Here is a 233,517-nt window from a genome sequence, read left to right as displayed (position 1 = left end):
AATCCCTGCATTGCAGGGGGTTGGACTAAATGACCCTTGTGGTCACTTCCGACTACAATTCTATGATTCTATTGATATATTACCATAGCATATGCATCATTCTGCTTTCTTGAATTGTCCTACTCCTAGGCATAGCAGCCAACTCCTAGAGGCCTAGGTGCCTCCCCCCCCCAATTACTGGTAAATACCGCATTTGAAAGAGTTATCCCCCCATGTTGATGGGCTTTCTATGTGGGGCTTATCTGCCCCCCCCCGTATTTTATTAAGGATGGAAGAGGGAGGGAAGGAAGGAAGAAATAGAGAGAGGGATAACTCACATTTGTCGGTGCCTCTGGGTGATGCTGGAACTCTGCAGCAAGAGGAAGATACTGGTACGCCTGTACAGGAGCCTTGTAAGCAGCTTTCTCTCTGCTTGATTTACAGCAGGCACGTCCAACAGGTAGATTGTGATCTACCAGTAGATCACTGGATGTCTGTGGTAGATCACTGCTAGATCACTGGCACCCCTAAAAAAGCTCACCCAAAATTTTCCTCCTCCCTAAAAAAAGCTGAACTATGACCTGAAGCCCTAAACAAAAATGGGCCTCCCTCCCTCCTAAAAGAAGCTCAACAAGTTTGACCCAAACCCCCCAAAACAGGGCTTCCCTTCCTTAAAAAAACTCAACAGCCTTGACCTGAACCCCCCAAAAGGGGGTAGATCATCACTCCCAGTTTTTAACTCTGTGAGTAGATCAGAGTCTCTTGGGATGTGGCACCTCTGATTTACAGTATACAGATGCAGGAGGAGGGGCAGACTGGAACACCACTGCTTTTTATAAACATCACTGTGTCTATCAAAGCTACAGCCCCCCCTTTTCTTATTCACTTCCTTTTAGCCTTGCAGAGCCACCTTAGTCAAATTGAATCCTCTGCACCCTCATTAAATCGCCAATAGAACTCTTAATGCGATCCCTGAATGCTCATTAACAACTCCCACTGAAGAACAATAGGGTGAAGTGGTGAGCTATCAAATATTGCCTGAAAGGGTATTCTGCTCCATTGTCTTAACTGCTTAACTACCGGTAGCCACTTTGCTTTATTTATTTGATGTGTTTTTGTTACAGCTGTGTCCCCCCCCCCCCAGCAAGCGGAGACCGAGCTGCTCTCGCTAAAGCAAAGCCCCTTCCACTTCAGTTTTTGGAGGGGAAAAAGTGCTGGTTATGGTCTGTAAAATACATTAATTTTTTGCTTCTAGGGGGGGGCAGCTGCCCCCCTGCCCCCGCCCATGTATAATATTCTCATCAATTGAGTGTTCTTGAGAATTTAACATCACTAGTTATGAGAGACCCTGTAAGCAAACGCTCTTGAGAATTTGGTTTTGTAACATTCTCTTCCATGGCTTAAGTTGATGCAGCAATTGGCTGCCAGACCTCATTCCATTGATGGAAGAGTGGTTGAGCCAGAAAGAGCCGTAGCCAGGGAGGAATTTGGAAAACCTGGAGCTCATGGTACTTTGGAAAAATTGTTTGTTGGTGGAATTAAAGAAGATACTGAGGAACATCACCTTAGAGACTACTTCTTAGAATATGGAACAATCAACACAATTGAAATAATTACAGACAGACAATCTGGTAAAAAGAGGGGCTTGGGATTTGCAACTTTTGATGACCATGATCCAGTGGATAAAATTGTATTGCAGAAATATCATACTATTAATGGTGATAATGCAGAAGTAAGAAAAACTTCATCTTTGGGAAGTTTTTAATGAATGATGTTTTAATGTATTTTTAATATTTTGTTGGAACCTGCAACAAACTCAGCCGGATGGGTGGGATATGAATAAATTATTATTATTATTATTATTATTATTATTTTATTAGGTTGGGGAAATACCAAAGTTTGTACACATACGTACATTAATAGGAGGAGGAAGCACCTCTTTAATCAAGAAATAACCGGTACATAAAATAAACAGGGGTGCAAGTAGACACATTTAGCAATGCAGTGTATTTTAAATATATGAACTATTTTATTGTATACTGCTTTGGTGACATTTTTGGCTTGGGGGGGGATATTCCCCAATAAACTTCAGTAAAATTCATGACCAACAGTGGCTAAATGCATTTCATCCTGAGGGACAACAAGAGAAAATTCCTCACATCTTTTCAAAAATATTTTTCCTAAACAGAAAGACTACAGCTAAAGATGAAATAGTTGTACATATGTTTGTTCAAAAAAATACCGTTAAAATTTGTGGAACATAGGTCCTGAAAAAAGCAAGAGGGGGTCTTGCAGCAACTTTAAAAACCAACACATTCTTATAACATTATTACTATTGCCAGTCAAATTCCTGCAGAATCACCAGAATTTACTGAATCTCTCTTGGGTGAGGGTTTTGATGCCACTTTATTTCTTCTTAGTTTCCTTTTTAAGAAGTTCCATATCTCAATTTCAAATACATACAGAATATAAGCCACAAAAATAATGCCTCCAATTAATATAGATGTCATTGTACTGATAAGATAGTTTCCTGGGAATGCCAGTGGAGAATCGTCAATATAAATCTGCAACAGAAAATATTGTAAGTACAGCAGTCACTTCCCTTCAAAAACTTCATATTGCGCACACTGTTGACAAGATAATGAACTGGTCTGAGTGATAGTGAAAGCTGGCATTTGCAAATCTAAGTGGTGGGGGAACAGAAGCAGTAATCTGAGTTTATAGGGAAACCAATTTGGTAAGCATTGCATGTGGTTTGTTGCAAGATACTGTCTTATATTGTACCTCGTAAGATAAAATACCCAGAAAAGTATTGGCTAAGAAAGTATGGCTCTCTATGTTAAGCTTAGGTTTTTCGTTGTAATCTCAGACAATCAGATTCTATGAGGGAAGGCTCACACTTCAGTGGTAAAGCACGTTTTGCTTACAAAAGGCCAAAGGTTCAGTTCCTAGTAGTATTTCTACTTCAGAAAGATTTGGGGTAGCATGGCTAGGAAGGAACTCTCCCTGAAATATTGGAGAGGTGCTGCCAGACAGAGCAGACTAGCCTTCCCAGACATTTGGGACTCCCATCCCCATTAGCCCTTTGCAGTCCAAAATCACCTGGAAGGCATTAAATTGGAAAGGCTGGAGCAGAAAGTTAACCTGGCCCAGTGACTCTTAACAGCTGTTGTTTGAGATGGTAGCCTTTCCATGGTCATATGTTTGGCACTGGCAGGCCTGCCAAGAGGGCAGGGGGCATATTGCTGTGCCAGAGTCAGCACATGGCACAGACTCTGAACTTTAATTAAAAAGCCCACATACAATTAAGTTTCTAGAGCTTGTACAACAGAAGTGACAAGGCAAAAGGTTCAGGCAACATTCAAAGCCATTGCTTTGTGAGATGAAGAGGGTTCCCCTGCCTTGCAGTGTTTTTAGTCAATGACTGGTCACAGTTGTGCTATTTAAATATCTGCTGGGCTTCTCTCACTAAAGAGTACTTGCCTCAAACCTGGGCCTTGGCCTCCAGAAAGTCATTAAAGTCATTCATATATATGAGGCTGTATAAAAGCTCCAGTCTGCTTTAGCTTCCACTTCTGTGTGTTTCCCTAAATTGTCCTTATTCAGTCCAGTCCAGTCCCCCTTGCAGCTGCTAATTCCTGCTGTTCTCTGGGAATGTGCTGAAGTAAGGGCTACATATTTGGGGACATTTTGTGCAATCTTGTATCCTATTTTATGTTTGTTAATTCATTCTATAGTATGGTGTAACATGTGTGGTTTTTTTTTTATAAAAAAGAGCTAATTACAATACCTGAAATTCGTCAAATAAGTTACAAAAGGAGACTCCAGGAATAGTTGATACCCTGAAATGGAAAAGCTCAGATCCCTGTCGGAAAGGGGGGAAAGTTGTTACTAATATGCAGTAACATTTGTTTTCATTTTTTTAATTAAAATTTTAATCCTTGGCTATTGATGGGATCTGGTTGCTGACAGAAAATAAGTGTTTTGTATGACCTGAACAGAAACACAGCTTTGGCTGACTGAACTGCAATGTGGCATATGGTGCAATATTGCCTCAATATTGCTGCTCCATTTTTTAAAAAAATCAATTCTCTTAAATGTCATAACCGATAACTAAAATATAAAGTGTTCATTTTCAGTTGAAATATTTCACAGAAATAATGTGCAGTACCACGTAGAACAGACAGGAGCTGCTTGTTCAGAAAAGCATCTTACATGCATGCAATTGTCAGTATAGCTGCAGCCTTAAAATCAGCCCTAAAACTACGGTAGCAGTTGTGTTATATCCTTGGAACAGAACATTTTGATATTTTGATTTAATATGCAAATTACTTAATGTCACACGTGGCCCTCAAAGCTTTTTTCCCCACCCCTCAGCAACACCTGATGCCCCCTCCCCAGCCCTCACTCTGCCTTCTCAAAGTTGGGTAAGTGCCTCACCAAAGCCGGGAAGGAGCTGTGAGGGCTGACAGGGTCCTAGAGCCCTCCTGTCTCCTTCCCAAAGCCTAGTTAGTGCTTTCCCAGTTTGGGAAGGAGGTAAGAGGGCTCTAGGACCCTTCCAGAGCCCTCCCACCTCCTTCCCAAAGCCCGAAGCCTTTATTACCTGGGGGGAGTGCATCAGTTATGGCCTCGTTCCCCCACCCCACCCCACCCCACCCGCCTGCCTGCATGACACGGCTTTGTGTGACCCGCAGGTTCCGTGTCAAAGTACTCCACACCCTCCAACATTCCTCTGATGAAAATCAGGGCATGCCATGCTGACTCGTGCAAGAGCGCAGCATCACTGCAAGCACTGGCGCATCCTCCTCCCCAGGGTCAGTAGTGGCGCTGGAGGGGGGTAAATGGGACATTCTAGGATCAAATCAGAAGCTGGGACGGCTTCTTCAAATTCCGGGATGATCCAGGAAAACTGGGGCACTTTGAAAGGGTATGACTACTCTTGTGACCCACTTCATTTGAAAAGTTGGACCACCCTGGTACAAAGAGTTTAAGGTAAGAAGAGGTTGGGTTTAAGGTTTGGTCTTTTCATTCACAGTACAGTGGTACCTCTGGTTACAAACTTAATTCGTTCCGGAAGTCTGTTCTTAACCTGAAATCGTTCTTAACCTGAGGTACCACTTTAGCTAATGGGGCCTCCCGCTGCCGCCGCGCCACCATCACACAATTTCTGTTCTCATCCTGAAAGAATGTTCTTAACCCGAGGTACTCCTTCCAGGTTAGCGGACTGTGTAACCCAACGTTTTTGTAACCCAAAGTGTTTGTAACCCAAGGTGTTTGTAACCCGAGGTACCACTCTATGTATTTTCTCCAGCACTTACAGTTATCGTTATAGATAGGCCATCTGGATTATATAGTTCAGTTTTGAGTCTGTGCTCCAAATATTTTTTCATTTTTAACATACTTGATGTTTTATTGGTACCTGAAAAAAAAGTTAAAACAGTCTCAGAGTGGTAGGTTTGAGTTTCTTCATTCTTTTTTACATTTCAGTAGGGGCTGAAGACAGAGGAATAGCCAGATCTATTTCTCATGAAATGTAAAAGTAAGAGAGGTATCAGAGGCACAGCATGCTGTATTAGAACTGCACAGGCTCTTCTACAGCACCTTTCCAGAGGTTAACTAACAGCAGTGCTTTTTTCCCCCTAAGAAAAGGTTTAGGGGTACAGTACTCTCATTTTTCTACTCATATTGAAATTAGATTAAAAAACAGTTTCTATCCAAGAGCGATAACCATCTTAAATGCTGTAACTAAATAATATGATCCTGGGGAGTTGTGATGGGTGTGTATGTGTGTGTGTGTGTTTTTTATGGGATGTACAATGACAATAAAGTATCTATCTCTCTATCTATCTATCTATCTATCTCTCTATCTATCTATCTATCTATCTAAAATACTGCCCTTCAATGAGGCCAAACTCAGATTCACAAAATGTTTAGGGTCATGCGTACCCCTGCATCCCCCAGAGAAAAATCACTAACAGTGATTTATTATCACGAGTGGGTGAAAAAGGAGGGGGGTGGGCAAACATTAATATGAAATGTTGGTTAACCTTAACTATTCTTTGTTATAGCCAAAATGCCACCATAACTATTAATCATGGTAAAAGCTAGCAGGAGAAGTAGAGGAGGAGGAGGAACAGCTAGGGGGAGAGGTGTACACTTCAGCAGCCTGTTCAGTATCTATGGTAAACCAATGGGTTGTGTTATGCTTGATTCAGGCCTTAAGGGTTTGTGGGTATAATAGGTTTTGCATGCAGAAAGAATTAGACTAGATTAATATCTTTCCACATCAAGTCTTCCCTGAACTAGAACTTGCAACAGCCACATCAGGCATGGCCAATGGATAGGATTATGGGAATTCAGCAACATACGGGGGACCAAAGATTCCTCACACCTACTATAGGGCAAGAAAGAGAGCTGAAAATATACTGACAAGTATTTCCAACAGAACCTCTCTGATATGAAAGATACTGATGAATCCCAAGATTCTTCCTCTCCCTACCTGAAACTTTCCAGTTGGTTCTGTTGTTGACTTCTGTGATTGTGATAAAATAAGGAGATGTCAGATTTACAGAGCGACCCTCATCCTCAATGGTGAAATAGAGAGGAAGCCTTGATACTGGGAATTTCATTCGCAGGGCCTGGCAATGAAAGATATATAGAAATTACTGACATTAAAATAATGCCTGCATGGATAGACATGGAATGACACAAATGTAAGTATTTACATAATCTGGTTTAGTTCTGCTAAACAGGAAGTTTGATGCTGGACCTACAAATTGGTAATGAGCTGGATGAAAGCCAGACTTTTAGAAGACATCTGAAGGCAGCCCTGTTTAGGAAAGCTTTTAATGTTTAATAGATTATTGTATTTTAATATTCTGTTGGAAGCCACCCAGAGTGACTGGGGAAACCCAGCCAGGTGGGTGGGGCATAAATAATAAATTATTATTATTATTATTATTGGTGGTACATCTGTTAAATCTGTTATGCATAAGGTTGCACTCCTTCTAAAGTAGTGTTTAACAAGCAGGTAAGGGCCTAACGTTCCCTTTTGCCACGTGTGCTTTCTTGGAGCAGTCCTGGTTTGTTTCTAGAAAGAGAGGGCAATCGCTGAGGCTCCCGTTTTGACCAGTAGAGCCCGCAATCCAGAACTCCCAGGTCAGCTAAGTGCGGTGGTGAGTTGCAATGGGTAGGGCTGGGCGAGCCAGAGCTGCTTGTTGCTGCTGCCAGTGCTGGGTCTGGTGGCAGCCTGGGCCTGACTCTGCAAGGTGCAGGGTGCAATCCATCTCAGCGCCTAGCAAATCAGAGCCATCGGGTATTGCGATGAGCGCAGGGCCCATTGGCAGCGTGGGACCGACTCTGCATGTATTTTAATTGATTTTTACTTATGGGAAAGACAGCTGCCCCCATGCCCCCCTCTTGGCTACGTCCATGTGGGGTGGGCCACAGGAAGAACACAAGGTTAGAAGAGGGCCATAGTCGGGAAAAGGTTGGGAAACACTGCTCTAAAGGATCAAATTCCTAGCTTGAGCACACTCCTAAATATAGCTTTGTCAATGGAGAACCAGATAAGCCTTTGTGGGAAGGAATGTCTTTCACATTAATTTAGGCTGGTGTGCCAGCTGCAGCTTCTTCTGGAAAGCAATAGCCTGGCCACAGTTATCTGGAAACAAGGATTGACTACTGTATTGGGTTGCATCTGGGGCTACCTTTGGAGACTGCTCAGAAATTGCAGCTGCTAAGTTAGTAACTGTGAGTTACTAACAGCTGCTAAGTTAGTAACTGTGAGTGGCTTAAAAGGCTTCACTAGCTACCAGTCCATTTCTAAACAGCATTCAAAGTTTGCCTTTAAAGCCCTATACGGCTTGGGAACCCAGTACCTTGAAGTTCCATGGGACTCTTTAGAAATTCTTTTTCAGGTGTCCCCACCATCCGAGGTAGGGCAGAAGGCAGCCAGAGAAAGGTTTCATTGGTTATGACGCCCCATTTGAGGAATTCTCTCCCCATGAGATGTTTGCCTACCACAACATTGTCATCTTCTCAGCACTAGCTAAGGGTATTTTTTATCTTCTTAGGTTTCTTAATGTACTGTTATTTTTAAATACTTTACATACTGGATGTAATGGTTCCAGGATACTATATAGCTCCTCAGAATAACAAACAAAAAGCTGCACATGTAGGCATAGCCCTTACCTTCTCCTTGCAATCAGAAAAGGCAACAGAAAATGACAGCTTCATATTTTCTGTACATCCACATTCGGAGCGCTTTGACTTGCCAGCACATTGCTTGTATTGTCCAGAATTCTGTGGGAAACATATGTAAATTGGATAGATCTGAGTCCTTCTCCTCATTCAGAGATCTTTGATGGCAAAGAAGGGATAGTAAAGGTAAAGGGACCCCTGACTGTTAGGTCCAGTCACGGACGACTCTGGGGTTGCAGCACTCATCTCGCTTTACTCCTAAAGTATATTTACCTTGAGTGTGTGGAAAGTAGTTGGGCAATTGTGTCAACATATGTTCTGATCCTGATCTATCCTATTACTGCAAGGTTTGGCAAGTGATATGAGGTGGCCATGAGGTGATCATAAAGTTAAAACACAAGGATTCGAGCCCAAATTTTCAGGTTGTTTTTTTTAGGCTAATATGTGAAAACCAGCTGTTTATAGTGGGAGGCAGGCGGATGCTGAGTCTATAGTATGTGCAAGCTGGATGCCTAAGTTCTGGGGCAAATTCTATAGAAGTGCTCATGTGGAAGTTGAATTTCAATATTCTCCTCTTTTATAAGAAATCTCTTTTCTTAATGTGTGTATGTGTATGTAAGGAACTTGCAACAGCACGGAGTGCAAAATGAATAGCAATTTTTAAAAATGCACATTCTCAAAGCTTTTACAGGAGTAGCTATGAAGACTTACTTTTGAATTTGTAAAATAATCCCTCTGTTTAGGTTTGCTGGGGTCAGCATTATAAAAGTTTTCTGTGAGTGGAACAGCAATTCCCAAAACAGATGGTGGCCTGTAGTTCGGCTGTACAAAAAACAACACATTTATTGATTATTTGAAGAATTTTTGCAAACAACTTAAATCATTAGTGGGACTGACATAAAAAGCTGCAGTGAAAATAATTTAAATAAAATAAAAAGGATAAATAGTAAATAGTTATGAATTGGATATGCAGTGATAAAAGATAAAACATAAGTAACCACAGAAAGGGGGGGTCAATGATTTGATATTTTCTAATTGGTTGTATAAATTTATTTGTGTGATTAGGCCAATCAGCCTGCTTTCAATAATAGGGAAGTTGTATGCCTGATTCCTCAGTAGCAAACTGACAACTTTTCTAAAGGAATATAATATACTATCTGAAGCCCAGGCAGCCTTCCGCAAGAATCATTCAACATCAGACCACTGTCTAATGCTGTCCCTCCTAGCCGAGAAGTACACCAGGTCCCTACAGGGCAAACTCTTTGTGGCCTTCATGGATCTGAAATCAGCGTTCGATTCTATCCCCAGATCCCAGCTATGGTCCAAATTAAATCTGATATTTCAGGACAAACGACTCCTCTTTTTTATAAAAGCCCTGTACAATGGAACCAAACTGCAGGTCAGATGCGGATGACAGGGACAGCTATCGAACAGTATCGAGATGACTAGAGGGATGAGACAGGGATGCATTTTGGCCCCTACACTGTTCTGCCTATTTTTAAATGACCTAAAGGCGAGCCTAATGGACCCAGATGGACGCTTTCCAAAAATAGGAATGAGAAGGACCCCCTTGCTGTTATAGGCGGATGATGCGGCCATCCTTTCATGTTCCAGACCGGGTTTGAAATATCTGCTGAGGAAGTTTTCTGAATACTGTTCTGGAAATGGATTATCCATGAATTATGAAAAATAAAAAATCTTAGTATTCAAGAGAAGCTTCAAATGGGTGCTGGATGGCCACAACCTTGAACAGATTAAATATTTCAGCTATCTAGGGCTTACATTCCATCATACAAGGTCTTGGAATCACCACTGGCAAACCTCCCTTCAAAAGGCGGAGATCACAAAGTTAGCCATACTCAGATTCTTTTTCACAAAGGGCGGCGTGTATGTTCCAGCAGCCTTAAGGGTTTTTAATGCAAAATCCGTTTTTCAACTCCTCTATGCTGCAAATGTCTGGCACAATGGGGACTTGCCCAAGCTAGACGGGGCAAAATTTCAGGCAAAATTTCTACAATCTCTGCTACAGGTCCCTAACTTCTGTTATGGCAGAAAACCATGGCTAGAAAAGCCACCTCTATTGGTCTGTCACCCCCACCCCACCCAACTTCATTATCTGGGTTATGAAAGCGCTCTTAAAACGTTAAAGCAAAGATTATGGCATAATACACACAGTGACTTGCGATCCAGATCACATGCAGTCTGTAGTCCGTTGGCAGTAGGAGTACAATATGGGCATGTCTTTAAGTTAACACCTTACATTAGAAACCTGACAGTTCCAAATTATCGAAGGTTATTCACCAAAGCCAGACTAAACATTTTTCTTTCTGCTGTGTTGGATGGCAGGTTGAGAGGAATCCCCTACCAAAATAGGCTTTGCTCGTTTGTCCAAGACATCGATTCTATAAAACATATTTTTCTCACTGTGTGAAATATGAGCAAGCCAGGGTTCAACTGATATTACCCTTACTTTCCCAGGAAAATCAGAAGCTCACTATGTCAAATTCCTATTGGAAGACCGGTCAAATGCTAAAACATTGGCAGTGGCGAAGTTTTTACCAGTAGTTGCAAGAACCAATGATCCCTATCTTTAAGACTGAACAAAATGCTTGTTTAACCTGGAGGTAGGCTGTCTAAACTGTATATTGCTTTGTAACGGTTTATTGGGTCTCTGGACTGTAATAAAGATTGCTTGATTGATATGAATTGGATATGCAGTGATAAAAGATAAAACATAAGTAAGCACAGAAAGGGGGGGGTAAATGATTTGATGTTTTCTAATTGGTTGTATAAATTTATTTGTGTGATAATCTTTGTAAATGAAAAAATGGGGAAATTATATGATGAATAAGAAGACTGGTTTCCCCTTTGTGTCATCTCTCAAACCCTGTATTCATACACTTATTAACAGTAGCATTGATTTCTTTCTTTCTTTTAAAAAATAAAATTTTATTAAGGCTTTATTAATACAGACAAAAGAACAAATTTAGAAAGCAAACTAATCTAAATGAAAACAGAAAGAGAAAGTGAGAGAAATGCAATCCTCTCTCAAAGGTAGATCTCAATCCGTGTCTCATGCATAAGGGGGTGGTTCTTCCCAGTTCTCACCTGGGAGCTTCCCTTCTTCCAGCCTCCCACCTTGAGAGACTTTCCCTTCCCTGCCAGCCATCACCTTCATGTGCATACAACACCCCTCATTGACCCAGAGCAGAGAACATAAAAACAACAACACAAGAAGTAAGACCAACGGAAGGCAGGAAAAAGAAACATGAAGGTGAAAATAATAAAAGAGTGGGAAAGGAAAAGAAAGCGAGGAAAAGGAAATAAAAGGGCTTCTGATTCAAATATCCTGAGAAGACCTCTGGAGCTCATCCTATATAATAAAGTCCAAGTGTCTCTGCGTCCAGGCCCTGTGTCCCTGGGTTTGCGCTACTGTGCATGTGCCCCACGGACAGCCGTTGGGACTTGGAACGCAGAGAGTTCGCAGCGCAATCTTCTCGCTGAACTTGCGGGGGTTGGACGCCGCTGCGTAAGTGAAGGGGAGCCTTTGTTCTTTTCTTACATTATTTTTGCTGTGCTATGAATCGGCAAGCCTTCACTGAAAAAGAATCAATTATTATATTAATGGAATGAAATTACTAATGGATTACAACTATATAGGGAATGCAAGCGGGATTAAACAAGAATTTATAATTTTCTTTATGGAGTGCTTGAAAGAATAGACTGTGTGAAATACTGTGATGATTGGTAACATTGCCAACTAAAGAGAGCTCAAGTTCTGATTTATTACGGTTTTGGTGAGACGCCAGCTCATTAGAAGAAACAAGGAGATAAACACTGGAAGTTAACCAGAAGTCGCGGCCGGACGCTGGATTGCTTTCAGTTTCAGAGAGGCAAAATGGAGCTGTGGCATACCTACACATGAGTTTTTGACGTTGGGGCAATGTTGAAGAAAATTGACAGATTACAACATGAAGGAAAAGAAGAAGGTAAACAAATATTTCCCTCTGCAAGTTAATGGATTTGGATTTATTAAACACGATCAAAAGTCATCACATCAGTGGCTGCTAGAACTAAGGATTTAGATCAGAATTGCGGAACTTGGACTAATTAAGAGAATTGGCGCAGGATCAAGGAATAACATCAGCTCCTGATAGCCAGAACATGGGAAGTCATCCAAAAATGTTTAATTCGGAACTGTTTAATTGACTCTTTTGGTTGTATTGTGATTTGGCATGAATAGGCATCATATTAATGTGATAATCCTCCATTAGATTGTTATTAATGAAACATTTTAAAAATTAAAATGTTTTCATTAATCACCACCCTTCTGAGTGATACCCCCTCCCCACCCCACCCCTTCTCCACATAAGCGCCTGGGGACTCCTATTTCAGTGTATCTGAAGAAGTGTGCATGCACACGAAAGCTCATACCAAAATAAAAACTTAGTTGGTCTTTAAGGTGCTACTGAAGGAATTTTTTCATTTTTTCATTTTAAAAATTGATTTTTTTAAAAAGACGGTTGGAAATGTTGACCCTGCCTTCTATCAGAAGAAAACTTAGCTTTTACCTGTCTGCTTCACTGACACAGATGCCAGAGAGTGTAGTCATGTCCTCAGCATCGCTCTCTGTTTCATAGGCCACACTTAAATCCATCCAACTCAGGAGTCTTGTGCCTGGGTGCGACCCTTCCCCTGTTCAGAACATTTAAGAAAGGGCAGGAAAGAATTCTAAACTAACATATAGGATTTAGGATCCTTACCGGTAACTCTTTTAAAAGTCTGGCAATCGCTGAGCCATTTGGTTCCGCGTCGACATCCTCAACTAGCCAGTCCGAAGGAGAGGTTTTAGCAGACAGAACATAATGCATTGATTTAAGATAGGAGCAGGAACACTTCAGCGTTAAGACGATAGTTGTCACTTCACATCGGAGAGATCCCAATGCGATAATCACAGCTATGGTAGTTTTACCCTAGGGATGTTTAGGAAAAAGCATAACATTAATTGGTCTCCAACATAGATGAATATAATTAGCTTCCCATCATAGGATGGATCTACACACAGGGGGGAAACCCACTATAAGTAAGTCAGAAGTCAAATCGTTATAACAAAAGAAAACAAACACTATGGAAAATTACAAAGAATTTAGTTTGTTTGTTTTTCTCCAGCACCATCTGGTGTTGCATGTTTATAATGCACTCAAAGTGCTGTTTTTCAACTAATGTAGCTGACTCCATAGAGCAGGGGTTGGCAAAATAAGGCCTGTGGGCCGGATAAGGCCTGGGGGGCTCTTTTATCCGGCCCAAGAACCCTGCCACCCATCCGGTCAGTCCCCGTGCTAAACTGGTTTGGGGACTGACTTCTGCAATGGGCGGCAGGCGGCTGTGGATTGGCTTCAGGAAGCTCCCGCAGCCAATCCGAAGCCACGGACGCCTCCGAAGCCACTCTGGGTTTTCTCAGTTCATGGGCGGCGAGGCTTCGGATTGGCCAGCGACGTGGCCATGGATAGAGAGGCCCGTAGGCGTGTTGCCGGGCTTCGTCCGGAGCTTGGCCTGCCTGCTGGCCCTGCACCTGGCACCCAGGAAAGCTCTCCCAGAAACGAGAGCTGCCGCCACTGCCTCCAGCTCCTAACCGCTGCCAGAGGAGGTAGAAAATCAGGAGGAGGGGCTGGGGGAGAGAGAGAAGCCCCCCTCCGCCGGTGTGTGTGTGTATGTGTGTTTGTGTGTGCATCTGTGCATGCGTGGTCCAGCCCACAAGAAGATTTAAGAGACAGTGAGCCGGCCCGCTGGTAGAAAAGTTTGCTGACCCCTGCCATAGAGCCTTATCCATGCAAGCATGGCTGTTCATGTAAGGCATTTGCATTCATTTCACCAGCACAGCATGTGTGCATTGTACGTACTAGAAGAAATCCAAATTCTGTCTTCCATTGGAATAGTTTTAAGAATTCTCATATGACAAATGCCTCTCAAACAGGAATATTAAATATTATTAATGTAATACTCCAAAGCAAGCCTATGATAAAGAATATATCCATACCAAGGCAAGGGTCACACATCAGGTAAAGTTAGCTGGGACTGGGCCCCATTCATAACAATAGAACTACAGTAGCTTATAAGCTATCTCTGCCTTGCTTTGCCTCTCTGTGTGACGGCTCTTGGATCCTCCTGGGTGATTTTGAGAGAACTTGGATGGACCTGCAAGATATCGCAAGAGCACTTCAGGGCTTCTGGAGCCCAGGATGCTCATGAAGGGGTCCAGTTCCAATGATTTGAGTATAAACATTTTTGCAGATATCTAGAATGCTTTGAACTGAACGACTGTGTAAGACACGGTCACACTGTAGTCATGAATAACTTGCATCCCATTGCTTTCAGTAAGTCTAGCTGTTTCTGTGCTAAACTGGTGCCTGAAGATGATAAAATAAACCAAAGCTGAATCACAAAAGGAGTATAACACTATGAATGGCCAGTTTTTGTATCCAGGATCTAGCCTGTTCTAGGTGTTGGCAATTAGTTTCTGGGCCGATTCCAAGTGCTGTTTTGACCCATGAAGCCTTAAATGGTTCAGGACTTGTAAAACCTCAAAGGCCGCCTCGCCCTATATAAACCAACCAAGACCCTGCAGTTTTAACCTGAGGCCCTTCTGCATGTGCCTTCTGTACAAGACGTCTGGAGGGTGCCATCACAGGTAGCTCCCCATTTGTGGAATGCTACCCCTAGGGAGGCTTGCCTGGTTCCTTCATTGCATATATTTAGTTGCCAGGTGAAAATGTTTTTCAAGCGTTTGGCTGATTAACATTTTATAGCTTTCAAAATGTGTGCTTGTGGGAGGGGGATTGCAGGCCCATGCACAGTGTGCCTTGGGAACTGGGAAGTAAGCAACAAAAACGACATGAGAAGGACTTGGAAATAAACTGGCCACAAGGTTTTGGCATAGGCATTGGGTGTGTATCCCAAATCATCCTACCTGACTGCTGAATGATTATTCACAAGGGTCAGTCCTGGGTTAAGGGTCCCCTTAAAAGTCTGGTAAACTAAGCTTACAGCCCCCGGCCACTGAATGGAAGTCCTTTGGCCCATCACCCCCACCTCACGTCATCTGGACCTTCGAATTTCAACCCAGATGCCTTTACCAGTGTACCCTGAGATTTTTAATGTCCAGCAGGAGAGGCTCCTTCTCACCCCCAGGCTACACTAACTATCCAACCCAATGCCTTTCCCCAACACACAAGCTGGCCCCTCCCTGCCAGCTCAATGCCAAACCTACTCACATCTTCAACCAATTCCCAACACATCCAGCAACCAAGTCTCATTAATCTACAATTTCCAGGACTCTTTGAAGAAAGCCATAGTGTAAACTGATCTAAAACCAACATAAGTTTGTTCTGTACAAAAACATGGGAGAAGACTGTGAACATAGTATTTTGGAGTCTCGATGCACATTAAAGCTGTGTGTACTTTATCAAGGTACTCTGAACAGAGCCAGCTGCATGTTACCTGTTCAAAAAATCTACTATGAACAGTGATATCGATTAAATTGCTATTGTTGTCGTCAAAGTAAGACTTTGTGCTCACATCCAGTAGAGAAGGCCTTCCAATTACTATGTGCATTAGCCTAGCATGAAACACATTATACGCTGTGGAAGGAAACAATGAGAATGATGTTTATTTCCAGTATTTCTTTCCTGTAGAATAACCTCACACAAGAGGGAAAACTTAGCTCTACTCTGAGACTGCAGTTGGGTTGAAAAATACTTGAGGATTTTGGCTGATTCCAGTGTATCCTTATTTTATATACATCTGTGTACAAATGCACATCAAAAAGAAAAATCCATATGAAAGATCTGTAGGCAGGATGGGAGTCAATAGGATATCCTGCTAGTTTCAAAATCTATATGACATATACATTTTGAAATAAACCTTTTTTTCATAATAAAGGGGAAGGTGTTCAAGTGGTTGGTAGGCGGCTACCTCCAACCCCTGATTTTCTGGCTCCATTTCAGTTGGGTTGCATGCCTGGTTCTGGCACAGAAACTGCCTTGGATGCCATGTGGAGTGACCTTTACCAAGACAGATATGGAGGGGAGGTGTGACCTTGTCCCTTGGAGTTCTCAGTGGCTTTTCAGTACCATTCTTCGTGGTACAGTCAAACCTTGGAACTTGAACGGCTCTGTTGCTGAACGTTTCAGTTCCTGAACGCCAAAAACCCAGAGGTAAGTGTTCCGGTTTTGAAATATTCCTCGGAACTCGAATGTCCGTCCAGCTTCCACTTGAGTGCAAGAAGTTTTTGCAACCAATCGGAAGCTGCACCTCAGAATTCAAATGTTTCTGAAGTTGAATTGTCTTCCGGAACAGATTACGTTTGAGTTCCGAGGTTTTGTATGAAGCATCTGACAAACATAATGAATAAACAGATCTGTTCTGAAGAGTTTATACGAATGGGATTACTTCATCGGCATTTAGTTTAACTAAAGGTGCCTGGCTGGGTTCCTGCTGTTATCATTTTCGTTTGTTCTAGCAACAGCACTATTAGCAATCAAGATGAATACCTTGCAAAAATAACATATTTTCCAATATACTATCAATGAAGGAAGGAATAAGCAATCTGAAGGCACCTGCTATTTCAATGGCTGAATTAATACATATAACAAATTGGACTCTTCTTATTGGGTATACAAAGAAATATATAATGTTATCCAGTGCAAATCTAGGACTTGCAATGTTTAGAAAGATGGAAATATAAGATATATTATTGCACACAGAATTCTGTTTGGTGCTTTTTAATATATTTGTGAATTTACCTGCCTTTTAATTTATTTTTGAAGGATTTTTAATGAAATATAGCTTTGGATACAAATGACCCAATCCTTCTCTCTCACACACATAGAGCATGTAACATCTGCAAAAGTTATGGAAGTCAGATAAGCTTTGATAGTTTGTTTGTAAATTTCTCTTAAGCACTGATAAATCTTGGTTATAATTATTTTTTGCTGAATTTGCTGAATTTCAGTTAAATTATTCAAATGAGGATGATAACTTATAAAGAGCTTGCTTTCATATAATTTCAAACACTTTCAGACATTTTATATAGAAAACCTAAGAGCAGAGAGACAATAAATATATGCAGTCTTACCTATATTAACTGGAGTCACTCTGAATTTAAATTCCAGCTTTGATCCAATATCCAAGTATTTAATGGCATGGCGTGGTAGGTCATCAAACTGTTGTATTGTATATCTACATATGTCAACAACAATTTTCCATTTTCTCTTAGTTTCAGTGCCAAAGTCATACAAGAACCACCTCCCAGGTGGAATGTCTGTATTTAAAAGCACCCTATTAGGCATAGTAGCATCTCCTAAAGCATTTTGGTCATCTATAACTTGAACAATGAAGAAACTGCTACTGCCTGGAATCACCACTGTTTTCTCACGATCAGTTGGTTTAAATATATTAATAATACCTGGAAAACAAGAAAATAATGAAAAGATCATTCAATGTGCAGAAGCTTCATTTCCCTTTGTTGTTGTTGTTGTTGTTGATGTTGTTGTTGTTGTTGTTGCTGCTGCTGCTGCTATGAATATGCCTAATTTACACAAAAGATAAACTGACCTGAAGCTATGGCTTCTTTGATATAAAGTTTAGATTCCTAATTTTCGACAGACTGGCCCAACCTGTGTGACTCTTCTAGTCAACAGCAGCCCTGCAACTCCCACAGCTCATGAAACTTTCTATTTTGCCAGAAACCATAGAAATGAAGTCAGTGTCAAGTGAAGGCTGAAATCCAATGCTTCATACACAGGCTGGAAATTGGGGGCTCTTTCTCTTCTTTTTATGGGGCTACCAGATTAACTCCTTACCTTACTTTTCTGGGATACACCTTCCATATCCTCCCTTCATTTTGCCATTTTATCTCCATAAGAAAAGTAAGAATTTACACATAGTTGTAAAGTGATTGGCTAGCTGTTGTGTTGGTGCTGACCTTTAAAGCCCTAAATGGCCTCGGTCCAGTATACCTGAAGGAGTGTCTCCACCCCCATCGTTCTGCCCGGACACTGAGGTCCAGCGCCGAGGGCCTTCTGGCGGTTCCCTCGTTGCAAGAAGCCACGTTGCAGGGAACCAGGCAGAGGGCCTTCTCGGTAGTGGCGCCTGCCCTGTGGAACGCCCTCCCATCAGATGTCAAAGAGAAAAACAGCTACCAGATTTTTAGAAGACATCTGAAGGCAGCCCTGTTTAGGGAGGCTTTTAATGTTTAATAGACTATTTTATTTCATTTTTCTGTTGGAAGCCGCCCAGAGTGGCTGGGGGAGCCCAGCCAGATGGGCGGGGTATAAGTAATAAATGATGATGATGATGATGATGATGATGAAGGGGATCTAGTAGAAATAAAAATGACTGGGTGGCGAAGAACATATAAAAGAGGCTACATAGGAAAGTAGGAAATGCTGGGCAGGGGCCATCACCATGCAACCAATCTTAGATGAATGACCGCTCCCTGCATTAAACGGGGGGTGATTTTTGCGTGGTCACGTGCAGCCCCCTGGACCATACAGTGGCTACCTGGTAGTTCGGATCTGGCCACTACCTCTCCTGGCTGGATACATGGGGTCTCTGCCTACCCCAGCCAATCATCCAATCCCGCCTGGGGAGGTGTTGCCAGGGGACAGGACAGGTAAGGGGGGAGGGACTGTCCAGCTCACACAGTAGAATTTCAATCTTACCCGCAAGCAGAAGTTAGAGCTCCTCCCACCCTCCACACCCTAACTGAAGCTTTCTTTTGTAGATTAACCTTTTCTCCACAGATACATGGGCGCTGCTACGTCAGGGGTGCTGTTGAAGGGCCGGAAAGGAATTTTCCTGCATTGGCAGGTTTTGCCTTTCCCGTAGCAATACGTCACAACTTTGGCGGTTTCAGGCCTTCCTTTTGGCTATATTCCTAAAGGTGTGTGTGTGTGTGTGTGAGGCGGTGACCTCACCCGCCTTTGCGGCATCGAGATCAGGGTTCCCTCCGTTAAAGGGGTCTTGGGGGGAAGCATTGGCCATACACTGAGTGGGTGTCATTGCTTTCCCCCTCCAGCGGCGGCGAACGGGGGCAGGCTCTCTCTGCTTGAACATATGTTCTCCAGAGCTAGCCCAACCCCCATACATTCTGGATAACCCTGAAGTCCCCCCAGATCCCTGGCTGGGGACTGGGGAAGGATAATGCCCAATGCCTGAGCCAAGGTCTTCCTACACTTGAATCTTAATAAAGTTGTGGCCAATTTTAATCCCGTAACACGTTGTCTTGAGTCTTTGTTCCGCTCAGGGGTCGCTTGGGGTTTGGGGGGACTCTGCCTGTCCACGCAATAGTATTCTCTACTATTCTTTTCCTATACATTTCCCACTGAAGTGTGATTAGCATAAGCCAAAGACCCTCCTTCCAAAAACTTTTCATTATCCGGTGATGCACAAACCTGGAGATGTCAGCTGAAGCCTGTATGATATACTGCCCGCTAGAGGGGGCAAAACTCTTAAAGTGTTTGCTGTACAAGGGCTAACAGTTTTAGATTCAACAGGAAACCGATCTAGAACATCTACCAGTATAGATGATACAAAGCCCGGAGGAGCTGACGTCCTAAAAACCTCTTTGATTATAGCCGATCCTCTTGGCCTAAATTAAAAAGAAGCATACATTTAATACCACCTTGATGATGTCAGATCACACATCTAATGATTTTAATGAATTTTGACTAGGTCCTAGTTTGAAACTTGTATTACACGGTATACATTGCAAATGGTAGTACAAAGTGGTTCTAAAAGCAGGCAGAACAAGAAAGTGGCAACTCTCTGAACAATTTAACCAAATTAGAGAGCTGCTTTTTTGCTATATTCTGTAAAATAGCAGGGTATATTAAAAAGAAAAACCTGACGGATCAATACATTGCTTTTTAACAAAACTTATGCTGTTATTTATATTTACTCATAATCTAATCTTTTGCCTCTTTGCAGACTACTGAATCTCTCAGGTGTTGCTATTATCAGTGGCTCGTGGTTTAAAAATATCATTTGCTCTTCAGTGATATACTGTACAGCCAAAGGACCTTCAAAACCTAAGTCAATATCCTGGAACAAAGTGAGAAAATTAATTATATTATTTTTTCATGTGTTTATAGATACAAAACTTGCTAAACTATTTTAGGAATGAATGGGAATTAAAAAAAATAAGAAATAATTTAATTTATAATAACAATCTGAAGAGAAATTGCTTAGAAACTGGTAATTAAACAGCACAGACATAGCTGCAGTAATCACAAAATAATACTGATATCACAAAATTTCTCCTTAGTTTCTCTTAAATTTCTAATGAGTACAAGACTATGTTTTTAAAAACCAGTATTTCTTCAGGGTACTGAAGATAAAGGTAGGAGTCAGTTAAAGCTACCGTGTTTCCCCCAAAATAAGACACTGTCTTATATTTATTTTCTCAAGAAAATAAACCTATGGTTTATTTTTTGGGGGTGTCTTATTTTTTTAATAAGTATGGTACCGTCTTAAGGGCGCTGGTGGCGGGGCTGGAACAGTTGCCAGGAGGTGCCGCATCCAGCCACGGCTCTTCCTTGGTGCCCTCCAGAATTCTGCTCCACTTAACCGTGGGGTGGGGTTGCGGTGGACCATGGGACCGCCCTGTTCTCCCCCGGGGAGAGGGGATGATATCCGGAGCACCCGGGGGATCCCAGCCACATCACCGGCCAGTTGCCCAATCAGCCGGCTGGGGGGGCATGGCATTTAAGCAAAGGCGCAAGCCAGAGGACTTCCTTTTGGCTCGCTTCCTCTTTTTCATCGGACGGATTCTCGCCTGCTGCCCTGTGCTCGCTCCAATTCCTGCCCCGCACATGCTGCTGCTTGCTGCTTGCTGCTCGCTGCCCTCTGCACCACTGCGCCAGCTGCCTCTTCATCTACCGCGCCTGCTGTCATTTTGCCTTTTCCCTTACCTGCCCTCTGCCTGCGAAGGAAAAGCGCGGTATCGTTGTTTGTGGTGGTGCATGTGTGTGTGGAAGTGGTCCTTTTTGAGTTTGTGTTTGCAGGGATTTAAAGCTTTCCACGGGGGGATCTTTGGCTTTGCTGCCATTTCCTTATTTTAACGCCGCCTATGTGCTCTAGGACACGGGTGGCGCTGTAGATTAAACACAGAGCATAGGGCTTGACGATCAGAAGGTCGGTGGTTCGAATCTCCATGACAGGGTGAGCTCTTGCAGCTTGGTCCCTGCTCCTGCCAACCTAGCAGTTCGAAATCATATCAAAGTGCAAGTAGATAAATAGGTACCACTCTGGCGGGAAGGTTTACATCACGTGTAACTGTGCCTATCATTATGTCTTATTTTCGGGGTATGGCTTATATTGCACAAATGCTTGGAAATCCTGCTAGGGCTTATTTTATGGGTATGTCTTATTTTTGGGAAAACACGGTAAGCACTTTCAAGAACCACCTGAAAGAAGGGAAGGAATTGAAGGTGGCAACTTTGTTGAAGCATTACGTGACTCTGCCTCCACTAGGGGGGTTGGGCAAACCCAATGGTTTTCTGGAAGTTTCATTAATGCAATCCCTCAGAATATAGGGTACATATATAGGAAATATGGTTTGGATTGAGCTATTTGGACCTGACTGTGCCGCTGAGGTCCACCGACTTTCAAGGTGTTGCTGCCTGGCCAGCCAATGCCCAGACTGCCAGCTTTAATGGTCCTTCTTGGCAGGGAATTGACCAGGGTTCCTGGGACTGGGGAGAGGTTTCCAGGAATGACTGGAGCACATGTGAGGCCAGAGCTTGAGGGACCGCAAACGTAGCTCCCGCTCCCCCCCCCCCGAAAGCAGTGAGCAGCTATTCTTTCTCAGGAACCACAGAATTGTCTTTCTTGCTGTAACCTATTATAATGATGGCTTTTCTGAAATCAACTTTTAATGTTTTGTTTTGTTTTTAAAAAAGAATCAAATCTATTATAAGGATATCTAGATACTGGTGAAAAAAATGCTGGATTAATGACTCCAGTGTCAATTCTAGCAATAGCTTCCTACTTTGGCATGTTGGAAGAGTGAAGGTTTGTCCTTAACAAGAACAAGAATTATTACAATCTCATAGACATTTTTCATTCACGCATCAAAAGCATACTTAACCTTCAATAAAGTGTCCACATCCACATCCATCTCCATTACAAATGTGTTAACTGTTTCATTCAGAGAAATATGATTTAATACTCCCGGGTGGTCAAAGTACATGTTGAAGATACCCTTTGCCGGCGGTAAAAACTTGGCATATTTCATTAAACCTACAGAAAAGGAGAAATATAAATAATGGGCAAGCACCAAATCTTATTAGCATAGGAAGCATGAGTTTATTCTAGAACAATAGGTTTCTGTGAATATTTGGAGGGATTAACAGCTCTTAATCAATGCAATGAGGAAATAGATTGTTTTGATCAGGAAAAAGTGTATCTAAATTATGCAACTCTAGACAATAGTTCCTAAACAAATCCAAGCAAATGGCCAGGATCTAACAAGGCCATACGTGGTCAAATACTTTGAAGCATGCAAGAAGGTGTTGTTCCTTTTTGGAAGAAGCTCCTTGTGCCTCATGGTTTGAATGGATTGATCTGCAGTGGAGGGTTTTGGAAGGTGGGGGTAGATGCAGGGTGCTCCAGCAAGAAATGAGTGGATTAAAAGCCTCCAAGACCCACTAGAAGATTGCAACAGCTCTTTGGATCCCAGCAAACCATACTATACTATGAGATATCAGCAAGCAGAATGCATAGGGCATTTATTCCCTGGAGAATAATGTGAAAATAGGGGCATCAGGAGGCATGATAATAGCCTTTGCTGTTGGTCACCCAAGCTCCTGCAATCCCACTTGACATAGAAGTCATAGAAGATGCAGTGAATCTATGTCTCTAGTCTACATGGTTCTTGGTTTGGGCACCCTTAGGGCTCCCTGGTTCTGCCCAGCAGAGAGTGAATTCCTTAGGTGCATCAGGTGCTTCCATTTGTTTCTCCCTATCTAGCTAAGAGAACACATAAGTTAGGGAACCTGGGTTTCTTAGCCTAATCTCATATTTGAGTCTTCAAAGACTGCAGACGACTCCACTTTTTAATGTTTTCCTACCTGCCTTAGTGTAGATAAGGTTTGCCGCGTCAGTCACAAATATAATCGCTTGGGTGTAAACACATGAATCTGCTTCTATAATCATCTCAGCATGTAGGGTAAATAATGGTACAAAAGTGCAGCCTCCATCATAAGAAATCCACACCTAAAAGGGAGGGGGAGACACAATAATGAATATTGTATAAGAGATCTTTGTATAAGAGATCCATCTGTCTTGAGAGACAATGGAGTGCACCTTTGGGGGTGAAGTCAAACCACTGTGTTAGCAGCACTGAAGTGACCTCTCCAGGGGTACAAGCCTGGGCAGTGAGTATGGAGGTCGTAGGCTGCCCAGAAAAACAAGGCCCCCCCTCTTGGTCTTGCTGATGTGGTCCAAAGGAAAGCAGGGCAATATGTTTGGCACCAACTTGACTGCAGGAGTTGCCGGAAGGAGGTGAACGAGGAGTTATCCAAGCCTCTTAGGGATTCCAGACCAGATTTGTGTAGGGTTTGCTCCTTAGCATTTTCTTCTCCCTAATATATCCCACAAGGCTGCAGAGGTTTAGGACCAGAGTTTTCCTTCTTCTAGATGGGCTATCTTACCAGGCTGACAAGCCTCACCTGCCCGTCACGTCCTTCTACAGCATGTGCAGAAACTGCCTTCTTGACCGCCGGAACCATTATTGGTTTCATCTGCTCAATCCACCACATCCTGTCTTCACAAGCAGTGGAAGTCCCTAACTCATCAAAGTTTGAAACCCATCAGCAACCCTCACCTGGTTAGCAGGTCACTCAAAGCCATTTCCTGGGGTGTGGCCACTGTCACATACTGACAGCTAATAGGATCCACAGGTGAGAGTTGAGCGCAGGGTAGGGACTAAAGGTGGACAAACTACCCCAGAAGGAGCACGGTGTGTCTCCCGACAAAGGTTCTCCTCCTCCTCTAACACCCCGTCATTTGAAATAACAAGAAGCACCACATTGTCTTGAAGATGCTGATGAATATTTACAAAAAGTCACCTTGATGCAGACTTCCAGGGGAGAGGAACGGTGGTTTGGCTGTTAGCTCTGTTAGCTCCTGGCTATTAACCACTCTGAAGATAAGGGTGAGCTGAATGAATATTCAGAAACAAGTCACTGGACAATAAAACCCACAGGATAGCATTCTTTTGCATGCCTGCAGAACTCAGATCACATGCATCTTACTCAAGACATCCAGGAAGCCAGCTTTTGACTAGTGTGAAGGACAAAACACCTGTCAATCACCCAACATCATGACCATGCCAGGGGGCGGTCAGGTGAGCCATCCTGGGCACCTGCCCAAATTTGCATCAAAACTGCTGCCAAATCAGAGCCTTTTCCTCTTCACTGTAGCAGGAGTTTCAATGCAAACCACTTTCTCCTCCTGGAGCAAGGTGCGCTCTCACTGCCCTCCAGCTGATGTGAGCCCCAGAGTCAAGACACCCATTTTTTTTTAAAAAAAGAAATTAGTAATAGTTTGAAGTCTTAACCCAGGTGTGAGACAGCTTAGCAATGTAAAAAATGCAGGCTGAACCAACATGCAGGACAAAGGAAGATTACCCTGGCCACTACCGTGTTTCCCCTATTTTAAGACGTAGTCATTTTATAAGACGTAGCAGGATTTTTACACTTTTGCGGAATTAAGCCATACCCCGAAAATAAGCCATACCCCGAGACAGCGGAACCCAGCATGCCAGCCGCGGCAGGAAAAGGAGGGCTGCTGGGTTGGTGCCCAGAACTAGCTACTGCTGCTGCTGCAGCAGCGCCGCTTAGAATGAGACCGCCGAGCGCCCCAGCAGCGGGACCGACAAAGCGCCCAGCAACACAGCACGGAGCGCCCCAAGCCACAGCAGCAGCAGGAGGAGGATTCAAAGGGCTATAGAGCACCGCTGGGTCCCGGAGACTCAGGGCGCTCCGCGCGGCGCTGCTGGGCACCGACCCGACAAGCCGCCTCCTCTTTCTGCCCCGACTCGGCACCTGGAACTGGTTGCTGCTGTTGCTGCTGAAGCGCCGTGCAGCTCTCTATCCGTCCTCGCCCTCAACTGCTAATTTCTCCCTCACACACGGGCGGGGGGGAGAAGCAGGAGGAGGCACAAGCACCGCGCGCTCGGCCCTCTTTCGGCGCTCGCGCTCGCCGAGCTGTTGACCTGAAGCACAGAGGAGGCATGCACACGCACGCAAGAAAGGATGGGTGGGGGGAGGAGGAGAGCGGTGTTTGTGACACGCTCGCGAAAGAATGGCTGAGCAGCCGTGCGCACGGAACGGTGTCTCTCCCTCTGTGTGTGTGTGAGAGAGAAAAGGCGGGGAGCAAGGAAAGGAGACAACTGGGGCGGGGAAGAGGAGGAGGCGGCTTTCCGCAAGGCAGAGGACTGAGAGGCACTACCAAACAGGAAGCGCTGCCACCGAGCCAGGAGCCGCTCCGCGCTTCCCTTGGCAAAAAAGGCGCGACCTGCAGCTGTCACAAAAGCCTCCCCGAGCCCAGCTGACTGGCGGCTGTCAGAGCGCAGACAAGGAAAAGCCTGACGAACCGCTGACAAGCGGGTTCAAGCCGCTTGTCAATGGACTCAACAAAGGAGGGGGAGGGAGTGGAAGCCTCCGCACACAACAGCACCCCTCCAAAGGCGCCACAAGCCAGCCCTAAAACTGGACACGTGGCCTGAGGCGCGCGAAAACGGCACCCTGCCGCCCAAATACCGGTAGCTGGCGGCGGTTAGAGCGCTCCCGCTCAGAGCGCTAGCCTAGAGCACGGAAAACACGGCAAAAGCTTAAAATTAGCCCGGCCACTAAAGCGCTCCTGCTCCCAGCGCAAACAAACGGAGCGTTCTGGACTGCTCCCCCTTCAAGCAGCTAAAAAGCCGCTCGACGAAGCCTATGCAACCGAAAAAATTACCCCCCCCCCAAGCCGCACCCCCAGCAGGGAACATGCAGTGAAGGTACGGCACTAGGAGGATGAGGGGGTGGGAGTGGGGGTGGGGAAGGGTTAGGGTGGGACAGGGCGGGGATAAGAAGGGATTAGGAAATCAAGGAAACACAAGGAAAACGACGATCCAGCAAGCCTCCTCCTCCGGCTCCCAGAGGCTCGGGGCGCTCCACGCGCGCTGCTGGGCGACAACCCAGCAAGCCGCCTCCTTGTGTTGTAAGAAGACTAGACTCAGCAGCAGAATAGAAATAAATGCAAAACTGCTTCCACACACCAAATATTTTCCTTATTTTGTGTATCACTTTGCATCTTACTTAAGACACCCACCGAAAATAAGCCACCCTGTGGTTTCTTTGAGGAAAAAAGTTATAAGACGGTGTCTTTAAAAAGGGGAAACACGGTAGCTAAGTACAGAGCCATTAAGAAACAAGATGGGCCCACTAAGGGCCACTAGCAATCAAAGAGAACTATCCTCCCCTCCCACTCACCCCTGAAATGTAAACAGAGACAGGAAATTTGGAAGGTTGCTAGGGTAACTGGGTGTGATGTCACATGAAGAGTTTGGGGCTTTGGGCAGGGGGCTTGGAACAGAAAAATGGAAAGGAGAACGATCTTGGCAGGCAGGCTGAGGGGAAGCTGGGAGAGATGCCTTGGATTGCACTGCTGTGGGGGGAAAGCCTCTCTTGAGATGAAAGTGCTGTAAGATCTGGACCCCCTCCATCTAAATTCAGGTGTAACTATGTGAATAAATCCTAACTCTTAAAGCTATGACAGCCTCCGCTCAGACCCTCCAAGTGTCTCCATTTCCCAGGGATGTCCTGATTTAGAGAAGCCACCCCGGTTTCTGATTTGATCCAGGAATGTCCCACTTTTCCTTGTTGTTGTTGTTTAGTCATGTCTGACTCTTCGTGACCCCATGGACCATAGCACGCCAGGCACTCCTGTCTTCCACTGCCTCCCGCAGTTTGGTCAAACTCATGTTCGTAGCTTCGAGAACACTGTCCAACCATCTTGTCCTCTGACGTCCCCTTCTCCTAGTGCCCTCAATCTTTCCCAACATCAGGGTCTTTTCCAAGGATTCTTCTCTTCTCATGAGGTGGCCAAAGTATTGGAGCCTCAGCTTCACGATCTGTCCTTCCAGGGAGCACTCAGGGCTGATTTCCTTCAGAATGGATAGGTTTGATCTTCTTGCAGTCCATGTGACTCTCAAGAGTCTCCTCCAGCACCAGAATTCAAAAGCATCAATTCTTTGGCGATCAGCCTTCTTTATGGTCTAGCTCTCACTTCCATACATCACTACTGGGAAAACCATAGCTTTAACTATACGGACCTTTGTCAGCAAGGTGATGTCTCTGCTTTTTAAGATGCTGTCTAGATTTGTCATTGCTTTTCTCCCAAGAAGCAGGGATCTTTTAGTTTCGTGACTGCTGTCACCATCTGCAGTGATCAAGGAGCCCAAGAAAGTAAAATCTCTCACTGTCTCCATTTCTTCCCCTTCTATTTGCCAGGAGGTGATGGGACCAGTGGCCATGATCTTGGTTTTTTTGATGTTGAGCTTCAGACCATATTTTGCGCTCTCCTCTTTCACCCTCATTAAAAGGTTCCTTAATTCCTACTCACTTTCTGCCATCAAGGTTGTGTCATCTGCATATCTGAGGTTGTTGATATTTCTTCCGGCAATCTTAATTCCAGCTTGGCATTCATCTAGTCCAGCCTTTCGCATGATGAATTCTGCATATAAGTTGAATAAGCAGAGAGACAATATACAACCTTGTCGTACTCCTTTCCCAATTTTGAACCAATCAGTTGTTCCATATCCAGTTCTAACTGTAGCTTCTTGTCCCACATAGAGATTTCTCAGGAGACAGATGAGGTGATCAGGCACTCCCATTTCTTTAAGAACTTGCCATAGTTTGCTGTGGTCGACACAGTCAAAGGCTTTTGCATAGTCAATGAAGCAGAAGTAGACGTTTTTCTGGAACTCTCTAGCTTTCTCCATAATCCAGCGAATGTTTGCTATTTGGTCCCTGGTTCCTCTGCCCCTTCGAAATCCAGCTTGCACTTCTGGGAGTTCTCGGTCCACATACTGCCTAAGCCTGCCTTGTAAAATTTTAAGCATAACCTTGCTAGCGTGTGAAATGAGCGCAGCAATTGTGCGGTAGTTGGAGCATTCTTTGGCACTGCCCTTCTTTGGGATTGGGATGTAGACTGATCTTCTCCAATCCTCTGGCCATTGCTGAGTTTTCCAAACTTGCTGGCATATTGGGTGTAGCACCTTAATAACATCATCTTTTAAAATTTTAAATAGTTCAGCTGGAATATCATCACTTCCACTGGCCTTGTTATTAGCAGTGCTTTCTAAGGCCCATTTGACTTCACTCTCCAAGATGTCTGGCTCAAGGTCAGCAACCACACTACCTGGAGTCATGGGCGTAGGCAGGGGGGCAACTGCCTCCCCTGGAAGCAGGGCCGGCGCAGCCGTGGGCGAGAGCGATGCTGCCGGGGGGGGGGGCTGGTGGGCAGAGGCAGAGCACAGCCCGGCGGAGCGCGAGTTTGACGTTCCACGCCCTCCCTCCAGCTCCCTGTCACGCCCTCCGGCAAAGCCAAGCGCAGCGGGGAACCAGAGAGCGCAGCCAATCCACTGTTGCCCTGCTGCGTTTTGTTTCCCCCCGCCCCCAGCGGAGGAATGCTGTGCAACGCTAGCTGTGCATGCGTGTGCGGCGTGACTCCATCTCCCAAGAACGAGAGCACGCGCCTGTCCTGCTGCGGCGCCAGAGCAGCAGCTGTGAGAGCGGGGCTGAAGCCACTGCTGGGGGGCCGGGCAAAGGCTGAGCAGGACCGGGCTCCGGTGCTGTGAACTGGGAGGGGTGTATCCAAGCGGCCGGCTGCTTGCCCCGCAGGCCGCGCCGCCTCGCATCTCCCGCGTCTCGGCCACCTCCTTCCTCCCAGCAGCAGACTTGTGAGGTGCCTTCGGCAGAAAGTGCAGAGGGAGCGTGCGCTGGGCGGCATTTCCAGGTGCGGCTCTCTCTCGGATCCCCCCCCCCCCGCAGAAACTTCCCGCTCCGCTGCCTGACACCCCTCTCCCGTTTCTCCCGTGCAGGGAGGGGGCGGCAAAGGCACCTTTGCGCCACGGCGCTGGATGGGCTTAAGACGGCCCTGATAGATGATCTGTTGTCACCTTAAGTCTACTTAATCCTTAGCAGCAATTACAGGAATGCAAATAAGGAATGGATATAGTTACCACTGTGCTTTATCAGGGACCCATATTTACATTTCACTTTCGGTAAATAGTTGTAAACAAACCTAAGTGCTTTGTAAGCAGGTGTGGTGAACCTCCAGGTATTGCTGAATTACAGCTCCCATCACCCCTGAACAATGATAGTTGATGGGATCTGTAGCTCAGGAACATCTGAAGGCTATGGGTTTCTCCTTCTGGCACAAAAGAATAAAAAAAGCCTATCATAATCTGAAAGATAAACACATCAGTTACCTAGATTTCTAGATTCCCTAAGAATAAGTTCATATAATATAATAGGATTAACTTTCAAGTAGACATATTCAGTGAATGGTGGGTGATAAAAAAAACTGAAAATAAATAAATGGTGGGTGATAAAAACTGAAAATAAATGAATTGAGTTGGACTGTGTCTGTTGACTCAGTATAAGTATAAGAGCTTGGCATGAACAGCATCCTTGAGCACTGTAAATTTCTTTACTCAGGATGACAAGTATTGAGGTCCTTTGGGGAAAACTAAAAAGAAGAAATGAAAGCATTTGACAGTATTAAAAGCTTGTTTCACATTTTGCGAGTCCTATGGGTGGCAGGTGGCGCTGTGGTCTACACCACAGAGCCTAGGGCTTGCCAATCAGGTCAGTGGTTCGAATCCCTGTGACGGGGTGAGCTCCCGTTGCTTGGTCCCAGCTCCTGCCAACCTAGCAGTTCGAATGCACGTCAAAATGCAAGTAGATAAATAGGAACCGCTACAGCGGGAAGGTAAACGGCGTTTCCATGTGCTGCTCTGGTTTGCCAGAAGTGGCTTTGTCATGCTGGCCACATGACCTGGAAGCTATACACCGGCTCCCTCGGCCAATAATGCGAGATGAGCGCGCAACCCCAGAGTCGGTCACGACTGGACCTAATGGTCAGGGGTCCCTTTACCTTTTTACAGCGGGAAGGTAAACGGCGTTTCCGGGCGCTGCTCTGGTTCTCCAGAAGTGGCTTAGTCATGCTGGCCACATGACCCGGAAGCTGTCTGCAGAGAAACACCAGCTCTCTTGGCCAGTAAAGCGAGATGAGTGCCGCAACCCCAGAGTCGTCCGCGACTGGACCTAACGGCCAGGGTCCCTTCACCTTTATGGGACAGTGCAGGGTTGAGGTTGACTTTTTGCATCTGTAACTGCAGTTCTGTACATAAGGTCAAATTGATTTAAGCATCAATAGGCATTCAGCATATTCAGTAAGTCAGCTGAGAACTGGCCATGCTTCCGTAGTTCAACTATACACTGTGCTCTCCCTCCTGATCATTTATGTTGCGTTTTACATGGCACATCTATTGATTATCTTTAGAAGCTTTAAAAAACCAGAACAGATATTTGGTTCAATAGTGTGTTCAGTGGTGATGGTGATGTTCTCCCCTGCTCAGGCGATCCTCCTGGTGTTGGTTAATCCCAAACTCAAGCAGGCAGCTACCTGGCCATAGAGCACTGGGGGCAGCCCGGTGGGCCAGAGCGAGTGCCCTGGCTGCGTGCTGTCAGCGGAGCCCTGGCGCCTCTGATTGCAAAAAGCTTCGCGGCGCCTAGGTGAGACCGGAGTCAGTTTCACCTGGGCTCCGTAGCCCCGCCCATATTCCCACTTTGTGGCCCCGCCCGTGCCTTGGCCCCCCTTGCCCCCCCCCAGTTTTGATCCTGGGTACGCCACTACCTGGGGTGTACGAGACCTCCATATCTTTCTGGTATAATTCCTCTGTGTATTCTTGCCACCTCTTCTTGATGTCTTCTGCTTCTGTTAGGTCCTTACCACTTTTGTCCTTTATTATGGTAATCTTTGTACGAAATGTTCCTTTCATATCTCCAATTTTCCTGAACAGATCTCTGGCTTTCCCCATTCTATTGTTTTCCTCTATTTCTTTGCATTGCTGATTTAAGAAGGCCCTCTTGTCTCTCCTTGCTATTTTTTTGGAAATCTGCATTCAGTTTCCTGTATCTTTCACTATCTCCCTCGCATTTTGCTTGCCTCCTCTCCCCCGCTATTTGTAAGGCCTCGTTGGACAGCCATTTTACTTTCTTGCATTTCCTTTTCCTTGGGATGGTTTTCGTTGCTGCCTCCTGTATAATGTCACGAGCCTCCATCCATAGTTCTTCAGGCACTCTGTCCACCAAATCTAAATCCTTAAACTTCTTCACTTCCACTGTGTATTCATAAGGGATTTGATTTAGATTGTATCTTACTGGCCCAGTGGTTTTTCCTACTTTCTTCAGTTTAAGCTGGAATTTCGCTATAAGAAGCTGATGATCTGAGCCACAGTCAGCTCCAGGTCTTGTTTTTGCTGACTGTGTAGAGCTTCTCCATCTTTGGTTGCAGAGAATATAATCAATCTGATTTTGATGCTGCCCATTTGGTGATATCCATGTGCAGAGTTGTCTCTTGTGTTGTTGGAAAAGAGTGTTTGTGATGACCAGCTTGTTCTCTTGACAGAACTCTATTAGCCTTTGCCCTGCTTCAAAAGGCCAAACTTGCCAGTTGTTCCTTTTATCTCTTGATTCCCTACTTTAGCATTCCAGTCCCCTATAATGAGAAGAACATCCTTATTTGGTGTCATTTTTGACCACATCCAGCTTACCTTCATCCATGGTTCTTACATTCCAGGTTCCTATGCAATATTTTTCTTTACAGCATTGGACTTTCCTTTCGCTTCCAGGCATATCCGCAACTGAGCAACCTTTTGGCTTTGGCCCAGCCACTTCATCAGCTCTGAATCTACTTGTACTTGTCCTCCGCTCCTCCTCAGTAGCATGTTGGACGCCTTCCGACCTGAGGGGCTCATCTCCCAGCGTCATAACTTTTATATGCCTGTTGTCTTTGTCCATGGAGTTTTCTTGGCAGGATACTTGACAGTTCCTTCTCCAGGTGGATCACATTTAGTCAAAACTCTCCACTATGACCTGTGCATCTTGGGTGGCCCTGCATGGCATAGCTCATAGCTTCTCTGAGTTATTCAAGCCCCTTCGCCACAACAAGGCATTGATCCATGAAGGGGCCACTTTTCCTTAAGATATCCCTATTTTCATTGGAAAAATGTGGGATGGTATGGAGTTATCCAATCCCCAAGCTGTATGAAGGCAATCCATAGGGAAGTGGTTTTTTAAAAATGTTTAATGTTTTATTACTGGTATGTTTTTATATACGTTGGAAGCTGTCCAGAGTGCTGGGGCAACCCAGTAAGATGTGTGGAGTATAAATAGTAGAATTATTGTTATGGATTGGGGCATTCCTATTTTCATCGGAGAAATGTTGGAGGGTGTGTGAGTTCTGCGTCTTGATTCTCAAGGGAAACATGGCCGCAGGGTGAGGGTATGGAACCCCCGGAATCCTGCTACCGCTTGACAGAGGTTAGGGGTTGGCATGCCACCTTTGCCACACTATGTACCAGTTGTTAATACACCTTCCTTCTTACACACCTGATTGCCATATGCATACAGAAAATGGCTGTTTGTGTGAAAATACAATCCATTTGGTATAAATCTCTTATCTGGAAACCAGAAGGCTGGGAATTTTCTTTTTTTATTCATGCTGCCGTCTGTTAACTTATGCACTGATACCAATGCCCGATTCTAGGAAGAAAAAGAAGGAAACACAGTTAAACATATGCATTATCACAGAAAGAAATGATACAGCAGAAACACAGTGTCCAAGCAGAGTGTAAGAACTGGGCATGTATAGTTGCCTGACGAGAGCAAATTCATACCTGGTTAAGACCTTCTCATTGCCAGGAAGGCGTTCATTGAAGGGAAGGCCCTGGTTTATCCCTTAGGCACAGCTAATAAGCACTTTCTGAGAGGTTGGGACCTCTAAGTTCAGAAAATAAGCTGAGAAAACGGAACAAACATGAAGAGCTGGCTCAAACAGCTGCCATATGGAGCCAGAACTGCACTCAGATGGGCAGATTGCCCTTCTGCTGCAAGATGATCAAGTAATCCAGGTACGGATTTCATTTTCTTCTCTGCCATACTGCTGCTTCTGCCTCTTCAGGAAGTGCGTGTTAGACAGGCCTCAAAATCCTAGCAGGAGTGTCAGCTTGGCCCCGCGACGATGGGTGCCGGGGTCGTGGGTGCCATGCAGCGTGCTTGGCCCTAACACCAAAATTTGTGGGTGCCCGGTCCCTTCATGCGGAATTTTGTGGGTGTTTGGGCACCCAGGGCCCCAGGGAATTGGCACCTATGAGTCCCAGAATCAGGACCTTTGGTTAGCTGAATTCCCTCCTGCCTAAGAGGGAAGGATAGACTGGCCAAGAGCAATGTAAAAACAACAACACATTTTTACCGACCTTAAGAATGCCGTAGAGGAGGTGCCCAGATGCAATGTATCTGGGCACTTCCTCTGCCTTCTAAGGGCCAATCAAAAATATATTGCCTAATTATTGTTCTAAGGGAGGGAGAAGGCACCTGTGGCATTTGTAGCTGACAAAGAAAAAGAGATGTTTTAGAAAAGACAACAACTGCTGAGTGCCGGAAGATACAACGCCTCATCTTAAAATGTTTCCTTTTTAAAACATCACAATAGCCATTGTTTTGAAGAAAATATCTGACATATATATTGGAATAGGGGACAGGGAATAGTGGAATAGGGAACAGAAGGGTCTATATTCTATTTTACATAATTTATGTGGGTTTTTTTGTCCGTGTCGCTTGTGCTTTGGTGGTGAGAGATGTTGGTTTTGGCCTACGGTATGATTGTTCATTTGTGGTTGGGTGTGGTGGTCTTTGTTTCGTGTGTGAGTGGGGTGGGTGGGTATTTTCTTCCCAATGTCTCAACAAATGAAACTGATTTGTAAAAATGTTAGGAAGGCATTGCACATATTTTTGTAAATCAATAAAATCTTTAATTTAAAAAAGAAGGGTCTATATTCTGCAGAAGGGCATTCAAAGACCACCTGTGAACTTAGGTGAACTGTGGAAGTTTTTATGTTAATTAGTTAATTAATATCCCACCACTCCTCCTGAAGGAACCCAGCTTGGCAGTGGGGTGGAGAGGGAATTGAGGCTATTTCGGGACACAGTTTCGATATTGGTGGGTCAGCCAGGGAAAATGGGGAGAGGGGGCTTTCAATCAGTAGTCCCATCCATTGCTAATTGCCCCCGTTCTAATTCAATTAAAATGCTTTCACCAAACCATAAATCACATCACAAAAAATGAGAATCCATTCTAAATAAAAGCAGCCAATTGCCATCTGTTCTGAGTTATCAATTAAAACGGAGTCTTTAGGTGCCCTGTACCTGTTGAGATAACAAAGCAATGCCAGTGTTCTGTTCATAATCAACGAGAAAAGAAACCACCCGTCTGGAAAAGTGCCTTTCACCTTTCATTGTGTGAGGCAAGCAGCTGTGCCATTTTTGAAATGTATCATTGCTATAGAAACAAGTGGATTCCTGTTTTTTTAAACAACAACAACAACAAAAGGATGCAAAGTTATCGATTTAGAAATACATCATTGTTCGAACTTAAAAGCTTTGCTAAAGAATCCATTGAGCTCTGGATATACAGGAGTGGCTTGTGGGGAGGGGCAATGGTGTGTACCTGGCCTCTTAGCAGGACAGCCACTGCCACTGACCAGGAAGGAGAAGTGGAGGGCCAAGGCAACAGAAAGGTCAGAGCTGTACAGTGCACCAACATGATGATGATGTTCACGATGATGCACCCATGCAGCAGTGGTTTCCCCATTACCTTGCCCCTCCGGTCCTCCTTCCTGGTAAGTGGAAGCAACTCGCCATGTCAGTGCTCCACTCAGCAGGCCTCTCCTGTATAAATGCAAACAAGTAGCAAAGCAAGAAGATTTTATAAGAGCAAGGGCCAAATTGCACATTATTGATGCCTTTTAAAAGTACACACAGGTCCTACTAACCAAACACTATGCATTCCCTGGAAATCATTCAATGGGCAAACATTCACATCATTTACATCAATTCCCGCGAAAACGTTTTTAACCATGGTTTTAAAACGATCTCCCCCCCACCCCCACCCACCAATCCTGTCTCTCTATGGTTTCTTCATGAGATGGCTGCAGCTTACCAGCAAAATAAAGACATGGGGGGGGGGGATGAATTGTCCAATCTCTCCTGCTCTCTGATTTGTCCGATCTCCCTCCCTGCCTGCATGGTTTCTTCCCCCAAATAGCAGCCACCAACTAGTAAAGCCATAGCTGCCAAGTCTCCCGTTTTCCCCGGGAAAACCTCTTTTTTACTTACCTTTTCCCGGTGGTCCCCCGTATCACTTCGTCTCCCGTTTTTCTCCGTTATTTTCTCCTGCCGGCGGCCATTTTTTTTCTTTCCGATTTGCCCTTCTATGGGCACCAAAAATGGCCGCAGCCAGCTTCAAAAGCCACATGTACGCATGTCCGGAAGTGCATAGACATCACTTCCGGTGTTGGCGGCGGCCATTTTGGTGCCCATAGATGGGCGGAGCGACACCGGAAGTTGCGTCAGAGCACTTCCTGACATGCGCACAAGCAATTTTCGAAGGCGGCGGTGGCCATTTTGGGTGCCCATAGAAGGGCAAAGCGACACCGGAAGTTACATCGACGCAACTTCCGGTGTCAAATGGCTGCCGGTCCCGGATTCTGCAGTCCGGAACTTGGAAGGTAAGGTAAAGCACAAACATGCAAGGAATTAAGAAAGTGGGTAAACTCTGGATGTTCAGATGTCTGAATCTGTGGAGTGTATAGCGAGGCTTAGAATAATTCTTTACATTTGGATATTTTGTGATTTTTGCATGGCTAGCAGGCAGATAGCAGGACCTGTGTATATGTTTAAACTGGCCATTTCTATTTTGAAGAAAAAACTGTTGCAAAATGCCTTCATCTTCATCTTGCCTGGCACCAGTTTTCTTTTGCTGAAAATCACTTACCTATGACTGCAATTTTCCTGCACTGCACCCACAGAGGCAAACTGAAGTGAGGTTGATAGAATTTTCAGCCATCAACTGTTGTGGGACTCCAGTCTGGATCAGAAGCCTGTTCTGGATTGAGGCTCTGAAACTGCTTTTTTGGACCCACAATACTGAACCAATGGCCTCTGGTGAATAGAAGCCATGTGGGGACCCCAAACAGTGACTCCTCCAAAGACCTCAGTGATCAGGTAGTGATCTAAAGCAGGCATAGGCAACCTTGGCTCTCCAGATGTTTTGGAACTACAACTCCCATGATCCCTAGCTAACAGGGCCAGTGGTCAGGGATCATGGGAGTTGTAGTTCCAAAACATCTGGAGAGCCAAGGTTACCTATGCCTGATCTAAAGGTTGAGATGCTCCTTATGCTATCATGGACCCAAGCTAAGGGCTTTGTAAATAAATACAAGAACTTGGCCTAGTACGATATGGCAGCTAGTTCCCTAAAAGCTCTGATACCTACCACTAAAGCTTCCAGTAGTAAATTTGCTCAACTGTCCTTTTGATTTCTGAACATTAATTTGCCAAGGTGGTCAGGAAGTCAAATTATGTACTGAACAGAATGCACCAAACCCCGACTATAAGTCAGCAAGTTTTCATAAGGTTTTATCGTCATTTGCCTTACCTGGCTCAATGACTTATCCTTGTTGAATGACAGACCAACATAGTCCGCTGCAAGAAAAGCAGAAATATATTAGCTACAACTCAGTGCTTGCACTTCTAAAGTATAGTTTACAAAAGGCATCAAAAGTGCCTTTTACCAGCTTCATCTGGTAAGGTAGGAGCACCCTTACAGGGATAGTTTGACCACTGCAGTCCATGCATTGGAAACTTTAAGACCGGACTACCCAGTGTTTCAGAAGCCTGACTGGCTTCAGTTGTAAGTCAAGTATTTAGTATCACTGGTCCCACTTCTGGAATTCTCCTTGAGCAGAGGTTCAGCAGGCATCCTCACTGCTAATTTGCAGACATCTCTTGAAGACTTTTAAAAGGCCAATTCTAGTCTATTCAGTTTAAACTTATTTGTGATCATTTTGAATTTTTAATGGTATTTTATGATTGACTGTAAAGGGACACGGGTGGCGGTGTGGGTTAAACAACAGAGCCTAGGGCTTGCCGATTGGAAGTTCGGCGGTTTGAATCCCTGCGACAGGCATAGCTGCCAAGTTTTCGCTTTTCTCGCGAGGAAGCCTATTCAGCATAAGGGAAAATCCCTGTAAAAAAGGGATAACTTGGCAGCTATGGCAACAGGTTGAGCTCCTGTTGCTCGGTCCCTGCTCCTGCCAACCTAGCAGTTCAAAAGCACATCAAACTGCAAGTAGATAAATAGGTAATACTCTGGCGGGAAGGTAAACTGCGTTTCCGTGCACTGCTCTGCTTCGCCAGAAGCGGTTTAGTCATGCTGGCCACATGACCCGGAAGCTGTACGCTGGCTCCCTCGGTCAGTAAAGCGAGACGAGCACCGAACCCCAGAGTCGTCCACAACTGGACCTAATGGTCAGGGGGTCCCTTTACTTGATTGACTGTACTTGCACAATTGGTTGCACATAGCCTTGATATGAGAGGGCCATCTACAGATATTTCAACAAAATAAATATCTAATTATTGCCACCACATTAAAAGGCTATGTGAACATATATCAAGATTTTTATTTTTATTTTATTTTTAAAGTGGGGTGGGGGTGGAGAGAGAGACTGTAGTGACATGCTTTAACATTACAGATTCTCCATTTCTTGCTTTAAACCTGGGCTCTGTAAATTTAAACAGAGGAATCCAATAGAGGGGGAAACGAGACTCCACGGCGCCATCTGGTGTCACAGTGTTATATCGCATATAGAACACATATAAATCAATTTTCTTTACCAATCCAGTCCCTGGTTTTCTTACTTTCATATAATTCTTTGTTAGCTAGACACTGGAGGTTGTACCATATTTTAGCTTTAAGATAATCATCCTGTGGGGGGGGAAAAAAAGATAAGGAAATACTTAGCATGCCAAGTGAATTTACATGGTGTAGCTGTTAAGATTCTGAAAGGGTCTGCTGAGTCACAAGTTGTCCTTTCTAACTATCACACATTGCCTAAAAACCTCTGTGCAACTGAGGAAAAAGGTGGACAGGACTGTCAAATGTCAGAGAACAGCACTTGCTTTCTAGTTTCTAGTGGCAATGACAGTGATATTAGTAGTGGTGTTGGTGGCTGCTTATTCAGGGAGACGATCACCATGGCATTATCAATGAGGAGCAAAGAAAAGAAATGCTGCTGGGTTTGTGGGAGGGAAGAAAGATAAGATCTGGGTCTGGGAGAAGATAACAAAGGAAGCAATGGTGAGCAAAAGAAAACAATATGCAGGCAACACTGAATAGGTAGTAACCTACTGTTTCAAGGAAGGAAGGAAGGCTAATCCATGACTACCAGCATTCAACAACTCTTCTTGTTAACATTTCAAAACGTTTTTTATAGATCACAAGAAAAGCAAAAGTACAGGCATCAAAGATTACATGGCAGAATATCAGCAGGGTTATAAACAGTGTTACACCAGTGTAAACCACAGCGGAACAGTTCAAGAGAATTGATGGCCTAAAGTAGACAGAAATACAGAAGCAGAGCAGGATGTATTTAAGATACTAACTTCTCCAAGATCTCATTCCAGCTCCCACAGATAGTCATGAAAAAAGAAAGGGTTCAAGTTAAAATGCTCCCACCCAATTAAACAAAATGCCTCCCAAAAACTACTACCCCACTGCCTCTTTTTGTTCTTCCCATGCAGCACGGAATTCTGATTTAACACATTGATGGCTGTTTATATAACCTTGCCAGGGAATTCATAGATCAAAGGATAGCTATATAGCCTCAATGGGACCCAATTCCTCTTATCCTCTGAAATTATAGCACACAAGTGGAAACTAGCAATTGGAGCTATACGACGCACTATCTTGTGTCTTGCTTTCAAAATTCACTGTTTTATTTATCACAGTAATTTATATACTGCTTAATTGCAATATCCTCTAAGCAATTTATAAAACTTTTTGTGAGTTATAGCTGTACTCTCTGTATTAATGGGAATGGGCCAAGAGGGATCCCTTCCCCCAAGCCTCATTCTGCTTGTTACTCCAGCAATCTCCAGGATGGGTCTGTGATTGGGAAAAGAGTAAAAGGAGTTCATCTACACCTACCCCTCAGCATTTCAAAGTTCACAATTCCTCTGTGAACTGCTACTGTGATAAACCATTATTATTATTATTATTATTATTATTATTATTATTATTATTTGTATAGCACCCTATAACCGCAGATCTCAGGGCAGTTCACAACATAAAATGTCAATAAAAAAACAGAGAGTACATAATAAAAACAAAAACAAAGACAGCCCAATAATTCCCCTGTCTGCAAAACATGCAGTTGGTCAGCATGGGACACTTGGGACACTTATTTCTAAATGGCTAACAAAATGAATGCCAGAAAGAGTTTCAGAAAACATTATTTGTGAGATGTTGAAAAAGAAACACCACTGAGAACAACAAACACAACATTTAGCAATTTCTCACCATTTCAAAGCCACATAAGGTTGGTTTCCCGAACTGAAATAAAACACAGTAAGACCAAAAATTGTATAAATCATCACTTTCTCTCCCACACTTTTCACAAGCAATTTTGCAAGTGTATTACTTTACATATTCATTTAATACTTATACTCAATATTATTAACATGATCAGTAAAAATAAACATTTTTTAAATCATGCATTTGTCCCAGAATTGAGACTTCAACCAAGAACCACTTATGTTAGGAGTTCAGCTGCTGGACTAATAAAGTAAATGCCGAACAGGTCTCAGTTGTAAACTGCAATGCAGAAACAGCCACACTTATTTCTGGATTTCTGGCCGCCTCAAATATTAGCTTCATTGGTTCTTTTGAGTGACATAAGAAGTCTGCCTGCACTAACAGCCTGGAGCAACCTAGCCAGAGCATGTACGTTTCCTGTGAGGTAACAGGAAATAACCAACAGCTAAAACACCTAAGGAAATCAAGTACCATACCCATCACTAAAGTGAAGCTTGGGAAAATAATAATTATTTTTATTATTTATACCCTGTCCATCTGGCTAGGTTGCTCCAGGCTGTTAGACCTTTAAAATTTGCCCTTTCAAGTTCCTTCCAAAGTTTCCCCTAGCATAGAAAAAGACCACATGTTTGGTAAGGTCAAAATGGTTCACATACGAATTCTCTTCAAAGGTCTGGTTCATATTATTTTCCACAAATCAATCAGAAACATTGCACAGGCAGTAAGACTTGGTTTAGTTCCAAAGTGGTGAAAGTTTCTAAATTATTGATATAGGAACACAAGAATGGCTTGTGAAAGCCATGCAGCTAAGATGTGCCTACCCAGATGTAGTTCTCACCATGTTCAATGGGACATACTTGCAGGGAAATGTGTATATTAGGGTTATAGTCTTAGGTTGAATGAGATTGTCTTTTGAGCAGACATGTATAGCATTGAACTGTTAATAGATTTCAGGAGGAAATCTTCCAAACTTAGTATTTTCGCAGCATGCTTAGCAGTGGTTTTTAAAACATTAGATGATTGGGGAAGGGGACACAGGGACATTTAGAAGTACACATACATACCTGCAACAGCTGTCCAGTTGTAATGCGTAGATCATTACTGATAAATAATCCTAGTGAGGTGAGGAGTACAAGACGTGTATTTGTTAAGGTGAGATCCACAAGCGCAAGTCCATGACAATCTTCAGGAGAGAAAAGGCACTGTGAGTTACCCGAGTCACATCTCTCAGACTTCCATCATTACTTGTTATAAACAGGGCAAATTACACCCATATTGAGAGACCCAAATCTGTTGGGCAATCTATGCACCTGGTATGCATTTGAAGGAAGTCTAGATCTCTGTGGTTTTGGAGAGGGCGGAGTGATGAAATCTGCTCTTTCGAACCCTGCTCCTTTGCTGAATTAATGTGTTTTTTTTTTTAAAAAAAGAATAGAATAGAATAGAATAATTTATTGCCCAAGTATCAACCATACCAGAGACGCAGGTGGCGCTGTGGTTTAAACCACAGAGCCTAGGGCTTGATGATCGGAAGGTCGGCGGTTCGAATCCCCACAACGGGTTGAGCTCCCGTTACTTGGTCCCTGCTCCTGCCAACCTAGCAGTTCGAAAGCACATCAAACTGCAAGTAGATAATTAGGTACTGCTACAGCGGGAAGGTAAACGGCATTTCCGTGTGCTGCTCTGGTTCATCAGAAGCAGCTTTGTCATGCTGGCCACATGACCTGGAAGCTGTATGCCGGCTCCCTCGGCCAATAACGCGAGATGAGCGCCACAACCCCAGAGTTGGTCATGACTTGACCTAATGGCGGGGGTCCCTTTACCTTTTATCAACCATACTTGGAATTTTGCTTCGACTACATTGCAATGTAAAGAAAAAACGTACCTCATACAACCACTATTCCCCTCACAATACAACAGCACAGCGAAAAGACGCCATACCACCAACTGGCCTCCCTTCCACCCACAACTACAGTTTGATGGCACAACAATTCGATGGCATAAGGAAAAAAGCTATTCCTTTGCCTAGACGTTTTTGTATATAGAGTCCTGTACAGACGTCCGGATGGGAGTAAATCAAACAAGTGATGACCAGGATGCGAAGGGTCTACAGCAATTCTCTCTGCTCTCTTCCTGACTTGAGCGGCATAAAGTGTCTCTATTGGAGGCAAACTAACACCAATTACCCTCTCTGCAGTTCTTACTGCTCTTTGGAGCCTCTTCCTATCCATCTTAGACAGTATCCATTACCAGACAGTAATGGAATTACAGAGGACAGTTTCAATAGTACCTCTATAAAATTGGACCAGCGATTCTTGGGGCAGATTAAATTTCCTTAGTTGTCACAAGAAATACAATCTCTGGTGTACCCTTTTAATAAAAATATTGATGTTATCTGACCAATTCAATTTTTGAGAGATCATAGATCCCAAGAACTTAAAGGACTCTACCACTACAACCACTACAACCATGTTACCAAGAATGGAGATTGGCAATGAGATTGGAGGATGCCTTCTAAAATCAATTATCATTTCCACTGTCTTTTGGGCATTTAGCACCAAGTTATTCCTGCTGCTCCACGAGACAAGATGATCTACTTCCCGCCTCTATGCAGATTCATCATCCTCCCAGATGAGCCCATGGAAAATAGGGACACTTGGAGGGTCTGCACTCCAGAGTAAACAAATGGCAACCCTGGGAACCACAGCTGAAAGCACCAGTAGCCCAACATGCCAGATTCAAGGAGGAAGTAACAGAACTGCTGGCGTCAGTTAAAAGCCGTAAACAGGCTGTAGAATCTGACCTGCCGATCCCACCCCAGGGAGAGAAGACCCTAAATGCTGAGGGATGAGGGTTCCCATCTCAAAGAAGCTGAAATTTGGGACCTAAGGAGACAGAGATTGTTTCTTATCACTGTCCAGGAAATTGGGTCCTCCCTAACAATACGGCACGTGTTGCGGTGTGACCTGGCAACCAAACCCTGTGTTGTGGGTGGGAACGTTTGGATGACCACAACACACTATTGGAGGTCCCTCGATGCTGGTTGCAATCAGACCAATGGGATGCCAGCAAAATTCTATCGAGGGACCTCTATATGCACGTGTCCCTGAGCTTCCTCTTTTGGGCCAGTGCATCGGAACACCTGCCCACCTCTCCCTATATTTAGGGCTTGAACGCATGGCCAGGGCCATCTTAAGCATATCTGGCGCCGTGGTGCCCCCCTTTTCTCAGAGTTGTCGACCTTTTTTAGGAAAGGTTCCACAAAGTTGTTGACCCCCTTTTTTAGGGAGCTGACACCACACTTACACATTATCTCTGCTTGGGAAAAGAAAACAGGAAACATAAAGAAACCTCAGTCAGTAAAGCATGAGACTCTTAATCTCTGGGTTGTGGTTTCAAGCCCCATGTTGTGCAAAAGATTCCTGCATTGCAGAGGGTTGGATTAGATGACCCTGGTGGTTCCCTTCCAACTCTGTGAATGCTTCTGCTATTCTGTTGTATCTGAAGGGCTGTTCACAGGGAAGATGGAGCAAACTTGTTTTGTGAAAGATGCTTGTGCTGTGATTCCTGCACTGGAGGGGGTTGGTCTAGAGGACCCTCGAGGGGTCCTATGATCCTATGATTAAAATACTCCAAGGAATATATAAACGGGCTTCTCTGTGGCAGTCACTGGAAAGGGCTCCAGGGGCGGTCATCCCACAGAAAGTTTGGTATGTGCCCTGCCAAACTACCCACTAGCCCAAACCCCATTCACCAGGTGAGACCCGGTGAGCTGAAGGAGCACTCTGCAGTGGCTGGGGATCTATCTATACCTATCTATAGGGCTGATCCATTTTATCTTAGGTAGGATTTAAAGATTAATAAACTGTCAGTGATCAAATCCAATCAAATCCAGCTCCTTCTAATTTTAACCCCTCACCCCTCCTGGGAAGAAGAAAAAGAAGAAAGGGGGAGCAGGTGGAGAAGGTCATATGCAGATCTTCAGACATATTTTCTATCCAGAAAAGACTTGATAGGTGGGGTGCCTTCTGTTACCTGTCCTTACAAAATTTGACCACCACCCCCACTTTAAAACGTATAAAAAGTTAAAATGCTAAAATAGATTTTCACATCCACTTTATTGGATATTCCCTGGTTCTAGTATTATGAGGATAAAAATCTCTCATTCCCACCCCCAATTACTTGCCTTTTTTCTAAAAGTTATAATGCCCCAGATTTTGTAACATTTCCTCATAGGGGAATTGCTCCAACCCCTGGATCATATTGGTTACTCCCCCACCCCGCCAATAATGTGATTTGCTGCGGTAGCAATACGTATGCTCTCAAGAGACCCAACCTTCAGCAACGTAGCCTGTCAGTTTTGTTCCGTGTAAAGGTAAAGGTAAAGGGACCCCTGACCATTAGGTCCAGTCGTGACCGACTCTGGGGTTGCGCGCTCATCTCGCATTATTGGCCGAGGGAGCCGACGTACAGCTTCCAGGTCATGTGGCCAGCATGACAAAGCCGCTTCTGGCAAACCAGAGCAGCACATGGAAACGCCATTTACCTTCCCGCTGTAGCGGTTCCTATTTATCTACTTGCATTTTGATGTGCTTTCGAACTGCTAGGTTGGCAGGAGCTGGGACCAAGCAACAGGAGCTCACCCCGTCACAGGGATTTGAACCGCCGACCTTCTGATCAGCAAGCCCTAGGCTCAGTGGTTTAGCCCACTGCGCCACCTGGGTCCTTTGTTCCGTGTACATGCTGTCAATTACTACCTGATAAACTGCAAATATGGTACATCACAGGTACATGATCCACTGAGTCAACCATTCATCCTATTATTTAATGTAAACTGCTTAGCTGCTTGTTTATAGTTGCTTTATACTAAGTCCATTGGTCAATCTTATTTATTATTGTCTACACTGACTGGCAGCAGCTTTCCAGAGTTTCTGACTCTACCTGGACATGTGTGCAACTGAACCTAGGGCAATGCAAGGCAGGTGATCTATACTGAGCTACAGCCCAGAAAGCATAAACCAGGAACCAGAGGAGCAGGACAATAAAAGTTTGCTATAATTTGGCAAGATTTGGATACCTAAACCAGCTCAAGAGAGGGGCTTGCAGTTCCTGAGGTGAAAAACTGAGGTGAAAAACTGGGTTGGGGATGTAACTGGAAGAAGTTGGCCAGGTGCACCCCTCAGTTCTGGTTTTGGAAATTATGGGAGAAGCTTCTGGTAGCCCACTGATATCTAATGCAAGCCTCTCCTGACTCTGGCAAGCTAGAACAATAGCCAGATTCTCTCTGTAGCCAAAGGCTCAGCTAGGACAAACCTCCAATGGTTCTATATATATTCCTTGCCTTTAGAACTGTGTAGGGAACTCTTGAGACCCACGGGTTTGCATTGAAGCCCAGTACTGAGCTGAGAGAGAACTGTGTATTTTCCTGCTGACATAAAGTTTTGGAAACAGTGGCCAAAGCCCCTCGGCTTTTAGATTTCCAGCAACTATAGTATCCCAGTATCTCTGAAGACTAGTGTGGCCATTATAGATTCATGGCCCACCTGAGAGAAAGAACCCTTTGTTGCCAAAAGTCTGTATTGCGATTTTTGTGTGTGCCTCTAATGGAAATGCAGTGTAGTAGAAAGTGGCAATTGTGCTTGGACAAAAATGATGTTTGTATAATGCAAAGATGTGTTTCCAGTTAGGTCTAACACGAAGGCTAAAAACTTCAACAGAAAATGCTTAGGAGTTATGGAAATATATTAATCAAAAACTGAACCAGGCTTAAATTCAGCAAGCATTTTTACTCTGGTTTATAGCATCAAGCTGAAGCGGGAAAAGAAAGACTTTCATGGTTATTTTACATTGACTGCTCTGCAGACTGAATGCCTCCATCTATAGGCTCTCAGAGTTTTGATTTAAGAAAGTAATGCACTTATGTCTTTAATGACTGCTAGTTCCTAGAACCTTCTTAGTTCTGGTGACCCTAAGAAACATTTAACAGCCTTGGTCAGGTATTTTAACTGTTCAGTAGAAAAGGCAGCCCCCCACCCCGAAGTTATCTATCTGCCTTGCACTATTTCCCTGGAAGTCAAAAACCTAACATTTGAGCAAGCTTCCAGTTAGCCTTCTTCTGCCCTACATACTTCTTTGAAGCCCAGCAATCTTCTGAGGGCTCTTAAGTCTCTCAATAAAGCATGAGGTTTTGGCTAGACTCTCAGGACTAGACGCAGCTGGCCAGGTAGCCCTTCTGAACTCTTTCTGCTGTATGTACATCAATCAGGATCAATGCATGGTGACCGATATTGGACGGATCAGGGCACTAACATCTGTATACAACCAGAGTAAACGTGTTGAGAGTGATGTTAAAAACATTAAGAAGCAGGCTGATTTGTACCACAAGGTTAGCCTAGACGGCGCAGGTCTCCCCAGTGTATGGAGTTGGATTAGTTCTTGGCTCCCAGGTTGGTCATAGTTAAAAGAGATTCTGCTCGTAATATTAATTTTCTTTCTTATTGTCTTAGTCCTATGCAGAACCTTGGTCTGTATAAAGCTTCTGGTAACCCTTCTGAGACAAGCTGAGTAACAAGCTGGGAAAAGTCAGCTGAAGCTTCCTCACTTACTTTGCTCTCTGTTGCCCATCCTTTGGCCTAACATTGGAGCATGGGAAGCTGCTGGCTCCTCTGTAGAATCATAGAGTTGGAAGAGACCACAAGGGCCATCCAGTCCAACCCCCTGCCCAGCAGGAAACACCAGGAAACACTGTAGTGCGATGGGTCAATCAAATGGAGATGCAGAAACACACCTGTTCTTCATCTCCATATTGAAGAGGAGGGAATATAGGGTGGCAATGACCAGGGCCAGAATAATCCTGGTCAGGCCACACAGGCCCTAAGTAACCAGAGGGAATCCATTTTATGCAGCCAGTAGAATTCTATCTCTGTTTCAGCACAAGAGCAACATTTTGCACAAAGAGGCATCTAACCACACACAGCACTTCTAAAAAATTCTAGCTAAACCACACTTTGTTCCATCCTGTCTAGCATAAACCACAAGAGCACATCCTGTAGAAGCTTTGTAACTTACATTCTGAGGGGGTAGGGGTGGGTAAGTTTTGTTACAAAAGCACTCTGTGTATGCCCATGGGTTGGGCAGAATGAGAAACTCATTCTCACTGCCACAATTTATTGCAATTGTCTGACAATTCTAATAAATGTTTTAATAAATCTGTTTTATAATATGTACAACTGCCTGAGATTTCGTCTGGTCAATTTGAGAAGCCAATCATCCGTATTACATTTCTGGTGCCCCCTAGAGGCCAGCGCCAGTAACCCCAAAGGGAAGGACAGCTCTGCACATGACCTTGCTATGCTGTTGTGTGTCATCTGTCGTTGGGACAGGGGCACGACAGGAATTTTCCCCACTTGGCTGATTGGCTGGTGCCATTTGGATTCGCCTGCCGCGTAGCAAATCGTCACAACTTGTATGGTTGCAGATAGGCTCTGATTCAGGTGATAGGGGTGGCAGAGCGGTGTGGCCATCCCTATGCGATGAGTATTCTGTTAAAGGAATCATGGGACTATTGGTTGCTCAACCCTGAGAGGGGTTGTGCCCTGAGCCATAGTCCAAGGGGGGCATCTGGCTTGTGCACTGGCTTGACCCCACCTTCCACCTTCACCCAAGATTGACCTATGGTGTGCTCTGGGTCAGCGCTACCTTCAAGGGTGCAGGGAGCTAGTCGAACCAGAGCCTATGCAACCACTCACTTGATTGTAATCAATAAAGTTGTGGCTTAAATTCTGCCAAAAACCAAACCTAAAATTTGAGTCTTGTCTGAATTTATTTGGGGGTGCTTAAAAGGCCTACACACGCAAAAGGGATGAGGGAGGGCTCTCGAGTTTCTAGGGTTTTGAACTGGACACCACACCACAACCTTCACTTTGAGACCTACAATTACTATATTGGTCTGAATATAGGCCACACTTCCCCCCAAAATATGGCTCACATAAAACCTGAGAGTGCAGTCTATAGTGACACTCTTATAAGTAGAGAAGCTATCTTTTGAGAGATCACATTTTAGGGGTGTAGTCTGTATTCGGACCAACGCCATACATTCTATGAAAGTGCAACGTGTCCTAAGGCCTTCGGTTAAGACAGGCTACAAATAAATAGGAAATACATATGGGTTAATTAAATGATTGAAAATAAGAATTACCATTTTCCAAGAGGGCACAAATGGTAGCGGACAAGTTAAACCATAATGTATCCCCATCCATAAATCCACTGTCAGTCATTCCTACAATTAGTCCTACGAATACAAAAGAAAACAATGCATTACATGAAAAGTGAATCACAGTATAAAACCAGGCTACCAACATTTATTACACTGTTATAAAGCTTCATATTCCCCAGAAATTTCAGCAGTGTAGCTGGTTTGGTTCGCTTTCGATGAAGAGATGACTGGAATTTTTCCTGTGATATTTGAGATTATTTACACATATATGTTGAGCCTAGGTAGAAGCACAACTTATCACCCCAACAGCAGTAAAATCCAGAAATAAGCACCCCTGTATCCACAGATGCAGTTACAGACCTTAAAAACTCAGCTCAAACCTATTTGCATACACTGAAAGAAAGCATGTCTGTCTGCTTTACTAGTACCACATATCTAGGTTAATAAGCATAAGCAGGTGGTTCAGGATGGGGTGGGGTGGGGGATAGTTGCAAACATATCCCTGGTGTATTCCTATGGCTATTGTAGAGTAAGCTGCAGTGTAGTGGTTGTGTCCTGTCCTGATATTGTGAGGGCAGGGGGGGGGGGCGGCAGGGACAGCAAGCAAATAATTCAAATTAATTGAATTGTTTGTGGGGGGGGGGATGCAACTGCAAAAAGTGCATACCTACCAATTATTTCCTCTATTCTGTTTTAAAAATCATTAAATTTTATAACAGAAAAAAATAAGCAAAAACAAGCCATATGGAAAACAAACCATATGGGTTACAAAATGATAATACACAAAAATACAAACCTACGAAAAGAATAACATACAAAGGTAGAAACAAAAAAAAAGCAACAATAAAGAAAAACAATCCTGTTTACATATCTAAATCCCTGACATTGTTGACCTCCTCATGTCCCTCCTAACTGCGTTTCATTATATATCCTCTTTAGGAATTTCTAAATCCTGGTTCAAATCTTATTTTTACATTACATAACCTATTATTTCTTTTATTTCAAATTCCTAGTCCATTTACTTTTTAATTAACACTTATATCTAAATCTTAATACGGTATATTAAAAATAGAAAAGAAAAAAAATCAACAAATCCTTTTCTACACCCTCTATGTACTTCCAAATCTTAAACATTTCCAAGATTGCAATTATTTTTAAAATAAACTTTAAATTTATTCCAATCTTCTTCCACCGACTCTTCCCTCTGGTCACGGAGTCTCCCGGTCAATTCTGCCAGTTCCACAAATTCGATCATCTTCGACTGCTGCTCGTCCACTGTAGGTAAATCTTCATTCTTCCGATTCCTAGCCAATAAAACTCTCGCTGCTGTTGTGGCATACAGAAAAAACGTAACATCTTTCTTAGGTATTTCCTCTCTAACTATCCCAAGTAAAAAAAGCTTCTGGTTTCTTACCAAAGGTGTTTTTCAACTTTTTTTCATTTCATTATAAATCTTTTTCCAGAAGATCTTTACTTGAGGCACGTCCACCACATATGGAAAAAGATTCCTTCTTGCTTCTTACATTTCCAGCATTTATTATCATTCTTATGGTAAATCTTAGCTAGTTTTACCAGTGTAAGATACCATCTATACATCATTTTCATCATATTTTCTCTTAAAGTATTACACACAGTAAACTTCATATTCTTTCATAACCTTTCCCACATCATTTGCCCATTTGATCATTACAGATTTTGTTTGTTCATCTTTCGTATGCTATCCCAACAATAAATTTTGGAGATTTTATTGGAAGATTTGGAAATAAAATTGAGAGATTCTTAGTTTTAGACTCTAACAACTCCATATCCAATTTTGTCTTTTTTTGTTTGAAAACCTACTTTTTATCCAATTTATACATTTCATTTATTTGATGATATTGTAACCAATCATTTACATTGCTTTTTAACTGTTTATAAGTTTTTAACTTAAAATTTTCTCCTTATTCCGCCAATATATCTTTATACTTTAACCACTTGGTTTCCATATTCAATTTTTTGTGTGCCTTGGCCTCTAAAGGTGAGATCCACCTGGGTGTTTTCCTTTCCAATAAATCCTTATATCTAATCCATACATTATACAATGACTTTCTGATAATATGACATTTGAAACCTTTATGGACCTTAATTTTGTCATACCACAAATATTCATGCCACCTAAATGCATTATCATGACCTTCCAAATCCAATACATCTGCATTCTCAAGTAAGAACCATTCTTTCATCCAGCAAAGTGCTGCGGCTTCAAAATATAACACTATATCCGGCAGAGAAAAACCTCCTCTATCTTTAGCATCCGCTAACAATTTATATTTAATTCTTGGTTTTCCCCCCTGCCATACAAATTTTGATAACACCCTTTGCCATTCTTTAAAACATCCTAAATTATCAACAATAGGCAATACCTGAAATAGAAACAACATCTTGGGCAATACATTCATTTTTATCACAGCTATTCGGCCCAATAAGGATAATTTCAAATTTGACCACGTTTCCAAATCTCTCTTAATTTCATTCCACATTTTTTCATAATTATTTTTAAATAGATTTATATTTTTCTCCCAGATTCTCCCATATTCACTCCCAGGTATTTCACATTTTAAAACATGTCAAACTTGTGGTACTCTGTAGACTATTTCTTCTGGTGTTAATTTTTTTGCCAAAACTTTGGTTTTCACTTTGTTTAGCTTAAACCCTGCAAGCTGTCTGAACTCCTGAATTAATTCCAGTGCTTTCACTGCACTGGTCTCCGGGTCTTGTAATGTCAATACTAGGTCATCTGCGAAGGCTTTTAATTTATACTGTTTTGATCCCACTCCTATCCCTTTCACCTCCTCATCGTTCCTAATCATGTCCAGCAAGACTTCCAGGACTAAAAAGTAGAGAGGAAAGTGGGCACCCTTGCCTGGTTCCTTTTTCTATTCTAATTTCCTCTGATACCACATTGTTCATGATAATTTTTGCTTTTTGCTCAGAATAAAATGCCTTTATACCACTGATAAACCTCTCCCCCACCTACATCTTTTCCAAATTTTTATCATAAAACTCCAAGAAACATTATCAAAAGCCTTCTCAGCATCAATAAAAATTAAAATTGCTTTGGTATTCGTTTTTACTTCCAGGCTTTCCAACACATCAACCACATTTCTTATGTTGTCTTTCATGTGTCTTGCGGGTAAAAAAACCCGCCTGATCTTGGTGTATTTGATCGGTTAACACCCTTTACAATTTTGAGGCCAGAATACTTGCAAAGATTTTGTAATCCACATTTAAGAGGGAGATTGGGTGGTAATTCTTCATCTGAGTTCTATCTGCCTCTGGTCTCAGGTGCTTTGTCCCCTCCAAGAATCTTGTTACAGACATCAACCAAAGGTTCAATCAGCCAGTCTTTCATAGTTTTGTAATATTTTGATGTCAACCCATCTAGTCCTGGTGCCTTGCCAATTTTTAATTGGTTTATTGCGTATTCCAGCTCCTGAGTTGAAATTCTACAATTGATTGATGATCTCTTATCGCATGGATTCTTTTGCAATCCATTTTTGCCCAAGAAATTTTCTATTTTTTCTGTCTGTTCTTTTTCTTTATAGAGTTGTTTATAAGACTTTTGAAAACATTTTCTTATCTCTATTGGGTTCTCGATGATTTTCTCTTCCATCTTGATGTTGGTTATCGTATTTAATTTCTGTCACTTTTTCAATTGCCAAGCTAATAATTTTCCACATTTATTTGCAGATTCAAATGTCCTTTGATGCATCATTTTAATTTTCCATTCTATTTCTTGATTTATTAATTGTGAATATTGAACTTTCAATAATTTAATTTCTTTTTGAATCTGTTGATTCTTTGGGTTTCTTCTCAAACTTTTCTCTTTTTCTTTCAATTGTAACAGAACCTTCTCCTTTTTTTCATTTTGTTGTTTCTTCTCGATCGCATTCTGTTGTATCAGGAATCCTCTCATCACGGCCTTACTTGCATCCCAAAACACCCTGTCTCAGTACTAAAATTCAATTCAAAATAGTCCTTTAGGGTTTTTTGGGCCTTTTTAACTACAGTGGTACCTCTACTTACAAATAACTCTACTTACGAATTTTTCTACTTACAAATGGAGCTCCGTCCGCCATCTTGGATGCGGTTTAGATAGGGTTGCTTCGACTTACGAATATTTTCTCCCAATGCATTCCTATGGGATTTGACTTACAAATTTTTTCGACTTACAAATGTGTGTTTGGAACACATTAAATTCGTAAGTAGAGGTACCACTGTACTTCCTCATTTCTCATCAAGGCATCATTCATCCTCCATCTAAAGGAACCCTGTAGAAATAATGTCAACTCTATGTACACAGCAGTGTGATCCGAACATGTTCTTGGGCAAATTTGGGCCTTGGTTATTCTCGGGGCCAATTCTCTTGATATCCATATATAATCCAAGCATGACCATGATTGTTGCGAATCTGTAAAGAAAGTTGCATCTTTTTCCAATGGATTTTTTCAATCTTCAAGCATCTATCATGTCACAATTGTCCGTCATCTCAAAGAATGTCTTTGGTAATCTGCCATCATTTGAAAATGTTTGACTCTGAGATCTGTCCATCAAGGTAGAAACTACCCCGTTCAAATCACCAATCAAAATTGTTTTATACTCCATATAGTCCAATAACACATTGTGGATCTTTTTAAAGAATTCTGCCTTCGCATCATTGGGCACGTAGATTAAAAAAAAAAGATATATTTCACCTTGTGCTGTCACTTTCACTGCCACATATCTCCCCTCTTCATTTTGATTCTAAATTATCTTTCACATAAATTTACTACTCTTTTTTAAACTTTGTCAGATGATATATATGCCTGGCCCAACTTCTTGTTTTGCAGAATTTTTCTATGTACTCTCATAACACGAGTCTATTGCAAACAAATCACATCTAAGTTCTGCTTTAAGAGTACATGATGAATCTGGTTCCTTTTACGTCGAGTGTCACGGTCAGGTTGGCGGGAGGTAGCAGTCCCGACTCAGGAAGTCACGACCAGAAGCATGATGGCAGAGTGGAAGCAGGAACGGGAGTCCAGGTGGCGTGGGGCTGCGGGTCAAGCAGCAGGAAGTCGCAGGGTCAAAGAACTGAAGGTCGGGAAGCAGGGTGTCACAAAGGCGAAGGTCTGAAGGTTGAGGAGCAAGGAGTCACGAAGGCGAAGGTCTGAAGGTTGAGGAGCAAGACGATGGCAAGACGAAGGTCCAAGGGTTGAGGAGCAAGGCGTTGGCAAGGTGAAGGTCCAAGGGTTGAGGAGCAAGGTGTCGGCAAGGCAAAGGTCCGAGGAGCAGGAGGCCAGATACAACAAGGCAGGGATCACGTTGCTGTGGCGAAGATCTGAAGGGAAATGCTGAGCTTTTATCCCTCCCAGCTCTTGCCACCAGGTGCAGTGAGTTATCAAGTGGCCTCACCTGAGTGGCCACTCCTTGCTTCTCCAGCACAAGCTGAGGCAGGCCCCAGTCCTGCAAAGCACTACAGGCCCCAGAGCCTGACTCCTGCCCATACTCCTGACACTACTCCCCCCCATAGGGAAACGGGGTTCCACCCCCGGTCATGGCCCAGGCTTATCTGGCAACTTCCGATGGAAGGCCCGAACCTTAGTGGGCGTGTGCACGAAGACGGCTGGTTCCCAAGATCGCTCCTCCGGCCCGTAGCCCACCCAATTAGGTAGTGGAGCTTGCCACAGAGCCATCTCGAGTCGAGGACCTGGGCGAAACTGGAACTCCTCATGGCTGTCCACCTGGACCGGGATGGCGGTGGAGTGGTGCGACCTGGAAAATGGTCCGTGTGGCGAGGTTTCAGCAGGGATACATGGAACACGGGGTGGATCTTCAGGGAGGGGGGAAGCTCTAGCTTGTAGGTGATCCGGTTTATCTGCTGCGGGATGGGGAATGCTCCCTTAGTCGAGGGACATCCGGTGCGGTGACGTTCTAGGGGCAGCCGAACCTTATCCCCAACCTGGAATGCAGGCCCCTGCTGCCGCCGTCAATCCGCTTGCGCCTTATAGTCTGCCTTGGCCCTCTCTAGGTGCCGCGTCAGATCAGCTTGTGTCTCTGGGATGTGGGAGACCTGATCATTGGCGGAAGGCACAAGGGACGCCGCTGGTGTGCAGGGATGGTTGCGTAAGTCCATAGAAGGGGTTGACCACAACCTGTGGGGACGATAGTGGCTGGAGGAGCCCCACGCTCCCCCTGAATTTATCTGGCACTGGGATGGGGAGAGTCCGTTGGGCTGGGGCTGCAGTAGGGGCTGCTCGAAGTGCTCACACCTCCCCCTGGAGTGTAGCTACCTGCATGTGGAAGTGCTGCAGCACAGTGGCGAGGTCCATAGGCTGGGCTCTGTCCATCTCGCACCCTGGCCGGGACGTGGGTGGGCCACAGCAAACTGTCACGGTCTGGTTGGCGGGAGGTAGCAGTCCCGACTCAGGACATCACGACCAGAGGCAAGATGGCAGAGTGGAAGCAGGAACGGGAGTCCAGGTGGCGTGGGGCTGCGGGTCAAGCAGCAGGAAGTCGCAGGGTCAAGGAACCGAAGGTCGGGAAGCAGGGTGTCACAAAGGCGAAGGTCTGAAGGTTGAGGAGCAAGGAATCACGAAGGCGAAGGTCTGAAGGTTGAGGAGCAAGACGTTGGCAAGACGAAGGTCCAAGGGTCGAGGAGCAAGGCGTCGGCAAGGTGAAGGTCCAAGGGTTGAGGAGCAAGATGTCTGCAAGGCAAAGGTCCGAGGAGCAAGGAACAGGAGGCCAGATGCAACAAGGCAGGGATCACGTTGCTGTGGCGTAGATCTGAAGGGAAATGCTGAGCTTTTATCCCTCCCAGCTCTTGCCACCAGGTGCAGTGAGTTATCAAGTGGCCTCACCTGAGTGGCCACTCCTGGCTTCTCCAGCACAAGCTGAGGCAGGCCCCAGTCCTGCAAAGCACTACAGGCCCCAGAGCCTGACTCCTGCCCATACTCCTGACATCGAGAATTCAAACCATTAACGTTCCAAGTCAGAATTTTAAGAGCCATGTTTCCTTATGGTGTTGCACTTGCTCCTACTACTGCTCCCAAGGGACCTAAGTCCAAATCTGATCCTGAAGCTGCTGCTGCTCCAAGTGATTCTCCCAATCCAGATCTGGGATCTAGCTCACAGTCCTTTGCGTTTCTCCAAGAACCTCCTCTTTTCTTCGTGTGTTTTAATCTTTACGTTCCTTTCCTTATATCTGAATAAGAGTCCTTGTGGATATTCCCAGCGAAAAACGATCCTGTTTTTCCTCAGTGCATTTGCCAAGTCCATATATCTATTCCTAAATGCAAGGAACAGCTTCGGGATCTCTTTGTAAAGTATCACTTGTTGTTGCTGAATCTTCAAATTGTCATTATAATGAAGTCCTAAAATCTGATCTCTTTTCTCTCTAGTTTGGGATTCCACGATACAATCTCCAACTGATCTTGCTCCTTTCTTGCCTCTAGGTCCAAATCTGTAAGCTTTCGCAATCGTCCTCTCCAATTGTTCTTTGTCCAGGTTCCACTTTTGGGTAAATTCTTCAATTATTACTTCTTTCAAATTACCTTTCTCTATCTCTAGGAAATTTCTTAGGCGCAGGAAGGACTCACGTTCTTTCATCTGTAGAAAAGCAATCACTATTTGGGTCGCTTCCTCCTGTTTTTCCAATTGGGACCTGTGTGCTTCTAAATCTGTGACTCTTACATCCACTCCCTGGATCTGGACCTTGTTCCCTTATACCTCTTTACTCACAGTGCCAATATTTTGTTGAATATTCTGAATTCCTTCTGCATTTGATTTTACACTTGCATCCAATTTCTCCAGGCGATTTAAAACCGCCTGTATTTCTGAAGAATTTGCTTTTAATTCAGCAGTATTTGACGTTACTGCAGTTTTAATATCTGCTAATGCAGCTAGCAGCTGTTCATGTTGGGAAGCTGTCACTTGTTGATCTTGTCCTGATCCTCTTCTAGGTTGTATCCTTAGTTTCTCAGTCATAGTCAAAACACTGGATAGGTAGCTGCACTTCAAGGTCAAACAGGAAGCAGTAAACAGCAAGTGTTCCTTCTAATGACCAGCAGGTGGCATGTGCCCAATAATATGTCTCATTAACAGTCAATGATATTCACAGTAGAACAGCAGTAATAAATGCTCCAACTTCTCTAAATATCAAATACAAGGAAGATAATTCCAAAGTTAGCTTTACAAAGTCTTTTCCAGCAGCTCAGACTGCTGCAGGGAACTTCAAAAAGAATCAAAAGGAAACGAGAGTCCAACAGTTCACTGGTTCAGCAGTCTACATTGTGACGTCAGAGGCTGACTGGCTGAACCGCCGTTCTCAGAGGGGTCCGTTCTCAGAGGAAAGTACGGTGTATTTTCAAGCTATTTACATCCAGATTTCCGGGATATGTAGGTAAGAGTTCCTTCTCCCTTTGCCTTGACTGTAGGAGAAGTTATAAGTCCAGATTTAAAAGGTTTGATTTTTTTTAAAGACTCTTTTTTAAAGACTGTAGCCGCTTGTCTTACTTTCACTTTTACCGCAGCAGGAAGGACCGACTTCCATGAATTTTTAAGCCCTTTCCGCGGTCCAAATTAAAATCCAATTTAAATTTCTCTACTTATGGGGTCCAGATGCTCTTATTTCTTGAATTTGGGAAGAATCCACCGCTCAGCTGCTAGTCGACTCGGAGCTTTGCTCAGCCTAGGTAGCGAGACACTTCAAGAGCCCGTGGCTCCACTTCACCCACTCTCGGGAGCTCTTGAAAAAAAGAGTTATCCGGGGGGCAAAGGATCTGCTTCGGGGCTTGGCTGAATCTCCACACCCCCAGAAAGCCCAATCTGGGGTTCTTTTGAGGGTCCGCATTGCTCTTGCGGCACCCCCTCTCCTTTACTGAGCTGGGAGTCTCGGAGCTCGAGATTCCCCACCGATCTACAATGGCGTTGGACCGGAAGTCAATTATTCCCTCTATTCTGAATGCATAGCCAAAACAACAACAACACCAAAGTCTTTTTCATTGCTGTGAGAGGGAATTGCCCATGAAAGCTGCACAAGGTGTTAGGATTCATTCCCCGTCTGCAGTCATAGGGTTATTGTGTATCATATGACTGTATGTGTTTTCATTCCCACAGAGTGGATGTGACGTAGACAGGATGTTTATCTTGGAACTGTTGTTCCTTTGTTCTTTCTCTTTACTGGCTGTGATGCCAGAGAGAGGGAGCCATGATGTAGAGCTCATGGCACTCTGAGAGCAACAGAATGTCCTCAGTCCTGTTGCCTCAAGGGGAACGTGCTCCTCTACTCTTTTCAAAGCACATGGCAGCAAGAAGGCCTTTCCCTGCTGCCTAGGGTTGCCATATTTCTAGAAGTAAAAGTTGCTGGGCTTCTTGGGGAAAACTCAAAGCTATTGAGCACACATTATTTTAGGAAATAATGAAACTCAAAGTTGTTGAGCTCAAAATCCCGGACATTTTGCTGATTTTTCCGAAATCCCCCCGGACGCTATCTTCACCAGTTAAATTACGGACATATGGCAACCCTACTGGAGAGTGGAAATTTTAGAAGGGAAAAAAAGTAAATAGGAACAGAGGCAGTGCTGAACCCTCAGACTATCTCATAAAGGAATTTGCTGGGATGTGAATTCTAAAGTGGACTCATGATTTCCAGGTGGTAATCTATCCAGATTGAATCTCGGGCAAGTCCTCTTTAGAAGCAATGTTTCTACCATCATCCCTACTGACCTGAAATAATAGACCTAGAATTGTAGAGTTGGAATAAAATGTTCCCCAAGGGGACACGTTTGCACAGGGAGACAGCATTTCACAGGTAACAGCTAGTTGCAGAACACACACATGCAGTAGAACTGTAACAAATGAATTCACAAGTAAAACCCATTGCATTTAATGAGACTTACTCCTAAACAAGTATAGGATTAAGCCCTAGTCAACACAATGGGACTTACTTCTGAGTAAACAAGTATACTTATTTTAAAATGTTACATCCCACTTTACCCAGTTGGAAAATGAAGCTGGTGGATCAGCTAATTATGTAAAAATGCAAGATACTTACCTATATTTCTGGTTCTATAGATCAGACCAATTACTGCTACATCACTTGCACAAGGACTTTTTGCTATTTTGATATCGGCTACTTCAGACAATGTATCATTAATATCCGCCTCTTCACCAAGGGTCAAATACCACTGAAGAAGAGGATCTGCAAGAGAGCACTAATGTTTAAGAAAGCATAAAATCTTTCTTTTTACTTAAAAAGAAAATACAGTTGAATGAAGGCAATATGTGACTATCTCTGAAATTTGTGGGGACAGCCTTGGGTGTGAGTATGGGATGTTATGGGTCTGGTCCAAGGTTGGGGTGGGGGTGGGGGATGGGAATGGGGCTGCCATCACTGTGGTGGAAGGTAGGGGGAAATAGAGAAGTGGGCAAAGGTATACAGAAGAGATGAGGTTGTCTAAGTCTGCTGGAAATTGAAGACTACTAGGAGACTGCTTCAAGTAACGAGTATCTTCCTTAGACCTGTTCTTAGTAGAACACACACACACACACACACACACACACACACACGGGACACTCTCGTTTTTCATGATTGTGGCCATTGGAAATCCTGCCAGTATTATATTTTGTTTCGATTGACATATTTTATGTGTTGCAGTTTTATTGCGCATTTCTTTTGCATTCATATGTAGCAATGTTGTTTACTGCTTTAGAGCCTTTGGGCCAAAAAAGTGGTATATAAATAAAACGTTCCATATCATATGAATAAATTCAGAAAACTTTATACTTAAGGTCCGTCCTAATTTCCACCATGCTAATATCCATGAGACAGTAATTACTTGCAAAACTGCATACACTCCATGTGAGCTATGACATACCTCGTACGACATCCAACAAGGTTCCCGTAGTAGTGAACATATTTAAACCATGATGCATATTAAATTTTACAAACCATTCCTCAATTGGAGCAACATCTGTTTCAGCGGCATGTACAAGAAAGACAGAGACAGATTAGTCATATAAGTACACAAGTAAAGCAAACAGGCCTCTGACAAGCTTAGTTGGTCTCTAAGGTGCTACTGGAAGGATTTGTTTTGTTTTGTTTTGTTTTGACTACGTCAGACCAACAAGGCTACCTACCTGTAACTAGGCCTCTGCTCGCACACCATGGTTTCCTTTTCTCCTCTCTCTTGCAATCCCCATGACCAAACTCTCTGGAGCAAATGTCAGGGGTCCACAGGGGGCAAAGACTCATTGCACAAGTGGAAACCCATTCCACTTGCAGATAGACACAAGCGGATATTGCTGTATGCTTACATCAATATTACTCTGCTACAAGCGATCGCCAAGGTTGATGATGCCTGCGTGCTCTTCTCAAATGTTGCCTACGATGGTGCACTGCTCTTCAATTGACTTCCTAGTAATGAACATTCCTGCATATTTTTTTCTGGCCAATTTATTTTTCTATTTTTTTCTATTCAAACTTATAACACACCCTTCACCAAATAGATTGAGTTACAAAAATATCACAGTCAAAAAAAGTGCAATATACATTATCCTGAAACTGGCTTTCTCTCCACTGAAGTTGGTATACTACTTATGCACCACTTGAGATTGTGCCAAATGCTCACAACCAAGTTTTCAAATTCCCCCCCCCCCTGCTAGCAGGATTTTGTGTGAATTTTTTCTTTTGAAATGAAAAACATGGCACCACCTTACTTGAGTACAAAAACAGCAGCAACAACACAAGGAAGCATCAATAGCCTGTGAGGATAAGTGGAAATTATAAATCTCTCACCTGTATTATATGTTAACTCTTCTCGTTGGATTTCAATACTCCACGAATCCACACCTTCTCCCTTTTGTTTTAAAAAAGGATGGCAACCCAAGAATTTTAGTCTTAAATACTTGAAGAGTCACATACATTTAGGTAAACTACTGTGCGGACTGATTTTCCAATTATGAATTTTCGCAGCTGATAGTCTCATAGCTTAAGAACAGTTTCTCACAGTGGTTTGATATCTATTTTGTTGTTAATGTTCATGAAATGAAGTACTAACAAAAATTCTTTCAAAGTGTTAATTCTATCGTGCAACAGAAAGCTATTACTCGGCTTTGGAACACATTTTTAAAAGAAAAGCCCGACAAGTTTTTCAGATGCCTTTAATTGAATAATTGTCTAAAGAAATGCCTGAAATAACTGATATTATACTTTGAAGTCTTGTTGGTTTCTCTTATATTTTACCCCCCAAAGACCCATTTATCCTAAATAGAACCCAATATGGCAGACATGTATGTACAAAACATTGAGGTCCAAAGATGAAATTTTCCAGGTAGCCCTTAAAAATAACGTTTAAAACCATGAGTGCAGATCCACCCCAGGAACCTAGAATCATAGAGTTGGAAGAGACCCCAAGGGCCATCCAGTCCAACCCCCTGCCAGTCCAACCTGCCTTAAACCAAGCCAGATTGTTTGTTCATCTAGCTCAGGCCGGCCCAACTTTCACACCAAGTGGGCTGCAAAAGTACTTTGACCATGTAATCATGGTCCACACACTGCCTTGAGGCAGTTAGCGCTTTCCCAGCTTTCGGGAAGGAGGTAATAGGTAATAGGACCTTGCCAGAGCCTTCGCACCTCCTTTCCCAAACCCAGCACCTCACTTAGCTGGCTTTGGGAAGGCAGCAAAGGGCTGAGGGATGTCAAATGTTGCTGAGGGCCAACAAAAATGGTCTTAAGGACTGCATGCGGTCCTTGGGCTACACACTGGACCACTGTAAGTTTCCAGCCCAATGTTATGGCATTGTTTAATAAGTATTCTGGTGACAGTGGCTGTCCCGAGTTCAGGCAGAGGTGACCACCTGCTACCTGATCCCTTTTAACTAGAAATAGTCAGGGAGTGAACCTGGGACCTTCTGCATGTAAATAATGTGCTATGAGCCCTTCCGGAATGCTTTACCAGAGTCATTTTGAAGTAGAAGACTTTGGAGTAGGTACTGTTGAAGATCTGGATGCTGGGAGCAAGACCAGCTGAAGTAAAAAGAACTAGATTCTTCCGTCTGTTCTCCACGGTGTCGGGCTTATTAATATTATACAAATGACAGCGGACAATCTTTAACAGGGGAAAAAAACACCCAGGATTAACATACGAAGCACATATCCACAACATCCAGCATTATTAAAACTTTAAATGGCAATCTGCATTGATTTCAAAAGCGAAGCTGCAGTAAATAAGGCTTTAGGGAGTCATAAAGGAAAGGTGGGCAGAAATCCTTGTTTTTGTGGGACAACTTGTCATGCAACAAAGGTTATTGAGAGCAGAAGCAGGCAAGGCCTAGGCACGGCCTACAAGGCCTACACAATCATTTCAAGCCTGCTAGCTGTAACTGCTAACAGTAAATTGCTAATTCATCCTGACACGTGACTCATCTTGAGTGATGACTCATTCTCCCTATATAAAGTAGCCATCTTCTCTCTGGGCGTCAGTCAGTAATGCAGTCTCTATCAGAGTCAGTCTCAGCTCAGTATGTTAATGTATAGCTGTTGCTGAGCGGCTCCAGGACTCCAGTTAATCAGTAACTAAAGAATATGCCTCTCTGAGGACTAAGATAGCTGCTATGAGCACTCTGTGTATACTCTTTAACTATGCTGTTTTTGAACAAGTTTATTTTCTTCAAGTAAAAGTTTTATTCTGTTTATAAAGAAGACTCTGCGTTGATTAATTTACCGCCACATGACACAACTTGCCCTTGCCCTCTCTCAAGTGATTTTTGCCTGCTTTTGGGTGGCATGGGCAAGTGCCACTGAGAATTGGGAGGTTTAGGGTTAAAGTATAGAAAATGACCATTATTTATCCAATTAATATACCCGAAAAACCCCACAATAAATCCCCCACAGAGACATTTAAAAGGCCCTAGATGGTTTAATTTGCCAAAATGCCGAAAATGTTTAAGTTTGACCTTTTCTTGCACCCCAAAGCCCCTTCTTGCCATCTTTCCTCTTCCTTTCTAAATGGACAATCAAGGTTGACCTTTGTTTCATCCCTGACAATTTCCTGAGGCAGTTTTGGCAAGGCTTTCTTCACCAGGCCAAGCCTTCCACCTGCCTTGCCTCACCCCTCAGCCCTGGGAGTCCTCAGAATGGAGCTGTGCCTGGAGGAAGAACTGTGAGGGGAGAGACTTCTTCAGGCAAGGCCAAAAATGTTTAAGTTTGACCTTCTCTTGCACCCCAAATCCCCTTCCTGTCATCCTTCCTCTTCCTTTCTAAATGGGCAATCAAGGTTGCCCTTTGTTATCATCCCTGACAATTTCCTGAGGCAGTTTTGGGCGCTGTGTCTATTTCATAGGCATAGATTTATAAATGGAGCCAAGTCCTGTTCTAGGTGTCTTTCTTTGCAGTTAGCTCAGGGACTGCTAACCCAGCATCTACAGGGGGCTTTCTTTGAGGGTCTGAGCACCATGGTGCCTACTAAATAAAAAGCCTGGTGGTCCGTGGCTTTTTCTTTTAAGTTTTATCTCAAAAGAAGAAAAATTCCCCCTCACAATCTGGTTGGTTTTGAAGGATTTTCACAGGGGAAGAACTGGCGGGGATGGTTTCCCTTCTTGCCTGTTAGTCCATCCTATTTGCTTGCCAACCATGGGGAGGCTGTCCAGGAAGCGGGTGGGAGCAGCAGCAATGGCTGTACTGTGTCTAATTTTGTGTTTTTCCATGCCCCCACAGCTGCCAGGATGTGTTATGCCACACTCCCCGTGGCAGCCATTTTGTGATTGGCACTCACAGTACTTCCTTCAAATTCAAAATGTGCCCACTGGTCAAAAAAAAAAAAAAAAGGTTGGTAACCCCTGAGCTAGTGTAGCTCCATGAAGTTCATGCTGTCCATATGGCAGGAGGGTAGAAAGGGAGAATCCTGATTCCAAGCTCATTTGCCCTGCAGCACGTAAGAGAAATTACCTGGCTATATTCATAGCTGCAGCAAGATCAGAAGCTAGAACACCCTGTTATTGTTTATTTAAACGAACTGCAATACTATGTTTTGTTTTGTTTTGTTTTGATGCCAATAACTAAGTAAAAATTATTTACATAGCATATGGTGTTGTTGGATCCAAGGGGAGTCTTAACAACCAATAATATTTCACTCCATTTAGCTAAACTTCTAACCGCTTCCGATTCAGTTAGTGATGACAGCTAAGAATCCATTTAAACATACCGTATTTTTCTGTGTATAAGATGAGCTTTTTTGACCCAAAAATGAGGTTCAGAATTTAGGCTCGTCTTATACATGGGTAGTGCTGAGGGTTTTTTGGAGCAAGCCCAAAAGGTTTTTTGGACCAAGCCCAAGATTGTAAGCGGCGATTGGCCACTTGATTGTTGGGGGGGGGGGGAGAGAATCCCGAAAATCGCTCACCCGCCAGAATGCAGCACACAACCGCTTGCGTCGCAGCTGCTTGATCGCTGCCATTAGCCCTGCTGCTTGTCGCTGCAGCAACCAATAGACAACTGCCCTTGTCGCAGCAAGCGGGAGTGTGATTGGCGGCCGCTGGTGGCGATTGACGAGCTGATAGGTGGTTTCCGCTTGCGTCGCTCGGTTGTGTGCTGCATTCTGGCAGGTGAGCGATTTTTGGCATTCCCCCCCCCCAAATAAACCTCCCCCAAAGCTCAATCCCTCCCAATTTTCTAAATTTTGAGGCCCTCAAAATAGGGAGCGTCTTATAGACGGAAAAATATGGTATGTCATCTAGCTATCAACTTTGTGTGGATATCTATCTGGACATTTGGAGAACTTAAATGAACTTCTATGATTTATGCACCAATGGTTATACATAATGTGAACTGACAATGAGTTCTTTCTTACTGATGTTGGTATTTATTTATATAATAGTACCATGCCCTTATTTTAATTACTTTATCCTTCCCTTTTCCTTAATCGGGGGGGGGGGGGGATAGCTAAAAGAATTGATTAGCCAATTCTGCTGAACCAAAGAATGGTGTATTGGCGAGTTATTCCCCACTGCCATAATACAAATACATTATTTGCTGAGCTACTCCCCATTCAATTGCAACTGGAAATACAGTGCTGGAAACTTACCAAACTTTTATTTGAAAGAAACAATTTAATTTCCTTAGATGACATATTCCGCTCATCTCCTGTGTAGCAAGAGAAACTCGAATTGGCCAGCACTGAGTGTGAAAAAATATATTGATCACTAATATTTTCAAATATATTACAGAACTAGAATATACTGAAACTCAAATCAAAAATGAAATTGTGGACTGAAATGGTTAGCATTTGCTTTTGTGAGTTATAAATTAAAATAAATACAGGAGTAATAATCATATCAACAAATTTGATATTATTAGCTGTTTCAGGAAGGAAGTTGTACTGGGAGACCTGGGGTTTAGGATGGGCAATAAGAAAATAAATAATATATTTATGATAATCTTTAAACCAAGGCTAGACCACATCGGTTTGGACAACCAAATTAACCTTTGTGCTTCTGTCAGTATCTTCCCAAGCTCTCTCACGGTGGCTCATTTGACTCCTAGACAACACACATTTAACATCATTAGCAAATATATCTTCCTCTTTAATATTTTGGTTTTTTTTAAAGAAGTTTCTTGAATCTGCTGCAGTAAAACAAATAAAAATACTGGATTCAGTTCCCAAAACTGTGTGCACACATTTTCCCTTTAAAGGTGGGCCCTGTCATCACTTGGACAAAATAAAGTTCTGATCTTTATGCAAATTACAGCACATGCAAATGCAAGGTTCAGTGCACTAGTAACTAACCCGTATGCAAGAATAGGAAGCTGAAATGAAGTAAAATACAACTTACCATTTACATTGTAGGAAAGTCCTGATGAAAGTGGTAAAACAGCTGCAAGCACAAGAGAAAGCTGCAACAGCACCATCTGTAAATGTAAAAATAATACAAATGTGCATTTAATTCAAAGCTATATATAAAGCTGGTCCCCCAATAGTCACACAATATATACAGTGATCAAGGAAGACAACAAGTGGGTTCTCACTTGTGGGGTGCCTCAGGGCTCATGCTCTTTAACATCTACATGCAGCCGCTGGGAGAGATCATCAGGGGGTTTGGGCTGGGTGTTCATCAGTATGCGGATGATACCCAGCTCTACCTCTCTTTCAAATCAGAACCAGTGAAGGCGGTGAAGGTCCTGTGTGAGTGCCTGGAGGCGGTTGGAGGATGGATGGCGCCTAACAGATTGAGGTTGAATCCTGATAAGACAGAAGTACTGTTTGTGGGGGACAGGAGGCGGGCAGGTGTGGAGGACTCCCTGGTCCTGAATGGGGTAACTGTGCTCCTGAAGGACCAGGTGCGCAGCCTGGGAGTCATTCTGGACTCACAGCTGTCCATGGAGGCGTAGGTCAATTCTGTGTCCAGGGCAGCTGTCTATCAGCTCCATCTGGTACGCAGGCTGAGACCCTACCTGCCTGCAGACTGTCTCGCCAGAGTGGTGCATGCTCTGATTATCTCCCGCTTGGACTACTGCAATGCGCTCTACATGGGGCTACCTTTGAAGGCGACCCGGAAACTACAACTAATCCAGAATGCGGCAGCTAGAGTGGTGACTGGAAGCGGCTGCTGAGACCACATAACACCGGTCTTGAAAGATCTACATTGGCTCCCAGTACGTTTCCGAGCACAGTTCAAAGTGTTGGTGCTGACCTTAAAAGCCCTAAATGGCCTCGGTCCAGTATACCTGAAGGAGCATCTCCACCCCCATCGTTCTGCCCAGACACTGAGGTCCAGTACCGAGGGCCTTCTGACGGTTCCCTCATTGCGAGAAGCCAAGTTGCAGGGAACCAGGCAAAGGGCCTTCTCGGTGGTGGCGCCTGCCCTGTGGAACGCCCTCCCATCAGATGTCAAAGAGAAAAACAGCTACCAGATTTTAAGAAGACATCTGAAGGCAGCCCTGTTTAGGGAGGCTTTTAATATTTAATTGTTTTATTTCATTTTTCTGCTGTAAGCTGCCCAGAGTGGCTGGGGAAACCCAGCCAGATGGGCGGGGTATAAATAATAAATTATTATTATTATTATATAACAAGGATGCAGGTAAGAGCAACATGCTTGGTCATCAAAGAGTCCCCTTAGGTGCTATGGAAATTGCAAGCTGAAACCTGCTTCCTGTTCCAAACACTGGGTTCACCTATGGCAGAAAGAAGATTTAGTTCCCACCCCAGATGCAGACCCTTCAAGTGTCCCTATTTTCTACTACATGTGAATGGCTGCAACTCATGCCACTGGGGAAAACTAAAGTCTTGGATTTAAGGATCATGTTGTAGAGGGAGCAAAAAATCGGCTCAACACTTGTGACTGATTCAACACCGACACGGTTTGCTCTGCTGCCCCTTGTTGCTTTGCTGTTATTTGTTCATTTATTGCTTTCGGCACTGGATAGCTCAGTTGGTGAGAGCGTGGTGCTGATAATGCCAAGGTCGCAGGTTCAATCCCCGTATGAAACCACTGCATATGCTTGCATTGCAGGGGGCTGGACTAGATGATTCTCAGGGTCCCTTTCCAACTCTACAAATCTTTGATTCTGTGAGGGATGTGGAACCTGTCCATCGCTAGGAGTGATGGGAGCTGAAGTCTAATGTCAACTGGAGAAACAAAGGTTCCCTATTCCTGCTCTGTATGCCTGGATTTCTTTTGTTTTCTGTTTTGTTCGTTTGTTTCATACAGTCAATAGCTGCCGTGTGGATCTCAAATTAATGAATAGGCAGGATATGAATGTAAAAAAAATCATAGATTGAAACAATTGGACTACTTTATTAAACTATAAGCAACTGGTTTGTGCAGGATCAAATTATTTCTTATGAACAGGCAGCAATAATACTCAACCATAGATACCCCCATTACTCCTGTTTTTTCAACGGAGACATATGGTAGAACAACTGAAAGCTAAATGTGGGTCTTCACATTAAGAAAAAAAACTCATTTGAAAGCCTCAAGCAAAATGATAAAACCAAAGTAATACCAAAGATCTATTTAATACTCTCAATATATGCAAAAGAATCTCTTTGTCCTTCCTACAATGTCAATAATATTATAAAGCACTCTAATCGCTACGCCATATTGGCAACTTGTAATTATAAATATATCATATTATTATCATTAAACAGAAAGAGTGAATACTTCATCAGATTAATGAATTGCTACATTGCCTATTATTGGCACAGGGGTGCCATATTGACATTATCTTGTGCCCAAATGAAGCATTTCTTTCTTTCTTTAAACCACTTCACATTTTAAAGTACCTTCTTTGCCAAGGCTGTATCAGTTTTGCTGAGCCATCTTTCCCACTTCCAAGAGAGCCAGCCAACTGTCTGCTTTTATCTTGGGTTCCACAGGATGGCAGTTGGAAGAGTTCAAGTTCCCTCACAGCGACTCCTAATAGCAACAGGACTCAAACTGATCCAGCTTCAGAAATGCTTGTGGGCTAGTACAGGGGATAGATTTTCAGAGTTTAAAATTATGTGGCAGGAGCATTCTACCTGGGAATATTCCCGTAGTCCTCACATAAAATGAGGGTCAGTGGCTCTCATACAAAAACTACACAGGAGACCTGTCCTCCATGTTAATTTCCTCAGCTCATCTGTTGCTAGAACCACATAGAATGCAGCTATATGAAGTGGGAGTCTTTCAAATTAAAAACAAAAACAACCCCCCCCCCCACTGTTGTGAGACTTAAGTGAATGCCAAGAGGGTATCTTCAACCACCCACCCAGTTAAAGCTCAATCTGGCAGAAGGGAAGCCGATAAAACGGGTCCTCCCTAACAAGAGGGCACGTGTTGCGGTGTGACCTGGCAACCGGACCCTGTGTTGTGGATGGGAACGTTTGGATGGCCACAACACCCTATTGGAGGACCCTCGATGCTGGGTGCAATCAGACCAATGGGATGCAAGCAAATTTGTATTGAGGGACCTCTATTTAAGCCCATGCATGTGTCCCTGAGCTTCCTCTTTGGGGCCAGTGCATCGGAACACTCGCCCACCTCTCCCTATATTTAGGGCTTGTACGCATGACCTTGCTATGTCATTGTGTGTCGTCTGTCATTGGGACAGGGGCACAGCAGGAATTTTCCCCACTTGGCTGATTGGCTGGTGCCATTTGGGTTTCACCTGCTGCGTAGCAAATCGTCACAACTTGTAAGGTTGCGGACAGGCTTTGATTCAGGTGATAGGGGTGGCAGAGCGGTCTGGCCATTCCTATGTGATGGGTATTCCATTAAAGGAATCCTGGGACTCTTGGTTGGTCAACCCTGAGAGGGGTTGTCCAGGGGGGCATCTGGCTGGTGGACTGGCTTGACCCCACCTTCCACTATGCCGGGTGTTTACCCAGGCTGACCTATGGTGTGCCCTGGGCCAGCGCTGCCTGCAAGGGTGCAGGGAGCTAGTCGAACCAGAGCCTATGCAACCACTCACTTGATTGTAATCAATAAAGTTGTGGCTTAAATTCTGCCAAAAACCAAACCTAAAATTTGAGTCTTGTCTGAGTTTATTTGGGAAAGGTTAAAGATCTACACACGCAAAGGACTGGTAAGCAAATTGAAGAAAAAACTCAGGTCCCTGAATAACTTGTCTTAGCTGAGCACCTTCTTAATCATAAAAATGAATCACTTCCATGAGCAATTTTCTTAAAAAATAAATAAAAATGCTTTAATCCGTTTTGTGGGTGTTTCAGCTTGCAAACAACAACATAACAATACTATAAAGCAGGTTCACCAGACATGATTCCACATTAACTATGACAACAGAGGCGTCTTCCAGTGAGAAAAGGCAGCAGGGGGAGGCACTTCTGTGACATTTTTTTCTGGTGGGACTGGAGCAGCATGCAGCAACAGCAGCAATGTCTCACTTTGTCTTACTTCTCTCTCACGAGCCTCTACCTACCGCCCATGAACAGCAACATCTGTACTAGCAGGGAGCCTGGGAAATGCAGTTCCCTAGAGCTCCTTACAGCTAGGACATAATGCTTGCAATGCAGTGGTGACTTGCTACAGGCACCCCAACCTCAGCCTGCCAGTAGCCAGTGGCGTAGAAAAGTCAGGTGGATTTCCCAGTGCGGAAAATTTCTTCTGAACCCCCCCCCCCCAAAAAAAACCACTGAAATTATTAATAGAAGGAAAAATAAGATGCAGCAGTGGTGTAGGTAAGGTTTTTGCTGCTCGGCGCGGTCACTGAGTTTGCCGCCCCTCTTGCTGGTCCTCATGCGGGAATCCTGTCGATTTGCCACAGTCCTCCCCTCATCTCCCCTCCGACTGTCCTTCCCTTCTCTCCCCCCTCCCAAGGGCCCAAGGGGTGGGAAGGAACTCAGTTCCTGTCACCTGAAACTCCACCTCTCCTTTGCTTTACTTAATGCCTCATCATGTTCTTTGTTTCTCTTGCTTCAGCCACATACAGAGCTCAAACACCTATTCCTGCCTGGCAACAGCACCCAAGAATAGTGCAAAGCAGGAGCAATAAGGGAGGATGTAATCTCTCATACCTGCATGCTGCTTCTGTGAACAGCCATGAGTACAGTGCTCAAATACAGTGGATTTAGGTGGTCACGCAACAAGCCCGTTGGGCCTTTTTGCAGCCTGCCACAGGCATGGAAAAGTCCAATGGGGTTCGTCGCAGGCTTGGGAAGGCCCGGCGAGGCCTGCCACAGCGAGATTTGGCCCCTCTAGGTGGGTGAAATCCCCCAAATTGCAGCAAGTGGTGCTGGAGACCATCAGAAGGGATTTTCCTTTCTGTTCTTCTAAGTCCCACTAGTCCCTTTCAGCCTGAAAGGTTCTACGCTTAGGCAAGAATAACCAGCTGCACCAAGATGGGGGACACTTGGTTTACCAGCAGTATATGTTAACAGGATCTAGGAGTAGTAGGTCACAATATGAGTCAACAATGTGATGCTGCAGCAAAAGAAGCTAATGCTATTCTAGGCTTTATCAACAGAGGTCTAGTCTCTAGATCAAGTACCACTCTACTCTGCCTTGGTCAGAGCACATCTGGAATACTGTGTCCAGCTCAGAGCGCCACAATTTAAGAAGGACATTGACAAGCTGGAAGGTGTGCAGAGGAGGAGAACCAAGGTGATCAAGGGTCTGGAAAGAAGCCTTATGAGGAGTGCTTAAAGGAGCTGGGTATGTTTAGCCTGGAAACGAGGAGACTGAGAGGAGATATGACAGCCATCTTCAAATATTTGAAGGGCTGTCTGACAGCAAGAGCCCTTTTAACAGTGCAGCAGACTCCCTTGGGAGGTTTTGCACTCTCCTTCCTTGGAAGCTTGTAATCGGAGGTTGGATGGCCATCTGTCATGGATGCATTAGTTGAGATTCCTGTATTGCAGTGGGTTGGACTAGATGACCCTTGGGGGTCCCTTCCAACTTTACAATTCTAAGATTTTATGAAAGGTCCTTACAACATAATGTAATTTAGTCCCATATGATTAAGTAATTATAAATAAATGAGTCCCCCCACCTTGAGAATAATGCACTCAGATAAACTGGTTTGTGCAGATCCTTTTGGGTGCACAGCTTCGACCACGGCCACACACACACACACACAGCACCCAAGCGAGGGTGGGATATGGAGGGGCAGGGAGAGCCCCTTTTTGGGGGGCTTTTGAATCACCACTCTTCCCTGTTTCACCCCTCCCACCGGTGAAACAGTGATTTCTTCTTCATCCCTTCCCTGTTCCACCCCTCCCACCGGTGGAACAGTGGTTTCTTCTTCATCCTCATCTGTCTCAAAAATCCATTCTGTTGGTTCAGCAATCTGTTCTCCCTTAGTTGTTGCATTTCCTTCAAAATTATGGTTCTCCCCTGCCATTTCCAAAGTTTTCCCAAAAGTCACATCACAGCATGCGTCTTCTTCTGGTCTTTCCTCTTCTGGTCTTTCCTCTTCTGGTCTTTCCCCTTTCTCTCTAAGTTCAAATCTATCATCTGTTTCAAAATTCAGTTCAGTGGATTCATCAATCCTCTCTTCCAGGCATGTTAGAGCAACTTTAGGGTTGCGAATCTGTTCTGTCATTTCCAAAATTGTTGTCAGGATCAAGTCCCACTGTGAGTCCTTCCCCTCACAATCCAGAACTTTCTCTTCCAACCTGTTGGTGCTCTCCACTTCCATGATTGTAGCAGGCAGGAAGTGGTGTTATTATTGTCCTTGTTTTGTATTTTCCAAATGCAAAAGGAATAAAATCCCGTCTGAACTGGATCCAACCTCTATTTCTTTACATTTTTCTCTTAACAGTCAAACTCAAATTCAGCACTGAGCAGCCTTGAGGTTTGCTTTTAAAAGTTCCTCTTTTATTTATCTACAGCTCTCAGGCTCAGGCTCACAGACAGACACATTCTTTTCTATTGTGACGTCACAAAGACAGCTAGCCGATCCTTCCTTTGACCCGACTCCCAAGTTCACAGGGGGGTTTCCCCTTGTCAAATCACAGTCTTTGCAGAGATTTAAGTGCACTTTGTCTTTTTCCCTTACTCTGCATCAGGAAAAAGTTTTTTTAAAGTAAATTTCTGAGCTTTCCATAGGTTTACTGCATCCTCCATTACGCAATTTGGGGGGGGGGCTGACTTCCCTTTTAAGCCTCCTCCCAGCGCCAAATTCTTAGTCCAAATCGTAGAATTTTGACTTACTTGGTCCAGGTCTAATCTTTTTGCAGGAAGAATCCTGTCACGGTCCGGTCGGCGGGCGTCAGGACCAGAGGCAAGATGGTGGTGAAGAAGCAGGGTCGAGGAGCAAGGCAGAGGCGAAGGTCCACGGGGCACGAAGCAAGGCGAAGGCGAAGCAAGGGTCCAAGGAGCAAGGAGCAAGGCGAAGGATCCAGGAACAAGAAGCAAAGCGACGGCGAAGCAAGGGTCCAAGGAGCAAGGAGCAAGGCGAAGGATCCAGGAACAAGAAGCAAGGCGAAGGTCCACGGGGCAAGAGCAAGGCGAAGGCGAAGCAAGGGTCCAAGGAGCAAGGAGCAAGGCGGAGGATCCAGGAACAAGAAGCAAGGCAGCAGCAAGGCAAGGGTCCAAGGAGCAGGAGGCCAGATGCAACCAGGCAGGGATAGCGTTGCTGTGGCAAAGAGCTGAAGGGAAATGCTGGGCTTTTATCCCTCTCAGCTCCTGCCACCAGGTGCAGTGAGATCTCAAGTGGCCTCACCTAGGTGACTACTCCTTGCCTCTCCAGCACAAGCTGAGGACTTCACCTGTGTGGCCACGCCTTGCTTCTCCAGGACAAGCTGAGGCATGCCCCAGTCCTGCAAAGCACTACTGCCCCAGAGCCTGACTCCTGCCCATACTCCTGACAAATCCACCGCTTGCAGGTTGTAGGCACGGAGCTTCGCTTCGTGGAGGTAACGATGGTGCCCAAAATGGCTCCTGCGACTGCCACTCCGCTGGTTCTCGGGGGCTCTAACAAGCTTCCCGGGTAGTGGAGGAGTCGCCTTTGGAGCTCTGCCGGGCTGTTTCGCCTCCGGGACGCTCTACCCGGGGTTCTTGTGGGGATCCGTGTGGCTCCCACGGAATCCCCCCCCCCCCGCGATGCCAGAAACCTCGGAGCTTGAGGTTTCTGCGCCTCTCCACCAGCGCAGTAGGCCGGAAGTCCCTCAAGAGCTCCGACATTCTGTAACACAGTATTCCAAATGCAGTCACATTGTGGATTTATATAACAGCATTATGCTATCAGCAGTTTTTATTCCCAATTCCTTTCCTAATGGCTCCTAGCATGAAATTTGCCTTTTAAAGAGGTGCCGCACTGGGTTGATATTTTCATTGCGTTTCCCACTATGACTCTGATTCCCATCTAATATTGGAAGCAGAACACAGTCATCATGACTAGAAGCTATTGACAGCCGTACCCTCCATGAATTTGCCTAATCCTAATCTTTTAGAGCCATCCAAACTGGTGGCTGTTGCAATGTCTTGTGGGAGGATATTCCATAGTTTCCTTATGCATTGTGTAAAGAAATGCTCCCTTTTGTCTGACTTGTAAATAATAGTCCAAGTGTTATTGTACTGCACTTTTGTATATGGCATGGTGATACTGACAATTTTATTTTCAGTGTTATTGGGCGAACATTTTAGGGGTGGTATTCAACTAAGTTTTACTCAAGAGTAGAGCTATTTAAATTAACAAACCTAACTCTGCCATGCTCATTAATTTCACCAGGCCTACTCTGAGGGAAAAAATTAGTTGAAAAACCACCATACATATTTTGCATTATACATTGCTTTAAATGTTCTCATTTTAATTGCCTGCTGTATTTTATTTTGTAAATCTCATTGAAACTTTTTTTTAAGGGACAGAGCAACTAACGTGCAAATAATAATAATAATAATAATAATAATAATAATAATATTCTATCTAACACCATTTTTGAAGGCTGCTGTTTTTATATATGCCATTAGATGGTCGTGTTTGGCTTTGCATGGTTTTGTAAGTAACCTATTTGGTCTCACAGAATCTTCTACTTCGATTATCCTTTAATAGAATATCTCCCTCGAATAGCAGAACCATGTGCCAATAGGAATTGAGTCAAATATGCCCACTGAGAAAGAAAAGTGAAGTAATAGGAAGAGTCGTTTGCCGCTTCACACACTTCCATTGCTACTGCTGCCGCCGTGCCTGCAGAGGGGGACTCACCTCAAGTCGAGCCGTCACTTAAATTTTTTTTAAAGACCTCAGCGATATATATACTGTTTATATATTAAAGACCCTTTCGCCTCCTTCCTTCTTTTTGCTTCCTCAAATTATGTTTTCAGTCATTGGTTTATATATTTATGTACGTGTTTGCCTTGTACATTTATGAACATTATATATATATATCTAATACCTTATAATTCTTGTAACAGTAGCCAGGGAGGAATCTGAAAAACCTGGAGCTCAGGTTACTGTGAAAAAATTGTGTAATAATAATAATAATAATAATAATAATAATGATTTATTTATACCCCGCCCATCTGGCTGGGTTTCCCCAGCCACTCTGGGCGGCTTCCAACAGAAAAATAAAACACAGTAATCTATTAAACATTAAAAGCCTCCCTGAACAGGACTGCCTTCAGATGTCTTCTAAAAGTCTGGTAGTTGTTTTCCTCTTTAACATCTGTTGGGAGGGTGTTCCACAGGGCAGGCGCCACCACCGAGAAGGCCCTCTGCCTAGTTCCCTGCAACTTGGCTTCTCACAATGAGGGAACCGCCAGAAGGCCCTCAGCGCTGGACCTCAGTGTCCAGGCAGAATGATGGGGGTGGAGATGCTCGTTCAGGTATACTGGATCGAGGCCATTTAGAGCTTTAAAGGTCAGCACCAACACTTTGAACTGTGCTCGGAAACGTACTGGGAGCCAATGTAGATCTTTCAAGACCGGTGTTATGTGGTCTCGGCGGCCGCTCCCAGTCACCAGTCTAGCTGCCGCATTCTGGATTAGTTGTAGTTTCCGAGTCACCTTCAAAGGTAGCCCCACGTAGAGCGCATTGCAGTAGTCCAAGTGGGAGATAACTAGAGCATGCACCACTCTGGCTAGACAGTCTGCAGGCAGGTAGGGTCTCAGCTTGCGTACCAGATGGAGCTGATAGACAGCTGCCCTGGACACAGAATTGACCTGCGCCTCCATGGACAGCTGCGAGTCCAAAATGACTCCCAGGCTGTGCACCTGGTCCTTCAGGGGCACAGTTACCCCATTCAGAACCAGGGAATCCTCCACACCTGCCCGCCTCCTGTCCCCCACGAACAGTACTTCTGTCTTGTCAGGATTCAACCTCAATCTGTTTGTTGGTGGAATTAAAGAAGATATTGAGGAACATCACCTTAGAGACTATTTCTTGGAATATGGAAAAATAAACACAATTGAAATAATTACAGACAGACAATCTGGTAAAAAGAGGGGCTTGGGATTTGTAACTTTTGATGACCATGATCCAGTCAATAAAATTGTATTGCAGAAATACCATACTATTAATAGTGTATGACTGATGTTTTAATGTATTTTTAATATTTTGTTGGAACCTGCCCAGAGTGTATAATAATAATAATAATAATAATAATAATAATAATAATAATAATAAGAAGAAGAAGAAGTAGTTGTGGGAATTCCAAGGTTTGCACACATACGTACATTAAGAGGACTTAAATAACCAAATGACGACTGAAGAGGTACTCAGTAGCCACGGGTTGTTTGCTTCCAATATGAAGGGGAACCATGCTTCTATGTAACAGCATATTCATAGAATCATAGAGTTGGAAGAGACCACAAGGGCCATCCAATCCAAGCCTCTGCTTAAAGACCTCCAAAGAAGGAGACTCCACCACACTCCTTGGTAGCAAATTCCACTGCCGAATAGCTCTTACTGTCAGGAAGTTCTTCCTAGTGTTTAGGTGGGATCTTCTTTCTTGTAGTTTGAATCCATTGCTCTGTGTCCGCTTCTCTGGGACAGCAGAAAACAATCTTAAAATAAAATAAGATAAGATATCTTTCTCCCTCCTCTATAATATGACATCCTTTTATATATTTGAACATGGCTATCATATCACCCCTTAACCTTCTCTTCTCCAGGCTAAACATACCCAGCTCCCTAAGCCGTTCCTCATAAGCCATCTGTCGTGAGATTGGTAGGATCTTATCCTTGCTTCCTCGCAGTGCAAATTGGGAGATGCCGCAAGGTGCTCTGGCACCCTTGCTGGCTTGGGAAACTAACCTTTTCAACTGAGGAAAGGAATTTTACTCTTCTTCCTCCCCTTTGATTTAAAGTGTTAATTGCAACAACTGGTGCAGCTGGGAATGGGGAGTTGTTGGTTGAAATCCCCTAAGAGTTTAGTGATTTCACTTGGGCTGGGAAACAAGAGGGGAGATTGCCTTGAAGTGATTGATGTGCAAACGACCGGACATCTGCATAAGCTCTTGATTGACAGGGCAAATGCTCCTCTGTCTGCCCATAGGTTTATTTGAAAGTAAAGTTAATGCGGATTGGTCTTTTGTTCCCGATCCCACTGTGTTTACCTACCCACCCTTAGGGGGGATTAAGGGATTTAAGAATCTGCGGAAGAGAAAGTTTTGTCTGTCTGCCTACCTGCCTGTCTTGAGAGCTAGGGAGAATGCTATGAAAAGGTTTGCCAAACTTTGGCTGCATCCTGCCAAGTAGGAAAAGATGTGGCTTTGTTATGTTGTCATCTTTCTGAGTTCGTACTCGTAAGTTAGTTATGCTTTTATTGTTTTACTTTGTAACCCTGTTTGAGAACTGTTATATCTTGTTTGTTTAACTATGCTTCTTATAATAAATAGTTAAAAGGTATTTCTTTGGATTTTGTTCCTCTTGGCTACATTGCTGAACCCAGTCTTTGACCCTCTTGCCCACTACCGGGTTAACGGGTTGTCTGGACTGCCTGTTTTAGGAGTTCAGTGGTGGCAGCGATATTTAAGTACTGAGTGTTCTATCTATTGGCGTACAGGGGCATACGCTTGGTCCTCCCAGCGAGAAATCCAGTGGCCCTCGGAGAAGGGACTGGAGGGCAGGGGGAGAGACGGAAAGGTGACCCCTAACTTCATGACATGGTGGTAGCGGTGGGATTACGACTTTGTTAGCCAAGGGTGAACAAAATCATTAATTTTGTAAATCAGTTCTCAAGGGGTTGCAAGTGTTTTTATTTTGATTAGAGAGTTAGGAAAGTGGCATCAGGCTTGGCTAGTGAGATTTTCCAAGCCTTGGAGGAGTGGGCGCAGGAACGGAGTGTTCACCCCTCCTACCATTTTGCAGACCTGGAAGATCGTTCACTGGCAAAGAGGCCAGTGTATTCCCCTTTAAGAGCGGCTGAGGAGTTAGCCATGGAAGCGGAGGTGGGGTGCATTCAAGAAGTGGATACTTTGAGAAGCCCCCGGGTGGCACATCAGCGCTGGGCGCAACAGTTGGATGAAGCTGGAATGCGGAGCAGAGAAGCGGATGCTTCGGTGAGTCCACCAGTTGCTGGGAGAGGGACTCCACCTTCGCGGAGTCAGCGTGAGGCGGAACCAGCCACCGTTGCATCGTACCCAAGGGACGTGAGGGGGTCAGCAGCAGAGCCGGTGGGTGGTGCCCAGAACTGGACGCAGTACTCCAGGCGAGGTCTGACCAGAGCAGAATACAGTGGTACTATTACTTCGCTTGATCTAGATGCTATGCTCCTATTGATGCAGCCCCGAATTGCATTGGCTTTTTTAGTCACTACTCTCCAGGATGACGAGGAGCCATTAATGAGCACTCTTTGGGTTCGGTCAGTCAGCCAGCTACAAATCCACTGAATAGTAGCATTGTCTAGCCCGCATTTTACCAGCTTCTTTACAAGAATATCATGGGGCACCTTGTCAAAGGCCTTGCTGAAATCAAGACAGACTACATCCACAACGTTCCCTTCATCTACCAGGCTTGTAATTCTGTCAAAAAATGAGATCAGATTAGTCTGACATGACTTATTTTTCAGAAACCCATGCTGACTTTTAGTGATCACAGCGTTTCTTTCTAGGTGCTCACAGACCGTTTGCTTAATGATCTGCTCTAGAATCTTTCCTGGTATTGATGTCAGGCTGACTGGGCGGTAATTGTTTGGGTCCCCTCTTTTCCCCTTTTTGAAAATAGGGACAACATTTGCCCTCCTCCAGTCTGCTGGGACTTCGCCTGTTCTCCAGGAGTTCTCAAATACTATTACCGGTGGTTCTGAAATCACCTCTGCCAGTTCTTTTAATACTCTTGGATGTAGTTCATCTGGCCCTGGAGACTTGAATACATCTAAATTAGCCAAATATTCTTGTATTACCTCCTTACTTATTCTGGGCTGTGTTTCCCCTGCTGAATCAACTGCTCCATATTCTTCAGGTCGGGCATTGTTTTCTTTTTTGGAGAAGACTGAGGCAAAGAAGGTATTGAGGAGTTCTGCCCTTTCTCTGTCCCCTGTTCGCATTTCACCATCTTCTCCCCTAAGTGACCCCACTGTTTCCTTGTTCTTCCTTTTGCTACGGACATTTTGTTGCTTTTAACCTCTCTAGCAAGCCTGAGTTCTTTCTGTGCTTTAGCTTTTCTGACTTTGTCTCTACACGTGCTGGCTATTTGTTTGAATTCCTCTCTGGTGATTTCCCCCTTTTTCCATTTTTGGTACATATCCCTTTTAAATCTTAACTCAGTTAAAAGTTCTTTAGATAGCCACCCTGGCTTCTTTAGGCACCTTCCATGTTTCTGTCTCATTGGTATTGCCTGAAGTTGTGCTTTTAATATCTCCCTTTTAACAAACTCCCAACCATCATGAACTCCCTTCCCTTTTAGTATTACTGTCCATGGCATAGCTGCCAAGTTCTCCCTTTTTTTAAGGGAAATTCCCTGATGCTGAATAGGCTTCCTCGTGAGAAAAGGGAAAACTTGGCAGCTATGGTCCATGGGATTTCACCCAGCGTTTCTCTAAGTTTTCTGAAGTCGGCTTTCTTAAAGTCTAGGATTTGAGTCTTAGTATGCTTGGTTGCTCCTTTCCGCTGTATAATAAACTCCAGAAGAGCATGGTCACTCCCACCTAATGATGCTGCCACTTCTACCCCACTAACCAGGTCATCACTATTAGTTAGGACCAGATCTAAAATGGCTGATCCTCTTGTTGCTTCTTCCACTTTCTGGACAATGAAATTGTCTGCAAGGCCAGTGAGGAATCTGTTCGACCTCATGCTCTTGGCTGAGTTTGACATCCAACAAATATCAGGATAGTTGAAATCCCACATTACTACTGCCATATTTCCCCTTTTTTAAGACACCATCTTATAACTTTTTTAAAACACAGGGTGTCTTATTTTCGGTGGGCTGTCTTATTTTCTTTATTAGCAGTACGGTTTTTATTATGGTATGTTAGAATTAGGATATGAGAAGTAAGAGCAATGGAAGCTGGTGAAATAAAGGGCAGTTGAGTTTGCCTTAGATCTTTAGAGATGTGGTGCATATTATTGAGGAACCAGACACTCCAGTTGACCAAGTATTTTGAGCACATCTGTCTGTATGATTTCTCAGTTGTCTTTAGGTAGACAATTGAGTTTTGTGCTGGATCCTGTGCACTGATCAGCCCAGCAAACCACTATAAAGGGAAGCCAGTTGCAGAGTTTCCAAAACTTCTCATGGCAAAGAAATGAAGCAGAACACTTGGCATTTCCAAGGTTCTTCTTTGTATGGGGACAAATTATTTAAAATTCCAGGGCCATCCACCCTGTTTTTCAACAACCCCGCAAAGAAAGTCAGGCAGAGGAGTGGCAACTGACCCAGAGCCACACCAGGCAGTACATCACCCCACTAAGATTAATGGCACTGGGATGTGTTTTTTAATGCCTGTGCCACAGCCTCAGTCCCTACACAGAGTCAGGCCAATTAGTGCATCTAGATCATGTTATGTACACTGGCTGGCAGCTGTGGATGTTCAGGATTTTTTTTTAAATAATTTTATTAAAGATTTTCCATTTTAACATTTATCACAGATTAATATTCATAGTCAAATAATCAAGGGGAAAAAGACAAAAAAAAGCAAAGGCACAAAAAAGAAAAAAATAGGAAAAAATTAAAAATCCACAAAAACAAAGCACAAAAATATTCAATCTTATCTAATATTCCTTAACATAACAACGACTTCCCCGTCCCTCCCTTCCCGAGTTCATTTTGAACCCAACTTCTGCAGTTTTCCCAATTTGCATATTTCTGATCTAAAGAATTACATAATTGATTAATATCCTCTCCTACTTACTTTCTATAAAAGGAAAAAAGAAAGAAAAGAGAAATAAGAAATATACTCCATCTACAAAAAAACCCCTTAGCCTCTAATTTCTCTAAAAAATATTCCCAATTGATTATCCATAAAGATATCACCTTTAATTTAATTCACCCTATTTTTTTGTTTTTAACACCCCCCTCCTTCCCCTGATTGGCGATTCCCTGCAAACATTGACCAGTTTTTGTATCAGTTCGTTGTCCATACCCGTTAATCCATCCCCTATTTAAAATTTCTTTTAATATTCACCCCACTCCGTCTCTTACCCATTCCATGCCTCCTCCCTCTCCCCCCTTCTCTTTCTGCTGTTCCAGTCTCTGTCTCCAACTCCCTTTCCCAACATTCTTCTTCTTGTCTCCCCCAAATCTACTCTTGTACCAGTCCCCAGTCTCTGTCTGGATGACCTTGATCAGGTTCCGGTCTCCCTCTCCCACTGAGAGACCAGCATCCTGAATCTTTTCTTGAGCTGAAGTCTTCTGTGTAGAATCGATGTCCTTTACAACTTCTCCCACAAGTTGCTCGGGTTCTGTGGTTTGCAGCTCATCTTCCTTCTCATCTTGTAATTCTAAAGTATCCTTTGAGAGAAACACTTGTACCTCTTCTTTGAGACTTTGTGTCAGTCTATTATATTCCTGTACGTCCTTGCCCAGTTCTTGATCTAAATCTAGCAGTTGTTGCATACAGTTATTGTCCAGTTGGAGACTCATTGTTTTGTCTATCAAGTTCCTTTGTGTTCTCAAATTCCACTGGAGAGCAAGCATTTTTAATTCTAAAAAAGATGCAATATTAACGTCAATCCTTTTATTTGATATTTTGTCCTTTGATCTATAGTCCAACTTTTCTTTTTCCTCCTGTTATTTCTACTTCTAATTTAGAAATTTAAGAGTTCTTTTGGTAAATAACTGCTTTATCGGTGACGACACAATGGCGGCTGGTCTTTGTTCCCAGGCTCCTGCCCCCAGGCTTCGGAGGGCTCGTTCCAGATCAAACAAGTCTTTTGCAGAGATCCACAAACTCCAAGCACCTTCCCTTGGCTCTGCCCCACAGGGAAGGGGTTCAACTTAATTTTTTAAAAGAATTTTAAAGTCCCGATCCAGCGACTGGCTGCGGGTTCTGTCACTGCTTGTATTTTCTCGGGGGGGGGGGGGACGACCTCCGTTTCCTTTTTAAATTCCCTCTCCCCGGACCAGATCTTTATTCAATTTATTGTTCCAATAATAAATTTACTTACAAGTCCTTCGTTTGGAGGTATTTAGCGCTCAGTTTGCTGCCGCCGCGGGGCTTTGCGTCCCAAAGGTAGCGATCTCCCAAGGCTCCATCCCGCTCAGCCTGCTCTCGGCGCGCCTCAAAAAGGTGCTTTCCGGGCAGCGAACGGGACTCTACGGGGCTCAGCTGGGTTCTCCGCACCCGGAAAGCTCAATCCGGGGGTTCTCTGGGGGGGTCGCGGTGCCCTCGCGACTTCCCCCCTCCTTTGGGTTGCTGGGGTCCTCGGACAATGAGGAATCCCCCACCGACGGCTAATGGCGCCAAACCGGAAGTCGTGGATGTTCAGGATTTTGGGCAGGAAACATTCCCAGGCCTGCCTGGAGATGCTGCTGGGGATTGAACCTCTATGCAGAGCAGGCGCTTTCCCATTCATGCTGCAGTTGCCAGTTCCGGGTGGTGGGGCGGCAGGCCTCCTCGGTTGGGTGGAGGCCACTGGCTCAGGCACTCTGCCTGACCGGTTCCCCAGCTGGCTGCAAAAGAATTAATTCCCCAGCTGGCCGCAAAAGAACACGTGGCCCTAGAGTGCGCCTCCCGGAGCGCTCTTGAAGAGGGAGGAGCAACAGCCCTCAGCCAAGCAGGCTGCAAGCCTCCTGGCCCACACGACCGATTCACCCATGGCCCGAAAAACGCCCGCCAAACAGCTGGCTGCAAAAGAACACGCAGCCCTAGAGCGTACCTCCCGGAGCGCTCTTGAAGGGGGAGGAGCAATGGCCCTCAGCCGAGCAGGCCGCAAGCCTCCTGGCCCGCACAACCAATTCCCCCACGTCCCAAAAACGGCCGCCAAACAGCTGATCAGGACCCCCGGCCCAGCAGGGCGCTCCGTGCGCTCGGCACGCTGCAGCCGCCAGTTCCAGGCGGCAGGGTGGCAGGCCTCCTTGGTCGGCAGGGCGCTCTAAGTGCTTGGCGCTGCTGAGTGCTTGGCGTGCTCCGTGTTGCAGCCGCCGGTTCTGGGTGGCAGGCCTCCTGCAGCTGCCGCCGCAGCCGGCATGCTGGGTCCCGCTGGCTGGCTGGGGCGCTCGGCAGTCTCGCTACACACATGGAGGTATGTCTTATTTTCGGGGTATGTCTTATATTTCACGAATGCATGAAAACCCTGCCATGGCTTACTTTATGACTATGTATTTAAAAAGGGGAAACACGGTATCTCCCTCCTTTTTGAATGCTTGGTCATCTGTTCCAGGAAGGCATCATCTGTGTCCTCAGTTTGGCTTGGGGATCTATAGTAAACTTCCACAATGAGATCACTGTTATTTTTCTCTCCCTTAAATTTGACCCAGATACTCTCAATTTGGCTTTGAAGTTTTAAATCCTGGATCTCTTCACAGATATACACATCCCTGACATATAACGCTATTCCTCCTCCTTTCCTGTTTGGTCTATTTTTCTGAAATAGATTGTATCCCTCTATTTCTACATTCCAATCATGAGACTCATCCCACCAGGTTTCAGTGATGCCTATTATGTCGTATTTAGTTTGCTGGACCAAGAGCTCAAGTTCATCTTGTTTATTTCCCATGCTCTGTGCATTAGTATACAGACATTGAAGACCATTGATCATTCCCCCATGTCTCTTATTTAAGGATATTTTCCTCCCACCACTAGGTCTGCATGCTGTTTGCTCCATTTGGTCCTTGACATTTGGATGATCATCTTCAGCACTTGATAGACTCCTACCTTCAGGACCACTGTCTCCCTCCCCCACATAAGTCAGTTTAAAACCCTCCTGATGAGGTTTTTGAGTTTCATGGAAAAAAACATTCCTCCCAACCTTTGTGAGGTGCAGCCCATCACTTGCCAGAAGTTCATCTTCAAGAAACTGCAGACCGTGATCCAAACCATTCCTGTTTGCACCATTTACGAAGCCAGTTGTTCACTTCCCCTATTTTTTCCTCTCTCCCTGGGCCATGTCGTTCAACTGGGAGGACAGATGAGATGACAATTTGTGCATTTAATTGCTTCAACTTCCTGCCCAGAGCCTCATAATCACTTTTGATCTTCTGGAGGCTATGGCTTGCATGGTTCCCACATGGACCAAAAGGAAGGGGTGTTTGTCAGTGGGTTTTATGATTCCTTGTGTAGGAAGAGATTTGCTAATTGTATTATTGAGCTAAATCTGATCATACAGTTTGCATTGTATAATTCTGATTGTGCCCCCCCCATATTCCTTAGATGCTTGCTTTTCTCTTTAAATCCATTAAGTGTCTTTCAATGCCTCTGTGCCAAAGTGTAATGTAAACTTTAGGCAGCGAGAAGGATGCCCTGCTCTTATCAGAGCAGAGAGAGAGAGAGAGAGACAGCTAGATGAATGGCCTTGCCAGAGAGCCTGCACAAAGTCTGCATCAGGAGATGACATATTATTAGTAGACGCACAAACAAGCCTTGCTGAAGGCTGGTGGTATAGGGTCGCTTTGCTGAGTTTTACACTGTCAGCATGTGTGTATGATAAGGACAGGACACAGATCTTCCTGTATGTGTATTTGTAACCTATGACCTTCTTACGTGCACACACTTACAGAGTGGATTCATGGGGAGGGGGTAGAGGAGCCCAAAAGTGGATAAAAGCCTCATGCAAACTGTCTTTGCTCTTGTCGTGAAGCATCACCAAGTGCCTCTCTATATAAATAAACTCTTTCTTTGAACTCAACCCTTGGTGTCGTTATTGACTGTCTTTCTCCCTGCCGGGCGCAACGCAAGGAACCCAGCTGAAGCCAATAAGGCAACACTTGCAGCTGTTCTGTTACATCTTTTATCTTGGCCCCGGGGAGACAGCACACCTCTCGAGACATCTTGTCAGGCCCACAGATCACTGCTTCTGTACCTCTCAGTAGGGAATCCCCTATCACCACTACACACCTCTTCATAGGCTTGGTCGGGATTATTCCATGTGCTGTCCCTTCCAAGGTTACTTGCATATTCCCGGAGGACTGACATTGCTGCTCGTCTTCATATTCCTGATCAACTGTGATGAAGGAGAGATCTTCAAATGGAGTCTGTTCCTCGTCTTCCATGTTCAGGGAGATCGATTGTGTAGTTCTAAACACTCAGAGCGATCCTTGGGCCTTCTACTTCTATGAGTCACGTTCCTCCATACATCTGGGTCCTGTGTTGGGGAACTGACTTCCTCCTCAGGGATGTCCCCTGTCTCCTCCTTGGTGCAGACAGTGTGCTCTGCTGTATTCATGAAAAGCTCCAGCTGTTTAATTCCCTGGAGCATAGATACACGGCCCTGAAGCTGCTGGACCTTGTCTTCTAGTAGGGCAACCTTGTCTTCTAGTAGGGCAACCAACTTGCAATTGCTGCAGGTGTAGCTGCCTAATTCTTTGGCAAGAATACAAACATTGCGCAGGAATTGCAGGTGACTACAGTTGTCCCCTCCCCCTCCATCTTGAAAAGCTTGAAGTCAGGGGGGGTGAGAAGAAGAGGCCTAGGTCTCCCCCAATAAACGTGTGAGACTTGCTGCCCTAAATCTAAAAGATGGGTCAAAATGTGCATGCCACTAGGCGCGCGCCGAGGCACTCCAAACACTGACTAGCTCCACCCACAGCTAGTCACCTGACTCACCAGAAGCCCCGGACCCTCAGACCATGTGCTCAGGGAGAGCACACTTCCAAGGTCAGCACACTTCCTTCAGGCATCTTTGAATTATTTAAAAATTGTTGTTTTACAAAACCTACATCCTCCTTTAGGTTTCCAATTCTTGTAATGTCAAAAAGGAATTTAAAAAAACATGTTTCCAATAAGATTTAAAACAAGTGTACTAGCACACCCCCACCAATAACCGGTACATAAAATAAACAGAGGCGCAAGTAGACACATTTAGCAATGCAGTGTATTTTAAATATATGAACTATTTTATTGTATACTGCTTCAGTGACATTTTCGGCCGGGGGGGGGGGGGAATCTTTCCCAATAAACTTCAGTAAAATTCATGACCAACAGTGGCTAAATGTATTTCATCCTAAGGGACAAGAAGAGAAAATTCCTCACATATTTTCAAAAATATTTTTCCTAAACAGAAAGACTACAGCTAAAAATGAAATAGTTGTACATATGTTCGTTCAAAAAAATACTATTAACGTTTGTGGAACATAGGTCCTGAAAAAAGCAAGAGGGGGTCTTGCAGCAACTTTAAAAACCAACACATTCTTATAACATTATTACTATTGCCAGTCAAATTCCTGCAGAATCACTAGAATTTACGGAATCTCTCTTGGGTGAGGGTTTCGATGCCACTTTATTTCTTCTTAGTTTCCTTTTAAAGAAGTTCCGTATCTCAATTTCAAATACATACAGAATATAAGCCACAAAAATAATGCCTCCAATTAATATAGATGTCATTGTACTGATAAGATAGTTTCCTGGGAATGCCAGTGGAGAATCGTCAATATAAATCTGCAACAGAAAATATTGTTATTCCAACAGTCACTTCCCTTCAAAGACTTCATATTGCGCACACTGTTGACAAGATAATGAAACTGGTCTGAGTGATAGTGAAAGCTGGCATTTGCAAATCTAAGTGGTGGGGGAACAGAAGCAGTCATCTGAGTTTATAAGGAAAACAATTTGGTAAGTATTGCATGCGGTTTGTTGCAAGATACTGTATTATATTGTACCTCGTAAGATAAAATACCCAGAAAAGTATGGGCTAAGAAAGTATGGCTCTCTATGTTAAGCTTAGGTTTTTCGTTGTAATCTCAGACAATCAGATTCTATGAGGGAAGGCTCACAGTTCACTGGTAAAGCACGTTTTGCTTACAAAAGACCAAAGGTTCAGTTCCTAGTAGTATTTCTACTTCAGAAAGATTTGGGGTAGCATGGCTAGGAAGGAACTCTCCCTGAAATATTGGAGAGGTGCTGCCAGACAGAGCAGACTAGCCTTCCCAGACATTTGGGACTCCCATCCCCATTAGCCCTTTGCAGTCCAAAATCACCTGGAAGGCATTAAATTGGAAAGGCTGGAGCAGAAAGTTAACCTGGCCCAGTGACTCTTAACAGCTGTTGTTTGAGATGGTAGCCTTTCCATGGTCATATGTTTGGCACTGGCAGGCCTGCCAAGAGGGCAGGGGGCATATTGCTGTGCCAGAGTCAGCACATGGCGCAGACGCTGAACTTTAATTAAAAAGCCCACATACAATTAAGTTTCTAGACTAGAGCTTGTACAACAGAAGTGACAAAGCAAAAGGTTCAGGCAACATTCAAAGCCATTGCTTTGTGAGATGAAGAGGGTTCCCCTGCCTTGCAGTGTTTTTAGTCAATGACTGGTCACAGTTGTGCTATTTAAATATCTGCTGGGCTTCTCTCACTAAAGAGTACTTGCCTCAAACCTGGGCCTTGGCCTCCAGAAAGTCATTAAAGTCATTCATATATATGAGGCTGTATAAAAGCTCCAGTCTGCTTTCGCTTCCACTTCTGTGTGTTTCCCTAAATTGTCCTTCTCCACTCCAGTCCAGTCCCCCTTGCAGCTGCTAATTCCTGCTGTTCTCTGGGAATGTGCTGAAGTAAGGGCTACATATTTGGGGACATTTTGTGCAATCTTGTATCCTATTTTATGTTTGTTAATTCATTCTATAGTATGGTGTAACATGTGTGGTGTTGTTTTTTAAAAAAAGAGCTAATTACAATACCTGAAATTCGTCAAATAAGTTACAAAAGGAGACTCCAGGAATAGTTGATACCCTGAAATGGAAAAGCTCAGATCCCTGTTGGAAAGGGGGGAAAGTTGTTACTAATATGCAGTAACATTTGTTTTCATTTTTTAATTAAAATTTTAATTCTTGGGTACTGATGGGATATGACCTGAACAGAAACACAGCTTTGGCTGACTGAACTGCAATGTGGCATATGGTGCAATATTGCCTCAATATTGTTACTCCATTTTTAAAAAAAATCAATTCTCTTAAATGTCATAACCGATAACTAAAATATAAAGTGTTCATTTTCAGCTGAAATATTTCACAGAAATAATGTGCAGTACCACGTAGAACAGACAGGAGCTGCTTGTTCAGAAAAGCATCTTACATGCATGCAATTGTCAGTATAACTGCAGCCTTAAAATCAGCCCTAAAACTAGCAGTTGTGTTATATCCTTGGAACCGAACATTTTGATATTTTGATTTAATATGCAAATTACTTAATGTCAAATGTATATTGCATGGTGGTGCAACATGTGTTCCAAGGGCCACACGTGGCCCTCAAAGCTTTTTCCCCCCACCCCTCAGCAACACCTGATGCCCCCTCCCCAGCCCTCACTCTGCCTTCTCAAAGTTGGGTAAGTGCCTCCCCAAAGCCAGGAAGGAGCTGTGAGGGCTGACAGGGTCCTAGAGCCCTCCTGTCTCCTTCCCAAAGCCTAGTTAGTGCTTTCCCAGTTTGGGAAGGAGGTAAGAGGGCTCTAGGACCCTTCCAGAGCCCTCCCACCTCCTTCCCAAAGCCCAAAGCCTTTATTACCTGGGGGGAGTGCATCAGTTATGGCCTCGTTCCACCACCCCACCCCACCCGCCTGCCTGCATGACACGGCTTTGTGTGACCCGCAGGTTCCGTGTCAAAGTACTCCATACCCTCCAACATTCCTCTGATGAAAATCAGGGCATGCCATGCTGACTCGTGCAAGAGCGCAGCATCACTGCAAGCACTGGCGCATCCTCCTCCCCAGGGTCAGCAGTGGCGCTGGAGGGGGGTAAATGGGACATTCTAGGATCAAATCAGAAGCTGGGACGGCTTCTTCAAATTCCGGGATGATCCAGGAAAACTGGGGCACTTTGAAAGGGTATGACTACTCTTGTGACCCACTTCATTTGAAAAGTTGGACCACCCTGGTACAAAGAGTTTAAGGTAAGAAGAGGTTGGGTTTAAGGTTTGGTCTTTTCATTCACAGTACAGTGGTACCTCTGGTTACAAACTTAATTTGTTCCGGAAGTCTGTTCTTAACCTGAAATCGTTCTTAACCTGAGGTACCACTTTAGCTAATGGGGCCTCCCGCTGCCGCCGCGCCACCATCACATAATTTCTGTTCTCATCCTGAAAGAATGTTCTTAACCCGAGGTACTCCTTCCAGGTTAGCGGACTGTGTAACCCAACGTGTTTGTAACCCAAAGTGTTTGTAACCCAAGGTGTTTGTAACCCGAGGTACCACTCTATGTATTTTCTCCAGCACTTACAGTTATCGTTATAGATAGGCCATCTGGATTATATAGTTCAGTTTTGAGTCTGTGCTCCAAATATTTTTTCATTTTTAACGTACTTGATGTTGTATTGGTACCTGAAAAAAGTTAAAACAGTCACAGAGTGGTAGATTTGAGTTTCTTCATTCTTTTTTACATTTCAGTAGGGGCTGAAGACAGAGGAATAGCCAGATCTATTTCTCATGAAATGTAAAAGTAAGAGAGGTATCAGAGGCACAGCATGCTGTATTAGAGCTGCACAGGCTCTTCTACAGCACCTTTCCAGAGGTTAACTAACAGCAGTGCTTTTTTTCTAAGGAAAGGTTGAGGGGGTACTCTCATTTTTCTACTCATATTGAAATACTGCCCCTCAATGAGGCCAAACTCAGATTCACAAAATGTTTAGGGTTATGCGTATCCCGGAATCCCCCCCCAAAAAGCACTAACAGTGATTAGTTATCATGAGTGGGTGTAAAAGGAGGGGTGTGGGCAAACATTAATATATGAAATGTTGGTTAACCTTAACTATTCTTTGTTATAGCCAAAGTGTAACTATTAATCATGGTAAAAGCTAGCAGAAGTAGAGGAGGAGGAACAGCTATCGAGAGGGGTGTACACTTCAGCAGCCTGTTCAGTATCCATGGTAAACCAATGGGTTGTGTTATGCTTGTTTCAGGCCTTAAGGGTCTGTGGGTATAATAGGTTTTGCATGCAGATAGAATTGGACTAGATTCAAATCTTTCCACATCATGTCTTCCCTGAACTAGAATTTGCATCAACCACATCAGGCATGGCCAATGGATAGGGATTATGGAAATTCAGCAACATACGGGGGGCCAAAGATTCCTCACACCTACTACAGGGCAAGAAAGAGAGCTGAAAATATACTGACGACAAGTATTTCCAACAGAAACTCTCTGATACGAAAGATACTGATGAAACCCAAGATTCTTCCTCTCCATACCTGAAACTTTCCAGTTGGTTCTGTTGTTGACTTCTATGATTGTAATAAAATAAGGAGATGTCAGATTTACAGAGCGACCCTCATCCTCAATGGTGAAATAGAGAGGAAGCCTTGATACTGGGAATTTCATTCGCAGGGCCTGGCAATGAAAGATATATAGAAATTACTGACATTAAAATAATGCCTGCATGGATAGGCATGGAATGACACAAATGTAAGTATTTACATAATCTGGTTTAGTTCTGCTAAACAGGAAGTCTGATGCTGGACCTACAAACTGGTAATGAGCTGGATGAAAGCCAGACTTTTAGAGGACATCTGAAGGCAGCCCTGTTTAGGAAAGCTTTTAATGTTTAATAGATTATTGCATTTTAATATTCTGTTGGAAGCCACCCAGAGTGGCCGGGGAAACCCAGCCAGGTGGGTGGGGCATAAATAATAAATTATTATTATTATTATTATTATTATTGGTGGTACATCTGTTAAATCTGTTATGCATAAGGTTGCACTCCTTCTAAAGTAGTGTTTCACAAGCAGGTAAGGGGGAGGCCCAGAAGGCCTATCGTTCCTTTTTGCCACGTGTGTTTTCTTGGAGCAGTCCTGGTTTGTTTCCAGAAAGAGAGGGCAATCGCTGAGGCTCCCGTTTTGACCAGTAGAGCCCGCAATCCAGAACTCCCAGGTCAGCTAAGTGCGGTGGTGAGGTGGCAATGGGTAGGGCTGGGTGAGCCAGAGCTGCTTGTTGCTGCTGCCAGTGCTGGGTCCAGTGGCAGCCTGGGCCTGACTCTGCAAGGTGCAGGGTGCAATCCACCTCAGCGCCTAGCGGATCAGAGCCATCGGGTATTGCAATGAGCGCAGGGCCCATTGTCAGCATCGGACCGGCTCTGCATGGGATTTTAATTGATTTTTACTTATGGGAAGAAAGCTGCCCCCATGTCCCCCTCTTGGCTACGTCCATGTGGGGTGGGCCACAGGAAGAACACAAGGTCAGAAGCATAGCTGCCAAGTTTTCCCTTTTCTCACGAGGAAGCCTATTCAGCATAAGGGAAAATCCCTTTAAAAAAGGGATAACTTGGCAGCTATGGTCAGAAGAGGGCCACGGTCGGGAAAAGGTTGGGAAACACTGCTCTAAAGGATCAAATTCTTAGCTTGAGCACACTACTAAATATAGCTTTGTCAATGTAGAACCAGATAAGCCTTTGTGGGAAGGAATGTCTTTCACATTAATTTAGGCTGGTGTGCCAGCTGCAGCTTCTTCTGGAAAGCAATAGCCTGGCCACAGTTATCTGGAAACAAGGATTGACTACTGTATTGGGTTGCATCTGGGGCTACCTTTGGAGACTGCTCAGAAATTGCAGCTGCTAAGTTAGTAACTGTAAGTTACTAACAGCTGCTATGTTAGTAACTGTGAGTGGCTTAAATGGCTTCACTAGCTACCAGTCCCTTTTTAAACAGCATTCAAAGTTTGCCTTTAAAGCCCTATACGGCTTGGGAACCCAGTACCTTGAAGAACCATGGGAGTCTTTAGAAATTCTTTTTCAGGTGTCCCCACCATCTGAGGTAGGAGAAAGGATTCATTGGTTATGAGGCCCCATTTGAGGAATTCTCTCCCCAGAGATGTTTGCCTACCACAACATTGTCATCTTCTCAGCACTAGCTAAGGGTATTTTTATCTTCTTAGGTTTCTTAATGTACTGTTATTTTTATATCCTTTACATACTGGATGTAATGGTTCCAGGATACTATATAACTCCTCAGAATAACAAACAAAAAGCTCCACATGTAGGCATAGCCCTTACCTTCTCCTTGCAATCAGAAAAGGCAACAGAAAATGACAGCTTCATATTTTCTGTACATCCACATTCGGAGCGCTTTGACTTGCCAGCACATTGCTTGTACTGTCCAGAATTCTGTGGAAAACATATGTAAACTGGATAGATCTGAGTTCTTCTTCTCATTCTCATTTGATGGCAAAGAAGGGATAGTAAAGGTAAAGGGACCCCTGACCGTTAGGTCTAGTCATGGACGACTCTGGGGTTGCGGCACTCATCTTGCTTTACTGGCCGAGGGAGCCGGCGTTTGTTCACAGACAGCTTCCGGGACATGTGGCCAGCATGACAAAGCCGCTTCTGGTGAACCAGAGCAGTGCATGGAAACGCCGCTTACGTTCCCACTGTAGCGGTACCTATTTATCTCCTTGCACTTGTCGTGCTTTCGAACTGCTAGGTTGGTAGGAGTAGGAATCGAGCAACGGGACCTCACCCCGTCACGGGTATTCGAACCGCCAACCTTCTGTGGTTTAGACCACAGCGCCACCTGTGTCCCAAAGAAGGAATAATCAAGGCAATTCTTGACTGTGCTTACAAGGTAGACCAACATACGCAATGGAAATCATTTGGCCTCTGAATCAGTCTATAGTTTTTCAACTATCAGTGAATTGGAGAGCTCTGCGCGTTCAAATTGGGTGGAAAAGGGTTTTCAGAAAGAAAGGGAGAGTCAAGACAAAGAGAACTATGTATAACTCTGGTTTCTTAGTGAAGAGGAAGCATGATATGTAGTTGGGTAGAAGAGAAGCATTCTCTTGAGCAAGAGACAAATGAGCTGAATGGACATTGGGGCTCCTGGGTGAGGGCAAATGATTTTGCAGATGAAGTTCTCTGCCTGTTTTGTAGCCTTTCCTTTTTTCTTCTCTACTCTCTCCATATTCGTAAGCAGCCTTGATACTGTGGACTTTGAGAGTCTTTTCTCGGATGTAAAATATCATTATCCTGAATATATGGAATAGTGCAAAAGGAGCTATCCATGCAATCCTCTACTGCCTCCTGTTGATAGAACAGGAAAACATGGAGGATTGTAAAATGTGGAGGGGCAGTAGAGTTCACCTAGGGCAAAAAAAAGGAAATGCTCATATTGGCTGCTCTGTGTGCTTTCAAATTGTTTCCATGGCTTCTAAAGTATATTTACCTTGAGTGTGTGGAATAGTAGTTGGGCAATTGTGTCAACATATGTTCTGATCCTGACCTATCCTATTACTGTAAAGGTTCGGCAAGTGATATGAATTGGCCATAAAGTTACAACATAAGGATTCAAGCCCAGGTTTTCAGGGCTTTTTAAAAAAATTTTTTTTAAAAAAACTTTATTGATATCACTGCACATTAATTACAATCGAATAATAAAAAATACAGGCATAACATTGTTGTTACAGTTGTCTTATTTTCCCTTCCCACCCTTCCCTCCTCCCTCCTTTCCCCCTGTCATCCCTCCCCTCCCCCCCCCCCCCCGTCGACTTCTCAACCAGATCTGAGCTTCTCCCTAATTTTTCCTTTATACATTCTCTACATACTTCACTCTTATTTTACTTTTCTTTTCTTAAACCTTCTAAATTCTAGTAGTTTTTTTCTTATTTTATCATTTTGTTATATACTATCAATTTCATTATTTATTCATAGAACCTTTATATATCTAATATGAGATTTGTTTCTCCAATTTAGCCTTAATATAATCTATAAATGGTTTCCAATTATTTTTTGAATCTTCGAATTTTATTCCTTTAATTTGTTCATATTTTATCGCCAAATTATAATAAATATATAATTTTTGTTGCCATTCTTCTTTGTCTGGAACATTAGTGGCCTTCCAATTTTTTGCAATCAATACTCTCGCCATTGCAACAGCATAACTTATACAACATCTGTCCTGTGGTTTAATATCCACTGGTATCATTCCTAACAAAAATAGCTCGGGGGATTTCTTGAATGAATATTTCAAAATTTTCTTTAACTCTTTATAAATCATTTCCCCAAACACCCTGATTTTGTTACAGTTCCACCACATATGTATATATGAACCAACTTCTGTATTGCATTTCCAACATAAATTATTAGTACCTGGATATATTTTGGCCAATTTGGCAGGTGTTAAATGCAATCTATTTTGCATTTTCAATAGTTTTCCTTTAAATCGTAATTTGGTGTGAAATTCGAGTCCCTTTTCCATAAATCTTCCCATTTTTGCATTGAAATTAATTTCCCTAGGTCTTGACTCCACTTAATCATGGAGCTTTTTGTCATTTCTTCTTCTGTATTCCATTTTAATATTATTTGATAAAGATTTTTTATATATTTATCTTTATTTACCAATAATATTTCATCTAATTTAGACATTTCTTTTTCGAATCCAATTTTTTTATCTATTTGTAATCTTTGATTAATTTGAAAATATTGTAACCAGGTATTTAGATAATTTTTTATTTCCGAATATTCTTTTAATTTTAAAATTCCCTCTTTTTCTTCTAATAATACTTTATATGTTGGCCAATTATTTTCCATATTAATTCTTCTCACTGCTACTATTTCAAGTGGTGAAACCCACCAAACTCAAAAAACCTTTGATATTTTTGCCATATAGAATATAAAGATCTTCTAACAATATTAAACATAAATACATTCTTTTTTTCAATCCTTTCTTTCATTAAATAATAATGCCACCCGAAAGACAATCCTTGTCCTTCCAAATCTAATAAGTCAGTGTCTTAGTTCCATCCATTCTTTGATCCACATTATTGCAGCAGCGTCATGATAGAATTCAAGATCAGGCACCCCATATCCCCCTCTTATTTGTCGTCTATCATGATTTTGTATTTTATCCTTGGCCTCTTGCCGTTCCATATGAATTTGGTAATATATTTTTTCCAATCCTTAAATATTTTTTCTCTTCCCAATATCGGTAAATTTTGAAACAAATAGATCATCTTAGAGACAACACACATTTTTACTAATGATATTCTGCCTAGAATTGATAATTTCAATTTGTCCCATGTTTCCAAATTTTTCTTAATTTTCTTCCATATTTCCATATAATTATCTTGTATCAAATCAATCCCCTTTACCGTTGTTTGAACGCCTAGATATTTTATTTTTTAGCTATCTTTAATCCTGTTTTTTCCTGGAGTTCTATTTTTTCTTTTGTTTCCAAATTTTTCACTAGCATTTTGGCTTTTTCATAATTTACTTTTAGGCCCGCTAATTTTCCATACTCTTTTATTTTTTCAATAGCTCTAGGAATGCAATGAATAGGATCTTCCGTTGTTATAATTATATCATCCGCAAAGGCTTTGATTTTAAATTTTTTCTTGCCAATTATAATACCTTTAATCTTTTCATCTTCTCTTATATTTTTTAATAATATTTCTAAAGTAATTATGAAGAGAATTGGAGATAAAGGGCAACCTTGCCTGGTGCCTCTCATGATCTTTATTTTATTTGTCAATCTTCCATTTATTAATATATTGGCCTTTTGGACTTTATAAATTGCTCTAATTGCATTTTCCATCTTTTCCCCTAATTTTAAATTTTCTAGTGTTTTCAACATGAAGGGCCACAAGACCCTGCCAAACGCTTTTTCTGTGTCTATGGATAATAAAGCTGCATGCTTATCCCTTCGATTTTCTAGACACTCCAGGATATTTACATTTCTTATGTTATCTTTGGCGTATCTCCCTTTAATAAACCCCGCTTGATCTTTATGGATGTTATCTTCCAATATTATACTCAATCTATTAGCCAGAATTTTTGTAAAAATTTTATAATCGCTATTTAGTAGCGAAATCAGTCTATAATTACCCAGGGCTTCTATATCTATTTGCAATTTGGGTATCAATATAATTTGGGCTTCTGTCCAAGATTGGGGTGTGTGTGATTCCTTTCTTTAATATTAAATTCATTAATTCTTTGAGGGGCTCTAATATAATTTCTTGTAATTCTTTATAGTAATCTATTGGTAGCCCATCCAGGCCTGGTGCTTTCCCTTTTTTCATGGCTTTGATTGCTTCCATTATTTTTAAAGTTGTTATTTCTTTATTTAAATGGGACAATTTTTCAATTGGAATTTGTGGTAATCGATATTGATTTAAAAAATCATCAATTTCCTGATTGGAAATTTCTTCTTTTTGATATAATATTTCATAATTCTTTTGAAAAACTTTCATAATTTCTTCTGTTTTACTAAAAAATTTCCTTTCCGACTTAATTCTATTATTTTTTCATTTCGTTTCTTTTTTATTTGCCAAATCAATAATTTATTCGGTTTATTTGCCCATTCAAAATGTTTATATTTCCAGAATTGTATTTGTTGTTCTATTTCTTGATCAATTATTTTTTCAAATTCCAATCTTAATATCTTAAGTTCTTGTTCTACCTTTTTCGTATGATTTTTGTATAATATTTGTTCTTTTGTCCTTATTTCCTGTAGCAACATTTCTTTCTTTAAATTTGTAGCTTTCCTCAATTTTGCATTTTGTTGTATGAAATACCCGTGCATAACAGCTTTACCCGCATCCCAGACTGTAAGGGGGTCGACCTCCCCATTGTTGTTTAATACAAAATATTCCTTTAATAAATCTTTTTTTTCCTGGATTATTTTGGTATTATTTAACATGAAGACATTTAGTCTCCACCTTTTTTCTTTTTGTTCTTTTAATGTTAGAATTATTGTTGTGGTCTGACAGGGTCTGAGGTCCTATTTCCGCCTTATGAATTATTATTGATAGTTCCTTTGGAACCCATATAGCATCTATTCTACTCGCCGTTTTATGGCGTGCTGATGTGTGTGTATATTCTTTTGTTATGGGATTTTTATGTCTCCATGCATCTAATAAATTTAAATTTTCCATTATTTCCACAAATTTCTTAGGTAATATCGCCCTTTCCCCCCTTTCCCTCCCATTATTATTATATTTTCCCCAATATAATTCATTAATTGGTTCTCCAAGTTTTTTTAAAAAACCGTCTTATTTCCATTAGGAGCTTATATACCCACCCAGATCCATTGTTGTCCTTCAAGTGTTGTTCTAACCATTACAATTCTACCTTCCCTGTCAGTCCATATTAATTCTGGATTCCATTTTTGTTTAATATAAATTACAACTCCTCTCTCTTTTTTAACATCAGCCGCAATAAATTCCTTTCCCAATTTGTCATTTTTTAATACCCTCACATGTTTTTTGTTTATGTGTGTCTCTTGGAGACAAATCACATCCCAATTTTGTTTTTTTAATGTGTGTCCCACTCTATTTCATTTTTTTTATTCAATCCATTCACGTTCCATGAAGTTATTCTGAAATTCATATTTATTATATATTATCTATAATTTTTTAAGAAATAGATGTAATTAATTTTTCGGTACAAAGAAAAAATAGTATTAAATGCACTTAAAACTAACTACCTACACTAAACAGAATCAAGGAAATCATAGAATATTTGGCTTTCTGTTATGCAGTGAATTACATTTTCCTTGCTTTCAAATTTCAAATTTACAAAATTACAAATTTACAAACTTACAAAATTAGCAACCTTTGTTAATTAACTTGTCAGTCTCTCATTCTTTCGTTTCTCCTTCTCCTTCTTCTCCTTCTTCTCTCTCTTCTCCTTCTTGTTCCTCTCCACTGGTGTCTTCTTCCTCCTCCTCAGTCCTAGAAGATTGGTCTTTTATTGCTTTCGCTTTATCTCCTCCCAGTTCTTGCGCGTAAGTTCTATAAAATCTATCTGCTGCCTCTGGTGTGTCAAATCTCCTCCATTTTCCTTTAAATGAAAACGCCATACCTTCAGGATATTCCTATTTGAAGAAAACTTTTTTTGCCTTCAGTGCTTTGGCGAGGAATTGATATTTCTTCCTTTTGTGTATCAACCATGGTGGAATTTCTTTTAGGATGATTATTTCAGTTCCTTCCATAAGTAATTTCTTTTTCCCTTTGGTTTTTAAGATTTTGTTTCTCAACCACATGGTTGTAAAAATCACTAAACAATCACCTGGCCAATTATTTGCTTTAGCTTTTTTAGAATTGATTCTGAAAGCCTCCTCTATCCGTGTCTCAATGTCCAATTCTTCCAAATCCAACCACTTTGCCAGGGCAGTTATTAATCTTTTCTCTATATCTTCATTTGCTACTTCCGGGATATTTCTAAATCGCAAAATCTTCTCCCTCAATTTCATTTGTAGCATCGCGAGAGTGTCTTGTGATGCTTCCAGGGCTGCCTTTTGTTCTTCTATATCTTTCTTCATCTTTTCCATCTCCTTTTTTCCTTCTCTTTTTTCCTTTGCAAGATTTTTCATTGAATTTTCCAGTGACTGGTTTTTGTCTTGTATTTCCTGGATCATCTCCATTGCCTTACTGGAATTTTCCTCTACTTTATTTATCTGGTCTTTTATTTCTTGCTTGTCTTTTTCATTGGATTCTATTTTTTTCTTCCACTTTCTCTACTTTCTCTTCCAAGCTTTTCACTCTTTTATTCATTTCCTTCTTTATTTCATTCATTTCTTTCTTTATTTCTGTAAGGTCCAATTTGACCTCTCCAATATCGCTCTTGAGACTCAAAATTAAGTCTTTGAGGTCCATTTCATGTTCTGCCATTGATGTTCTTGTTTGTGTTGCAGAGCCTGTGTTTAACTTCTTTGATTTTTCCATTTTACTGGGTTGTCTTGCAGTATTATTTTTTTACCACACAGTGTCGCCCTTTGTCACCTTTTGGTCTAATGTTGCAAGTTTGTCGTTGAGGTTTCTGCAACCACTTGGTGTCACTGTATTATGCTGTATAATAGCCTTTTCACAGTTCAACAGTCCTCCTTAAATATCCCATTCACTGCTACGTCACTTCTGGCTTCTCTGATTCCTTGTCTGCTTAGTCATAGTTCTTTTATTTTCCTTTTATTTCTGCTTATTTTCAAATCTCCTATTTCATTGATTCTTTAAAATAAAATTGCATGTATCAATTGTTTCCCAAAAGCACTCACAAATATATTCAGTCCGTCAGTCACTCTCATTCAGATACACAGTTCTCTTTACAAGCCTACGTCCCAGTTCTATGATTATTGTATGTTACTTTGTTTCAAAGCTCAGACAGTTCCTTTTTGTAACTTGTTTTGCTTTTCTCCCCAGCTTAATCTCTCCTTGCTTTTCCCCTGGCAGCGTCTCTTGCTGTATACGGTGCGCCTTTTCCAATCCTTCCCTTTCCCCACCGTTTACTCTTCCCCACCGTTTACTCTTATATTTTCTGATCTTAAAAAGTCCAATTTTTGTGGGGGGGGGGGAATATCTCTTTATCTTTCCTTTCTTTACTCTGAATTGCTTTCACGCCCGGGGATTGTTAAAGGGGTTTAATTAAAGGAGTTTTACCGATCGTGATCGCGTCGGGTTTCGGCTCTTTGCTGGTCGAGGTAGATCTTTCTCCGTCGCAGCGCCCAGTGTCTCCCCCTCCTTCTGCTTTTTTTGCTTTTTGCGAAGGTTTCTGGGAGACCCTTTGGGGAACCACCGACGCCTCAGACAGAAATCGCCTTTCTGTCCTTTTTTTGAGGGGTCGCCTAGCCCTGCGAACCACCCTTTAATCCAGCTAAAGGTACAGGAGAGCGGAGCTCCCCTTTTCCACCCGCGCACGATCCGCGGTTAAAAACGGAAGTCATGTTATTTTTCTTAGAATAATATGCAAAAACCAGCTATTTATAGAGGGAGGCGGACAGTTGTTGCGTCTATAGTATGTGCAAGCAGGATGCCTGAGTTCTGGGGCAAATTCTATAGAAATGCTCATCTGGAAGTTGAATTTCAATATTCTCCTCTTTATGAGAACTCTTTTTAAAAAATGTGTATATGTGTATGTTAAGAACATGCAACAGCTCGGAGTGCAAAACGGATAGCAATTTTTAAAAATGCACATTCTCAAAGCTCTTACAGGAGTAGCTATGAAGACTTACTTTTGAATTTGTAAAATAATCCCTCAGTTTAGGCTTGCTGGGGTCAGCATTATAAAAGTTTTCTGTGAGTGGAACAGCAACTCCCAAAACAGATGGTGGCCTGTAGTTCGGCTGTACGAAAAAGAGCACATTTTAATGGGGAAAATGTATTGATTATTTGAAGAATTTTTGCAAACAACTTAAATCATTAGTGATACTGACTTAAAACATGTAGTGAAAATAATTTAAATAAAATACAAAGGATAAATAGTAAATAGATAAAACATAAGTAAGCACAGAAAGGGGGGGTCAATGATTTGATGTTTTCTAATTGGTTGTATAAATTTATTCGTGTGATAATCTTTGCAAATGAATAAAATGGGAAAATTATATGGTGAAAAATATGACCGGTTTCCCCTTTGTGTCATCTCCCCAACCCTGTATTCATACACTTATTACCAGCAGCATAGATTTCTTTCTTGTTTAAAAATAAATAAATTTTTATTAAGGCTTTATTAATACAAATAAAAACAAATTTAAAAATCAAACTAATCTAAATAAATAATAATAATAATAATAATTAATAATAATAATTTATTATTTATACCCCGTCCATCTGGTTGGCTTCCAACAGAAAAATAGAATAAAATAATCGATTAAACATTCAATGCTTCCAATGCTTCAGGTAATTTTGATGCTGACATTACTGGACAACAGGTTTAGTTCATAAACTGCAGTCCAAACTAATGGAGAGAGTTCATGTAAGATTTTCAAAGGCTCAAGGCTTTCCGTTAACATAACCCTTATTTTGATGACTAGAGGTCTGTGATGAAGGAGCAGCATATCAAGGTCAGGGGCTGCTACCATGCATTTCAACAGCATTTTAAAGCTAGTTTTTGCAAGTCTTGTTTCCATATAAAGAAGACTTGTGTTTCAAAATAACTAAAACCTACACAAATACTTGTATGGCATCCATTTTGTAAGGTGTGCAAGTTTAAACCACAGTATAAATTATGCAACAACAGACCTCCATCTCTGATGTATTCTAAATGAAAGGTAGATTTAGAAACCTCTGCACACCTTTCATAATTGATGTGGTCCATGTATATTTTGTTCTTGGGATATACAGTATGCACTCAAGTATATTGTAAAAAGTGGCCCTAAATTTCACCAGATTCAACTTGTTCAAAAGAACACGATTTATTGGAAAAGTACAAAGGAAAAAAAATATCATTTTTACAGACTGATATGATTTCATGTTTTATATGAATCCATTCACATATTTGTTTTCAAGTAATACCTTAAAAGCAAAAACAAAAAATCAACACAGACAGCTTTTAAAAACAATGACTGTGCACTAAGTTTGGCAAGCTAATTTCCTCCTGTTAATAAATCAAGTAAATTGTGTAGCGCAAAACAGTGTTGCCCTAAGTTTATGGAAATGGTAAAGCTACCTGCATTCTTAAAAGCAATGCTTACCCTCAGGGCCAAATCCCATTATCCATACTTATGCAATGGTTTTTAGAAAGATCAACAAAACATGAAGCATGTAAGTAAGATAAATGGGATTCAGCTTCTATAACTACCCAAGCATCTAAAGCTCACTGTTGTAAACAAACATTATCAAATCCAAGTGTTCTTATTTGTAATGTATTGAAAACAGAAAGAGAAAGTGAGAGAAATGCAATCCTCTCTCAAAGGTAGATCTCAATGCGTGTCTCACACATAAGGGGGTGGTTCTTCCCAGTTCTCACCTGGGAGCTTCTCTTCTTCCAGCCTCCCACCTTGGGAGACTTTCCCTTCCCTGCTTCTCACACAGGGTCCTTCACCAGCCAGCCATCACCTTCATGTGCATACAACCCCCCTCATTGACCCAGAGCGGAGGACATAAAAACAACAACACCAGAAGTAAGACCAAATGAAGGCAGGAAAAAGAAACATGAAGATGAAAATAAGAAAAGAGTGGGGAAAGAAAAAGGGGGGAAAGGAAATAAAAGGGCTTCTAATTCAAATATCCTAAGACCACCTCTGGAGCCCAGATGTAATTAAGCTCTTCTGTAGAAGGCAGTCCTCTTCCAGTTGCCTAGCCAGTTGGAAATGTTGGACTTCTGGCACAGCCGCCATGGCGAACTGCCGATCCCTGTTAGGATTCCTGCTCTGTGTTGGCAGTCTTGAGATTGTTGTCTATCAGATGATGGTGTATGTTTTAATTCCACAGTGTGGGAAGTGACAGAGACAGGATGTTTTGATGCTACTGTGTTCCGTGAAGTGGGACTATTGTCCTTTGTTCTTTTTCTCTTTGCTGTCTGATGAGAAAGAGGAAGGAGCTAAAGGAGAATGCTCCGAATGTATTATATGTAAATAAACATAGATTAGCCAAAATGCTGTGCTACTGAGTTCTTTTACGCAAACTGTGGCTACTCTGTGGATCCCTAAGTGTGCTGATGCCTCTTGGTATCAGTCGCTGTGATGTTCGGGCTGAAGAAAGCTTTTGAAGCTCCTGAATGACCGACCAGGAGGGAGAGAACATGCCAGTCGGGCATGTGTGTCTACCAGGGTCCTACATGAGAGTAGGATGATCTGAACATAGTTATTGGCCCAGGGATCTGAGTGCAGACTCAGTGCAAGGAGAGGAAAGACCGGGGGCTGTTTTTGTCCTGGTTGGAGTCTGCTGGAACCAGCAGAGTGAAACAAGCCTCTTCAGAGACGGAAGAAAAAGCAACTGCGTGGAGACTGTGTGAGTACAGTGAATGCCTGAAAGCGAAAGTAAAGGCAGGCTGGACTGTTTTTGTGCCGAAGCCAGAAGATGGCTAGAGACCTTTAAAGTACTTGCCAGGCACTAATCAGCCAGCAGAAGCAGAAGAAGGCTTGATTTATAGTAGCTGTCTGATAAGGACTGCAAAAAGGTAGTTCCAGCTTGAACTAAGCTGCGGAACGGACCTTCTGGAAGGGGTAAATATCCCAATCCCTGAGTTACGTAGAGGGAATGAGAAAAGCTGCTTATCAAAAGAGAGAAAAGCTGCCTGATGCGACAAGACTTTGCCAATAATGTAGCCCTGATTTATTTGCTACAAAGGGAGGACATTTCCCAATGCTTCTGATGCATTCCCTGACAGGAGATGGGGAGCGGCAGAAAGTGAAAGTTGGATTTGTGCTGCAGCAAGGCTTTGCCAGGACAATAGCTGTATGTGAAATATCAGCTATGGGGGAAGAGGGTACGTCCCCCCCAGAGCTGCGTAGCAGTAGATAAGGCAAAAAACCTGACAAGGAGGGGGAATTTGTTTTGTTCCCAAAGCTGAAACAGCAGTTTGAGACACAGTCCGTGTCTGATGCCAGACAGTGTTCAGCAGGAATTAATGCTGCGTCACATGATGGAAACTTCAAGATGGTGGGGGCTGCTAAACGGTATGCCAGAGAGGTTTGGAGGGCTAGATTTGCTGTCTCCGATGACCATGAACAGTGGGAGGCAATTGCTGAGCAGACTGCCAAAAGTCACACCCTGTGGAAATGTGATACAGTATCCCAGATGACTGTGCAGAGTTGTGTTCCTGAAACTGAAAGCTCCACAGAAGAGAGGCTTTTGAAGGAAGAATGCACGAGGGGGGTGTTTCCTGTTCCTGTTAAGGGGGAGAAATCTCCAAAGCAGGAGGAGCAAGGGGAGTTGACTGCCACGTCACCCCAATCATCACTGCAACCAGATGGTGGCGCTGCTGTGTTCAAAGCAGTGGAAAGTTTTTCCTGTGAAAAGTTTGGACAAAGTCCAAAGGCCAGTGTCAGGGGAGATCCTCTGGGTCCAAGGGAGGAGGGAGGCAGGAGATCGGGTTACAGGGATCCCCGGCCCCTGCTTTCAAGTAGCACCTCATCCAGCCGGGAGAGCAGTCAAACCTCCAGCTAGGAGGAGCAGGAGGCGATCATCACCACGGAGGCACTGCGCCATGCCCCCGGCACACACGCCAGCCTCTGTGGGGCAGCGTGCTATGCCCCCTGGCACACGCCCCAGCCGCACCCCCGCCTGCTATCCACCCCCAGTGCCAGACTGGCAGCTTTGCCACCGGAGAGGACTCTCGTTATCATAATTGGAATGCTACGTAATTGAAGGGGAGCCTTTGTTCTTTTTTTACATTATTTTTGCTGTGATCGGCAAGCCTTCACTGAAAAAGAATCAATTATTAATGGAATGAAATTACTAATGGATTACAACTATATAGAGAAGCAAGAGGGATTAAACAAGAACTTATAATTTTCTTTACGGAGTGCTTGAAAAAATAGACTGTGTGAAATACTGTGGTGATTGGTAACATTGCCAACTAAAGAGAGCTCAAGTTCTGATTTATTACAGTTTTGATGAGACACCAGCTTGTTAGAAGAAACAAGGAGATAAACACTGGAAGTTAATCAGAACTCGTGGCTGGACGCTGGATTGTTCTCGGTTTCAGAGAGGCAAAATGGAGCTGTGGCATACCTACACATGAGTTTTTGACGGAGGGGCAATGTTGAAGAAAATTGACAGATTACAACATGAAGGAAAAGAAGAAGGTAAACAAATATTTCACACAGCTACAGAATATAAATTCCCTCTACAAGTTAATGGATTTGGATTTATTAAACACTATCTAAAGTCATCACATCAGTGGCTGCTAGAACAAAGGATTTAGATCGGAATTGCGGAACTTGGACTAATTAAGAGAATTGGCGCAGGATCAAGGAATAACATCAGCTCCTGATAGCCAGAACATGGGGGACTTCCCGGCGAGCTGCGGACATCAAAGGAAGTGCGAGATAGCCCCTCGGGGAATCTCGAGCTTAACGGAGCGCTTTGAAGTCACGCAAAGGCTCTGCGGACTTCTAAAACCTCAGGGGGGGTTACCCTGAGGGTTGTGGCACCCAGCAGTGCCCAGCGTGCTCTCTTACGCCTGGTTTTTCTAGGTTTTTATAGCCTGGGAACCGGGCGTGGGATTGAGCTGCGGGCGCGAAAGGGGAGAGACCACTGGCTCCGTTAAGCGCAGTCTCTGGCTTCCGATGGTAAGCAGCAAGTTCTCTTAAATTATAAATAATTATAAGACGGAGGAGATAATTGGCTATTGATTAGAAATCGGATTTGTGAAGCTGTGGGGCGCAAAAACGGGGTCCGTCCCAGCAGCGGGAGAAAATGGCGCAGTAAGAAAATCGGAGGAGCTGAGCTATGGAAAGTGAAACTGACTGCCTGCGGAGTGAGTTTTGCAGAAGCCCTTGTTTATTTTGTAACAAGGCAAGTTTTGAGGGGTGAAAAGAATTACCTAAAGACTCTATATTGATACTTTGTCTCTATCTTGGTGGTGGATCTGCAAGTGATCTAGATACTTTGTATTATCTGCGCTCTAGCCCAGAAAATACGATCGGCTTTGAGTTGCCTGAAAGCTGTTTTAACATCGCTGCAGCACTGAAGAAGGGGGAGGAGAAGGCTGACTTTTAAAACAATTACGAGTAGAGTATTTCCACACTAACTTTGACCTCTGAAGGGGGGGCCGATCTTGGATTGAGCCATCAAGAGGCTGAAGAGGGGGATTTACAGCTTTAGAAATGCAGATCTGGGGTCTTTACTCTCCCTAATTAGATACTGTGTATTATCTGTGCTCTAGCCCAGAAGATACGATCGGCTTTGAGTTGCCTGAAAGCTGTTTTAACATCGCTGCAGCACTGAAGGAGGGGGAGGAGAAGGCTGACTTTTAAAACAATTACGAGTAGAGTATTTCTACACTAACTTTGAGCTCTGAAGGGGGGGCCGATCTTGGATTGAGCCATCAAGAGGCTGAAGAGGGGGATTTACAGCTTTAGAAATGCAGATCTGGGGTCTTTACTCTCCCTAATTGGATTAAGCCTGCAAGTGGCTGAAGCTTTTAACTTGTTTTGGGTCGCATTGGATTCTATATGTGGATTAAGCCTGCAAGTGGCTGAAGAGTTGCGGGACTTGGCTTCTTTGTTTTAGGTCTTTGAAATTAAAGGTGAACTCAATTGAGTAAGAAGCGGAAGGGAGCTTATTAAGGAGGGACTGAGTTAAGGGGAATTGCAATCTGTAATCCTTCTATGTACTGAGAGTGGAAAAGTATTGAAAGAGGACTGAGAATTGAGAGTATACCACCCAGTGGTGGAGAAGGGAATATACATACTCAGGAGTTGGGACAAAGTATAGTGCCATCTGGGGGTAAATTGGGTATTGCAGGAACTTGGGATTTTGAGCAGTACCCTTTAGTGGTGAGAAGGGGGATTTTCTTTGTCTATTTTTTTGTTTTTGTTTCCCTCCTGAATAAAAATGGCAGGTAAAGAGGAAAAGAAGCCGGCAAGCACACCGAAAGACAGAAGAGGCTCTAAACAAGAAGAAGTTAAAGATCTAGAAGCTTTATGGCAAAAAATTAAAGTTGAATTTAAACATAGTGAACAGCGAATGGATAAGAAATTGGGAGAGATTGACAAGAAGATTGAAGGAGCGGTGGGAGAGCTTTCGACTCAGATAAAAGATCTGTCAGTGAGATCCAAAACAATGGAAGATTCAATTAAGAAGACACAAAAAGAAGTAAAAGAGGTTAAAAAGGAAACGGATAAAGTGAAAGACAAAGTGAAAAAATTGGATAAGGCACATGAACAAATGCTTGACAATTTAGCATTGATAGAAATGAAACAAAGACAGTTGAATTTGAAATTGAGGGGTATTCCTGAAGAAACGGGAGAAGATATCAAATCGAGAATAATTGCTGAATTGGCAAAATGGATGGGAAAAACAGATGAAGAAGTGAGTCAGACAATTGTAAATGTGTTTAGAATTAAGGTGAAATCAGCAAAGGCCAAAGCAAGGAAAGCACCTGGTGATTGTGTGGTGATATTTAATACAATGGAGATGAAAAATGAGATTTTAAGACTGAGTTTCACCAACAAGCTAATCATCAGTGGCAAGCCTATAATTGTGTTTAAAGAAATACCAGGAAGATTTTTGAAAAAATGCGATAATTATAAAGCAATAGTGGCCTTGCTCAAGAAAAATGGAATTCAACATAGATGGGAATACCCCGAGGGAATGATGTTCCATTATAAGGAGAAGAGACATGTGCTGACAAGTATACAGGATATTGGAAAATTCTTGAGGAAGTACGAAATTTTTTTGGGAGAGTTGGACCCAGAACTGGCTGTTCTAGCAGAAGTAACAGCGGAAGAGGAAGAAGACCCAAGGCCACAAAGAAGGAGGAGAAAGAGAAGAGAGGAAGAAGAAGAAAAGGCAGAGGAAGAAGACCAAGATCAAGAGAAAGAAGAGGAATCAGAGAGAGAGGAGGAAGAAGAAGAAGATAAGGATTTAAATAAAGAACCCGACCAAGTTTAGCAAAATAATTTTTTGTTCTTCCTGATAGTAGGAAGTAAAATGGCATTGAAGATACATTCCTGGAACGTGAATGGCTTGAATAATAAGATTAAAAGGAATAAAATTGATCATGTTTTGAAGAAGAAGAATTTGGATATAATTTGTCTTCAGGAAACACACGTGGCAAAAAAACATAGTCATATTCTTAAAAATAAAAGGTTGGGTAAAGAGTTCATAAATTCGATGGAAAAGAAAAAGAGAGGAGTGGTCTTGTATATAAAGGAGAAATTAGATCCGAAATTGATTTTTAAAGATGAAGAAGGAAGAATAATCGCGGCTCAAATATCGATTGAGGGAGAAAAAATGTTAGTGGTGGGAATCTATGCACCGAATGAAAATAAAGCTGAATTTTACAAGAATTTGGAGGAAAGGCTGACTGAATATATGGATCAAAAGATAATGCTTATGGGTGATTTTAATGGAGTGACAGTGCCAGAATTGGATAGGACCAAGAAAAGGAAGAATGAAGGTAAATTACCAAAATCCTTTTTTGAACTAGTAGAAAACCTGGGTCTAGTGGACATTTGGAGACTGAGGCACCCTACAACTAAACAATTTACATTCTTCTCAGAACCAAATCAGAGTTCGGGAAGGATAGATAACATGTGGATCTCCAAGGAACTAGTGCCCAGGGTGAGTAAAACAGAGATAATACCACGTACACTGTCAGACCATAATTCTATATTCATGGAATTGAAAAGCAAAGACCAAAAGTCCTTCAGGTGGAAAATGAACGAAGATCTATTTGATGATAAAGAGGTGGTCTCGAAAGCTAAGAAGACCCTGAAAGACTACTTTCATTGGAATTTACACAAAGATACTGGACTGGATATGGTATGGGATGCAAGTAAAGCAGTGATGAGAGGCTTTCTAATACAGCAAAACAGTTTTCTGAAACGAAAGAAAGAAAGGAAGAAAGAAGAAATTTTGAAATGTCTCATGGAAAATGAGAAGAACCTGACTGATAAACCCGAGAATCAGCAAATAAAGAATAATATAAAGATGTTACAGACACAATTCTCCATGTTGATCAATCAGGAGATTGAGTGGAAAATAAAACAAATGAGACAAAGAAATTTCGAATCGGCGAATAAAACAGGAAAACTGTTGGCTTGGCAGTTAAGGAAACGTCAAAATCAGAACATAATAACTAAGATTAAAACAGAGGGAGGAGTGACGGAAGACCCAAAGGAGATTAAGAAAACCTTTCAAAAATTCTATAAGGATTTGTATTGCAAAAAGAAAGAAGATGAGAAGAAGATCAGTGAGTATCTAGGAAAATATGGCTTGAAACCAATTCCAGAAGAAGAGAGGAAGAAGCTAAATAACAGGATAACGACACAAGAATTACAACAAGCAATAGGGAGAATGAAACAAGGTAAAGCTCCAGGACCAGATGGTTTAACGGCGAAATATTATAAAGTACTGAATGAACTGTTGGTTCCAGTTTTAGAGGAAATGATGAATGATATTCTGTTGGGGGGAAAGATCCCAAATACATGGAAAGAGGCATATATAACATTGATCCCAAAGCCGGATACGGATGGCTTAGAAGTCAAAAATTATAGACCAATCTCATTATTGAATAATGATTATAAACTTTTCGCAGATATAATGTCCAAGAGATTGAAAGAAGTTTTAAATCAAATAATACATAAGGATCAGGCTGGTTTTCTTCCTGGTAGACAGTTAAAGGATAATGTAAGACACATAATAGACGTAATAGAATATCTGGAGACCAAGATAGATAAACCAGCTGTTTTGATGTTTGTAGATGCTGAGAAAGCTTTTGACAATATATCTTGGCAATTTATGAAGAGGAATTTGGAATCAATGGTTGGGAAGAATACATTCGTGAATGGGATCGAGGCGATTTATTCAGAGCAAAAGGCAAGATTGATAATTAATAACACCCTAACAGAATATTTTGAAATCACAAAAGGAACTAGACAGGGCTGCCCTTTATCACCGTTATTGTTCATCATGGTCCTGGAAATATTATTGATCAGATTAAGAGACCTATCTACAATTAGAGGTATTAAGGTAGGTGCAAAGCAATTTAAAGTGAAAGCCTTCGCAGACGATTTAGTTTTAACATTGGAAAATCCAAAGGAAAGTGTTGCAGAAGCTATAGAAGTAATGGAGAAATTTGGCCAATTGGCAGGATTCAAATTAAATAGACAAAAAACCAAGGTTATGGCAATGAATATGACGAAAGAAGAAAAACAGGAATTACAGTTAAAACATGGACTCGACGTGGCTAAAAACGTAAAATATCTGGGAATATGGATGACAGCAAAGAATATTAATCTTTATAGTGATAATTACGAACAAGTATGGAAGGAAATAAAGAAAGACCTGGAAAGATGGACTAATATGAAAATGTCATTCTTAGGAAGAATCGCAACAATAAAGATGAATGTATTACCTAAGATGTTATTCCTATTTCAAACTATACCTGTGGTTAAAGGTACGAGGCAATTCCAAGAGTGGCAAAAGATTTTATCAAGATTTGTCTGGCAGGGGAAAAAACCTAGAATAAAACATAAAATTTTGGTAGATAAGAAAGAAAGAGGTGGATTCGCCCTGACAGACTTGAGACTTTATTATGAAGCGTCTTGTATCTGTTGGATAAAAGAATGGATAACTCTAGAGAATACGGACTTGTTAGATTTAGAAGGTTTTAACAATAGATTTGGATGGCATGCATATTTATGTTATGACAAAAAGAAATCACATACCGGGTTTACGAATCATGTGATAAGAAGATCTCTGTATGAGGTGTGGGAAAGAAATAAAAGGCTGTTAGAGACTAAAACACCCTGGTGGGTCTCACCAGCAGAGGTATTAACAGTTAAGAAAGTAAATATGGAGAAGAGGCGGGCCACGTATGAGGAAATCTTGACGAAAACTGAAAAAGGATGGAGTTTAAAACCTTTTGAGGACATTAAAGGAGTGTTAACAGGATGGATAGAATACCATCAAATAAATGATGTGCTTAAAGAAGATAGAAAAATAGGTTTTGAGGATAAAAGATCCAAATTTCAAATAGAAGTGCTAGAAGGCAAAACAAAGCTTTTGGCAAAGATGTATGATTTGTTGTTGGAGTGGTATACAAAAGATGAGTTGACAAAAGAAGTGATGATTAAATGGGCAAAAGATTTGGGGCATAATATTGAATATGATGCGTGGTTGAAATTATGGAATCAAACTTTAAGATTTACAGCATGTACTGCCTTGAAAGAAAATGTATATAAGATGATGTACAGATGGTATTTAACTCCAGTTAAATTAGCTAAAATGTATAGAATGAGTGACAAAAGTTGCTGGAAATGTAAAGAGAAAGATGGTGAATTTTATCATATGTGGTGGACATGCGAAAAAGTTAAAAGATTTTGGGAAAGTTTATATAACGAATTGAAAAAGATGTTTAGATATACTTTTCCAAAAAAACCAGAAGCATTTTTGTTAGGAATAATGGGAGGAGAGATTAGAAAAGAAGATCAAACACTGTTTATGTATGCAACAACCGCGGCTAGGACTTTGTTAGCCCAAAAATGGAAATTACAGGAAGTACCTACAATCGATGAGTGGCAGATGAAAATGATGGACTATGCTGAATTAGCTAGACTGACTTGCAAGATCCGAGACCAAGGAGAGACGAGGTTTCAAAAGGACTGGAGTAAATATGTGGACTATATGGAGAAAAACTGTAGATCATTAAAAACTCTCGCAGGATTAAAATAAACCTTACGAATTGACCAATATGTCAAAAAAGGAACTGCAAAAAAGGGAATTAACAAGAAACCCGCATGAAGGGAGGGGGGGGGGAGTCATAGCTCGGCGGAGCAAGGTAAAAGATGTGAATATAAGATTTTGTATAAAAGATTGGTTTTGTTAATTTGTTGAATTTTGTTAATTTGTTGGAAAATTGGAATAAAATGTATTTAAAAAAAAAAAAAGATAGCCAGAACATGGGAAGTCATCCAAAAATGTTTAATTCGGAACTGTTTAATTGGCTCTTTTGATTGTATTCTGATTTGGCATGATTCGGCATTGTATTAATGTGATAATCCTCCATTGGATTGTTATTAATGAAACATTTTAAAAATTGATTTTTTAAAAAAAGACAGTTGGAAATGTTGACCCTGCTTTCTATCAGAAGAAAAGTTAGCTTTTACTTGTGTGCTTCACTGACACAGATGCCAGAGAGTGCAGTCATGTCCTCAGCATCACTCTCTGTTTCATAGGTCACACTTAAATCCATGCAACTCAGGAGTCTTGTGCCTGGGTGTGGCTTTGGAACAATGTATCCCAGGGCTTCACAGAACAATGGGTACATCTGTGCCCTTCCCCCATTCAGAACATTTAAGGAAGGGCAGGAAAGAATTATAAACTAACATATAGGATTTAGGATACTTACCGGTAACTCCTTTAAAAGTCTGGCAATCGCTGAGCCATTTGGTTCCGCTTCGACATCCTCAACTAGCCAGTCCGAAGGAGAGGTTTTAGCAGACAGAACATAGTGCATTGATTTAAGATAGGAGCAGGAATTCTTCAGCGTTAAGACAATAGTTGTCACTTCACATCGGAGAGATCCCAATGGGATCATCACAGCTATGGTGGTTTTACCCTAGGGATGTTTATGAAAAAGCATAACATTAATTGGTCTCCAACATAGATGAATAAAATTAGCTTCCCATCATAGGATGGATCTACACACAGGGCGGAAACCCACTATAAATAAGTCAGAAATCAAATCGTTATAACAAAAGAAAACAAACACTATGGAAAATTACCTGACTGCTGGATGATTATTCACAAGGGTCAGTCCTGGGTTAAGGGTTCCCTCAAGATGCTGGTAAACTAAACTGACAGCCCCTGGCCACTGAACGGAAGTCCTTTGGCCCATCACCCCCACCTCACGTCATCTGGACCTTCAAATTTCAACCCAGACGTCTTTACCAGTGTACCATGAGATTTTTACATGTCCAGCAGGAGAGGCTCCCTCTCACCCCCAGGTTACACTAAGTATCCAACCCAATGCCTTTTCCCAACACACAAACTGACCCCTCCCTGCCAGCTCAATGCCAAACCTACTCACATCTGCAACCAATTCTTAACACATCCAGCAACCAAGCCATAGTGTAAACTGATCTAAAACCAACGTAAGTTTGTTTTATACAAAAACACGGGGAGAAGACTGTGTGTTTTGGAGTCTCAATGCACATTAAAGCTGTGTACTTTATCAAGGTACTCTGAACAGAGCCGGCTGCATGTTACCTGTTCAAAAAATTTACTATGAACAGTGATATCGATTAAATTGCTATTGTTGTCGTCAAAGTAAGATTTTGTGCTCACATCCAGTAGAGAAGGCCTTCCAATTCCTACGTACAATAGCCTAGCATGAAACACATTATACGCTGTGGAAGAAAACAATGAGAATGATGTTTATTTCCAATATTTCTTTCCTGTAGAATAACCTCACACAAGAGTAAAAACTTAGCTCTACTCTGAGACTGCAGTTGGGTTGAAAAATACTTGAGGATTTTGGCTGATTCCAGTGTACCCTTATTTCATATACTGTATTTTTCGCTCCATAGGAAGCATCTGACCATAGGACACACCTAGTTTTTAGAGTAGGAAAACAAGAAAAAAATATTTTGCTTTCCTGAATTGTCCTAGGCATAGCAGCCAACTCCTAGAGGCCTAGGTGCCTTTGCCCCCCCCCCCCTTTGCCTGTTTCAGGAAGCTTCTTTTGCAAAGGGGAAAGCTCCATTTTTTTGAGGATCAGCTCAAAGCTGTGCAGCTTTTTTTGCAAATGGGGAAAGCCCCGTTTGGGAGGGGGGTCAGCTCCCAGTGGTGCATCTTTTTTGCAAAGGGGGAAAGCTCCATTTTTGAGGATCAGCTCAAAGTTGTTGAGCTTACCTTGCAAAGGGAAAAAATCCTGTTTTTAGGGCTTTCAACTCACAGTTCTGCAGCTTCTCTAGGAAAGGACCCATTTCTACAGTTTCCAGAAAGATAATCTAATCAGCCAGTCACATGTCGCTGGGGAAGCAAGCAGCCTCTCTCTGCAGACAACAATTGAGGCCTGGGCAAGGGGCCTGGGCAGGCCGGGAAGGGAGCTAGCTCCCTTATCTACAGTAACGTCTTAAGGGTATCCAGCGCCGTGGTGCAAGAATCCTCCGGCACCCCCCCAACGGCGGCAGTAGCGAGCAGCTGAGGGGCGGAGATGGAGGATGGCGGAGCCTGGACGGCGTGACCACCTTGCAGGGGGCTGTCCTGGGCGCACAGCCCAACTCCCGCAGAGGGGGATGCTCGGCCTCCCGCCCTGGACCGGCCCCTCCTTGGCGCCTCCCTCCAGCGGCCTTGGCGCCTCCCTCCAGCGACCCAGACACCAGACCCTTGTGCCACCCAGCCCGGGCCTAGAGACAGCCCTGCTTATCTCCCTCTCCGATCTCTTGCAATCAGCTGCTGAGCGGGTTTTTTCAACACTCTCTTTCCCTCTTGTTAGCCTTTAGCTCTTTCTAAGACACACATTTCTAAGACATTTCCTCTTACTTTTTAGGAGGAAAAAAGTGTGTCTTATGGAGTGAAAAATACAGTACATCTGTGTACAAATGCACATCAAAATGAAAAATCCATATGAAAAATCTGTAGGCAGGATGGGAGCCAATAGGATATCCCGCTAGTTTCAAAATGACATATACATTTTGAAATAAACCTTTTTTTCATAATAAAGGGGAAGGTGTTCAAGTGGTTGGTAGGCGGCTACCTCCAACCCCTGATTTTCTGGCTCCATTTCAGTTGGGTTGCATGCCTGGTTCTGGCACAGAAACTGCCTTGGATGCCACATTTACCAAGACAGATATGGAGGGGGTGTGTGACCTTGTCCCTTAGAGTTCTCAGTGGCTTTGCAGTACCATTCTTCGCGGTACAGTCAAACCTTGGAACTTGAACGGCTCTGTTGCTGAACGTTTCAGTTCCTGAACGCCAAAAACTCAGAAGTAAGTGTTCTGCTTTTTAAATATTCCTCGGAACTTGAACGTCCGTCCGGCTTCCACTTGAGTGCAAGAAGCTCTTGCAACCAATCGGAAGCTGCACCTCAGAATTCAAATGTTTCTGAAGTTGAATTGTCTTCCGGAACAGATTACGTTTGAGTTCCGAGGTTTTGTATGAAGCATCTGACAAACATAATGAATAAACAGATCTTTTCTGAAGAGTTTATACGAATGGGATTATTTCATCGGCATTTAGTTTAACTAAAGGTGCAAGGCAGTGTTCCTCCTGTTGTCATTTTTGTTTGTTCTAGCAACAGCACTATTAGCAATCAAGATGAATACCTTACAAAAAATAACATATTTTCCAATATACCATCAATTAAGGAAGGAATAAACAAATTGACCCCTTCATGGATCAATGCCTTGACGTGGCAAAGGGGCTTGAATAACTCAGAGAAGCTATGAGCTATGCCATGCAGGGCCACCCAAGATGGACAGGTCATAGTGGAGAGTGTTGACTAAATGTGATCCACCTGGAGAAGGAACTGGCAAGCCACTCCAGTATCCCTGCCAAGAAAACTCCATGGACAAAGACAACAGGCACATAAAAGTTATGACGCTGGAAGATGAGCCCCTCAGGTCGGAAGGCGTCCAACATGCTACTGAGGAAGAGCAGAGGACAAGTACAAGTAGATTCAGAGCTGATGAAGCGTCTGGGCCAAAGCCGAAAGGTCGCTCAGTTGCGGATATGCCTGGAAGCGAAAGGAAAGTCCAATGCTGTAAAGAAAAATATTGCATAGGAACCTGGAATGTAAGAACCATGGATGAAGGTAAGCTGGACGTGGTCAAAAATGAGATGGCAAGAATAAATATTGATGACATCCTGGGCATCAGTGAACTAAAATGGAAGGGAATGGGCAAATTCAGTTTGGATGACTATCATATCTACTACTGTGGGCAAGAATCCCGTAGAAGAAATGGAGTGGCCCTCATAGTCAACAAAAGAGTGGCAAAAGCTGTAATAGGATGCAATCTCAAAAATGACAGAATGATCTCGATACGAATCCAAGGCAGACCTTTTAACATCACAGTAATCCAAATTTATGCACCAACTACCGGTGCTGAAGAAACTGAAATTGACCAATTCTATGAAGACTTACAACACCTTCTAGAAATGACACCAAAGAAGGATGTTCTTCTCATTACAGGGGATTGGAATGCTGAAGTAGGGAATCCTATATAATAATGTCCAAGTTGTCCCTGCGTCCAGTTGTCCCGTGTGTCCCTGGGTCACTGCGCATGTGCCCCAGGGATACAGGGATTGGACGGAGGGACAACGGCCAACCGCCGCTCCGCCAACCGCCGCTCCGAAGTCCAGTCTCATGCTGGAGGTGCGCGGCGAGGCGGCGGGGGAAAGAAGCGCTCCCCCCGGCAGCCTTGCCGCACACCTCCGGCATGGGACGGCGCTTCCTCGGCCGAAGCGGCAGCGGGCGCCGAGGGAAGCCGGCTTTGGCTTGGCGGCGGCGGGAAGAAGAGGAGGAATTCCTCCTCTTTTTCCCGCCGCCGCCAAGCCAGTCCCCAAGCCGAAGTGCGGCGCGGTGGGGGCTTTTCGCTGTTTGACTTCCCGGAGTGAAGGGGGAGGCAAACGGCGAAAAGCACCCGCCGCGCCGCACTTCGGCTTGGGGACTGGCTTGGCAGCGGCGGGAAGAAGGGGAGGAATTCCTCCCCTTCTTCCCGCCGCCGCCAAGCCAGTCCCGGAGCCGAAGTATGGCGTGGCGGGGTTTTTCGCTGTTTGCCTCCCCCTGGGGGGAAGGCAAACGGTGAGAAGCCCCCGCTGCGGGGTTGCCGGCTCTGTCGGGTGGGGGGGAGGGAGAAGCAGAAGATCTGATCGGTCTTCGGCTTCTCCCTTCCCCTGCCCAACAGAGCCGGCATTTGGCTCTGTCAGGTGGGGGAAGGGAGAAGCAGAGGATCGGATTGCTTCTCCCTCCCCCCACCCGACAGAGCCGGCAACCCCGGGATCTGTGCTTTCTGTCGGCGGTGGTGGGAGGGGAACGAACGGAGAGAAAGGGCTGCTTTCTCTCCGTTTGTTCCTCTCCCCTCACCACCAACAGAAAGGGCTGTCGGCGGCGGAGGGAGAGGAAGGAAGGAGGAGAAAGGGCTGCTTTCTCCTCCTTTGTTCCTGTCCCTCTGCCGCCGACAGCAAGGACAGGTCCGCGGCGAGGCGGCGGGGGGGGGTGAGAAGCGCTCCTCCCCCCCGCCGCCTTGGCACGCAGCGCCGGCATGGGACGGAGTTTCGGAGAATATCTCCCGCCCTCCCCCCTCGCCGCGCACCTCCCGCATGAGACGGGGCTTTGGAGACCTCCGAAGCTCTGTCCCATGCCGGCGCTGCACGAGAGCAGCGTTCTAGCGCCCGTTTCTAAACGGGCTGAATTCCACTAGTCAAGAGATAAAAGGAACAACTGGCAAGTTTGGCCTTGGAGTTCAAAATGAAGCAGGACAAAGGCTAATAGAGTTCTGTCAAGAGAACAAGCTGGTCATCACAAACACTCTTTTCCAACAACACAAGAGATGACTCTACACATGGATATCACCAAATGGGCAGCATCGAAATCAGATTGATTATATTCTCTGCAGCCAAAGATGGAGAAGCTCTATACAGTCAGCAAAAACAAGACCTGGAGCTGACTGTAACTCAGATCATCAGCTTCTTATAGCAAAATTCCAGCTTAAACTGAACAATTGCGCTCATTTCACATGCTAGCAAGGTTATGCTTAAAATTCTACAAGGCAGGCTTAGGCAATATGTGGACCGAGAACTCCCAGAAGTGCAAGCTGGATTTCGAAGAAATGGGAGTGCCTGATCACCTCATCTGTCTCCTGAGAAATCTGTATGTGGGACAAGAAGCTACAGTTAGAACTGAATATGGAACAACTGATTGGTTCAAAATTGGGAAAGGAGTACGACAAGGTTGTATATTGTCTCCCTGCTTATTTAACTTATATGCAGAATTCACCATGCGAAAGGCTGGACTAGATCGCAAGCCGGAATTAAGATTGCCAGAGGAAATATCAACAACCTCATATATGCAGATGACACAACCTTGATGGCAGAAAGTGAGGAGGAATCATGGGCGTAGGCAGGGGGGCAGGAGGGGGCAATTGCCCCCCCTAGAAGCAAAAGGCTGAGGGGCGCAGGCGTGGCAGCCCCAGGCTCCCGCAGGGAGTGTAAGCGGAGGAGCGCTAAGCAGGAGCGGGGAGCGTAAGCGGAGGAGGCAGCCACAGGCTCGCGTTCCCCGCACGCCTGTGGAGCGTCGCGCCGGGAGCAGGAGCCTGGGGCCCCTTCCTCGGAAGACCAGGGAGGCGCGGAGGAGGCAGCCACAGGCTCGCGTTCCCCGCGCGCCTCTGGAGCTTAGTGCCGGGAGCGGGAGCCTGGGGCCGCCTCCTCGGAAGACCAGGGAGGCGCGGAGGAGGCAGCCACAAGCTCGTGCTCCCCGTGTGCCTCTGGAGCTTCGCGCCGGGAGCGGGAGCCTGGGCCCGCCTCCTCGGAAGAGCTGGGTGGCGCAGGCAACGTAGCCCCGCCCACATTCCCACTGTGGCCTCTCCCCTCCCGCCCCTTGCCCCCGCCCCTTGCCCCCCTAATTTTTATCCTGGGTACACCCCTGGGAGGAATTAAAGAATCTTTTAATGAGGGTGAAAGAGGAGAGCACAAAATATGGTCTGAAGCTCAACATCAAAAAAACCAAGATCATGGCCACTGGTCCCATCACCTCCTGGCAAATAGAAGGGGAAGAAATGGAGGCAGTGAAAGATTTTACTTTCTTGGGCTCCTTGATCACTGCAGATGGTGACAGCAGTCACGAAACTAAAAGACGCCTGCTTCTTGGGAGAAAAGCAATGACAAACCTAGACAGCATCTTAAAAAGCAGAGACATCACCTTGCCGACAAAGGTCCATATAGTTAAAGCTATGGTTTTCCCAGTAGTGATGTATGGAAGTGAGAGCATGTAACATCTGCAAAAGTTATGGAAGTCAGATAAGCTTTCATAGTTTGTGAATTTCTCCTAAGCACTGATAAATCTTGGTTATAATTATTTTTTGCTGAATTTCAGTTAAATTATTCAAATGAGGATGATAACTTATAAAGAGCTTGCTTTCATATAATTTCAAACACTTTCAGACATTTTATATAGAAAACCTAAGAGCAGAGAGACAATAAATATATGCAGTCTTACCTATATTAACTGGAGTCACTCTGAATTTAAATTCCAGCTTTGATCCAATATCCAAGTATTTAATGGCATGGCGTGGTAGGTCATCAAACTGTTGTATTGTATATCTACATATGTCAACAACAATTTTCCATTTTCTCTTAGTTTCAGTGCCAAAGTCATACAAGAACCACCTCCCAGGTGGAATGTCTGTATTTAAAAGCACCCTATTAGGCATAGTAGCATCTCCTAAAGCATTTTGGTCATCTATAACTTGAACAATGAAGAAACTGCTACTGCCTGGAATCACCACTGTTTTCTCACGATCAGTTGGTTTAAATATATTAATAGTACCTGGAAAACAAGAAAATAATGAAAAGATCATTCAGTGTGCAGAAGCTGCATTTCCCTTTGTTGTTGATGTTGTTGTTGTTGCTGCTGCTGCTATGAATATGCGTAATTTACACAAAAGATAAACTGACCTGAAGCTATGGCTTCTTTGATATAAAGTTTAGATTCCTAATTTTCGACAGACTGGCCCAAACTGTGTGACTCTCCTAGTCAACAGCAGCCCTGTAACTCCCACAGCTCATGAAACACTCTATTTTGCCAGAAACCACAGAAATGAAGTCAGTGTCAAGTGAAGGCTGAAATCCAATGCTTCATACACAGGCTGGAAATTGGGGGCTCTTTCTCTTCTTTTTATGGGGCTACCAGATTAACTCCTTACCTTACTTTTCTGGTATACACCTTCCATATCCTCCCTTCATTTTGCCATTTTGTCTCCATAAGAAAAGTATGAATTTACACATAGTTGTAAAGTGATTGGCTGGCTGTTGATTTAGGAAGGGGATCTAGTAGAAATAAAAATGACTGGGTGGCGAGGAACATACAAAAGAGGCTACATAGGAAAGTAGGAAATGCTGGGCAGGGGCCATAACCATGCAACCAACCTTAGACGAATGACCGCTCCCTGCATTAAATGGGGGGTGATTTTTGATTTTTGCATGGACCATACAGCGGCTACCTGGTAGTTCGGATCTGGCCACTACCTCTCCTGGCTGGATACATGGGGTCTCTGCCTACCCCAGCCAATCGTCCAATCCCGCCTGGGGGAGGTGTTGCCAGGGGACAGGACAGGTAAGGGGGGAGGGACTGTACAGCTCACACAATAGAATTTCAATCTTACCTGCAAGCAGCATTAGAGCTTCTCCCACCCTCCACACCCTAACTGATGTTTTCTTTTGCAGATTAACCTTTTCTCCACAGATACATGGGCGCTGCTACGTCAGGGGCGCTGTTGAAGGGCCGGAAAGGAATTTTCCTGCATTGGCAGGTTTTGCCTTTCCCGTAGCAATACGTCACAACTTTGGCGGTTTCAGGCCTTCCTTTTGGCTATATTCCTAAAGGTGTGTGTGTGTGTGAGGCAGTGACCTCACCCGCCTTTGCGGCATCGAGATCAGGGTTCCCTCCGTTAAAGGGGTCTTGGGGGGAAGCATTGGCCATACACTGAGTGGGTGTCATTGCTTTCCCCCTCCAGTGGCGGCGAACGGGGGCAGGCTCTCTCTGCTTGAACATATGTTCTCCAGAGCTAGCCCAACCCCCATACATTCTGGATAACCCTGAAGTCCCCCCAGATCCCTGGCTGGGGACTGGGGAAGGATAATGCCCAATGCCTGAGCCAAGGTCTTCCTACACTTGAATCTTAATAAAGTTGTGGCCAATTTTAATCCCGTAACACATTGTCTTGAGTCTTTGTTCCGCTCAGGGTCGCTTGGGGTTTGGGGGGACTCCACCTGTCCACACAATAGTATTCTCTACTATTCTTTTCCTATACATTTCCCACTGAAGTGTGATTAGCATAAGCCAAAGACCCTCCTTCCAAAAGCTTTTCATTATCAGGTGAGGCACAAACCTGGAGATGTCAGCTGAAGCCTGTATGATATACTGGTCCCTGTAGGGGGCAAAACTCTTAAAGTGTTTGCTGTACAAGGGCTAACAGTTTTAGATTCAACAGGAAACCGATCTAGAACATCTACCAGTATTGATGATATAAAGCCCGGAGGAGCTGACGTCCTAAAAACCTCTTTGATTATAGCCGATCCTCCTGGCCTAAATTAAAAAAGAAGCATATATTTAATACCACCTTGATGATGTCAGATCACACATCTAATGATTTTAATGAATTTTGACTAGGTCCTAGTTTGAAACTTGTATTACATGGTATACATTGCAAATGTTAGTACGAAGTGGTTCTAAGAGCAGGCAGAACAAGAAAGTGGCAACTCTCTGAACAATTTAACCAAATTAGAGAGATGCTCTTTTGCTATATTCTGTAAAATAGCAGTGTATATTAAAAAGAAAAACCTGACGGATCAATACATTGCTTGTTACCAAAACTTATGCTGTTATTGATATTTACTCATAATCTAATCTTTTGCCTCTTTGCAGACTACTGAATCTCTCACGTCTTGTTCCTCTCAGTGGCTCGTGGTTTAAAAATATCATTTGCTCTTCAGTGATATACTGTACAGCCAAAGGACCTTCAAAAGCTAAGTCAATATCCTGGAAAAAAGTGAGAAAATTAATTATATTATTTTTTCATGCGTTTATAGATACAAAACTTGCTAAACTATTTTAGGAATAAATGGGAATTTTTTTTAAAAAAAGAGATAATTTAATTTATAATAACAACCTGAAGAGAAATTGCTTAGAAACTGGTAATTAAACAGCACAGACAGCTGCAGTAACCACAAAATAATACTGATATCACAAAATTTCTCCTTAGTTTCTCTTAAATTTCTAATGAGTACAAGACTATGTTTTTAAAAACCAGTATTTGCTCAGGGTACTGAAGATAATGGTAAGAGTCAGTTAAAGCTACCATGTTTTCCCGAAAATAAGACACTTTCTTATATTTATTTTCTCAAGAAAATAAGCCTATGGTTTATTTTCTGGGGGTGTCTTATTTTTTAATAAGTATGGTATCGTCTTAAGGGCGCTGCTGGCGGGGCTGGAGCTGTTGCCAGGAGGTGCCGCATCTAGCCACAGCTCTTCCTTGGTGCCCTCCAGAATTCTGCTCCACTTAACCATGGGGTGGGGTTGCGGTGGACCATGGGACCGCCCTGTTCTCCCCTGGGGAGAGGGGATGGCATCCCACGCACCCGGGGGATCCCAGCTGCATCACCGGCCAGCTGGCCAATCGGTTGGCGGGGGGGCTGCCATTTAAGCAAAGGCGCAAGCCGGAGGACTTCGTCTTGGCTCGCTTCCTCTATTTCATCAGACGGATTCTCGCCTGCTGCCCCACGATTGCTCCGATTCCTGCCCCGCACATGCTGCTGCTCGCTGCCCTCTGCACCACCTGCCCTCTGCCTCTTCATCTACCATGCCTGCTGTCTTCTTGAACGTTGGGCTGCCTTTTCCCTTACCTCCCCTCTGCCTGCAAAGGAGCAGCGTTTGATCTTCTATCGATAGTCGGAAAACAGCTGCAAAGCACGGTATCGTTGTTTGTGGTGGGGTGTGTGTGTGTGTGTGTGGAAGTGGTCCTTTTTGAGTTTGTGTTTGCAGGGATTTAAAGCTTTCCACTGGAGGATCTTTGGCTTCGCTGCTGTTTCCTTATTTTAACGGCACCTGTGTGCTTTAGACACGGGCGGCGCTGTGGGTTAAACCACAGAGCCTAGGGCTTGCCGATCAGAAGGTCGGCGGTTCAAATCCCCGTGACAGGGTGAGCTCTTGTTGCTTGGTCCCTGCTCCTGCCAACCTAGCAGTTCGAAAGCATATCAAAGTGGAAGTAGATAAATAGGTAATCGACGAGAAGGTAAACGGTGTTTCCGTGCGCTGCTCTGGTTTGCCAGAAGCAACTTAGTCATGCTGGCCTCATGACCCGGAAGCTGTACGCTGGCTCCCACAGCCAGTAAAGTGAGATGAGCGCCGCAACCCCAGAGTCATCTGCAACTGGACCTAATGGTCAGGGGTCCCTTTACCTTTACCTTTACTGTATGCTCTAGGGGCTAGGTTCCCTTCCACGGCTTTTTTTTAAAAAAACACTCTTGTGCTTGGCTGTGGTGTGTTTCTTGGCTGCAGGAGCTAGCTCCCCAAAGCACGTTCCTTTTATTTAGCCTTGCTGGTCCCCTCTAGATTCCCCCGCTGCTCTCCCTTCCCTTTTCCTTCCACTGCTCTCCTTTCCCTCCCCCTTTAGCTCAGTGTCTGACTGTGCGTTGTTTTAGCTGCAGGAACCTTTTCTATAAGGGTTATTTTGCTGGTGGCAGGCGGCTTGCTGGGACAGCGCTTTGCTTTGCTTAGCGGGTTGGTTGCTGCTTCAACACTTAGCTCAGGCTTTTGCTCAACTGGATTTCTTTTGGTTTCCTTTCCCGCCGTGCTTGGTTGGTTGGTTGCCAGGAACATGGAGGTAGCCATTTTAGAGGGGGTCACGTGTGCAGCGCCATTTTGATTATACCACGTGTAACTGCGCCTATCACTATGTATTATTTTCGGGGGAATGGCTTATATTGCGCAAATGCTTGGAAATCCTGCTAGGGCTTATTTTATGGGTATGTCTTATTTTCGGGAAAACACGGTAAGCACTATCAAGAACCACCTGAAAGAAGGGAAGGAATTGAAGGTGGCAACTTAGTTGAAGCATTACGTGACTTTGCCTCCACTAGGGGGGTTGGGCAAACCCAATGGTTTTCTGGAAGTTTCATTAATGCAATCCCTCAGCATATAGGGTACATATATAGGAAAAATGGTTTGGATTGAGCTATTTGGACCTGACTGTGCCGCTGAGGTCCACCGACTTTCAAGGTGTTTCTGCCTGGCCAGGCAGGAGCAAAAGCCAATGCCCAGACTGCCAGCTTTAATGGTCCTTCTTGGCATGGAATCAACCAGGGTTCCTGGGACTGGGGAGAGGTTTCCTGGAATGACTGAGCACATGTGAGGCCAGAGCTTGAGGGACCGCAAACGTTGCTCCCGCTCCCCCCCCCCAGAAAGCAGTGAGCAGCTATTCTTTTTCAGGAACCACAGAATTGTCTTTCTTGCTGTAACCTATTATAATGGTGGCTTTTTTGAAATCAACTTTTAATGTTTTGTTGTTGTTGTTTTTAAAAAGAATCAAATCTGTTATAAGGATATCTAGATACTGGTGAAAAAATGCTGGATTAATGACTCCAGTGTCAATTTTAGAAATAGCTTCCTACTTTGACATGTTGGAAGAGTGAAGGTTTGTCCTTAACAAGAACAAGAATTATTACAATCTCATAGGCATTTTTTCATTCACACATCAAAAGCATACTTAACCTTCAATAAAGTGTCCACATCCACATCCATCTCTTTTACAAATGTGTTAGCTGTTTCATTCACAGAAATATGATTTAATACTCCCAGGTGGTCAAAGTACATGTTGAAGATACCCTTTGCTGGCGGTAAAAGCTTGACATATTTCCGTAAACCTACAGAAAAGGAGAAATATAAATAATGGGCAAGCACCAAATCTTACTAGCATAGGAAACATGAGTTTATTCTAGAACAATAGGTTTCTGTGAATATTTGGAGAGATCAACAGCTCTTCCAACCCATATTTAATCAATGCAATGAGGAAATAGATCGTTTTGATCAAGAAAAATGTATCTAAATTATGCAACTCTAGACAATAGTTCCTAAACACTTTTTAATGTTTTCCTACCTGCCTTAGTGTAGATAAGGTTTGCCGCGTCAGTCACAAATACAATCGCTTGGGTGTAAACACATGAATCTGCTTCTATAATCATCTCAGCACGTAGGTTCAATAATGGTATAAAAGTGCTGCCTCCATCATAAGAAATCCACACCTAAAAGGGAGGGGGAGACACAATAATGAATATTGTATAAGAGATCTTTGTATAAGAGATCCATCTGTCTTGAGAGACAATGGAGTGCACCTTTGGGGGTGAAGTCAAACCACTGTGTTAGCAGCACTGAAGTGACCTCTTCAGGGGTATAAGCCCGGGCAGTGAGTATGGAGGTCGTGGGCTGCCCAGAAAAACAAGGGCCCCCCCTCTTGGTCTTGCTGATGTGGTCCAAAGGAAAGCAGGGCAATATGTTTGGCACCAACTTGACTGCAGGAGTTGCCGGAAGGAGGTGAACGAGGAATTATCCAAGCCTCTTAGGGATTCCAGACCAGATTTGTGTAGGGTTTGCTCCTTAGCATTTTCTTCTCCCTAATATATCCCACAAGGCTGCAGAGGTTTAGAACCAGAGTTTTCCTTCTTCTAGATGGGCTATCTTACCAGGTCATGTCCTTCTACAGCATGTGCAGAAACTGCCTTCTTGACATTATTGGTTTTATCTGCTCAATCCACCACATCCTGTCTTCACAAGCAGGGGAAGTCCCTAACTCATCAAAGGTTTGAAACCCATCAGCAACCGTCACCTGGTTTAGCAGGTCAAAGCCATTTCCTGGGGTGTGGCCGCTTTCACATACTGACAGCTAATAGGATCCACAGGTGAGAGTTGAGCACAAGGTAGGGACTAAAGGTGGACAAACTACCCCAGAAGGAACACGACATGTCCCCCGACAAAGGTACTCCTCCTCCCCTAACACCCCATCATTTGAAATAACAAGAAGCACCACATTGTCTTGAAGATGCTGACGAATATTTACAAAAAGTCACCTAGATGCAGACTTCCAGGGGACAGGAACGGTGGTTTGGCTGTCTCTCTGTTAGCTCCTGGCTATTAACCACTCTGAAGATAAGGGTGAGTTGGGAGTCACGCTCAAATGAATGTTCAGAAACAAAGGTCACTGGACAATATACAGTAACCCACAGGATAGCAACTCTGTTGCATGCCTGCAGAACTCAGATCACATGCATCTTACTCAAGCACATCCAGGAAGCCAACTTTTGACCAGTGTGCAGGACAACACACCTGTCAATCACCCAACATAATGACCATGCCAGGGGGTGGTCAGGTGAGCCATCCTGGGCACCTGCCCAAATTTGCATCAAAACTGCTGCCAAATCAGAGCCTTTTCGTCTCCATTTCCCAGGGATATCCTGCTTTAGAGAAGCCATTCCGGTTTCTGATTTGATCCAGGAATGTCTCACTTTTCTTTAAGATATCCCTACTTTCATTGGGAAAATGTGGGATGGTATGGAGTTATCCAACCCCCGAGCTGTATGAAGGCAATCCATAGGGAAGTGGTTTTTAAAAAATGTTTAATGTTTTATTACTGTATGTTTTTATATACAGTGGTACCTTGGTTTAAGTACACAATTGGTTCCGGAAGTCTGTACTTAACTTGAAGCAAACTTTCCCATTGAAAGTAATGGAAAGTGGATTAATCCGTTCCAGACGGTCCGCGGAGTACTTAAACTGAAGTGTACTTAACCTGAAGCGAACTTTCCCATTGAAAGTAATGGAAAGTGGATTAATCTGTTCCAGACTGGTCCGCGGAGTACTCAACCTGAAGCGTACTTAACCCGAAGTATGAGTGTAATTGGTTCTGGAAGTCCGTACTTAACCTGAAGCGTACTTAACCTGAAGCGAACTTTCCCACTGAAAGTAATGGAAAGTGGATTAATCCGTTCCAGACGGGTCCATGGAGTACTTAAACTACTCAAACCGAGGCGTACTTAAACCGAGGTATGACTGTACATTGGAAGCTTCCCAGAGTGCTGGGGCAACCCAGTAAGATGTGCGGAGTATAAATAGTAGAATTATTGTTATGGATTGGGGCGTTCCTATTTTCATCGGAGAAATGTTGGAGGGGGTGTGAGTTCTGCATCTTGATTCTCAAGGAAAACATGGCCGCAGGGTGAGGGCCTGGAACCCCCGGAATCCTGCTACCGCTTGACAGAGGTTAGGGGTTGGCATGCCACCTTTGCCACACTATGTACCAGTTGTTTATACACCTTCCTTCTTACACACCTGATTGCCATATGCATACAGAAAATGGCTGTTTGTGTGAAAATACAATCCATTTGGTATAAATCTCTTATCTGGAAACCAGAAGGCTGGGAATTTTCTTTTTTTATTCATGCTGCCGTCTGTTAACTTATGCACTGATACCAATGCCTGAGTCTAGGAAGAAGAAGAAGAAGAAGGAAACACAGTTAAACATATGCATTATCAAAGAAAGAAATGATACAGCAGAAACACAGTGTCCAAGCAGAGTGTAAGAACTGGGCAGGTATAGTTGCCTGATGAGAGCAAATTCATACCTGGTTAAGACCTTCTCATTGCCAGGAAGGCGTTCATTGAAGGGAAGGCCCTGGTTTATCCCTTAGGCACAGCTAATAAGCACTTTCTGAGAGGTTGGGACCTCTAAGTTCAGAAAATAAGCTGAGAAAATGGAACAAACATGAAGAGCTGGCTCAAACAGCTGCCATATGGAGCCAGAACTGCACTCAGATGGGCAGATTGCCCTTCTGCTGCAAGATGATCAAGTAATCCAGGTACGGATTTCATTTTCTTCTCTGCCATACTGCTGCTTCTGCCTCTTCAGGAAGTGCTTGTTAGACAGGCCTCAAAGTCCTAGCAGGAGTGTCAGCTTGGCCCCGCGACGATGGGTGCCGGGGTCGTGGGTGCCATGCAGCGTGCTTGGCCCTAACACCAAAATTTGTGGGTGCCCGGTCCCTTCATGTGGAATTTTGTGGGTGTTTGGGCACCCAGGGCCCCAGGGAATTGGCACCTATGAGTCCCAGAATCAGGACCTTTGGTTAGCTGAATTCCCTCCTGCCTAAGAGGGAAGGATAGACTGGCCAAGAGCAATGTAAAAACAACAACACATTTTTACTGACCTTAAGAATGCCGTAGAGGAGGTGTCCAGATGCAATATATCTGGGCACTTCCTCTGCCTTCTAAGGGGCAATCAAAAATATATTGCCTAATTATTGTTCTAAGGGAGGGAGAAGGCACCTGTGGCATTTGTAGCTGACAAAGAAAAAGAGATGTTTTAGAAAAGACAACAACTGCTGAGCGCCGGAAGATACAACGCATCATCTTAAAATGTTTCCTTTTTAAAACATCACAATAGCCATTGTTTTGAAGAAAATATCTGACATATATATTGGAATAGGAAACAGAAGGGTCTATATTCTATTTTACATAATTTATGTGGGTTTTTTTTTTGTCAGTGTCGCTTGTGCTTTGGTGGTGAGAGATGTTGGTTTTGGCCTACGGTATGATTGTTCATTTGTGGTTGGGTGTGGTGGTCTTTGTTTCGTGTGTGAGTGGGGTGGGTGGGTATTTTCTTCCCAATGTCTCAACAAATGAAAGTGATTTGTAAAAATGTTAGGAGAGACATTGCACATATTTTTGTAAATCAATAAAATCTTTAATAAAAAAGAAGGGTCTATATTCTGCAGAAGGGCATTCAAAGACCACCTCTGAACCTAGGTGAACTGTGGAAGTTTATGTGTTAATTAGTTAATTAATATCCCACCACTCCTCCTGAAGGAACCCAGCTTGGCAGTAGGGTGGGGAGGGAGTTTCAATATTAGTGGGTCAGCCAGGGAAAATGGGGAGAGGGGGCTTTCAATCAATTGTCCCATCCATTGCTAATTGCCCCCGTTCTAATTCAATTAAAATGCTTTCAACAAACCATAAATCACATCACAAAAAATGAGAATCCAGCATCTGCCACTCACCACCTGGCCTAGGGCGGGACCTGAGGCCTATAAGAACTGCTGCTGCTGCTGCTGCTACCAGCCAGGAGGACTCCCCTGCTCAGCGCCTGAAGGCCCCAGTCCTGCTACTCACCACGTGGCCTAGGGCGGGGCCTGATGGGCTCTATAAAGGACTGCTGCTGCCGCTGCTGCTGGGAGGAGAGGGCTCTGTTTTGTTTTGTTTTTGTTTAAATTCCTGTTATTTTTTACCTATGTCATTTTAAACTGTATTAAGGCTGTATTCTTAGTTTTAGATTTTGATTTATGTGGAAATGGTCCTAACCAATACTGATGACCTGGTTAGTGGGGTAGAAGTGGCAGGATCATTAGGTGGGACCATGCTCTTCTGGAGTTTATTATACAGCGGAAAGGAGCAACCAAGCATACTAAGACTCAAATCCTAGACTTTAAGAAAGCCGACTTCAGAAAACTTAGAGAAACGCTGGGTGAAATCCCATGGACAGTAATACTAAAAGGGAAGGGAGTTCATGATGGTTGGGAGTTTGTTAAAAGGGAGATATTAAAATCACAACTTCAGGCAATACCAATGAGACGGAAACATGGAAGGTGCCTAAAGAAGCCAGGCTGGCTATCTAAAGAACTTTTAACTGAGTTAAGATTTAAAAGGGATATGTACCAAAAATGGGAAAAGGGGGAAATCACCAGAGAGGAATTCAAACAAATAGCCAGCACGTGTAGAGACAAAGTCAGAAAAGCTAAAGCACAGAATGAACTCAGGCTTGCTAGAGAGGTTAAAAGCAACAAAAAGGGCTTTTATGGGTATGTCCGTAGCAAAAGGAAGAACAAGGAAATAGTGGGGTCACTTAGGGGAGAAGATGGTGAAATGCGAACAGGGGACAGAGAAAGGGCAGAACTCCTCAATACCTTCTTTGCCTCAGTCTTCTCCAAAAAAGAAAACAATGCCCGACCTGAAGAATATGGAGCAGATGATTCAGCAGGGGAAACACAGCCCAGAATAAGTAAGGAGGTAATACAAGAATACTTGGCTAATTTAGATGTATTCAAGTCTCCAGGGCCAGATGAACTACATCCAAGAGTATTAAAAGAACTGGCAGAGGTGATTTCAGAACCACTGGCAATAATCTTTGAGAATTCCTGGAGAACAGGCGAAGTCCCAGCAGACTGGAGGAGGGCAAATGTTGTCCCTATTTTCAAAAAGGGGGAAAGAGAGGACCCAAACAATTACCGCCCAGTCAGCCTGACATCAATACCAGGAAACATTCTAGAGCAGATCATTAAGCAAACGGTCTGTGAGCACCTAGAAAGAAACACTGTGATCACTAAAAGTCAGCATGGGTTTCTGAAAAATAAATCATGTCAGAATAATCTGATCTCATTTTTTGACAGAATTACAAGCCTGGTAGATGAAGGGAACACTGTGGATGTAGCCTATCTTGATTTCAGCAAGGCCTTTGACAAGGTGCCCCATGATATTCTTGTAAATAAGCTGGTAAAATGTGGGCTAGACAATGCTACCATTCAGTGGATTTGTAACTGGCTGACTGACCGAACCCAAAGAGTGCTCATCAATGGCTCCTCTTCATCATGGAGAGTAGTGACTAGTGGGGTGCCACAGGGTTCTGTCTTGGGCCCAGTCTTATTCAACATCTTTATCAATGACTTGGATGATGGGCTTGAGGGCATCCTGAGCAAGTTTGCAGATGACACCAAATTGGGAGGGGTGGCTAATACCCCAGAGGACAGGATCACACTTCAGAATGACCTTAACAGATTAGACAACTGGGCCAAAGCAAACAAGATGAATTTTAACAAGGAGAAATGTAAAGTACTACACTTGGGCAAAAAGTAAATAAATGAAAGGCACAAATGCAGGATGGGAGACACCTGGCTTGAGAGCAGTACATGTGAAAAGGATCTAGGAGTCCTGGTAGACCACAAACTTGACATGAGTCCAACAGTGTGATGCAGCAGCTAAAAAAGCCAATGCAATTCTGGGCTGCATCAATAGGAGTATAGCGTCTAGATCAAGGGAAGTAATAGTATCACTGTATTCTGCTCTGGTCAGACCTCACCTGGAGTACTGTGTCCAGTTCTGGGCACCACACTTCAAGAAGGATACTGACAAGCTGGAACGTGTCCAGAGGAGGGCAACCAAAATGGTGAAAGGCCTGGAAACAATGCCTTATGAGGAACGTCTTAGGGAACTGGGTATGTTTAGCCTAGAGAAGAGAAGGTTAAGGGGTGATATGATAGCCATGTTCAAATATATAAAATGATGTCATATAGAGGAGGGTGAAAGGTTGTTTTCTGCTGCTCCAGAGAAGCGGACACGGAGCAATGGATTCAAACTACAAGAAAGAAGATTCCATCTAAACATTAGGAAGAACTTCCTGACAGTAAGAGCTGTTCGACAGTGGAATTTGCTGCCAAGAAGTGTGGTGAAGTCTCCTTCTTTGGAGGTCTTTAAGCAGAGGCTTGACAGACATATGTCAAGAATGCTTTGATGGTGCTTCCTGCTTGGCAGGGGGTTGGACTGGATGGCTCTTGTGGTCTCTTCCAACTCTATGATTCTATGAAATTGTTTTCCATTTGGTTGTGTATTTTTTGATGTGGTTTATGTATTGTTTGTGACTTTTGTAATTGTGCTAATGCTGTATTTTTTTAATATTGAATTGGGAGCCGCCCAGAGCGGCTGGGGATACTCAGCCAGATGGGCGGGGTACAAATAAAAAGTTATTTATTTATTTATTTATTATTATTATTATTATTATTATTATTATTATTATTATTATTAACAAAAGCAGTAAATTGCCATCTGTTCAGAGTTATCAATTAAAACGGAGTCTTTAGGAGCCCTGTACCTGTTGAGATAACAAAGCAGCGTCTCCACCCCCATCGTTCTGCCCGGACACTGAGGTCCAGCTCCGAGGGCCTTCTGGCGGTTCCCTCATTGCGAGAAGCCAAGTTGCAGGGAACCAGGCAGAGGGCCTTCTCGGTGGTGGCGCCTGCCCTGTGGAACGCCCTCCCATCAGATGTCAAAAAGGAAAACAGCTACCAGATTTTAGAAGACATCTGAAGGCAGCCCTGTTTAGGGAGGCTTTTAATGTTTAAGAAATTAGTTTATTTTAATGTTTCTGTTGGAAGCCGCCCAGAGTGGCTGGGGAAACCCGGCCAGATGGGCGGGGTATAAATAATAAATTATTATTATTATTATTATTATTATTATTATTATTATTATTATTATCACAATAGCCATTGTTTTGAAGAAAATATCTGACATATATATTGGAATAGGGAACAGAAGGGTCTATATTCTATTTTACACAATTTATGTGGGTGTTTTTTTGTCAGTGTCGCTTGTGCTTTGGTGGTGAGAGATGTTGGTTTGGCCTACGGTATGATTGTTCATTTGTGGTTGGGTGTGGTGGTCTTTGTTTCGTGTGTGAGTGTGGTGGGTGGGTATTTTCTTCCCAATGTCTCAACAAATGAAACTGATTTGTAATAATGTTAGGAAGGCATTGCACATATTTTTGTAAATCAATAAAATCTTTAATTAAAAAAGAAGGTTCTATATTCTGCAGAAGGGCATTCAAATACCACCTGTGAACTTAGGTGAACTGTGGAAGTTTATGTGTTAATTAGTTAATTAATATCCCACCACTCCTCCTGAAGGAACCCAGCTTGGCAGTGGGGTTGTTGTTGTTGTTGTTGTTTAGTCGTGTCCGACTCTTCGTGACCCCATGGACCATAGCACGCCAGGCACTCCTGTCTTGCACTGCCTCCCGCAGTTTGGTCAAACTCATGTTCGTAGCTGCGAGAACACTGTCCAACCATCTTGTCCTCTGACGTCCCCTTCTCCTAGTGCCCTCAATCTTTCCCAACATCAGGGTCTTTTCCAAGGATTCTTCTCTTCTCATGAGGTGGCCAAAGTATTGGAGCCTCAGCTTCACGATCTGTCCTTCCAGGGAGCACTCAGGGCTGATTTCCTTCAGAATGGATAGGTTTGATCTTCTTGCAGTCCATGGGACTCTCAAGAGTCTCCTCCAGCACCACAATTCAAAAGCATCAATTCTTCGGCGATCAGCCTTCTTTATGGTCCAGCTCTCACTTCCATACATCACTACTGGGAAAACCATAGCTTTAACTATACGGACCTTTGTCGGCAAGGTGATGCCTCTGCTTTTTAAGATGCTGTCTAGGTTTGTCATTGCTTTTCTCCCAAGAAGCAGGCGTCTTTTAATTTCGTGACTGCTGTCACCATCTGCAGTGATCAAGGAGGCCAAGAAAGTAAAACCTCTCACTGCCTCCATTTCTTCCCCTTCTATTTGCCAGGAGGTGATGGAACCAGTGGCCATGATCTTGGGTTTTTTGATGTTGAGCTTCAGACCATATTTTGCGCTCTCCTCTTTCACCCTCATTAAAAGGTTCTTTAATTCCTCCTCGCTTTCTGCCATCAAGGTTGTGTCATCTGCATATCTGAGGTTGTTGATATTTCTTCCGGCAATCTTAATTCCGGCTTGGGATTCATCTAGTCCAGCCTTTCGCATGATGAATTCTGCATATAAGTTAAATAAGCAGGGAGACAATATACAACCTTGTCGTACTCCTTTCCCAATTTTGAACCACTCAGTTGTTCCATATCCAGTTCTAACTGTAGCTTCTTGTCCCACATAGAGATTTCTCAGGAGACAGATGAGGTGATCAGGCACTCCCATTTCTTTAAGAACTTGCCATAGTTTGCTGTGGTCGACACAGTCAAAGGCTTTTGCATAGTCAATGAAGCAGAAGTAGATGTTTTTCTGGAACTCTCTAGCTTTCTCCATAATCCAGCGCATGTTTGCTATTTGGTCTCTGGTTCCTCTGCCCTTTCGAAATCCAGCTTGCACTTCTGGGAGTTCTCGGTCCACATACTGCTTAAGCCTGCCTTGTAGAATTTTAAGCATAACCTTGCTAGCGTGTGAAATGAGCGCAATTGTGCGGTAGTTGGAGCATTCTTTGGCACTGCCCTTCTTTGGAATTGGGATGTAGACTGATCTTCTCCAATCCTCTGGCCATTCCTGAGTTTTCCAAACTTGCTGGCATATTGGGTGTAGCACCTTAACAGCATCATCTTTTAAATTTTTAAATAGTTCAGCTGGAATATCATCACTTCCACTGGCCTTGTTATTAGCAGTGCTTTCTAAGGCCCATTTGACTTCACTCTCCAAGATGTCTGGCTCAAGGTCAGCAACCACACTACCTGGGGTGTACGAGACCTCCATATCTTTCTGGTATAATTCCTCTGTGTATTATCTGGCAGTGGGGTGGGGAAGGGAATCGAGGCTATTGCGGGACACAGTTTCGATATGGGTGGGTCAGCCAGGGAAAATGGGGAGAGGGGGCTTTCAATCAGTTGTCCCATCCATTGCTAACTGCCCTCATTCTAATTTAATTAAAATGCTTTCACCAAACCATTTGGTGCTTGATGGAATTTGATGAAATCGCATCACAAAAAATTAGAATCCATTCTAAATAAAAGCAGCAAATTGCCATCTGTTCAGAGTTATCAATTAAAACGGAGTCTTTAGGTGCCCTGTACCTGTTGAGATAACAAAGCAACGCCAGTGTTCTGTTCATAATCAACAAGAAAAGAAACCACCCGTCTGGAAAAGTGCCTTTCGCCTTTCATTTTGGGAGGCAAGCAGCTGTGCCATTTTTGAAATGTTTCATTGCTATAGAAGCAAGTGGATTCCTGTTTTTTAAAAAAACAAAAACAAAAGGATGCAAAGTAATCGATTTAGGAATACATTGTTGTTCGAACTTAAAAGCTTTGCTAAAGAATCCATTGAGCTCTGGATATACAGGAGTGGCTTGTGGGGAGGGGCAATGGTGTGTACCTGGCCTCTTAGCAGGACAGCCACTGCCACTGACCAGGAAGGAGAAGTGGAGGGCCAAGGCAACAGAAAGGTCAGAGCTGTACAGTGCACCAACATGATGATGATGTTCACGATGATGCACCCATGCAGCAGTGGTTTCCCCATTACCTTGCCTCTCCTGTCCTCCTTCCTGGTAAGTGGAAGCAACTCGCCATGTCAGTGCTCCACTCAGCAGGCCTCTCCTGTATAAATGCAAACAAGTAGCAAAGCAAGAAGATTTTATAAGAGCAAGGGCCAAATTGCACATTATTGATGCTTTTTTAAAAGTACACACAGGTCCTACTAACCAAACACTATGCATTCCCTGGAAATCATTCGATGGGCAAACATTCACATCATTTACATCAATTCCCGCGCAAACGTTTTTAACCATGGTTTTAAAACGATCTCCCCCCACCCCAATCCAGTCTCTCCATGGTTGCTTACCAGCAAAAGAAAGAGGGGGTTGGGATGAATTGTCCAATCTCTTCTGCTCTCTGATTTGTCCGATCTTCCTCCCTCCCTCCTTCCCTCCCTCCCTACATGGTTTCTTTCCCCCCAAATAGCAGCCACCAACTAGCAAAGCACAAATATGCAAGGAATCAAGAAAGTGGGTAAACTCTGGATGTTCAGATATCTGAATATGTGGAATGTATAGCGAGGCTTAAAATAATTCTTTACATTTGGATATTTTGTGATTTTTGCATGGCTAGCAGGCAGATAGCAGGACCTGTGTATATGTTTAAACTGGCCATTTTTATTTTGAAGATCAAACTGTTGCAAAATGCCTTCATCTTCATCTTGCCTGGCACCAGTTTTCTTTTGCTGAAAATCAGTTACCTATGACTGCAATTTTCCTGCACTGCACCCACAGAGGCAAACTGAAGTGAGGTTGATATAATTTTCTGCCATCAACTGTTGTGGGACTCCAGTCTGGATCAGAAGCCTGTTCTGGATTGGGGCTCTGAAACTGCTTTTTTGGACCCACAATACTGAACCAATGGCCTCTGGTGAATAGAAGCCATGTGGGGACCCAAACAGTGACTCCTCCAAAGACCTCAGTGATCAGGTAGTGATCTAAAGCAGGCATAGGCAACCTTGGCTCTCCAGATGTTTTGGAACTACAACTCCCATGATCCCTAGCTAACAGGGCCAGTGGTCAGGGATCATGGGAGTTGTAGTTCCAAAACATCTGGAGAGCCAAGGTTATCTATGCCTGATCTACAGGTTGAGATGCTCCTTATGCTATCATGGACCCAAGCTAAGGGCTTTGTAAATAAATACAAGAACTTTGAACTTGGCCTAGTACCATATGGCAGCTAGTTCCCTAAAAGCTCTGATACCTACCACTAAAGCTTCCAGTAGTAAATTTGCTCAACTGTCCTTCTGATTTCTGAACATTAATTTGCCAAGGTGGCCAGGAAGTCAAATTATGTACTGAACAGAATGCACCAAACCTCGACTATAAGTCAGCAAGTTTTCATAAGGTTTTATCGTCATTTGACTTACCTGGCTCAATGACTTATCCTTGTTGAATGACAGACCAACATAGTCCGCTGCAAGAAAAGCAGAAATATATTAGCTACAACTCAGTGCTTGCACTTCTAAAGTATAGTTTACAAAAGGCATCAAAAGTGCCTTTTTACCAGCTTCATCTGGTAAGGTAGGAGCACCCTTACAGGGATAGTTTGACCACTGCAGTCCATGCATTGGTAACGTTAAGACCAGACTACCCGGTGTTTCAGAAGCCTGACTGGCTTCAGTTGTAAGTCAAGTATTTAGTATCACTGGTCCCACTTCTGGAATTCTCCTTGAGCAGAGGTTCAGCAGGCATCCTCACTGCTAATTTGCAGACATCTCTTGAAGACTTTTTAAAGGCCAATTCTGGTCTATTCAGTTTAAACTTATTTGTCATCATTTTGAATTTTTAATGGTATTTTATGATTGACTGTAAAGGGACACGGGTGGCGCTGTGGGTTAAACCACAGAGCCTAGGGCTTGCCGATCGGAAGGTCGGCAGTTTGAATCCCCGCGACGGGTTGAGCTCCTGTTGCTCGATCCCTGCTCCTGCCAACCTAGCAGTTCAAAAGCACATCAGAGTGCAAGTAGATAAATAGGTACTACTCTGGTGGGAAGGTAAACACGTTTCTGTGCACTGCTCTGTTTCGCCAGAAGCGGTTTAGTCATGCTGGCCACATGACCCGGAAGCTGTACGCCGGCTCCCTCGGTCAGTAAAGCGAGACGAGCACCGAACCCCAGAGTCGTCCACAACTGGACCTAATGGTCAGGGGTCCCTTTACTTGATTGACTGTACTTGCACATTTGGTTGCACATAGCCTTGATATTTCAACAAAATAAATATCTAATTATTGCCACCACATTAAAAGGCCATGTGAACATATATCAAGATTTTTATTTTTATTATATTTTTAAAGTGGGGGTGGTGGTGGAGAGAGAGACTTTAGTGACATGCTTTAACATTACAGATTTTCCATTTCTTGCTTTAAACCTGGGCTGGATCTAGACACATCAAGAAAATGTTTCAGTTAAGTTCCTCTGTAAATTTAAACAGAGGAATCCAATAGAGGGGGAAACGAGACTCCACGGCGCCATCTGGTGTCACAGTGTTATATCGCATATAGAACACATATAAATCAATTTTCTTTACCAATCCAGTCCCTGGTTTTCTTACTTTCATATAATTCTTTGTTAGCTAGACACTGGAGGTTGTACCATATTTTAGCTTTAAGATAATCATCCTGTGGGGGGAAAAAAGATAAGGAAATACTTAGCATGCCAAGTGAATTTACATGGTGTAGCTGTTAAGATTCTGAAAGGGTCTGCTGAGTCACAAGTTGTCCTTTCTAACTATCACACATTGCCTAAAAACCTCTGTGCAACTGAGGAAAAAGGTGGACAGGACTGTCAAATGTCAGAGAACAGCACTTGCTTTCTAGTTTCTAGTGGCAATGACAGTGATATTAGTAGTGGTGTTGGTGGCTGCTTATTCAGGGAGACGATCACTCACCATGGCATTATCAATGAGGAGCAAAGAAAAGAAATGCTGCCGGGTTTGTGGGAGGGAAGAAAGATAAGATCTGGGTCTGGGAGAAGATAACAAAGGAAGCAATGGTGAGCAAAAGAAAACAATATGCAGGCAACACTGAATAGGTACGGTAGCAACCTACCGGTACTGTTTCAAGGAAGGAAGGAAGGCTAATCCATGACTACCAGCATTCAACAACTCTTCTTGTTAACATTTCAAAACGTTTTTTATAGATCACAAGAAAAGCAAAAGTACAGGCATCAAAGATTACATGGCAGAATATCAGCAGGGTTATAAACAGTGTTACACCAGTGTAAACCACAGCGGAACAATTCAAGAGAATTGATGGCCTAAAGTAGACAGAAATACAGAAGCAGAGCAGGATGTATTTAAGATACTAACTTCTCCAAGATCTCATTCCAGCTCCCACAGATAGTCATGAAAAAAGAAAGGGTTTAAGTTAAAATGCTCCCACCCAATTAAACAAAATGCCTCCCAAAAACTACTACCCCACTGCCTCTTTTTGTTCTTCCCATGCAGCACAGAATTCTGATTTAACACATTGATGGCTGTTTATATAACCTTGCCAGGGAATTCATAGATCAAAGGATAGCTATATAGCCTCAATGGGACCCAATTCCTCTTATCCTCTGAAATTATAGCCTGCGGACTCTCTTGCCAGAGTGGTGCATGCTCTAGTTATCTCTCGCTTGGACTACTGCAATGCGCTCTACATGGGGCTACCTTTGAAGGTGACCCAGAAACTACAACTAACCCAGAATGCGGCAGCTTAGACTGGTGACTGGGAGCGGCCACTGAGACCACATAACACCGGTCCTGAAAGACCTACATTGGCTCCCAGTACGTTTCCGAGCACAATTCACAGTGTTGGTGCTGACCTTTAAAGCCCTAAACGGCCTCGGTCCAGTATACCTGAAGGAGCGTCTCCACCCCCATCGTTCTGCCCGGACATTGAGGTCCAGCGCCGAGGGCCTTCTGGCGGTTCCCTCGCTACGAGAAGCCAAGTTACAGGGAACCAGGCAGAGGGCCTTCTCGGTAGTGGCACCCACCCTGTGGAATGCCCTCCCACCAGAGGTCAAAGAGAATAACAATTACCAGACCTTTAGAAGGCATCTCAAGGCAGCCCTGTTTAGGGAAGCTTTTAATGTTTGATGGATTTCTGTATTTTAATATTTTGTTGGAAGCCGCCCAGAGTGGCTGGGGGAACCCGGCCAGATGGGTGGGGTATAAATAATAAATTGTTGTTGTTGTTGTTGTTGTTGCAATAGCCTCTAAGCAATTTATAAAAGTTTTTGTGAGTTATAGCTGTATTCTTTGTATTAATGGGAATGGGCCCTTCCCCCAACCCTCATTCAGCTTGTTACTACAGCAATCTCCAGGATGGGTCTGTGATTGGGAAAAGAGTAAAAGGAGTTCATCTACACCTACCCCTCAGCACTTCAAAGTTCACAATTCCTCTGTGAACTGCTACCGTGATAAACCATTATTATTATTATTATTATTATTATTATTATTATTATTATTTGTATAGCACCCTATAACCGCAGATCTCAGGGCAGTTCACAACATAAAATTTCAATTAAAAAACAGAGAGTACATAATAAAAACAAAAACAAAGACAGCCCAATAATTCCCCTGTCTACAAACCATGCAGTTGGTCAGCATGGGGGGATGGGGGTAGAGAAATGAAGTTTAGCATCTTCTGAGAAAATAAGAAGCAAGGCGTTGGCTATCAAGCAACTGATTCCGGATGCTGTGGGCAGCTAGGGAGTGAAAAATAACATTCTGATGCATGCATGTGTGGCTAAGAGAGCTGGAGTGTAAGATACAAGCTCCCATTTTGTGCCTTTGGCATGACAGTTGTGAGAGCTGCCTTAATTCCATATTTCTGCCTGGCAGACCTTACGTCCTCCCTCTGTTTTCTACCTCAGCGTGGTTCCCGGTGAAGGAATAACTTGTCCCAGTGTGGTCCTTCCCTCACGCTGTCAAAAAGTTCCTTCCTGAGGCGCTGTTTGCTCAGACCCTGACATTTTTGGATCCTCTGTCTAACGTCTTCTCCCAAGGGTTCTGGTGAGCTAGCCAACCTTTCTTCCCTGTGAGTTTTCCTGTCAATTGTGTAGTTGCTAGAAGGCTGTGTTTCTTGGGCTCTGTGTTTGTGTGCCTGCAAGCTTCTATGTGTCCTCGAGGTGGGTGAGGGCATGGAAGCAACACGGCTGACTTGCAGGTATCAGTTGCACAGCATACAGAGATTGCATTGTGTCAGTGCTGGGGGGGATGTACAGTATCACAATATATTGCTTTGTTTTCTCTCATTTAGAGTGCTGCCATTTTCATTTGAACTTGCAGCTGGAAATGCACAGGATTCTGTCAACACACATGATGTTAATACTAAGCCAATGTTAGCATTCGGCCAGTGTACCAGGGCCACTGGATTTCACTGTTAGGATCCGTATACTATGTGATTTATGGTCCTTGGGACACTTATTTCTAAATGGCTAACAAAATGAATGCCAGAAAGAGTTTCAGAAAACATTATTTGTGAGATGTTGAAAAAGAAACACCACTGAGAACAACAAACACAACATTTAGCAATTTCTCACCATTTCAAAGCCACATAAGGTTGGTTTCCCGAACTGAAATAAAACACAGTAAGACCAAAAATTGTATAAATCATCACTTTCTCTCCCACACTTTTCACAAGCAATTTTGCAAGTGTATTACTTTACATATTCATTTAATACTTATACTCAATATTATTAACATGATCAGTAAAAATAAACATTTTTTAAATCATGCATTTGTCCCAGAATTGAGACTTCAACCAAGAACCACTTATGTTAGGAGTTCAGCTGCTGGACTAATAAAGTAAATGCCGAACAGGTCTCAGTTGTAAACTGCAATGCAGAAACAGCCACACTTATTTCTGGATTTCTGGCCTCAAATATTAGCTTCATTGGTTCTTTTGAGTGACATAAGAAGTCTGCCTGCACTAACAGCCTGGAGCAACCTAGCCAGAGCATGTACGTTTCCTGTGAGGTAACAGGAAATAACCAACAGCTAAAACACCTAAGGAAATCAAGTACCATACCCATCACTAAAAAGAGTTCAACAATGGTGCCAGCCAAACTCTCTGGGGGAGGCTTCGAAAGACAAGAGGCTACAACAGAAAAGGCCTTGTCATAACCCCCTTCACTTCTAAAGATAGCACTCCTGAAGCAGGGCCTCAGAGGTTGATCTTAATATAAGAGGTATCTATTAATTGCAGCAAAGCTACTGTTGGTGCAAAGAAAAAATAGGTATACAAAGGAGAAGTCCTGGATACCCAGATCCAAGTTTGGGGCAAGTACTATTTATTGAGAGACCCCAGCAGATATTTTAAATCACAAAATATACAGCAAAAGTGAAGCATGGGAATATAATAATAATTTCTATTATTTATACCCCATCAATCTGGCTAGGTTGCTCCAAGCTGTTAGACCTTTAAAATTTGCCCTTTCAAGTTCCTTCCAAAGTTTCCCACTTCCCCCAGCATAGAAAAAGATCACATGTTTGGTAAGGTCAAAATGGTTCACATACGAATTCTCTTCAAAGGTCTGGTTCATATTCTTTTCCACAAATCAATCAGAAACATTGCACAGGCAGTAAGACTTGGTTTAGTTCCAAAGTGGTGAAAGTTTCTAAATTATTGATATAGGAACACAAGAATGGCTTGTGAAAGCCATGCAGCTAAGCTGGAGCAACCACTTAGCCTCTTCATACATTTAGTTCATCAGGTGAACTGGGGAGAGAACGATTAGTACACAGATTAACAATGCAATCGTAGATGTGCCTACCCAGACGTAGTTCTCACTATGTTCAATGGGACTTACTTGTAGGGAAATGTAGGGTTATAGTCTTAGGTTGAATGAGATTGTCTTTTGAGTAGACATGTATAGCATAGAACTGTTAATAGATTTCAGGAGGAGATCTTCCAAACTTAGTATTTTCGCAGCATGCTTAGCAGTGGTTTTTAAAACATTAGATGATTGGGGGAAGGGGACACAGGGATATTTAGAATAAATATCATACGTACCTGCAACAGCTGTTCAGTTTTAATGCGCAGATCATCACTGATAAATAATCCTAGTGAGGTGAGGAGTACAAGACGTGTATTTGTTAAGGTGAGATCCACAAGAGCAAGTCCATGACAATCTTCAGGAGAGAAAAGGCACTGTGAGTAACCTGAGTCACATCTCTCAGACTTCCATCATTACTTATTATAAACATGGCAAATTACACCCATATTGAGAGACCCAGATCTGTTGGGCAATCTATGCACCTGATATGCATTTGAAGGAGGTCTAGATCTCTGTGGTTTTGGAGAGGGTGGAGTGATGAAATCTGCTCTTTCGAACCCTGCTCCTTTGCTGAATTTTTTTAAAATAAAGAATAGAATAGAATAGAATAATTTATTGCCCAAGTATCAACCATACTAGGGACGCAGGTGGTGCTGTGGGTTAAACTACAGAGTCTAGGGCTTGACGATCAGAAGGTTGGCGGTTTGAATCCCCGCGACGGGGTGAGCTCCCGTTGCTCGGTCCCTGCTCCTGCCAACCTAGCAGTTCGAAAGCACATCAAAGTGCAAGTAGATAAATAGGTATTGCTACAGTGGGAAGGTAAACGGCATTTCTGTGTGCTGCTCTGGTTCGCCAGAAGCGGCTTTGTCATGCTGGCCACATGACCTGGAAGCTGTACGCCTGCTTCCTCGGCCAATTTTGCTTCGACTACATTGCAATGTAAAGAAAAAACATACCTCATACAACCACTATTCCCCTCACAATACAACAGCACAGCAAAAAGACGCCATACCACCAACTGGCCTCCCTTCCGCCCACAACTACAGTTTGATGGCACAACAATTTGATGGCACAAGGAAAAAAGCTATTCCTTTGCCTAGACGTTTTTGTATATAGAGTCCTGTACCGACGTCCGGATGGGAGTAAATCAAACAAGTGATGACCAGGATGCGAAGGGTCTACAGCAGGCACCCCCAAACTTCGGCCCTCCAGATGTTTTGGATTACTCCCATCTTCCCCGACCACTGGTCTTGTTGTTGTTGTTTAGTCGTTTAGTCGTGTCCGACTCTTCGTGACCCCATGGACCATAGCACGCCAGGCACTCCTGTCTTGCACTGCCTCCCGCAGTTTGGTCAAACTCATGTTCGTAGCTTCGAGAACACTGTCCAACCATCTTGTCCTCTGTCGTCCCCTTCTCCTAGTGCCCTCAATCTTTCCCAACATCAGGGTCTTTTCCAAGGATTCTTCTCTTCTCATGAGGTGGCCAAAGTATTGGAGCCTCAGCTTCACGATCTGTCCTTCCAGGGAGCACTCAGGGCTGATTTCCATAAGAATGGATAGGTTTGATCTTCTAGCAGTCCATGGGAATCTCAAGAGTCTCCTCCAGCACCATAATTCAAAGCATCAATTCCAATACCCTCTTGTTAGCTAGGGATAATGGGAGTTGTAGGCCAAAACATCTGGAGGGCCGCAGTTTGGGGATGCCTGGTCTACAGCAATTCTCTCTGTTCTCTTCCTGACTTGAGTGGCATAAAGTGTCTCTATTGGAGGCAAACGAACACCAATTACCCTCTCTGCAGTTCTTACTGCTCTTTGGAGCCTCTTCTTATCCATCTTAGACAGTATCCATTACCAGACAGTAATGGAATTACAGAGGACAGTTTCAATAGTACCTCTATAAAATTGGACCAGCGATTCTTGGGGCAGATTAAATTTCCTTAGTTGTCACAAGAAATACAATCTCTGGTGTACCCTTTTAATAAAAATATTGATGTTATCTGACCAATTCAGTTTTTGAGAGATCATAGATCCCAAGAACTTAAAGGACTCTACCACTACAACCATGTTACCAAGAATGGAGATTGGCAACGACATCGGAGGATGCCTTCTAAAATCAATTATCATTTCCACTGTCTTTTGGGCATTTAGCACCAAGTTATTCCTGCTGCTCCACGAGACAAGATGATCTACTTCCCGCCTCTATGCCGATTCATCATCCTCCCAGATGAGCCCATTGACTGTAGTATCATCCGCAAATTTCAAGATCTTAACCATGGATCAATTGAGGTGCAGTCATTTGTGTATAGAGAAAAAAGCAGTGGGGAAAGCACACACCCCTGAGGAGCACCTGTACTGATGGTATTATTACTTGATGTAATTTTCCCCAGCCTCACCTGCTGCCTCCTGTCCGTTAGAAAGCTGTATATCCATTGACAAACAGAAGCAGGTACATTAAGCTGGAGTAATTTAGAAACCAATTTGGATGGAACAATGGTATTGAAAGCTGAGCTAAAATCCACAACCAAAACTCGCACGTATAGCAAAGGCAAGTTCAAGGGGCAGCAAGAATAGAGTCTGACTCTTCCGACCTTTCTCACTGCAAGAGATAGGCCCCCCCACTCCAATACCCTCCAATATTTCTCTGATGAAAATAGGGATGTCCTAAGAAAAAGTGGGGCATTCTGGGACCAAATCAGAAACTGGGACAGCTTTTGTAAATCTGGGACTGTCTCAGGAAAATAGGGACACTTGGAGGGTCTGCACTCCAGAGTAAACAAATGGCAACCCTGGGAACTACAGCTGAAAGCACCAGTAGCCCAACATGCCAGATTCAAGGAGGAAGCAACAGAACTGCTGGCGTCAGTCAAAAGCCCTAACTACACTGACTGGCAGCAGCTTCCCAGAGTTTCTGACTCTACCTAGACATGCGTGCAACTGAACCTAGGGCAATGCAAGGCAGGTGATCTATACTGAGCTACAGCCCAGAAAGCATAAACCAGGAACCAGAGGAGCAATTACAGTAAGAAAGGACAATAACAGTTTGCTATAATTTGGCAAGCTTTGGATATCTAAACCAGCTCAAGAGAGGGGCTTGCAGTTCTTGAGCTGAAAAACTGAAATACACAGGCTCCTCCTTTGAAACCAAAGAATGTCAGGGATTTGCAAGATGCAAATTGAATCCCTGCCCCCAGGCAAATCTACTTGGGGTGTGAATTAGATTTGAGCTCACAGCTCCTTCTTTTATATGGCTGTTCAGCTCAAACAATGGGCACAGGAGGAGGTGCTGCCAAAAAGATATATTAAAAAGCAAAACTTTTGAGGCCATTTATCATAATAATTTTCACAACTTGCCAGACGGAAGTGAACTATAGTGTCACAAAAGGAAGGGGGGTTTAGGATTAAATGCTGAAATCTAAAGCCTGGAGATAAAATATGGGGGGGGGGAGAGAGAAATATGCATAGCTGCCAAGTCTCCTGATTTCTCCGGGAAATCCCCGTTTTTCCAGCTGTTCCTAGCTGAAAAAAACCGATTTTTTTTGTTTTCCCCCGGTTTATTCTGGCACGGCGGCCATTTTGGAACTGGGCGGGGCATGCTCAGAACGACTTTTGATGCTGCTCTGCCCAGTTCCAAAATGGCTGCAGTGTGACTTCTGGCGCGGTGGCCATTTTGGAACTGGGCAAAGCAGCATCAAAAGTCACTTCTGAGCATGCTCCGCCCAGTTCCAAAATGGTGGCAGCGCTACTTCCGGTCTGCTATTTCCGGCCCGGTCCCTTATTTCTCTGACAGCAACTTGGCAGGTATGGAAATATGTGGCAAGCTCTGTGGGGAGAATCCATCGGGTAGAGGGTTGAAGAAGGAAGGAAGAGGTTGCAGGAAAACCTCCCGTCAACCGGCCGGGAAAGGAGCGAGCTGCAAGCGGAGCCGCTTTGCAGTTTGACAGCCAGTCAGGGAGGGAGAGGAACAGCTTTGATGAGGCTGCTGCTCACGACTTGAGCCGCTGCCTTGCCGGGCGGGGAGGGGGCGGAAGCCCCTTTGCAGGGAGCTGGCGGGAGTCGCTGGGGTGCCCCCTAGAGGCCAGGTGCCCTGGCGCACCGGGCCAGCAACCCCAAAGGGAAGGCCGGCTCTGCCTCTGACCTTGCTATGCTGTTGTGTGTCGTCTGTCGTTGGGACAGGGGCACGGCAGGAATTTTCCTCACTTGGCTGATCGGCTGGTGCCATTTGGATTCGCCTGCCGCGTAGCAAATCGTCACAATTCGTAAGGTTGCAGATAGGCTCTGATTCAGGTGATAGGGGTGGCAGAGCGGTCTGGCCATCCCTATGCGATGAGTATTCTGTTAAAGGAATCATGGGATTCTTGGTTGGTCAATCATGAGAGGGGTTGTGCCCTGAGCCAGAGTCCAAGGGGGGGCATCTGGCTTGTGCACTGGCTTCCACTTTGCCGGGTCACCCAAGATTGACCTATGGTGTGCCCTGGGTCAGCGCTACCTTCAAGAGTGCAGGAAGCTAGTCGAACCAGAGCCTATGCAACCATTCACTTGATTGTAATCAATAAAGTTGTGGTCTAAATTCTGCCAAAAACCAAACCAAAAACTTGAGTTTTGTCTGAATTTATTTGGGGGTGGTTAAAAGGCCTACACACGCAAAATGGATGAGGGAGGGCTCTTGAGATTCTAGGGTTTTGAACTAGACATCACACCACAACCTTCACTTTGAGACCTACAATTACTATATTAGTCTGAATATAGGCCACACTTCCCCCCAAAATATGGCTCACATAAAACCTGAGAGTGCAGTCTATAGTGACACTCTTATAAGTAGAGAAGCTATGTTTTGAGAGATCACATTTTAGGGGTGTAGTCTATATTCGGACCAACGCCATACATTCTATGAAAGTGCAATGTGTCCTAAGGCCTTGGGGTAAGACAGGCTACAAATAAATAGGAAATACATATGGGTTAATTAAATGATTGAAAATAAGAATTACCATTTTCCAAGAGGGCACAAATGGTAGCGGACAAGTTAAACCATAATGTATCCCCATCCATAAATCCACTGTCAGTCATTCCTATAATTAGTCCTACGAATACAAAAGAAAACAATGCATTACATGAAAAGTGAATCACAGTATAAAACCAGGCTACCAACATCTATTACACTGTTATAAGGTTTCATATTTCCCAGAAACTTCAGCAGTGTAGCTGGTTTGGTTCGCTTTCGATGAAGAGATGACTGGAGTTTTCCCCGTGATATTTGAGTTTATTTACAAATATATGTTGAGCCTAGGTAGAAGCACAACATATCACCGCAACATCAGTAAAATCCAGAAATAAGTACCCCTGTATCCACAGATGCAGTTACAGACCTTAAAAACTCATCTCAAACCTATTTGCATACACTGAAATGTAGGAAGAGATTTGCTAATTGTATTATTGAGCTAAATCTGATCATATAGTTTGCATTGTCTGCATTATATAATACTGACTGTGCGGCTCAGCCCCATATTCCTTAGATGCTTGCTTTTCTCTTTAAATCCATTAAGTGTCGGTGCCAAAGTGTAATGTAAACTTTAGACAGGATGACAGGATGCCCTGCTAGCTATCAAGGCCGAATGGCTGGCCTTGTCTGATGCTACCAGTCTGACGCACAAACCAGCCTTGGTACAGGGTCGCTTTGCTGAGTTTTACATTGTCAGCATGTGTTTATGATAAGGACAGGACACGGATCTTCCTGTATGTGTATTTGTAATTTATGACCTTCTTACGTGCGCACACTTACAGAGTGGATTCATGGGGAGGGGGTAGAGCGTGGATAAAAGCCTCATGCAAACTGTCTTTCTTTGCTCTTGTCGTGAAGCAAGTGCCTTCTCTATAGAGAAATAAACACTTTCTCTGAATTCAACCCTCGGTGTCGTTATTGACTGTCTTTCCAATAAGGCAACAGAAAGAAAGCATTAATTGATTTGTTTGTGTGGGGGGGGGGATGCAACTGCAAAAAGTGCATACCTACCAATTATTCCCTCTATTCTGAATGCATAGCCAAAACAACAACAACAACAACACCAAAGTCTTTTTCATTGCTGTGAGAGGGAATTGCCCATGAAAGCTGCACAAGGCCCTCTGAGAGCAACAGGATGTCATCAGTCCTGTTGCCTCAAGGGGAACTTGCTCCTCTACTCTTTTCAAAGCATATGGCAGCAAGAAGGCCTTTCCCTGCTGCCTAGGGTTGCCATATTTCTAGAAGTAAAAGTTGCTGAGCTTCTTGGGGAAAACTCAAAGCTATTGAGCACACATTATTTTAGGAAATAATGAAACTCAAAGCTGTTGAGCTCAAAATCCTGGACATTTTGCCGATTTTTCCGAAATCCCCCCGGACGCTATTTTCACCAGTTAAATTACGGACATATGGCAACCCTACTGGAGAGTGGAAATTTTAGAAGGGAAAAAAAGTAAATAGGAACAGAGGCAGTGCTGAACCCTCAGACTATCTCATAAAGGAATTTGCTGGGATGTGAATTCTAAAGTGGACTCATGATTTCCAGGTGGTAATCTATACAGATTGAATCTCGGGCAAGTCCTCTTTAGAAGCAGTGTTTCTACCATCATCCCTACTGACCTGAAATAATAGACCTAGAATTGTAGAGTTGGAATACAATGTTCCCCAAGGGGACACGTTTGCACAGGGAGCCAGCATTTCACAGGTAACAGCTAGTTGCAAAACACTCACGTGCAGTAGAACTGTAACAAATGCATTCACAAGTAAAACCCACTGCATTTAATGAGACTTACTCCTAAACAAGTATAGGATTAAGCCCTAGTCAACACAATGGGACTTACTTCTGAGTAAACAAGTATACTTATTTTAAAATGTTACATCCCACTTTACCCAGTTGGAAAACGAAGCTGGTGGATCAGCTAATTATGTAAAAATGCAAGATACTTACCTATATTTCTGGTTCTATAGATCAGACCAATTACTGCTACATCACTTGCACAAGGAGTTTTTGCTATTTTGATATCGGCTACTTCAGACAATGTATCATTAATATCTGCCTCTTCACCAAGGGTCAAATACCACTGAAGAAGAGGATCTGCAAGAGAGCACTAATGTTTAAGAAAGCAAAAAATCTTTCTGCTTTTTACTTAAAGTAAGTACAGTTGAGTGAAGCCAACAAGTGACTATCTCTGAAATTTGTGGGGACAGCCTTGGATGTGAGTATGGGATGTTATGGGCCTGGTCCAGGGTTGAGGTTGGGATGGGGGATGGAGTTGGGGCTGCCATCACTGTGGTGGAAGGTAGGGGGAAATAGAGAAGTGGGCAAAGGTATACAGAAGAGATGAGGTTGTCTAAGTCTGCTGGAAATTGAAGACTACTAGGAGACTGCTTCAAGTAACGAGTACCTTCCTTAACGAGTAACGAGTACCTTCCTGCTTCAAGTAACGAGTACCTGCTTCAAGTAACGAGTACCTTCATGGATCAATGCCTTGTCGTGGCGAAGGGGCTTGAATAACTCAGAGAAGCTATGAGCTATGCCATGCAGGGCCACCCAAGATGGACAGGTCATAGTGGAGAGTTTTGACTAAACGTGATCCACCTGGAGAAGGAACTGGCAAGCCACTCCAGTATCCCTGCCAAGAAAACTCCATGGACAAAGACAACAGGCATATAAAAGTTATGACGCTGGAAGATGAGCCCCTCAGGTCGGAAGGCGTCCAACATGCTACTGAGGAAGAGCGGAGGACAAGTACAAGTAGATTCAGAGCTGATGAAGCGGCTGGGCCAAAGCCGAAAGGACGCTCAGTTGCGGATATGCCTGGAAGCGAAAGGAAAGTCCAATGCTGTAAAGAAAAATATTGCATAGGAACCTGGAATGTAAGAACCATGAATGGAGGTAAGCTGGATGTGGTCAAAAATGAGATGACAAGAATAAATATCGACATCCTGGGCATCAGTGAACTAAAATGGAAGGGAATGGGTGAATTCAGTTCGGGTGACTATCATATCTACTACTGTGGGCAAGAATCCCGTAGAAGAAATGGAGTGGCCCTCATAGTCAACAAAAGAGTGGCAAAAGCTGTAATGGGATGCAGTCTCAAAAATGACAGAATGATCTCGATACGAATCCAAGGCAGACCTTTTAACATCACAGTAATCCAAGTTTATGCACCAACTACCGGTGCTGAAGAAAGTGAAATTGACCAATTCTATGAAGACCTACAACACCTTCTAGAAATGACACCAAAGAAGGATGTTCTTCTCATTACAGGGGATTGGAATGCTAAAGTAGGGAATCAAGAGATAAAAGGAACAACTGGCAAGTTTGGCCTTGGAGTTCAAAATGAAGCAGGGCAAAGGCTAATAGCGTTCTGTCAAGAGATCAAGCTGGTCATCACAAACACTCTCTTCCAACAACACAAGAGACAACTCTACACATGGATATCACCAAATGGGCAACATCGAAATCAGATTGATTATATTCTCTGCAGCCAAAGATGGAGAAGCTCTATACAGTCAGCAAAAACAAGACCTGGAGCTGACTGTAACTCAGATCATCAGCTTCTTATAGCAAAATTCCAGCTTAAACTGAAGAAAGTAGGAAAAACCACTGGGCCAGTAAGATTCAATCTGAATCAAATCCCTTATGAATACACAATGGAAGTGAGGAACAGGTTTAAGGATTTAGATCTGGTGGACAGAGTGCCTGAAGAACTATGGATGGAGGCTCGTAACATTATACAGGAGGCAGCAACGAAAACCATCCCAAGGAAAAGGAAATGCAAGAAAGCAAAATGGCTGTCCAACGAGGCCTTACAAATAGCGGAGGAGAGGAGGCAAGCAAAATGCAAGGGAGATAGGGAAAGATACAGGAAACTAAATGCAGATTTCCAAAAAACAGCAAGGAGAGACAAGAGGGTCTTCTTAAATGAGCAATGCAAAGAAATAGAGGAAAACAATAGAATGGGGAAAACCAGAGATCTGTTCAAGAAAATTGGAGATAGGAAAGGAACATTTCGTACAAAGATTACCATAATCAAGGACAAAAGTGGTAAGGACCTAACAGAAGCAGAAGACATCAAGAAGAGGTGGCAAGAATACACAGAGGAATTATACCAGAAAGATATGGAGGTCTCGTACACCCCAGGTAGTGTGGTTGCTGACCTTGAGCCAGACATCTTGGAGAGTGAAGTCAAATGGGCCTTAGAAAGCACCGCTAATAACAAGGCCAGTGGAAGTGATGATATTCCAGTTGAACTGTTTAAAATTTTAAAAGATGATGCTGTTAAGGTGCTACACCCAATATGCCAGCAAGTTTGGAAAACTCAGCAATGGCCAGAGGATTGGAGAAGATCAGTCTACATCCCATTTCCAAAGAAGGGCAGTGCCAAAGAATGTTCCAACTACCGCACAATTGCGCTCATTTCACACGCTAGCAAGGTTATGCTTAAAATTCTACAAGGCAGGCTTAGGCAGTATGTGGACCGAGAACTCCCAGAAGTACAAGCTGGATTTCGAAAGGGCAGAGGAACTAGAGACCAAATAGCAAACATGCGCTGGATTATGGAGAAAGCTAGAGAGTTCCAGAAAAACGTCTACTTCTGCTTCATTGACTATGCAAAAGCCTTTGACTGTGTCGACCACAGCAAACTATGGCAAGTTCTTAAAGAAATGGGAGTGCCTGATCACCTCATCTGTCTCCTGAGAAATCTCTATGTGGGACAAGAAGCTACAGTTAGAACTGGATATGGAACAACTGATTGGTTCAAAATTGGGAAAGGAGTACGACAAGGTTGTATATTGTCCCCCTGCTTATTTAACTTATATGCAGAATTCATCATGCGAAAGGCTGGACTAGATGAATCCCAAGCCGGAATTAAGATTGCTGGAAGAAATATCAACAACCTCAGATATGCAGATGACACAACCTTGATGGCAGAAAGTGAAGAGGAATTAAAGAACCTTTTAATGAGGGTGAAAGAGGAGAGCGCAAAATATGGTCTGAAGCTCAACATCAAAAAAACCAAGATCATGGCCACTGGTCCCATCACCTCCTGGCAAATAGAAGGGGAAGAAATGGAGGCAGTGAGAGATTTTACTTTCTTGGGCTCCTTGATCTCTGCAGATGCTGACAGCACTCACGAAATTAAAAGACGCCTGCTTCTTGGGAGAAAAGCAATGACAAACCTAGACAGCATCTTAAAAAGCAGATACATCACCTTGCCGACAAAGGTCCGTATAGTTAAAGCTATGGTTTTCCCAGTAGTGATGTATGGAAGTGAGAGCTGGACCATAAAGAAGGCTGATCACCGAAGAATTGATGCTTTTGAATTATGGTGCTGGAGGAGACTCTTGAGAGTCCCATGGACTGCAAGAAGATCAAACCTATCCATTCTTAAGGAAATCAGCCCTGAGCGCTCCCTGGAAGGACAGATTGTGAAGCTGAGTCTCCAATACTTTGGCCACCTCATGAGAAGAGAAGAATCCTTGGAAAAGACCCTGATGTTGGGAAAGATTGAGGGCACTAGGAGAAAGGGACGACAGAGGACAAGATGGTTGTACAGTGTTCTCAAAGCTACGAACATGAGTTTGATCAAACTGTGGGAGGCAGTGCAAGACAGGAGTGCCTGGCGTGCTATGGTCCATGGGGTCACGAAGAGTCGGACACGACTAAACGACTAAACAACAACCTTCCTTAGACCTGTTCTTATTAGAATACACACACACACACACATACGGTACATGCATACATATGGGACACTCTCGTTTTTCATGATGGTGGCCATTGGAAATCCTGCCAGTATTATATTTTGTTTCAATTGACATATTTTATGTGTTGCAGTTTTATTGTTCATTTCTTTTGTATTCATATGTATCAATGTTGTTTACTGCTTTGATGCCTTTGGGCCAAAAAAGTGGTATACAAATAAAACGTTCCATATCATATGAATAAATTCAGAAAACCTTATACTTAAGGTCCGTCCTAATTTCCACCATGCTAATATCTACGAGACCGTAATTACTTGCAAAACCACATACACTCCATGGGAGCTATGACGTACCTCGTACGACATCCAACAAGGTTCCCGTAGTAGTGAACATATTTAAACCATGATGCATATTAAATTTTACAAACCATTCCTCAATTGGAGCAACATCTGTTTCAGTGGCATGTACAAGAAAGACAGAGACAGATTAGTCATATAAGTACACAAGTATTATGGGTGATATCCAACGTCAAGCAAACAGGCCTCTGACAAACTTAGTTGGTCTCTAAGGTGCTACTGGAAGGATTTGTTTTGTTTTGTTTTGTTTTGACTACGTCAGACCAACACGGCTACCTACCTGTAACTAGGCCTCTCCTCCCTCTTGCAATCGCCATGACCAAACCCTCTGGAGCAAATGTCAGAGGTCCACAGGGGGCAAAGACTCCTTGCACAAGTGGAAACCCATTCCACTTGCAGATAGACACAAGCGGATATTGCTGTATGCTTACATCAATATTACTCTGCTACAAGCGATCGCCAAGGTTGATGATGCCTACGTGCTCTTCTCAAATGTTGCCTACGATGGTGCACTGCTCTTCAATTGACTTCCTAGAATTGAACATTCCTGCATTTTTTTTTTCTGGCCAATTTATTTTTCTATTTTTTTCTATTCAAACTTATAACACACCCTTCACCAAATAGATTGAGTTACAAAAATATCACAGTCAAAAAAAGTGAAATATACATTATCCTGAAACTGGCTTTCTCTCCACTGAAGTTGGTATACAACTTATGAACCACTTGAGATTGTGCCAAATGCTCACTACCAAGTTTTCAAATTTCCCCCCGCTAGCAGGATTTTGTGCGAAATTTTTCTTTTGAAATGAAAAACATGGCACCACCTTACGGGAGTACAAAAACAGCAGCAACAACACAAGGAAGCATCAATAGCCTGTGAGGATAAATAAGTGGAAATTATAAATCTCTCACCTGTATTATATGTTAACTCTTGTCGTTGGATTTCAATACTCCACGAATCTACACTTCCTCCCTTTTGTTTAAAAAAAGGATGGCAACCCATGATTTTTAGTCTTAAATACTTGAAGAGTCACATACATTTAGGTAAACTACTGTGCGGACTGATTTTCCAATTATGAATTTTCGTAGCTGATAGTCTCATAGCTTAAGAACTGTTTCTCACAGTGGTTTGAAAAGTATTTTGTTGTTAATGTTCATGAAATGAAGTACTACCGTAACAAAAATTCTTTCAGAGTGTTAATTCTATCGTGCAACAGAAAGCTATCACTCAGCTTTGGAACACATTTTTAAAAGAAAAGCCTGACAAGCTTTTCAGACACCTTTCAATTGAATAATTGTCTAATGAAATGCATGTAATAACTGATATTATAGTTTGAAGTCTTGTTGGTTTCTGTTATATTTTACTCCCAAAAGACCCATTTATCCTAAATAGAACCTTAAAAACAACGTTTAAAACCATGAGTGCAGATCCACCCCACCCTTGTTCAACTAGCTCAAGCCAGCCCAACTTTCACACAAAGTGGGCCGCAAGAGTACTTTGACCATGTAATCCGTGGGCCACACACTGCCTTGATGCAGTTAGCGCTTTCCCAGCTTTGGAAAGGCGGTAATAGGACCTTGCCAGAGCCTTCGCACCTCCTTTCCCAAACCCAGCACCTCACTTAGCTGGCTTTGGGAAGGCAGCGCGAGGGCTGAGGGATGTCAAATGTTGCTGAGGGCCAACAAAAATGGTCTTGAGGACTGCATGCAGTCCTTGGGCTACACACTGGACCACTGTAAGTCTCCAGCCTAATATTATGACATTGTTTAATAAGTATTCTGGTGGCAGTGGCTGTGCAAAGTTCAGGCAGAAGTGACCACCTGCTACCTGATCCCTTTTAACTGGAAATAGTCAGGGAAGAAGAAGAAGAAGAAGAAGAAGAAGAAGAAGAAGAAGAAGAAGAAGAAGAAGAAGAAGAAGAAGAAGAAGAAGAAGAAGAAGAAGAAGAAGAAGAAGAAGAGGAGGAGGAGTTTAGATTTGATATCCCGCTTTATCACTACCCAAAGGAGTCTCAAAGCGGCTAACAATCTCCTTTCCCCTCCTCCCCCACAACAGACACCCTGTGAGGTGGGTGGGGCTGAGAGACTTCAGAGAAGTGTGACTAGCCCAAGGTCACCCAGCAGCTGCATGTGGAGGAGCGGAGACGCGAACCCGGTTCCCCAGATTACGAGTCTGCTGCTCTTAACCACTACACCACACTGGAGTGAACCTGGGACCTTCTGCATGTAAATGATGTGCTATGAGCCCTTCCGGAATGCTTTACCCGAGTCATTTTGAAGTAGAAGACTTTGGAGTAGGTACTGTTGAAGATCTGGATGCTGGGAGCAAGACCAGCTGAAGTAAAAAGAACTAGATTCTTCCGTCTGTTCTCCACGGTGTCAGGCTTATTAATATTATACAAATGACAGCGGATAATCTTTAACAGAAAAAAAAACCAGGATTATCATATGAAGCACAAATCCAGCATTATTAAAACTTTAAATGGCAACCTGACAAGCTGGACTGTTTTTTTCAAAAGTGGAAGCTGCAGTAAATAAGGCTTTAAGGAATCATAAAGGAAAGGAGGGCAGAAATCCTGGTTTTTGTGGGACAACTTGCCCTCGCCCTCTCTCAGGTGGTTTTGCCTGCTTTTGGCGGGCATGGGCAAGCGCCACTGAGAATTGGGAAGTTTAGGGTTAAAGTACGTATAGAAAATGATCATTATCTAACAAATTAATTTACTGTACCTGAAAAGCACAAAATACATAACATAATGGCAAAAAACCCCACAATAAATCCCCCACAGAGACATTTAAAAGGCCATACATGGTTTAATTAGCCAAAATTCCTAAAATGTTTAAGATTTATAAATTTGGAGCCAAGTCCTGTTCTAGGTGTCTTTCTTTGCAGTTAGCTCAGGGACTGCTAACCCAGCATCTACAGGGGCCTTTCTTCGAGGGTCTGAGCACCATGGTGCCTACTAAATAAAAAGCCTGGTGGTCCGTGGCTTTTGATTTTAAGTTTTATCTCAAAAGAAGAAAAATGCCCCCTCACAAGCTGGTTTGTTTTGAAGGATTTGCACAGGGGAAGAACTGGCGGGGATGGTTTCCCTTCCTGCCTGTTGGTCCATCCTATTTGCTTGCCAAACATGGGGAGGCTGTCCAGGAAGCGGGTGGGAACAGCAGCAATGGCTGTACTGTGTCTTAATTTTGTGTTTTTCCATGCCCCCACAGCAGCCAGGATGTGTTATGCCACACTCCCCGTGGCAGCCATTTTGTGACTGGCACTCACAGTACTTCCTTCAAATTCAAAATGTGCCCACTGGTCCAAAAAAAAAAAAAAAGGTTGGTAACCCCTGAGCTAGTGTAGCTCCATGAAGTTCATGCTGTCCATATGGCAGGAGGGTAGAAAGGGAGAATCCTGATTCCAAGCTCATTTGCCCTGCAGCACGTAAGAGAAATTACATGGCTATCATAGCTGCAGCAAGTTCAAAAGCTAGAACACCCTGTTATTGTTTATTTAAGCGAACTGCAATACTATGTTTTGTTTTGATGCCAATAACTAAGTAAAAATTCTTTAAATAGCATATGGTGTTCTTGGATCCAAGGGGAGTCTGAACAACCAATAATATTCCACTCCATTTAGCTAAACTTCTAACCGCTTCTGATTCAGTTAGTGATGACAGCTAACAATCCATTTAAACATACCATATTCTTCTGTGTATAAGATGAGCTTTTTTGACCCAAAAATGAAGTTCAAAATTTAGGCTCGTCTTATACATGGGTAGTGCTGAGGGTTTTTTGGAGCAAGCCCAAAAGGTTTTTTGGACCAAGCCCAAGATTGTAAGCGGCGATTGGCCGCTTGATTGTTGGGGTGTGTGTGCTGAAAATCGCTCACCCGCCAGAATGCAGCACACAACCGCTTGCGTCGCAGCTGCTTGATCGCTGCCATTAGCCCTGCTGCTTGTCGCTGCAGCAACCAATAGACAACTGCCCTTGTCGCAGCAAGTGGGAGTGTGATTGGCGGCCGCTGGCGGCGATTGACAAGCTGATAGGTGGTTTCTGCTCGCGTCGCTCGGTTGTGTGCTGCGTTCTGGCGGGTGAGCGATTTTTGGCACACACCCCCCCCCAAATAATCCTCCCCAAAAGCTCAACCCCTCCCTATTTTCTAACTTTTGAGGCCCCCCAAATAGGGAGCGTTTTATAGACGGGGGCATCTTATAGACGGACAAATACGGTATGTCATCTAGATATCAACTTTTTGTGCTATCTATCTGGACATTTGGAGAACCTAAATGAACTTCTATGATTTATGCACCAATGGTTATCGGTATACATAATGTGAACTGACGATGAGTTCTTTCTTACTGTTGTTGGTATTTATTTATATAACAGTACCCTGCCCTTATTTTAATTACTTTCTCCTTCCCTTTTCCTAAATTTGGGGGGGGCGCGGAATAGCTAAAAGAATTGATTAGCTAATTCTGCCGAACCAAAGAATGGTGTATTGGCGAGTAATTCCCCACTGCCATAATACAAATACATTATTTGCTGAGCTACTCCCTATTCAATTGCAACTGGAAATACAGTGCTGGAAACTTACCAAATTTTTATTTGAAAGAAACAATTTAATTTCCTTAGATGACATATTCCGCTCATCTCCTGTGTAGCAAGAAAAACTCGAATTGGCTGGCACTGAGTGAGAAAAAATATATTGATCACTAATATTTTCAAATATGATATTACAGAACTAGAATATACTGAAACTCAAATCAAAAATGAAAAATGTGGACTGAAATGGTTAGCATTTGCTTTTGTGAGTTATCAATTTTAAAAAATACAGTAGTAATAACCATATCAACAAATTTGATATTATTAGCAATTTCAGGAAGGAAGTTGTACTGGGAGACGTGGGGTTTAGGATGGGCAATAAGAAAATAAATAATATATTTATGGTAATCTTTAAACCAAGGCTAGACCACATCGGTTTGGACAACCAAATTAACCTTTGTGCTTCTGTCAGTATCTTCCCAAGCTCTCTCACGGTGGCTCATTTGACTCCTAGACAACACACATTTAACATCATTAGCAAATATATCTTCCTCTTTAATATTTTGGTTTTTTTAAAAGAAGCTTCTGGAATCTGCTGCAATAAAACAAATAAAAATCCTGGATTCAGTTCCCAAAACTGTGTGCACACATTTCCCTTTTAAAGGTGGGCCCTATCATCACTTGGACAAAATAAAGTTCTGATCTTTATGGGGTCCCGTGCAAATGCATGGCTGCAAGGTTCAGTGCACTAGTAACTAACCCGTATGCAAGAATAGGAAGCTGAAATGAAGTAAAATACAACTTACCATTTACGTTGTAGGTAAGTCCTGATGAAAGTGGTAAAACAGCTGCAAGCACAAGAGAAAGCTGCAACAGCGCCATCTGTAAATGTAAAAATAATATAAATGTGCATTTAATTCAAAGCAATATATAAAGCTGGTCCCCCAATAGTCACACAATATATACAGTGATCAAGGAAGACAACAAGGATGCAGGTAAGAGCAACATGCTTGGTCATCAAAGAGTCCCCTTAGGTGCTATGGAAATTGCGAGCTGAAACCTGCTTCCTGTTCCAAACACTGGGTTCACCTATGGCAGAAAGAAGATTTAGTTCCCACCCCGGATGCAGACCCTTCAAGTGTCCCTATTTTTCAGGGACAGTCCTGGGTTTGCAGAAGCCGTCCGGGTTTCTGGTTTGATTCCGGAATGTCCCCCTATTTTCCTCGGAGAAATGTTGGAAGGTATGCAAATGCACTCCTGAGTTAAATGCCTTGCCTACATGTGAATGGCTGCAACTCATGCCACTGGGGAAAAGTAGAGTCTTGGATTTAAGGATTATGTTGTAGAGCAGTCGTGTCCAATAGGTAGATTGTGATCTACTGGTAGATCACTGGACATCTGCGGTAGATCACTGGTAGATCATTGGCTCCCCGCAAAGAAGCTGAACAACTGTGGCTCCCCTAAATAAAGCTCAACATTTTACCTCCTCCCTGAAAAAAACTCAACAACTTTGACTTGAACCCCCCCCCAAAAGGTAGATCACTGCCAGTTTTTAACTCTGTGAGTGGATCGCAGTCTCTTGGGAGTTGGCCACCCCTGTTGTAGAGGGAGCAAAAAATCAGCTCAACACCTCTGACTGATTCAACCCCCACTCTGTTCACTCTGCTGCTGTTGCTTTGCTGTTATTTGTTCATTTATTGCTTTCTGCACTGGATAGCTCGGTGAGAGCGTGGTGCTGATAATGCCAAGGTCGCAGGTTCAATCCCCGTATGAAACCACTGCATATGCTTGCATTGCAGGGGCCTGGACTAGATGATTCTCAGGGTCCCTTTCCAACTCTACAAATCTTTGATTCTGTGAGGGATGTGGAACCCGTCCATTGCTAGGAGTGATGGGAGCTGAAGTCTAATGTCAACTGGAGAAACAAAGGTTCCCTATTCCTGCTCTGTATGCCTGGATTTCTTTTGTTTTCTGTTGTGTTGGTTTGTTTCATACAGTCAATAGCTGTACTGTATCTCAAATGAAGCTGGATCTCGAATGAATAGGCAGGATATGTTATGATATGATATGATATGATATGATATGATATGATATGATATGATATGATATATATATATATATATATATATATATATATATATATATATAAAATAAAAAATCATAGATTGAAACAATTGGACTACTTAAACTATAAGCAACTGGTTTGTGCAGGATCAAATTATTTCTTATGAACAGGCAGCAATAATACTTAACCATAGATACCCCCATTTCTCCTGTTTTTTCAACGGAGACATATGGTAGAACAACTGAAAGCTAAATGTGGGTCTTCACATTAAGGAAAAAAACCTCATTTGATAGCCTCAAGCAAAATGATACAACCAAAGTAATACCAAAGATCTATTTAATACTCTCAATATATGCAAAAGAATCTCTTTGTCCTTCCTACAATGTCAATAATATTATAAAGCACTCTAATCACTACGCCATATTGGCAACTTGTAATTATAAATATATAGATAATTATATCATTATTATCATTAAACAGAAAGAGTGAATACTTCATCAGATTAATGAATTGCTACATTGCCTATTATTGGCACAGGGTGCCATATTGACATTATCTTGTGCCCAAATGAAGCATTTCTTTCTTTCTTTAAACCATTTCTATACCACTTCACATTTTAAAGTACCTTCTTTGCCAAGGCTGTATCAGTTTTGCTGAGCCATCTTTCCCACTTCCAAGAGAGCCAGCCAACTGCCTGCTTTTATCTTGGGTTCCACAGGATGGCAGTTGGAAGAGTTCAAGTTCCCTCACAGTGACTCCTAATAGCAACAGGACTCAAACTGATCCAGCTTCAGAAATGCTTGTGGGCTAGTACAGGGGATAGATTTTCAGAGTTTAAAATTATGTGGCAGGAGCATTCTACCTGGAAATATTCCCGTAGTCCTCACATAAAATGAGGGTCAGTGGCTCTCATACAAAAACTACACAAGAGACCTGTCCTCCATGTTAATTTCCTCAGCTCATCTGTTGCTAGAACCACATAGAATGCAGCTATATGAAGTGGGAATCTTTCAAATTAAAAACAAAAACAAGAAACCCCACTGTTGTGAGACTTAAGTGAATGCCAAGAGGGTATCTTCAACCACCCACCCAGTTAAAGCTCTATGGCAGAAGGGAAGCTGATAAATCGGGTCCTCCCTAACAAGAGGGCACGTGTTGCGGTGTGACCTGGCAACCGGACCCTGTGTTGTGGATGGGAACGTTTGGATGGCCACAACACCCTATTGGAGGTCCCTCGATGCTGGGTGCAATCAGACCAATGGGATGCAAGCAAATTTGTATCGCGGGACCTCTATTTAAGCCCATGCATGTGTCCCTGAGCTTCCTCTTTGGGGCCAGTGCATCGGAACACTCGCCCACCTCTCCCTATATTTAGGGCTTGTACGCATGACCTTGCTATGTCATTGTGTGTCGTCTGTCATTGGGACAGGGGCACAGCAGGAATTTTCCCCACTTGGCTGATTGGCTGGTGCCATTTGGGTTTCACCTGCTGCGTAGCAAATCGTCACAACTTGTAAGGTTGTGGACAGGCTCTGGTTCAGGTGATAGGGGTGGCAGAGCGGTCTGGCCATTCCTATGTGATGGGTATTCCGTTAAAGGAATCCTGGGACTCTTGGTTGGTCAACCCTGAGAGGGGTTGTGCCCTGAGCCAGAGTCCAGGGGGGCATCTGGCTGGTGGACTGGCTTGACCCCACCTTCCACTATGCCGGGTGTTTACCCAGGCTGACCTATGGTGTGCCCTGGGCCAGCGCTGCTTGCAAGGGTGCAGGGAGCTAGTTGAACCAGAGCCTATGCAACCACTCACTTGATTGTAATCAATAAAGTTGTGGCTTAAATTCTGCCAAAAACCAAACCTAAAATTTGAGTCTTGTCTGAGTTTATTTGGGAAAGGTTAAAGATCTACACACGCAAAGGACTGGTAAGCAATTTGAAGAAAAAACTCAGGTCCCTGAATAACATGTCTTAGCTGAGCACCTTCTTAATCATAAAAATGAATCACTTCCTTGAGCAATTTTCTTTAAAAAAATAAAAATGCTTCAATCCCTTTTGTGGGTGTTTCAGCTTGCAAACAACAACATAATAATACTATAAAGCAGGTTCACCAGACATGATTCCACATTAACTATGACAACAGAGGCGTCTTCCAGTGAGAAAAGGCAGCAGGGGGAGGCACTTCTGTGACATTTTTTTTTCTGGTGGGACTGGAGCAGCATGCAGCAACAGCAGCAATGTCTCACTTTGTCTTACTTCTCTCTCTGGAGCCTCTACCTACCGCCCATGAACAGCAACATCTGTACTAGCAGGGAGCCTGGGAAATGCAGTTCCCTAGGGCTCCTTACAGCTAGGACATAATGCTTGCAATGCAGTGGTGACCTGCTACAGGCACCCCAACCTCAGCCTGCCAGTAGCCAGTGGCGTAGAAAAGTCAGGTGGATTTCCCAGTGCGGAAAATTTCTTCTCACCCCCCCCCAAAAAAACCACTGAAAGTATTAATAGAAGGAAAAATAAGATGCAGCAGTGGTGTAGGTAAGGTTTTTGCTGCTCGGCGCGGTCACTGAGTTTGCCGCCCCTCTTGCTGGTCCTCATGCGGGAATCCTGTCGATTTGCCACAGTCCTCCCCTCATCTCCCCTCCGACTGTCCTTCCCTTCTCTCCCCCCTCCCAAGGGCCCAAGGGGTGGGAAGGAACTCAGTTCCTGTCACCTGAAACTCCACCTCTCCTTTGCTTTACTTAATGCCTCATCATGTTCTTTGTTTCTCTTGCTTCAGCCACATACAGAGCTCAAGCACCTATTCCTGCCTGGCAACAGCACCCAAGAATAGTGCAAGGTGTTGTGTATTGAGTCAAAGGATTTTATATCTGTACTATTATTGTCTGTATTTGCATTAGGATAAAGTAACTGCCTTTTGGTTCCAGAGGGTACAGCTACTATTGGTTCATTTAAGCTGCTGTATTTGGATCCCTCTGTCTTATTGGTTCCCTCCAAAAGGCAGCACTGTGATTGCCTGATATTGTTCCCTCCAAAATGTATCCCTTTCTAGCTAGTTCCCTGTCCCTATAAATGTAGCCTTCCTGCCCTCACAGTCAGTCTTGTTCACTTTAATAAAGAGCTGTTACTAGAGAACTGTCTCCAGCATGTTATGTCAAGAGAGCTGAAATCACTGAAGACCCACGTCACAACAACTGGCGACGAGGATGGGATCCGGAATGCTGAGGAGCGGTTAAACACAACCCTGCCTCAGAGTCCGGATTGCAGCTGAGAACAAGACTCACTGGCCAGCTGAGAAGACGACCCTGCCTGCTAGGACAATGTAGAGTCCAAGGGTATTGGAGCCCTTCCAGCCATCAGAGCCCCACACCTGGGAAGACTACGTCGAACACTTCGAGTTCTTCGCAGTGGCTCAAGGGATCACCGATGCCAGAAAAAGAAGGGCCACATTCCTGAGCTACTGTGGGCCCGAGACCTTCAAGCTGGCCAAGGCATTGCTTGCTCCAGCGAAGCTGAGTGAGACATCTCTCAAAGATATTCTTGCCTGCCTAACACGCCACTTGGCGCCTACTGAGACCAAGATGGCCCGGCGGATGGAGTTCCATAAGAGGCAGCAGCGTGCTGGGGAGTCTGTATCCACATTTCTGGCTGAACTCCGGAAGCTCGCTCAGCACTGCGGCTTCCAAAATCTGGAAGAGAGTCTCCTGGATCGGTTTATTGGGGGTCTGAGCAGCAAGAAAGCCAGAAGACACATCGTGGCTAAAGAAGAGATTACCCTTGCTTCAGCCTTGAAGGAGGCCACCGCCACGGAGAATTATGAAAGAGAGGAGCTTGATGCCAGTCGCAAGGCCACTAAGCCACAGATAGAAGTTGCACATGCCATGGACGAGCTAGAGGCTACTCCGAGCCAGAGCCCAGTCCGTGGGGTCGAGTCGGTGTGTCAGGCCTGCACAGTGCACAGAGATCACCGAGGCAGTTGCCCAGGTTGTGGCGGAAACCATGAAAGGAAGAGTTATCGTTTCAGGGATGCTATGTGCTGGACGTGCGGAAAGACGGGTCACATCGCCAGGGTCTGTAGATCGGCGGCGGCGGGAGCAACAGGAGCACCTAGACTGGAGCATCGCAGACCGCCCACAGCAACTCGTTTTCTAAAGGACTGTCACTACATAACGGAGATCAACGGGAGGGCCGTGCAGTTTCCAGCGCAAGGCAAGGCACACGTCAAGGTGAAGATTGAGGGTCAGCAGTGCGACATGGAGGTGGACTCCAGATCTGCATTCACCATCGTGTCGGACCAGACCGCGAAGACATTCTTCCCCAGGGGTAAGTTGCCCCCTCTGGAGCCCTTCCCGGCAACCTTGCAGTCGTACTCAGCAGGCCGCATCCATGTTATGGGAATGTGTGCCGTGAGAGTACAGTTCCGGGACAAACAGGCTGTACTCAAACTGGTGATTGCGAAGGGCAGTCGCCCCAGTCTCCTGGGCACTGACTGGTTCCCCGCCCTGGGACTGAGTATCTCAGGGCTTAATTCAATCCAAACCTGCCCTGAGATGAGCGAGGTATTATGCAAGGAATTTGCTGGTCTCTTTAATGGAAAACTGGGTTGTTATAAAGGGCCCCCAGTTGACTTCGAGTTGGACCCTGGGGTGGCCCCAATCCGACTCAAACCAAGGCGAGTGCCATTTGCACTGCAACCCAAGATCGAGGCAGAGCTGGATAAATTGGTCAAGCAGGGAGTTCTCTCACCCATGGACTCTGCTAAGTGGGAGACTCCTATCGTCACGCCCCTTAAAGCAAATGGGGAAGTCAAGATATGTGCAGATTACAAATGTACTATCAATAAGGCACTCAGGGGAAACTCATACCCCATTCCAGTCGTATCACATCTGTTGGCTAAACTGGCTGGGGGCAAGGTGTTCGCCAAAATTGACCTGGCACAAGCTTACCAACAGCTGCCAGTAACCCCACAATCAGCGGAAGCACAGACTATTGTCACACATAAAGGGGCGTTCAGAGTTAACAGATTACAGTTCGGAGTTTGTGTGGCCCCAGGGATTTTTCAAGGGCTCATGGAACGCCTGTTAAGAGGTCTGCCGGGGGTCTTGCCATTTTTTGATGACGTTTTGATTGCTGGAAAAGACCCACAGGAACTGGTTGCGCGTGTCCGTGCAGTGTTGCTCAAGTTCAAGGAGGTGGGGTTGCAACTGAAAAAAGAAAAATGCAGTTTTGGGGTGCCAGCTGTGGATTTCTTGGGGTTTAAAATTGATGCATCAGGCATCCACCCCACAGATGCTAAGATTAAGGCCATCATTGAGGCACCACGACCACAGAACAAGACGGAGTTGCAGTCATTCCTGGGACTTATTAACTTTTATCATTCGTTCCTACCCCAGAAAGCTTCGGTAGCTGAACCATTACATAGACTTTTGCAGAAAAAGAATGTGTGGCGATGGGGGCGGGAGCAGCAGAAGGCTTTTGACTCCTTGCGAGAAATGCTGAGTAGCAGGAGCGTCCTTGCTCATTATGATGAGTCGAAGCCGCTGGTCCTGGCATGTGATGCCTCTCAATACGGCCTGGGGGCTGTGCTGAGTCATAGGGAACCGGATGGGTCGGAAAAGCCCATCTCTTTCTATTCCCGTACGTTGTCACCCACGGAGCGCAACTATGCTCAAATTGATAAAGAGGCACTAGCAATTGTGTCAGGAATCAAGAGGTTCTATGATTATTTGTACGGTCGCCATTTCTCCATTGAAACGGACCACAAACCAATGTTAGGGTTGTTCAAGCCAAACAAACAAACGCCACAAATTCTCTCCCCCAGAATGTTGTGTTGGTCAATATTCCTGAATGGGTTCCAGTACACCTTGACCCATGTGCCGGGGAAACAGTTGTGCCACGCTGATGCGCTGAGTCGATTGCCCCTTCCTGGCGGGAGCAATGAGGATCCTGCTCCGGCGGAGCACATTATGATGCTAGAAACACTTCCGGGGGCTCCTGTAACAGCTACTGATATAGCTGAGAAAACGAGGAAAGATGCTGTTCTCTCCCGTGTGCTCACTTGGGTGGGGAGGGGGTGGCCAGGTGGTCCGCATGAAGAAAAATTCAGGACTTATGTGACAAGGCAGCACAAATTGTCCATGCATAAGGGTTGTCTCCTATGGGGAGATAGGGTGATCATCCCAGCACCACTGAGAAACAGGGTTTTTGAGACGCTTCACATGGGACACCCGGGAATGGTCAGGATGAAGTCGCTAGCCCGATGTTATGTGTGGTGGCCTGGAATGGACCAGAACATAGAACAATGGGTACGAACATGCAAGGCATGCCAAGAGGTGTGGCCAGAAGTGGCCAGAGCACCAGTCCACTGGTGGGAGCAGTCCAGGACTCCCTGGAGCCGGCTGCACATAGATTTTGCTGGGCCATTCCAAGGGAAGGTCTTTTTGGTTATCGTTGATGCATATTCCAAATGGTTAGAAGTGGTGATGGTCCCTAGCATGGCATCAGCTGCCGTAATCAAGGTGTTGAGGCAGCTGTTTGCAACCCACGGGTTACCTGAGACCATTGTATCAGATAATGGGGCAGCTTTTGTATCCCAAGAATTCAGGGCATTCTTGGCTGATAACTTCATAAGAGGGGTCACATCCGCGCCCTTTCACCCATCCTCCAATGGGCAGGCTAAGCGCATGGTAAGAACAGCCAAAGAATCTATTGCGCGCTTAATGGAGGGTAACTGGTCGGCTCGCATTGCGCGAATGTTATTTTTGCAGCATGCGACGCCGTGTACTGCGACGGGCAAGTCACCAGCCGAGCTGCTCTTAGGTAGAAGACTGGTAACGGTGCTGGATTATGTCCACCCAGATAAAATGCCAAACCGTAATTCAAGAGCAACCCCCCAGGCTGAGACTGACACAACAAGGTATCTCGCCCCTGAAGATCTGGTCTGGGTGAGGAACTATTCACGAGGTCCGCGGTGGGTGGCCGGTGTGATCACCCGGGCTAGTGGACCTGTGTCCTATTATGTGACCTTGGAAAATGGGCAAGTTTGGAAGAGACATATAGATCAGCTGAGGCGCCGGGCGCTCAGCAGGGAGGAGTCAGATAATTCATCCCTGGCTAATGACGCACAGCTGCGAGACCAGAGTGAAGATGGCCCAGAGGTGCAGTCACCAGGGGCTTCAGCAAATGAACCAGGGTCTGCTAGTCCTCATGATGACGAGGTACAGGTAGGGGACCCTGAGATGTCTGGGACTCCATCTGTTCCTGACGAAACCCCTATAGCAGCCCCTCCACCACAGGTAACACCCAATCCAGAACCTGCAACTCCTGTTGTCAGGAGATCAAGTAGAAGTTGTAGGACCCCACAGTACCTGAGGGATTACGTCTGCTGTGCTCACTAGGGGGGGAGGGGTGTTGTGTATTGAGTCAAAGGATTTTATATCTGTATTATTATTGTCTGTATTTGCATTAGGATAAAGTAACTGCCTTTTGGTTCCAGAGGGTACAGCTACTATTGGTTCATTTAAGCTGCTGTATTTGGATCCTCTGTCTTATTGGTTCCCTCCAAAAGGCAGCACTGTGATTGCCTGATATTGTTCCCTCCAAAAAGTATCCCTTTCTAGCTAGTTCCCTGTCCCTATAAATGTAGCCTTCCTGCCCTCACAGTCAGTCTTGTTCACTTTAATAAAGAGCTGTTACTAGAGAACTGTCTCCAGCATGTTATGTCAAGAGAGCTGAAATCACTGAAGACCCACGTCACAACACAAAGCAGGAGCAATAAGGGAGGATGTAATCTCTCATACCTGCATGCTGCTTCTGTGAACAGCCAGTGCTCAAATACAGTGGATTTAGGTGGTCACGCAACAAGCCCGTTGGGGCTTTTTGCAGCCTGCCATAGACATGGGAAAGTCCAATGGGGTTCGCCGCAGGCTTGGGAAGGCCCGGCGAGGCCTGCCACAGCGAGATTTGGCCCCTCTAGGTGGGTGAAATCCCCCAAATTGCAGCAAGTGGTGCTGGAGCCCATCAGAAGGGATTTTCCTTTCTGTTCTTCTAAGTTCCACTAGTCCCTTTCAGCCTGAAAGGTTCTACGCTTAGGCAAGAATAACCAGCTGCACCAAGATGGGGGACACTTGGTTTACCAGCAGTATATGGTAACAGGATCTAGGAGTAGTAGGCCACAATATGAGTCAACAATGTGATGCTGCAGCAAAAGAAGCTAATGCTATTCTAGGCTGCAGCAACAGAAGTCTAGTCTCTAGATCAAGTACCACTCTACTCTGCCTTGGTCAGAACACATCTGGAATCCTGTGTCCAGTTCTGGGTGCCACAATTTAAGAAGGACATTGACAAGCTGGAAGGTGTGCAGAGGAGGAGAACCAAGATGAGGAGTGCTTGAAGGAGCTGGGTATGTTTAGCCTGAAAACGAGGAGACTGAGAGGAGATATGACAGCCATCTTCAAATATTTGAAGGGCTGTCACATGGAAGATGGAACAAGCTTGTTTTCTCCCGCTCTGGAGGGTAGGACACAAAACAATGGCTTCAAGTTACATGAAAGGAAATTCTGACAAACATCAGGAAGAACTTTTCTGACAGCAAGAGCCCTTTAACAGTGCAACAGACTCTCCTTCCTTGGAAGTTTGTAATCGGAGGTTGGATGGCCATCTGTCATGGATGCCTTAGTTGAGATTCCTGCATTGCAGTGGGTTGGACTACATGACCCTTGGGGTCCCTTCTAACTTTACATTTCTAAGATTTTATGAAAGGTCCTTACAACATAATGCAATTTAGTCCCATATGGTTAAGCAATTATGAATAAATGAGTCCCCCCACCTTGAGAATAATGCACTCAGATAAACTGGTTTGTGCAGATCCTTTTGGGTGCACAGCTTCGACCACGGCCACACACACACACACACACACACAGCACCCAAGCGAGGGTGGGATATGGAGGGGCAGGGAGAGCAGGGCCTGGCAGACCACACATGCGCCTGGCCACAGAGGTGGGGAGGGGACGCAATGCAACTCAAACCCGCTCAGTTCGTTGAGGTAATCCTGCGCAAACACACAAACACACCATGCCCAGACTGTGCCCAGTCCACCACCCGCCATGGGCGTCTCCTTCGTCTCAAAGGACACAGTGTCAAACAGAGTTCAGCTGGCATTTTGTCACCTCCCTCAGGGATGCCACTCAGGCCTCCCACACACCCTTCCTATGCCACTGCTAGTAGCCTATCCCCAACACCCTCTTAATGAAGGGAGACCCAGACACCCCACTGTTTGTTCCAAAACTCACATTTAAGTGACTAGGACAAAAAGAGCTCACAGGTGACACAGAATTCAAGACATTCATAATCCCAGCTAGCTGAACAGGTGTGTGGATGTGTGTGCGCTCCTCAGTATTGCTGTTCTCTACTACACTTTGTGGCAGCAGAGCACAACATTTTCTGCACTTCAGGAGAAGAGAGTTCTGCTCCTGTCTATGCCCAGCTCTATATACAACAAAATGTTATATAAAAACCAGCTGTGCAGAAATGACTTACGGGAGGGACACTAGAGGGCAGCATTCATACTGCCAAAAAAGCACACTCTGGCTGTATCTATCCACTGGATTAGCATATCTTTCCTCTCCTCAGAAAAACCTGAGAATGCAGTTGCATCGTGGATTTATATAACAGCATTATGCTATCAGCTGTTTTTATTTCCAATTCCTTTCCTAATGGCTCCTAGCATGAAATCTGCCTTTTAAAGAGATGCCGCACTGGGTTGATATTTTCATTGAGCTTCCCACTATGACTCTGATTCCCACCTAATATTGGAAGCAGAACACAGCCATCATGACTACCGGTAGTAGCTATTGACAGCCGTACCCTCCATGAATTTGCCTAATCCTAATATTTTAGAGCCATCCAATGCCGTGTGGGAGGGTATTCCATAGTTTCATTATGCACATACCCTCCAACTCCCGTATTGAAAAGTCCGGGATCAGCGGCGGCGTGGCACCGGAGAAAGGTTGGAAGTCACACACATGTACCTTTTACATATATATATATATATATATATATATATATATATATATATATATATATATATAATGACCCTTTCGCCTCCTCCCTTGCTTCTTTTTGCTTCCTCAAATCACAGTAGTCCAAATGTTGATGCAGTGTTTGATGTGGGAGTCTTTAAAGTACGGTAAGGTAGAGTCCACAATAATTTATTCCTTTAAGAACTCTTAGGGAACCACACCTAACCTTTAAGGAGAACTCATATAAAAAACACACACATACACCTTCAATCCTAAAGACATACAGAGAACAGTGGGGTACACGTCAACCTCTTTAAACTTAGCTGACGAAGGTTAAAAATACCAAAAGGGCCTTGTCCTGGACTCCCACATCAAATGCTTTATAGACTCCCACATCAAACGCTGCATCAACATTTTCTGACTTTGGACTACTGTGGTTTTTATCTGACTTTAAAAGACTTCTGCATCGAGTACTGTGTTGATATTTCATATCAAAAGACTTCTTATGTAACTGGAACCTGTACAATTTAATTAGATACTATTGAACTAAGAAATTATATTGAAAAACTTTCAGTTTGTGAAGATTATTTCAACATTAAGTTTATCACATAAATTGTAATGGTTGCATGTATTTTCTCATTCTCATTATTGAATGGTAATGGTGGCTTGTGTTATTGTTCTAATCTAATTCTTATTTGTAGGTTATCTGATAATGCCTGGTCTAATTGCCTTTCCTGGTAGTCTGGCCATTTCTTTGAGATGGTACTGTAATTACTTAATTCCTGAGACAATGGGAAGGTTCCCTCACCCCCTCCCTCCTTGCAGAGAAACATTTGGTCAGTTTCGGAGTCAAAATGGTTTCAGGACTGTCTTCCTGTACTGTTTTCAGTCTTTGGTTTCTATATTTATGTACGTGTTTGCCTTGTACATTTATGAACATTTATTATATATCTTAGACCTTATAATTCTTATAACAGTAGCCAGGGAGGAATCTGGAAAACCTGGAGCTCATGTTACTGTGGAAATATTGTTTGTTGGTGGAATTAAAGAAGATACTGAGGAACATCACCTTAGAGACTACTTCTCGGAATATGGAACAATCAACACGATTGAAATAATTACAGACAGACAATCTGGTAAAAAGAGGGGCTTGGGATTTGCAACTTTTGATGACCATGATCCAGTGGATAAAATTGTATTGCAGAAATATCATACTATTAATGGTGTATAATGCAGAAGAAAGAAAAACTTTATATTTGGGAAGTTTTTAATGACTGATGTTTTAATGTATTTTTAATATTTTGTTGGAACCTGCTCAGAGTGTATAATTAATAAATTATACACTGCTCAGAGTGTATAATTAATAAATTGTTGTTGTTGTTGTTGTTGTTGTTGTTGTTGTTGTTGTTGTAATAATAAGGTTGTGGGAATTCCAAGGTTTGCACACATACGTACATTAAGAGGAGGGGGGAGGAAACACCTCTTCGATACCCAAATGAAGACTGAAGAGGTACTCAGTAGCCATGGGTTGTTTGCTTCCCATATGAAGGGGAACCATGCTTCTATGTAACAGCATATTCCTTCAGGCGTCTTTGAGTTATTTCAAAATCCTCCTTTAGGTTTCCAATTCTTGTAATGTCAAAAAGGAATTTTAATTTTTAAAAACCTGTAAGTACACTACCCCCCCTAATTTGTGATAAATCATTGCAAGTTGTTTCCTGCTTTGGTACTGAGCCTTTAATCAATAAATAACCGGTACATAAAATAAACAGAGGCGCAAGTAGACACATTTAGCAATGCAGTGTATTTTAAATATATAGACTATTTTATTGTATACTGCTTCAGTGACATTTTTGGCCGGGGGGGGGAATCTTCCCCAATAAACTTCAGTAAAATTCATGACCAACAGTGGCTAAATGCATTTCACCCTAAGATACAAGAGAAAATTCCTCACATCTTTTCAAAAATATTTTTCCTAAACAGAAAGACTACAGCTAAAGATGAAATAGTTTTACATATATTCGTTCAAAAAAATACCATTAACATTTGTGAAACATAGGTCTTGAAGAAAGCAAGAGGGGGTCTTACAGCATCTTTAAAAACCAACATATTTTATAACATTATTAATTTGCCAGTCACCTTCCTGCGGAATCACCAGAATCTACTGAATCTCTCTTGGGTGAGGGTTTTGATGCCACTTTATTTCTTCTTAGTTTCCTTTTAAAGAAGTTCCGTATCTCAATTTCAAATACATACAGAATAAATACCACAAAAATAATGCCTCCAATTAATATAGATGTCATTGTACCGATAAGATAGTTTCCTGGGAATGCCAGTGGAGAATCGTCAATATAAATCTGCAACAGAAAATATTGTAATTACAGCAGTCACTTCCCTTCAAAGACTTCATATTGCGCACACTGTTGACAAGATAATGAAACTGGTCTGAGTGATAGTGAAAGCTGGCATTTGCAAATCTAAATGGTGGGGGAACAGAAGCAGTCATCTGAGTTTATAGGGGGGGGAATTTGGTAAGTATTGCATGCGGTTTGTTGCAAGATACTGTCTTATATTGTACCTCGTAAGATAAAATACCCAGAAAAGTATGGGCTAAGAAAGTATGGCTCTCTATGTTAAGCTTAGGTTTTTCGTTGTAATCTCAGACAATCAGATTCTATGAGGGAAGGCTCACACTTCAGTGGTAAAGCACGTTTTGCTTACAAAAGGCCAAAGGTTCAGTTCCTAGTAGTATTTCTACTTCAGAAAGATTTGGGGTAGCATGGCTAGGAAGGAACTCTCCCTGAAATATTGGAGAGGTGCTGCCAGACAGAGCAGACTAGCCTTCCCAGACATTTGGGACTCCCATCCCCATTAGCCCTTTGCAGTCCAAAATCACCTGGAAGGCATTAAATTGGAAAGGCTGGAGCAGAAAGTTAACCTGGCCCAGTGACTCTTAACAGCAGTTGTTTGAGATGGTAGCCTTTCCATGGTCATATGTTTGGCACTGGCAGGCCTGCCAAGAGGGCAGGGGGCATATTGCTGTGCCAGAGTCAGCACATGGCGCAGACTCTGAACTTTAATTAAAAAACCCACATACAATTAAGTTTCTAGAGCTTGTACAACAGAAGTGACAAGGCAAAAGGTTCAGGCAACATTCAAAGCCATTGCTTTGTGAGATAAGAGGCTACCCCTGCCTTGCAGTGTTTTTAGTCAATGACTGGTCACAATTGTGCTATTTAAATATCTGCTGGGCTTCTCTCACTAAAGAGTACTTGCCTCAAACCTGGGCCTTGGCCTCCAGAAAGTCATTAAAGTCATTCATATATATGAGGCTGTATAAAAGCTCCAGTCTGCTTTCGCTTCCACTTCTGTGTGTTTCCCTAAATTGTCCTTCTCCACTCCAGTCCAGTCCCCCTTGCAGCTGCTAATTCCTGCTGTTCTCTGGGAATGTGCTGAAGTAAGGGCTACATATTTGGGGACATTTTGTGCAATCTCGTATCCTATTTTATGTTTGTTAATTCATTCTATAGTATGGTGTAACGTGTGTTGTTGTTTTTTTAAAAAGAGCTAATTACAATACCTGAAATTCATCAAATAAGTTACAAAAGGAGACTCCAGGAATAGTTGATACCCTGAAATGGAAAAGCTCAGATCCCTGTCAGAAAGGGGGGAAAGTTGTTACTAATATGCAGTAACATTTGTTTTCATTTTTTAATTAAAATTTTAATCCTTGGCTATTGATGGGATCTGGTTGCTGACAGAAAATAAGTGTTTTGTATGACCTGAACAGAAACACAGCTTTGGCTGACTGAACTGCATTGTGGCAAATGGTGCAATATTCCCTCAATATTGCTGCTCCATTTTTTTTAAAAATGAATTCTCTTAAATATCATAACCGATAACTAAAATATAAAGTGTTAATTTTCAGCTGAAATATTTCACAGAAATAATGTGCAGTACCACGTAGAACAGACAGGAGCTGCTTGTTCAGAAAAGCATCTTACATGCATGCAATTGTCAGTATAACTGCAGCCTTAAAATCAGCCCTAAAACTAGCAGTTGTGTTATATCCTTGGAACAGAACATTTTGATATTTTGATTTAATATGCAAATTACTTAATGTCAAATGTATATTGCATGGTGGTGCAACATGTGTTCCAAGGGCCACACGTGGCCCTCAAAGCTTTTTTTTCCACCCCTCAGCAACACCTGATGCCCCCTCCCCAGCCCTCACGCTGCCTTCTCAAAGTTGGGTAAGTGCCTCCCCAAAGCCGGGAAGGAGCTGTGAGGGCTGACAGGGTCCTAGAGCCCTCCTGTCTCCTTCCCAAAGCCTAGTTAGTGCTTTCCCAGTTTGGGAAGGAGGTAAGAGGGCTCTAGGACCCTTCCAGAGCCCTCCCACCTCCTTCCCAAAGCCCGAAGCCTTTATTACCTGGGGGGAGTGCATCAGTTATGGCCTCGTTCCCCCACCCCACCCCACCCGCCTGCCTGCATGACACGGCTTTGTGTGACCCGCAGGTTCCGTGTCAAAGTACTCCATACCCTCCAACATTCCTCTGATGAAAATCAGGGCATGCCATGCTGACTCGTGCAAGAGCGCAGCATCACTGCAAGCACTGGCGCATCCTCCTCCCCAGGGTCAGCAGTGGCGCTGGAGGGGGGTAAATGGGACATTCTAGGATCAAATCAGAAGCTGGGACGGCTTCTTCAAATTCCGGGATGATCCAGGAAAACTGGGGCACTTTGAAAGGGTATGACTACTCTTGTGACCCACTTCGTTTGAAAAGTTGGACCACCCTGGTACACAGAGTTTAAGGTAAGAAGAGGTTGGGTTTAAGGTTTGGTCTTTTCGTTCACAGTACAGTGGTACCTCTGGTTACAAACTTACTTCATTCCAGAGGTCCGTTCTTAACCTGAATCCATTCTTAACCTGAGGTACCACTTTAGCTAATGGGGCCTCCCGCTGCCGCCGCGCCACCATCACACAATTTCTGTTCTCATCCTGAAACAATGTTCTTAACCCGAGGTACTCCTTCCAGGTTAGCAGACTCTGTAACCCAACGTGTTTGTAACCCAAAGTGTTTGTAACCCAACGTGTTTGTAACCTGACGTACCACTGTATGTATTTTCTCCGGCACTTACAGTTATCGTTATAGATAGGCCCTCTGGATTATATAGTTCAGTTTTGAGTCTGTGCTCCAAATATTTTTTCATTTTTAACGTACTTGATGTTGTATTGCTACCTGAAAAAAGTTAAAACAGTCGCAGAGTGGTAGGTTTGAATTTCTTCATTCTTTTTTACATTTCAGTAGGGGCTGAAGACAGAGGAATAGCCAGATCTATTCCTCATGAAATGTAAAAGTAAGAGAGGTATCAGAGGCACAGCATGCTGTATTAGAACTGCACAGGCTCTTCTACAGCAGCTTTCCAGAGGTTGACTAACAGCAGTGCTTTTTTTCTAAGGAAAGGTTGAGGGGGTACTCTCATTTTTCTACTCATATTGAAATACTGCCCCTCAATGAGGCCAAACTCAGATTCACAAAATGTTTAGGGTTATGCGCATCCCTGAATCCCCCCAGAAAAAAGCAGTAACAGTGATTAATTAACACGAGTGGGTGAAAAAGGAGGGGTGCGGGCAAACATTAATATATGAAATGTTGGTTAACCTTAACTATTCTTTGTTATAGCCAAAGTGTAACTAGTGTAACTATTAATTATGGTAAAAGCTAGCAGAAGTAGAGGAGGAGGAACAGCTATGGAGAGGGGTGTACACTTCAGCAGCCTGTTCAGTATCCATGGTAAAACAATGGGTTGTATTATGCTTGTTTCAGGCCTTAAGGGTCTGTGGGTATAATAGGTTTTGCATGCAGATAGAATTGGACTAGATTCAAATCTTTCCACATCAAGTCTTCCCTGAACTAGAACTTGCAACAGCCACATCAGGCATGGCCAATGGATAGGGATTATGGGAATTCAGCAACATACGGGGGACCAAAGATTCCTCACACCTACTACAGGGCAAGAAAGAGAGCTGAAAATATACTGACGACAAGTATTTCCAACAGAACCTCTCTGATACGAAAGATACTGATGAAACCCAAGATCAGGCATCCCCAAACTTCAGCCCTCCAGATGTTTTGGACTACAATTCCCATCATCCCTGACCACTGGTCCTGTTAGCTAGGGATCATGGGAGTTGTAGGCCAAAACATCTGGAGGGCCGCAGTTTGGGGATGCCTGCCCAAGATCCTTCTGCTCCCTACCTAAAACTTTCCAGTTGGTTCTGTTGTTGACTTCTATGATTGTGATAAAATAAGGAGATGTCAGATTTACAGAGCGACCCTCATCCTCAATGGTGAAATAGAGAGGAAGCCTTGATACTGGGAATTTCATTCGCAGGGCCTGGCAATGAAAGATATAAAGAAATTACTGACATTAAAACAATGTCTGCATGGATAGACATGGAATGAAACAAATGTAAGTATTTACATAATCTGGTTTAGTTCTGCTAAACAGGAAGTCTGATGCTGGACCTACAAACTGGTAATGAGCTGGATGAAAGCCAGACTTTTAGAAGACATCTGAAGGCAGCCCTGTTTAGGAAAGCTTTTAATGTTTAATAGATTATTGTATTTTAATATTCTGTTGGAAGCCACCCAGAGTGGCTGGGGAAACCCAGCCAGGTGGGTGGGGCATAAATAAATTATTATTATTATTGGTGGTGGTACATCTGTTAAATCTGTTATGCATAAGGTTGCACTCCTTCTAAAGTAGTGTTTAACAAGCAGGTAAGGGGGAGGCCCACAAGGCCTAATGTTCCCTTTTGCCACGTGTGTTTTCTTGGAGCAGTCCTGGTTTGTTTCCAGAAAGAGAGGGCAATCGCTGAGGCTCCCGTTTTGACCAGTAGAGCCCGCAATCCAGAACTCCCAGGTCAGCTAAGTGCGGTGGTGAGGTGGCAATGGGTAGGGCTGGGCGAGCCAGAGCTGCTTGTTGCTGCTGCCAGTGCTGGGTCCGGTGGCAGCCTGGGCCTGACTCTGCAAGGTGCAGGGTGCAATCCACCTCAGCGCCTAGTGGATCAGAGCCATCGGGTATTGCGATGAGCGCAGGGCCCATTGGCAGCATCGGACCGGCTCTGCATGGGATTTTAATTGATTTTTACTTATGGGAAGATAGCTGCCCCCATTCAAGAACACAAGGAAGAACACAAGGTTAGAAGAGGGCCACGGTCGGGAAAAGGTTGGGAAACACTGCTCTAAAGGATCAAATTCTTAGATTGTGCACACTCCTAAATATAGGTTTGTCAATGGAGAACCAGGCAAGCCTTTATGGGAAGGAATGTCTTTCACATTAATTTAGGCTGGTGTGCCAGCTGCAGCTTCTTCTGGAAAGCAATAGCCGGGCCACAGTTATCTGGAAACAAGGATTGACTACTGTATTGGGTTGCATCTGGGGCTACCTTTGGAGACTGCTCAGAAATTGCAGTTACTGCAGAATACAACTGCTAAGTTAGTAACTGTGAGTGGCTTAAAAGGCTTCACTAGCTACCAGTCCATTTTTAAACAGCATTGAAAGTTTGCCTTTAAAGCCCTATACGGCTTGGGAACCCAGTACCTTGAAGAACCATGGGAGTCTTTAGAAATTCTTTTTCGGGTGTCCCCACCATCTGAGGTAGGGCAGAAGGCAGCCAGAGAAAGGATTCATTGGTTATGAGGCCCCATTTGAGGAATTCTCTCCCCATGAGATGTTTGCCTACCACAACATTGTCATCTTCTCAGCACTAGCTAAGGGTATTTTTATCTTCTTAGGTTTCTTAATGTACTGTTATTTTTATATCCTTTACATACTGGATGTAATGGTTCCAGGATACTATATAACTCCTCAGAATAACAAACAAAAAGCTACACATGTAGGCATAGCCCTTACCTTCTCCTTGCAATCAGAAAAGGCAACAGAAAATGACAGCTTCATATTTTCTGTACATCCACATTCGGAGCGCTTTGACTTGCCAGCACATTGCTTGTACTGTCCAGAATTCTGTGGAAAACATATGTAAACTGGATATATCTGAGTCCTTCTTCTCATTCAGAGATCTTTGATGGCAAAGAAGGGATAGTAAAGGTAAAGGGACCCCTGACCGTTAGGTCCAGTCACGGACGACTCTAGGGTTGCAGCACTCATCTCGCTTTACTGGCCGAGGGAGCCAGTGTTTGTCCGCAGACAGCTTCCAGGTCATGTGGCCAGCATGACAAAGCCGCTTTTGGTGAAACAGAGCAGTGCATGGAAACGCCGCTTACCTTCCCGCTGCAGTGGTACCTATTTATCTCCTTGCACTTGACGTGCTTTCAAACTGCTAGGTTGGCAGGAGTAGGAACCGAGCAACGGGAGCTCACCCTGTCGTGGGTATTCGAACCGCCAACCTTCTGATCGGCAAGCCCTGGGCTCTGTGGTTTAGACCACAGCGCCACCTGTGTCCCAAAGAAGGGATAATCAAGGCAATTCTCGACTGTGCTTACAAGGTAGACCAACATACGCAATGGAAATCATTTGGCCTCTGAATCAGTCTATAGTTTTTCAACTATCAGTGAATTGGAGAGCTCTGCGCGTTCAAATTGGGTGGAAAAGGGTTTTCAGAAAGAAAGAGAGAGTCAAGACAAAGAGAACTATGTATAACTCTGGTTTCTTAGTGAAGAGGAAGCATAATATGTAGTTGGGTAGAAGAGAAGCATTCTCTTGAGCAAGAGACAAATGAGCTGAATGGACATTGGGGCTCCTGGGTGAGGGCAAATGATTTTGCAGATGAAGTTCTCTGCCTGTTTTGTAGCCTTTCCTTTTTTCTTCTCTACTCTCTCCATATTCTTAAGCAGCCTTGATACTGTGGACTTTGAGAGTCTTTTCTCAGATGTAAAATATCATTATCCTGAATATATGGAATAGTGCAAAAGGAGCTATCCATGCAATCCTCTACTGCCTCCTGTTGATAGAACAGGAAAACATGGAGGATTCTAAAATGGGGAGGGGCAGTAGAGTTCACCTAGGGCAAAAAAAGGGAAATGCTCATATTGGCTGCTCTGGGTGCTTTCAAATTTTTTCCATGGCTTCTAAAGTATATTTACCTTGAGTGTGTGGAATAGTAGTTGGGCAATTGTGTCAACATATGTTCTGATCCTGACCTATCCTATTACTGTAAAGGTTCGGCAAGTGATATGAATTGGCCATAAAGTTAAAACATAAGGATTCAAGCCCAAGTTTTCAGGTTATTTTTCTTAGAATAATATGCAAAAACCAGCTATTTATAGTGGGAGGCAGACAGATGTTGAGTCTATAGTATGCGCAAGCAGGATGCCTGAGTTCTGGGGCAAATTCTATAGAAATGCTCATCTGGAAGTTGAATTTCAATATTCTCCTCTTTATGAGAACTCTTTTAAAAAATGTGTATGTTGTTGTTGTTGTTTACTCATTTAGTCGTGTCTGACTCTTCGTGACCCCATGGACCATAGCACGCCAGGCACTCCTGTCTTGCACTGCCTCCCGCAGTTTGGTCAAACTCATGTTCATAGCTTCGAGAACACTGTCCAACCATCTCATCCTCTGTCGTCCCCTTCTCCTAGTGCCCTCAATCTTTCCCAACATCAGGGTCTTTTCCAGGGAGTCTTCTCTTCTCATGAGGTGGCCAAAGTATTGAGGCCTCAGCTTCAGGATCTGTCCTTCCAGTGAGCACTCTGGGCTGATTTCCTTCAAGAGTCTCCTCCAGCACCATAATTGAAAAGCATCAATTCTTCGGCGATCAGCCTTCTTTATGGTCCCACTCTCACTTCCATACATCACTACTGGGAAAACCATAGCTTTAACTATATGGACCTTTGTCGGCAAGGTGATGTCTCTGCTTTTTAAGATGCTGTCTAGGTTTGTCATTGCTTTCTTGCATTTCCTTTTCCTTGGGATGGTTTTTGTTGCTGCCTCCTGTATAATGTTACGAGCCTCCATCCATAGTTCTTCAGGCACTCTGTCCACCAAATCTAAATCCTTAAACCTGTTCCTCCAAACCTGTGTATTCATAAGGGATTTGATTTAGATTGTATCTTACTGGCCCAGTGGTTTGTTTTTTTACTTTCTTCAGTTTAAGCTGGAATTTTGCTATAAGAAGCTGAGACCTGGAGTCAGCTCCAGGTCTTGTTTTTGCTGACTGTATAGAGCTTCTCCATCTTTGACTGCAGAGAATATAATCAATCTGATTTCGATGCTGCCCATTTGGTGATATCCATGTGTAGAGTTGTCTCTTGTGTTGTTGGAAAAGAGTGTTTGTGATGACCAGCTTGTTCTCTTGACAGAACTCTATTAGCCTTTGCCCTGCTTCGTTTTGAACTCCAAGGCCAAACTTGCCAGTTGTTCCTTTTATCTCTTGATTCCCTACTTTAGCATTCCAATCCCCTGTAATGAGAAGAACATCCTTCTTTGGAGCCAGTGTGGTGTTAGTGGTTAAGAGCGGTAGACTTGTAATCTGGGGAACCGGGTTCGCGTCTCCGCTCCTCCACATGCAGCTGTTGGGTGACCTTGGGCTAGTCACACTTCTCTGAAGTCTCTCAGCCCCACCCACCTCACAGGGTGTCTGTTGTGGGGGAGGAGGGGAAAGAAGATTGTTAGCCGCTTTGAGACTCCTTCGGGTAGTGATAAAGCGGGATATCAAATCCAAACTCTTCTTCTTCTTCTTCATTTCTAGAAGGTGTTGTAAGTATTCATAGAATTGGTCAATTTCAGTTTCTTCAGCACCGGTAGTTGGTGCATAAACTTGGATTACTGTGATGTTAAAATTTGGATTCGTATCGAGATCATTCTATCATTTTTGAGATTGCATCCTATTACAGCTTTTGCCACTCTTTTGTTGACTATGAGGGCCACTCCATTTCTTCTACGGGATTCTTGCCCACAGTAGTAGATATGATAGTCATCCGAACTGAATTCGCCCATTCCCTTCCATTTTAGTTCACTGATGCCCAGGATGTCAATATTTATTCTTGCCATCTCATTTTTGACCACATCCAACTTACCTTCATCCATGGTTCTTACATTCCAGGTTCCTATGCAATATTTTTCTTTACAGCATTGGACTTTCCTTTCGCTTCCAGGCATATCCGCAACTGAGCGACCTTTCGGCTTTGGCCCAGCCACTTCATCAGCTCTGAATCTACTTAAACTTGTCCTCCGCTCTTCCTCAGTAGCATGTTGGACCCCTTCCGACCTGAGGGGCTCCTCTTCCAGCGTCATAACTTTTATATGCCTGTTGTCTTTGTCCATGGAGTTTTCTTGGCAGGGATACTGGAGTGGCTTGCCAGTTCCTTCTCCAGGTGGATCACGTTTAGTCAAAACTCTCCACTATGACCTGTCCATCTTGGGTGGCCCTGCATGGCATAGCTCATAGCTCCTCTGGGTTATTCAAGCCCCTTGAGTTATACAAGGCATGTGTAGACCGCATGTGTATGTAAAAAACATGCAACAGCACAGAGTGCAAAACAGCAATTTTTAAAAATGCACATTCTCAAAGCTCTTACAGGAGTAGCTATGAAGACTTACTTTTGAATTTGTAAAATAATCCCTCAGTTTAGGCTTGCTGGGGTCAGCATTATAAAAGTTTTCTGTGAGTGGAACAGCAACTCCCAAAACAGATGGTGGCCTGTAGTTTGGCTGTACGAAAAAGAGCACATTTTAATGGGGAAAATGTATTGATAATTTGAAGAATTTTTGCAAACAACTTAAATCATTAGTGAGACTGACATAAAAACGTGTATTGAAAATAATTTAAATAAAATACAAAGGATAAATAGTAAATAGATAAAACATAAGTAAACATACAGAAAGGGGGGGTCAATGATTTGATGTTTTCTAATTGGTTGTATAAATTTATTCGTGTGATAATCTTTGCAAATGAATAAAATGGGGAAATTATATGGTGAAAAATATGACCGGTTTCCCCATTGTGTCATCTCCCCAACCCTGTATTCATACACTTATTACCAGCAGCATAGATTTCTTTCTTGTTTAAAAATAAATTGTTTTTATTAAGGCTTTATTAATACAAATTAAAAAAAATTAAAAAATCAAACTAATAATAATAATAATAATAATAATTTATTATTTACATCTGGCTGAGTTCACCCAGCCACTCTGGGCGGCTTCCAACAAAACATTATAATACAGAAATCAAACGTTAAAAGCTTCCCTAAACAGGGCTGCCTTGAGATGCCTTCTAAAGGTCTGGTAATTGTTGTTCTCTTTGACCTCTGGTGGGAGGGCATTCCACAGGGTGGGTGCCACTACCGAGAAGGCCCTCTGCCTGGTTCCCTGTAACTTGGCTTCTCGTAGCGAGGGAACCGCCAGAAGGCCCTCAGCGCTGGACCTCAGTGTCCGGGCAGAATGATGGGGGTGGAGACGCTCCTTCAGGTATACTGGACTGAGGCCATTTAGGGCTTTAAAGGTCAACACCAACACTTTGGATTGTGTTCGGAAACGTACTGGGAGCCAATGTAGGTCTTTCAGGACCGGTGTTATGTGGTCTCGGCGGCCGCTCCCAGTCACCAGTCTAGCTGCTGCATTCTGGGTTAGTTGTAGTTTCCGTGTCACCTTCAAAGGTAGCCCCACGTAGAGCGCATTGCAGTAGTCCAAGCAAGAGATAACTAGAGCATGCACCACTCTGGCGAGACAGTCCGCAGGCAGGTAGGGACTCAGCCTGCGTACCAGATGGAGCTGATAAACAGCTGCCCCGGACACAGAATTGACCTGTGCCAACATGGACAGCTGTGAGTCCAGAATGACTCCCAGGCTGCGCACCTGGTCCTTCAGGGGCACAGTTACCCCATTCAGAACCAGGGAATCCTCCACACCCGCCCGCCTCCTGTCCCCCACAAACAGTACCTCTGTCTTGTCAGGATTCAATCTCAAGCCGCCATCCATCCTCCAACCGCCTCCAGACACTCACACAGGACCTTCACCGCCTTCACTGGTTCTGATTTGAAAGAGAGGTAGAGCTGGGTATCATCCACATACTGATGAACACCCAGCCCAAACCCCCTGATGATCTCTCCCAACGGCTGCATGTAGATGTTAAAAAGCATGGGGGAGAGGACAGAACCCTGAGGCACCCCACAAGTGAGAGCCCAGGGGTCTGAACACTCATCCCCCACCACCACTTTCTGAACACGGCCCAGGAGGAAGGAGCGGAACCACTGTATGACAGTGCCCCTAGCACCCAACCCCTCTAGACGGTCCAGAAGGATGTTATGGTTGATGGTGTCAAAAGCCACTGAGAGATCCAGCAGAACTAAGAAACAGCTCTCACCTTTGTCTCTAGCCTGCCGGAGATCATCAACCAGTGCGACCAAGGCAATTTCAGTCCCATGGTGAGGCCTGAATCCCGACTGGAAGGGATCCAATTAATGTGATAATCCTCCATAGGATTGTTATTAATGAAACATTATTAAAAAATGATTTTTTAAAAAAGACAGTTGGAAATGTTGACCCTGCTTTCTATCAGAAGAAAAGTTAGCTTTTACCTGTCTGCTTCACTGACACAGATGCCAGAGAGTGCAGTCATGTCCTCAGCATCGCTCTCTGTTTCATAGGTCACACTTAAATCCATGCAACTCAGGAGTCTTGTGCCTGGGTGTGGCTTTGGAACAATGTATCCCAGGGCTTCACAGTACAATGGGTACATCTGTGCCCTTCCCCTAGTCAGAACATTTAAGAAAGGGCAGGAAAGAATTCTAAACTAACATATAGAATTTAGGATACTTACCGGTAACTTCTTCAAAAGTCTGGCAATTGCTGAGCCATTTGGTTCAGTGCTGGCATCCTCAACTAGCCAGTCCGAAGGAGATGTTTTAGCAGATAGAACATAGTGCATTGATTTAAGATAGGAGCAGGAATTCTTCAGCGTTAAGACGATAGTTGTCACTTCACATCGGAGAGATCCCAATGGGATCATCACAGCTATGGTGGTTTTACCCTAGGGATGTTTATGAAAAAGCATAACATTAATTGGTCTCCAACATAGATGAATATAATTAGCTTCCCATCATGGGATGGATCTATACACAGGGCAGAAATCAAATTGTTATAACAAACGAAACCAAACACTATGGAAAATCGCAAATAATTTTGTTTGTTTTTTTCTTCAACACCATCTGGTGTTGCATGTTTATAAAACGCACTGAAAGCGCTGTTTTTCAACTACTGTAATGTAGCTGACTCCATGGAGCAGGGGTCGACAAACAAAGACCCAAGGCCCAGATAAGGTTCTTTAATCTACCCTGAGGACCCTGCTGCCCACTCGGTCAGTCCCCATGCTAAACTGGTGCGGAGTGGCGATGCCACGCCGCGCGGGGACTGACTTCTGCAATGGGCATGCGTGTGGCTTTGGATTGGCTTCAGGAAGCTCCCACAGCCAATTCAAAGCTACGGACGCCTCTGGGTGGGCCGCAACACTAGCATGGGCGGCGAACCTCCAGATTGGCCAGTGACGCGGCCATGGACAGAGAGGCCCGCAGGCGCGTCGCCAGGCTTCGGCCAAAGCTTGGCGTGCCTGCTGGCCCCGCGCCTGGTGCCTGGGAAAGCTCTCCCTGAAAGGAGAGCCACCACCGCTGCTGGATCCTAACCACCGCCAGAGGAGGTAGGAAATCAGGAGGAGGGGCTGGGGGAGAGAGAGAATCCCCCCTCCACCGGGGTGTGTGTGTGTGTGTGTGTGTGTGGTCCGGCCCGCCAGAAGATTTAAGGGACAGTGAGCTGGCCCACTGGTAGAAATGTTTGCTGGCCGCTGCCATAGAGCCTTATCCATGCAAGCATGGTTGTTGACGTAAAGCATTTGCATTCATTTCGCCAGCACAGCATGCGTGCATTGTACGTACTAGAAGAAATCCAAATTCTGTCTTCCATTGGAATATTTTTAAGAATTCTCATATGACTTTTTCCTTAAAAAAAATTGGATACAAGGTAAAAACTAAATCAACAGCAAAAACTTGACAGTAGGGCGAAGAAACATTATGAAAAGAAATATGTAAAAATATATCAGTAAGATGTGTTGAATGTATGAATAGTAGCAAAATGAATTCAACCTCATAACTAGATGTTATAAAATACTTTATTACAATAAGATAACAGGGTATGAATATTAAAACATAACATATGATACGTTTAGATTTCTAGGCATTGAGTTACAGGAGGATCTGTCCTGGAGTGTTAATACAAGGGGGCTTGTGAAGAAGGCGCAGCAGAGACTGTATTTTTTGAGAATTTTAAGAAAAAACCATCTTCCACAAAAGCTGCTGCTTGCCTTCTATCACTGTGCCATACAGAGCGTGCTCACGTACGGTTTATGTTTGTGGTACGGAAGCTGTACTTCCCAGGACAGAGCAGGGCTGTGTAGAATTATTAAAACAGCAGAGAGCATTATTGGCTGCTCACTCACCACCTTAGAACAAATTTACACCACCAGGTGCCATAAAAAAGCACTAGATATATCAAGAGATCCAACGCACCCTGGTCACCATTTCTTTCAGCTCCTGCCATCGGGACGGAGATATAGAACAATGCAGGCAAGAACGAGCCGTCTCAGGAACAGTTTCTTCTCTAGAGCAATTTTGGCCTTAAATGGAAAGCCTGGACTTTGAAGTCATCTTATTTTACTTGTTATTTTGTATTATATTTACTGTTTTTAATTAGGTTTTTATAATTTTGGATTATGCGGAATGCTTTATCGGAGTGGATATAGCAACCGAGTAATTTCGTTGTTCCCGCAAGGGGACAATGACAATAAAGATATCTTATCTTATCTTATCTTGTTAAAAAGAAGTTCATTAATTTGGTATAGTAAATACATGATTGACTAAAAGCCAGGTTATATACTGTATGTATATTCAATGTTATGTTTATAAGTTGTGAAAGAGAGAAGAAAATTAAAACGAACTGTGAAAATGTCTGCGAAAAAGGGAAAGATGACGGAAGACAGAAGAAAGAAGAATGGAAGTCCAACATATAAAGTTGAATAGAAATTGGACTTAATAATATTTTTATTCTTGTTTCTAGCTTTATGTTTTCCCCTCCCTTTCTTTTCTTTTCTCCTTTTCTTTTCTTTCTATTTGATTGGAAATGTAAGAATTTAAAGCCATGATAAATGTAATGAATATAATGTAATGAACATAGAAATGGAAAACTTAATAAAAATTATTGCAAAAAAAGAATTCTCATATGACAAATGCCTCTCAAACAGGAATATTAAATATTCTTAATGTAATACTCCAAAAGAAGCCTATGATAAAGAATATATCCATACCAAGACAAGGGTCACACATCAGGTAAAGTTAGCTGGGACTGGGCCCCATTCATAACAATAGAACCACAGTACGACCATGTCTTACATGCATTTAACTTGCCTGATTTCAACCATATGCAGTTGAAGTCTGGCTGGTTGAAATCTTGCAAGTTGAATAAGGAGCTGGTGGGAGGCGAGCACCTTGCTTGAGAAGCAAGGCAGAGAGCTTAAAAGCCATTTTTGCACCAGGAAAAAAAAACTTTAAAGCTATCTATGCCATGCTTTGCCTATCTGCATAACGGGTCTGGGGTGCTCCTGGGAGATTTTGAGAGAACTTGGATGGATGTGTAAGATCTCGCAAGAGCACTTCAGGGCTTCTGGAGCCCCAGGATGCTCATGAAGGGGTCCAGTTCCAATGATTTGAGTATACACATTTTTGCAGATATGCAGACTGCTTTGAACTTGTGTAAGACACAGTCACACTGTAGTCATGAATAACTTGCATCCCATTGCTTTCAGTAATCCTTGCAGTGCAGTCCTATACCATATAGCTGTGTCTGTGCTAAACTGGTGCCTGAAGATGATTAAGGGTTGGGTGAGGGCTATTAAAAGGAGTGCATCACTATGAGTGGCTGTTTTTTGTATCAGTGTTGCATTCCCCCCCAAAGGCTGCCAATTAGTGCTGCTTTGACCTTTGAAGCCTTAAACGGCTCAGGACTGTAATACGTCAAGAACAGCCTGGCCCTATGTAAACCAACCAGGACCCTGCGATCATTACCTGAGGCCCTTCTGCATGTGCCTTCTCTACAAGAGGCCTGGAGGGTGCCATCACAAAAGCAGGCCTTTTCTGCGGTAGCTCCCCATTTGTGGAATGCTCCCCCTAGGGAGGCTTGCCTGGCACCTTCATTGCATATCTTTAGGTGCCAGGTGAAATCCGTTCTCAGGCATTTGGCTGATTAACATTTTATAGCTTTTAAAAGGTGTTTGTAGGAGGGCGATTGCAAGCCCATGTGTAGTGTGCCTTGGGAACTGGGAAGCAACAAAAATAACATGAGAAGAACTTGGAAATAAACTGGTCATGAGGTTTTGGCATAGGCATTGAGTGTGTATCCCAAATCATCCTACCTGACTGCTGGATGATTATTCACAAGGGTCAGTCCTGGGTTAAGGGTTCCCTCAAGATGCTGGTAAACTAAGCTGACAGCCCGTGGCCACTGAACGGAAGTCCTTTGGCCCATCACCCCCACCTCACGTCATCTGGACCTTCAAATTTCAACCCAGACGTCTTTACCAGTGTACCATGAGATTTTTACATGTCCAGCAGGAGAGGCTCCCTCTCGCCCCCAGGTTACACTAAGTATCCAACCCGATGCCTTTTCCCAACACACAAGCTGGCCCCTCACTGCCAGCTCACCGCCAAACCTACTCACATCTGCAACCAATTCTTAACACATCCAGCAACCAAGCCATAGTGTAAACTGATCTAAAACCAACGTAAGTTTGTTTTATACAAAAACAAGGGGAGAAGACTGCGTGTTTTGGAGTCTCAACGCACATTAAAGCTGAGTGTACTTTATCAAGGTACTCTGAACAGAGCCGGCTGCATGTTACCTGTTCAAAAAATTTACTGTGAACAGTGATCTTGATTAAATTGCTATTGTTGTCATCAAAGTAAGATTTTGCGCTCACATCCAGTAGAGAAGGCCTTCCAATTGCTACCCACAATAGCCTATCATGAAACACATCATACGCTGTGGAAGGAAGCAACAATGAGAATGATTTTTATTTCCAATATTTCTTTCTTGTAGAACAACCTCACACAAGAGGAAAAACATTGCTCCACTCTGAGACTGCAGTTGGATTGAAAAATACTTGAGGATTTTGGCTGATCTGTGTACAAATGCACATCAAAATGAAAAATCGATATGAAAAATCTGTAGGCAGGATGGGAGTCAATAGGATATCCCTAGTTTCATAATCTATATGACATATACATTTTGAAATAAACCTTTCTTCATAATAAAGGGGAAGGTGTTCAAGTGGTTGGTAGGCGGCTACCTCCAAGCCCCGATTTTCTGGCTCCATTTCAGTTGGGTTGCATGCCTGGTTCTGGCACAGAAACTGCCTTGGATGCCATGTGGAGTGATCTTTACCAAGACAGATATGGAGGGGAGGTGTGACCTTGTCCCTTGGAGTTCTCAGTGGCTTTTCAGTACCATTCTTCATGGTATGGTCAAACCTTGGAACTTGAACGGCTCCGTTGCTGAATGTTTCAGTTCCTGAATGCCGAAAACTAGGATGTAAGTGTTCCGGTTTTTGAACATTCCTTGGAACTCAAACGTCTGACACAGCTTCCACTTGAGTGCAAGAAGCTCTTGCAACCAATCGGAAGCTGCACCTTGGAATTCAAATGTTTCAGAAGTTGAATGGTCTTTCGGAACAGATTACGTTCGAGTTCTGAGATTTGTATGAAGCATCTGACAAACATAATGAATAAACAGATCTGTTCTGAAGAGTTTATACGAATGGGATTACTTCATCGGCATTTAATTTAACTAAAGGTGCTCGGCAGGGTACCTGCTCTTATCATTTTAGTTTGTTCTAGCAACAGCACTATTAGCAATCAAGATGAATTCCTTGCAAAAAATAACATATTTTCCAATATACCATCAATGAAGGAACGAATAAGAAAATTGAAAGCCTTTGCTATTTCAATGGCTGAATTAATAGATATAACAAATTGAACTCCTCTTACAGAAATATAAAATGTTATCCAATGCAAATCTAGGACTTGCTATGTTTTGAAAGATGGAAATATAAGATTTGTTATTGCACACAGAATTCTGTTTGGTGCTTTTTTTTAGATATTTGTGCATATATCTGACTTTTAATTTATTTTTGAAGGATTTTTAATGGAATATGGTTTTGGATACAAATGACCAAATCCTTCACACACACACACACACATGCGCACGCACACACAGCATGCAACATCTGCAAAAGTTATGAAAGTCAGATAAGCTTTGATAGTTTGTGAATTTCTCTCAAGCACTGATAAATTTGGGTTATAATTATTTTAATAATAAGAATAAGAATAATGATGATGATGGTGCTGCTGCTGCTGATGATTTACTATTTATACCCCACCCATCTGGCTGGGTTTCTCCAGCCACTCTGGGTGGCTTCCAACAGAAATATTAAAATACACTAATTTCTTAAAGATTAAAAGCTTCCCTAAACCAGGCTGCCTTCAGGTGTCCTCTAAAAGTCTGGTAGTTATTTTTCTTTTTGACATCTGGTGGGAGGGCATTCCACAGGGTGGGTGCCACTACCGAGAAGGCCCTCTGGCTGGTTCCCTGTAACTTGGCTTCTCGCAGCGAGGGAACTGCCAGAAGGCCCTCAGCACTGGACCTCAGTGTCCGGGCAGATTGATGGAGGTGGAGACGCTCCTTCAGGTATACTGGACCGAGGCCGTTTAGGGCTTTAAGGTCAGCACCAACACTTTGAATTGTGCTTGGAAACGTACTGGGAGCCAATGCAGGGCTTTCAAGACCAGTGTTATGTGGTCTCAGCCACTACTCCCAGTCTACTCCCAGTCTAGCTGCCGCATTCTGGATTAATTGTAGCTTCCGGGTCACCTTCAAAGTAGCCCCACATAGAGCACATTGCAGTAGTCCAAGTGAGAGATAACGAACATACAGGTAGGGTCTCAGCCTGCGTACCAGATGGAGCTGATAAACAGCTGCCCTGGAGACAGAATTGACCTGCGCCTCCATGGACAGCTGTGACTCCAAAATGACTCCCAGGCTGCGCACCTGGTCCTTCAGGGGCACAGTTACCCCATTCAGGACCAGGGAGTCCCCCACACCTGCCCGCCTCCTATCCCCCACAAACAGTACTTCTGTCTTGTCAGGATTCAACCTCAATCTGTTAGCTGCCATCATATATAAAAATATATGAAAAATACATTTTGCTGAATTTCAGTTAAATTATTAGAGTGAGGATTACAACTTATAAAGAGTTTGCTTTCATATGATTTCAAACACTTTCAGATATTTTATATAGAATACTTAAGAGCGGAGAGACAATATATATATGCAGTCTTACCTAGATTAACTGGAGTCACTCTGAATTTAAATTCCAGCTTTGACCCAATATCCATGTATTTAATGGCATGGCGTGGTAGGTCATCAAACTGTTGTATTGTATGTCTACATATGTCAACAACAATTTTCCATTTTCTGTTATTTACAGTGCCAAAGTCATACAAGAACCACCTCCCAGGTGGAATGTCTGTATTTAAAAGCACCCTATTAGGCATAGTAGCATCTCCTAAAGCATTTTTGTCATCCAGAACTTGAACAATGAAGAAACTGCTGCTGCCTGGAATCACCACTGTTTTCTCAGTATCGGTGTTTTTAAATATATAAGGACCTGGAAAACAAGAAAATAATGAAAACATCATTAAATGTGCAAAAGCTGCATTTCCCTTTGTTGTTGTTGTTGTTGTTGCTGCTGCTTGTATGAATATGCGTAATTTACACAAAAGATAAACTGACCTGAAGCTATGGCTTCTTTGATTTAAAGTTTAGATTCCTAATTTTCGACAGACTGGCCCAAACTGTGTGACTCTCCTAGTCAACAGCAGCCCTGTAACTCCCACAGCTCCTGAAACACTCTATTTTGCCAGAAACCACAGAAATGAAAGCAGTGTCAAGTGAAGGCTGAAATCCAATGCTTCAATCACAGGCTGGAAATTGGGGGCTCTTTCTCTTCTTTTTATGGGGCTACCAGATTAATTCCTTACCTTACTTTTCTGGGATACACCTTCCATATCCTCCCTTCATTTTGCCATTTTGTCTCCATAAGAAAAGTATGAATTTACACATAGTTGGAGACTGATTGGCTGGCTGTTGATTTAGGAAGGGGATCTAGTAGAAATAAAAATGACTGGATGGCAAGGAACATATAAAAGAGGTTACATAGGAAAGTAGGAAATGCTGGGCAGGGAGCACCACCATACAGCCAATCTTAGATGAATAGTATTCCCTACAATTATTTTCCTATATATTTCCCCACTGAAACGTGATTAGCATAAGCCAAAGCCCCTCCTTCCAAAAACTTTTCATTATCAGGTGAGGCACAAACCTGGAGAAGTCAGCTGAAGCCTGTATGATATACTGGTCCCTGTAGGGGGCAAAACTCTTAAAGTATTTGATGTACAAGGGCTTTCAAGTTTAGATTCAACAGGAAACCGATCTAGAACATCTACCAGTGCAGATGATATAAAGCCCGGAGGAGCTTGCGTCCTAAAAACCTGTTTGATTATACACGATCCTCCTGGCCTAAATTAAAAAGAAGCATACATTTAATACCACCTTGATGATGTCTAATGAATTTTAACAAATTTCGACTGGTTCCTAACATTCCCTTGCTGGAAAATAGTGCTAAGAGAAAATTGTGATATCAAGCATGTCAGCTGGCACAGGGCTGCTGTTTAGCAGCTATTTCTGATCTTTTGAATCACTATGGTTTTGTATTGAATTGTAGCAATTGTTTGATGAATTTGTCTTTAGCTTTATACTCTACTGTGCTTTCAATTTACTACCATGATCACAATGTCTGTTAACTTGTAATGGTATTATTGTTACTGTGAGCCACTTGGAGCTCAACATTTGCTGTGGGGAAAGCAGAATACAAATATTAAATCAAATCAAAATCAAATGTACTTCTTATCACATGGAAATACCCCTTAATCTCCATGTAGGTGCAATACTTCATGGGCCATATTATCTGAACCTGTTACTTCTGGCTCCAGCAATATCACATCCCTGGAAGACAGCAGACTCCAGCAGTCTTTGCTCCCAAATGTGGTGGGGGTGGGTCCCCCCTGGGTCCCCCCCCCCGCCCCCCGATGAGGAAGTCATGGGAGAACCATGTCGTCATCATACACACTGCAGGACCATTTTCCAATTTCCTACGACACACACACATCTCCTACTGATATATTTTTGAAGCCTACAGGTTTTGTTTGAAACTTGTATTACAACGGTATACATTGCAAATGTTAGTACAAAGTGGTCCTAAGAGCAGGCAGAACAAGAAAGTGGCAACCCTCTGAACAATTTAACCAAATTAGAGAGATGCTCTTTTGCTATATTCTGTAAAATAGCAGGGTAAAGGTAAAGGGACCCCTGACCATTAGGTCCAGTCGTGACCAACTCTGGGGTTGCGGTGCTCATCTCGCATTATTGGCCGAGGGAGCCGGCGTGCAGCTTCCAGGTCATGTGGCCAGCATGACAAAGCTGCTTCTGGCGAACCAGAGCAGCACACGGAAACGCCGTTTACCTTCCCACTGTAGCGGTACCTATTTATCTACTTGCACTTTGACATGCTTTCGAACTGCTACGGTAGGTTGGCAGGAGCTGGGACCGAGCAACGGGAGCTCACCCTGTCACAGGGATTCGAACCGCCGACCTTCTGATCGGCAAGCTCTAGGCTCTGTGGTTTAACCCACAGCGCCACCTGCGTCCTAAAATAGCAGGGTACAGTATATTTAAAAGAAAAACCTGACAGATCAAGACATTGCTTGTTAACAAAACTTATGCTGTTATTGATATTTACTCATAATCTAATCTTTTGCCTCTGTGAAGACTACGGAATCTCTCACGGGTTATTGGTATCAGTGGCTCGTGGTATAAAAATATCATTTGCTCTTCAGTGATATACTGTACAGCCAAAGGACCTTCAAAACCTAAGTCAATATCCTGGAACAAAATGAGAAAATTAATTCTATTTTTTCCATGCGTTTATAGATACAAAACTTGCTAAATACAAATCTTAGAAATAAATGGGAATTTTAAAAAATAAGAGATAATCAAATTTATAATAACAATATGAAGAGAAATTGCTTAGAAACAGCACAGACATAGCTGCAGTGATCACAAAATAATACTGATATTAAAAAATGTCTCCCTAGTTTCTCTTAAATTTATAATGAGTACAAGACTATATTTTTAAAAACCAGTATTTGCTCAGGGTACTGAAGATAATGGTAGGAGTCAGTTAAAGCTAAGCACTTTCAAGTCCCACTTGAAAGAAGGGAAGGAATTGAAGGTGGCAAGTTAGTTGAAGCATTACATGACTTTGCCTGCGCTAGGGGGGTTGGGAAAACCCAATGGTTTTCTGGAAGTTTCATTAATGCAATCCCTCAGCATATAGGGCACATATATAGGAAATATGGTTTGGATTGAGCTATTTGGACCTGACTGCGCCGCTGAGGTCCACCATCTTTCAAGGTGTTTCTGCCTGGCCAGGCAGGAGCAACAGCCAATACCCAGACTGCCATCTTTAATGGTCCTTCTTGGCATGGAATTGACCAGGGTTCCTGGGACTGGGGAGAGGTTTCCTGGAATGACTGGAGCACATGTGAGGCCAGAGCTCGAGGGACCGCAAACATTGCCCCCCCCCCGAAAGCAGTGAGCAGCTATTCTTTTTCAGGAACCACAGAATTGTCTTTCTTGCTGTAACCTATTATAATGGTGGCTTTTCTGAAATCAAATTTTAATGGGTGTTTTTTTATTTAAAAAAGAATCAAATCTATTATAAGGATATCTAGATACTGGTGAAAAAATGCTGGATTAATGACTCCAGTGTCAATTCTAGCAATAGCTTCCTGCTTTGACATGTTGAAAGAGTGAAGGTTTGTCCTTAACAAGAACAATTATTATAATCTCATAGACACTTTTCATTCACGCAACAAAAGCACACTTAACCTTCATTAAAGTGTCCGCATCCAACATCGTCTCTTTTACAAATGTGTTAGCTGTTTCATTCACAGAAATATGTTTTAATATTCCCATGTGGTCAAAGTACATGTTGAATATACCCTTTGCCGGCGAGATAAGCTTGGCATATGTCAGTAAACCTATAGAAAAGGGGAAATATAAATAACGGGCAAGCACCAAATCTTATTAGCATAGGAAGCCTGAGTTTATTCCAGAACAATAGGTTTCTGTGAATATTTGGAGAGATCAACAGCTCTTCCAACCCATATTTAATCAATGCAATGAGGAAATAGATCGTTTTGATCAAGAAAAAGTGTATCTAAATTATGCAACTCTAGACAATAGTTCCTAAACAAATCCAAGCAAATGGCCAGGATCTAACAAGGCCATATGTGGTCAAATACTTTGAAGCATGCAAGAAGGTGTTGTTCCTTTTTGGAAGAAGCTCCTTGTGCCTCATGGTTTGAATGGATTGATCTGCAGTGGAGGGTTTTGGAAGGTGGGGGTAGATGCAGGGTGCTCCAGCAAGAAATGAGTGGATTAAAAGCCTCCAAGACCCACTAGAAGATTGCAACAGCTCTTTGGATCCCAGCCAACCATACTATACTATGAGATATCAGCAAGCAGAATGCATAGGGCATTTATTCCCTGGAGAATCATGTGAAAATAGGGGCATCAGGAGGTATGATAATAGCCTTTTTCTGTTGGTCACCCAAATTCCTGCAATTCCACTTGATATAGAAGTCATAGAAGATGCAGTGAATCTATGTCTCTAGTCTGCATGGTTCTTGGTTTGGGCACCCTTAGGGCTCCCTGGTTCTGCCCAGCAAAGAGTGAATTCCTTAGGGGCATCAGGTGCTTCCACTTGTTTCTCCCTATCTAGTTAAGAGAACACATAGGTTGGGGAACCTGGTTTCTTAGCCTAATCTCATATTTGAGTCTTCAAAGACTGCAGACGACTCCACTTTTTAATGTTTTCCTACCTGCCTTAGTGTAGATAAGGTTTGCCGCGTCAGTCACAAATATAATTGCTTGGGTGTAAACACATGAATCTGCTTCTATAATCATCTCAGCCTGTAGGGTTAATAATGGTATAAAAGTGCAGCCTCCATCAAAAGAAATCCACACCTAAAAGGGAGGGGGAGACACAATAATGAATATTGTATGAGATCTTTGTATAAGAGATCCATCTGTCTTGAGAGACAATGGCGTGCACCTTTGGGGGTGAAGTCAAACCACTGTGTTAGCAGCACTGAAGCGACCTCTGCAGGGGTATAAGCCTGGGCAGTGAGTATGGAGGTCGTGGGCTGCCCAGAAAAACAAGCCTCTTGGTCTTGCTGATGTGGTCCAAAGGAAAGCAGGGCAATATGTTTGGCACCAACTTGACTGCAGGAGTTGCCGGAAGGAGGTGAACGAGGAGTTATCCAAGCCTCTTAGGGATTCCAGACCAGATTTGTTTAGGGTTTGCTCCTTAGCATTTTCTTCTCCCTAATATATCCCACAAGGCTGCAGAGGTTTAGGACCAGAGTTTTCCTTCTTCTAGATGGGCTATCTTACCAGGCTCACATCCTTCTACAGCATGTGCAGAAACTGCCTTCTTGACATTATTGGTTTTATCTGCTCAATCCACCACATACTGTCTTCACAAGCAGGGGAAGTCCCTAACTCATCAAAGGTTTGAAACCCATCAGCAACCCTCACCTGGTTTAGCAGGTCAAAGCCATTTCCTGGGGTGTGGCCGCTTTCACATACTGACAGCTAATAGGATCCACAGGTGAGAGTTGAGCACAAGGTAGGGACTAAAGGTGGACAAACTACCCCAGAAGGAACACGACATGTCCCCCGACAAAGGTACTCCTCCTCCTCTAACACCCCATCATTTGAAATAACAAGAAGCACCACATTGTCTTGAAGATGCTGACGAATATTTACAAAAAGTCACCTAGATGCAGACTTCCAGGGGACAGGAACGGTGGTTTGGCTGTCTCTCTGTTAGCTCCTGGCTATTAACCACTCTGAAGATAAGGGTGAGTTGGGAGTCATGCTCAAATGAATGAATATTCAGAAACAAGGTCACTGGACAATATACAGTAACCCACAGGATAGCATTCTGTTGCATGCCTGCAGAACTCAGATCACATGCATCTTACTCAAGCACATCCAGGAAGCCAACTTTTGACCAGTGTGCAGGACAACACACCTGTCAATCACCCAACATAATGACCATGCCAGGGGGTGGTCAGGTGAGCCATCCTGGGCACCTGCCCAAATTTGCATCAAAACTGCTGCCAAATCAGAGCCTTTTCGTCTCCATTTCCCAGGGATATCCTGCTTTAGAGAAGCCATTCCGGTTTCTGATTTGATCCAGGAATGTCTCACTTTTCTTTAAGATATCCCTATTTTCATTGGAAAAATGTGGGATGGTATGGAGTTATCCAACCCCCGAGCTGTATGAAGGCAATCCATAGGGAAGTGGTTTTTAAAAAATGTTTAATGTTTTATTACTGGTATGTTTTTATATACGTTGGAAGCTGCCCAGAGTGCTGGGGCAACCCAGTAAGATGTGTGGAGTATAATTAGTAGAATTATTGTTATGGATTGGGGTGTTCCGTTTCATCGGAGAAATGTTGGAGGGTGTGTGAGTTCTGCGTTTTGATTCTCAAGGGAAACATGGCCGCAGGGTGAGGGTCTGGAACCCCTGGAATCCTGCTACCGCTTGACAGAGGTTGGGGGTTGGCATGCCACCTTTGCCACACTATGTACCAGTTGTTAATACACCTTCCTTCTTACACACCTGATTGCCATATGCATACAGAAAATGGCTGTTTGTGTGAAAATACAATCCATTTGATATAAATCTCTTATCTGGAAACCAGAAGGCTTGGAATTTTCTTTTTTTATTCATGCTGCCGTCTGTTAACTTATGCACTGATACCAATGCCCGATTCTAGGAAGAAAAAGAAGGAAACACAGTTAAACATATGCATTATCACAGAAAGAAATGATACAGCAGAAACACAGTGTCCAAGCAGAGTGTAAGAACTGGGCAGGTATAGTTGCCTGACGAGAGCAAATTCATATCTGCTTAAGACCTTCTCATTGCCAGGAAGGCGTTCATTGAAGGGAAGGCCCTGGTTCATCCCTTAGGCACAGCTAATAAGCACTTTCTGAAAGGTTGGGACCTCTAAGTTCAGAAAATAAGCTGAGAAAACGGAACAAACATGAAGAGCTGGCTCAAACAGCTGCCAGAACTGCACTCAGATGGGCAGAATGCCCTTCTGCTGCAAGAAGATCAAGATCAAGTAATCCAGGTACGGATTTCATTTTCTTCTCTGCCACACTGCTGCTTCTGCCTCTTCAGGAAGTGCTTGTTAGGAGTGTCAGCTTGGGCCCGCGACCGTGGGTGCCCGGGGTCGTGGGTGCCATGCAGCGTGCTTGGCCCTAACACCAAAATTTGTGGGTGCCCAATCCCTTCATGCGGAATTTTGTGGGTGTTTGGGCACCCAGGACCCCAGGGAATTGGCACCTATGAGTCCCAGAATCAGGACCTTTGGTTAGCTGAATTCCCTCCTGCCTAAGAAGGAAGGGTAATAATAATAATAATAATAATAATAATAATAATAATAATAATAAATTATCTCCCGCCCATCTGGCCAGGTTCCCCCAGCCACTCTGGGTGGCTTCCAACAAAATATTAAAATACAGAATACAGAAATCCATCAAACATTAAAAGCTTCCCTAAACAGGGCTGCCTTGAGATGCCTTCTAAAGGAATTGTGTTCGGAAACATACTGGGAGCCAATGTAGGTCTTTCAGGACCAGTGTTATGTGGTCTCGGTGGCCGCTCCCAGCTGCCGCATTCTGGGTTGGTTGTAGTTTCCGGGTCACCTTCAAAGGTAGCCCCACATAGAGCCCCACATAGAGCGCATTGCAGTAGTCCAAGCGAGAGATAACTAGAGCATGCACCACTCTGGCGAGACAGTAAGCGGGCAGGTAGGGTCTCAGCCTGCATACCAGATGGAGCTGATAAACAGCTGCCCTGGACACAGAATTGACCTGCGCCTCCATGGACAGCTGTGAGTCCAAAATGACTCCCAGGCTGCGCACCTGGTCCTTCAGGGGCACAGTTACCCCATTCAGGACCAGGGAGTCCTCCACACCTGCCCGCCTCCTGTCCCCCACAAACAGTACTTCTGTCTTGTCAGGATTCAACCTCAATCTGTTAGCCGCCATCCATCCTCCAACCGCCTCCAGGAACTCACATAGGACCTTCCCCGCCTTCACTGGTGAAGAGCAATTAAAAAACAACAACACATTTTTACTGACCTTAAGAATGCCGTAGAGGAGGTGTCCAGATGCAATATATCTGGGCACTTCCTCTGCCTTCTAAGAGGCAATCAAAAATATATTGCCTAATTATTGTTCTAAGGGAGGGAGAAGGCACCTGTGGCATTTGTAGCTGACAAAGAAAAAGAGATGTTTTAGAAAAGACAACAACTGCTGAGCGCCGGAAGATACAACGCCTCATCTTAAAATGTTTCCTTTTTAAAACATCACAATAGCCATTGTTTTGAAGAAAATATCTGACACATATATATGGTAATAGGGAACAGAAGGGTCTATATTCTATTTTACATAATTTATGTGGGTGTTTTTTTTGTCAGTGTCGCTTGTGCTTTAGTGGTGAGAGATGTTGGTTTTGGCCTATGCGGGACACAGTTTCAATATGGGTGGGTCAGCCAGGGAAAATGGGGAGAGGGGGCTTTCAATCAGTTGTCCCATCCATTGCTAACTGCCCTTGTTCTGATTTAATTAAAATGCTTTCACCAAACCATTTGGTGCTTGATGGAATTTGATGAAATCGCATGACAAAAAATGAGAATCCATTCTAAACAAAAGCAGCAAATTGCCATCTGTTCAGAGTTATCAATTAAAACGGAGTCCTTTGGAACACTGTACCTGTTGAGATAACAAAGCAACGCCAGTGTTCTGTTCATAATCAACGAGAAAAGAAACCACCCGTCTGGAAAAGTGCCTTTCACCTTTCATTTTGTGAGGCAAGCAGCTGTGCCATTTTTGAAATGTTTCATTGCTATAGAAACAAGTGGATTCCTGTTTTTGTAAAAAACAAAAACAAAATGATGCAAAGTAATCGATTTAGGAATACATTGTTGTTCGAACTTAAAAGCTTTGCTAAAGAATCCATTGAGCTCTGGATATACAGGAGTGGCTTGTGGGGAGGGCCAATGGTGTGTACCTGGCCTCCTAGCAGGAAAGCCACTGCCACTGACCAGGAGGTTGATAGAATTTTCTGCCAGAAACTGTTGTGGGATTCCAGTCTGGATCAGAAGCCTGTTCTGGATTGGGGCTCTGAAACTGCTTTTTTGGACCCACAATATTGAACCAATGGCCTCTGGTGAATACAAGCCATGTGGGGACCCCAAACAGTGACTCCTCCAAAGACCTCAGTGAACAAGAACTTTGAACTTGGCCTAGTACCGTATGGCAGCCAGTTCCCTAAAAGCTCTGATGCCTAACACAAAAGCTTTCAGTAGTAAATTTGCTCCATTGTCCTTTTGATTTCTGAACAATAATTTGCCAAGGTGACCAGGAAGTCAAATTATGTACTGAACAGAATGCACCAAACCTCGACTATAAGTCGGCAAATTTTCATAAGGATTTATCGTCATTTGCCTTACCTGGCTCAATGACTTATCCTTGTTGAATGACAGACCAACATAGTCCGCTGCAAGAAAAGCAAAACATATTAGCTACAACTCAGTGCTTGCACTTCTAAAATATAGTTTACAAAAGGCATCAACCCAGTTTCATGTGAACATTTAAAAAGAACTCAGGGTGAAATTTTGAAATTATTTTTGTTACATGCCTTAAAATATATAAGCGTATATGAGTGGAGAGGCATGCTCTCTGGCTTGAGCTGGTTTATTGCAGGCAAGCATTGCGGGAGCGCTCTTTGCCTCCATTTACCCTATGGAGTTTTGCAGGGTGCTATTTTGTCCCCCATGCTATTCAACAGCTATATGAAGCCACTCGAAGCAGTCATTAGGACATTAGATGACACAGCTACAGTATATTTCTCCATAACATCAGATAACCCATGGCTTCAAGTTACAAACAAAAAGGAGACTCCAATGAAACATCTGACAGTAAGAGCTGTTTGACCGTGGGACAGACTCTCTTGGGAGGTTGTGGGTTCTCCTTTCTTAGATGTTGTTAAGCAGAGTTTGGATGGTCAACTATCAATGATGCTTTACTGTAGTTGAGATTCCTGCATTGCAGGGGATGAGACAAGATGACTCCTGGGATCCTTTCCAACTCTACAATTCTATGATTCTGTGACTGAATCTAGAGTGGCCGTGCAAGACCTGGGACTAGTGCCTGAATGCTGTGATGGACTGGATGAGGGCAAATAAAGCGAGTCTGAATTTTGAGAAAATGGAGGCCTCAGAGGTTTTGTAGATAGGTTGGCTCCCATGTCCAGGATATATATATTTAAAAACACAATGTTAAAACAACTTACAATTGCAATAATAAGGTGGGTCCTTGAAATTTACACCTCAAAGGCCAGCGTAAAGACAGGCCAATGCCTGTTCTGTATGTGGCTGCACTACCTCTGAAGGAGGGGTACATAGCTTAGTGGTACTCCTGAATACGTTTGTGTCATTACAGGCCTAATTGACTTCTGTGGCTAGAAGTGCCTTTTACCAGCTTCATCTGGTAAGGTAGGAGCACCCTTACAGGGATAGTTTGACCACTGCAGTCCATGCATTGGTACTGTAACTTTAAGACCGGACTACCCAGTGTTTCAGAAGCCTGACTGGCTTCAGTTGTAAGTCAAGTATTTAGTATCACTGGTCCCAGTTTCTGGAATTCTCTTGAGCAGAGGTTCAGCAGGCATCCTCACTGCTAATATTCAGACATCTCTTGAAGAATTTTTAAAGGCCAATTTTGGTCTATTCAGTTTAAACTTATTTGTGATCATTTTGAATTTTTTAATGGTATTTTATGATTGACTGTACTTGCACATTTGGTTGCATGCAGCCTTGATATGAGGGGGCCACCTATAGATATTTCAACAAAATAAATATATAATGATTGCCACCACATTAAAAGGCCATGTGAACATATACCAAGATTTTTATTTTTATTTTATTTTTATGTGGGGGGAGACAGACTGTAGTGACATGCTTTAACATTGCAGATTCTCCGTTTCTTGCTTTAAACCTGTGCTGCATCTAGATACATCAAGAAAACATTTCAGTTAAGTGTGTTATAAATTTAAACAGAGGAATCCGAAAAATGGGACTCACCATCGCCATCTGGTGTCACAGTGTTATATTGCATATAGGTAAAGGGACTCCTGACCGTTAGGTCTCGTCGTGGACAACTCTGGGGTTGTGGCGCTCATCTCAGCTTCCGGGTACAGCTTCCGGGTCATGTGGCCAGCATGACTAAGCCGCTTCTGGTGAACCAGAGCAGCACACGGAAACGCCGTTTACCTTCCCGCCGGAGCGGTACCTATTTATCTACTTGCACTTTGACATGCTTTCGAACTGCTAGGTGGGCAGGAGCAGGGACCGAGCAACGGGAGCTCACCCCGTTGCGGGGATTCAAACCGCTGACCTTCTGATCGGAAGGCGCTAGGCTCTGTGGTTTAGACCACAGCACCACCCGCATATATACCGTGTTTCTCATATTTTAAGACATGTCTTATATTTTTTTACTCAAGAAAATAAGCCTATGGCTTATTTTCGGGGGTGTCTTATTTTTTGCCGAGCCACGACTGAGTGGGAACCAGCAAAGGCAGCAGCCCGCCGCCGGCTTGGAGCTCGGCAACGTGCGCGCTGCTGCCTTTGCCGGCTCCCGCTCTGTTGGAGCTCGGCAAAGCGCCGCTGCTTCCTTTGCCGGCTCGAGCTCCAAGCCGGCGGTGGGCTGCTGCTTCGCGGCTTCTCCTCCTCCTCCTTCTCCTCACTGCCGCCTTTTTCGGGCTCCGGCTCCTTCTCCCCCACAGGCTCCTCCGCGGAAGGCCCGTCCGGCAGCTCGGCCTCTGAGTCGCCGCTGCTGCTGCCGCCTCTTTCTCCTTCTCCTCCTCCGCCGCCGGGTTCTCCTCCTCCGGGCCCCTCGTCCTGGGCGGGAAGAGCGGCGGCGGGGGTCTCGGCGGCCGCCGGGCTCTCCTGGGTCTCCTGCATGGGGGGCTGCGCGGCCTTCCCGCTCGCCTCACACGCGCGGCGCACGAACAGGCAAGGCGGCGCGCTGGGCCGAAAAGGGGGAGGGAGGGGGGAGGGAGAGCGCAGGGGAGGCTCCCTCTCACCGGGCCATGTGCGCAAGAGCGGACCCGGCGGCGAGTCTCGCGAGAGGGGGCAGGGACCAACTCGGCACAGGAGGGGGGGGAGGAACGGATTCCAAAAGCGGTGTCTTACTGGGTTGTATATGTTAATCTCCTATGTTAATGGGCTAGGACAGGGTTTGCTATAGGTTAACGGCCAGTTAGGCTTTCCCCTAGGAATTAGGCGTTTCGGTCTTGAGGTAAAGCTCGCTTCACATCCCACCCCCTCATTAGAACAATCCTGGTGGTTAAGTCCAACATGGCGGCTCGAGGCCCCCGCATTAAGCCCGCCCTTAGGTGGGGTCGGATGGACCATCCCAGAAGGAGGGTGGAAGTGAAAGTAGTGTCGTGAGTAGTGGCATCGTCATTGCGTCCTTTCGCTTGTGGCAGTATTGTCGAAATTGAGCGGGAAAGCAGCAGCCCGCCGCCGGCTTGGAGCTCGGCAAAGCGCGCACTGCTGCCTTTGCCGGCTTCCGCTCCGTTGGAGCTCGGCAAAGTGCGCGCTGCTGCCTTTGCCAGCTCCCGCTCAGTCGGGGCTCGGCAAAGCGCGCGCTGCTGCCCTTGCCGGGTCCTGCTCAGTCGGGACTTGGCGCGGCGTGCCCTGCCATACCGTACCAGCATGTCTTATTTTTGGGGTATGCCTTATATTTCGCCAGGTCTTGAAAATCCTGCCATGCCTTATTTTTTAGGGATACCTTAAAATATGAGAAACACGGTAACACATTTAAATCATTTTTTCTTTACCAATCTGGCTGAGTCCCTGGTTTCCTTACTTTCGAATAATTCTTTGTTAGCTAGACACTGGAGGTTGTACCATATTTTAGCTTTAAGATAATCATCCTGTAGGGGGGAAAAGATAAGGAAATACTTAGCATGCCAAGTGAATTTACATGGTGTAGCTGTTAAGATTCTGAAAGGGTCTGCTGAGTCACAAGTTGTCCTTTCTAACTATCACACATTGCCTAAAAACCTCTGTGCAACTGAGGAAAAAGGTGGACAAGACTGTCAAATGTCAGAGAAAAGCACTTGCTTTCTAGTTTCTAGTGGCAATGCCAGTGATATTAGTAGTGGTGCTGGTGGCTGCTTATTCAGGGAGACGATCACCATGGCATTATCAATGAGGAGCAAATAAAAGAAATGCTGCCAGGGTTTGTGGGAGGAAAGAAAGATAAGATCTGGGTCTGGGAGAAGATAACAAAGGAAGGAAGCAACGGTGAGCAAAAGAAAACAATACTGTACGCAGGCAACACTGAATAGGTACGGTAGTAACCTACTGTTTCAAGGAAGGAAGGAAGGCTAATCCATGACTACCAGCATTCAACAACTCTTCTTGTTAACATTTCAAAACATTTTTTATAGATCACAAGAAAAGCAAAAGTACAGGCATCAAAGATTACATGGCAGAATATCAGCAGGGTTATAAACAGTGTTACACCAGTGTAAACCACAGCGGAACAATTCAAGAGAATTGATGGCCTAAAGTAGACAGAATTACAGAAGCAGAGCAGGATGTAGTTGAGATACTAACTTCTCCAAGATCTCATTCCAGCTCCCACAGATAGTCATGAAAAAAGAAAGGGTTTAAGTTAAAATGCTCCCACCCAATTAAACAAAATGCCTCCCAAAAACTACTACTGCACTGCCTCTTTCTATTCTTCCCAATGCAGCACAGAATTCTGATAGAAGAAGAAGAAGAAGAAGAAGAAGAAGAAGAAGAAGAAGAAGAAGAGGAGGAGGAGGAGGAGAGTTTGGATTTTATATCCTGCTTTATCACTACCCAAAGGAGTCTCAAAGCGGCTAACATTCTCCTTTCCCTTCCTCCCCCACAACAAACACCCTGTGAGGTGGGTTGGGCTGAGAGACTTCAGAGAAGTGTGACTAGCCCAAGGTCACCCAGCAGCTGCATGTGGAGGAGCGGAGACGCGATCCCGGTTCCCCAGATTACGAATCTACCGCTCTTAACCACTACACCACATGGGCTCTCTTTAACACATTGATGGCTGTTTTTATAACCTTGCCAGGAAATTCACAGATCAAAGGATAGCTATATAGCCTCAATGGGACCCAATTTCTCTGAAATTATAGCACACAAGTGGAAACTAGCAACTGGAACTACACAACGCTTTCTTGCTTTCAAAACTCACTGCTTTATCACAGTAATTTATATACTGCTTAACTGCACTAACCTCTAAGCAATTTATAAAAGTTTTTGTGAGTTATAGTTGTATTCTCTGTATTAATGGGAATGGGCCAAGAGGGATCCCTTCCCCCAACCCTCATTCCGCTTGTTACTCCAGCAATCTCCAGGATGGGTCTGTGATTGGGAAAAGAGTAAAAGGAGTTCATCTGCACCTACCCCTCAGCATTTCAAAGTTCACAATTCCTCTGTGAACTGCTACTGTGATAAACCATTATTATTATTATTAGTAGTAGTAGTAGTATACCGCCCTATAGCCGCAGATCTCAGGGCAGTTCACAACATAATTTTTTTATTAAAAAACACAGAGTACATAATAAAAACAAAAACAAAGACAGCCCAATAATTCCCTCGTCTACAAACCATGCAGTTGGTCAGCATGGGGTGATGATGGTGGAGAGAAGTTCAGTGTCTTTGAAAAAATAAAAAGCAAGGCGTTGGCTATCAAGCAATTGATTCCTGATGCTGTGGGTAGCTAGGAGTGAAAAATAACATTCTGATGTATCTGAAGAAGTGTGCATGCACACGAAAGCTCATACCTATGACAAACTTGGTCTCCAATGTGCTACGGGAATGATTTTTTTTTATTTTTTGTTTCAATTCTGATGCATGTATAGCTGTGTGGCTAAGAGAGCTGGAGTGTAAGGTACAACCTCCCATTTTGTGCCTTTGGCATGACAGTTGTGAGAGCTGCCTTAATTCCATATTTCTGCATGGCAGGCCTTAAGTCCTCCCTCTGTTTTCTACCCAAGCATGTTTCCCAGTGAAGGAATAACTTGTCCCAGTGTGGTCCTTCCTTCACGCTGTCAAAAAGTTCCTTCCTGATGCGCTGTTTGCTCAGACCCTGACATTTTTGGATCCTCTGTCTAACATCCTCTCCAAGGGGAGCCATAAAGCCATCCAAGGTGAGCTAGCCAACCTTTCTTCCCTGTGAGTTTTCCTGTCAATTGTGTTGTTGCTAGAAGGCTATGTTTGTTGGGCTCTATGTGTGTGCCTGCAAGCTTCTGTCTTCTATGTGTCGTCGAGGTGGGTGAGGGCATGGAAGCAACACGGCTGACTTGCAGGTGTCAGTTGCACAGTATACGGAGATTGCATTGTGTCAGTGCTGGGGGTGTGTGTGTCACAATATATTGCTTTGTTTTCTCGCGTTTAGAGTGCTGCCATTTTCATTTGAACTGGCAGCTGGAAATGCACAGGATTCTGTCAACACACATGATGTTAATACTAAGCCAATGTTAGCATTCGGCCAGTGTACCAGGGCCACTGGATTTCACTGTTAGGATCCTTATACTATGTGATTTATGATCCTTGGGACACTTATTTCTAAATGGCTAACAAAATGAATGCCAGAAAGAGATTCAGAAAACATTATTTGTGAGACTTTTTTAAAAAACACCAAGGAGAGCAAGAAATACAACATTTAGTAATTTCTCACCATTTCAAAGCCACATAAAGTTGGTTTCCCAAACTGAAATAAAACACAATAAGACCAAATTGTATGAATCATCACTTTCTCTCCCACACTTTTCACAAGCAATTTCACAAGTGTATTACTTTACATATTCATTTAATACTTATACTCAATATTATTATCATGATCATTGGTTGTTTTGAGTGACATAAGAGGTCTGCCTGGGGCAACCTAGCCAGAGCATGTACGTTTCCTGTGAGATAACAGGAAATAACCAATAGCTACAAACCAACAGCTAAAACACATAAGGAAATCAAGTACCATACCCATCACTAAAAAGAGTTCAACAATGGTGCCAACTCTCTGGGGGATGCTTCCAAAGACAAGAGGCTACAACAGAAAAGGCCTTGTCATAACCCCCTTCACTTCTAAAGATAGCACTCCTGAAGCAGGGCCTCAGATGTTGATCTTAATATAAGAGGTATCTATTAATTGCAGCAAAGCTACTGTTGGTGCAAAGAAAAAATAGGTATACAAAGGAGAAGTCCTGGATACCCAGATCCAAGTTTGGGGCAAGTACTATTTATTGAGAGACCCCAGCAGATATTTTAAATCACAAAATATACAGCAAAAGTGAAGCATGGGAATATAATAATAATTTCTATTATTTATATCCCATCAATCTGGCTAGGTTGCTCCAAGCTGTTAGACCTTTAAAATTTGCCCTTTCAAGTTCCTTCCAAAGTTTCCCACTTCCCCCAGCATAGAAAAAGATCACATGTTTGGTAAGGTCAAAATGGTTCACATACGAATTCTCTTCAAAGGTCTGGTTCATATTCTTTTCCACAAATCAATCAGAAACATTGCACAGGCAGTAAGACTTGGTTTAGTTCCAAAGTGGTGAAAGTTTCTAAATTATTGATATAGGAACACAAGAATGGCTTGTGAAAGCCATGCAGCTAAGCTGGAGCAACCACTTAGCCTCTTCATACATTTAGTTCATCAGGTGAACTGGGGAGAGAACAATTAGTACACAGATTAACAATGCAATCGTAGATGTGCCTACCCAGACGTAGTTCTCACCATGTTCAATGGGACTTACTTGTAGGGAAATGTAGGGTTATAGTCTTAGGTTGAATGAGATTGTCTTTTGAGCAGACATGTATAGCATTGAACTGTTAATAGATTTCAGGAGGAGATCTTCCAAACTTAGTATTTTCGCAGCATGCTTAGCAGTGGTTTTTAAAACATTAGATGATTGGGGGAAGGGGACACAGGGATATTTAGAAGTACACATACGTACCTGCAACAGCTGTCCAGTTGTAATGCGTAGATCATCACTGATAAATAATCCTAGTGAGGTGAGGAGTACAAGACGAGTATTTGTTAAGGTGAGATCCACAAGCGCAAGTCCATGACAATCTTCAGGAGAGAAAAGGCACTGTGAGTAACCTGAGTCACATCTCTCAGACTTCCATCATTACTTGTTATAAACATGGCAAATTACAGCCATATTGAGAGACCCAGATCTGTTGGGCAATCTATGCACATGATATGCATTTGAAGGAGGTCTAGATCTCTGTGGTTTTGGAGAGGGTGGAGTGATGAAATCTGCTCTTTTGAACCCTGCTCCTTTGCTGAATAATTTTTTAAAAAAAGCTATAGCAAAGGCAAGTTCAGGGGGCAGCAAGAACAGAGGCTGACTCTTCTGACCTCTCTCGCTACAAGAGATTGGCCACTTCCAATATTTCTCTGTTGAAAATTGGGGTGTCCTATTTCATAATAATAATTTTATTATTTATACCCTCCCCATCTGACTTATTTGCCGTGGGCACTCTGGGTGTCTTCCAACATGTATTAAAAATAATAAAACATTAAACATTTAAAAAACCACCTTCCCTATACAGGGCTGCCTTCAGACGCCTTGGGGGTTAGATAACTCCATACCCTCCAGTATTTCTCCGATGAAAATAGAGATATCCTAAGAAAAAGCATTCTGGGATCAAATCAGAAACTGGGACAGCTTCTGTAAATCTGGGACTGTCTCTGAAAAATAGGGACACTTGGAGGGTCTGCACTCCAGAGTAAACAAATGGCGACCCTGGAAACGACAGCTGAAAGCACCAGTAGCCCAACATGCCAGATTCAAGGAGGAAGCAAAAGAACTGCTGGCGTGAGTCAAAAGCCCTAAACAGGCTGTAGAATCTGACCTGCGGATCCCACCCCAAGGAGAGAAGACCCTAAATGCTGAGGGATGAGGGTTCCCATCTCCAAGAAGCTGACATTTGGGACCTATGGAGGCAGAGATTCTTTCTTATCACTGTCCAAAGAAAAGGGATGAGGGAGGGCTCTTGAGATTCTAGGGTTTTGAACTGGACATCACACCACAACCTTCACTTTGAGACCTACAATTACTATATTGGTCTGAATATAGGCCACACTTCCCCAAAAATATCTGGCTCACATAAAACCTGAGTGCAGTCTATAGTGACACTCTTATAAGTAGAGAAGCTATGTTTCGAGAGATCACATTTTAGGGGTGTAGTCTATATTCGAACCAACGCTATACATTCTATGAAAGTGCAATGTGTCGTAAGGCCTTGGGGTAAGACAGGCTACAAATAAAAAGGAAATACATATGGGTTAATTAAATGATTGAAAATAAGAATTACCGTTTTCCAAGATGGCACAAATGGTAGCGGAAAAGTTAAACCACAATGTATCCCCATCCATAAATCCAGTGTCAGTCATTCCTACAATTAGTCCTACAAATACAAAAGAAAACAATGCATTACAGTGGTAACTCGGTTTATGAACACAATTGGTTCCGGAAGTTTGTTCATAAACTGAAGCGTTCATAAACTGAAGTGAACTTTCCCATTGAAAGTAATGGAAAGTGGATTAATCTGTTCCAGGCGGTCCGTGGAGTACTTAAACTGAAGCGTTCAAAAACTGAAGCGAATTTCCCATTGAAAGTAATGGAAAGTGGATTAATCCGTTCCAGACGGGTCCACGGAGTACTCAACCTGAAGCGTACTTAACCCGAAGCATGGGTGTAATTGGTTCCGGAAGTCTGTTCATAAACTGAAGCGTTCCTAAACTGAAGCGAACTTTCCCATTGAAAGTAATGGAAATTGAATTAATCCGTTCCAGATGGGTCCACGGCGTTCATAAACCGAAAATTTGTAAACCGAGGTGTTCATAAATCGAGGTTCCACTGTACATGAAAAGTGAATCGCAGTATAAAACCAGGCTACCAACATTTATTACACTGTTATAAAGCTTCATATTAACCAGAAATTTCAGCAGTGTAGCTGGTTTGGTTCACTTTCGATGTAGAGATGACTGGAGTTTTCCCTGTGATATTTGAGTTTATTTACAAATATATGTTGAGCCTAGGTAGAAGCACAACTTATCACCCCAACAGCAGTAAAATCCAGAAATAAGCACCCCTGTATCCACAGATGCAGTTACAGACCTTAAAAACTCAGCTCAAACCTATTTGCATACACCGAAAGAAAGCATGTCTGTCTGCTTTACTAGTACCACATATCTAGGTTAATAAGCATAAGCAGGTGGTTCAGGATGGGGTGGGGTGGGGGATAGTTGCAAACATATCCCTGGTGTATTCCTATGGCTATTTTAGAGTAAGCTGCAGTGTAGTGGTTGTGTCCTGTCCTCTCCTTCCCACCTGAGGTTGTGGGAGCAGGGGGGGGGGGCAGAGACAGCAAGCAAAGAATTCAAATTAATTGATTTGTTTGGGGGGGGGTGCAACTGCAAAAAGTGCATACCTACCAATTATTCCTCTATTCTGTTTTTCTTTTAAATATATTTATTAAATTTTATAACAGAAAAACAAAAAGAAGCAAAAACAAGCCATATGGAAAACAAACCATATGGGTTAAAAAAAATAATAATACACAAAAATACAAATCTACAAAAACAATAACATACAAAGGTAGAAACAAAAATAAAAATACAACAATAAAGAAAAACAATCCTGTTTACATGTCTAAATCCCTGACATTGTTGACTTCCTCATGTCCCTCCTAACTGAGTTTCATTATATATCCTCTTCAGTGATTTCTAAATCCTGGTTCAAATCTTATTTTTATATTACATAACCTATTATTTCTTTTATTTCAAATTTCTAGTCCATTTACTTTTTAATTAACACTTATATCTAAATCTTAATATATTAAAAATAAGGGGGGGGGAATCAACAAATCATTTTCTACAACATCTATGTATTTCCAAATCTTAAACATTTCCAATATTGCAATTATTTTAAAAATAAACTTTAAATTTCTTCCAATCTTCTTCCACCGACTCTTCCCTCTGGTCACGGAGTCTCCCGGTCAATTCTGCCAGTTCCACAAATTCGATCATCTTCGACTGCCACTCGTCCACTGGAATTCTTCCAATTCCTAGCCAATAAAACTCTTGCTGCTGTTGTGGCATACAGAAAAAACGTAACATCTTTCTTAGGTATTTCCTCTCTAACTATCCCAAGTAAAAAAAGCTTCTGGTTTCTTACCAAAGGTGTTTTTCAACACTTTTTTCATTTCATTCTAAATCTTTTCCCAGAAGATCTTTACTTGGGGGCACGTCCACCACATATGGAAAAAGATTCATTCTTGCTTCTTACATTTCCAGCATTTATTATCATTCTTATGGTAAATCTTAGCTAGTTTTACCAGTGTAAGATACCATCTATACATCATTTTCATCATATTTTCTCTTAAAGTATTACACGCTGTAAACTTCATATTCTTCTTCCATAACCTTTCCCAATCCTCTATCATAATATTGTGACCCACATCATTTGCCCATTTGATCATTACAGATTTCGTTTGTTCATCTTTCGTATGCCATTCCAACAATAAATTATACATCTTTGATTCTTAGTTTTAGACTCTAACAACTCCGTTTCCAATTTTGTCTTTTTTGTTTGAAAACCTACTTTTTTATCCAATTTATACATCTCATTTATTTGATGATATTATAACCAATCATTTACATTGCTTTTTAACGATTCATAAGTTTTTAACTTAAAATTTTATCCTTCTTCCGCCAATATATCTTTATACTTTAACCACTTGGTTTCCATATTCAATTTTTTGTGTGCCTTGGCCTCTAAAGATGAGATCCACCTGGGTGTTTTCCTTTTTAATAAATCCTTATATCTAATCCATACATTATACAATGACTTTCTGATAATATGACATTTGAAACCTTTATGGACCTCAATTTTGTCATACCACAAATATGCATGCCACCCAAATGCATTATCATGACCATCCAAATCCAATACATCTGCATTCTCAAGTAAGAACCATTCTTTCATTCAGCAAAGTGCTGCGGCTTCAAAATATAACTTTAGATCCAGCAGAGAAAAACCTCCTCTATCTTTAGCATCCGCTAACAATTTATATCTTGTTTTTTTCCCCTGCCATACAAATTTTGATAACACCCTTTGCCATTCATTAAAACATCCTAAATTATCAACAATAGGCAATACCTGAAATAGAAACAACATCTTTGGCAATACATTCATTTTTATCACAGCTATTCAGCCCAATAAGGATAATTTCAAATTTGACCACGTTTCCAAATCTCTCTTAATTTCATTCCGCAATTTTTCATAATTGTTTTTAAATAGATTTATATTTTTCTCAGTCATATTCACTCCCAGATATTTCACCTTTTTAACAAATGTCAAACCTGTGGTACTCTGTATACCAGGTGTCCCCAAACTAAGGCCCGGGGCCCGGATGCGACCCAATTGCTTCTAAATCCGGCCCACGGATGGTCCGGGAATCAGCATGTTTTTACATGAGTAGAATGTGTCCTTTTATTTAAAATGCATCTCTGGGTTATTTGTGGGGCATGGGAATTCGTTCATTTTTTTCTTCTTCAAAATATAGTCCGCCCCCCCAGGGTCTGAAGGACAGTGGACCTGCCCCCTGCTGGAAAAGTTTACTGACCCCTGCTGTATACTATTTATTTCTTCTGGTGTTAATTTTTTGCCAAAACTTTGGTTTTCACTTTGTTTAGCTTAAACCCTGCAAGCTGTCCAAACTCCTGAATTAATTCCAGTGCTTTCACTGCACTGGTCTCCGGGTCTTGTAATGTCAATACTAGGTCATCTGCGAAGGCTTTTAATTTATACTGTTTTGATCCCACTCCTATCCCTTTCAGCTCCTCATCGTTCCTAATCATGTTCAGCAAGTCTTCCAGGACTGTTATAAAAAGTAGAGGGGGAAGTGGGCACCCTTGCCTGGTTCCTTTCTATTCTAATTTCCTCTGATACCACATTGTTCACGATAATTTTTGCTTTTTGCTCAGAATAAATTGCCTTTATACCACTGATAAACCCCTCCCCCACCTACATCTTTTCCAAATTTGTTATCATAAAACCCCAAGAAACATTATCAAAAGCCTTCTCAGCATCAATAAAAATTAAAATGCTTTGGTATTTGTTTTTATTTCCAGGCATTCCAACACATCAACCACATTTCTTATGTTGTCTTTCATGTGTCTTGCGGGTAAAAAACCCCGCCTGACCTTGGTGTATTTGATCGTTTAACACCCTTTTCAATCTTGAGGCCAGAATACTTGCAAAGATTTTGTAATCCACATTTAAGAGAGAGATTGGGCGGGAATTCTTCATCTGAGTTCTATCTGCCTCTGGTTTTGGAATCTGAGTTACAAAAGCTTCTCTCCAGGTCTCGGGTGCTTTGTCCCCTCCAAGAATCTTGTTACAGACATCAACTAAAGGTTCAATCAGCCAGTCTTTCATAGTTTTGTAATATTTTGATGTCAATCCATCTGGTCCTGGTGCCTTGCCAATTTTTAATTGGTTTATAGCGTATTTACACCTCCTGAGTTGAAATTCTACAATTGATTGATGATCTCTTATCGCACAGAATCTTTTGCAGTCCATTTTTGCCCAAGAAATGTTCTATTTTTTATGTCTGTTCTTTTTCTTTTTTATAGAGTTGCTTATAATACTTTTGAAAACATTTTCTTATCTCTATTGGGTTCTCAATGATTTTCTCTTCCATCTTGATGTTGGTTATCGTATTTAATTTCTGTCACTTTTTCAATTGCCAAGCTAATAATTTTCCACATTTATTTGCAGATTCAAATGTCCTTTGATGCATCATTTTAATTTTCCATTCTATTTCATGATTTATTAATTGTGAAGTTGCAATAATTTAATTTCTTTTTGAATCTGATGATTCTTTGGGTTTCTTCTCAAACTTTTCTCTTTTTCTTTCAATTGTAACAGAACCTTCTCTCTTTTTTCATTTTGTTGTTTCTTCTTGATCACATTCTGTTGTATCAGGAATACTCTCATCACGGCCTTACTTGCATCCCAAACCACCCTGTCTCAGTACTCAAATTCAATTCAAAATAGTCCTTTAGGGTTTTTTGGGCCTTTTTAACTACTTCCTCATTTCTCATCAAGGCATCATTCATCCTCCATCTAAAGGAACTCTGTAGAAATAATTTCAACTCTATGTACACAGCAGTGTGATCCGAACATGTTCTTGGGCAAATTTGGGCCTTGGTTATTCTCGGGGCCAATTCTCTTGATATCCATATATAATCCAAGCGTGACCATGATTGTTGCGAATCTGTAAAGAAAGTTGCATCTTTTTCCAATGGATTTTTTCAATCTCCAAGCATCTATCATGTCACAATTGTCCGTCATCTCAAAGAATGTCTTTGGTAATCTGCCATCATTTGAAAATTTTTGTCTCTGAGATCTGTCCATCAAGGTAGAAACTACCCCGTTCAAATCACCCATCAAAATTGTTTTATACTCCATATAGTCCAATAACACATCGTGGATCTTTTTAAAGAATTCCGCCTTCGCATAATTGGGCACGTAGATTTTTTAAAAAAAGATATATTTCGCCTTGCGCTGTCACTTCCACTGCCACATATCTTCCCTCTTCATCCTTGAACAACAATTTTGATTCTAAATTATCTTTCACATAAATTACTACTCCCCTTTTTTTAACTTTGTCAGATGATATATATGCCTGGCCCAACTTCTTGTTTTGCAGAATTTTTCTATGTACTCTCGTAACATGAGTCTCTTGCAAACAAATCACATCTAAGTTATGCTTTAAGAGTACATGATGAATCTGGTTCCTTTTACGGCGAAAATTCAAACCATTAATATTCCAAGTCAGAATTTTAAGAGCCATGTTTCCTTATGGTGTTGCACTTGCTCCTGCTACTGCTCCCAAGGGACCTAAGTCCAAATCTGATACTAAAGCTGCTGCTGCTCCAAGTGATTCTCCCAATCCAGATCTGGGATCCAGCTCAAAGTCCTTTGCGTGTTTCTCCAAGAACCTCCTCTTTTCTTCGGGTGTTTTAATCTTTACGTTCCTTTCCTTATATCTGAAGAAGAGTCCTTGTGGATATTCCCAGCGAAAAAAGATCCCGTTTTTCCTCAGTGTGTTTGCCAAGTCCATATATCTATTCCTAAATGCAAGGAACAGCTTCGGGATCTCTTTGTAAAGTATCGCTTGTTGTTGCTGAATCTTCAAATTGTCATTATAATGAAGTCCTAAAATCTGATCTCTTTGCTCTCTAGTTTGGAATTCCACGATACAATCTCCAACTGATCTTGCTCCTTTCTTGCCTCTAGGTCCAAATCTGTAAGCTTTCGCAATCGTCCTCTCCAATTGTTCTTTGTCCAGGTTCCACTTTTGGGTAAATTCTTCAATTATTACTTCTTTCAAATTACCTTTCTCTATCTCTAGGAAATTTCTCAGGCGCAGGAAGGACTCACGTTCTTTCATCTGTAGAAAAGCAATCGCTATTTGGGTCGCTTCCTCCTGTTTTTCCAATTGGGACCTGTGTGCTTCTTAATCTGTCCACTCCTTGGATCTGGACCTTGTTCTCTTATACCTCTTTACTCACAGTGCCAATATTTTGTTGAATATTCTAAATTCCTTCTGCATTTGATTTTACACTTGCATACAATTTCTCCAGGTAATTTAAAACCGCCTGTATTTCTGAAGAATTTGCTTTTAATTCAGCAGTATTTGACGTTACTGCAGTTTTAATATCTGCTAATGCAGCTAGCAGCTGTTCATGTTGGGAAGCTGTCACTTGTTGATCTTGTCCTGATCCTCTTCTGGGTTGTAGCCTTAATTTCTCGGTCATAGTCAAAACACTGGATAGGCAGCTGCACTTCAAGGTCAAACAGGGAGCAGTAAACAGCAAGTGTTCCTTCTAATGACCAGCAGGTGGCATGTGCCCAATAATATGTCTCAATTACAGTCAATTATATTCACAGTAGAACAGCAGTAATAAATGCTCCACTTCTCTAAATATCAAATACAGGGAAGATAATTCCAAAGTTAGCTTTAAAAAGTCTTTTCCAGCAGCTCAGATTGCTGCAGGGAACTTCAAAAAGAATCAAAAGGAAACGAGAGTCCAACAGTTCACTGGTTCAGCAGTCTCCATTGTGACGTCAGAGGCTGACTGGCTGAACCCCCCAGGGGTCCATTCTCAGAGGAAATTACGGTGTATTTTCAAGCTAGTTATATCCAGATTTCCGGGATATGTAGGTAAGTGTCCCTTCTCCCTTTGCCCTGACTTTAGGAGAATTTATAAGTCCAGATTTAAAAGCTTTGATTTTTTTTTTAAGACTCTTTTCTGGCTGTACTGTAGCCGCTTGTCTTACTTTCACTTTTACCGCAGCAGAAAAGACCGACTTCCATGAATTTTTAAGCCCTTTCTGCGGTCCAAATTAAAATCCAATTTAAATTTCTCTACTCACGGGGTCCAGATGCTCTTATTTCTTGAATTTGGGAAGAATCCACCGCTCAGCTGACAGTCGACTCGGAGCTTTGCTCAGCATAGGTAGCAAGACACTTCAAGAGCCCATGGCTCCACTTCACCCACTCTCGGGAGTTCTTGAAAAAAAGAGCTATCCGGGGGGGGGCAAAGGATCAGCTTCGGGGCTCGGCTGAATCTCCACACCCCCAGAAAGCCCAATCTGGGGTTCTTCTGGGGGTCTGCGTTGCTCTCGCGGCACCCCCTCTCCTTTACTGGGCTGGGAGTCTCGGAGCTCGAGATTCCCCGCCAATCTGCAATGGCGGTAGACCGGAAGTCAATTATTCCCTCTATTCTGAATGCATAGCCAAAACAACAACAACAACACCAAAGACTTTTTAATTGCTGAGAGGGAATTGCCCATGAAAGCTGCACAAGGCCCTCTGAGAGCAACAGAATGTCCTCAGTCCTGTTGCCTCAAGGGGAACTTGCTCCTCTACTCTTTTCAAAGCACATGGCAGCAAGAAGGCCTTTCCCTGCTGCCTAGGGTTGCCATATTTCTAGAAGTAAAAGTTGCTGAGCTTCTTGGGGAAAACTCAAAGCTATTGAGCACAAATTATTTTAGGAATTAATGAAACTCAAAGCTGTTGAGCTCAAAATCCCAGACATTTTGCCGATTTTTCCGAAATCCCCCCGGACGCTATCTTCACCAGTTAAATTACGGACATATGGCAACCCTACTGGAGAGTGGAAATTTTAGAAGGAAAAAAAAGTAAATAGGAACAGAGGCAGTGCTGAACCCTCAGACTATCTCATAAAGGAATTTGCTGGGATGTGAATTCTAAGGTGGACTCATGATTTCCAGGTGGTAATCTATCCAGATTGAATCTCGGGCAAGTCCTCTTTAGAAGCAGTGTTTCTACCATCATCCCTACTGACCTGAAATAATAGACCTAGAATTGTAGAGTTGGAATACAATGTTCCCCAAGGGGACACGTTTGCACAGGGAGCCAGCATTTCACAGGTAACAGCTAGTTGCAAAACACTCACGTGCAGTAGAACTGTAACAAATGCATTCGCAAGTAAAACCCACTGCATTTAATGAGACTTACTCCTAAACAAGTATAGGATTAAGCCCTAGTCAACACAATGGGACTTACTTCTGAGTAAACAAGTATACTTATTTTAAAATGTTACATCCTACTTTACCCAGTTGGAAAATGAAGCTGGTGGACCAGCTAATTATGTAAAAATGCAAGATACTTACCTATATTTCTGGTTCTATAGATCAGACCAATTACTGCTACATCACTTGCACAAGGACTTTTTGCTATTTTGATATCGGCTAATTCAGACAATGTATCATTAACATCCACCTCTTCACCAAGGGTCAAATACCACTGAAGAAGAGGATCTGCAAGAGAGAACTAATGTTTAAGAAAGCAAAAAATCTTTCTGTTTTTTACTTAAAAAGAAAATACAGTTGAGTGAAGGCAATATGTGACTATCTCTGAAATTTATGGAGACATCCTTGGATGTGAGTATGGGATGTTATGGGCCTGGTCCAGGGTTGAGGTTGGGATGGGGGATGGAGTTGGGGCTGTCATCACTGTGGTGGAAGGTAGGGGGAAATAGAGAAGTGGGCAAAGGTATACAGAAGAGATGAGGTTGTCTAAGTCTGCTGGAAATTGAAGACTACTAGGAGACTGCTTCAAATAACGACTACCTTCCTTAGACCTGTTCTTAGTAGAATACACACACACACACACACACATACACACACACACATAGAGGACACTCTTGTTTTTCATGATGGTGGCCATTGGAAATCCTGCCAGTATTATATTTTGTTTCCATTGACATATTTTATGTGTTGCAGTTTTATTGTTCATTTCTTTTGTATTCATATGTATCAATGTTGTTTACTGCTTTGGAGCCTTTGGGCCAAAAAAGTGGTATATAAATAAAACGTTCCATATCATATGAATAAATTCAGAAAACTTTATACTTAAGGTCCGTCCTAATTTCCACCATGCTAATATCCACGAGACCGTAATTACTTGCAAAACCGCATACACTCCATGTGAGCTATGACGTACCTCGTACAACATCCAACAAGGTTCCCGTAGTAGTGAACATATTTAAACCATGATGCATATTAAATTTTACAAACCATTCCTCAATTGGAGCAACATCTGTTTCAATGGCATGTACAAGAAAGACAGAGACAGATTAGTCATATAAGTACACAAGTATTATGGTTGATATCCAACGTCAAGCAAACAGGCCTCTGCTCGCACAACATGGTTTCCTTTTCTCCTCCCTCTTGCAATCCCCACATCCAAACCCTCTGGAGCAAATGTCAGGCGTCCACAGGGGGCAAAGACTCCTTGCACAAGTGGAAACCCATTCCACTTGTAGATAGACACAAGCGAATATTGCTGTATGCTTACATCAATATTACTTGGCTACGAGCGGTCGCCAAAGTTGATGATGCCTACGTGCTCTTCTCAAATGTTGCCTACGATGGTGCACTGCTCTTCAATTGACTTCCTATATTTTTTTCTGGCCAATTTATATTTCTATTTTTTTTCTATTCAAACTTGTAACACACCCTTCACCAAATAGATTGAGTTACAAAAATATCACAGTCAAAAAAAGTGCAATATACATTATCCTGAAACTGGCTTTCTCTCCACTGAAATTGGTATACTACTTATGCACCACTTGAGATTGTGCCAAATGCTCACTACCAAGTTTTCAAATTTCCCCCCTGCTAACAGGATTTTGTGCGAAAATTTTCTTTTGAAATGAAAAACATGGCACCACCTTACGGGAGTACAAAAACAGCAACAACAACACAAGGAAGCATCAATAGCCTGTGAGGATAAATAAGTGGAAATTATAAATCTCTCACCTGTATTATATGTTAACTCTTCTCGTTGGATTTCAATACTCCACGAATCCACACCTCCTCCCTTTTGTTTAAAAAAAGGATGGCAACCCAAGATTTTTAGTCTTAAATACTTGAAGAGTCACATACATTTAGGTAAACTACTGTGCGGACTGATAATCCCATTATGAATTTTCGTAGCTGATAGTCTCATAGTTTAAGAACTGTTTCTCACAGTGGTTTGATATGTATTTTGTTGTTAATGTTCATGAAATGAAGTACTAACAAAAATTATTTCAAATGTTAATTCTATCGTGCAACAGAAACCTATCACTCGGCTTTGGAACACATTTTTAAAAGAAAAGCCTGACAAGCTTTTCAGATACCTTTCAATTGAATAATTTTCTAAAGAAATGCCTGAAGTAACTGATATTATAGTTTGAAGTCTTGTTGGTTTCTGATTCTTTTTACTCCCAAAAGACCCTTTTATCCCAAATAGAACCAAGTATGGCAGACATATATGTACAAAACATTAAGGTCCAAAGATGAAATTTTGCAGGTAGCCCTTAAAAATAATGTTTAAAACCATGAGTGCAGATCCACCCCAGGAACCTGCCTTAAACCAAACCAGATTGTTTGTTAATCTAGCTTAGGCCGGCTCAACTTTCACACCAAGTGGGCTGCAAGAGTACTTTAACCATGTAATTCATGGGCCACACATTGCCTTGATGCAGTTAGCACTTTCCCAGCTTCGGGAAGGAGGAGGTAATAGGTAATAGGACCTTGCCAGAGCCTTCGCACCTCCTTTCCCAAACCCAGCACCTCACTTAGCTGGCTTTGGGAAGGCAGCCAAGGGCTGAGGGATGTCAAATGTTGCTGAGGGCCAACAAAAATGGTCTTAAGGACTGCATGCGGTCCTTGGGCTACACACTGGACCACTGTAAGTTTCCAGCCTAATGTTATGGCATTGTTTAATAAGTATTCTGGTGACAGTAGCTGTCCCGAGTTCAGGCAGAGGTGACCACCTGCTACCTGATCCCTTTTAACTGGAAATAGTCAGGGAAGAAAGAAGAAGAAGAAGAAGAAGAAGAAGAAGAAGAAGAAGAAGAAGAAGAAGAAGAAGAAGAAGAAGAGTTTAGATTTGATATCCCGTTTTATCACTACCTGAAGGAGTCTCAAAGCGGCTAACAATCTCCTTTCCCGTCCTCCCCCACAACAGACACCCTGTGAGGTGGGTGGGGCTGAGAGACTTCAGAGAAGTGTGACTAGACCAGCGTTTCTCAACCACTGTTCCGCGGCACACTAGTGTGCCGCGAGACGCTGGCTGGTGTGCCGCGACGTGCGGCAACGAGAAGGGCGATTTGCATTGTCACGTGCCTGGCGGCTGCCAATAACCAACTCTAACCCGCCGGAAAGGAAGCCGGCCGGGTCACGATGCGGGGCGAGCGCAGCTCTCAACAGCCACCACCACGGGAGGGTGGTTTTAGACAAACTTAAAGAAGCTGGCTGGATGAGCTCAACCTGAAACTTGCTGAGCAAAGGATTGTGCTGGCAGAGAAATCAGCAGCTTGTGAAGCCTTATTACAGGAGATTGCAACCAACACAGCAATTGGCAAGTGTTTCTTACAGTCATAATTATATAGTCAATATAGGGCAGCACAGAGTTAAATTTTTTAACTTTTTTAATGGTGGTGTGCCTCGTGATTTTTTTCATGGAACAAGTGTGCCTTGGCCCAAAAAAGGTTGAGAAACACTGGACTAGACCAAGGTCACCCAGCAGCTGCATGTGGAGGAGCGGAGACGTGAACCCAGTTCCCCAGATTACAAGTCTGCCGCTCTTAACCACTACACCACACTGGAGTGAACCTTGGACCTTCTGCATGTAAATAATGTGCTATGAACCCTTCCGGAATGTTTTACCCGAGTCATTTTGAAGTAGAAGACTTTGGAGTAGGTACTGTTGAAGATCTGGATGCTGGGAGCAAGACCAGCTGAAGTAAAAAGAACTAGATTCTTCCGTCTGTTTTCCACGGTGTCAGGCTTATTAATATTATACAAATGACAGCGGACAATCTTTAACAGGGGGAAAAAACACAGGATTAACATACGAAGCACATATCCACAACATCCAGCATTATTAAAACTTTAAATGGCAATCTGCATTGATTTCAAAAGCGAAGCTGCAGTAAATAAGGCTTTAGGGAGTCATAAAGGAAAGGTGGGCAGAAATCCTTGTTTTTGTGGGACAACTTGTCATGCAACAAAGGTTATTGAGAGCAGAAGCAGGCAAGGCCTAGGCACGGCCTACAAGGCCTACACAATCATTTCAAGCCTGCTAGCTGTAACTGCTAACAGTAAATTGCTAATTCATCGTGACACGTGACTCATCTTGAGTGATGACTCATTCTCCCTATATAAAGTAGCCATCTCCTCTCTGGGCGTCAGTCTGTAATGCAGTCTCTATCAGAGTCAGTCTCAGCTCAGTATGTTAATGTATAGCTGTTGCTGAGCGGCTCCAGGACTCCAGTTAATCAGTAACTAAAGAATATGCCTCTCTGAGGACTAAGATAGCTGCTATGAGCACTCTGTGTATACTCTTTAACTATGCTGTTTTTGAACAAGTTTATTTTCTTCAAGTAAAAGTTTTATTCTGTTTATAAAGAAGACTCTGCGTTGATTAATTTACCGCCACATGACACAACTTGCCCTTGCCCTCTCTCAAGTGATTTTTGCCTGCTTTTGGGTGGCATGGGCAAGTGCCACTGAGAATTGGGAGGTTTAGGGTTAAAGTATAGAAAATGACCATTATTTATCCAATTAATATACCTGAAAAACCCCACAATAAATCCCCCACAGAGACATTTAAAAGGCCCTAGATGGTTTAATTTGCCAAAATGCCAAAAATGTTTAAGTTTGACCTTCTCTTGCACCCCAAATCCCCTTCCTGCCATCCTTCCTCTTCCTTTCTAAATGGGCAATCAAGGTTGACCTTTGTTATCATCCCTGACAATTTCCTGAGGCAGTTTTGGCAAGGCTTTCTTCATCAGGCCAGGCCTTCTTCCACCTGTCTTGCCTCACCCCTCAGCCCTGGGAGTCCTCAGAATGGAGCTGTGCCTGGAGGAAGAACTGTGAGGGGAGAGACTTCTTCAGGCAAGGCCTAAAATGTTTAAGTTTACCTTCTCTTGCACCCCAAATCCCCTTCCTGTCATCGCTAACCCAGCATCTACAGGGGCCTTTCTTTGAGGGTCTGAGCACCATTGTGCCTACTAAATAAAAAGCCTGGTGGTCCGTGGCTTTTTATTTTAAGTTTTATCTCAAAAGAAGAAAAATGCCCCCTCACAATCTGGTTGGTTTTGAAGGATTTGCACAGGGGAAGAACTGGCGGGGATGGTTTCCCTTCTTGCCTGTTGGTCCATCCTATTTGCTTGCCAACCATGGGGAGGCTGTCCAGGAAGCGGGTGGGAGCAGCAGCAATGGCTGTACTGTGTCTAATTTTGTGTTTTTCCATGCCCCCACAGCTGCCAGGATGTGTTATGCCACACTCCCCGTGGCAGCCATTTTGTGATTGGCACTCACAGTACTTCCTTCAAATTCAAAATGTGCCCACTGGTCAAAAAAAAAAAAAAAAAGGTTGGTAACCCCTGAGCTAGTGTAGCTCCATGAAGTTCATGCTGTCCATTTGGCAGGAGGGTAGAAAGGGAGAATCCTGATTCCAAGCTCATTTGCCCTGCAGCACGTAAGAGAAATTACCTGGCTATATTCATAGCTGCAGCAAGTTCAGAAGCTAGAACACCCTGTTATTGTTTATTTAAACAAACTGCAATACTATGCTTTGTTTTGTTTTGATGCCAATAACTAAAGTAAAAATTCTTTACATAGCATATGGTTTTGCTGGATCCAAGGGGAATCTGAACAACCTATAATATTTCACTCCATTTAGCTAAACCTCTAACCGCTTCCGATTCAGTTAGTGATGACAGCTAACAATCTATTTAAACATACCATATTCTTCTGTGTATAAGATGAGCTTTTTTGACCCAAAAATGAGGTTCAAAATTTAGGCTCGTCTTATACATGGGTAGTGCTGAGGGTTTTTTGGAGCAAGCCCAAGATTGTAAGCGGCGATTGGCTGCTTGATTGTTGGTGTGTGTGTGCTGAAAATCGCTCACCCGCCAGAACGCAGCACACAACCACTCGTGTCGCTTACAATTGCCACTTATAATCTTGGGCTTGTGATTTTCGACATTGATTGTTGGGGGAGGGGGGAATCCCGAAAATTGCTCACCCACCAGAATGCAGCACACAACTGCTTGCGTTGCAGCTGCTTGATCGCCACCATTAGCCCTGCTGCTTGTCACTGCGGCAACCAATAGACAGCTGCCAATGCCGCAGCAAGCAGGAGTGTGATTGGCAGCCGCTGGCGGTGATTGACGAGCTGATAGGTAGTTTCCGCTCGCGTCACTCAGTTGTGTGCTGAATTCTGGCAGGTGAGCGATTTTTGGCATTCCCCTCCCCCAAATAACCCTCCCCAAAAACTCAATCCCTCCCTATTTTCTAAATTTTGAGGCCCCCAAAATAGGGAGCGTCTTATAGATGGAAAAATACGGTGTGTCATCTAGATATCAACTTTTTGTGGCTATCTATCTGGACATTTGGAGAACTTAAATGAACTTCTATGATTTATGCACCAATGGTTATCGTTATACATAATGTGAACTGGCGATGAGTTCTTTCTTACTGTTGTTGGTATTTATGTAATAGTACCATGTCCTTATTCAGGGGTGTAGGAAGATGGGGCGGTGGGGGCGGGCCGCCATCATGCCGGCCCACCCCGCCCCCAAAACACGCGCCCTGGCCCAAAACGCACGCAAGGTGGTGTCACGCTTGTGGGTGGCGTGACGCCCCTCGCTGGTCCGCCCCTCACCTCCATCCAGGGAGAGAGCGCGTCGCAGCAGGGAGAGCGCGCGTTGGCTGAGCAAGCCCCTGCAGCGCCTTGCGAGGTTTTCGTTCGGCAGCTGCCAGGACCGGCTTGCTCCCTCGGCCGACGCGCACTCTCCCTTCCTGCTGCCACGTGCTCTCCCTGGGTGGAGTTGAGGGGCGGGCCAGCGAGGCAACGCTTGTGACACCCCTCGGTGGCCCGCCACTCGACTCCGTCCAGGGAGAGCGCACACCGCAGCAGGAAGGGAGCAAGTCTGCTGAGGGAGCAAGCTGGTCCCGGCCGCCGGCCGGCGAAAACCTCGCTAGGCGCTGCAGGGCTTGCTCAGCCAACGCGCGCTCTCCCTTCCTGCTGCGGCGTGCGCTCTCCCTGGACGGAGTTGAGGGGCGTGCCAGCGAGGGGGTCATGACCGCGCATTGTGACGTCATGACGCTGCGGAGCAGCACCCCGCCTCCGGGGGGTGCCTCCGCTTTGACGCCCTGGGTGCCAAAGCGGCTAGCAACGCCCGTGCCCTTATTTTAATTACTTTCTCCTTCCCTTTTCCTAAATTTGGGAGAGGTAGCTAAAAGAATTGATTAGCTAATTCTGCCAAACCAAAGAATGGTGTATTGGCGAGTTATTCCCCACTGCCATAATACAAATACATTTTTTGCTGAGCTACTACTCTCCATTCAATTGCAACTAGAAATACAGTACTGTAAACTTACCAAACTTTGATTTGAAAGAAACAATTTAATTGTCTTAGATGACATATTCCGCTCATCTCCTGTGTAGCAAGAAAAACTCGAATTGGCCGGCACTGAGTGTGAAAAAATATATTGATCACTAATATTTTCAAATATGATATTACAGAACTAGAATATACTGAAACTCAAATAAAAAATGAAATTGTGGACTGAAATGGTTAGCATTTGTGTTTGTGAGTTATAAATTTAAAAAAATACGGTAGTAACAATATCAACAACATTCAATATTATTAGCAGTTTCAGGAAGGAAGTTGTACTGGGAGACATGGGGTTTAGGGTGAGCAATAAGAAAATAAATAATATATTTATGGTAATCTTTAAACCAGGCATCCCCAAACTACGGCCCTCCAGATGTTTTGGCCTACAACTCCCATGATCCCTAGCTAACAGGACCAGTGGTCGGGGAAGATGGGAATTGTAGTCCAAAACATCTGGAGGGCGGAAGTTTGGGGGTGCCTGCTTTAAAGCAAGGCTAGACCACATTGGTTTGGACAACCAAATTAACCTTTGTGCTTCTGTCAGTATCTTCCCAAGCTCTCTCACGGTGGCTCATTTGACTCCTAGACAACACACATTTAACATCATTAGCAAATATATCTTCCTCTTTAATATTTTGGTTTGTTTTTTTAAAGAAGCTTCTTGAATTTGCTGCAGTAAAACAAATAAAAATCCTGGATTCAGTTCCCAAAACTGTGTGCACACATTTCCCTTTTAAAGGTGGGCCCTATCATCACTTGGACAAAATAAAGTTCTGATCTTTATGGGGTCCCGTGCAAATGCATGGCTGCAAGGTTCAGTGCACTAGTAACTAACCCGTATGCAAGAATAGGAAGGTGAAATGAAGCAAAATACAACTTACCATTTACATTGTAGGTAAGTCCTGATGAAAGTTGTAAAACAGCTGCAAGCACAAGAGAAAGCTGCAACAGCGCCATCTGTAAATGTAAATGTAAAAATAAAATAATCTGCTTACAGTGCCATCTGTAAATGTAAAAATAATATAAATGTGCATTTAATCCAAAGCTATATATAAAGCTGGTCCCCCAATAGTCACACAATATATACAGTGATCAAGGAAGACAACAAGGATGCAGGTAAGAGTAACATGCTTGGTCATCAAAGAGTCCCCTTAGGTGCTACGGAAACTGCAAGCTGAAACCTGCTTCCTGTTCCAAACACTGGGTTCACCTATGGCAGAAATAAGATTTAGTTCCCACCCCAGATGCAGACCCTTCAAGTGTCCCTATTTTTCAGGGACAGTCCTGGGTTTGCACAGGCCGTCTGGGTTTCTGGTTTGATTCCGGAACGTCCCCCTATTTTCCTCGGAGAAATGTTGGAAGGTATGCAAATGCACTCCTGAGTTAAATGCCTTGCCTACATGTGAATGGCTGCAACTCATGCCACTGGGGAAAAGTAAAGTATTGGATTTAAGGATTATGTTGTAGAGGGAGCAAAAAAATCAGCTCAACACCTGTGACTGATTCATCACCGACACTGTTCGCTCTCCTGCCCCTTCTTGCTTTGCTGTTATTTGTTCATTTATTTTCTGTGCTGGATAGCTCAGTTGGTGAGAGCATGGTGCTGATAATGCCAAGGTTGCAGGTTCAATCCCTGTATGAACCAGCTGCATATGCTTGCATTGCAGGGGGCTGGACTAGATGATCCCCAGGGTCCCTTTCCAACTCTACAAATCTTTGATTCTGTGAGGGATGTGGAACCTGTACTCCTCCTAATGTTGCTCTACTACTTCATCTGACCGGTGGCCATCGCTAGGAGTGATGGGGGCTGAAGTCTAATGTCAACTGGAGAAACAAAGATTCCCTATTCCTGATCTGTATGCCTGGATTTCTTTTGTTTTCTGGTTTGTTGGTTTGTTTCATACAGTCAATAGCAGCCATGTGGGTCTCAAATGAATAGGCAGGATATGAATGTTAAAAATAAATAAATAAATAAATATATTTAAAAGAAAAGAAACATAGATTAAAAAATTTGGACTACTTTGTTAAACTATAAGCAACTGGTTTGTGCAGGATCAAATCATTTCTTATGAACAGGCAGCAATAATACTCAACCATAGATACCATAGATACTCAACCATAGATACCACCATATCTCCTCTTTTTTTAACGAAGACATATGGTAGAACAACTGAAAGCTAAATATGGGTCTTCACATTAAAAAAACCTCATTTGAAAGCCTCAAGCAAAATGATAAAACCAAAGTAATAACAAAGATCTATTTAATACTCTCAATATATGCAAAAGAATATCTTTGTCCTTCCTACAACATTAATATTATAAAGCACTCAGCGGTGGAGCTTCATGCTCCGCCACTGGGGGCGGAGAGCAGGCGCGCTGCCCCCAGTGACGTGGCGTTCTGGAGGCGGGGCAGGGCGTGCGTTTTGGGTGGGGGCGCCGTGCGCAGTGACGTAGCAGTGCGTTTTGGGGCGGGGCAGGCAGCAGCAATAGCACCCCTGGGATCGTGTCACTCAGGGCGCGCTGCCCCCACCGCCCCTATCTTCCTACGCCCCTGAAAGCACTCTAATCACTATACCATATTGGCAACTTGTAATTGTAATTATAATTATAATTATATAGATAATTATATCATTATTATCATTAAACAGAAAAAGTGAATACTTCATCAGATTAATGAATTGCTACATTGCCTATTATTGGCACAGGGGTGCCATATTTGACATTATCTTGTGGCCAAATGAAGCATTTCTTTCTTTCTTTAAACCATTTCTATACCACTTCACATTTTAAAGTACCTTCTTTGCCAAGGCTGTATCAGTTTTGCTGAGCCATCTTTCCCACTTCCAAGAGAGCCAACCAACTGTCTGCTTTTATCTTGGGTTCCACAGGATGACAGTTGGAAGAGTTCAAGTTCCCTCACAGTGACTCCTAATAGCAACAGGACACAAACTGATCCAGCTTCAGAAATGCTTGTGGGCTAGTACAGGGGATAGATTTTCAGAGTTTAAAATTATGTGGCAGGAGCAGTCTACTTGGAAATCTTCCTGTAGTCCTCACATAAAAATGAGGGTCAGTGGCTCTGATACAAAAACTACACAGGAAACCTGTTCTCCATGTTAATTTCCTCAGTTCATCTGTTGCTAGAACCCTGAGCCTTGACCTTGACCTTGAGCCAGACATCCTGGAGAGTGAAGTCAAATGGGCCTTAGAAAGCACTGCTTATTACAAGGCCAGTGGAAGTGATGATATTCCATCTGAACTATTTAAAATTTTAAAAGATGATGCTGTTAAGGTGCCACACTCAATATGCCAGCAAGTTTGGAAAACTCAGCAGTGGCCAGAGGATTGGAGAAGATTAGTCTACAACCCAATCCCAAAGAAGGGCAGTGCCAAAAAATGCTCCAACAATTGTGCTCATTTCACACGCTTGCAAGGTTATGCTTAAAATTCTACAAGGCAAGCTAAAGCAGTATGTGGACTTAGAACTCCCAGAAGTGCAAGCTGGATTTCGAAGGGGCAGAGGAACCAGAGACCAAATTGCAAACATGCGCTGGATTATGGAGAAAGCTAGAGAGTTCCAGAAAAACATCTACTTCTGCTTCATTGACTACGCAAAAGCATTTGACTGTGTCGACCACAGCAAGCTATGGCAAGCTCTTAGAAATGGGAGTGCTTGATCACCTCATCTGTCTCCTGAGAAATCTCTATGTGGGACAAGAAGCTACAGTTAGAACTGGATATGGAACAACTGATTGGTTCAAAACTGGAAAAGGAGTATGACAAGGCTGTATATTGTCTCCCTGCTTATTTAACTTATATGCAGAATTCATCATGCAAAAGGCTGGACAGGATGAATCCCAAACTGGAATTAAGATAGTGATGTATGGAAGCGAGAACTGGACCATAAAGAAGGCTGATCGCTGAAGAATTGATGCTTTTGAATTATGGTGCTGGAGGAGACTCTTGAGAGTCCCATGGACTGCAAGAAAATCAAACCTATCCATTCTTTTTTTTAAAAAAATTCTCTTTTTATTCATTTTTTATATATACATCTTTACATCATACAAACATTAGGTAAAGGTAAAGGGACCCCTGACCATTAGGTCCAGTCGTGACCGACTCTGGGGTTGCGCGCTCATCTCACATTATTGGCCGAGGGAGCTGGCGTATAGCTTCCAGGTCATGTGGCCAGCATGACAAAGCCGCTTCTGGCAAACCAGAGCAGCACATGGAAACGCCGTTTACCTTCCCGCTGTAGCGGTTCCTATTTATCTACTTGCATTTTGACGTGCTTTCGAACTGCTAGGTTGGCAGGAGCTGGGACCAAGCAACGGGAGCTCACCCCGTCACAGGGATTTGAACCGCCGACCTTCTGATCAGCAAGCCCTACGCTCAGTGGTTTAACCAATTCTATTAAGTGCTATTACATTAGATATTCACATAGGAAACAATACACTATTAACATATTCAAAATAAAATATTCACTCAGATTCATTTTGATCTTTCCATCAAGAGATATTATATAAAAAAGAACTTGTTTACATATATTCACTGACCTCTCTAATCCAACTCTTCCTTGAGACAAAAAACGGAAAAGAAAAAAGAAAAGAAAAACAAACCAAAAACTATGAGGCTAACGCTTGTTTTATAATGATTAGTCATAATTTAACAATTTTTAAAAAATGTTTCAAGCTTATTCTGCAAGAGTTACTCCAATACATAAACCGTGTTGAGATTTCAAACCTATCCATTCTTAAGGAAATCAGCCCTGAGTGCTCACTGGAAGGACAGATCCTGAAGCTGAGGCTCCAATACTTTGGCCAGCTCATGAGAAGAGAAGACTCCCTGGAAAAGACCCTAAAGTTGGGAAAGATGGAGGGCACTAGGAGAAGGGGACGACAGAGGACGAGATGGTTGGACAGTGTTCTCGAAGCCACCAACATGAGTTTGACCAAACTGCGGGAGGCAGTGGAAGACAGGAGTGCCGTGCTCTGGTCCATGGTGTCACGAAGAGTCGGACATGACTAAACAACTGAACAACAGCAACAACCACAGAACCACATAGGATGCAGCTATATGAAGTGGGAGTCTTTCAAATTAAAAACAAAAACAACCCCCCCCCCCAGTTGTGAGACTAAAATGAATGCCAAGAGGGTATCTTCAGCCACGCACCCAGTTAGAGCTCCATCTATGGCAGAAGGGAAGCTGATAAAAGACTGGTAAGCAAATGGAAGAAAAAACTCAGGTCTCTGAATAACTTGTCTTAGCTGAAAGAATAAAATATCTTTAATCCATTTTGTAGGTGTTTCAGCTTGCAAACAACATAACAATTTTTGAATGTTACTTTATTTGATGTAGGTTGTTTATTTTAAAGCGATGTTTTATTATCACATTTTTGTATTGCATTAGATTGTTATAAGGTGTACATTCTTTGTTTCTTCAGCTTCTAAACCGCCTTGAGTATTGTAAGATAGAAAGACGGTATACAAATTAAAAGTGATGATGATAACAATAGTATAAATCACCAGACATGATTCCACATTAACTATGACAACAGAGGTGTCTTCTAGCGAGAAAAGGCAGCAGGGGGAGGCACTTTTGTTCCACCTTTTTCAGGTGGGACAGGAGCATGCAGCAACAACAGCAATGTCTGACTTTGTCTTACTTCTGCGCTCTCTCGCTCTCTCTGGAGCCTCTACCTACCGCCCATGAACAGCAACATCTGCACTAGCAGGGAGCCTGGGAAATGTAGTTCCCTAGGGCTCCTTTCAGCTAGGACATGATGGTTGCAATGCAGTGGTGACCTATTACAGGCACCCCAACCTCAGCCTGCCAGTAACCTACCCCCAGCACCCTCTTAATGAAGGGAGACCCAGGCGCCCCACTGTTTGTTGCAAAACTCACATTTAAGTGACTAGGACAAAAAGAGCTCACAGGTGACACAGACAGAATTCAAGGCATTCATAATCCCAGCTACCGGTAGCTGAACAGGTGTGTGGATGTGTGTGCGCTCCTCAGCATTGCTGTTCTCTACTACAGACACTTTGTGGCAGCAAAGCACAACATTTCCTGCACTTCAGGAAAAGAGAGTTCCGCTCCTGCCTATGCCCAGGATAATAGAGACACTTGTTATATTCTGTCAGAGTCTGATAACTTTTTGTGGCAGTAAAAAACGTAGAATGGAATTAATTAATACAAGCGTCTTGCTCATCTTCCATGTTTATGTTCCATATTTGTTTAGCAAAAGAAAGGTTCATGGTGACTAATAATTATAAATTGGGGATTGCAACAAGCCATGGGGGGCATAGAAAATCCCCCCCTCCTGTATAACACCACTGGCTGTTGGACTCAAGAGTTCACTCCATCTTGAAACTCAGCAGTCTAGGGCCTGTGATCCACTTGCTCTATAACAGGGCCAAAACAAGGGTGGGGCAAGCATGTTTTCCCCATGGTTAATGTTACTGTTGTTATTATTGACATTATGCACACTATATACAAAATTAACATTTAGGTGAGATTGTTATTTGGTGCTAAAATACAAGTGTGATTTATATCCTGCAGAAATGTCCTGAGATATCCAAAGATTTAAACACCCAAGTGCTATCAGTTCTCTCAGAGTCAGCAACAAGTTGAGACCTCCTGAAATCCACAGAGTCTTCTCCAAACTTGGAAACATACTTGTAATAAAATGATAAACAGCACTTGGAACAAGTGGAACAGTCTCCCTTGGAAGGTGGTGGGCTCTCCTTCCTTGGAGGTTTTTAAGCAGAGGTTGGATGGCCATCTGTCATGGATGAGTTGAGTTTCCTCCATTGCAGGAAGATGGATTAAATGACCCTCAGGATTCCTTCTAACTCCACAATTCTATGATTTTGTGAATTGTTGTTGATATTTTATTTAACAAAATATGGGGCTTACTTAGGGGTACTTTTCATGTTGTTTGCCCCAGGTGCCAAGAGACCTCATTCTGGCTCCAGTCTATAGCATTGACTGCTGACGGGAAACTGCCTATCTAGCAATGGGCTTCATCAGTACAGTTCATGGCAGGTTTTTTTTGTTTTGTTTTTACTTCTCACTCCCCATGGTGTATGGGAGAGTTGAGGAAAACTGGAGTTGGAGAGTATGTGCTGTAAGATATTATCCATTCTTTGAGGTTAGAAGCCGTGTCCCCTTCCTAGCTGAGAAGTGCCAGTTTGGCTGCCACTGCCTCTTATTAATGCTCTTTTTTGGGAGGGGGGGTAAAATAACTGTGTTTGAAAAGTTATAAAAGCTGGGGTGCTTGGTTTGTGATTTGTGTGAACTCCCATTTACCGACTAACATTTCTGTCTAACTATTTGTGAAGGGAAAGGTTCAGAGGCAAAAGAAAAACAACAGACAACACAATATTTGAGCAGGGAGGGGTTTTTTTTGACACGGGGCTGTAATTTAGTCATGCAATCTTCCACCATTATGAAGCGGCAGAGTCCTTGCAGGGCTGCTGTAGAACACAATTGTTCTGAATGACTTCATAATAGTATCCAAATGCAACAGAGGTCCATGCTTTGTTTAGTCGTTTAGTCGTGTCCGACTCTTCGTGACCCCATGGACCATAGCACGCCAGGCACTCCTGTCTTGCACTGCCTCCCGCAGTTTGGACAAACTCATGTTCGTAGCTTTGAGAACACTGTCCAACCATCTTGTCCTCTGACGTCCCCTTCTCCTAGTGCCCTCAATCTTTCCCAACATCAGGGTCTTTTCCAAGGATTCTTCTCTTCTCATGAGGTGGCCAAAGTATTGGAGCCTCAGCTTCACGATCTGTCCTTCCAGGGAAAACTCAGGGCTGATTTCCTTAAGAATGGATAGGTTTGATCTTCTTGCAGTCCATGGGACTCTCAAGAGTCTCCTCCAGCACCACAATTCAAAAGCATCAATTCTTCGGCGACCAGCCTTCTTTATGGTCCAGCTCTCACTTCCATACATCACTACTGGGAAAACCATAGCTTTAACTATACGGACCTTTGTCGGCAAGGTGATGTCTCTGCTTTTTAAGATGCTGTCTAGGTTTGTCATTGCTTTTCTCCCAAGAAGCAGGCGTCTTTTAATTTCGTGACTGCTGTCACCATCTGCAGTGATCAAGGAGCCCAAGAAGGTGAAATCTCTCACTGCCTCCATTTCTTCCCCTTCTATTTGCCAGGAGGTGATGGGACCAGTGGCCATGATCTTGGTTTTTTTGATGTTGAGCTTCAGACCATATTTTGCGCTCTCCTCTTTCACCCTCATTAAAAGGTTCTTTAATTCCTCCTCGCTTTCTGCCATCAAGGTTGTGTCATCTGCATATCTGAGGTTGTTGATATTTCTTCCGGCAATCTTAATTCCGGCTAGGGATTCATCTAGTCCAGCCTTTCGCATGATGAATTCTGCATATAAGTTAAATAAGCAGGGAGACAATATACAACCTTGTCGTACTCCTTTCCCAATTTTGAACCACTCAGTTGTTCCATATCCAGTTCTAACTGTAGCTTCTTGTCCCACATAGAGATTTCTCAGGAGACAGATGAGGTGATCAGGCACTCCCATTTCTTTAAGAACTTGCCATAGTTTGCTGTGGTCGACACAGTCAAAGGCTTTTGCATAGTCAATGAAGCAGAAGTAGACGTTTTTCTGGAACTCTCTAGCTTTCTCCATAATCCAGCGCATGTTTGCTATTTGGTCTCTGGTTCCTCTGCCCTTTCGAAATCCAGCTTGCACTTCTGGGAGTTCTTGATCCACATACTGCCTAAGCCTGCTTTGTAGAATTTTAAGCATAACCTTGCTAGCGTGTGAAATGAGCGCAATTGTGCGGTAGTTGGAGCATTCTTTGGCACTGCCCTTCTTTGGAATTGGGATGTAGACTGATCTTCTCCAATCCTCTGGCCATTGCTGAGTTTTCCAAACTTGCTGGCATATTGGGTGTAGCACCTTAACAGCATCATCTTTTAAAATTTTAAATAGTTCAGCTGGAATATCATCACTTCCACTGGCCTTGTTATTAGCAGTGCTTTCTAAGGCCCATTTGACTTCACTCTCCAAGATGTCTGGCTCAAGGTCAGCAACCACACTACCTGGGGTGTACGAGACCTCCATATCTTTCTGGTATAATTCCTCTGTGTATTCTTGCCACCTCTTCTTGATGTCTTCTGCTTCTGTTAGGTCCTTACCACTTTTGTCCTTGCTAGTTTGTTATAGATGGCTAAGTTTATAAAGAGGCTTTAGGTGTGCAGTACATCTGTGTGTGGATCCGGGATTATTCATGAGGTGTGTACATGACATCACTATTGGCATCACCAGCTCGTTGGTCAGCTCCTTTCACTCCCTTCTTAAACAAAGTACTGGCACCTGGCCCTGCCTGTTGCATAACTAGCTGTGATTCCGGATCACTCAGAAAGCCTCAAGCTGGCACCTGGTGGAAGCTTGGAGGAGCAAAGGCTTTTCCTTGCCTCAGCTTAGTTTAGCAGCTTCATTCAGTAAAAGGATAATCACAAGTGAGTCAAGCACACACATTTTCTTAACCCCAGAATTTGCATTCCTGCTCAAATATTATTGCAGCATCCAGCATAATATTAATAATTTATTATTTGTACCCCGCCCATCTGGCTGGGCTTCCCCAGCCACTCTGGGCGGCTTCCAACAAAGATTAAAAATACATTAAAACCTCAGTCATTAAAAACTTCCCTAAACAATTTCAGATATTAGAATAGGAATCAGAAACAGTAACGACAACCGTACGCAACCTACTTCCACAAGAGAGCCTGTAAAAAGTGTATTTGCTTTTGTCCTTTGCTACCTGCTGAATCCTGTATTGCTGTATCCGTTTTAAACTGGATGTTTCACTTTGTACACTTTAGCCTGCCTTCCCAGAAATATGGACAAATTGGGTTCCTAAATAAGCTTTATACAGTGGTGTAGCATGGGGGGGGGAGCACAGGGGTGTTTGCCCCAGGCGCAAAATTGTTACGGGCGCAAAATTTCAATACCTGGTGCTGCCTCAATACAGCTGCACACTTCCATTGCTGGGCTCCATTGAAAACAGCTTCTCCATGTGAACCAGGAAGTTACCTCTCCAGACAATGGAATGACTCTTCTTATCTCTGTGGCTGCATCTCCTGGGTGACATGGATGCCATTAAGCAATTGAATGTGCATGTATACACGTCTGTTTCCCTCCCTCCACATGGCCCTGGGTGTTGGCAACCCACCCTATGCCACTTGCGATCCATCTATATAAAAATGTAATCTGGGCATGTGGGTTACTATCCATTTTTCTCTGAAACCGCTTCACCGATTGCGTTCAAATTTGAACACAATGTCCAAAGCGAATGTCCGAAGGCTCTTAAAAGGTTTTCAAAGACAGATGCCACACCTCCACCAGGTGAAACCCCCAAACCCCCGTTCCAGATCGCACCACTCAGCCGAAAGTGCATGCTGGGAAAAGAACCAGGTTGCAAACGAGTGCCCTCTAGCGGCAGCTACACTGGAACTACACCTATAGAACCTTCCCTCTCAACAGCACCTCGGCTGCCATTTACATACTAAGGCCGAAGCCTTTACAGACTAGGCCGAATGGAGGTACTGACTCGCCTGGGTGGGGGTGTGGGGGAGGAGGGGACAGGATAGGTCAGGACACTGGGGCCAGTCACAGCGATGACCCCGGAGTGGGGGGAAGAGGGGGCGTGATACGTCATGGGACGGGACAGGTTGGGGGGGAATCACAGGGAGTGGGGGGGGGCGTGATACGTCATAGATCGACACACAGTGGTGGCAGTCACAAGGATTAGCCACGGCAACGTGTGGCAGGGCCAGCTAGTAAATAATATAAGGGGTTGTTAACTTTACCACAATAGTTGTAGTTGCAAAATGTTTCAAGTGGCCCAAACACTTAGGATTCCTGCATACATGTGTGCTGTGTGTCCTAGTAGCTACCCAGGAGCAGAAATATAGCCATATAGCAGGAAGCAACCAGTATGAGGATTCACACCAGGTCAAATAAATTTAGGGACACCTCAGCCTCCTGGGAAGTTTTGTCCAGCAACCATACAAGCTAGGGCCATTAAGAAACAAGAGGGCTATTGGCAATGTAAGAGATCTGTCCTCCCCCCTTGCCCTGAGGTGTGAACAGTGACTGGGGGTTTGGAAGCTTGCCAGAGTAACTGGATGTGAGGTGACAGGAAAGGAGTTTTGAGCAAGGGTTGTTGGGACGAAGAAGAGGAAGACTGGGATCCATCTTGGGCAGGCTGGCTGAAGTCTGGCTGCACTGCTGTGGCAGAGAAACCCCTCTTGAAATGACCATGCTGCAAGATCTGGACTCCCTGAAAGTGTAAATAGGTGAATAGACCATATTTACTAAAGCTATGACAGTCTTTGCCATGTCTCAATTCTCCAAAAGAA

The 233,517-nt window shown here is 43.4% G+C and overlaps 5 protein-coding genes and 1 non-coding gene across 8 annotated transcripts; 1 reads left to right on the top strand and 5 right to left on the bottom strand.

The window, feature by feature from the left end:
• Positions 1–2,307: 2,307 nt before the first annotated feature.
• On the bottom strand, positions 2,308–13,052 carry LOC118079481 (cation channel sperm-associated auxiliary subunit beta-like). The gene is made up of 7 exons (XM_060282958.1): positions 12,945–13,052; positions 8,893–9,003; positions 8,173–8,283; positions 6,479–6,617; positions 5,298–5,398; positions 3,770–3,844; positions 2,308–2,543 (listed from the first exon to the last, which is right to left on the bottom strand). Exons 1-7 carry the CDS (start codon positions 13,050–13,052, stop codon positions 2,322–2,324), a joined length of 867 nt encoding a protein of 288 aa, XP_060138941.1. The 3' UTR covers positions 2,308–2,321.
• Positions 13,053–13,092: 40 nt separating this feature from the next.
• LOC132593216 (cation channel sperm-associated auxiliary subunit beta-like) lies at positions 13,093–19,949 on the bottom strand. Its single transcript, XM_060282956.1, has 4 exons — positions 19,939–19,949; positions 19,635–19,831; positions 17,315–17,644; positions 13,093–13,154 (listed from the first exon to the last, which is right to left on the bottom strand). Exons 1-4 carry the CDS (start codon positions 19,947–19,949, stop codon positions 13,150–13,152), a joined length of 543 nt encoding a protein of 180 aa, XP_060138939.1. The 3' UTR covers positions 13,093–13,149.
• On the bottom strand, positions 19,920–80,645 carry LOC118078169 (cation channel sperm-associated auxiliary subunit beta-like). Its single transcript, XM_060282950.1, has 18 exons — positions 80,205–80,645; positions 79,915–79,917; positions 65,015–65,090; positions 64,267–64,358; positions 61,141–61,293; positions 59,982–60,042; positions 59,062–59,157; positions 58,239–58,385; positions 48,149–48,241; positions 41,016–41,134; positions 39,937–39,969; positions 38,277–38,343; positions 37,015–37,061; positions 34,725–34,877; positions 32,910–33,062; positions 23,313–23,457; positions 22,331–22,482; positions 19,920–20,283 (listed from the first exon to the last, which is right to left on the bottom strand). Exons 1-18 carry the CDS (start codon positions 80,643–80,645, stop codon positions 20,137–20,139), a joined length of 2,178 nt encoding a protein of 725 aa, XP_060138933.1. The 3' UTR covers positions 19,920–20,136.
• A 4,459-nt stretch (positions 80,646–85,104) lies between these two features.
• On the bottom strand, positions 85,105–155,055 carry LOC118078636 (cation channel sperm-associated auxiliary subunit beta-like). 3 transcript variants are annotated; one of them, XM_060272253.1, is made up of 23 exons: positions 154,997–155,055; positions 152,032–153,536; positions 147,003–147,149; positions 145,047–145,139; positions 140,298–140,416; positions 138,826–138,858; positions 135,851–135,917; positions 134,668–134,714; positions 132,843–132,995; positions 125,544–125,696; positions 123,319–123,463; positions 122,934–123,085; positions 120,061–120,203; positions 119,554–119,750; positions 117,663–117,992; positions 111,713–111,852; positions 110,853–111,062; positions 99,064–99,174; positions 91,122–91,232; positions 89,326–89,464; positions 88,359–88,459; positions 86,829–86,903; positions 85,105–85,596 (listed from the first exon to the last, which is right to left on the bottom strand). In XM_060272253.1, the coding sequence occupies exons 2-23, from the start codon at positions 152,120–152,122 to the stop codon at positions 85,375–85,377; spliced, it is 2,979 nt and encodes a 992-aa protein (XP_060128236.1). In that variant the 5' UTR covers positions 152,123–153,536; positions 154,997–155,055; the 3' UTR covers positions 85,105–85,374. The 3 variants fall into 3 exon arrangements, with proteins under 3 accessions (XP_060128236.1, XP_060128240.1, XP_060128238.1); XM_060272257.1 differs by having other exon boundaries at positions 140,298–140,347; XM_060272255.1 differs by lacking the exon at positions 154,997–155,055 and having other exon boundaries at positions 152,032–154,124.
• A 14,621-nt stretch (positions 155,056–169,676) lies between these two features.
• On the bottom strand, positions 169,677–219,090 carry LOC118075231 (cation channel sperm-associated auxiliary subunit beta). The gene is made up of 23 exons (XM_060282938.1): positions 218,375–219,090; positions 216,479–216,539; positions 215,656–215,756; positions 214,829–214,988; positions 206,430–206,522; positions 205,061–205,179; positions 200,923–201,097; positions 197,502–197,548; positions 196,762–196,914; positions 194,597–194,749; positions 192,786–192,930; positions 191,791–191,942; positions 190,640–190,809; positions 188,086–188,589; positions 186,169–186,308; positions 185,627–185,766; positions 181,505–181,714; positions 179,287–179,397; positions 175,642–175,752; positions 173,982–174,120; positions 172,768–172,961; positions 171,302–171,376; positions 169,677–170,078 (listed from the first exon to the last, which is right to left on the bottom strand). The coding sequence occupies exons 1-23, from the start codon at positions 218,558–218,560 to the stop codon at positions 169,857–169,859; spliced, it is 3,561 nt and encodes a 1,186-aa protein (XP_060138921.1). The 5' UTR covers positions 218,561–219,090; the 3' UTR covers positions 169,677–169,856.
• A 4,599-nt stretch (positions 219,091–223,689) lies between these two features.
• On the top strand, positions 223,690–223,759 carry TRNAI-GAU (transfer RNA isoleucine (anticodon GAU)). The gene has a single exon. It is a non-coding gene; the product is annotated as a tRNA-Ile (tRNA).
• The last annotated feature ends 9,758 nt before the right edge of the window (positions 223,760–233,517 follow it).

The sequence above is a fragment of the Zootoca vivipara genome, chromosome 1 (genome assembly GCF_963506605.1).
Source record: "Zootoca vivipara chromosome 1, rZooViv1.1, whole genome shotgun sequence".
Classification (NCBI taxonomy): domain Eukaryota; kingdom Metazoa; phylum Chordata; class Lepidosauria; order Squamata; family Lacertidae; genus Zootoca; species Zootoca vivipara.
Note: the sequence above shows the minus strand (reverse complement) of the source record. Positions and strands in the feature narration are given on the sequence as shown.

What these genes read in the sequence shown, in the direction of transcription:
- LOC132593216 (XM_060282956.1), bottom strand. An exon ending in GCTTCAGCTGACATCTCCAG is followed by an intron (nt 17,645 to 19,634) that starts GTTTGTGCATCA and finishes CTTGTTTTCCAG; the next exon opens with GTATTATTAATATATTTAAA.
- LOC118075231 (XM_060282938.1), bottom strand. Translation starts at nt 218,560, where the DNA reads ATGTTAATCCTGTGTTTTTTCCCCCTGTTAAAGATTGTCCGCTGTCAT. An exon ending in GGCAAAAGATTAGATTATGA is followed by an intron (nt 188,590 to 190,639) that starts GTAAATATCAAT and finishes TTTAAATCAAAG; the next exon opens with AAGCCATAGCTTCAGGTCAG. An exon ending in ACAGTAAATTTTTTGAACAG is followed by an intron (nt 181,715 to 185,626) that starts GTAACATGCAGC and finishes AAACATCCCTAG; the next exon opens with GGTAAAACCACCATAGCTGT.
- LOC118079481 (XM_060282958.1), bottom strand. Translation starts at nt 13,052, where the DNA reads ATGCATTATGTTCTGTCTGCTAAAACCTCTCCTTCGGACTGGCTAGTT. An exon ending in TTTCTGATTGCAAGGAGAAG is followed by an intron (nt 6,618 to 8,172) that starts GTAAGGGCTATG and finishes TTTCATTGCCAG; the next exon opens with GCCCTGCGAATGAAATTCCC. An exon ending in GCCTATCTATAACGATAACT is followed by an intron (nt 3,845 to 5,297) that starts GTAAGTGCTGGA and finishes CCTTTCCGACAG; the next exon opens with GGATCTGAGCTTTTCCATTT.
- LOC118078169 (XM_060282950.1), bottom strand. Translation starts at nt 80,645, where the DNA reads ATGAGTCTCCAACTGGACAATAACTGTATGCAACAACTGCTAGATTTA. An exon ending in TCTACTTCAAAATGACTCTG is followed by an intron (nt 60,043 to 61,140) that starts GTAAAGCATTCC and finishes TTAAAACAAAAG; the next exon opens with GGAGAAGGTGTGGATTCGTG. An exon ending in AGGATAAGTCATTGAGCCAG is followed by an intron (nt 34,878 to 37,014) that starts GTAAGGCAAATG and finishes TTAAAAAAACAG; the next exon opens with GAATCCACTTGTTTCTATAG.
- LOC118078636 (XM_060272253.1), bottom strand. Translation starts at nt 152,122, where the DNA reads ATGGGTTGCCATCCTTTTTTTAAACAAAAGGGAGGAAGTGTAGATTCG. An exon ending in TGTATGCATATGGCAATCAG is followed by an intron (nt 123,464 to 125,543) that starts GTGTGTAAGAAG and finishes CCTCCCTTTTAG; the next exon opens with GTGTGGATTTCTTATGATGG. An exon ending in GCTTCAGCTGACATCTCCAG is followed by an intron (nt 117,993 to 119,553) that starts GTTTGTGCCTCA and finishes CTTGTTTTCCAG; the next exon opens with GTACTATTAATATATTTAAA.